Source organism: Pongo abelii, chromosome 20 (genome assembly GCF_028885655.2).
Source record: "Pongo abelii isolate AG06213 chromosome 20, NHGRI_mPonAbe1-v2.0_pri, whole genome shotgun sequence".
NCBI classification, from domain to species: domain Eukaryota; kingdom Metazoa; phylum Chordata; class Mammalia; order Primates; family Hominidae; genus Pongo; species Pongo abelii.
Window position 1 is genome coordinate 56,306,020 of NC_072005.2, and position 228,065 is coordinate 56,534,084.

At 50.5% G+C, this 228,065-nt stretch overlaps 5 protein-coding genes and 1 long non-coding RNA gene across 18 annotated transcripts in view; 1 reads left to right on the plus strand and 5 right to left on the minus strand.

The window, feature by feature from the left end:
* IZUMO2 (IZUMO family member 2) overlaps positions 1-4,790 on the minus strand; it is a 10,723-nt gene extending 5,933 nt beyond the window's left edge. For 2 of the 8 annotated variants that reach the window (XM_002829602.5, XM_054541048.2), the window contains exons 1-4: positions 4,468-4,790; positions 4,244-4,318; positions 1,008-1,094; positions 748-768 (exon numbers count right to left, since the gene is read on the minus strand). In XM_002829602.5, the coding sequence (XP_002829648.4) occupies positions 748-768; positions 1,008-1,094; positions 4,244-4,318; positions 4,468-4,699 (415 nt within the window). In that variant the 5' untranslated portion in view covers positions 4,700-4,790. Of the gene's footprint in view, positions 443-554; positions 769-1,007; positions 1,095-4,243; positions 4,319-4,467 lie in introns of all 8 variants that reach the window. The other 6 variants (XM_054541053.2, XM_054541051.2, XM_054541050.2 and 3 more) reach the window with 6 other exon arrangements.
* A 47,482-nt stretch (positions 4,791-52,272) lies between these two features.
* MYH14 (myosin heavy chain 14) lies at positions 52,273-161,643 on the plus strand. 6 transcript variants are annotated; one of them, XM_054538931.2, is made up of 43 exons: positions 52,273-52,380; positions 59,003-59,410; positions 66,263-66,419; positions 71,762-71,789; positions 71,926-72,028; positions 72,833-72,856; positions 74,260-74,352; positions 75,246-75,309; positions 78,852-78,950; positions 80,259-80,399; positions 92,664-92,759; positions 95,510-95,628; positions 97,485-97,637; positions 98,368-98,541; positions 99,220-99,393; positions 101,285-101,399; positions 103,841-103,939; positions 105,974-106,161; positions 107,819-107,940; positions 109,319-109,388; positions 110,034-110,194; positions 111,836-111,944; positions 117,171-117,302; positions 118,456-118,662; positions 121,745-121,882; positions 122,185-122,308; positions 122,893-123,064; positions 126,338-126,550; positions 127,102-127,246; positions 128,421-128,627; positions 130,405-130,509; positions 130,599-130,751; positions 131,956-132,204; positions 136,806-137,018; positions 139,693-139,905; positions 141,143-141,304; positions 142,563-142,691; positions 143,951-144,039; positions 144,282-144,405; positions 152,787-152,995; positions 158,174-158,282; positions 160,126-160,298; positions 160,746-161,643. In XM_054538931.2, the coding sequence occupies exons 2-43, from the start codon at positions 59,006-59,008 to the stop codon at positions 160,894-160,896; spliced, it is 6,111 nt and encodes a 2,036-aa protein (XP_054394906.1). In that variant the 5' UTR covers positions 52,273-52,380; positions 59,003-59,005; the 3' UTR covers positions 160,897-161,643. The 6 variants fall into 6 exon arrangements, with proteins under 6 accessions (XP_054394906.1, XP_024093738.2, XP_024093740.2 ...); XM_024237970.3 differs by lacking the exon at positions 103,841-103,939 and having other exon boundaries at positions 52,274-52,380; XM_024237971.3 differs by lacking the exons at positions 52,273-52,380; positions 103,841-103,939 and adding an exon at positions 54,156-54,275.
* Positions 161,644-165,938: 4,295 nt separating this feature from the next.
* On the minus strand, positions 165,939-180,130 carry KCNC3 (potassium voltage-gated channel subfamily C member 3). Its single transcript, XM_024236578.3, is given in 7 exon segments — positions 165,939-166,068; positions 167,113-167,171; positions 171,336-171,432; positions 171,434-171,462; positions 171,704-171,895; positions 174,056-175,163; positions 179,261-180,130. Coding segments are annotated over 6 exon segments (2,313 nt in total). The 3' UTR covers positions 165,939-166,068; positions 167,113-167,154.
* Positions 180,131-184,730: 4,600 nt separating this feature from the next.
* On the minus strand, positions 184,731-196,429 carry LOC100455134 (napsin-A). Its single transcript, XM_024236580.3, has 9 exons — positions 196,311-196,429; positions 188,468-188,609; positions 188,265-188,388; positions 187,957-188,075; positions 187,446-187,645; positions 186,005-186,127; positions 185,768-185,912; positions 185,238-185,336; positions 184,731-185,032 (listed from the first exon to the last, which is right to left on the minus strand). Exons 1-9 carry the CDS (start codon positions 196,391-196,393, stop codon positions 184,805-184,807), a joined length of 1,263 nt encoding a protein of 420 aa, XP_024092348.3. The 5' UTR covers positions 196,394-196,429; the 3' UTR covers positions 184,731-184,804.
* Positions 196,430-198,655: 2,226 nt separating this feature from the next.
* LOC129051777 (uncharacterized) lies at positions 198,656-204,488 on the minus strand. The gene is made up of 4 exons (XR_008516249.2): positions 204,256-204,488; positions 203,360-203,555; positions 203,136-203,261; positions 198,656-201,480 (listed from the first exon to the last, which is right to left on the minus strand). It is a non-coding gene; the product is annotated as an uncharacterized LOC129051777 (long non-coding RNA).
* A 5,658-nt stretch (positions 204,489-210,146) lies between these two features.
* LOC100455861 (napsin-A) lies at positions 210,147-218,284 on the minus strand. The gene is made up of 9 exons (XM_009232931.4): positions 217,668-218,284; positions 213,876-214,017; positions 213,673-213,796; positions 213,365-213,483; positions 212,685-212,884; positions 211,468-211,590; positions 211,231-211,375; positions 210,738-210,836; positions 210,147-210,507 (listed from the first exon to the last, which is right to left on the minus strand). Exons 1-9 carry the CDS (start codon positions 217,745-217,747, stop codon positions 210,280-210,282), a joined length of 1,260 nt encoding a protein of 419 aa, XP_009231206.4. The 5' UTR covers positions 217,748-218,284; the 3' UTR covers positions 210,147-210,279.
* Between the last annotated feature and the right edge of the window lie 9,781 nt (positions 218,285-228,065).

Genomic DNA, 228,065 nt, shown 5'->3' on the forward strand with positions numbered 1-228,065 from the left:
GGAACTGAGCAAAATTCACATAAAAAATAATTGTTATATAATCATTGAAGAACTAAATTCAGTTGCAGTCATCCAGTAGATTCAACATTCTGCTTGTGGACATTTAATTAAACATTTGTTAATTCTGAGTTTGCACTTTTCTTTTTCTAATTTGGAGCCTCCTTTGCAGACACTGGTGAGATGTCTTCTCTTTGGGTGCACTGCCTCCTCCTCTACTGGTGCATACAGGAGGACTACATTTCCCCGGGTGCCTTTCAGTAAATTGTGACCATGTGACCTAGTCCTGGCCAATGGAAAGTGAGCAGGATCATGTGTGTCCCTTCCAGACTTGACTATAAAACTCTCAGTGTGATTGCTATTGCTTTTCCGTTTGAAGCATGCTTAGAAGCTGCCATGTGTGTATAGCCTGGATCCCTGAGTCACCACCTGGACTGCCACTCAACTGTCAATGAAATTTGGGTGAAAGAAAAATAAACCTTTGTTGTGTTAAACCACCAAGATGTGAGGGTTTATTTGTTAATACAACATAGCCTATCTTATCGTGACTTACGTACCTTCAAAATGTTGTTTTGCAGATAGTCATTATTTTCATAAACCTTTAAAAAGCAAATCTCCCTAGGTACCACGGCTTTGGGGTAAGGGAACTGCCAAATGGAGTAAGGAGTGGTAGCCGGGCTTGATTTGGGGAGACAGGGTGAAGGGAGTTAGGAGGGTAGAGAAGGGAGAGATAGATGATCCAGAACTCACGGCAAAGTTTGGGGTTGCAGGCTGCAAGAGAAAATTGCTGAGGTGAGTTAAATTGGGATTGCAACTTGATAATTTAATTGGAAAGGGATCGGAAGAGCAGGTAAGGGGTGAGGCTGGGAAAGAAGGGAAGATTGGGGAAGAGATGAAGAAAGCTGAGTTATAGGGGAGGTGAAGAAGGAGTTTGGGAGAAAAAGTAGTAAAAGGGGATCAAGAGATCAAGGGAGAAGGGGAGAGGGGATTGGTGGAGAGATACGCTGCACCTTTTAATTCATATGAAATTAAAACTTTCTTGAGTTCCTTGATCACATTTGCCCTGAGGGTCACCAGCTCTTCCAGCAGAGGCTCATCTGAGGAGAGAAAGAGATCTCTGTGGGGTGGGAGGCACACAGAAAGCCCACCCCACTACCTGCAGCTTCCAGGAGAAGAGATGAGGAAGCTCCTCTTCATTTATAAGGGGTAACCAAGACCAGGATTATTAAGGATCCCCTGGGCAAATCTATGGCCGGGGAGATCCTGCATCTAGATTCTGATTCACTGTGGGGCCTAGGCAAAGCCACCCTTCCTTGGCCTCACTTTCCTCATCTGGCAGGTGGATTTGATCTCTCTTCTCCTCTTCTTTTTTTTTCTTTTTGAGACGGAGTCTCACTCTGTTGCCCAGGCTGGAGTGCAGTGGTGTGATCTCGACTCACTGCAACCTCGGCCTCCCAAGTTCAAGTGATTCTGCCTCAGCCTCCCAAATAGCTGGGATTACAGGCACGCGCCGCCACGCCTGGCTAATTTTTTGTATTTTTAGTAGAGATGAGGTTTCGCCATGTTGGCCAGGCTGGTTTCAAACTCCTGACCTCAGGTGATCCTCCCATCTCGGCCTCCCAAAGTGCTGGGATTATAGGCGTGAGCCACTGCACCCGACCTCTTCTTTTTTGTGTCTACGCTCACTCCTTCATGATTTCAATCCATATGGCTTTATATATTACTAGACTTACACTGTCCAGTGTGGTAGCCACTAGCCACACAAGGCTACTGAACACCTGAAATGGGCTAGTCTGAATTGAGACGTGCTGTAGGTATAAAATGTACACTGGATTTTAAAGACATCATGCAAAAAACCTGTAAAATATATTGATAATTCCTATGTGGATTGCATGTTGAAATAGTGGTATTTTATATATTGGTTAACTAAAATATATTATCAAAATTAATTTCACCTGTTTCTATTTACCTTTTTTAAAATGTGGCTACTAGAATTTTTTTTTTTTTTTTTGAGACGGAGTTTTGCTCTTGTCGCCCAGGCTGGAGTGCAAAGGCGTGATCTCTGCTCACTGCAACCTCTGCCTCTGGGTTCAAGTGATTCTCCTGCCTCAGCCTGAGTAGCTGGGATTACAGGTGCCCGCCACCACACCTGGCTAATTTTTGTATTTTTAGTAGAGACAGGGTTTTACCATGTTGGCCAGGCTAGTCTTGAATTCCTCACCTCAGGCGATCCACCTGTCTCAGCATCCCAAAGTGCTGGGATTACAGCCATGAGCCACTGTGCCCAGCTGCTACTAGAAAATTTAAAATTGCATACGTGACTCCTATTTGTGGCTGACATTCTATTTCTATTGGATGGTGCTGTTCCATACACAGATGCCCCCCACATTTCTATTACTAGCCCAGAGGGCTCACTGAAGGTGGGATTTATATACCCAACTATCTGGTCAAGATCTCCAGTTGGATATCTAAGAGGCATCTCAAACCCACTAAGTCCAAAAATGAACCCTGGTTATTCTCCTCCAGACCTACTCCGAACCCCCCAGTCTACTCCATCTTAGTAAACAGATGTGTCACGACTCTAATTGCCCAATTCAAAATCCTTGGTGCTATCTTTGATGCCTTTTTCTTTTTCTTTTTTTTTTTTTTTGAGACGGAGTTTTGCTCTTGTTGCCCAGGCTGGAGTGCAATGGCGCGATCTCAGCTCACCACAACCTCCGCCTCCTGGGTTCAAGCAATTCTCCTGCCGCAGCCTCCTGAGTAGCTGGGATTACAGGAATGTGCCACCACAGCCGGCTAATTTTGTATTTTTAGTAGAGACAGGGTTTCTCCATGTTGGTCAGGCTGGTCTCGAACTCCCGACCTCAGGTGATCCGCCCTCCTCAGCCTCCCAAAGTGCTGGGATTACAGGCGTGAGCCACCGCGCCTGGTTGACGCCTTTCTTTTTTTTATATCCCAGTGCAATTCGTCAGCATGACTGGCAACAAATCCTGTTTGTTCAATATTCAAAACACCCATTCCCTCCCCTTAACTCTAAGATCTCATCTTCCACAGAGACAATGTCGCTCTCTCACTCCACTCTGGCCTTCTTGGATGTTCTGGGAATATGCCAAACATAGTCCCATCTCAGGGATTCCACCAGCTGTTCTTTCTGCCTGTACCCTTCTACCCCTAGACCCTCTCATGGCTGCTTCCCTCTCCCCTTCAGGTCTTTTCTCACATGCTCCTTTTTAAGGGACATCTTTTTTGGATGCCCGGCTTTAAGCTGCAATCCCCACCCCTACTCACAGCACTTGCTACTCCATGGTCCCTGCTTTATTTTTTTCCTCCTTAGCATCTCCCTCCATTTGACGTATTTTATTGGGCAATAAAGGATTAACTGAGCAGGTCTGGGTTGTCCCAACCCTGCACATCCCCCGCTGCCCCACAAAAAAAATCTGGCTCTTGCCTGGCTCACGGAAGGTAACCTCTATGTCCTTGGAATATCCTGCCTGTTAAGAATATCTTGGTTTGGCCGGGCATGTTGGCTTACACCTATAATCCCAGCACTTTGGGAGGCCAAGGCGGGCAGATCACTTGAGGTCAGAAGTTTGAGACCACCTGGCCAACATGGTGAAACCCTGTCTCTACTAAAAATACAAATTAGTCTGGCATGGTGGTGGGCGCCTGTAATCCCAGCTACTCGGGAGGCTGAGACAGGAAAATTGCTTGAACCCAGCAGGCGGAAGCTCCAGTGAGCAGAGATCACGGCACTGCACTCGAGCCTGGGTGACAGGGCGAGACCATCTCAAAAAATAAAAATAAATAAATAAATAAGAGAGTATCTTGGTTTATGACCAGGTGCAGTGGCTCACACGTGTAATCCCAGCACTTTGGGAGACTGAGGCAGGAGGATTTATTGAGGCCAGGAGTTTGAGACCAGCCTGGGCAATATAATGAGACCCCGTCTCTACAGAAAATTAAAAAATAGAAAATTAGCCAGGTGTGGTGGCACACGCCTGTGGTCCCAGCTACTTGGGAGGCTGAGGTGGCAGGATCGCTGGAGCCCTGGAGGTCAAGGCTGCAGTGAGCTGTGATGGTGCCACTGCACTCTGGCTGGAGCGACAGTGGGGCTCTGCCTCTTAAAAAAAAAAAAAAAAGGCTACATTACATGCGTGTTTGCTCTTATTTTTATATTCAAGGGAGGTGGGGCAGACCGGCGGAAAGGAGAGGGGTGCTGGAGAAGGCGTTCCCTCGTCTCTCCTACCTTTCAGAGAGTTACCCATTAAGTGCTGCGTTTGGTTCTTGACAAAGGACGCCACAAGGTCCAGTTGATTTGTCTCTGGAGGGGGAAGGGAGAGGACACTCCAGTGGGCCCCCCAGAGAGCCAAGTGACCTCACCCCCTCCAAGCCTGGCCCCGACCCCTCTTGGGGGCGTGGACTCCGGCATCCCTCGCCCAGCCCCGCTGCCCAATTTCTCCCAACACGCACCCACTTTCCCCACAAACACGTTCAGCGCGTAGTCCCGGAAGAAAGGCCCCTCCATGCCCATCAGTACGGCCCCGGCGCGCGCCTGCAGCTGCTCCAACTGGAAGCGACCCGGGATGAGGGCGGAGCGCAAGTGACTCAGGGCCTCCAGCACCAAGGGGTCGCACTGCAGGCAGCCCCAGCCTCCGGGGGCGCCCAGGCCGGAAAGCAGCAGCAGGGCCAAGGCCAGAGGCATGGCGGGGCCTTTGTGACGTCACAGAGAGAGCCCGGCCCGGCCCGCCCCGCCTCCCCGGCGAGGGCGCGGTCAGGAGGCCCACGGAGCATCAGGGTGTTACAGGCAGGTGTTCGCTGAGCACCTACTATGTGCCAGGCATGGTTCTAGAACCTAGGGAGAGAGTCAAGAAAAAACAGAAAGCCTCTGCTCTACCCCTCTTGGAACTTACTAATTCCTCTTAAATTTATTCATTCAACACATATTGTTTTATTTTATTTATTTATTTATTTTTTCCTGAGACGGAGTCTCACTCTGTCACTCAGGCTGGCATGAAGTGGTGTGATCTCGGTTAACTGCAACCTCTGCCTCCCAGGTTCAAGCGATTATCCTGCCTCAGCCTCCTAAGTAGCTGGGACTACCGGCGTGCACCACCACGTCCGGCTAATTTTTTATTTTTAGTAGAGATGGGGTTTCATCATGTTGGCCAGGCTGGTCTCAAACTCCTGACCTCAGGTGATCCGCCTGCCTCGGCCTCCCAAAGTGCTGGGATTATAGGTGTGAGCCACCACGCCCGGCCCACATATTGTTTTTTTGTTTTGAGACAGAGTCTTGCTCTGTCACCCAGGCTGGAGTGCAGTGGTGCAATCCCGGGTCACAGCAAGCTCTACCTCCCAGGTTCAACCTATTTTTGTGCCTCAGCCTACTGAGTAGCTGGGGTTACCGTGCCAGCACACCCGGATAATTTTTGTATATATATATATAGAGAGAGAGAGAGAGAGAGGAGAGAGAGTGAGAGAGAGAGAGAGTGAGAGAGAGAGATGGAGTCTCACTCTGTGTCACAGGCTGGAGCTCAGTGGTGAGATCTCAGCTCACTGCAACCTCTGCCTCCCAGGTTCAAGAGATTCTCCTACCCCAGCCTCCTGTGTAGCTGGGATTACAGGCATGCGCCACCACACCCAGTTGATTTTTGTATTTTTAGTAGAAACGGGGTTTCACCCTGTTGGTCAGGCTGGTCTGGAACTCCTGACCTCAAGTGATTCACCCGCCTCAGCCTCCCAAAGTGCTGGGATTACAGGCCACCGCGTTCAACCCTACATGCAACACATATTTATTTATTGAACACCTACTATGTGCCAGGTGCTGTTCAAGACCCCCAGAGCTAAAGCTGAGAAAAACAAGAGGTTCTTGTGCTTGCGGTACTTAAATTAATTAACTCAACAAATATTTATTGAGTTAATTACTATGTGCCAGGCGCCAGAGATAGACTAACATAAGACGAACACAATCTCTGCTCATAGAGTTCAGGCTATCAGGGGTGGGAGGGAGTGGCAGGAAGAGAAACATAAAACCTGGTACACAGATGAGTAACTGAAATAGTGACAAACTGCATTACCTGCTGGGAAGCAAATACACAGTGTGATACAGTTAAGAGAGTTCCTTGAGGCCAGGAGGTGGGGTCTGGTTCCCTGCTGTTGTCCAGCGCCTAGTATGTACTAGGTGTTCAACAGATATTTAGCAAATCAATGAATCCACAAGGGAGGGTATGCTGAGGGAAGGGCACTTTGTTTTTCCCTGCAATTTTCATCTTGAAAGTTTTAAAATCTGGAGAACAGTTGCAAGAATGACCCAATAAACACTCAGATATGACTTCACATTTTGCATTCGCTGTATCTCTCTATATATGTAGATGAATTTAGTAACAATTAAATCATAGAAATTCAACTAAAAGACATTATAATAGTATACACAGAGATATAGCAAATGTCAAAATAATACGATATATTAATATATAGTTAAATATTAATTCAGAGAGATTAAATTAATTAAGACTAAATATTACTACGTGGAGGGAGGGAGGAGGAGAGAGAGACAGAGTAGGAGAGGGGAGTTGTCTTATTAATAGTTTAGGTGCTATAACAAAACACCATAGACTGGGTGGCTTATAAACAACAGAATTGATTTCTTGCAGTTCTGGTGGCTGGAAATCCAAGATCAGAGCGCCAGCAAGGTCGGGTTCTGGGGGAGCTCTCTTCTGGTATCCTCACATGGCAGAAAGAGGGTGAGAGGACTCTCTGGGTTCCCTTTTTTATTTTTTAATTTTTGAGATGGAGTCTTGCTCTTGTCATCCAGGCTGGAGTGCAGTGGCACGATCTCAGCTCACTGCAACCTCCACTTCCCAGGTTCAAGCGATTCTCCTGCTTCAGCCTCCTGAGTAGCTGGGACTACAGGCGTGTGCCACCACGCCCGGCTAATTTCTGAATTTTTAGTAGAGATGGGGTTTCGCCATGTTGGCCAGGCTGGTCTTGAACTCCCGACCTCAAGAGATCCACCCCCACCCCAGCCTCAGAAAGTGCTGGGATTACAAAGTGTGAGATCAGGCCACAAGGAGGTGCTCACACCCAAGTGAAATTCTCTCTGCTCCCGGACTGAGTCAGGGCCTTGCTGCCTACGCCTACCTTTCTTAGGATCATCCAGTTGTCTACCTAATGCTGTGGGGGCCATAATTTGAAAAATGAACCTGAGATATTAACGTGTGCGTCCTATTCCTCATCCCCTATTACCATCTGCCTTTCAGGCGGGGAGTCAAGGGGCTGTTGTTTGACCTAAGAAGGGGTGGCCAGAATGGGATGGGAAGGCCGCTCATTCCTCAGCTTCAAGCCCCAAACCCTCAGGCCCGGGTGTGAGGCAGGAAGGCTTGGGATGCAGAACCAGTTTTGTTTATTGGGTTCAGCCATGCTAATTTGGTAAAACATAAGTTAAATGAACTATCATCAGATTTCACACCCCAGTAAAAGTGGCTGAGGAAGTTCCCACACTCGCCCTCCAGGCGCACAGACGTCCATCACTGTGTTGTTGACGGCACTGGGAGGCAAAGGAAAGCTGGGTGTCCTCACTGGGGAGGTGGGTCGCCGGTGGTACAGGACCCTACAAGCAGCTAGAAGAACAGACGAGCCTGTCCACACCATGACATGAATGGATCCAAATGAAAACAGCAAAAAGCAAAACAAAGCAAGCAAACAAACAAAAAACCCACAGTGAAACCTACAACTCAATACCATTGACATATTTTTTTTTTTTTTTTTTTTTTCTGGAGACAAGGTCTCCCTCTGTCGCTCAGGCTGGAGTGCAGTGGCATGATCTCGGCTCACTGCAGCCTCAACCTCCTGGGCTCAAGTGATCGTCCTGCCTCAGGCTCCCACACAGAATAGAAAAAAAATAGCCGGGTGTGGTGGCATGCGCCTGTAGTCCTAGCTACTTGGGAGACTTAAATGGGAGGATCGCCTAAACCTGGGAAATCGAGGCTGAAGTGAGCCATGTTCTCGCGACTGCACTCCAGCCTGGGGCAGAGAGCAAGACCCTGTTTCAAAAAATAAAAAGGAAAAGAAAAGGATGATATGTTTGTTCGTTTGTTTATTTTGAGACAGAGTTTTGCTCTGTCGCCCAGGCTGGAGTGCAGTGGCACAATCTCGACTCACTGTAATCTCTGCCTCCTGGGTTCAAGTGATTCTCCTGCCTCAGCCTCCCAAGTAGCTGGCACTACAGGTTTGCACCACCACACCTGGCTAATTTTTGTTTTTTGTTTGTTTGTTTGTTTGTTTTTTTTGAGATGGAGTCTCACCGTGTCACCCAGGCTGGAGTGCAATGGCATGGTCTCGGCTCACTGCAACCTCTGCCTCCCGGGTTCTAGCGATGCTCTTGCCTCAGCCTCCTGAGTAGCTGGGACTACAGGTGTGCACCACCACACACAGCTAACTTTTGTATTTTTAGTGGAGATGGGGTTTAACTATGTTGGCCAGGCTGGTCTTGAACTCCTGACCTCATGATCCACCTGCCTCGGCCTCCGAAAGTGCTGGGATTACAGGCGTGAGCCACTGTGCCTGGCCAATTTTTGTATTTTTAGTAGAGACAGGGTTTCACCATGTTGGCCAGGCTGTTCTCAAACTCCTGGCTTCAAGTGATCTGCCACCTTGCCTCCCAAAGTGCTGGGATTACAGTTGTGAGCCACCACACCCAGCTGAAAAGGACTATATGTTTTATGCTCATCTGAGTTTGTGACTGTACAAAGTTGTGCCTGCTGCTCTAATATTTCCAGAGGGTTTGGGGGGCTTTGTGAACCTCATGAAGTAATGTACATACACATGTGTGTATTGCCAGAATGAAGATATGCCTTATCTCATTCCGTCCACACCCCATTTGGCTGATGTGGATTCGGAGGCAGGGCAGGGACAGTCTACTCGTGTGAGGTCACGCAGGTAGAGACAGAGACAGATGTGGGGCCAGGCAGGCAGCCAGAGGTCCCCAGGCTGCAAAGCCCTGCTGAGTGACACTAATGGCCTGATTTGGCGATGGTGTGCAGCAGGCGGAAAAGAATGTCTGGGAAATGGTTAGAGGGATTTGGCTTCAAGCCTAGCGGGGGAATTAGAGGAGGCGGTTCCAGCGTAGGAGGGTGGGGTGAGGGGTGTTTTCTCACCATCCACTTCCCATGTCCAGCCCCCTCCCTAGTACACATTGTGTGGCTACAAAAACGGTGACCTGTTCTCATGCACAGCTGTGGGAGGGCAGACAGGGACAGCCACGTCGGAAAACTGTCGGCTGGCCACGTGCGCATCCCTTCCTCCACGTGCACACACGGGAAATGGGTGCACACATCCGCCGGGGCACGCATACACGAATCACCTTGGCAGCGTCCTTTGTAAGGAGCTCACGGTGGAGACAGGCCAAATATCCGTCAACGGGAGACTCGCTAGATAAACCCACTGGGGCGTGTTCCTCAGCTGGAATCCCGCACGGCAGTGGGATGATGATCTAGCTGCCCACAAACGTCTCTGGGGCATCCTTCAAACATGATGTTGAGCAAAAGCAGAAACAAAGGACGACGTGATCTGCAATTCCTTTTTTTTTTTTTTTTGACAGAGTTTTGCTCTGTCGCCCAGGCTGGAGTGCAGTGGCGAGATCTCGGCTCACTGCAAGTGATCCGCCTCCCGGGTTCAAGCGATTCTTCCGCCTCAGCCTCCCCAGTAGCTGGGCCTATAGGCGCCCGCCACCACGCCCGGCAAATTTTTTGTATTTTTAGTACAGACGGGGTTTCACTGTGTTAGCCAGGATGGTCTCGATCTCCTGACCTCGTGATCTGCTCGCCTCGGCCTCCCAAAGTGCTGGGATTACAGGCGTGAGCCACCGCTCCCGGCCAATCTGCAGTTCCATCGATGGAAAGTTCAGAACAGGCAAAGGCACGGGATGGAGGCACAGCTGCACGCTCACCTGACTTGCGGTCTCTGCAAGGACAGTGATGATGGGAAAGTGAGGAGAGAGGTTTTCTCTGCAGGGACAAGGCGGCTCCAACTGGGCTGCCTTCTGAGGGGCCTTGAGTTTCTGTTTCATTTTGTAGGACAGGGCTTCATTTTATGTTCATCGATGAAACTGCTTGTTATGGTTTTTGTGTTTTTGGTTTGTTTTTTTGAGACGGGGTCTCACTCTGTTGCCCAGGCTGGAGTGCAGTGGCATGATCTCAGCTCACTGCAACCTCTGCCTCCTGGGTTCAAGTGATTCTCCTGCCTCAGCCTCCTGACTAGCTGGGACTACAGGCATGCGCCACCACACCTGGCTAATTTTTGTATTTTTAGTAGAGACAAGGTTTTACCATGTTGGCCAGCATGGTCTCGATCTCTTGATCTCGTGATACGCCCACCTCGGCCTCCCAAAGTGCTGGGATTACAGGCATGAGCCACCACGCCTGGCCTACAGCCTCCTTTTTTAAGGCTGAATAATATTCCATTGTATGGATGGGCCACATTGTGTGCATTCATTCATCGGTCAATAGATACGTGGGTTGCTCGCACATTGTGTTCTGCATTCTTTTCTGGATGTGTGTTATATTTCACACACACAAAACTTTAAAATAACATGCTTTGTTATTTGCATGGCCAGGGATTGAATGGCACCCCAAGGCAGAGGCGGGGCCCATGACCTGCCGGGTGCGGCACTTCTCACCTAGTTCAGTGACTCTCACACCCACAGGTGGGGCACGGTCACACCCACACTTCCTCTCACTCCATCACCAGCACTGAGGGGTGACATGGGCTCTGCTCACACCCTGGACCTGGAGGCTGCCCCTCAGGCCAGAGTCCCCACACCCTCCCAAGGCCCAGGGGTTCTCTGTACACTGCCTGTCTCCACCGCCTGCTCTCTGGACGGAAAACTGGGGTGTGAGGTGACCACAGGCTGTCTGCCCCCAGCCAATCCTAACTGTCCCTCTTGTTCCTCAAACTCTATCACTCGCTCCTTTTTCTCTTATGCCTCCCTCTCTGCCTCTTTATCTCTCTCTCTCTCTGGGTCTCTGTCTCCTCCCCAGGTCTTTGTCTCTCTCTCTCTCTCTCTGGGTCTCTGTCCCCTCCCCGCTATGGGTCTCTGTTCCTCTCTCTCTCTTTGGGTCTCTGTTCCTCCTTTTCTCTCTGGGTCTCTGACCCTGTCTCTCTCTGGGTCTCTGTCCTCCTCTCTTTGAGTCTCTGTACCACTTCTCTCTGGGTCTCTGCCCTCCCAGTCTCTCTGGGTCTCTTTTTTTCCCTCTCTTTCTCTCTGTCCCTCTGTCTCTGGGTCTCTGTCCCCATCTCTCTGGGTGTTTGTCCCCTTCCTCTCTGGGTCTCTGTCCCCCTTTCTCTGGGTCTCTGTCCTCCCAACCCTCTGGGTCTCTGTCCCTCTCTCTATCCCTCTCTCTCTGGGTCTCTGTCCCTGTTTCTCTGAGTCTCTGTCCCCCCTCTCTGGTTCTCTGTCCCCCTCTCTCTGGGTCTCTATCCCCTGTCTCCTATCTCTGCCCCTCTCCCTGTGTCTCAGTGCTTTGTCTCCTTTTTCCTGTCTTGCTCCTCCCTCCGTCCCTCCCTCCCTCCCTTCATTCCTTCCTTCCTTCCTTCCCTCCCTCCCTCTCTCCCTCCGTTCTTTCCCTCCCTCCCTCCCTTCCTTCTCTCCTCCCTTCCTTCCTTTCCTCTTGCCTGCCTGCCTTTCAGACTGTGTTTGAGAGCCCCATATTCTGTGTGACATGGGGCAGGAGGCTTCCTCTCTTTGTCCCTCAGTTTCCTCACTGCACCATGGCACTCACTGGGCTGACATGAAGCTAAAGGAAATCACTGTGTGTCCCAGACACCTGGTATTTAGCAGATGCTGAACCAAACCCACGGCCCACATGGGTTGAGAGTGTGGACTCTGTGCCAGGCCACATGCCAAGGCCTAGCACCTTCTTTCATCCTCACGGCGTGCTGTAAGGGGAGTAATGGCACTGTCCCCGTCTACAGATGAGGATGATGAGGTTGTATAACTTGCCCCAAATCGGACAGTGAGTAGGAGGCAGGGCGAGAACTTGAACTCGGGCTGCCCGGCCTCAGAGCCTGTGCTCTAACCCTACTCTGTGAGGGTTTCATATTGGCTGTTACGTGTATCGGTAAATCGGGATTTCCCAACCTCAGCGCTACTGACGTTTGGGGCTGGATGATCCATCCTTGTAGGCCCCAACCTGTGCACGGTATAGGATGTGGGCAGCATCTCTGGCCTTTACTCACTAAATGCCAGCAGCACCCTCACTCCCAGCTGTGACAACCATAGATGTCCGTAGATAATGCCAAAAGTCCCCCATCTGTGAATCACTGTATTCAACACAGTGTGCAGGATCAAGAATACACGGTCCTGGCTGGGAGCGGTGGCTCACGCCTGTAATCCCAGCACTTTGGGAGGCTGAGGCGGGCGGATCATGAGGTCAGCAGATTGAGACCATCCTGGCTAACAAGGTGAAACCCTGTCTCTACTAAAAATACAAAAATAAAAAAAAATTAAAAAAAATAGCCAGGTGTGGTGGTGGGTGCCTGTAGTCCCAGCTACGCGGGAGGCTGAGGCAGGAGAATGGCGTGAACCCGGGATCACGCCACTGTACTCCAGCCTGGGGGACAGAGCGAGACTCCATCTCAAAAAAAAAAAAAAAAAAATACATAGGCCAGTGAGGACTTAACCAAAATGAAAGAATCTGAAGTCCTTTGGGCTTCAGAAAATACCATCGAGAAAGTAAATGGACAACTATATAATATAAAAATATATTTGCAACCGGGCGCTCACACCTGTAATCCCAGCACTTTAGGAGGCCGAGGCAGGTGGATCATTTGAGGTCAGGAGTTCAGGAACAGCCTGGCCAACATGGCGAAACCCTGTCTTTACTAAAAATACAAAAATTAGCTGGGTGTGGTGGTGCATGCCTGTCATCTCGGCTACTTGGGAGGCTGAGGCAGGAGAATTGCTTGAACCCAGGAGGCGGAGGTAGCAGTGAGCCGAGATTGCACCATTGCACTCCAGCCTGGGCGACAAAGCAAGACTCTGTCTCAAAAAAAAGAAAAATTTAAAAAAAAAAAAGAGAAAATGCTCTGGAATTAGATAGTGGTGACAGTTGTGCAAACATATGAATATACTAAAACCCACCGAATTACACGTTAAAATGGTGAATTTTATGGCATGTGAATTATATTTTTTAAAAAGTTTAAAAGGTAGCTTTTTTTTTTAAAGAGTGTGGGGTGTAGCATCTGGATCCCAGCTTTGTCCCTTACGAACTGTGTGACCTGCACATATCCCCCCGTACCTCAGTGTTCTTGTCTGTAAAATGAAGACAACATTAGCATCTCTACAATAGTTCCGCTGTGAGGGGCAAATGGGATGATGAACTTAAAATCCTTGTACACAGACATCGTTCTGTGAGCTGGGAGCACAGAGGTATGGCCTGTGAGATACCTGAAAATTCTGTTTGGTGAGAACTCAGCTCACATCCTCTCTCCCACTAGCCCCGGCCCCAACCTGCCCCCAGTCCCCCTCCCAGCCAGGAAAGTTTTACACTGTATGCATGCACTACTTTGGACCAAAATCTAGGGTCTTTTTTTTTTTCTTTTCTTTTCTTTTTCTTTTTTTTTTTTTGAGACAGAGTCTGGCTCTGTCGCCCAGGCTGGAGTGCAGTGGCATGATGTCGGCTCACTGGAATCTCTGTCTCCCAGGTTCAAGCGATTCTCCCGCCTCAGCCTCCCAAGTAGCTGGGACTATAGGCATGTGGCACCATGCCTGGCTAATTTTCTGTATTTTTAGTAGAAATGGGGTTTTACCACACTGGCCAGGCTGGTCTCGAACTCCGACCTCAGGTGATCCACCCGCCTTGGCCTTCTAAACTGCTGGGATTACAGGTGTGAGCCACTGCGGCCGGCCTCTAGAGCTTTAATTTTTTTTTTTTTTTTTTTTTTTTAGAGATGGGGTCTCACTATGTTGCCCAGGCTGGTCTTGAACTCATGGCCTCAAGCTATCCTCCCACCTCGGCCTCCCAAAGTGCTAGGATTACAGGCTCGAGCCACCATGCCTGGCCAGGGCTTATTTTATGGCACAACACTGCATAGGAAAGAAAAATCTTAAAGATTGTAAGTCATCATGCAATTATGAAAAGCCAATTATTTTCTGTACCTCCAAGACCAAAGGTTTTCATCTCAACCTAAAAAAACCCCAGTCATGCAACATGCATTAAATATTTGACATAATGAGTGCCTAGATGTGCTTTTGAGTTGTAGAGCTGTTTGGTGGTTAAAAGTACATTCAGCCTGGTGGCTCATGCCTGTAATCCCAGCCCTTTGGGAGGCTGAGGTGGGCAGATCTTGAATCTAGGAGTTTGAGACAAGCCTGGGCAACACAGGGAGACCCTGTTTCTACCAAAAAAAAAAAAAAAAAAAAGAAAAAGAAAAAAAAAAAAAAGCTGGACGTGGTGGCTCACATCTGTGTTCCCAGCTACTTGGGATGCTGAGGTGGGAGAATCCCTTGGGCCTGGGAGGTCAAGGCTTCAGTGAGCCATGATCACACCACTGCACTCCAGCCTGGGTGACTGGGTGAGATCCTATCTCAAAAAGGAAGAAAAGAGAAAAGGAAAAAAGGGAGGAAGGAAGGAAGGAAAGAAGGAAGGAAGGGAGGGAGGGAAAAAAATCCAGCCTCAGGGGCATTTCCAAGGAAAATGCTGTCCTGGTCACAGGACACTGCTCCACCCATGGCTGAGGCAATTGTCCCTCCCTCACAGATCTTATCAGACTGCAGGATGGTATCGGTTTCTCTTTCCCTTGAGGACTCAGCCCTCCCCACCTCAGACAGCGACTGCTCTAGGTCAGAACCTTATCTGAGCTCCCTAGGCCTCCAGAACCCACCCCTGTTTCTAGCCACAAGGTAGACATGCTTGTTTCATGCTCACATTCATTCATAGACATAGCACATGCACCACCTCTATGCCAGGCGCAGTTCTAGACACGGGGGCTACACCAGTGACCGGCTCAGACTCAAACCCCTGGAGCTATGTTCTAATAAAATAAGCACATGAAATATATAGTATATTTCATGGTCTTCGGTACTAAAGGGAAATAAATAAAGCAGGTAGGGAGGGTGGGAGGAGGTGGCAGGAGGTGCTGCTAATTTCCAGGGTTCTGCAGAGGAGAGGAGACCTCACCGAGAAGGTGATATTCAGGTAAAGTCCAGAAGGAAATGAGGAGCAAATCACGAGGTCATCCCAGGGAAGAGCCTTCTGGACAGAGGAAACAGCAAATGCAAAGGCCCTGGGTTGAGAACGTGCCTGGCCTTTTTTTTTTTTTTTTTTCAGACAGAGTCTCACTCTGTCACCCAGGCTAGAGGGCAGTGGCGCAATCTTGGCTTACTGCAACCTGCACCTCCTGGATTCAGGCGATTCTCCTGCCTCAGCCTCCCGAGTAGCTGCAATTACAGGCATGGCCACCATACCCAACTAATTTTTGTATTTTTAGTAGAGACGGGGTTTTGCCATGTTGGCTAGGCTGGTCTCGAACTGCTGACCTCAGGTGATCCACCCACCTTGGCCTCCCAAAGTGCTGGGATTACAGCTGGGAGGATCGCTTGAGCCCAGGAGTTCAAGACCAGCCTGGGCCACATAGAGAGATCCCATCTTCACAAAAAATACAAAAATTAGCCAGGGGTGGTGCATGCCTATAGTCCCAGTTACTTGGGAGGCTGAAGTGGGAGGATTGCTTGAGGCTGAAAGTTCAAGTGTAGCACTTGTTCTGTGCATGCACTTTGTGTCCTTCTGCCACAGGACCTTTGCACATGCTGTCTCTTCTGCCTGGACCACCTTACTCTCCCATTCTACCTAATAACCCCTACTCATCTTTCAACTTAAAGCTCAATGAGGACATCTTCTAAGGGAAGACCTTGGGATGGTCCTGACAAGGTCAAATCCCTCTGTTAGATGTTCTCAGAACACTATGCATTTTTCCACAGTAGCCCTCAGCCGGGAGGGGAGTTTATATTTGTGGGTGTGGCTGCCTGATTAATGATGGTCTTCCCCACCTGAATGTAAGCTCCACGTGGACATGAACTTGCTCCCTGCTGTGTCCCCAGCCCCTCGAACAATACCTGGTACACAGTGGGGGCTCAATAAATATTTGTCGGATGAATGAGTGAATGTATGAATGAGAAAAATAACAAGAATGCAGGCTAATAACTAATGAGCTCAGACAGGAAGGGATAAATACGAGCTACGTTGCAAAGGAAGAATGGGTAGGTGACGGATTTGGAGAGAGAATAATAATAACCTGGCTGAGGCCGGGTGCGGTGGCTCACGCCTGTAATCTCAGCACTTTGGGAGGCCAAGGCGGGTGGATCACGAGGTCAGGAGATCGAGACCATCCTGACTAACATGGTGAAACCCTGTCTCTACTAAAAACACAAAAAATTAGCTGGGCATTGTGGCGGGCGCCTGTAGTCCCAGCTACTCAGGAGGCTGAGGCAGGAGAATGGCGTGAACCCGGGAGGCGGAGCTTGCAGTGAGCCGAAATCGCGCTACTACACTCCAGCCTGGGTGACAGAGCGAGACTCCATCTCAAAATAAATAAATAAATAAATAAATAAATAAAAATAATAATAACCTGGCTGGGCGCAGTGGCTCACACCTGTAATCCCAGCACTTTGGGAGGCCGAGGCGGGTGGATCACCTGAGGTCAGGAGTTCGAGACCAGCCTGGTCAACATGGCAAAACCCTGTCTCTCCTAAAAACACAAAAATTAGCCAGGCGTGGGTGGCACATGCCTATAATCCCAGCTACTCAGGAGGCTGAGCCAGGAGAATCACTTGAACCCATGAGGCGGAGGTTGCAGTGAGCCAAGATCATGCCACTGCACTCCAACCTGGGTGACAGAGTGAGACCTTGTCTGAAATAATGATAATAATAATAATAATAATAACAACAACAACAACAACAACAACCACCTTGGCAGAGAGAGGGAAATCCAGCCGAGATGGTGGAGGCTTACCCCAAACCTAAAAAGTCACCAGTCTTAGGAATGTTTGAGTTTGAAGGTTGAGTTTGCAGCTGGTCGCCACATGTGGCTCTGAAGCACCTGAAATGTGGTTGGTCTGAGTTGAGATGGGATTAGAGATTTCAAAGGACTTAGTATGAAAAAAAAAGAATGTCAAATATCTCGTTATAATTTATTACAGTGACCACATGTTAAAATGATAATGATTTACGTATATTGTATTAAGTTAAAATATATTATTAAAATAAATGTCACCTGGTTTTTTAAATTTTTTTATTTTTGAGACAGGGTCTCACTCTGTCACTCATGCTAGAGTGCAGTGGTGCGATCATAGCTCATTGCATCCTCTAACTCCTGGGTTCAAATGATCCTCTCACATCAGCCTCCAGAACAGCTTGGAGTATAGGTGCGTGATTCCAGTGCCCAGCTAATTAGAAACTAATATTTTTTTTATAGATGGGGTCTTGCTATGCTGCTCAGGCTGGTCTCAAACTCCTGGCTTCAAGTGATCCTCCCACCTTGGCCTCCTAACATCACGTTGGGTTTGTAACTGTTCAGGGTGATGATATTACCTGTGCAAGCCCTGGCTATTTCATTGTGTCATCCGGGTCAACATTTCTCAAACTTTAATGCACACATGGATCTCCTGGAGGTGTTGATCAAATGCGGATTCTGATGTATGAGGTTTAGAGTGGGGCGTAAGGTTCTAAATGTTTTCCAAGCTTCCAGGAGTCAATGATGCTTCTGCTACCAGAAAAAGGGGTCTTGATCCAGGCCCCAAGAGAGGGTCTTTAAATCTCTTGCAGGAAGGGATTCAAAGACAGTCACAGAGTGCAGTGAAAAGAAAGATTTTATTGAAAGCTTCTTTATTGCAGAGGAGGGCATCCTCGGAAAGCAAGCAGAAGAACGCAACGTCCTTGTTTTAAGTTTTTCTTATATAGGGGTCTTGTCTATGTAAAGACTAAACTAGGCATGGTGGCCCATGCCTGTAATTCCAGCACTTTGGGAAGCAGAGGGGGGTCGATCACCTGAGGTCAGGAGTTCGAGACCAGCCTGGCCAACATGGCGAAACCCAGTCTCTACTAAAAATAAAAAATAAAAATAAAAAAATTAGCTGGGTGTGGTGGCACGTGCCTGTAATCCCAGCTACTCGGGAGGCTGAGGCAGGAGAATTGCTTGAACCCGGGAGGCGGAGGTTGCAGTGAGCCGAGATGGCGCCATTGCACTCCAGCCTGGGCAACAGAGCAATACTCCATCTCAAAGAAAAAAAAAAAGACTAAACTAAGCTGTGCCTGCGTGCAAGGAATGTGTGTGACTGGCAAGAAATGTGCCTTGTTAGTCCCAAGATGGAGCAGAACTGAAAATGGGGTTATTCTGGCTCTCCTGAGCTCCTGTTTCCCTAATGCTTCTGGTCCATGGATCACATCTCAGGAGTAAGGCTCTAGGGCTGGGTTTCTCAGCCTTGGCGCTGTTGACATTTGGGGCCATATAATTCTTTGTTGTTGGGGGCTGTCCTATGTATTGAAGGATGCTGAGCAGTATCTTTGGCCTCCACTTTTAATTGTTTGTTGTTGTTGTTGTTGTTTTTGAGACAAGAGTCTTGCTCTGTCGCCCAGGCTGGAGTGCAGTGGCGTGATCTCAGCTTACTGTAACCTCCATCTCCTGGGTTCAAGAGATTCTCATGCTTCAGCCTCCCCAGTAGCTAGGATTACAGGCATGCACCACCAAACCCGGCTAATTTTTTTTGTATTTTTAGTAGAGACCGGGTTTCACCATGTTACCCAGGCTGATCTCCATCTCCTGATCTCAGATAATCCGCCCACCTCGGCCTCCCAAAGTGCTGGGATTACAGGTGTGAACCAATGCATCTGGTCTTGGCACTTTTAGATGTCAGGGGACCTCCCCACCAGCCACGAAAATCAATCAAAACTGTCTCTGGACATTGCATCATCCCCTGAGGGACACTATTTCTCCCGTTTGAGAATCACTGATCCGATATGATCATACCTATAGCAGTCAGTATGAAATGTGTTGCGCTGCAGGAACAAACCAACCCCAAATCTCAGAGACATGAAACAGCAGAGATATGCTTCTTACTCATGCTAATGCCCATCACAACCAGCTGAGGACTCTCCCTCCACATCCTCAGAGTTCTGACTATTGAACCCAGGCTAACGAAACAGCCACTCTTGGGACATTGCTGCCAGTTACTAAGACTGAGCAGCCAACGTGCTTAAATACTCCAGTGCCAATGAAATGACACGTATTCCTAGTCTCATTTCATTGGCTCAAGCAAGTCACATGACAGGAAGTACACTCGTGCTGAGAGGAGGAAACAACTAAATATCTGTGAACAATCTACTGCAATGCACCAACATTTGCATATAAGAATTCATACTATCGGCCGGGCACGGTGGCTCACGCCTGTAATCCGAGCACTTTGGGAGGCCCAGGCGGGCGGACCATTTGAGGTCAGGAGTTCGAAACCAGCTTGGCCAACAAGGTGAAACTCCATCTCTTCTAAAAATAGAAAAAAAAAATTAGCGGGCTGCGGTGGCAGACGCCTGTAATCCCAGCTACTCGGGAGTCTGAGGCAGGAGAATCGCTTGAACCTGGGAGACGGAGGTTGCAGTGAGCGGAGATCGTGCCATTGCATTCCAGCCTGGGCGACAAGAGCGAAACTCTGTCTCAAAGGAAAAAAAAAAAAAGAATTCATATTATCTTATTAAAATTATTTTACTTTATTTCTCCTTTATCTTACAGTTATTTGATTTTTTTTTTTTTTTTTTTTTTTGAGACTGAGACTCGCTCTGTCACTCAGGCTGGAGTGCACTGGCGTGATCTCGGCTCACTGCAACCTCCGCCTCCCAGGTTCAAGCGATTCTCCTGCCTCAGACTCTGGAGTAGATGGGACTACAGGTGCCCACCACCACACCCAGCTAATTTTTTTCTATTTTTAGTAGAGACGGGGTTTCACCCTATTGGCCAGGCTGGTCTCGAACTCCTGACCTTGTGATCCACCTGCCTCAGCCTCCCAAAGTGCTGGGATTACAGGCATGAGCCACCATGCCCGGCCAGTTATTTGATTTTTTAAAGTTATCTGTGTAAATAGTTTAGAATACCCATGGATTTTATTCCAGCAGAGTACAGAGGAAAAACAGAACATTTGTAATAAAAGGGGGACCTTGGCATACCCAACCACGATGCACATGTTTGTTCACCAAAATCCACGCACTAAAACAGGGATTGGCTAACTACAGGGGCTAAATTCGGTCTACAGCCTGTTCTTTTATGGCCCAGAGCTAAGAATGGTTTTTGTTTTTAAAGGGTTGTAAAAAAGAAAAACAAAAGAGAAGAATATGTTGTAAAGATCTTATATGATTCCCTAAGTTTAAAATATTTCCTCTCTGGGCCAGGCACAGTGGCTCACACTTATAATCCCAGTACTTTGGGAGGCCAAGGTGGGTGGATCCCCAGAGGTCAGGAGTTCGAGACCAGCTTGGACAACATGGTGATACCCCATCTGTACTGAAAATGCAAAAATTAGCTGGGCGCCGTGGCGCACGCCTGTAATCTCAGCTACTCCGGAGGCTGAGGTGGGAGAATTGCTTGAACCTGGGAGGTGGAGGCTGCAGTGAGCCGAGATCGCGCCACTGCACTCCAGCCTGGGTGACAGAGAGAGACCCTGTCTCAAAGTAAGTAAAATAAAATAAATAAAAGTATTTCCTCTCTAGCTCTTTGTAGAAAAAGTTTCACAACTCCATACAAGAATATCCTTAGAAACCCTATTGTAATAACGCCCAACTGGAAACTACACAAACATCCATCCATCCACCATTGAATGGATAGATAGATTGTGTTATATTTGTACAATGGAATGCCATCTAGTAGGGGTTGACAAACTTTTTCTGTTAAGGACCAGATAGTAGATATTTTCAGTTTTCTGGGCCATGGGGTCTCTGCTGCAGCCATTGCGGGCTTACACAGCTATAGACCACAGTGAATGAATGGGCGTGGCTTTCTTCTAATAAAACTTTATTTACACAAACAGGCAACAGTCTAGAGCTGACCCCAGGTTGTAGGTTTCCAGCCTGTGCCATTCAGCAATGAGAGTCAACAATCAACATAGAACCTATGTTAAATGGAGGAAGACAGACTCAAAGGAGTACAGACTGTACTGTTTCATTTCTATAAAGTTCAAGAACAGGAAGAAGTAATCTATGGTGTTAGAAGTCAGAATAGTGGTGACCCTTGGGAGAAGAGGAGGGACTAGAGGGCATGGGGATGTTCTGATTTTAAAATCTGGGTGCTGGCTTCATGGGCTTGTTCACTTTGCGATAATTTGTTGAGCTGTACATTCACAATGGTTGCACCATTTTTGTGTGCATGTTATTCTAAATAAAGCCGGGCAAGGGTGTTGCCTGTGACAATCTGATACCTGGCACAGCAGCTGCGCAGCGGAAACCCCCAGCTTCTCACTGGAATTGGGATCTGACAGCTTCTTAGCCTCACAGCTGTTGGAGCTTCTCAGATCCACTGATTTAGTGAATTTGACACGGCGGAAAAATTCTCAGGTTCTTACAAGAACCACGCCTCAATGACTCTCCTCTTTCTTAATCTCACCACTTTCAAACCAGGAAATGAGCAGAAAAAAAAAAAAAAACAAAAACAACAATAAACCAGTTTAAATACCTCTGAGACACCAAGGGAAATGTCCTAAATGCCAGGCAATGAAGTCCATGTTCTTTACTCCTGGGAAAACGCTGCTAATTCATCTTCTTCGTGCTGTGACTCATGCATCTCTGGTGAAGAGAGGCCTCCCCAGACCGCCTGATCTAAGGGAGCAGCCCCTCACCCCAGCGTTTCCCGGCAGTCTTCTCTGCTTTCTGAGTGTAAGAAATTGAATTGTGTCTCCCCCTAAAAAAGAATTGTTGACATCCTAACCCCCAATACCTCAGAATGTGACCATATTTAGAAACAGGGTCATTGCAGATGTAATTAGTCAAGATGAGGTCATCCTGGAGCACAGTGAACCTCTAAACCAATTTGACTGGTGTCCTTATAAAAATAATGCCATGTGGTCTGGGTGCGGTGCCTCATGCCTGTAATCCCACACTTTGGGAGGCCAAGGTGGGCAGATCACTTGAGGTCAGGAGTTCGACACCAGCCTGGCCAACACGGTGAAATCCCGTCTCTACTAAAAATACAAAAATCAGCCAGATGTGGTGGCACACACCTGTAGTCCCATCTACTCGGGAGGCTGAGGCTAGGACAGAGGACTGGGACAGATTCTCCCTTTTGGACTTCAGCAGGAACCAGCTCAGGCAACACTGCAAATTTCTGGCCTCTGGAATTGTGAGGCAATAAATTTCTACCGTTTAAGCCACACGGTTTGTGGTGCTTGGTTATGGCTAATACAGATGGATAAAATTCAGATATGTGGGAAGGGGAGGGTGGGCATTCAAGGCGAAGGGAACAGCCTGGGCAAAGTTTAGGAATCAGGACACCACTAGGCTTCCACAGAGAAGGATGCAAAGTTTAGTGTCACGGGGTTGTGGTGTGCATTACTATAGGATGCTGCATCTCAAGGACACATGACCCGTGCTCACTGTCCCCTTCTCAGTTCCAGACATGTGTCTCTGACAGGGTCTGGCCAGGCAAACAAAAATCACCTTAGGTCTTTCAACAGGAGGTAATTTAATATAGGGGATTGATCACACAGAGGGTGGAAGGACTAAAGAGTTACATGCCGCACAGGGAGGCTTTCTAGAGAGTCTGTACATAGAGCACAGCTATCTGTCTATCTATCTATCTTTTTAAATTTTTATTTTTGAGACAGAGTTTCACTCTTGTCGCCCAGGCTGGAGTGCGGTGGCACTTTCTTAGCTCACTGCAACCTCCGCCTCCCGGGTTCAAGTGATTCTCCTGCTTCATCCTCCCAAGTAGCTGGGATTACAGGTGCCTGCCACCATGCCTGGCTGATTTTTGTATTTTTAGTAAAGACAGGGTTTTGACATGTTGGCCAGGCTGGTCTTGAACTCCTGACCTTAGGTGATCTCCCCGCCTTGGCCTCCCAAAGTGCTGGGATTACAGGCATGAGCCACTGTGCCAGCCTATCTATCTATCTATCTATCTATCTATCTATCTATCTATCTATCATCTATCTATCTACCTTTTCAGAGACAAGGTCTCACTCTGTCACCCAGGCTGGAATGCAGTGGCTCGATCACAGTTCACTGCAGCCTCAAACTCCTGGGCCCAAGTGATTCTCCCACTTCAGCCTCCTGAGTAGCTGGACTACAGGTGCATGTCACTACACCTGGTTAATTTTAATTTTTTTTTAAATAGAGATGGGGGGGGGGGTCTTGCTATGTTGCCCAGGCTGGTCTTGAACTCCTGGCCTCAAGCAATTCTCCTGTGTTGGCCTCCTTAAGTGCTGGGATTACAGGCACGAGCCACCGTGCAATCCATATAATCTGGATTTTACCATGTCCTAGAGGTGATTTTCAGGTTTGCTCAAGTTTAAGCAGCTCCAGCTTTGCTGCTTAAAATGTGGTCCATGAAGTAGCAGCATCAGCATCACTTGGAGTTTATTAAAAATACAGAACCTCCACCCCACCCTGGACCTGCTGAATCAGAATCTTAAGATCCCTCACAACATTAACTGCGGGAGGGATGCTGCGTCCTTGATGCATGACATCAAGAGGTCTCTGATGTCAGCAGGTCCCACAATGGGTGATACTAACTTTGATCCCATACTTAAGATGCTGTCTACCCAGTTTCTCCTCTGTAAAGTTACTCTTTCTCACACAGAGCTCATTTGATGGCTTTTACCAACGCACATTTTTAGAGCATATGAAACTGTGAGAATCCCTGATCTAGAGAGTATTGCTCAATAACCATAGGTGTAATGACCCATGTTTGTAATAACAGCCCTGAGTCAAGGAAAGAGCTGATTAATTACAGCACCTGTGGGAGGTAATTTAGCTTAATGGGTAAGAGTACAGACTTGGAGGCACCAAATTAGGGAAGCAGGTAGCCAAAGCGCAGAGGTTTAAAACTTCTATCTTCACTGTACTTTTGTTTCCTATTCTCAGCGTTCAGCTCCTTGCTATGTTCTCTCTATCCCCTTGTTGCCTTGTTTTGTTGTATTTTTTTTGAGACAGGGTCTCTCTCTGTCACCCAGGCTGCAGTGCAGCGGTGCGATCTTGGCTTACTGCAACCTCCGCCTCCTGGGTTCAAGTGATTCTCCTGTCTCAGCCTCCCAAATAGCTTGGATTATGGGCATGTGCCACCACACCTGGCTAATTTTTGTAGTTTTAGTAGAGATGGGGTTTCACCATGTTGGCCAGGCTGGTCTCAAACTCCTAACCTCAGGTGATCCACCCTCCAGGGTCTTTCTCTGTTACCCACGCTGCAGTGCAGTGGTGCAATCATAGCTCACTGCAGCCTTGAACTCCTGGACTCCCGCGATCCTCCTGCCTCAGCCTCCAGAGTAGTTGGGACTACAGGCATGTGCTCCATGCCCGGCTAACTTTTTGATTCTCAGTAGAGACAGGAGTAGAGGCTGGCCTCGAACTCCTGATGTCAAATGATCCACCTGCCTTAGCCACCCAAAGTGCTGGGTTTACAGGCGTGAGCCACTACGCTCAGTCTTGTTCAGCATTTTTAAAAGCTTCACTGCCTGCCCGGCGTGGTGGCTCACACCTGTAATCCCAGCACTTTGGGAGGCCGAGTGGGGCAGATCATGAGGTCACAGATTTGAGACCAGCCTGACCAACATGGTGAAACCCCGTCTCTACTAAAAATACAAAAATCAGCCAAGTGTGGTGGCAGGCGCCTGTAGTCCCAGCTACTTGGGAAGCTGAGGCAGGAGCAGCGCTTGAACCCGGCGGGGGGTGGAGGTTGCAGTGAGCTGAGATCGCGCCACTGCACTCTAGCCTGGTGACAGAGTGAGACGCCATCTAAAAAATAAAAATAAATAAAAATAAAATAAATAAATAAATAAATAAAATCTTCACTGCCGGACATTATGTCAAACATTTTATTGTTTACTTGTTCATTGTCTCTTCCATGAGAAGTTGAGAACCAGGAGGACAGACACTCTGGCTTGTCCATGGGGGTATTCTCAGTTCACAGCACAGTGCCTAGCATACGATAGGTGCTTAAAAAATTGTGTTGAATTTTTAAAAATGTGAGCACTGGAATCAGACTCATATGAGTTCAAATCCCAGCTCTGCCACTTACTTATCTGTCTCTAAGTCTGTTTCTGTGTTGGTGAAATTGAGATAATGGTGCTGAAAGGGTTAAAGAAATATGATGCATGTGAAGTTTTTACCATACATGGTTTTTTAAAAACTTTTTATTTTGAAATAATTTCAGACTTAACAAAAAAGTTGCAAAAATAATGCAAAGAATTCTCATACAAAATAATGCAACGAATTCTCACCCTTCACCCAAGCTTCTCCAAAAGTTGAAACTTTTCATAACCACAGTAAAATATTATGAAATAAACATGGTAACATTTCTATGGACTAATCTACAAACCTTTCCCTCCCTCCCTTCCTTCCTTCCTCCTCCTCCTTCCCCTCCTTCCCTCCCTCCTTCCCTTCTTTCTCTCTGTCTCTTTCTCTTTCTCTCTTTCTTTCCCTCCCCTCCCCTCCCCTTCTCTCCCCTCCCCTCCCCTTCCCTCCCTCCCTTTCCTTCCTTCCTTCCCTCCCTCCTTCCCTCCTTCCCTCCTTCCCTCCTTCCCTCCTTCCTTCCTTCCTTCCGACAGAGTCTCACTCTGTTGCCCAGGCTGGAGTGTAGTGGCACAGTCATAGCTCACTGCAGGCTTGACCTCCCAGGCTCAAGCAATCCTTGAACCAAGACCTGGGTCACCTACTGATTTCTTTTTGTTACAGGCGTGCACCACCATGTCTGGCTAATTTTTTTTTTTTTAATTTTGTAGAGATAGGGGTCTCTCGGCTGGGCACCATGGCTCGCGCCTGTAATCCCAGCACTTTGGGAAGCCAAGGCAGGCAGATTGCCTGAGGTCTGGAGTTCGAGACCAGCCTGGCCAACATGGTGAAACCCCGTCTCTACTAAAAATACAAAAATTAGCCGGGCATGGTGGCGGATACCTGTAATCCCAGCTACTCGGGAGGCTGAGGCAGGAGAATCGCTTGAACCTGGGAGGTGGAGGTTGCAGTGAGCCGAGATTGTGCCACTGCACTCCAGCCCCTGTCTCAAAAAAAAACAACAAAAAAAGAGATGAGGGTCTCCCTATATTGCCCAAGTTCGTCTCGAACCCCTAGGCCCAAGCAATCCTCCTGCCTCAGCTTCCTAAAATACTGGGATTATAAGCGTGAGACAATGTGCCCAGCCAAACCTTTTTTCACATTTCACTGTATTCCTACTCCTGCCCTTTTTCGGTCCAGGATCCCATCCAGGGTCACACACAACATTTAGTTGTCCTGTCTCCTCAGTCCCCTCCAATCTGTGACAGCTCCCCCATCTTTCATTGACTTTCATGACCTTGAGACTTCTACGAAAGTCTTCAAGAGAAAGGTCCTGGTCGTTTAGTTTGTAGAATATCTCTTGGTTTGGATTTGTCTGATTTTGTTTTTCATCATTAGATTCAGATTGAGCACTTTGGGCAGAGACACTGTGGCAGTGATGCTGGGTCCTCCTTGGTGCATGACATCACCAAATGGATGTTAGAAACCAATGTTGGAAGGTCCCATCACTGGTGGTCTTACCTTTGATCACCTGCTTAAGGTGTTGCCTTCCTTGATTCTCCTCTGTAAACTTATGATTTCTCACACAGAGTTCATTTGATATTACCTATTATTAACTGTTTTTTATCCCAATATACATTTACTGAGCACTTATTATGTGCTAGGCCCTGTCCAAGATGTGGCAACCATTTTCCCCTCCTGGAGCTTACACTCTTACAGGGAAGACTGATAGGTAGTCAGAAACTCACAAAAGAGAGAAACCAGTGGGTGACCCAGGTCTCATACAGTACTGCAGGAGACTGGAGGAGAGTGTGAAGGGATATTTGAGTTGGGTGTTGAAGGATGAGTAGGAGTTCACCAGGGAGGGAGAGTAAAGGAGTTGTGCTTGTGCAGAGATGAAAGACAGCATTTCCAATGTCAGACTGAAGGGCTGGAGTACGGTCCTAGAAGCCTGAGGAGTCATGGGAGGGCTGTGAGCAGAGGATGAGTAGGATCAGTTCTAGGTATAGAAAGATCCTCTGGGGCTATGTGGGGGGCAGGCTGCACAGAACAACCTACAGGCCTGGGAGGAGGCTGGGAAAGAATGAGGCTTGAATGGAAGTGGTCACCCTGAGGATGGAGAAGATGACTTGGGGCAGAGACAGGGGTACCAGGCCCATGTGTGGGGGGTGGGCAATGAGGGTGATGGGATGATGCCCCCTGTATCTAACCTGGACACCTGCAGATATAGAGAAACTATTATTGACCAAGAGGGGAAATGCAAGTATTAGAACAGGTTTGGCAGGGAAGATAATGAGCCCTGTTTTAGCATAAGTGGATGACACATCTCAGAGAGATTTCCTTCCGAGATGGCTGGCCCCCGAGAGGTGTGTGGAACTTAAAGAGTTAATCCCTCTGCTGTCTGGGAAAACAAGGGGCTTAGCATGAATGTCTTTCTCTCCTGCTCCTCCTATTTCTCTGGAAATAAATGTAAGTCAAATAACGTATTCAAGAAAGTACTTGGAACTTGGTAAATGCTTATTAGATGGCAGTCGTATTTTAAAAAAATGTAATGAGTGCTTATAAAGTGCCAGACAATTATTATTTTTATGGTTGGATGTCTTTTTCTCATTGTCTCTTATTTCTTCCTTTTCTCGGCCCCTGTGGGAAGGCAGTTCTCTGTGCAATCCTGTAAAAGGTCATCACTGCAGGAGACAGGTTGATTTCCCTGTAGACTTGCAGAACTTTCCATGATGCTCGACATGTGGAATGTGTGTGCTGCCAACAGGGTAGACACCAACCTATACCAGCCTATGTGGCTGTTGATCACTGAAGATGTGGCTAGTAGGACTGAGGAACTGAATTTTTTTTTTGTTTGTTTCAGAGACAGGATCTTGCTCTGTCACCTAGGCTGGAGTGCAGCAGCTTGATCATAGCTCACTGCAGCCGTGACCTCCTGGGCTCAAGCAATCCTCTCTCCTCGGCCTCCTGGGTAGCTGGGGCTACAGGTCCACACCACCATGCCTGGCCCATTTTTAAATTTTCGGTAGACACGAGATCTCACTATGTTGCCCAGATAGTCTCAAACTCCTGGAATCAAGTGATCCGCCCAGATGGTCTCAAACTCCTGGAATCAAGTGATCCTCCCGTCTTGGCCTCCTAAAGTGTTGGGATTACAGGCATGAACCACAGCACCCGGCTTTGAAGATTTTAATCTTATTTAATTTTAATTCATTTACATTTAAACCACCTCATGCGACTAGCAGTTACCACATGGGACAATGCAATTCTACAGCTGAGCCTGCTCCCTAGGAAGCATAAAAATTTACCCCATTGCCAGGCGCGGTGGCTTACGCTTGTAATCCCAGCTACTCGGGAGGCTGAGGCAGGAGAATCGCTTGAACCCGGGGGGCAGAGGTTGCAGTGAGCTCAGATCGGGGTCATTGCACTCCAGCCTGGGTGACAGAGCAAGACTCCATCTCAAAAGAAAAATAATAATAATTAATTTTTAATAATTTATATATAAAAAAAACCTAGTGGTAATATGTTGCTGCAGCCATAGGTAACTAATACAGCCACCTTGGAGTGAAGGCTGGCACTTTTTAAAAAGTAAACCTGGGCTGGGCATGGCGGCTCACACCTGTAATCCCAGAACTTTGGGAGGACAAGGTCGGTGGATCATTTGAGGTCAGGAGTTCGAGACCAGCCTGACCAACATAATGAAACCCCATCTCTACTAAAAATACAAAAAAATTAGCCAGGCGTGTTGGTGCACGCCTGTAATCTCAGCTACTCAGGAGGCTGAGGCAGGAGAATCGCTTGAAACTGGGAGGCGGAGGTTGCAGTGAGCCAAGGTTGCACTACTGCACTCCAGCCTGGGTGACAGAGTGAGAATCTGTCTCGGAAAAAAAAAAAAAAAAAAAAAAAAGTAAACCTGATGCAGGGCAGGCTCTTGGCTTCTACAGGAAGGAATTCAAGAGGGAGCAGGTGGTGGAAGAAAATAGCTTTACTGAGGCGGTGGCAGACTTACAGCTCTGGGACCACAGGCAGTTCAACAAGCAGCATGCTGGGTGGGAACAGCAGCTCAGGGCAGGGCTGCAGTCATACTTATACCTATGTTTAATGATATGCTAATTAAGGGGGCGGGTTATTCAGAATTAGCTAGAGAATGAGCTGGTAACTTCTGGGCGTTGCCATGGCAATGGTAAACTGTCATGGCGCTGGTGGGCACGTCTCCTGGAGAGGCGCTTTCAGTGCCTCTTCCTGGCTTTGGCCAGTCTTCAATCTGGTCTGGAGTCGAGTCCTGTCTTCTTCCTACCTCAATCCTGTACCTCCTATACGACCAAGAAATTCCACTCTTAGGTATTTACCCCAAGAGAAATGAAAACATATATCCACAAAAAGACTCATGCAAGATCTAGCTTTACTCACAATAACCCAAACTCAAAATATCCCAGCTATCCATCAACCTGAGAATGGATGAGCAAGCTAGCACATCCATATGATGGAATACTAGACAGCAATTAAAAAAGACAAATCACTTGCCGGGCATGGTGGCTCACGCCTGTAATCCCAGCACTTTGGGAGGCCGAGGCGGTCGGATCACCTGAGCTCAGGAGTTCGAGACCAGCCTGGCCAACATGGTGAAACCCATTTCTACTAAAAATACAAAAATTAGCTGCGCATGGTGGCACGTGCCTGTAATCCCAGCTACTCCGGAGGCTGAGGCAGGAGAATCGCTTGAACCCGGGAAGCAGAGGTTGCTGTGAGCCAAGAACATGCCACTGCACTCCAGCCTGGGCAACAGAAAAAGACTCCGTCTCAAAAATACAAAAATTAGCCGGGCATGGTGGCGGGCGCCTGTAATCCCAGCTACTTGGGAGGCTGAGGCAGGAGAATCGCTTGAACCCAGGAGGTGGAGGTTGCAGTGAGCTGAGACTGTGCCACTGCACTCCAGCCTGGGCAACAGGAGCGAAACCTCGTCTCAAAAAAAAAAAAAAAGTAATAAATAAAAATAAAGAGACAAATGACTGATTCATATAACAACATGGATGAATATCAAAAGCTTTCTGTGGAGTGAAAGAAACACAAAAGATCATCTACTATAGGATTCTATTTATAAAAAGCTCTAGAACAGACAAAACTAAACTGTGGTGATAAAAATCAGAACATTAGTTGCCTGGGAGTGGGTGGAGGTGCGAGTTGGCTGGGGAGAGTGTCAGGTAACTTTCTAGGACATGGAAATGTTCTATTTTTTTCTAGTTGGGTGTATACATTTGTCAAAACTCATTGAATGGTATACTTAGGAATTGTACATTTAACTGTCGGTAAATTTTACCTAAAAAAAAGGAACCCTAAACAAATATTGAAATTGAGTTAATGAAGTGTTTATGGCTGAAGCCTACTGACGTCTGCAGATTATTCTAATGAATGGATAAACTGCAGTTTCTCAACTCCAGCACTATTGACATTTGAGGCCAGAGAATTACTTGTTGTGGGAGGCTGTCCTGTGCTTTGTAGGATGTGGTTGACATCCTGGCCTCTACCCACTAAATGCCAGCAGCACTCCCACACACACAGGTTGACAGTAATAAATGTTTCCAGACATTGCCAGTGTCCCTGGGGGAACAAATTTGTCCTTGGTTTAGAATTGCTGAAATAGAGAGAAGGATGAATGGATACATATTTATCCAATGCAGCTAATACAGAATATATATATATACTTATATATATATACTACTCATATATATATACTCATATATATACTCATATATATTCATATATATACTCATATATACTCATATATATTCATATATATACTCATATATACTCATATATATACTCATATATACTCATATATATATACTCATATATATACTCATATATATATACTCATATATATACTCATATATATATACTCATATATATATACTCATATATATATACTCATATATATACTCATATATATACTCATATATATACTCATATATATACTCATATATACTCATATATATACTCATATATATACTTATATATATACTCATATATATACTCATATATACTCATATATGTACTCATATATATATACTCATATATACTCATATATATACACTCATATATATACACTCATATATATACTCATATATATACTCATATATACTCATATATATGCTCATATATACTCATATATATACTCATATATATATAACCATATATATACTCATATATATTTACTCATGTATATATACTCATATATATACTCATATATATATGCTCATATATATACTCATATATATATGCTCATATATATACTCATATATATGCTCATATATATACTCATATATATGCTCATATATATGCTCATATATATATGCTCATATATATGCTCATATATATGCTCATATATATACTCATATATATATGCTCATATATATACTCATATATATGCTCATATATATATGCTCATATATATACTCATATATATGCTCATATATATACTCATATATATATGCTCATATATATACTCATATATATATGCTCATATATATACTCATATATATATGCTCATATATATACTCATATATATGCTCATATATATACTCATATATATATGCTCTATATATATGCTCATATATATATGCTCATATATATATGCTCATATATATATACTCATATATATGAGCATATATATATACTCATATATATGCTGGTATATATACTCATATATATGCTCGTATATATACTCATATATATATGCTCGTAGATATACTCATATATATATGCTCGTATATATACTCATATATATATGCTCGTATATATATACTCATATATATATGCTCGTATATATATGCTCATATATATGCTCATATATATGCTCATATATATGCTCATATATATATGCTCATATATATGCTCATATATATATGCTCATATATATGCTCATATATATATGCTCATATATATGCTCATATATATACTCATATATATACTCATATATATACTCATATATATACTCATATATATATACTCATATATATACTCATATATATATACTCATATATATATACTCATATATATACTCATATATATATACTCATATATACTCATATATATATACTCATATATATACTCATATATATACTCATATATATATACTCATATATATATACCCATATATATACTCATATATATACTCATATATATATACTCATATGTATATATACTCATATATATATACTCATATGTATATATACTCATATATATATACTCATATGTATATATACTCATATATATATACTCATATGTATATATACTCATATATATATACTCATATATATATACTCATATATATATATACTCATATATATATATTTTTTTGAGACAGAGTCTCACTCTGTTGCCCAGGCAGGAGTGCAGTGACATGATCACAGCTCATTGCATCCTCAACCTACTGGACTCAAGCGATCCTCCTGCCTCATTTTTTGATTTTTTATACAGAGGAGATCTCACTCTGTTGGCCAGGCTTGTCTTGAACTCCTGGCCTCAAGCAATTCTCCCGCCTCGGCCTCCCAAAGTGCGGGGATTACAGGCGTGAGCCATTGTGCCTGGCCTAATGCAGCAGAATATTAACAGCTGTAGAATCTAGCCAGTGGCTACTTGGAGGTTCATTGTATGCTTTTTTCCCCCAAATTTTCTGTATCCTTGAAATGTTCCATAAGTATTAGGGGAAAAATGCATACACCCTAAGATCCAGCAGTACCACTTACTAGTGACTACCCTAGGGAAAAATAATTGGCCTGCATTCACAAAGAGGCATGTATAAAAAGATCCTTTAAAAAAAAACTTCGCTTGTCTAAAATAGCAAAACACTGAAACAATGTAAATGCGCATCAACCCATCAACTGTGGAATTTTTTTGTTGTTGTTTTTTTGGAGATGGAGTCTCGCTCTGTCGCCCAGGCTGGAGTGCAGTGACGTGATCTCGGCTCACTGCAAGCTCCACCTCCCAAGTTCACGCCATTCTCCTGCCTCAGCCTCCCGAGTAGCTGGGACTACAGGCGCCTGCCACCACACCCAGTTAATTTTTTATATTTTTAGTAGAGACGGGGTTTCACCGTGTTAGGCAGATGGTCTTGATCTCCTGACCTCGTGATCTGCCCGCCTAGGCCTCCCAAAGTGCTGGGATTACAGGTGTGAGCCACTGCACCCGGCCCAACTGTGGAATGTTTAAAATGAACTATGGGCCGGGCATGGTGGCCAATGCCTATAATCCCAGCAGTTTGGGAGGTGGAGGCAAGAGGATTGCTTGAGGTCAGGAGCTTGAGACCAGCCTGGGCAAACAGAGAGACCCCATCTCTACAAAAAAATTTTTTAAATTAGCTGGTGTGGTGGTGCATGCCTGTAGTCCCAGCTACTCAGGCGGCTGAGGCAGGAGGATCGCTTGAGCCCAGAAGTTCAAGGTTGCAGTGAGCCCTGATTACACCATTGCCCTCCAGCTTGAGTGACAGAGTGAGATTCTGTCACACACATACACACACACACACAAAAAAAAAAAAAGAAAAGAAAAGAAAAAAGATCCTTAATTACATCTGCAAACTTCCTTTTGCCATGTAAAGTAGCATATTCACAGGCTTCAAGGATTAGGATGCAGACATTTTTGGGGGGCCATTATTCATCCTACAACAGTGATTGTACCATTTTACATTCCCACTATCAGTATAAAAGAATTCCACTTGCTCCACATCCTCACCAACAGTTGCTGTTGTCAATCTTGTTTATTTTAGCCATTCTGGTACATTTCATTATGATAAATAATATACATTAATTTTACACATTTAAAAGCATTGGGCTGGGTGCAGTGGCTCACGCCTGTAATCCCAGCAGTTTGGGAGGTCAAGGTCGGGGGATCACTTGAGCCCAGGAGTTTGAGACCAGCCTGGGCAACATAGCAAGACACCATCTCTCTCTCTCTCTCTCTCTCTCTCTCTCTATATATATATATATATATATATTTTTTTTTTTTTTTTTTTTTTTTTCTTGAGACAGAGTCTTGCTCTGTCACCCAGGCTGGAGTGCAGTGGCGCGATCTCGCTCACTGCAAGCTCCGCCTCCCGGGTTCACGCCATTCTCCAGGCACAGCCTCCCGAGTAGCTGGGACTACAGGCGCCCGCCACCACGCCCGGCTAATTTTTTATATTTTTAGTAGAGACGGGGTTTCACCGTGTTAGCCGGGATGGTCTCGATCTCCTGACCTCGTGATCCACCCGCCTCAGCCTCCCAAAGTGCTGGGATTACAGGCGTGAGCCACCGCGCCCGGCTGACCATCTCTATGTTTAAATAACAACAATAAAATAAAAACGTTATTCTATATTCATTATTGCCACACCGAAGAATTATACAGGCTAAATATCCTTTGACTAGCGAATGTACAGACAAACTGTGGTATATTTGTACAATAGAGTACTACTCAGCAATGAAAAAGCATACAGTACTGATACATGCCACAACATGGATGAATCTCACATGCATCATGCTAAATGGAAGACGCCAGACTCAGAGTCTATACACTCTGTGATTCTATTTATATAACATCCTGCAAAAGGCACACTACAGGGACCAAAAACACAGCAGTCATTGTCAGGAGCAAGAAAGGAGTTGACTGGGCCGGGCGCGGTGGCTCACGCCTGTAATCCCAGCACTTTGGGAGGCCGAGGTGGGCGGATCACGAGGTCAGGAGTTCGAGACCATCCTGGCCAACATGGTGAAACCCTGTCTCTACTAAAAATACAAAAAAATTAGCCGGGCATGGTGGTGGGTGCCTGTAGTCCCAGCTACTCAGGAGGCTGAGGCAGGAGAATGGTGTGAACCTGGGAGGTGGAGCTTGCAGTGAGCCGAGATGGCGCCACTGTGCTCCAGCCTGGGGGACAGAGCCAGACTCCGTCTCAAAAAAAAAAAGAAAGGAGTTGACTGCAAAGAGCCACGAGGGAATTTTCAAGGGTGACAGATCTGTTCTGTGTCTTAATTTTGGTGGTGGTTACACAGGTGTAAGCATTTGTCAAAAAGCATAGAACTGAGGCCAGGCACAGTGACTCAAGCCTGTAATCCCACCACTTTGGGAGGCCAAGGTGGGAGGATCTTTTTGAGTCCAGGAGTTTGAGACCAGCCTGAGCAATATAGTGGGATCCACCCCCATCTCTATAAAAATTTTTAAAAAATTATCTGGGTGTGGTGGTGCAAGGCTGTGGTCGTAGTTACTTGGGAGACTGAGGCAGGAGGATTCTTTGAGCTCAGGAGATTGAGGCTGCAGTGAACTGTGATTGCACCACTGTACTCCAGCCTAGGTGACAGACTCCATCTCAAAAAAAAAAATTGTACACTAAAAAGGGTGAATTTTGCCTCATAGCTATACACAAATATTATAAATTATATATGCATCTGCATTATGTAAAACTGCAAATATGGCTGGGTATGGTGGCTCATGCCTATAATCCCAGCACTTTGGGAGGCCAAGGCAGGCAGATCACAAGGTCAGGAGTTCGAGACCAGCCTAGCCAATATGGTGAAACACCGTCTCTACTAAAAATACAAAAATTAGCCAGGCGTGGTGGTGCGCACCTGTAGTCCCAGCTACTCAGGAGGCTGAGGCAGAAGAATCACTTGAACCCGGGAAGTGGAGGTTACAGTGAGCCGAGATTGTACCACTGCACTCCAGCCTGGGCAACAGAGCGAGACTCTGTCTCAAAAAAAAAAAAAATTGTGCAAATATACACAAAAATTATAAATTTGTACATATATTTAATAAACCTGACTTTGAAAAGACAATTCTGGGGGAAGGGTCTGTAAGTTTTATCGGATGCCAAGGGACCCATGGCACGTGCACAAAGACTAAGACTCCTGCAGGGGTTGACTGTGCACACCTGTGTCACCTGCCATGATGGGAATGAAGGAAGAGGAAGGAAGGACATTCCAAGGAAAGGACCCTTCCCAGGCTCAGGTTCAGGACGGGGTGGCTCCTGGGCCAGGAGCCCGGAGTGCAGGGAGCTTGCGGAAGAGTGGTAGGGAGGAGGAAGGGGGTGGGTTGAAACCAGATGGGGACTCGGTTTCTACCTTTGTCACCGGGCTATTATCCTCTACACCCCTCCATATATTCGTTAATCATACACCTGCTTTATCTGCCCTCCCAGCCTGCATTCCATTCGGGCGGACAGATGTCCCTGAAGGCCCGAGGGACACCAGCCGCTATGCCAGGCTCCAAGGAACCCGAGGCAAACCAACGCTGGTCCCGGTCTTTGAGGACTCCCCGGCCCAGTGACGGAGACCGACAGGTAAGCAGGCAGTCTCCACGCCTGGGGAAGAGGCTGTAAGGGAGACGCTGCAAGCACTGGCAGGGCTCCCTATGGAACAATCAGGGAAGACATCCTGAAGAAGAGGGCATTGGAGTGAGGCCTTTCCCCATGTAATCAGGCCAAGCCCAATAATAATAATGATATTAATAATAATGGCCACTGGCCGGGTGCAGCGGCTCACGCCTGTAATCCCAGCTCTTTGGTTTTGTTGTTTGTTTGTTTGTTTGTTTTGAGACTGAGTCTTGCTCTATCGCCCAGGCTGGAGGGCAGTGGCACGATCTAGGCTCACTGCAACCCCGGATTCATGTGATTCTTCTGCCTCAGCCTCCCGAGTAGCTGGGATTTCAGGCACCTGCCAGCTCTTTGGGAGGCCGAGGTGGGAGGATTGCCTGAGGAAGGGAGTTCAAGACCAGACTGGCCAACATGGCGGAACCACGTCTCTGCCAACAATACAAAAATTAGCTGGGCATGGCAGCGCGTGCCTGTAGTCACAGCTACTCGGGAGACTGAGGCAGGAGAATCATTTGAACCGGGGAGGCAGAGGATGCAGTGAGGAGAGAGCACACGACTGCACTTCAACCTGATTGACAGAGCGAGACTCTGTCTCAAAAATGAAAAGTAAATAATAATAATAACAATAATAATAATAATAATAATAATAGCAGCCACCAATATTTATCGAGGGCTTGCAATGGGCCAAAATCACTATGCTAAGCACAGGACATAAACTAACTAATTTAACCCTTCAACAGCTGTAAATGGTAGATACTTTTCCCATCCTGCCTTCCTGCCTTCCCCTTCCTTCCTTCCTTCCTTCCTTCCTTCCTTCCTTCCTTCCTTCCTTCCTTCGAGACAGGATCTTGCTCCGTTGCCCAGGCTGGAGTGTGCAGTTGTGCAATCACGGCTTACTGCAGCCTCAATCTCCTGGGCTCAAGCGATCTGCCCACCTCAACCTCCCAAAGTGCTGGGGTTACAGGCGTGAGCCACTGCACCTGGCCAGCAGATACTTTGATCACTATCCCCCTTCTTACAGATCCAGGAACATTGAGGCACACACTTGCTTCCTTCCCTCAAAATGTTCCTGCTGTGGCTGGGGAGATGGTCATGGACACGGTGTCAGTCTGGTGAAGCTGTGCTTTGATGGTAGCAGCAGAAGGCAATGAAAGGAAGTGAGAGGAGAGAGGGACTGATTCTGGCTGGGGAAGGAATGGAGGGTTGGGGATGCCGCTTGCAGAAGGCTTCTGAGAAGCGATTGCCCTCCAGGACAGATCCTTTTATAGGGCGTGGACTTTGGTGCATAGAATTCCGTCATATTTTCTGTTCCCTGTTTATCATTTGTCCATATCCTGGTTTTGCTTGCTTTCTTATTTTTCCCTTTAATACTCTAGCCTCACTCCTGTTTCTCCTCTGGTGCCCCATAAACAAACCCTAACACCTTTAACATTCACGCAATCTTGGGTATGTAGAAATGCTTACAGACCAGACAGCATTGCTTCGTGTAATTATATCTTCTAAATTGACACAAAGGATAAATGCTATCTTTTAAATTGTGCTATAGACTGTTTTATTTCCTACTGTTTCAATTCAACATTAATTTTTTTTGTTTTGTTGTTTTTTGTTTTTTAAAACAGAGCTGGTGCCTTAGCCTCCCAAGTAGCTGGGATCACAGGTGCGCACCACCACGCCCAGCTAATTCTTATATTTTTAGTGGAGACGGGGTTTCGCCATGTTGCCCAGGGTGCTCTCAAACTCTCTGCCTCAAGTGATCTGCCCACCTCAGCTTCCCAAAGTGCTGGGATTACAGGCCTGAGCCAAACGCCTGGCCCAGTATTATGTTTTTATGATCTCTCCATGTTACCAAGTGAAACTGATTTATTGCTTCCAGGACACCATGGAGGCATCCACTCCCTTTTGCTTACCAGCTCCCCATGAAACAGACCCCATGGTGTTCTCCACCTCCCTATTCCCACCCATAATGCTGCCCTGGGCATCCTGGGGTATGTCCTTGTATGTTACCTGTGCATGCTTCTCTATGGTACCTACTTGGAAGTGGGATTGCTGGATCCCGGGAGAAATGCACAGTGAATGTCACAAAATTCTGCCCCATTATCTAAGGTGGGTCTTGAAGCTCTAGCAGCATGTCACCAGGCAGAGAAAGGTGGAGAAGAGACCAGCCAGTTCAAAGGACTGAGAGTCCACAGCATGTCCAGGGTTCAGTGAATTATAGGTGACCCACCCGAGGGGTGGAACCTTTCAGGGAACAGCCATGTAATAAACACTTGACTGCACTGGTTTCTTTTTCATTTTTTTTTTCCTAAAAAGGAAAATAGTCTTCTTGTGGATGGCAGCTTGGCAACGTCTATGAAAATCTTAACTGCATATACTCTTTGACCCAGCAATATCACTACTCAAGCATGAGGAAGTAGGAAGAAGGAGGCTCAGTGTGTTGCCGTCTGTAAAGGTGGAACAAGGAAAACCACCAGCAGCCCCACCAATGGGTGAAGGAAAGGAACCATAGATAGGCTGCGGCTGTTGGATACTGTGTGGTGTAGACAAGATAAAGGTGCATTAAAACATAGGAGCACGGGCCAGGTGCGCTGGCTCACGTCTGTAATCCCAACACTTTGGGAGGCCAAGGCGGGTGGATCATGAGGTCAGGAGATTGAGACCATCCTGGCCAACATGGTGAAACCCTGTCTCTACTAAAAATACAAAAATTAGCCGGGTGTGGTGGTGGGCGCCTATAATCCTAGCTACTGGGGAGGCTGAGGCATGAGAATTGCGTGAACCCAGGAGGTGGAGGTTGCAGTGAGCTGAGATCGCGCCACTGCACTCCAGCCTGGGCAACAGAGTAAGACTCCTTCTCAAAAAGGAAAAAAAAAAAGGCGAATCAAATTTCCCTATATCAAGTATCATCCTATATCCCTAAACTCAAGAGATCATAATATTTCTCAGTTCTGCATCTATATATGTAAACCAGGAGTTGGCAAGCTTTTTCTGTAAAGGCTCAGATTGTAAATATTTTCAGCTTTGAACATATGGTTTCTGTCACAATTGCTTAACTGTGCCCTTATAGCATGAAAGCAGCCACAGCCGCAGACAATACTAAACCAACAAGCATGGCTGTGTTCCAATAAAAGTTTATTTATAAACCCAGGCAGTAGGCCAGTGTGGCCTGTGGGCTGTCATTTGCTGACCCCAATGTAAATAAATAGTAAATGTTAGATCTGGCTCAGTGGCTCATGCCTGTAATCCCAGCACTTTGGGGAGCCAAGGCAGGAGGATCACTTGAACCCAGGAATTCGAGACCAGCCTGGGCAACATAGTGACACCTCATCTCTACAAAACAATAAAAAAATTAGCCAGACATGGTGGTGAGTGCCTGTGGTCTCAGCTACTCTAGAGGCTGAGATGGGTAGACAGCTTAAGCCTGGGGTGGCAAGTTTAGGCTGCAGTGAGCTGTGATTACGCCACTGCACTCCAGGCTGGGTGACACAGTGAGACCCTGTCTCAAAAAAAAAAATATTTGTGGAAGAAATTACAACAAAATATCAGGGGTACATCTGGAAGGCGGAGTGAAAAGGAAGGGCCTGGTCAAGGGAAATATTACCCTCGTGTTTACATTTTTTCTACTTTGTGTAATTAAAATTGCTTTAAATTAAAAAGAAAAAAATGTTTTAAAAATAGCTTTGGTGACCTTCTTCTGTCTGATCAGCATCTTAGAAATGCCAGCAGCAGTGGGGCCTAGTGGCTCACACCTATAATCTCAGCACTTTGGGAGGCTGAGAAGGGAGGATCGGTGGAGGCCAGGAGTTTGAGACCAGCCTGGGCAACGTAATGAGACCCTGTCTCTATTTATTTTACTATTACTATTTTTTATTTTTTGAGACAGAGTCTTGCTCTGTCACCCAGGCTGGAGTGCAGTGGCACGATCTTGATTCATTGCAACCTCCACCTCCCAGGTTCAGGCTATTCTCCTGCCTCAGCCTCCCAAGTAGCTGGGATTACAGGCACCTGCCAACACACCCAGATAATTTTTGTATTTTTATTAGAGACAGGGGTTTCACCATGTTGACCAGGCTGGTCTTGAACTCCTGACTTCAGGTGATCTGCCTGTCTTGGCCTCCCAAAGTGCTGGGATTAGAGGCGTGAGCCACAGCACTTGGGCCCCATCTCTATTTAAAAGAAAGAAAGAAAAAAAGAAAGAAAGAAAGAAAGAAAGAAAAGAAAATGCCAGCAGTATGTGAAAGCAATGAGGAAACAAAGTTATCCAGCACCCTACCAGCTAGAGCAGAATTTCTCAGAGAGTTTCTTTTATTCATTAGCAGGTATTTACCCAGCACTTACCATGTGCAAGGAACTGTCCTAGGTGCTAGGGATAGAACAGTAAATGAAACCGAGTCCCTCCCTTCTATAGGGTGGATATTCTGCAGTCAAAGAGAGACAGGCAACAAATAACAAACACAACAAATAAATAAATGGTATAACAGGTGAGAAGGTCAAAAGTGCTATGGAAAGGCAGAAACAAGGGGCAAGTAAAGGGGATGGGGGTGCCTGGGCGCCAGGTGAGGCATTAAACAGAGTGACCAGAGAAGGCTTCATTGCGAAGTTGACATTTAAACAATGGCCTGAATGAATGAAGTGAGAGCTAGGGGGACGTCTGGGAGGAAGAGCGCTCCAGGCAGAGGGAGCAGCGGTGCAAAGGCCCTGAGGTGGGAACGTGTCGGCTGCATTTGAGGAACAGCAAGGGAGCAAGTGTGGCTGTAGTGACATGAGCCGGGGGAGAGGGTGAGAGGTGAAGAGAAATGAGGGACAAAGCGGGTCACAGCCTGCACGGCCCCGTGGTCCATGGTGAGGACTTTGGTTTTACTCTGGGCCACGGTGAGGTGGGGGCGGTGTCTGAGCAGAGGAGGGACAGGAGCTGACGAGGTCTAAGAGGGTCCCTCTGACCGCCCTGTGGGAGCAGACGCAGTGGGAAGTGGGGAGACCAGAGAGGAGGTGGCTGCAGTGGTCCAGAAAGGAGATGATGGTGGATTTGACCAGAGTGAGGCAGTGGGGGTGGCAAGAAGGGGTCAGATTCTGGAGCTAGAGCTAGAGCTAGAGCTAGAGCTAGAGATTAGAGCTAGAGCTAGAGCTAGAGCTAGAGCTAGAGCTAGAGATTAGAGGTAGAGCTAGAGCTAGAGCTAGAGATTAGAGCTAGAGCTAGAGCTAGAGCTAGAGCTAGAGATTAGAGCTAGAGCTAGAGCTGGAGCTAGAGCTAGAGATTAGAGCTAGAGCTAGAGCTAGAGATTAGAGCTAGAGCTAGAGCTAGAGCTAGAGATTAGAGCTAGAGCTAGAGCTAGAGCTAGAGATTAGAGCTAGAGCTAGAGCTAGAGCTAGAGCTAGAGATTAGAGCTAGAGTTAGAGATTAGAGCTAGAGCTAGAGCTAGAGCTAGAGCTAGAGATTATATAGATATAGATTTTTTTTTGAGATAAGGTCTCATTCTGTCACCCAGGCTGGAGTGCAGTGGTGCAATCTCAGCTCACTGCAACCTCTGCCTCCTGGATTCAAGTGATCCTCTCGCCTCAGCCTCTCAAGTAGCTGAAACTACAGGCATGCGCTACCACACCCAGCTAGCTTTTTTTTTTTTTTTTTTTTTTTGAGATGGAGTTTTGCTCTTGTCACGCAGGCTGGAGTGCAATGGCACAATCCCAGCTCACTGCAACCTCTGCCTCCCAGGTTCAGGTGATTCTCCTGTCTCAGCCTCCCGACTAGCTGGGATTACAGACATCCACTACCACGCCCAGCTACTTTTTGTGTTTTTAGTAGAGACAGGGTTTCACCGTGTTGGCCAGGATGGTCTCAATCTCCTGAGCTTGTGATCCACCCGCCTCAGCCTCCCAAACTGCTGGAATTACAGGCGTAAGCCACCGTGCCCGACCTTTTTTTTTTTTTTTTTTTTTTTTTGAGTTGAAGTTTTCACTCTTGTCGCCCAGGCTGGAGTGCAATGGCATGATCTCAGCTCACTGCAACTTCCACCCCCTGGGTTCAAACGATTCTCCTGCCTCAGTCTCTGAGTAGCTGGGATTACAGGCATCTGACACCACGCCCAGCTAATTTTTGTATTTTTAGTAGAGATGGGGTTTCACCAAGTTGGCCAGGCTGGTCTTGAACTCCTGGGTTCAAGGGATCCACCTGCCTCAGCATCCCAAAATGCTGGGATTACATGGCATGAGCCGCCACATCCGATCAGATTCTGGATATATTTTGAAGGTCATGTTGACAACATTTGCTGATAAACTAGATGTAGAGGTAAGAAGGAAAGAGGAATCAAGGATGGCGCTAAGTGTTTTGGCTCAAGTACGATCAAGAGCCATCTGCCACAGATCACCTGGGGACTCATAAAAATGCAGGTCCCTGTCCCCGCCTGGATCTACTCAGCTGGCACCTCTGGGTGGGACCCAGGAAACTGCCTTCTAAGTGAGCTGCCCAGAAAAAGACTAGAAACCCAGAGGCAACCATGATCCTCTTCGAGGGAGGGGGGTGGTCGTCTCAGGGTAGAACATTAGAGTGGTTGCAAGACTCCCCAGGTTCAAATCCCGGCCCTGTCATTCCACCTATGTGAGCTGGAATGACACCTTAAATTCTCCCAGCCACAGTTTCTTCATCTGTAACAAGACTATCGATGGTTCCTGCCTCACAGGGCTGACGTAGGGTCTGAATGAGTTCATGTGTATAAAATATATAAAATGGTGCCACCACATACAACTTCCCAATAAGGCAGCTAGAATTAGCATCCAGTTCCAAAGATGATGAATTCTTCTTCTTCTTCTTTTTTTTTTTTGGACAGTCTTGCTCTGTTGAGGTTGGAGTGCAGTGGTGCAATCTCAACTCACTGCAACTTCTGCCTCCCGGGTTCAAGCAATTCTCCTGCCTCAGCCTCTCAAGCAGCTGGGATTACAGGAGCCTGCTACCATGCCTGGCTAAAAGATGATGAATTCTTAATAATAAAATCCACACCAAAATATTTTCAGGTGTCAGAGGTACATTTTGTTGGTTAAGTGAAACAGAGGATATTGGTCAAGGGAAACATTTCTCTGTTGCTTGATTTTTTCCATCTTGTGTAATTAATTAAAATTGTTTAATTCAAAAATAAAATAATGTTTTAAAAATAGCTGTAGTGGGCCAGTCTTGGTGGTTCACACCTGTAATGAGCACTTTGGTTGGCAAAGGCAGGAAGATCACTTGAGCTCAGGAGTTCAAGACCAGCCTGAGCAACATAGGGAGACCCCCATCTCTACAAAAAATCTCAAAAAAAATTAGCTGAGCATGGTAGCACATGCCTGTGGTCCCAGATACTCGGGAAGGTAGATGATTCAATATGTATGTATAAGTAAGCTCAAGCATCATAAAAGTATTAGCTATTATTATTTGGCCAAACATGAGGAGTCAGAGACGTTTTCTCAAGGGGGAACTTTTAGTTGGTTTTTGAAGTATGAGTAGGAGCTCACTGGGTGACAAAAAGTCATACTTCCTGTCATTTTCTTAGTCAAGACCCTCCATTGAGGCATGCTGTGTTCCAGATCTTGTGCTGGGAGATCCCAGGGGCCTAACATGAGTCTGACTCTGAACTATGTGGAGCTACTGGTCCCAGGGATGGATCAGATCCGAGCCCTTTCCTCTAGTGCCTCCAAGCTGGTAGGAGAGGCAGACAGGGATCTAATTCAGGGTGACCAGGGTAAGCAGAGAGAGGAACAGAGTGAGTAATGGACTCCTAGCAGGTCAGCACTGAACAAAAGCTTTGAAATGGCTAGTCTGACCCCCCTCTCCCATTTACTAAAGCCTGGAGAGGGACAGGTCTTGCTCAAGATTACATAGAATGAATAAATATCCTGATCTTGGAGTCTGGGGATTTCAAGGACCAAATGAGATGCCAGAGATGCAGACCTGCCCCCTCGCAGACCCTTCACCCAGATGCCCAACACACCCCAAATCCCCACTCAAATCTGCAGACCGCCCCCTGGCCCCGCAGACAATGATGCTGTCAGAGATATCTGCTGCCCTAGCCCTCAGGCTCAGAGACCCACTTATCCCTCACCCACATGCACAGCACACATCCCTGCAAGCCCTCATTATCCTATGTGCCCTATGCTGGGTCAGGCTGGATACAGACATGACTCAGCTGCAGGTTGAGCCCTGGAAGGGCTGCTAGTGTGGAAAGGTACCAGGAGACAGAGCATCCCAACCCAGTGTGAAGAGTATGTGGAAGCCGTGGCAGGGCATGGGATGGGAGGAGGGTGAGATGAGGGAACCCTTAACACACTTTGTACCTTGGGAAGTTCACCTGGAGTTTCCTGGCATGGGGAGATGGAGAGAGGGAGTAACAGGCAGAAAGCACAGCATACATGAAGCCACAAAAGCATGAAACACTATTTATTCCTTCATCCATCCATCCATTTATCCATTATCCATCATCCATCCATCCATCCATCCATCCATCCATCCATTTATCATCCATCTATCCATTTATCCATCCATCTGCCCATTTATCCATTCAATTATCCATTTATCCATCCATCCACCCATCCATTTGTCCATCCATCTATCCATCCATCCATCCATCCATCCATCCATCCATTCATCCATCTATCCATTTATCCATCCATCCATCCATCATCAATTTATCCATCCATCCATCCATCCATCCAACCATCCATTTATCCATCTAGCTATCCATCTATCCATCTATCCATCCATCCATCCATCTGCCTATCTGTCTGTCCCTCTGTCCATCTGTATGTTTATCTGTTCATGCACTTATGCATTAATCAATTCTTCCATCCATCTTATTTATTTATTCATTGTGTATATCATTCATTCATTCATTCATTCATGTATCCATCTATTCAAATGATCATCTGCCCCCTCATTCATCCATTTATTTATCCACTTATCAGTCACACATGCATCTATTCATATATTTATCAGCATCAGCTGTCATATGATCCTTCCTCACCAACACCTCCTCAGAGAGCCTTTCCAAACTCTTTCTAAAATAATACCCGGCTGCCTTGCCTCTATTACCCTTCTTTTTATTTTCATCACAGCCTTGACCCAGACTTGCCACTTTGCCCTGTAATTGTGTGTTTACTTGTTCAGTATCTGTGGCTATCGTGAGAACATGATCATTTATTCAATGAGTGTTCCTCTCTTTTTAAAATTTAACTTTTAGGGGTACCTGTGCAGGTTTGTTATTAGGTAAATTGTGTGTCACAGGGGTTTGGTGTAAGGATTATTTCATCACCCCAGTAATAAGCATGGTAGCCCAGACAAATATTTCTTGAGCATCACTGTGTGCCAGGCTCTGTTGTAGACACTGGGGATAACAGAGACAAAATCCCCTTCTGCATGAAGCTGACATTCTAGTGGTGATGTCAGACAATAAACATAAACATAAAGGTAGTAAATAAATTATAAGGCAGGTTGGAAGAAGGGTGCTGTGGTAAAAGAAAGCATAGAGCCAAATGAGGGTGTCAGGGGTCCAGGGGGATGGGTACTCAAGGAAGACCTCACCAAGGAGGTGATAGCTGAGCAAAGACTGGGGGGAGAGAAGGGGCCCAAGCGGTTATCCAGGGGAAAAGCATTGCAGTGAGAGAATGGCACATGAAAAGGCCCTGAGGCAAGACTGAGCCTGGTGTGTTTTGGGGACATTAAGAAAGCCAGTGTGGCTGGAATGGAATGAGGAAGGAAGAGAGAGCAAGAGGTGGGGGCAGAGAGGGCAGAGAGGGGACAGAGGGGACCAGATGGAGCAGGGCCATGTGGGTGAAGACTGTGTTTTCACTCTGAGTGTGACCAGAGCCAGAGGAGGATTCTGAGCCAGGGAGAAACGGGATCCAACTTAGGCAGGATGTGGTTCCCTCTGCCTGCCATATAGGGAGTAGATTAATACCTGAGTTTTGTGAGAGCCAGGATCATGTCTTTCCACCTGTCGCCTCCTCTGTGTCTGGGTGCAGTCTGGGTGGGGCACAGTGGCTCACACCTGTAATCCCAACGGTTTTGGAGGCCAAAGTGGGAGGATCACTTAGGCCCAGGAGTTCCAGACCAGCCTGGACAACACAGCGAGACCCTGTCTCTACAAAATCTTTAAAAAAAAAAATTAGCCAGGGCCAGGCGCAGTGGCTCACGCCTGTAATCCCAGCACTTTGGGAGGCTGGGGTGGGCGGATCATGGGGTCATGAGTTCAAGACCAGCCTAGCCAACATGGTGAAACCCCGTCTCTACTAAAAATACAAAAAAAAAAAAAAAAATAGCTGGGCGTGGTGGTGCGCGTTTGTAATGTAATCCCAGCTACTCGGGAGGCTGAGGCAGGAGGATCGCTTGTACCCGGGAGGCAGAGGTTGCAGTGAGCCGAGATCGCGCCACTGCACTCCAGCCTGGGGGACAGAGCAAGACTCTGTCTCAAAAAAAAAAAAAAAAAAAAAAAAAAAAAATTAGCTGGGCATGGTGGCAAGTGCCTGTAGTCTCAGCTACTCAGGAGGCTTAGTTGGAAGGATGGCTCAAGCCCAGGAGGTTGAGGCTGCAGTGAGCCATGATTGTGCCACTGCACTCTGGCCTGGGTGACAGAGTGAGACCCCATCTCAAAAACAAACAAACAAACAAAACAACAACAACAACAAAAACAAACGAAATAACAAAAAACGGGGGTCTGCAAACTACAGACTATAGCCCACTGGCCAAATTCCTCCTGTCTGTATGAATAAAGTTTTATTGGAACACTACCTCACCTATTCATTTGCATATTGTCTGGCTGCTTTTATACTACAAGGACAGCGTGGAACAATTAGAGCCAAGGCTTCTGTCCTGCAAAGCTGAAACTATCTACTGTCTGGACTTTTACATGAAGAAGTTTGCTGACCCCTGGTCTAGAACAATGCCTGGCACACGGTAGGCAGTCAAAAAAAAATTATTGCAGAACGGAACCTGTCACTCATCTGTGACCCACACGGGGTTGTTAGCTTGCTCTTGTCTCAGAGCCAGTTCCAGCTCTGAGTCACATGCAGGAAAACAACAGCCCAACAACCAAAAATAAAATACTGGAACCATTCAAGTCTTTGCTGCAGAGAAAATGCCCAGGCAGGATTGCAGGCAGGACTCAAGGCAAAACTTAGCACCCTCTTCCTCCTTTTGCTCTAGTAAGACTCAGGCCCCTTTCCCTCCACCAGGCATGGAAACTGCTCCCTAATTTTTTTTTGCTCAAAAATTCCCCCCAAACTCTCTTCCACAAAGCTGCCCTGTCCTTGGTTTTCCTGTCTCTTCCCCTTTCAACTCCAACTTTTTATCTTCTTTTTCTTTTTTTCTCACCCTGTCTTTTGGTGCTGACAGCTTTTTATTTTCATCAGCTTAGCTCCTTGCTGGCTTTCCCCACACCTGTGCTGCTCCTTACTCAGGTTCTGCATAACAAGGTCACGTCTGGGGGCTGCGCCAGCTGGTGGGAATCCAGCTTCCCTGGAGGCTCAGAATGCCCCCATATTCCCCTTTCCTTTTCCCCAGCACACACCCGTCGTGGTATTCCATCCCCCTTCACGGTCTGGGTTCCCTCTCTGCTGCAGCTGATACCCACAGGACCCACAGAGGGATCAGCCCTGGACAGACAAGGACTCACAATTTAATGTGAATGATCCCAGTGCCTGGAGTTCAGAGAGGGATGGCTGATGGGGTGGCCTTGATCCCTGAGATAATGAGTTTGGGGCTTTATCCTGAGGACCTTCTCTGGCAGGCCTGGATGGAGGACAGATGGAGAACTTAGAGGCAGTGGAGTGCCTCCTTTGGACTTGATTTTCTGGGCCTCAGCCTCCCTCTGCTAGCTTTGTGCAGCCCAAGCTCTACAGGCGGACTACATTGATTCGAATTCAGGCTCTGCCATCTTTAAACTGTGCAGACTACATTGATTTGAATGCAGGCTCTGCCACCTTTAAACTGTGCAACCTTGGCCAGCTGTGCCTCAGCGTCCTCATCTGTAAAATGGGTTTGACGTTAGTACTTACCACTTAGTGTTATCAGGAGGATTATAGGATTTAACACACAGAAGGGGCTTAGAACTGTGCCTGGAACACAGTAAGCACTCAATAAATACCAGCAACTTTCAACGTGCTGATACAGGCATCCAGCTCATAGAATGCCCTCCGCAAAAGAAAACTCATTACTATCACTCAGTGATGTCATCAATTACTTCATAGACTGAGCAGAATTGATGACATCTCCAATTATGAGGTCAACTTAGAACCTGGTGGGCATCATATCACAAGTTGCCAGATAAATCTACCTGGGTAATCCCAGGTTAAATCTAGCCCTGGGTAGTGTTGATGACATCACCAGTTACCAGGCAGATTATAGTTAAAATGTGGGTGCCCAGTGCCTTCTTTCCTGTTTGAAATTCTGTTGTGTCCCAGTCCACGCTCTTTCCTAGGACCGTTGGGAACAGGACTTTCATGTCTCTGGATCTCAGTTTTTCTTTCTTTCTCTCTTTTTCTTTCTTTCTCTCTTTCTTTCTTTTCTTTGTTTCTTTCTTTTTTTTTTTTTTTTTTTTTGAGATAGAATCTCACTCTGTTGCCCAGGCTGGAGTGCAATGGCACAATCTTGGCTCACTGCAAACTCCACCTCCCGAGTTCAAGCAATTCTCCTGCCTCAGCCTCCCAAGTAGCTGGGACTACAGGCGCCTGCTATCACACCTGGCCAATTTTTGTATTTTTAGTAGAGATAGGGTTTCACCATGTTGGGTAGGCTGGTCTCAAACTCCTGGCCTCCGGTGATCCTCCCACCTCAGCCCCGCAAAGTGCTGGGATTACAGGGGTGAGCCACCATGCCTGGCATGGACCTCAGTTTTCTATCCATCAAATGGGAATAATAAAAGCACCAGCCTCGTAGGGTTGTGGAGAGAATCCAATGAGTTAATACATAAAAGGGCACAATGTCCAGCACACAGTCAGCACTCCATACACAGCAGCATTCATTATCTTTACTGTAGGATGTTTTCATGGAGAACATTCCAGCCAGAGTGACAGGAGCCCTCAGCTCTGTCTTGGTTAAGACAGATTCAGGGGTCTGATCCACAGGAGTTGGAGCCCAGATCCGCCACTGGCAGTAGTCAGAAGACCCTGGACATGTTGCTGGCCTATAAAGTGGGGTAATGACCGTGCCAGCCTCACGGGGCTGGCATGAGGATGCACTGACATAATGACAGTCATGTTTCCAATGCACAATCAGACCTCACAACCATGAACTGTGTTATTACTGTGGGTACTCTCAGAAAGGTCCTTTTCTCCCCAGGATGTTGTTTCCCCACCTGCAAAGAAGTGGAGAAGTGGAAGGTGGCTGTGGCAATCTCAAAGCCATGGCAATCTTGACACTATGACCACAGGGACATAGGTCCTGTGATTCACCTTTGCTGTTGCTGAGCAAGTGCATTGGGAGTTGGATGCTCAAATCTGTGTCTGCCCTCAGCACCCAACTCCAGCTTCTCTTGTCTCTTTTCTGCCCATCTCTTATCTCCCAACTTTTCCTTTCATATTTCTTTGGCTTCTTTCTCCTATGCTAGATTTTGTATGTATATAGTTTCTCTCCTGCATGCCGTTTGTAGGACAATAAATGACAATAGTCATGATAATCAGTATTTTCTTTTTCTTTTCTTTCTTTCTTTTCTTTTCTTTTTTTTTTGAGACGGAATCGCTCTGCCACCCAGACTGGACTGCAGTGGTGCTATCTCCGCTCACTGCAACCTCCGCCTCCCAGGTTCCAGCGATTCTCCTGCCTCAGCCTCCCGAGTAGCTGGGACTACAGGCGTGGGCCACTATTCCTGGATAATTTTTGTATTTTTAGTAGAGACAGGGTTTCACCATGTTGGCCAGGCTGCTCTCGAACTCCTGACTTCAAGTGATCTGCCCGCTTCAGCTTCCCAAAGTGCTGGAATTAGAGGCGTGAGCCACTGCTCCTGGCCAGTATTTTCTTATTCAGCCTTTTCCCTAGTGCCAGGACTGTACTAAGAGCTTTGTAGGCACTAATTCACTTAATCCACTCAATACAAGCACTCATTACTATCTACTCAACAAACGCTTATTAAACACCTACTGTGTGCCAGGCACTGAGGATTCGGCACTGAACAAAATAAAGATTTTTGTCCTCGTGGGACTTAAATTCTAGTGAGGAGACAGATGATAAACAGATAAATTAGCAAACACTCCCAGTGCTATGAGAAAAAGCAAAGAGGGGTCAAACGAGAGAGAGTGATGAGAGGAACTGTCTTATATAGGATGGCCAGGAAAGGCCTCTTGGAAGAGGTGATATTGGAGCAGAACGGATGATGTGGGAGGGAGGCTGTCATGCAAAACCTGGGGAAGAGCATTCCTGGTGGACCCAACAGAGAATGCAAAGGCCTTGGGGCAGCACCAGGCCTCAGGAGTGTTTGAGAAATTGAGCCAGTGTGGCTGGAGCAGTATGAAGGGGAGGGCCTGGGGGTGAGATCAGAGACAGCAAAAGGGCCAGCCACATCCTGCAGGACCTCATTGGCTGTGGTGAGTTCTTAGACTTTTATTGAGTGAAATGGGAGCCATAGAAGGCTCTGAACAGAGGAAAGACCCCATCTGAATAGAGTAGACTGTGGGGAGAGCAAGGGTGAAGGCAGACAGTCCATCACTCCCATTTTACGGGTGCAGAAAGAAATGGAATCTCAAAAAAGTCCAGCAACTGGCCTGAGCCCACACAGCTGCTGAGCAGCCGAGCCAGGCTGGCAGGCCACCTCGGGTTCAGTGGAGCCATTCCTTTGTGCCCTTGGCTCTTTTTATTTTCCTTTTAAATAGAGATGGGGCCTATGTTGCCCAGGCTGGTCTTGACCTCCTGGGCTCAAGTGATCCTCCCGCCCTGGCCTCCCAAAGTGTTGGGATTACAGGTGTGAGCCACGGCACCCTTCCAACCTTGGGAAGTCTTTTGGCTCTCCTGAGCCTCAGTTTTCCCATCTGCAAATTGTAAATGGGGAATCATTACCACGTTTGGGCATAGCATGGTGGTTAAAAGCACAACTTCTGGTTGGATCTGAGTCCTTGCTCTGCCATCGGCCAGCTCTGTGACTTTCTGCAATTAACACCCTCTTTCTAAGCTTGGGGTTACCTCATCTAGAAGATGAAGATCTTAATAGCACCAATTTCAAGGGCTTCGTTGTAAGGATTAAATGAGATCATGCAGGTAACGCGCTTAGCACAGCTCCCGGTCTACATCGGGGTGCTCGATAAACGATCATTGTTATTCTGATGGTATCACGGCCCACACCTCCCCGGTGGGTGAGAGCCTGGGAGGGTGCCTGGTACATGGTCTACGTTCGACAAAAGTGAATTCTCTCTCCTGTCCCTCCTGCCCGCCGGCTCCCGGGGGACCCAGGCATTCCGGCCTTCGGCCGGCCCCCCCACGCCGGCCCTTACAAAGGCCCCCATTCATGACTTGCGCACAAAGCGGCCCATTCACCCTGGCCCCTTGGGCCTCCCGCCCCCGGCCGCCCCCCGCGCCTCGCTATTGGTGGCGCCCCGTGCCCATCAGGCCTCGGCTTCCACCCCCGACCGCGCCGCCTAGCTCCGCGCCCGGGCCGTGTTCTTTTCCCACGGCTGGCACCCTTCGACAACTTCTGATTGGTCCCGCCCGCCAGGCGCTCTTTTTGATTGGCGGCTCCCGTCCCCCCAGGGGCGGGGCCATAGCTTGCCGCAGCGGGCGCCGATTGGCCCCTGCTGCGCTCGTGGGGGCGGGGCTGTCCTGGCGGACACGCCCCTCTTTCTCCCCAGGCCGAAGCCTCGGGACGGCCCTGGAAGCCGGTGAGTGCCCGGGGCCGGCAGCCCTCCGGGGGCGGCAGAACGGGACTGGGCCAGGGGAAGCTGGAGCCTGGGGGCTGCGATCGGGGCCCGGGAGCCCGGGCAGGCGGCCGGGGACGGAGGGGAGGTGACGCGGACACTCACCTTGGGCGCGCAGAGGGACGGCGGCGAGGGAGGTGGTGGTGGGGGGGGCGGGACGTCTACACTCCCCCAACTCCAGTTGCCAACGTGTGCGAGGCCCGGTCGGGGTCCTCGCTGGCAGCCCCGGGCCTGTTCCGCAGAAGGGGAAACTGAGGCTGTCTTTGGAACTTCGGCCGCTTTAATACCTGAGTCATCGCCTCCAGTCCCCCGCCCCCAGCATGACATGTCTCTGTTCTCACGTGTCAGAATCGGAGGCCAGAGAGAGGGGTCGTGACTGGAAGAGGCGGAGAGGTAGGGAAGGACATATTTGAGAACCTACGATGTACTTGGACACTTTTATTTTTTATAACTAAATAATTTCCTTTCCTTATCGTGTTGACTCGAGGTGAGTTATACTGTACCCATTATACAGAGAGGGGAAGGCTGAGACTGGACCGAATTGGTGACTGCAGGGGGACCTGGTGGAGAAGAACCCACTCCGGAGACCAACTGTCTGCTGGGTCCTTTAACCTTTTCAATCCCACAGGAGTCCCCTAAGGAAAGCGGTGGTCCCTGTGGCACAGATGGGGAAGTAGGTTGGTACTAATCACCAACTGGGATGCAGAAATTGATGTCTTTAGGGACCTGCTACAAGTTCTTTCCAGACCCCCTCCTTTAGAATGGCAGAAAACGGTCTAGGCTTGAATTCCAGACCTCCCTCTTATACTATGTGATCTTGAGTGCCTTACTTTGACCCTTCCTGCCTCAGTTTCCACATCAGAGAAATGGACATGCTGATCACCCCTATGTCATTGGTTGTTGAGATTATTCTAGGCCGGGCACAGTGGCTCAGGCCTGTAATCCCAGCACTTTGGGAGGTGGAAGCGAAAGAATCGCTTGATCCCAGGAGTTCGAGACCAGCTTGGGCAACACAGCGAGACTTCGTCTCTACAAAAAGTAAAAGAGTTAGCCGGGCGTGGTGGCGTGACCCTGTTGTCCCAGCTACTCGGGAGGCTGAGCAGGGAGGATCGCTTGAGCCCAGGAGGTCAAGGCTGCAGTGAGCCATGATCGTGGCACTGAACTCCAAGCTGGGCAATAGAGACCCTGTCTCTCCCTCTTTTTTTTTTTTTTTTTAAATCATTTTATGATCTCAAAGAGCTGTTCTAAGAGGAGAAAATACCCGACACATAGTAGGTACTCTTATCACCATGTAGTCTTTATTGCACTCCCGAGACTGAAGCTCAGGACAGAGTACCATTGTCCTCTTCTTTGGTACTCTTACTGTCTATAGATTTTGTTGTTCCGTTCCCGCAGTTGGGAAACTGAGGCTCAGGGAGATTAATGATGAAGCACTGGGCTGGGGAACTTTGTGAACGTCGTTTTATTAATTTCACTGGCCGCAATTGACAGCAGGGAAAGCTGAGGCCCAGGAAGCTCCAGCGGGGTTTGAATCCCGGGAATCCTCAGCCTTCTCCGCGGCGGGCCCTCGACCTTTGCCCTCCATAAGGGGGAGGAGCCCCTGGCGCCGCCGCCGCCGCCGCCGCCCACCTGGCAACAGGCTCAACCCCCGCCTTCCCCCGGCCCCAGTCAGAGGCCCTGAAGCTCCAGGCCCGCCCCGTTCCCAGCCGGGCAGGTGCTGGGTGACATCAGAGCCGGGCTCCCGCCCCGTGACGCGACGGGGCCCCGCCCTGCGCTGGACCGCGGAGGTCGCCGCACCTGAAGAGAACGGGGATTCCCGCGCCCTCTCCCCATCTCCCCGCTCCGGTCGGCGCCCCCAGGTAGCCCCGAGGATCTGCGAGTTGAGGGGGCGGCGACACAGGCGCTTGGGTCCAGGGGAATGGGTATTGGGTCCTTGGACTCCTGGATCTGAGAAGGGGCCTTGGGGGCCGGCTGTCCCAGGTCTGAGGAAGGACTGCGCCGCGAGCCCGAACTTCTGGGTCTTGGGGGAGGAAAGGACTGGGGCCAGGACTGCGGAGCTGGGGTCTTAGGGGAGGAGGGGTCTGCAAGCCCGGATTCCTGGGTCTGTAGGAGCAGGGGCTGGGGGCCTGAACTTCTGGGTCTGAGACAGGAGGGCATTGAGTACTGGGACTCCGGAATCCCAGCGCTAGAAGCCAGCCAGGGTCAGAGGGCTGGATGCCAAGGGCCCCAACCTCTGCCCCAGGGCGGATCCCTGGCTGCTTTTCTTTTTCAAGCCCAGCAGTCTCGGCTCCTCCCAGGGCAGGTGCTTTCACCTGCCCAGGTGACAGTAATTAGCCCTGGCAGAGTGTTCCTGCTGGTTGAGGAAGGGTAGGGCAGCCAGAGAGGCTCCGCCACTTGGAGCCAAGGCCTGCAGGCCCTGCCCGCCCCGTCAGGGCTGTGATCCATCTTCAGAACTCAGCATCCTCACCTCTAGCCCGGCTGCAGTGAGGTGAGGGGGTCTGCACTTCTCGGTCCATACGAGGAGGGGGCTGGGGGCTCAGACTCCTGGGTCCTAGGAGAGGAGGAGGCTGGGAGCTCGGACTCCTCAGCCTGGGGAAGGAAAGGGCTGGGGGCTTGGACTCTTGGCTCCAGGGAGGAGAGGCATAGGGCATAGGGTGATTGCAAAAACTCCTAAACCCTTCCTGGTCAAAGGCCACAGGGCTGGAGAGGAAGTGGATGGGGTGGGGTAAGGTGGGTGGGGGTGAGGGTAAAGTCCCAGGGATGGAGTTTGGGTCCGGTGTATCCGGGTCACACTGGAGGCCTGGGGTGAGCCTTGACGATTTGGGGGCCACGGGGTGGAGAAACTCCCTGTTGCATTCAGAGTGCAAGGGTCCAGCGTTTGAGGCCTGAGAGCCTCAGGGCCAAGAGTCACTGGAAGCTGGAGCTGCTGGGCTCCGGGATAGGTGGAGAGGGTCTGAGAGGAAGTGGGTCCTCTGAGCAGAGCTGAGATTCCCGTGGGAGAGGCTTGACGGAAAGGCAGGAGTCTGCTGGGACCAGATCCAGGGATGCCTCCAGGGCAGCTGGGCGTTTAGAAGGACTTCTCCAGGGGTATGTGGGAGCGAGGTGGGGACAGCAGGGGCATATAGGTCTATCGGGCAGAGGTGAAGTCCTGCTGCTGGGGAGACAGAAATCTCCCATTGTTTCTGTGACTGATGTGGTGGGGCAGTGATGGGGACATTTGAGGCAGTGGATGAGAGTAGGGGCCGGGTGTGGTGGCTCATATCTGTAATCCCAGCACTGTGGAGGCCAAAGCAGGAGGATCACTTGAGCCCAGGAGTTTGAGATCAGCCTGGGTAACATAGTGAGACCCTGTCTCTACCAGAAAAAAAAAAAAAAAAAAAGGCTGGGCCTGATGGTGCGCACCTGTGGTCCCAGCTACGCAGGAGGCTGAAGTGGGAGGATCACTTGAACACAGGAGTTGAGGCTGCAGTGAGCTGTGATTGTGCCACTGCGTTCCAACTCCAGCCTGAGCAATAGAGCGAGACCTATCTCTAAGAAAAAAAAGAGATAGCGAGAGAAAGAGAGAGAGAGAGAGTAGGGGCAGACTTCTTTAGCAGGAGGGGGCCACGCAGGATAGGGAGAATATTTTTCCTGCCTGGTGCTTGGACGGCGTTGGAATTGCCACTACTGCCCATGGCCCCCTGGATGGTGGGAGGGGCCTAACACATTCTAGTTCCCCCAGCACCTGGTTGCCTCAGAGATAGCTGGAGCTGGATCCACCCCTAGGCCAGGAGCTCCTTGAGGCAGGGCTCCCACCCTACTCTTCTCTGGATCCTCAGGCCCACTCAGGGCGGAGTCTCGTACTTGAAAGTCCTCAGAGAGTTGAATGAATGGAGCCAGTCTCCCCATTTTATGGAGAAAGAGCCAGGTTCCAGAGAAGGAAGGAATTGTTCACTGAAGCAGTGAGATTCGAATCTATTCTGCAGGCATGAGATAGGCGTGACCAGAGGTGGTCAGGGAACCTGAATGACAAAAATCAGGTCAATTCCCGCCCTGGGCTCATATCTTAGAGTAAAAGCAACGTTGTACCTTTTGTCACCTGTCTTACATCCCCTCCCACCCTCTGCCCCTCGATCATTTGGCTCTAGCCACGCTGCCCACCTCACAGTGACACAGCCACACAGATGCATTGTGGCCCAAGGACCTTTGCACTGCTGTCTGGAATGATTTTTCTCCCAACAACCCCCTTGCTCGCTCCTGTCATCTCCCTTGGGTCTTCATTTAAATGCCATGCCAGAGAGGCCCTCCCTGGCCACCCTAATGAAAACTTCAACATCCTCAACCCTAACATTCCCTGTCCCCTGGTTTATTCCTCCCCTTGGCATTTAGCACCATTTAACGTACTATCTGGCCGGGCATGGTGGCTCGTGCCTGTAATCCCAGCACTTTGGGAGGCCCAGGCGGGCGGATCACCTGAGGTTAGGAGTTCAAGACCAGCCTGGCCAACATGGTGAAACCCCATCTCTACTAAAAATACAAAAATTAGCCAGGCGTAGAGGCATGCGCCTGTAATCCCAGCTACTTGGGAGGCTGAGGCAGGAGAATCTCTTGAAACCGGGAGGCAGAGGTTGCAGTGAGCCAAGATCAAGCCACTGCACTCCAGCCTGGGTGACAGAGCAAGACTCTGTCTCAAAAAACAAAAACAAACAAACAAAAAACCCCCAAAAACCCACCAAACATACTATATTTGGTTTCTGTAAAAAAACAAAAAAGAGAGAGAGAATTTTTAAAAAACAAAAACCATACTATCTAATTTACATTTTTAATCCTTTTATCTGTCTCCTGGGGTTAGAGCAGCTCTGTCCAATAGCAATATAATACGGGCCAGATGTGTAATGTAACATTTTCTAGTAGCCACATTTAATGATAAAAATAAAAAAGGAACGGATAACATTAATTTAATAATATATTTTATTTAACCCAGTAGATGAAAATATTATCATTTCAACATGTCATCAAATATTTAAAATCTCAGCAAACTATCTTTTTGCTGTACTAAGTCTTGGAAATCTGGCGTGTATCTTACACTTAGAACTCCAAATGGGGATATCTATATTTAAATTTTAAGATGGGGCTCGGTGGTTCACACCTGTAATCCCAGTAGTTTGGGGAGCCAAGGCAGGAGGACCGCTTGAGCCCAGGAGTTTGAGACCAGTTTGAGCAACATAGAAGACCCTGTCTCTACAAAATAAATTTAAAAATTAGTAGGCATGGTGGCATGCCTGTTAATACATTTATTTTTTAATTAATAAATTTCAGACATGGATCACCTGAGGCCAGGAAGTCGAGGATGTGGTGAGCCATGATTGCACCGCTGCACTCCAGCCTGAGCAACAGAGTGAAACCCCATCTCAAAATAAAATAAAATAGATTGAATTTAAATGAATGAAATTGAAAATGTGTTTCCTCAGTGACACATGCCACATTGCAAGTGCCCGGTAGTGCACAGGTGGTGGTGGCTCCTGCACTGGACAGCCCGGGGCTAGAAAGTAAATTTTTAGAGGCAGGTGTCTTCTTCCAGCTTGTCCGTTGCTCCATTGTCAATGCCCAGAACTGAGCATGGCCAGGTGTGGTGGCTCACGCCTGCAATCCCAGCACTTTGGGAGGGTGAAGAGGGTGGATCACTTGAGGTTAGGAGTTCAAGACCTGCCTGGACAACATAGTGAGACCCTCATTTCTACAAAAATTGAAAATAATTGGCTGGGCGCGGTGGCTCACACCTGTAATCCCAGCACTTTGGGAGGCCGAGGCGGGCGAATCACGAGGTCAGGAGATCGAGACCATCCTGGATAACACGGTGAAACGCCGTCTCTACTAAAAATACAAAAAAATAGCCGGGTGCGGTGGCAGGCGCCTGTAGTCCCAGCTACTCAGGAGGCTGAGGCAGGAGAATGGCGTGAACCCAGGAGGTGGAGCTTGCAGTGAGCCAAGATCACGCCAGTGCACTCCAGCCTGGGCGACAGAGTGAGACTCCATCTCAAAAAAAAAAAAAAAACAAAAGAAAATAATTAGCTGGGGCCGGGTGTGGTGGCTCATGCCTATAATCCCAGCACTTTGGGAGGCTGAGATGGGCAGATCACCTGAGGTCAAGAGTTCGAGACCAGCCTGGCCAACATGGTGAAACCCTGTCTCCACTAAAAATACAAAAATTAGCTGGGTCGTGGTGGCAGACGCCTGTAATCCCAGCTACTCGGGAGGCTGAGACGGGAGAATCACTTGAACCCCGGATGCCGAGTTTGCAGTGAGCTGAGATCATGCCATTGCACTCCAGCCTGGGCAACAAGGGAGACTCCGTCTCAAAAAAAAAAAAAAGAACTGACCCTCTGAGCCTGGTTCACAGCCTAGCTTATTAAAGAATGAATGAGTGCCGAGAGAGGTGAATGAATGAAATGAGTAAGCTAGGTCTGTTAACCCACTTTGCAGAAGTATGGCAAGAGGTCTGGTAAAGGAAGGCAGAGGTGGCTGCCTGGGGAATTTGGGGTAGGGAAGGGAGGCCCGGGGGACGGAGCCCCATCTGACCCCCACCCTCTTTCTCTGCCCCCTGCAGACCATGGCAGCCGTGACCATGTCGGTGCCCGGGCGGAAGGCGCCCCCCAGGCCGGGCCCAGTGCCCGAGGCGGCCCAGCCGTTCCTGTTCACACCCCGCGGGCCCAGCGCGGGTGGCGGGCCCGGCTCGGGCACCTCCCCGCAGGTGGAGTGGACGGCCCGGCGTCTCGTGTGGGTGCCTTCGGAGCTTCACGGGTTCGAGGCGGCGGCTCTGCGGGACGAAGGCGAGGAGGAGGCGGAGGTGGAGCTGGCGGAGAGCGGCAGGCGGCTGCGGCTGCCGCGGGACCAGATCCAGCGCATGAACCCGCCCAAGTTCAGCAAGGCCGAGGACATGGCCGAGCTGACCTGCCTCAACGAGGCCTCGGTCCTGCACAACCTCCGGGAGCGGTACTACTCGGGCCTCATCTACGTGAGTGGGCTCCTGCTGGGGGGCGCGTGCGGCGGGGTTGCTGCCGGGTGGGGAGCCAGGTCCACACCCCGGCTCCCCTGCATTAACTCGAGGCTGTTTATCATCTGTATCCCATGTCCCGTGACTGTTCCTACACTTACTTGGTTGCCAAATTGTGAATTGTTGGATTACTAGGACAGCCTCAGAACCTACTGGGGACATCGCATGATACATATGGTAGATAAACTGTATTATTTTCCTAAAGTATAAAACGTTCCAGTTTCTCAGATATAACTCATCCCGAGTTTTAAGGAAGGGAAACAGATGTGTGACAATCATTAATGTGAATCACTGAGTATAGAAATATGTTGCTTGAGGTTCAAGACCAGCCTGGGCAACAAAACGAGACCCTATCTCTTAAAAAAAAGATAAATTAGCCAGGTGTGGCAGTGACCCGTGCCTTTAGTCCCAGCTTCCAGGAAGGCTGAGGCAGGAGGATCACTTGAGCCCAGGAGGTCAAGGCTGCAGTGAGCTATGATGATACCACTGCACTCCAGCCTGGGTGACAGCACAAGACCCCGTCTCAAAAAAAGACAAAAAGCAAAAAACCATATGCTAGGCTCTGTGCTAAATGCCTATCTATTAATTCATTCAATCTCACCATAGGAAAGATAGAGTCTATTATTATTACCATTTTACCTAAGAGGCAAATGAGGCCCAGAGAGAGTTAATAATAAAAATGAGCATTTATTAAACATTTACCAAGCATTCTTCCAAGCTTTCTCAAATACATTGCCTCTGTACATTTTCGGAATTACAAAGCATCTGATCCTCATTTTACAGGTAAGAAAACTGAGGCACAGAGAGTTCAGGGTCACACAATTAGACCTGGCAGATCCAGGTAGTCTGGTCCCAAGCATTGTCACTTTGCTGTGGTGCCTCTTAAGATTGAGATGGGGCTGGGAATGGTGGTTCATGCCTGTAATCTCAGTACTTTGAGAGGCTGAGGTGGGTGGATTGCTCGGGCCCAGGAGTTCGAGACCATCCTGGGCATGGCAAAACCCCATCCCTGCAAAAAAAAAAAAAAAAATCCAAAAAATTAGCTGGGCATGGTGGCACACTCTTGTAGTCCCAGTTACTTGGGAGGCTGAGGTGGGAGAATCACCTGAGTCCTGAAGGTGGAGGCTGCAGTGAGCTGTGATGGTGCCACTGTACTCCAGCCTGGGTAACAAATCAAGACCCTGTCTCAAACAAAACAAAACAATACAAAAACCCATTGAGAAGGGATTGATGATACTTAGGTTGACTATGGTAGTGTTCCCATGTCTGTGCTAAACATTGGATGTTCATTGCGTTTTTAAAACTCTTTACAGCAAACAGATGGGTTAGAGCGGTGGTTCTTAACCCCACCTCCATCGTGGAATCATTTGGGGAATTCTTAGAAAATACCGGTGCCTGAGCCCCACCCCAGAACTTTCAATCAAGCTCTCTGGGGCTGTGACATGAACATTGGTATTTTTAATAAGCTTCCAAGGAGGTTCTAATGGGCAGCCAAGGGGTTATTAATTTCATTTAACAAAAGAGCAAACAGGATTAGAGAGATTGACAAGGAATGTGGACAATCATAATGAAAAATAATAATAAGAGGAGGCTAGCAAATATTTAATCGAGCACTTGTGATGTGCCAAGCGCTGTTCTAAGTGTGGCGTGTGAGTTATCAGCTTCCCTCTGGGCCAGGGAGTGCTGATATCACCTGATGTTCAGGAATGTTAAGTGACCCACAGCCATGAAGGAATCATGCCAGGATTTGAACCCAGGCAGCTGGTTCCAGAGTCATGCTCCAAAGTCCAGCTTAGACTGGTGGGGTCTCACAGCTTTGCTCCAACATCCACCCCTCTGAGGTTCACAAAGCGGAAGATTAGGATATTTTTATGAAGTCTCACTCCTACTTGGAGATCGAGGCTCTGAGATAAGCAGTGGCTGGCTCAGGGTCCCTCAGCTTGTGGTGGCAGGGGTGGAATTTGAATCGAGGGCTGTTGGACCCTGCCTGGGGTTGGTGTCTTCTCCAGTCTGCACTGGCCCTTTCCAAATCCTCAAACACATTTACTAGCCCTGGAAAAGAGGCCTCTACATGATCCACTCCCCCACATCTCACCCAAGGCCGCAGACATCAGGATGACATCCAAAACATGAACCCACTAGTTGCCTTTTATTTGTTTATATATTTTTTTGAGACAGGGTCTCACTCTGCTGCCCAGGCTGCAGTGCAGCAGCATGATCTTGGCTTACTGCAGCCTTTACCTCCTGGGTTCAAGCAACTCTCTTGCCTCAGCCTCCTGAGTAGCTGGGACTACAGGCGCCTGCCACCAGGCCCAGCTAATTTTTGTATTTTTAGTAGAGATGGGATTTCACCATGTTTGCCAGGCTGGTCTCGAACCTCTGAGCTCAAGTGATCCGCCCAACTCAGCCTCTCAAAGTGCTGGGATTACAGGGGTGAGCCACCACATCCGGCCACTCTTTGCCTTTTAATAAATACTCTGAGCGCTCCCAGCAACCTTGTAAGGTATCTGCTGTCATCCCCACTCTGCAGGTGGGGAAACTGAGCCTCAGACTGGGGGGCAGGATATGAACATAAGCCCCACAACTAGGAACCAGCTAAGCTAGAACTTGAAACCAGGTCACTGTGACTGCAGACCCCAGGTCCTAGCCATTGCACAGGAAGATTATTCAGAAAGTTCAGGAGAAAAAGTGGTAGGGCCTGAGCTAAGGTGGTGGCCAGGGAGCCAGACTTTTGGGGCCTAAGAAATGAATGTGAGAGAGAAGATTCTAGAATTCCAGACAGGAAGCAAATTGGGCCTTAATGAAGATCATTAGCACTTAGTGAGTACCTGCTTTCTCTGCTGGGTGCTGTTCTAAATTTCTTTCCAATATGATCTTGTTGACCCCCTCCCCATCCACATCAGGTTGTGAGGTAGGGATTATCACCCTCTTTTTCCCACAGCTTGGAGAGGGGAAGCCATTTGCCCAACAGAAGCTGATAGTGGCTGAAATATTGAGCATGCAGTGTTTCAAGGTCCATGTTCTGTTTTTTGTTTGTTTGTTTGTTTGTTTGTTTTAGACATAGCCTTGCTCTGTCACACAGGCTGGAGTGCAGTGGCATGCTTATAGCTCACTGCAGCTCAACCTCATGGGCTCAAGTGATCCTCCTGCCTCAGCCTCCTAAGTAGCTGGGACTAAAGGTACATACCACCACGCCTGGCTGATTTTTTAATTTGTTGTAGAGACAGCGTTTCACAATGTTACCCAGGCTAGTCTCAAACTCCTGGACTCAAGTGATCCTCTTGCCTGGGCCTCTCAAAGTGCTGGATTTACAGGCTTGAGCCACTGCTGCGCCCAGCTGGGGTTCACATTAAACCCTCTGCATGCCACATGAACTTGTGGATGACTCCCAGGCACCTTATGTAGGAAGCCCTATTTCTGTCCCCATTAGCTAAAGACACTGAGACCCTGAAAGGTTGCTTGCTTGAGCCACCTGGCCTGAAAATGTTACAGGTGTGATTCAAACTCGGCCCTGTTTAAGACCTGTGCTTAATACATGTTTGTTGACCGATCAGCTGATGATGGGGATGGTGGTGTTGTCCAGTGAAAAGTGGGATATCCAGGGCTCCAGAAACCGAGTTTCTGCCACTAATAGGCTGTTTGGCTTTGAGTTGCTAAGAGTCTCAGTCCCTTTCCTGGGACCTTTGGGGCAGGGAGGGAACCCCTTTGTAGAACACCCCTCTCTGAGAAACACGGAAGATGCATTATGTGATTTCACACTCAGAACACTTCTAGGTGATGGGTTAAAAGCCGCATTTTCCAGGGCTGGAAACTGAGGTTTAGAGAGGACACATCCTTCATTCAAATTCACACACAGCTCAAAAATGCTGCATCTGAATTTGAACACTGGATGGCTTCAAAGTCTGAGCGATGAGCCTGAGAGTTTGAGGCTGCAGTGAGCCAGGATCGCGCCACTACACTCCAGCCTGGGCAACAGAGCCAGACTGTCCCACCTGCCCCCACCAAAAAAGTTTGAGTTAGCCTAGGGCTCCCAGGTAGGATGAGTGATGTAAGAGTCTCCAGACCCATATCTGATGTGCGTTGCATGGGCCCCGCCTCGGCCTGGCTGGTTTTTATCCATGATCTCCCCTAATCCCCACAGCCTTTGTAATGAGGTGGAGAGTGTCGCCCTCGGTTTCCCAAGGAGGAAACTGAGACTATGGGGAAAGTCACCAGGCTGAGGGGAGTGGGGGCAGGTCTGTCTTCAGAGCACTGAGGGCTGGAGCAGCCATTCCTGACCCTTCCGGGAGGGCTTCCCCAGCTGCCTCCCACCCTGTGGGGGTGCACCAGCCTCTGTTCTTTCCCCCCAGCCTTGTTGACCAGCTCAGGTTTCCGTTCCCAGGGTGTTGCCCTGGAAACAAGGTGTGGCTGGCAGGAGGGGCCGGGGTGGGAGGGTGGCGTGGGGAGTGGGTTCCTCCGCCAGCCAGGAGTGGGGGCCGGGGCGCCGGCAGCCATGAGATACCCTCCCAGGGAATGTGGTCCGGCCGCCCCACCCTCTGAGAGCTGGGGGGAGCTCCCGGAGCAGCCCTTTCAGGCAGGGAGGGCAGACACCCAGCAAACCGGTTGTTCCGCTCCTGGCTGGCCACCCAGGCCACCCACCCTCCCACCGTTAGAAGGTTGGCACCTGGGACCAGGCAGCCTGTGGTGGCCACACCCTACTGTGCTGGAGAAGCTCAAGCTCCTTGGGAGCTTAAAACAGTCCTGCTGGCTGGGCACAGTGGCTCATGCCTATAATCCCAGGCATGCCGGGGTGGGAGGATCGCTTGAGCCAGGAGTTCAAGACCAGCCTGGGCAACATAGTGAGACCTGATCTCTACAAAAAGTAAAAATTTAAAAAATTGGCCAAGCGTGGTGGTGCATACCTGTGGTCCCATCTGCTTGGGAGGCTGAGGTGGGAGGATTGTTTGAGCCCAGGAGGTAGAGGCTGCAGTGAGCTGCGTTCATGCCACTGCACTCCAGCCTAGGTGACAGAGTGAGATCCTGTTTCTAAAAAAGAAAAGAAAAAGATAGTCCTGCTGCTAACCAGCTTAGAAACCAGCTAGCTGGGTAACTAGTAGAGTAGGTTACCCTACTTTATCACACGCAGCTAGACAACACATCTGAATTTGAATCCCGGATGGCTTCAAAGTCGAGCGACAAGCCCAGAGTAGCTAACTAGCTAAGCCACTAAGCAGGTAATTCTCTGGCTAGTTTAGCTAGCTAGCTTTAGATAGCTTGGCTAGTTAGCTCTCTGACTGGTTTAGCTAAGTGGCTAACTAGCTCTCTAGCTATATTTAACTGCTTCTGTGAGTGTTGAGCCCCTCTTGCCTACATGATACCCTTGTGAGCTGGATTTGTTCTTAAACTGTTACAGAGTCCTGAGGCCAGGTGTGATGGTTCACGCCTCTAATCCCAGCACTTTGGGAGGCTGAGGTGGGCAGATCACTTGAGGTCAGGAGGTCAAGACCAGCCTGGGCAACACAGAGAGACCCCGTGTCTACAAAAAAATACACCGGGTGCGGTGGCTCAAGCCTGTAATCCCAGTACTTTGGGAGGCTGTGGTGGGAGAATTAGTTGAGTTCAGGAGCTCAAGAGCAGCTTGGGCAACGTAGTGAGACCCCGTCTCTACTAAAAATAAGAAAAATTAGCCTAGTGGATTGACACACACTTGTGATCCCAGCTAGTCTCAAGGCTGAGGTGGGAGGATAGCTTTAGTCTAGGAGGTGGAGGCTGCAGTGAGCCATGATTGTACCACTGCGCTCCAGCCTGGGTGACAGAGTAAGACCCTGTCTCAAAGAGAAAAACAAAAAAAAGACTAGGCATGGTCATGTCAGCAGGACTGTTATGTGTCTATTATCACTAGAAACCACAGGTACGTTCCTGTTGCATTTCGGTTATTGCAGATGCCACAGGCACCCTTCCAGAGATATTCCATGCATATTCAAATGAATATATAAAAATATATAAAAAGATTCCTCTTCCATCCTTTCTTTTTTTCTTTTTTTTTTGAGATGGAGTCTCGCTCTGTCGCCCAGGCTGGAGTGCAGTGGCGCAATCTCGGCTCACTGCAACCTCCGCCTGCCAGGTTCCAACAATTCTTCTGCTTCAGCCTCCCAAGTAGCTGGGACTACAGGCATGTGCCACCACACCTGGCTAATTTTTTTTTGTATTTTTAGTAGAGACGGGGTTTCACCATGCTGGCCAGGCTGGTCTCAAACTCCTGACCTCTTGATCCGCCCGCCTCAGCCTCCCAAAGTGCTGGGATTACAGGCATGAGCCACCCTGCCCAGCCCTCCTCTTCCATCCTTTCTAATGCAAATGGTAGCTCCTCACTCAGTCCTCAACTTACCTCCTTTTACTTGATATTGATTTGAAGATAGTCCCATGTCTATACACAAGAGCTTTGTAGGAATCCGTTGTATGAAGGTGCATTCAGGTCGTTTCTAGTCTTTTGCTGCTACAAAGAGTGCCTCAACCAGTCACCTCGCACATCTTCATTTCCTGTGTGTGAGTCCAGGCAGCCACAGGCTGTGACCCAAGTCTGGCTGGCTGCAAAGGCCTTGTTCTCTCTCAGGGAAAATCCTCACCCAGACAGTGCCTTTGTGCAATTTGGAAAGATTCTTTGCTACCATCAGCCTGAAAATGCTCTAACAAACATTCAAATCTACATTGTTATGGTGTAGACATACCATGTGCAGATGCCCTTGTGCAGTGCACAACCTGCTCAGAGGCCCCATGATGCCTTTCAGGCTGTGGGCAGCCATCTGAGACCCTCTCCCCTCTCACCCACTGCAGACGTACTCCGGCCTTTTCTGTGTGGTCATCAACCCGTACAAGCAGCTTCCCATCTACACAGAAGCCATTGTGGAGATGTACCGGGGCAAGAAGCGCCACGAGGTGCCACCCCACGTGTACGCAGTGACCGAGGGGGCCTATCGGAGCATGCTGCAGGGTGAGTGCTTGGTGGGGCTGTAGGCCAGCGAGGCAGCTCTTCAACCGGGGCCTGACCTGGGGCTGCCAGAAGCCAGAGTCGACGTCAAATGACAGCTTGCAGACTTGACTCTGTGGGGCTTCTTAGGGGGCTGGAGGGAACACAAGTAGAGGCCTGAGTGGGTGAGGTGCTAGGTCCTAGAGTCTTTTTACCTGTCTCCATGTTCATCGTCTCTTTTATTATTATTATTATTATCATTATTTTGAGACGGAGTCTTGCTCCATCACCCAGGCTGGAGTGCAGTGGCACGATGTTGGCTCACTGCAACCTCTGCCTCCTGGGCTCAAGAGATTCTTGTGCCTCAGCCTCCCAAGTGGCTGGGACTACAGGCGTGCACCACCGCGCCTGGCTAAGAGATGGGGTTTCACCATGTTGGCCAGGCTGGTCTCAAACTCCTGACCTCAAGTGATCTGCCCACGTCGGCCTCCCAAAGTGCTGGGATTACAGGCATGAGCCACAGTACCTGGCCTCTTTTTAAATTTTTAAATAAATTAATTTGTTTTTGGCCAGGCACGGTGGCTCACGCCTGTAATCCCAGCACTTTGGGAGGCCGAGGTGGGCGGATCACAAGGTCAGGAGATCGAGACCATCCTGGCTAACAAGGTGAAACCCTGTCTCTACTAAAAATACAAAAAGAATTAGCCAGGCGTGGTGGCGGGCGCCTGTAGTTCCAGCTACTCGGGAGGCTGAGGCAGGAGAATGGCGTGAACCCAGGAGGCGGAGCTTGCAGTGAGCCGACATCGGGCCACTGCACTCCAGCCTGGGCAACACAGTGAGACTGCCTCAAAACAAAAATTAATTTATTTTTTATTTCAATAGTTTTTGGGAAACAGGTGGTGTTTGGTTGCATGGAAAAGTTCTTTGGTGGCGATTTCTGAGACGTCGGTGCACTCGCCATCGGAGCAGTGTACACTGCACCCAATGTGTAATCTATCTCTCACCACCCCCCCACCACCCTTCACCCTGAGTCCCCAAAGTCCATTGTGTCATTCTTATGTTTTTGCATCCTCAGAACTTAGCTCCCACTTATAAGTGAGAACATACGATGTTTGATTTTCCATTCCCGAGTTACCTCACTTACAATAATGGTCTCCAATTTCATTCAGGTTGCTGTGAATGCCATTATTTCATTCCTTTTGATGGCTGAGTAGTATTCCATGGTGTATGTGTGTCTATATATCCCATGGTGTGTATATATAACAAATATATATATACACACCATGGGATATATACTCTCTGTCTCTCTCTCTCTCTCTCTATATATATATATATTCCATGGTGTGTATACACACACACACACACCATGGGATATATATGTGTGTGTGTGTGTATACACACCATGGAATACTTATTCATATATATATATATATCACAGTTTATCTACTCGTTGGTTGATGGGCATTTAGGCTGGTTCCATATTTTTGCAATTGTGAATTGTGCTGCTATAAACATGTGTGTGCAAGTGTCTTTTTCATATAATAGCTTCTTTTCCTCTGGGTGGATACCCCAGAGTAGGGTTGCTGGATCAAATGATATATCTACTTTTGGTTCTTTAAGTAATCTCCATACTGTTTTCCATAATTAAAAAATAAAAAAAAAAACATGTTGGTGTGGATACGGTGAAACGGGAACACTTTTACACTGCTGGTGGAATGTAAACTAGTACAACCACTATTGAAAACAGTATGGAGATTCTTTAAAGATCTTTGTTCACTCTTTCTCCAAACAATATTGGTTGGGTGTGGGGCTTCTACGAACATTTCCCTTGAGACAGTAATTCCCAGAGTGTTCATTCATTCATTCAACATTTATCGTTGAATTGTAGATCTGATCTCCATTGTCATGGGAGTAAATGTAGCCCCTTAGATAGATGGCAAGTCAAGGCAGTTGTGTACAGCTGGGCAGGTTGTAAACTGAACAAGGGTATCCATCCAAGGGGCTGCCATTCGTACCATAACAACATAGATCAGTCCTGGCAAAATTACATGATTAACATCTATTATATATAGAATGCCCTTATTATATATTTGCTCTATATCATCTATTTTAATAGATATTTAGTATTTTTTTGTTTATATCTATTAAACATTTAAAAATTATATCTATTTACATCATATAACATATAATAGGCCAGGGGCGGTGGCTCACACCTGTAATCCCAGCACTTTGGGAGGCCGAAGCGGGAGAATTGCTTGAGTTCAGGAGCTCAAGACCAGCCTGGGCAACATAACAAGACCCTGTCTCTACAAAAAAATTTAAAAAGTTTTTGTTAAAAAAGGAAAACCCCATGTAATAGTACACAACATTCAGACCCTTTGATCATGGCTTCAAAACCCATCCGTGCTGCTCGCCATTTCAGTCCTGCACCCCAGCCTCACCCACCTTCCTGTCTGTCAAACATCCCTAACTCAGTCCTACCTCAGGGCCTAAATATGAATATATTATACTTATTGACTATGCATATTAAATATGAGCAAATTATTAAATTGATATATTTGATTAAATAGTATAATATTGTGAATATATTATGCTTATTTAATATGCATATTCGATAAGTATATTATTTTATTATACTTTATTTTTAATTATACTTCATTTTTATTTTATTATACTTTATATTTATTTTATTATTATATAAGTAATGTTGATTTAATAAATTATACCTATTTAATATGCATATTCAATATGTGTAATAATGTGCTAAATTAAATAGTATAACATATTAAATTAAATGGTATATTAAATAGCATAATATTGTAAACATATTGTGCTTATTTTTTTTTTTTGAGACAGAGTCTCACTCTGTCACCCAAGCTGGAGTGCAGTGGCATGACCTTGGCTCACTGCACCCTCCACCTCCCGGATTCAAGCCATTCTCCTGCCTCAGCCTCCTGAGTGGCTGGGACTACAGGTACATGCCACCATGCCCAGCTAATTTTTGTATTTTTAGTAGAGACCAGGTTTCACCATGTTGGCCGGGCTGGTCTCGAACTCCTGACCTCAGGTGATCCACCTACCTCAGCCTCCCAAAGTGCTGAGATTACAGGCATGAGCCACCATGCCCAGCCTAATATGCTTATTTAATATGCATATTAAATAGGAGTATTAAATGGGAGTACTGAAGTCTCCAGGTAGAATAGTGGATTCATCTATTTCTCCTGGCAGATCTATCAGTTTCTGCTGGATTAATTCATTTAACCCCATAGCAAATCTATAAAATAGGTTATCTCCTTGTCCCTGATTTATGGGTGGGGAAACTGAGGCACAGAGCAAAACAGTCATTGCCCATGGTCACACTGGTGGGTGTATGCTGAGGTAGGATTCGAACCCAGGGCCCCTGGCCACCGCCTCCGTGTATGTCACACTGTGTGTTATATTTCCTCCTGTGCCGTGCACTGTGCTGAGTGTGTTTTGAGCATTCTGAGTTCTGACTACAGCCCTGTGAGATGGCAGCTGTTTTGAGCCCCATTTTTCAGATGGGAAAACAAGAGGCACAAAGCAACTCAGAGACTGGCCCAAGGTCGTGCAGCAAGTCAGAGAGGCAGCTGGGCGGTGAACCTGTGTGCATATGGTCCCCCATACCAGGCGGCCAAGTCTGAGGTCCTATTGGACGCAGCTTACTCCCTGGCTTGAAGACACCCAGAGGATGCCTGTCCTGCTTAAAAAAAATTCAGACCCTTTGGTCGTGGCTTTATTTATTTATTTATTTAGAGACGGAGTTTCACTCTTCTCGCCCAGGCTGGAGTGCAATGGCACGATCTTGGCTCACTGCAACCTCCGCCTCCCGGGTTCAAGCGATTCTCCTGCCTCAGCCCCCCGAGTAGCTGGGGATTATAGGCGGCCCCACTATGCCTAGCTAATGTTTGTATTTTTAGTAGAGACGAGGTTTCACCATGTTGGTCAGGCTGGCCTCGAACTCCTCACCTCAGGTGATCCGCCAGCCTCGGCTTCCTAAAGTGCTGGGATTACAGGCATGAGCCACTGCGTCCAGCCTGATCATGGCTTTAAAACCCATCGCACCGCTTGCCATCTCTGCCCCATCCCCCAACCTCACTGGCCTTTCTGTCTCTCAAACATCCCTAACTCAGAGCCTTTTCCCTGGCTGTGCCCTCTGCCTGAAATGCCACCTCCTCTGAGAAGCCTTCCCTGCTCCTTCCCCCAAGTTGATTCTTATTACCTAACACCAGGGTGTTGGAATCCTGGCTCTACTGACATTTGGGGCTGGACGATTCTTTGTCGTGGGAGGCTGTCCTGGTCATTGTAGGATGTTTAGCAGCACCATGGCCTCTACCCACTCAGTGCCCATGGAACTCTCCTCTCTCAGGGTAATAACCAAAAATGTCTCCCAGACATTGCCAGGTGTCTCCTGGCGGGAATGGAGGACATAATTACCCCCGTTTAAGAACCACTGCTTCGGCCAGGCACGGTGGCTCACGGTGGCCTGTAATCCCAGCACTTTGGGAGGCCAAGGTGGGTGGATCACGAGGTCAGGAGATCGAGACCATCCTGGCTAACACGGTGAAACCCCGTCTCTACTAAAAATACAAAAAACTAGCCGGGCGTGGTGGCAGGTGCCTGTAGTCCCAGCTACTCGGGAGGCTGAGCCTGGAGAATGGCATGAACCCGGGAGGCGGAGCTTGCAGTGAGCCGAGATTGTGCCACTGCACTCCAGCCTGGGCGACAGAGCGAGACTCCGTCTCAAAAAAAAAAAAAACAACAAAAAAAACCCTGCTTTATTCTATTACTGATTTAGTTTCTTCCCAGTGCTAATCGGTATTTGATTGTAGGTTTTTGTCCCCTGCATCTTAAGTGGAAGCTCTGTAGGGGCACACACCCTGCCAGTTCCCCACTCCCCTCCATGCCTGGTGCTCAGTAGGTGGTCAGCATGCGATTGTGGAATGGCTGTGTTAGGCCCAGGGTGGGCACTGGGCTATACATCTTATATCACAGGACCTCGCTCCTGTCTTTGAATCTCACATGCCCAGCATGAGGCAGCACACAGTAGGGTCTCACGTTGAGGTTGTTGAATGAATCATATTCTGTTCAGTTGAGGGAGGCTGTCTCCATTTTACGGGTGAGGAAACCAAGGCTCAGAGAGGGACAGCTGCTTTCCCAGCATCACACAGCGAGCAAGGGGCTGAGCTGGGTGGGGAATTAGAATCCAGGATTGTTACACATCAAGACCCAAGCTTTTCCTTACTCCCTGGGAATAATTTTTAAAATGCAGCAGCCAGTGTAAGGGACCAGAGGGCCCTGCTAGAGACTCTCTCAGATGACATATTCCCCCACTCTGTTCCCTACAGATCGTGAGGACCAGTCCATTCTCTGCACGTGAGTAATCTGGAAGGACTTCCTGGAGGAGGAGAGGTCCGGGTGGGGCATGGCTGTGTTTGGAATGGGCAGGGCAGGTGGGGAGCTTGCCCGAGGTCATTGCCAACGCCTTTGCTTCCCCTTGTCATCCCCACAGTGGAGAGTCTGGAGCTGGGAAGACGGAAAACACCAAGAAGGTCATCCAGTACCTCGCCCACGTGGCATCGTCGCCGAAGGGCAGGAAGGAGCCGGGTGTCCCCGTAAGCAACCCCTCCTTGGGTCACCCCCGGGCCCTGCCACAGCACTGCCCCTTCCATCTTGGGCTTTCCCCACAATTGTCTCTTCCCCTCATGGAGGTCCTTCTCCTGGGCGCCTATACCACCTGAGCACCTACTGTGTGCTTGGGGTGGGGCTGGAAGCAGAGTCAGGGGGACACAGAGGTGTGAGGGTCAGTCTTGGTCTCACTGGCTCTCGGAATGGCTCCTAGTACTTAGTAGGTGCTTTATTTTCTGAGCACCTACTGTGTGAAGCCTGATTTTAGGTGATCATGATGCCCAGGTTTGTCGTCTAAGTGAACGTTATATGGTGCCCTCCACTGTTCCAAGCCCTGTTCTCACACTGCCTTACTTACCCCTTGGGTGGGGTGGGTGCTGTTTTCCTGTGCTGAAGATGGAGAGCCCAGGCATGGGAGGGGTGAGTCAGTTGTTGGTCATGCACCCAGGAAGAGGTAGAGTGAGGCCAGGCACAGTGGCTCATGCCTGTAATACCAGCACTTTGGGAGGCCGAGGCGGGAGGATCGCTTGAGCCCAGGAATGCAAGACCAGCCTGGGTAATATAGTGAGACCCCATCTCTACAAAAAAAAATTTTAAATAAAGGAGGTAGAGTGGGATTCAAACCCAGGAGTGTGGTCCCCCAGGCCACCCTACTCCACATGCCCGGTTTCCCCAGTCCCCCTTCTGCCACCCCCCACGCCACCACCCGAGATCACCAGTTCACCTGTGTGTCTGTCCACGTTCCATGTGCTGTGTCCTGGTCCGTGTCTCGTGTCCCGTGACTTCCTCAGGCCTCCGTCACCACCGTGTCTTATGTGAGTAGCAGGGGATCACCTCGAGTCTTGCTGCCCCTAATGCCTTCCCGGCCACCCAATGCATGATCTTGGTAGACAGGGCCCAAGGCAGCAGTGGTCCCACCTGCCAGGGACCCCTCTGCCCCACCACTGCTATTCACGGTGGCCCTGCTGTGTGTGTGTGCAGACGGGCCACAGACACCAACATGAAACAATCCAGAGAACAAAACTGCCACTTACTGCTGATCTACTAAATGTGTCCAGCCAGGGCCCACAGACGCTGCGTGCACACAACCAGAGTGAACAGTGTAGCAAGGGAAATACACGCATGTCCCACGTTCTTCTGTGTGCCAAGTCGTGTGCTCTTCACTTTGTGTATCTTTTCATTTGACAAAGCATCCACCTAGCTAGATCATTTCATCTTAACACAAGCAAGACATGGACTGAGAGAAGACACACACAGGCTGCCATTTATGAAGCACCTACTGTGTGCCAGGCTCTGACACCGAGGGGGCTGGAGGGAATTTTGGAGTAGAGTTCCTGCCAAGGAGTAGCCTGGTGGGGCTAGGAACCCACTATTTTTTGAAGGCCTATTATATGCCAGACTGCTTGAAGCACTTTACATAAGTGGTACAGATTTTTGCCTTAAGTTAAAAATTCTAGGCTGGGTTTGGTGGCTCAGGCCTATAATCCCAGCACTTTGGAAGGCTGAAGTGGGAGGATTGCTTGAGGCCAGGAGTTCAAGACCAGGCTAGGCAAAAGAGTGAGACCCCATCTCTACTAAAAATTTTAAAAAGTAGCTGGGCATGGTGGCGCTTGCCTGTAGTCCCAGCTACTCAGGAGGCTTAGGTGAGAGGATTCCTTGAGCCCAGGAATTTGAGGCTGCCTTGAGTTATGACCATGCCACTGCACTCCAGAATTTCTACAAGCAACACATGAGTACATATTCATTGTAACAACAACAAATCAGATGAAATGAAATTCCTGTTTCCTCCCCTCAGTCCCCTTCCCTGGAGTGCCTTACACTGTTGACAGTTTGGTGTGCATCCTTGCAGACCTTTCTCCATATGTTTACAAACATGTATCTATCTGTAGATTTAAGAGTCCTGTTTTGTGGCGTTTCTTCCTTAATTCATTTTTTATTAATAGGATAACATTGTAGACATTGTTCTGCAAATTGTTTTTTTGTTTGGCTTGGTTTGGTTTGGTTTCAACTTAACAATATGTCTTGGAGATGCTTCCCTCTTCCCCTCACAATAGACAGATGGGCAAGACCTGGATATGGGAAGTGGGCACACGCCCAGACACACAAAGGCCCCTCATCCACAGATACTCAGCCAGCTGGAGACACAGCCTGAGCTGGGCTGGCCTGGCCTCCTGCCCCATTCTCACTGACCTCATGCATCATCTCCTGTGCCCGACAGGGTGAGCTGGAGCGGCAGCTGCTTCAGGCCAACCCCATCCTAGAGGCCTTTGGCAATGCCAAGACAGTGAAGAATGACAACTCCTCCCGATTCGTGAGTGCCAGGGCTGGGCAGTGCTGGCTGTGTCAGGGATATAGGAGCTGGGAACCTCAGGATGGGCTTCAGGGGGAAAGACACATGGATCTGTTGCAGGAGGAGGGGCTGGAGGCCTGGACTCTTGAGTCTGAGGGAGGAGGAGCTGGGGGCCTGGACCCCTGGGTCTGAGGGAGGAGGGGCTGGGGCCCTGGATTCTTGAGTCTGAGGGAGGAGGGGCTGGGGGCCTGGACTCTTGAGTCTGGGGGAGGAGGGGCTGGGGACCTGGACCCCTGGGTCTGAGGGAGGAGGGGCTGGGGGCCTGGACCTTTGAGTCTGAGGGAGGAGGGGCTGGGGACCTGGACCCCTGGGTCTGAGGGAGGAGGGGCTGGGGACCTGGACCCCTGGGTCTGAGGGAGGAGGGACTGGGGGCCTGGACTTTGGGGTCTGAGGGAGGAGGGGCTGGGGGCCTGGACCCCTGGGTCTGAAGGAGGAGGAGGGGCTGGGGGCCCAAATCCCTGGGTCTGAGGGAGGAGGGGCTGGGGACCCAGATCCCTGGGTCTGAGGGAGGAGGGGCTGGGGCCCTGGACTCTTGAGTCTGAGGGAGGAGGGACTGGGGGCCTGGATCCCTGGGTCTGAGGGAGGAGGGGCTGGAGGCTGCGTGCCTGGTTCCAAGGGAGGAGCAGCTGGGGACCAGGGGGCTGGGGAAAGAAGTCCAAGGGGCCCAGACCTTGAATACCCAAGGAGTCCCCCGCTGGGGACTCACCACAGGATGGGGTTCAGGTAGAGGGAGCAAGGAAGTGGGGGGGCAGCTGCAGCTCTGGGAGCAGTGGGTGTGGGGTTTGGGCTGTTGTTCAGGTCTGAGCGGGGAAGGGGACCCTCTGCTGAAGCCCACCCACGTTGGTCTCTCCCAGGGCAAATTCATCCGCATCAACTTCGACGTTGCCGGGTACATCGTGGGCGCCAACATTGAGACCTGTATCCTTTCACAGCCCACGGGGGTGGCAGCCGAGGGGGGGCAGCCTTTCAGACAGCACTGAGTATGGGAAGCACCTCCCACCGCAGGGACCCCTTACCTGCTACTCAGATGGGACCTGATGCTCAGGCGGCATCTGCATGGGGAGGGGAGTGTGGGACTTCTGGTGTGTATGAGGCCAGCACAGCCTTGCTATGGGATGGTGGGTTGGGGTCCACCCAGTTCAGCCATAAGGGGAGTCCCAGCACTCAGCCTGCAGTGGCACTCATGGTGACCCATGACAGTGAAATGACACAGAGCAGTATAAGCAAAGGGAAAAGGCACGTGGGGCCAAGTCCCCGGGGACCAGGCATCGGCTCCTAGAACTCTCTCCAGCAGAGGCACACAGGACACCAGGTGGGACATTTATGAAATGCTGCCCCAGGGAAGCGCAGAGAGACTCAATGCCAGGGTTTTCATTGGTGGCTGGTCACATCCCCGCCTGCACCCCCCCCGCCCCCCGCCCTTAGTATGAACCAAAATTCCACACTCCCGGGAGGAAAGCAGGTGATCAGTGGAAGCCACAGTGTTTGCACAAACCCTTCAGGCCCAGCGAACCCCTTTCATCCCGTTAAGAGGATGCTGGAACCCTCCCAAAATCCAGGTGCCCAGACGCTAGCCAGGGGCCCACGTGGCCAGCAGGCCTTTCCAGGGGAGCATCTCAGGCTGGCTGTGTTCACCCTTTTCTGCTCAGATGGCATATGGGCGTTTAAAGGAAATTAAACGATAAAACACAGGCACTCTGGGAGTGCAGAAATTAAGAGAATGGGCCAAGAAATTGTACCAACCTGGGTTCAAATCCCAGTTCTGCCACTTTGAGACTCTGGGGACTTGGGTATGTGACTTGGCCTTTCCCTGCCTCAGTTTCTCTCTCTGTAGAAGGAGAAGGAACATAGAACCTACCCAAGAGGGGTTTGGAGGATTTTGGAGTTAAATGCTTGGCCACGGCACCTGCTACATAGCAGGCACTCAAGAACAAGCTATTATTAGCAATTAATGATTAAATTAGTGGCCAGGCATGGTGGCTCATGCTTGTAATCCCAGCACTTTGGGAGGCCAAGGCCGGTGGATCATTTGAAGCCAGGAGTTTGAGACCAGCCAGGCCAACATGGTGAAACCCTGTCTCTAATAAAAATACAAAAAAATTAGCCGGGCGTGGTGGCACATGCTTGTAGTCCCAGCTAAATCTGGAGGCTGAGGCAGGAGAGTTGCTTGAACCTGGGAGGCAGAGGTCGCAGTGAGCCAAGATCGTGCCACTGCACTCCAACCTGGGTGACAGAGCGAGACTCTGTGTCAAAACAGAAAAAAAAAAAAAAAGATTAAATTAGCAATATCTGTATCAATGCTAATATTATTGACTAATATTGATTGATAATTACTAATCAATAACATTAACAATTGCTAATATGCCACATCCCCATCCCAGAGGCATCTGATAAGCTCACGCTCTTCCATAATCAGTGGGGAGGGGTTTCTCCTAAGTCTGCTCAGGGCATGAAGCAGCCAGCCGGCCCGTTGGTTCTGCTGCCTCGTGGGAGATGCTTCCTGGGCTGTCACCACACCAAGTCCCCGGCAGCACCGCAGCCCCTGCTCCTGCTGTTTTCTGCTCACAGCTGCTTCTTCCTCCAGGTCCTCTTGCCCTTGGCTCCCACCTCTCCATGGCACCTGCATATCCAGGTTCTTGGAGCTCATGGCTCTTCCTGCCAAGCTGTCCTGGCACCACGTGCCTCTGCTTATATTCACATTTGCCTTCTCTGTCCGCTTCCACCTGCTCACTTTCTCCTGTCCACGCTCCCCATGCAGTGTGGCTGCCCCTCCTGGGCACAGCTATGGTCTCGGCTGTCTCAGGCACCAGTGGATTGATGCTCATAAATCAGGTCCCGCCCCCAGGCCAAATGTATGAGTCGTGGGATGGCCTGCCGGGTAAGGAGCACCACCCTGTGTGGCTGACCCCTCGGCACTAGCATCAGTACCATTGTGACCGGCATTTCTGGAGTGCTGACTGTGTGCCCACTGCCACCTCGAGAGCCCCCACGACATCTCGGTTCCTCCTCTCTGCAACCCTGCGAGGTGGCTGCTGCTATCACCCCCGCTTCACAGAGGAAACCGAAGCTCAGGGCTGTTGTCCCCCAGGGTTGGACAGCCTGCACGTGCTCCCTGCACTCCACCTTTCCTTGTGGGAGCCCCTCCACCTGTTTCTCCCCATCTAACCAAGCAGTTTACACCCCAGGGCTTCTGGGAAATGGACCTCAGGTTTGCAGCTGATCTTGGTCCGAATATGTATTTGGTGGTGCATGAGTGTGGGACACAGAGGGGTTAAGCAAAGTGTATGGTGTTTTGTTTTACTCTAAGATGTTTTGGCTGGGCGCAGTGGCTCATGTCTGTAATCCTAGCATTTTGGGAGGCCAAGGCTGGAGGATCGCTTGAGCTCAGGAATTCGAGGCCAGTCAGACCTCATCTCTACTAAAATAAAGAAAATTTGAAAATTAGCCAGGTGTGGTTGTGCACACCTGTAGTCCCAGCTACTTGAGGCTGAGGTGGGAGGATTGCTTGAGCTGGGGAGGCGGAGGTTACAGTGAGCTGTGATTGTGCTGCTGTGCTCCAGCTGAGGCAACAGAGCCAGACCCTGTCTAAAAAACAAAACGAAACAAAAGTCTTGCCACCTTTTAATATGTAAGTTTGACACGTGACTTTCTTGGGAGGGAGAGCATGCAGAGTGACAGTCTAGTTGAAGGTGGGAGCTGATGTATCTGCATGGGGAAGCTGAGGCTGGGAGAGTACTAATGGCAGGAGACATTCTTACCTGCGGGTAACTTTGAATCAGGCATTGTTCAGGGTGCTTCATGCACAATAAGTCATTTATCTTCACAGCAACTCATCCAGGGTCGATGAGGTTTCTTTGTTTTGTTTTGTTTTTGTGACGGAGTCTCACTCTGTTGCCCAGGCTGGAGTGCAGTGGCGCAATCTCGGCTCACTGCAACCTCCTCCTCCCGGGTTCAAGCGATTCTCCTGCCTCAGCCTCCCGAGTAGCTGAGATTACAGGCACCTGCCATCACACCGCTAATTTTTGTATCTTTAGTAGAGATGGGATTTTGCCATGTTGGCCAGGCTGGTCTTGAACTCCTGACCTCAGGTGATCCGCCTGCCTTGGCTTTCCAAAGTGCTGGGATTACAGGCAAGCCACTGTGCCCACAGGGTTGATGAGTTTTTTAGAGACAGAGAAAGACCCTGTCTCTAAAAAGAGAGAGAGAGAGAGGAAGGTCTCATAAAGGTGTTATTTTCGAGCCCCTTGAACAAGTAGATGAGGAAACTGAGGCACAAGTGCTTAAGTGACATGAGCATGGCTGCTCATCCAGTTAGTGGCAAAGTCACCAGCCTGGGCTGTGAACGACTCCACTACTCCACAGGAGAGAAGGGGGCAGCGTGGGCAGGGCAGGCTCCTGTAGTGGCCCGGCAGCGTCAGGGCCGTCCCTTCCCCTCTAGCACCTTGACTAGCTGTGTCCAGACCTGCTGGAGAAGTCGCGGGCCATCCGCCAGGCCAAGGACGAGTGCAGCTTCCACATCTTCTACCAGCTGCTGGGGGGCGCTGGAGAGCAGCTCAAAGGTCAGTGCGGCCCCGTCCTACCCTGCTCACCCGGGAGAGGGTGGGCACCATGTCTCTCGGGGGCCCCTTCTGGGGAGGAAGCAAGAGGGGGGGCTCTAATATCCGTCAAACACCGACTTCACATGAGGCTCCCGCAGCCCCGGCTCTCGCTGCGTAGTGGCGTCTGTCGCACGGTGGGTTCTGCTGCGCTCTGGTTCCAGCTCTGTCCCGGGTCTGACTCGCGCCCGCTGTCACGGCCACGCAGCCCCCACCGCCTGGTGGCTCCTGCTCACGCTCGCTTCCGAAGCTCCGTGGCTTCTCTCTCGCGCGGCTTCTCCTCACTCCGGCGGGTGACTCCGGCTTTGCTGAGGCTCCTCCTGGTTCCTGACGACGCTGGTTTGTGTTGCTTCTCGGCTCCTGCTGCCTCGTGCTCCCCTCTGCTCTGGCTCCTAGGCCACGGCTCTTGCCGGAGTCCTCCTGTCCCTGCTCCCTGCTCCTCCTGCCCTCTGGCTGCCCAAGCGCCCTTGGCTCCTGTTTGCAGTGGCTGGCACTGCCCTTGGCTCCCTCTGCTCCTGGCCCCTTCCTCCTGGTGGCTCAGGCCGCTTCCTGGCTCCTGCGGCCACGTAGCCCCTCCTCATCCAGGTTCCCGCTCACTGGGGCCTTTGAGACCGCATGTCCTTGGGCGCCGGCCGCTGCCATCCCATAGCCTGTGCTGACTTGGGCCTGCAGCCCCACTGCTTCTGCCAACCAGTGGCCCCTGCCTGCTCTGGGCACTTCTAGAGACTCAAAAGTCCCTGCGGAGGGAGCAAAGAGGAGTGGTATAGACTGGGCGGGGGCTCATGCCTGCAATCCCAGTACTTTGGGAGGGCAAGGCAGGAGGATTGCTTGAGCCCAGGAATTTGAGTACAGCCTGGGCAGCATAGTGTGACCCCCATCTCTATAAATAATAACAATAATAACAATAATAATAAGTTGGGCATGGTGGCACACAGTTTTAGTCCCAGCTATGAGGGAGGATTGCTTGAGCCCAGGAGTTTGAAGCTGTGGTGAGCCATGATTGCATCACTGCACTCCAGCCTGGGCAACAGAGCAAGACCCTGTCTCTAAAAAATTAAAAAAAAAAAAAAAAAAAGAGAGAGAGACAGAGTGGTGGTCTCATAGGTGCTAAACGCCCACTCCACCCCCGACCCTTCCCACACTTGTGAGTAAAGGCCCCCACCCACTTGACAGAGAGGATGTGGTATGTCCTGGGATTGCCACCGATGAATCCAGGATGAGTCTGACTCCACAGCCCACCCTTGACCTTGACCCCACTCATTCTCCCTGCAGCCGACCTCCTCCTCGAGCCCTGCTCCCACTACCGGTTCCTGACCAACGGGCCGTCATCGTCTCCCGGCCAGGAGCGGGAACTCTTCCAGGAAACGCTGGAGTCGCTGCGGGTCCTGGGATTCACCCACGAGGAAATCATCTGTGAGTGAGCCCCGTGGAGGCCAGGGGTGGGGGGGCACCTCACGGGACTCACAGACATCTCTGTCTTGGGGAAGCTGACAAAATGAGAGCCCCCAACCAAGTCAATAAGGAATCACATGGCCTGTTAGTAGACTATGAGTGCAGCTGGGCTCAGTGGCTCATGCCTGTAATCCCAGCACTTTGGGAGTCCGAGGCAGGTGGATCATTTGAGGTCAGGAGTTCAAGACCAGCCTGGCCAACATGTTGAAACACCGTTTCTACTGAAAACACAAAAAAGTTAGCCAGGCGTGGTGGCAGGCACCTGTAATCGAAGCTACTCAGGAGGCTTAGGCAGGAGAATCGCTTGAACCCAGGAGGTGGAGGTTGCAGTGAGCTGAAATCATACCACTGCACTCCAGCCTAGGTGATAGAGCGAGACTCTGTCTCAAAAAATAAAAATAAAAAAAAGACCATGAGGCAGGGAGGGGCGCAGCTTTAAGCAGGGGCTCAGGGGAGGGTGGACTGAGATGGGTGTTTGAACGAAGTCCTGAGAAGTGAGGGAATTAGCACTGGAGATGTGGGGGAAGAGCATTCCTGGCAGAGGGAACAGCCTGTGCAAAGGCCCTGAGGCAGGAAAGGGGTGGCATATTTGAGGGATTGACACTTCTGGTGGTGGAGTTGCAGAGGGGCGGGGAGTCTCAAACGCCAGCCTAGGAGGTTGGGACTTTGTCCTGGGGTGCTGGGGAGCTGTGGGAGGGCTGGGAGCAGGGGCTGGACAAATTCAGCTCTGGGAGCAAGAAGAACCCTTGGGGGCCGTGTGAGAGACACACTGGAGTGGGTGGTGCTGAGACCAGAAGGAGGCTGCTGAGGGTCTAGGGAAGGCCCAGGACGCTGGCCCAGGGCTGCTCAGGTTGGCCCAGGCTGCGCGGCACTGATTGTTTGGTGTTAAATGCTCAGCTCATCACCCCCGTGTCAGGGTGCTGTGCCCGACCCCTTTTTCCTTCTTTTGAGACGGAGTCTCACTCTGTCGCCCAGGCTGGAGTGCAGTGGTGTGATCTCAGCCCACTGCAACCTCCACCTCCTGTGTTCAAGTAATTCTCCTGCCTCAGCCTCCCGAGTAGCTGGATTACAGGCACCTGCCACCTCGCCTGGATAATTTTTGTATTTTTAGTAGACATGGGGTTTCACCATGTTGGCCAGGCTGGTCTCGAACCCCTGACCTCAGGTGATCCACCCTCCTCGGCCTCTCAAAGTGCTGGGATTCCAGGCGTGAGCCGCTGTGCCCAGGCTGTGCCCCCACTTTTTTCACCAAACAGCATGTTTTGACAGCAGCTCTGTTTCAGTGCTGCATTAGTTTGCTTAGGCTAACAAAGTACCACAAACCTAGTGCCTAAAACAACAGAAATTGATCATCTTGTGGTTCTGGAGGCCAGATGCCCAGGATTGAGGTGTTAGCAAGGGTGTTTCATCCCTGGAGAATCGGCTGCAGGCCTCTCCCTAGGCTCCTGGTGGTTTTCTGGCAATCTTCGGCGTTCCCTGGCTCATAGTCGCATCACCCGATCTCTGATTTGTGTTCACATGGCGGATCCCTGTGTGTGCATCTGTGTCCAAAATCCCCACTCCCCCCTCCGCCCTCCCCCCCAACCTTTTTGTTTTTTTGAGACGGAGTCTCGCTCTGTTGCCCAGGCTGGAGTGCAGTGGTGCAATCTTGGCTCACTGCAACCTCCACCTCCCAGGTTCAAACGATTCTCCTGCCTCAGCCTCCCAAGTAGCTGGGATCACAGGCGTGTGTGCCACCACACCCGGCTAATTTTTTTGTACTTTTAGTAGAGACAGGGTTTCACTAAGTTGGCCAGGCTGGTCTGGAACTGCTGACCTCAATTGATCCTCCCGCCTCCGCCTCCCAAAGTGCTGGGATTATAGGCATGAGCCACCGCACCTGGTCTCCTACCCTACACTGGTATGATTTTATCATAACTCATTACATCTGTAATGACCCTGTTTCCAATAACGTCACATTCTGAGGTCCTGGGGTTTAGATCCCCAACATACTTTTTAGGAGGGGGTGGTGTAGACGTGATTCAACCCGTAACAAGTACGTAGGTGGACCTCCGCCTTTTCAGAGGCTGCGTAATGTTTCATTGTTTGCGTGAACCATGATTCTTTTAACCAAGCCCTCCAAAGAAAGACCTTTAGGTGTTTCCGGGCTGAGCCGGGGCCGCCTCTGGGTCTGATTGTCCTCTGGTCTCTGGCGCTGTGGGAGGCCCCAGGAGCTATTGTTGGCTCCAGGGCCGGATTGGAAGGGCTGGAAATGGAGCGGAGCTTGGCTGTCTACCCAGGCTGCAAACAGCCAGGCCTCTTGTGGCCTATTGACACAGGGTCTCGGGCCTCTCCAACCCCCACCCCACCGCATTTCCCAACCCGGGTTGCATAATTCCCCGGCCTGCATGACTCCGCAGCTGGGCAGCTGGCACACAAATTCTGACTGTGGCTGCAGGGGGGACCTGGGCCTCCCAGCCTGTCTTCTTAGGTCCTGCCTGGCCTCTTGTCACCATGAGCTCATGTGACCCTCCTGGCAGCTGCCCTGCTGTGTGGCGGCCGCAGGCAGCAGCTCTGATTTTTGGAATTCAGAAATGAAAACTTTGCAGCAACCTATGCATGTAGTGACATAACCTGAATGTGGCTAAAAGTCGTACCGACAAAGCCAAGCCTTCCCGCTCTTCCCTGGCCCTAGTTTCTCCTTCCAGAAATATTTTAAGAGTATAAGAAAAGACACACATTATTTTTCTGTAAGAGGAGGCATTCTCTAGCCCCACAGCTGATATTCAGCTGTCAACATCACTGTGGTGATAAAAAAAAAATGAGAAGCGATTTCTCTATTGGTTCAAAAGTTCCGGCCAGGTGCAGTGGCTCACGCCTGTAATCCCAGGAGTTTGGGAGGCTGATGCGGGCGGATCACCTGAGATCAGGAGTTCGAGACCAGCCTGGCCAACATGGTGAAACCCCGTCTCTACTAAAAATACAAAAGTTAGCCAGACATGGTGCTGGGGGCCTGTAGTCCCAGCTACTCAGGAGGCTAAGGCTAGAGAATCGCTTGAACCTGGGAGGCAGAGGTTGCAATGAGCCAAGATCTCACCATTGCACTCCAGCTTGGAGCAGAGCGAGACTCCATCCAAAAAAAAAAGTTCCTGGATGTTGGTTGCTCCAGCTGGCCCCCCAGCTCCCTACCCTTCCACTAGAGACCCCCCTGGACCCTGGCCTAGCACTCTGGCCTAGGTTAGTCTGGGCCAGGCAGTGCTAGAGTTAAATACTCAGCTCATCATTGGCTCACTCCTGTAATCCTAACACTTTGGGAGGCCGAGGTGGGAGAATCACTTGAGGCCAGGAGTTTGAGACCAGCCTGGGCAATATGGTGAGACCCTATCTCTACTAAAAATTAAAAAAAAAAAAAAAATTAACCAGGTGTGGTGGTGCACACCTGTAGTCCCAGCTACTTGGGAGGCTGAGATGGGAGGATTAAGTCCAGGAGTAGGAGACTACAGTGAGCTATGATTGTACCACTGTACTCCAGGCTGGTGATAGAATGAGACCCCATCTCAAAACACCCCAAAACAAAGAAACAAATTACTCAGCTCATCATGCCCATGGAAGGATGCTCTGGACCCCCTCTCCACTGCCCTTTCCTACTGACTGGCATATTTTGGCCATAGTTCTGGTTCAAAATGTATAGATGGACCTCACTGCTTTTTGCAGCTGTGTAAGGTTTTATTGTTTACATAAACTATGATTCTTTCAACCAATCCCTTGCAGATAGAGCCTTAGGTTGTTTCCATTCCATTACTGTTGGAACAATTAAAAAAAAAAATGCTAAGCCAGCGCAGTGGCTTACGCCTGTAATCCCAGCACTTTCAGAGGCCAAAGCAGGCAGCTTGCTTGAGCTCAGGAGTTTGAGACCAGCCTGGGCAACATGATGAAACCCCGTCTTTACAAAAAACACAAAAAATTACCTGGGCATGGTGGTGTGCGCCTTTACTCTCAGCTACTTGGGGGGCTGAGGTGGGAGGATCGCTTGAGCCCCGGGAGGTGGAGGCTGCAGTGAGCCGAGATCACGCCACTGCACTCCAGCCTGGGTGACAAAGTGAGACTCTGGGTCAAAAAGAAACAAGCTACTGTGAATATCCTTGTAAGCAGGTTCTTGTGCTCATGTGGAAACAGACCTGTAGGTTCAATTCTTAGAAATGAAATGCCGGCTGGGCGCGGTGGCTCACACCTGTAATCCCAGCACTTTGGGAGGCCAAGGCAGGCGAATCACGAGGTCAGAAGTTCGAGATCAGTCTGACCAACATGGTGAAACCCCATCTCTCTAAAAATACAAAAATTAGCTGGGCATGGTGGCACACGCCTGTAATCCCAGCTACTCAGGAGGCTGAGGCAGGAGAATCGCTTGAACCCGGGAGGCAGAGGTTGCAGTGAGCCAAGATTACGCCACTGCACTCCAGCCTGGGTGACAGAGCAAGACTCCATCTCAAAAAAAAAAAAAAAAAGAAATGAAATGCCATGTCCAGGGAGATTTGTGATTCTTATTTGTGTTCAGCATTAAAAAAACTCAACAGCTTTAAGATATAATTCACATGTCACACCATTCACCTATTTAAACTGTGCAATTCCATAGCATTTTGTATATTCACAGAATTGTGTGTCTATCATACATCACTTTTAGAACATTTTCAGTAGCCCAAGAAGATAATGCACACCCTTTAGCTGTCCCCCCAGGCCCTGTCCGCAGCCCCTGGCAACCACTCTTCTGCTTTCAGTCTCTATGGACTTGCCTATTCTGGACATTTCATAGCAGTGAAATCATGCTGTATATGATCCTTTGCGACTGGCTGCTTTCTCTCGGCATCATTTCCAAGTTTCATCCACATTGTAGCATGCAGTAGGTTTCCTTCCTTTTTATTGCTGAATAATTTTTATTGTTATCTTCTTATCACGGAAAATGTCAAACATGTATGCAAACAGAGTGCAGAATGTAATGAACACCCCAACACCACCAGCTGGCAGCTGTCACCAGCTCCATCAATAATGAACCGGTGACCTCTTGTGTTTCATCTCTCCCCAACCTCCCTACCCCAACTCAAGTGTGAACATTTTTTTTTTTTTGAGACAGAGTCTCGCTCTGTCACCTGGGGTTGGAGTGCGGTGGCACAATCTCGACTCACTGCAACCTCCACCTCCCAGGTTTAAACGATTCTCCTACCTCAGCCTCCTGAGTAGCTGGGATTACAGGCATGCACCACCACACCGGCTAACTTTTTTTGTATTTTTAGTAGAGACGGGGTTTCACCATGCTGGCCAGGCTGGTCTCGAACTCCTGACCTCAAGTGATCCACCCGCCTCCGCCTCCCAAAATGCTGGGATTACAGGCATGAGCCACCACACCCGGCCATGAGCATTTTTTAAATTGCAGAGAATCTACCTCGTTGCCGTCCACAGGGTGGCGCTAGTTTCCAGTTCCTCCAGCATATACCTGGAGCACCTGTGTCCCCACCTGCACCCAGCAACCATGGCTGGAGCTTTTTTGTGTTTGTTGATGTGGCAGATGAATGAGCTCTCATTACAGTTTTATTCTGTGTTTTGCTTACAAGGAGTGAAGTTAGTCACCTTTTCACAGACTCTTTTTTTGACAAGAGACAGAGGGTCAGGGAGGTGGGGTGTCCTGTCCTAGGACTCACCCCAATTCAAGAGGAGGAGGCAGAGCCATGGTGGAATCCACGTCTGACCCCAAAGCCAGCCCATGATCCAGAGGGAGAGGCGGACACCTCAGTGTCACCCACAGGGAGCCCAAGGCAGAAAGCATTTGGGGCCAATCAAGGCAGGGTGTCTGTCCATCTCCTTCCCCACTTTACATCTCTACCTGCCACCCCTTGGCACCATAAACGCCATGCTGAGAGGTTGAGCAGGTAGCCTGGGACACAGGGAGGCGTGCCAGCCTCTCACATGAGGCGTCCGCAGGCCGGGTTTGCTAGTGATGGGCGAGTCTGATGTCAGCAACAAAAGCTGACTGCCAGGTCCTCAGGGCATCAGATGCGCCCCGGGGCCTGGCACAAACACAGCTTCCTAAGCCAACCACAAGAGGCCATTTTAAAGTCCATTGAGGGAAGCCAGGTCTGGGCGGGGTCTAAGCTGATGTTAAGGAATGATCATTAAGTTTGCAGGGCCAGATGCGCTATGGGTCTGTAAGGATGTGTCCTTCTTTATTCATTTTTTTTTTTTTTTTTTTTTTTGAGACAGAGTCTAGCGCTCTGTTGCCCAGGCTGGAGCGGAATGCGGTGGTGTGATCTCAGCTTACTCCAGCCTCCGCCTCCCAGGTTCAAGCAGTTCTCCCATTTCAGCCTCCCGAGTAGCTGGGATTACAGGCGCTCACCACCACACCCAGCTTATATTTTGTATTTTTGGTAGACACGAGGTTTCACCATGTTAGCCAGGCTGGTCTCGAACTCCTGACCTCAAGTGATCCCCTCACCTTGGCCTCCCAAAGTGCTGGGATTACAGGTGTAAGCCACCGCGACTGGCCTAGGATCCTTCATTTAATCACATCTGCAAAGTCCCTTTTGCCATGGAAGGTCACATTCACAGGCCCCAGGGATTAGGTTATGGGTATTTTTGGGGGCTGTTATTCATCCTGCCACCTCCCCTGAAAACATCTGTGTGTATTTCCTATGAACATTCCTTTATACAACCACAGACCAGCAGTGTCACCAGGAAATGGACTTCAGCACAGTACTATTATCCAGTCCACAGACCTTAGGCCAGTTGTCCCCCAACCTCCAAAAAAAAGACAAAAAAATTGTCTCTTGTGCATGATGGAGTCTTGCTCTGTCCCCCAGGCTGGAGTGCAGTGGCGCGATCTCGGCTCACTGCAACCTCCGCCCCCCCGGGTTCAACCAATTCTCCTGCCTCAGCCTCCCGAGTAGCTGGAATTACAGGCATGCGCCACCACATCCAGCTGATTTTGTATTTTTAGTAGAGACGGGGTTTCTCCATGTTGGTCATGGCTGGTCTCGAACTCCCGACCTCAGGTGATCCGCCTGCCTCGGCCTCCCAAAGTGCTGGGATTACAGGCGTGAGCCACCACGCTCAGCCCTCTTGCTCTCTTTTTTTTCCTAGTCATCACATCTCTTTACTCTCCTTCAGTCTGGAACTCTTCCTGAGTCTTTCTTTATCATTCGTGGTTTTGACACTTTGGAAGATTACAGACTGGTTGTTTCGTCTCTATTTGGGTTTATTTCCCTGCGATTACATTCTAGTTACACGTTTTTGGTGGGAGTATTCCAGAAGAAATGCCGACCTCCCACCCCCACTCACACACACCTTTTTCTTTTCTTTTTTTTTTTTTTATTATACTTTAAGTTTTAGGGTACATGTGCACAACGTGAAGGTTAGTTACATATGTATACATGTGCCGTGTTGGTGTGCTGCACCTATTAACTCATCATTTAACATTAGGTATATCTCCTAATGCTATCCCTCCCCCCTCCCCCCGCCCCACAACAGGCCCCGGTGACACACACCTTTTTCTAAGCCACCTTTGTGTTGAAGTACAGTATACACACCAATAAAAGGAGCACAGACCCTTGGCATCCAGCTTGGGGGAGTTTTGGGAGGGAACGCCCTGTATATCCAGCACCCGGGAGCCCCCCATGTCGCTTCCCACCACTAGCACCCCCTCAGGGTAACCATTATTCCGGCTTCTAAGAGCATAGAATTATGTTGCCTCTTCTTGGATTTGGTACAAATAGAATCACACAGTGTGCACTTTCTCCCCTGGCTTCTGTCACTCAGCCGTGTGTTTGTGACATCCATGTCCAGTGAGGGAAGGGGGCTTTGGAGAGGCTGGTTCCACAGACACATTCACTTTGTAAACGTTCCTGGAGCTGGACGTCTACAGTACGTGTCCTTTTCTGTATGTGTGCTGCGCATATGTATTTACATTCATAAACCTATGCTAGGCCAGCATGGTGGCTCATGCACTTTGGGAGGCTGAGTTAGGAGAATCGCTTGAGCCGGGGAGTTTGAGACCAGCTTGGGCAACATGGCAAGATCCCATCTGGACAAAAAAATTTTTTAAATTAGCCGGGCATGTTGGTGAGCATCTGTAGTTCAGTTACTCAGAAGGCTGAGGTGAGAGGATCGCTTGAGCCCAGGAAGTTGAGGCTGCAGTAAGCTATGATCACACCACACCACTGCACTCCAGCCTGGGCAACAGACCAAGACTCTGTCTCTTAAAAAAAAAAAAAAAATTCTATGCTAAAATGAAAAAGGAAAAGGGAAGCACAGAAGTTAAAAGCACTGACTCCCAGGCCAGGCACAGTGGCTCATGCCTGTAATCCCAACACTTTGGGAGGCCAAGTGAGGAGGACTTTTTGAGGCCAGGAGTTGGAGACCAGCCTGGGCAACAGAATGAGATCTCATCTCTATTAAAAAAAAAAAAAAAAAAAAAAAAAAAACAGAAAAACAAACAAACAAAAAAAACAAAAAAAAAGAACCACAGACTGCCCTGGTTTGAATCCCAGCTCTGCCAGCCTGTGTGAGCTGGGTGATCTTGGGCGAGTTGATTGAGTGCCTCAGTTACCCTATCTGTAACATGGGAAGCATAGCAGGACCTGCCTTGTTCAGTAGTTATGAAGGGTACCTGAGGTCATTTGTAAGTGTTTGGAACAGGTTGCGGCATGGAGGAAGTGAAAAATAAATCAAGGTCCATTTCAGTGCACAAATGGTACAAACTGTTCTAGAATGAATGGTTGACCAGGCGGCCGAGGGGTTGCACTGACCCATGGCCCCACCATGAAAGCATCAGATGCAGCCAGGCTTGGTGACTCACGCCTGTAATCCCAGCACTTTAGGAGGCCCAGGTGGGTGGATCACGAGGTCAAGAGATTGAGACCATCCTGGCCAACACGATGAAACCTCGTCTCTACTAAAAATACAAAAATTAGCTGGGCGTGTTGGCATGTGCCTGTAATCCCAGCTACTCAGGAGGCTGAGGCGGGAGAATCACTTGAACCCAGGAGGCAGAGGTTGAAGTGAGCCAAGATTGCGCCACTGCACTCCAGCCTGGTGACAGCAAGACTCCATCTCAAAAGAAAAAAAAAAAAAAGAAAAAGAAAAGGCATCAGATGCAAACACAAACACAGCCTCACCTGCCATCTCCTTGACTCAAATACCATGCACAGCTCTGCTGTCAGGGGAGAGTGTTCTGAAAAGGTGATCAATTTTGACTGAGTCCTGAGCAAAGCAAAGAACAGCCTTCTCTGGGATTTACACGGTGGCTGTCCTCCTGGAAAATTCACTGTATATTAATATATTTTTTTTTTGAGGCAGGGTCTCTCTCTCATCGCCCAGGCTTGAGTGCAATGGTGCAATCATGGCTCACTGCATCCTCGACTTCCCAGGCTCAGGTGATCCTCCTACCTCAGCCTCCCAAGTAGCTGGGACCACAGGCATCCACCACCATGGCCACCTAATTTTTCGTATTTTTAGTAGAGACAGGGTTTCACTATGTTGCCCAAGGTGGTCTCAAACTCCTGGACTCAAATGATCTTCCCGCCTTTGCCCTCCCAGAGTGCTGGGATTATGGGCGTGAACCCGTACCACCACCACCACACCGCACCAAGCCTCACTGTGTAAGCACAAAACGCTGCTGTATTTATACGTAAAACTGTTGGGAATTTGTTGCAGATAATTATAAACCATGACTTCATGGACGCAAACGTCCAGGGGGTCATTTTTCAGAAGCCATGTGGGCTGCAGAAACCGCCCACATCCAAGTGGCCTGCCCAGTCCTGGTGACGTCCGGGAACACCCAACCCCTCCACAAGTTCCTGAGACATACTCTAGGGGGCAGCACTACCCACTTCCAGTGCACTTTTGAGAACTCTGCACAGCCTACTCGCCAAATCTATTTGTAACCCCCAATTCAAGGTCCATTTCTGTATCAGTCCGTTTTCATGCTGCTGATAAAGACATACCCAAGACTGGGTAATTTATAAAGTAAAAGAGGTTTAACAGACTCACAGTTCCACGTGGCTGGGGCGGCCTCCACAATCATGGCTGAAGGCAAAAGGCACATCTTACATGGCAGCAGGCAAGAAAGAATGCAAACCAAGCAAAAGGGGTTTCCCCTTATAAAACCATCAGATCTCGTGAGACTTATTCACTACCACAAGAACAGTATGGAGGAAACCTCCCCCAAGATTCAATTATCTCCCACTGGGTCCCTCCCACAACACATGGGAATTATGGGAGCTACAATTCAAGATGAGATTTGGGTGGGGACACAGCCAAACCATATCAATTTCCATCCAAAATCGTGAAAACTGTTCTAGAATGAACAGCTGATGATGTGGCTGAGGGATTGCATTGGTGCATAGCATCACCGTGAAATCAGTACTCCTGGTATGTTCGTGGTCATTTACGGTCCTGTGTAAATGGAGGAAAAATTGAGTCACCAAGTGCGCACACAGCTCACATTAGACGGGTGGCATTCTGCCTTCTGGTTTCAGTTCTCATACTGTACAGTGTCCTTTCCTAAACAGTGCCATGTTAGTCACAAATTTGCGCTTTTTGCTGGTGATTGCACTGTCTCAAATGTCCCCTGAGCACAGTGCTGATGTGCTGTCTGGCATCACCAAACACAAGAAGGCTGCCATGTGGCTTTGGAGAAATGATAAAATATGTGTGTGAGGATCAGCTTCCTCCAGGTGTGAGTTATGGTGCTGTTGGCCTCGAGTTCTGTGCGAATGAGTCAGTAGTATATTAAATAAGGTGTCTCTAAAACAAAATGCACATAAAACAAGGTGACGAGGCCGGGTGCAGTGGCTCACACCTGTAATCCCAGCACTTTGGGAGGCCGAGGCGAGTGGATCATCTGAGGTCAGGAGTTCAAGACCAGCCTGGCCAACATGGTGAAACCCCGTCTCTACTGAAAATACAAAAATTAGCTGGGTGTGGTGGTGGGCACCAGTAATCCCAGCTACTTGGGAGGGTGAGGCAGGAGAATCGCTTGAAGTCAGGAGGTGGAGGTTGCAGTGAGCCGAGATGGCACCACTGCACTCCAGCCTGGGTGACAAGAGTGAGACTCTGTCTCAAAAAACAAACAAACAAACAAAGCCACAAAAAAACAAGGTGACTTATTGATCGATTGGTGAAAATGTGACCAGAGGTGGTGGTATACACCTGTGGTCTCAGCCACTTTGGGGGCTGAGGCAGGAGGATCACTTGAGCCCAAGAGGTCAAGGCTTCAGTGAGCTATGATGGTGCCACCGCATACCTGTCTGGCCGACAGAGCAAGACCCCATTCAAAATAATGTTTTAAAAAAGAACATAACCAGTGCGAGTCACAAGAATCGACTATACTTTATATTTCCTCCCTTTTGCACATAGATAGCCACACACAGCATTCTTTTTTTTTTTTGAGACGGAGTCTTGCTCTGTCGCCCAGGCTGGAGTGCAGTGGCATGATCTTGGCTCCCTGCAAGCTCCGCCTCCTGGGTTCACGCCATTCTCCTGCCTCAGCCTCCCTAGTAGCTGGGACTACAGGCGCCCGCCACCACGCCCGGCTAATTTTTTTTGTATTTTTAGTAGACACAGGGTTTCTTCATGTTAGCCAGGATGGTCTCGATCTCCTGACCTGGTGATCCGCCCGCCTCAGCCTCCCAAAGTGCTGGGATTACAGGCGTGAGCCACCACGCCTGGCCCCAGCATTCTTCACCTCCTGTTTTTCACTCATTGTGGTAGAAGTCTTTCCGTATCACTGTAGACCTTCTTCATTCATTTCCCTAAGTCCTTTTAAATTCAATTTGCATCATTTTACAAAATACACAACATAAGCAGACACTGGTTAAGTATCATAGCGATAGGGCAAGCCTCAGATATAATAAACTCAACCAGAATTCACTGATCTGTTCACACATTTCAAGGCCTGCCCAGTGTCAAAGATAGATTCTTTTTTTTTTTTTTTTTTTTTTTTTTTTTTTTGAGATGGAGTCTTGCTGTGTTGCTCAGGCTGGTCTCAAACTCCTGGGCTTAAGTGATCCTCCCGCCTCGGCCTCCCAGAATGCTGAGATTACAGGTGTGAGCTATCACGCCCATCCCACAAGTGGATTTTAAGCTGAGGGGTGGTGATATAATTTGCCTTAAGCTTTTTAAGTTACATGTTTAAGGGGCCAGTTAAGACCACACATCGGGGTCCAGAGCCACACGTGACCTCTGTCCTTGTGTTCCCAGCCATGCTGCGGATGGTCTCGGCAGTTCTCCAGTTTGGCAACATCGCTTTGAAGAGAGAACGGAACACTGATCAAGCCACCATGCCTGACAACACAGGTACTGCCCCCGACCTGCCTGCCCACGACCCCCAGCCCCCACCCAGGCGGTGCCCAGCCCTCCTGCACCCCTGTCCCACGTAGACAGCATCCCCCTTCCAGCCACACCTGCCTCCAACCCAGGATCACTCTGATTTCCGTCTCACTATCACCCAGGCTGGAGTGCAGTGGCGCGATCTCGGCTCACTGCAAGCTCTGCCTCCCGGGTTCACGCCATTCTCCTGCCTCAACCTCCCGAGTAGCTGGGACTACAGGCACCCGCCACCACGCCCGGCTAATTTTTTGTATTTTTAGTAGAGATGGGGTTTCACCGTGTTAGCCAGGATGGTCTCGATCTCCTGACCTCGTGATCCTCCCACCTCGGCCTCCCAAAGTGCTGGGATTACAGGTGTGAGCCACCATGCCTGGCTGATTTCCTGCTTTTTGCTGAGTCTTTGCCAAAATAACATCGACCACTCTTTTCCTGATTCTAAAAGTGTGAGCTCTGCTGAAAGTGAACTGCACCAGCAGGACAGAGGGGAACAGCAGGAGCCCATCCTCCCAGACCCCCTCTCCCCACAGGGAGCCACCATTAGCATTTGGCATAGCTTCTCCAGACTCTGCGCTCTGCAGAGACACACTTCTTTTTGCCTTTCAAGAACAGAATTATAGTCAATATCCCTTACTTTAAACCAAAATAGAAATAGCTATGTCTCTTTATTATTATAAAATAATACAAGCTGGAAGGGGGAAAAATCTGGCATGACAGAAAAGTAGAAAGGAAGAGAGAAAATTACCCGTAATCACCTGTAATCTCAACACTTTGGGAGGCCAAGGCAGGTGGATCACTTGAGGCCATGAGTTCGAGACCAGCCTGGCCAACATGGCAAAACTCCTTCTCTACTAAAAATACAAAAATTAACTGGGAATGGTGGTGGGTGCCTGTAGTCCCAGCTACTCAGGAGGCTGAGGCAGAGAATTGCTTGAACCCAGGAGGCGGAGGTTGCAGTTGAGCCGAGATTGTGCTGCTGCACTCCAGCCTGAACAAGGGAACAGGAATCTGTCTCCAAAAAAAAAAAGAAAGAAAGAAAAAGAAAAAGAAAGACAATTACCCATAATCATACTCCCAGAGATAATTGCTGCTCACATTTTGGGATGTGTCTCTCTGGGCTTTGTTCTGTGTCTGTATCACTGTGGATATAGATTGTCACAGAAATGGAATCGTGCTTCACCTCCTCTTCCCCTGGAGACAGCAAGAGCTTTCTGTCCTGATTATGAAATCCGATGGGCTCATTTTTAAAAGCTGCACAGCACAGAAAATAGGAGGACAGGATGCATTACCCCACTATGCTGCTGGTAACAGCATTACCTGAGGCACCTGGGGGCTCTGTACATAGGCACCCAGCAGGTGTGCCGTGCACACACATTTACTCATTTGTTTTACAAAACTGGAGTCAGACCCTGCAAACTGTTTTGAAACCTGCTTTTTTTCCCCTGAATGCTTTGGGGATAACTTTTCAGGTTATTCACAAGAAACTCTACTGGGATCCTTCCCTCCCTCCCTCCCTCCCTCCCTCACTCCCTCACTCTCTTCTCTCCCTTCCCTCCTTCCCTCCCTCCCTTCCCTTCCTCCCTCCTTCCCCCCCTCCTTCCTTCCTTCTTTTAGATAGAACTCTACTGGGATTCCCCTCTCCCTTCCTCCCTCCCTCCCTCCCTTCCTTCCTTCCTTCCATCTTTCCTCTTTTAGATGAAGTCTCACCCAGACTGGAGTGCAGTGGCACCATCTCAGGATGGGATCCCTTCCCTCCCTCCCTCCCTTCCCTCCCTCCTTCCTTCCTTCTTTTAGATAGAACTCTACTGGGATTCCCCTCTCCCTCCCTCCCTCCCTCCCTCCCTTCCTTCCTTCCTTCCATCTTTCCTCTTTTAGATGAAGTCTCCCCCAGACTGGAGCGCAGTGGCACCATCTCAGCTCACTGCAACCTCCACCTCCCAGGTTCAAGCGATTCTCCCTGCCTCAGCCTCCCGAGTATCTGGGATTACAGGCGCGCACCACTATTCGGGCTAATTTTTGTATTTTTAGTACAGACGGGGTTTCACCATGTTGGCCAGGTTGGTCTCAAACCCCTGACCTCAGGTGATCCGCCCGCCTTGGCCTCCCAAAGCGCCTCCCTGGGATTACAGGCGTGAGCCACCGTGCCCCACCTCCAGTGTAGCTTTTAGTGACTGCAGAACATTCTTTCAAATGGGCCAGGCACCTGTAATCCCAGCTACTCAGGAGCTGAGGCAGGAGAATCACTTGAACCAGGAAGGCGGAGGTTGTAGTGAGCTGAGATTGCATCACTGCACTCCAGCCTGGGTGATAAGAGCCAAACTCTGTCTCAAAACAAAACAAAAAAAAAGAAAAAGAAAAACAAAAAAAACCATTCAGAACATTCTTTCAAATGAATGAAGCCTGACCCATCTAACCAATTCCCGCTTCTTGGGCACTCAGGTTGTTTCCTGGCTTTCTCCGATTACAAACAACACTGCACTGAACATCCTCGTGGTGCAGTCTTTGCTCACATGCAGGGTTATTTTGCCAGTGCTGGTTCCTGGAAAAAGAATAGTTGGGCAGAGAATGTACACGCTTTTGGGACTCGTAATGCCTCTTCTGGGAAAGGCGGGGCCCATCTTCTGCTCCCCCAACAGTGTGGGAAACGGTACCCTCTCCCTTGCTGGGCAGCAAGCGCCTCTTCCCAGTGCTGATTGGATCTTGGTGCCTCTCACCCTCAGCTGCACAGAAGCTCTGCCGCCTCTTGGGACTGGGGGTGACGGATTTCTCCCGAGCCTTGCTCACTCCTCGCATCAAAGTTGGCCGAGACTACGTGCAGAAAGCCCAGACTAAGGAACAGGTAGGCGGGGCTGGCGGTGGGCAGGCATAGAAAGAGCCAGGCACCCCGGCCCTGGGTCTTTACACAGCGTATGCCGTTTTTCCCACCACTCAACAGACTTTTGCTGAGTGCCCGCTTCGTTACTGATCCTGGTCTAGGTGCCAGGCATAAAAGCAGTCGTCGGAACAAATACCAGGCCCTCGGGGACCTCGAGTTATAGTAAGGAAATGGATAATAAAAGTTCAGCAGGATGTAGCTGGGAGTTGTGGCTCATACCTGTGATCCCAGCGCTTTGGGAGGCCAAGGTGGGAGGATCGCTTGAGCCCAGGAGTTTGAGGCTGCAGTGAGCCGTGATTGTGCCACTGCACTCCAGCCTGGGTGACAGAGTGAGACTCTGTCTCTAAAAAAACTAAAAAATTTAATAACAATTTAAAAAAACAGGATGTAAATGCAACATGGTATCCTAGAAAAACAAAAAACAAAAACCCAGGATGCTTTTAGATGGTGAGAGCACCTATGAAGGGGAGGTTTGGTTGGTCAGGAAAGTCCTCTCTCTAAGGACGCTCTAAGGACAAAACATTCGAGGTGAGACCCACATGGTTCGAGGCAGACGGAACCGCAAGTGTAAAGGCTCTGGGGGTGGAGCAGGCTTGGGGACTTGGGAACATTAAGCAGGTCAGTGAGGCCAGGCGTCATGGCTCATGCCTGTAATCCCAGCACTTTGGGAGGCCGAGGCAGGTAGATTGAGCTCAGGAGTTCAAGATCAGCCTGGGCAACATGGTGAAACTCCGTCTCTACTAAAATACAAAAATTAGCTGGGTGTATGGCACACGCCTGTAGTCCCAGCTACTTGGGAGGCTGAGACACGAGAATCACTTGAATCTAGGAGGCAGAGTTTGCAGTGAGCTGAGAGCACGCCACTGCACTCCAGCCTGGGTGACAGAGCGAGACTCTCTCAAAAAAAAAAAAAAAGAAAATTAAAGGAGGTCACGTCAGTGAGGCTGAAGAGCAAGGGAGAGAGGGTGGGTGAATCCACAGTCAGAAATGTCAGCAAGGGGCAGATCATGCAAGGTCTTAGGGGGCCACAGTAAGGAGGTGAGTTTTATTCAAAGTACATAGGAGGCCAGTGAGGTTTTAAGCCAGGGAGTGACTTGATTCAGTTTGTCTTTCATAGAAAGATCCCCTTGGCTGCCGCATGGAGATTGGGTTGAGGGATGCAGGTGGAGGCGGGGAGACCTAAGGAGGCTGCAGCCAGAGTCTTGGCAATCATGGGAGCTCACACCAGGGTGGTGGCAGGGAGGGTGGAGTAGAGTGACCACAGGCCAGGGAGGGTTTCAGAATCCAGCTTTTGGGCAGAGGCCTCTGCTGGCCCCAGGCTGGGCAGTGAGGCACCTGGATGAAGTAGATGCCGTGGGGCAGATGAGGAGTTTGGGAGCCACACTGACCCGGGTTCAATCTCAGCTGGGGTACTGTTGTTAGTTCCCGTTTTACAGAGGAGAAAACTGAGGCACAGAGAGGTTTATTCACATGCCTGAGGTCACACAGCCCCCTAAGTGACAGAGCTGGAATTCAAATCCAAGTTGTCCAGCTCCAGAATCCACGCTCTTAACCGCTGTGCGGTAGAAACTGCTTTGAGGAGTGAGGGGAGGATTCAAGGGCTAACACACCCGAGCCCGTCACATAGTACCTGGCGCGCAGTAGGACTTCAGGAATGTCTGCCTGTTGTTCATTGCATTGTTCTTGATGGTATTTATAGTCAAGGAGCTGGGAGGCGACGTTAAAGGGGATGAGCTGGGGGCCCTTCCCCGGTCCACCCCCGATGTCTTTCAGTCTGCTGATGTACAGGCTGCACCCTTACCATGAGCCCTGCCCCACAGGCTGACTTCGCGCTGGAGGCCCTGGCCAAGGCCACCTACGAGCGCCTCTTCCGCTGGCTGGTTCTGCGCCTCAACCGGGCCTTGGACCGCAGCCCCCGCCAAGGCGCCTCCTTCCTGGGCATCCTGGACATCGCGGGCTTTGAGATCTTCCAGGTGTGCCCTTGCGCTGGGAGGGGGATGCCAACTTCCTCACTCTGGTCCTGGTCCTTTCTGAAGCCCTGGGTCTCTCCCCTTCTCCCTGGTCTCTGTCCCCCTCTCTGAGTCTCTGATGCCCCTTCTCTCTGGTCTCTGTCCCCCTCTCTCTGGGTCTCTGTCCCCTATCTCTGGGTCTCTGTCCCCTTCTCTCTCTGGGTCTCTGTCCCCTCTCTCTGGGTCTCTGTCCCCCTCTCTCTGGGTCTCTGTACCCCTCTCTCTCTGGGTCTCTGTCTTCTCTCTCTGCACCTCTGTCCCCTGTCTCTGAGTCTCTGTCCCTCTGTCTCTGGGTCTCTGTCCCCCTCTCTCTGGGTCTCTATCCCCTGTCTCTCTGGGTCTCTGTCCCCTATCTCTGGGTCTCTGTCCCCTTCTCTCTCTGGGTCTCTGTCCCCTCTCTCTGGGTCTCCGTCCCCCTCTCTCTGGGTCTCTGTACCCCTCTCTCTCTGGGTCTCTGTCCTGTCTCTCTGCATCTCTGTCCCCTGTCTCTGAGTCTCTGTCCCTCTGTCTCTGGGTCTCTGTCCCCTGTCTCTGGGTCTCTGTCCCCCTCTCTCTGGGTCTCTGTCCCCCTCTCTCTCTGGGTCTCTGTCCCCTCTCTCTGCATCTCTGTCCCCTGTCTCTGGGTCTCTGTCCCCTGTCTCTGGGTCTCCGTCCCTCTTCATCCTCCCGGCTCACGTGTCCTGCGTCCCTGCAGCTGAACTCCTTCGAGCAGCTGTGCATCAACTACACCAACGAGAAGCTGCAGCAGCTCTTCAACCATACCATGTTCGTGCTGGAGCAGGAGGAGTACCAGCGTGAGGGCATCCCCTGGACCTTCCTCGACTTTGGCCTCGACCTGCAGCCCTGCATCGACCTCATTGAGCGGCCGGTGAGCCCCAGGCCCCTCCCAGCCCACACTCAGGGTTCAGATCTGTCTCTCCCAGCATCTGTGTGACCAGGGTCTAGCTCCTCCTCTGCTGGGCCTCAGGATGCCGCATGGGTTCTGAGGGGAAGGTGACAGCACCTACTTCCTCGAGCTTTTGTGACCATAGGTGATTATGGCCCAGAATGTGCCTGCCACAGGGCCTGGCTCAGATCAATCGGTTAATCAGAGCTCTCACTGTAACTGTTGTTCTCACGTTTGTTTTTTGTTTGTTTGTTTGTTTTTCTTGAGATGGAGTCTCGCTCTGTCGCCCAGGCTGGAGTGCAGTGGCACGATCTCTGCTTACTGCAAGCTCCGCCCACTGGGTTCACGCCATTCTCCTGCCTCAGCCTCCCGAGTAGCTGGGACAACAGACGCCCACCACCACGCCCGGCTAATTTTTTGTATTTTTAGTAGAGTTGGGGGTTTCACCGTGTTAGCCAGGATGGTCTCGATCTCCTGACCTCGTGATCCACCCGCCGCGGCCTCCCAAAGTGCTGGGATTACAGGCATGAGTCACTGCGCCCGGCCTCTCACGTTTGTTTTTATGTCCAAGTGTGACTTATAAGAGCTAAAAATCAGCAGCCACCTGAGTGTCCAATATTTGGGGATCTGACTTACTCTCCCCCTGCTGTCGATGGCCAGGCCAACCCCCCTGGACTCCTGGCCCTGCTGGATGAGGAGTGCTGGTTCCCGAAGGCCACAGACAAGTCGTTTGTGGAGAAGGTAGCCCAGGAGCAAGGCGGCCACCCCAAGTTCCAGCGGCCGAGGCATCTGCGGGATCAGGCCGACTTCAGTGTTCTGCACTATGCGGGCAAGGTAGGGGCTGGGGCCAGCCTTGGGGCATGTGGGAGTGGGGATCAAGGGATCTCCACTGGCTACAGATGCGGGGAGGGTGCAGAGGGAAAACAGGGTCCTCCTGAGGTCCAGACAAACAGAGCAGGGGCTGGGAGAGCCCAGGGAGGAGCCAGGATTCTGTCCGATGGGATCACCAAAAACTTCCTCAAAGAGGTGATATTTGCAGTGGGTTTTGAGGGATGGGTAGGAGTTCATCAGGAGGCGATCTACGTGCATTTTATCCACTTATTCAGCAGATATGTGCGGGGTGCCATTTGTGTGCCCAGCTCGGTGCTGAGCAAAGCTGGATACACAGATCAAACATGGTTTCTGCCCTCACAAAGATCCCTATCTGGGAGGGAGGCAAATACAGACCATCAAGATACAAGGTTAATAGGTGTTTCAGTGGAGACAGCTGAGGGTAGTGTCAGAGCCCAGAAGAGAAGTACCTGGGAAAGCTTCACAGAAGAGAATATGCTCAATTTCAAATCTCAGTCAAGGGCCGGCAAACATTTTCTGTAAAGGGTCCGATAGTAAATAGTTTCAGCTTTGTGGGCCAGACGGTCTCTGTCACAGCTACACAATTCTGCTGTGGTCACACAAAAAGAGCCACAGATAATACATAAGTATCTTCAAGCCCCCAGGGAAAAAGAAAGGAAAAACAGACTGAGATACAGTTTCGAGGGCTCTCCTGCCCCCAGAAGGGCCCCCATGAGTTTGACTATGAAGACATAAATGAAGGTTCTATTCATATATAATATATATATTTTATATATATTATATATTATATATATTATATATATTATATATTATATATATATATATTTTTTTTTTGAGACAGAGCCTCCCTCCGTTGCCCAGGCTGGAGTGCAGTGGCACGATCTCGGCTCACTGCAACCTCCGCCTCCTAGGTTCAAGCAATTCTTCTGCCTCAGCCTCCCCAGTAGCTGGGATTACAGGCACCTGCCACCACGCCTGGCTAATTTTTGTATTTTTAGTAGAGACAGGGTTTCACCATGTTGGCCAGGCTGGTCTCAAACTCCTGACCTCAGTTGATCCACCTGCATAGGCCTCCCAAAGTGCTGGGATTACAGGCGTGAGCCACTGCGCCCGGCCCTACTCCAATAAAAGTATTTGCAAAAAGAGGTGGCAGGCTGGATTTTGCCCGTGAGCCATAGTTTGCTGATCCCTGGTTTTGATGATATGGACCAGGCAGCCCCAGAGGATGGGTGAAGGGTGGGAAGGGCTCTCCAGGCAGAGGGAACAGCACAGACAATGGCTGGGAGGCAGGAGATTCCACGTGTTCTGTGTCTAGCCCTCAGTTTCTTCCCCAGACATACTCCAGAACTCCCCCTGTACCCAGCCCTCTGCTAGGCCGTGAGTCAGACCTGGGCCCTGCCCTCGGGGGGCCGCTGTCTGGTGGGGGGCACATATGCAGAGAATTGTAGTGGCCAAGATCGTGATTCTATGGAGCCCCACAGCAAAGCCCTGAGTACCCAGAAGGAGCCAGTGGTGTGAAACCCACAGAGACAGAACCCCAGGTGGCAGGAACCGCAGGGGTAAAACCCCGAGGTGGCGTACGCTCGCATGTTTGAGGAACAGTGCGGAGGCCAGGGTGGCTGGAGCGGAATGAATAGGAAGAAGGTGGTGGTGGAGGTCACGGAGGTGGCGGGGCGCATAGACGGGAAGGAGAGAGAGGGGGCCGTGCTGGTGGGGTGCAGCTCAGTATATGGACACAAGGTGGCACCAGTGCTCTCTTGTCCATGGTGAGCTCCAGAGCTGGGAGTCTCAGAGCTTCTGGAAGCCTCCTTAGGAAATCCAGAGAATGTCTGAGCCTGCAAGTCATCGCCCTCCTCTACCTGACTTCATTCAGGTCGACTACAAGGCCAACGAGTGGCTGATGAAAAACATGGACCCTCTGAATGACAGTGTCGCAGCCTTGCTCCACCAGAGCACTGACCGGCTGACGGCAGAGATCTGGAAAGACGGTGAGGACCCGCCTCCCCCACCCCGGCTCTAGGGGTCTGTGCGGACATTCTCCAAATCCACAGTGTGAGCACCTTTGTTTCAGAGGTGGAGATCTGAACCTGAGTTTTCTGCTCAGACCCAGAATAGCCAGTGTCACAAATAGTATTTCAAATCAGTGATGTATGGATCCATAGATTAAGTGATTGACTGATTGATTTGATTGATAAGCCAGCATCCTTCTCAAGGATAAAACACTCCCCCTTAATCAGAAACGAGACAAAGATACCCACTAACACTACTGTTAAACATCGTTTTTTAGCAATACTAGCCTATGCAATCAGATCAGAAAAAGTATGAATATCAAAAAGGAAGAGGTAAACTTATTATTTATAGATGGCCTGTGTTCCCTAAACAATTAAGAGATTTGGCCGGGCGTGGTGGCTCATGCCTGTAATCCCAGCACTTTGGAAGGCCAAGGTGGGAAGATCACTTGAGGTCAGGAGTTCAAGACCAGCCTGGCCAACATGGTGAAACCCTGTCTCTACTAAAAGTACAACAATTAGCCAGGTGTCCTGGTGCATGCCTGTAGCCTCAGCTACTAGGGAGGCTGAGGCAGGAGAATTGCTTGAATCTGGGAGGTGGAGTTTGCAGTGAGCCAAGAGCGTGACATTGTGTCTTAAAAAAAAAAAATTCTACTGAGAAATAATTTATAACAACAAGAAAACACAGAATGATGATATTTTGCAGGTCAGTCAGCTTTTAGGCTTTGCTTTCTTTGTTTTCTTACAAAGTTCCCTTCAAGCCCCCAGGGAAGAAGAAAGAAAAAACAGGCTGAGATACAGTTTTGGAGGGCTTTCCTGCCCCTAAAAAGGCCCCCATGAGTTTGACTGTCTTTTTGGATTGACACTTCTAGGGGTCATAGGCAGAGATGCCAAATGCCCTGTGGTAGGACTCTGACCTTTTCCAAGCCTTTTCTGCCACTGCCCCTGCCCCCCCCATCCTTAGAGGAGGTTTGAGAAATGGTTTTAGAAAGCTGGCAGAACTGGCATCCTGTTTTTTCCAGGTTCCAAGTTTCTGGCATTTGTCAGTTTGCCTTAATCTTTTATTGACATGAAAAGGTAGCTGTAGAAATACCAGTCCATGCAATTTGGCAAGAAAACAAAATGAGCGGCCGGGCGTGGTGGCTCACGCCTGTAATCCCAGCACTTTGGGAGGCCAAGGTGGGCAGATCACCTGAGGTCGGGAGTTCGAGACCAGCCTGACTAACATGGAGAAACCTCATCTCTACTAAAAATACAAAATTAGCTGGGCATGGTGGCGCATGCCTGTAATCCCAGCTACTCCAGGGGCTGAGGCAGGAGAATCGCTTGAACCTGGGAGGCGGAGGTTGTGGTGAGCCGAGATTGTGCCATTGCACTCCAGCCTGGGCAACAAGAGCGAAACTCCATCTCAAAAAAAAAAAAAAAAGAAAAGAAAAGAAAATGAGCAAGGTGAGTGGTGAGTGGTTCCCAAAACACACTCACAGAGCAAAACAGCATGGAGGGTCTTGATCTTGTGAGCTCATCCTAGAAAGATAGATTTTATTTTTATGTCTCATATAGTATTTACACAAGGAGATTGGAAAGCAGGGTTTGATGTTCAGGAGCAGAACCAGATTATGCTATGAGAATCATCTCCCGGCTGAAAATCTGCTGCCCTTTTAAAATATTTGTGCTGTCTTCATAAACACATGATTCTCCACAGTGAGCCCTCATTTGTCACACTCTGTGTGTGCCTGACTCTCAGAGGGTTCCAAGAGAAAAAGTGGAAGCTGCAAAACCTCTTGGCTCAGCCTCCTGAGTAGCTTGGGAAGCTGCCATAATGTCACTTCCTCCATAATCCTCCTAAACAAAGCTAGTCACAAGGTCTTCCCAGATTCAAGGAGCTGCAAGACACAGGCAAAGGGTGTCAATACAGGGGAAAGTGGGGAATCAGGGCCATTTTTGCCCAATCTCTACTAGAGCTGCTTTGAGCCCAGAATTGGATGCCCAGCATCCTGACAGCCCAGGGAAAAAGGGAAATGAGATTAGCTCTCCTCTGAAAGGAAAGGCAGAAACAACAAGTGGCCTGGGAGCATCAAGTTCATTCTTGAGCTTCCTGGCAGCCAGAGCAAAAAGGGCAACCTATTAAAACAGATACAACCTCTAGAGGGAGAGATTTTTTATTCTTTGCACTGAATTCTTACAGAGGACATTTGTCCTTTTGGCCAACAGTGTGTGGATACAAAGATGAACATGAGTTCAAAAGTTTATTGCCAACATTCTGGTTTTCCCTCTTGCTTTGCTCTGTACTGTGGACTAATAACCCTCTCCTCTTTTTCTTCCTGCCACCTCCTCTCCTTCCCCTCTTTTCATGCATGTCTCCCCGCCATCTCTCTGCCATCTCCCCTCCATCCACCCACACATCTGTCCTCACTCCCCAGAACATGGGGGCTTCCAGCAGTTCTCTTTCCTTGGCTCCTTCCCACCGTCGCCCCCAGGATCTGCAGAGAGGTGCAGCTCTGCTATTTCTCCGCCAGGGGGTGGGTGTCTCTGTGCATCGATGGGTGAGGCTTGCTGGAGGAGGAGGGTGGACCTGTTGGGCTGGGGACCTGGTTTTGAACATCTGTCCCCTCTCCTCTCACTGTGGAGGTCTCTCACTCTTCCTCTCCCTCCTTGTTGGCTCCCTTGGAAGTTTCCAGACTCTGTAGCAGCAGAACCCCTTCTTCTAACTAAACTGCATATAAAAGTACAAACAAGTGTGATAGTACCAGCTGGCGTTTCTTGAGCACTTACTATGTGCCGTTCACCATGTGAAACCCCTTTAGAATTATCAACACCTCATTTGTATAATGGGGTAACAGTACTAACACCTCATGAGGCTGGTGTTAGTACTATTACCCCATTACACAAATGAGGAAACTAAAGCACAGAGAGGTTAAGTAACTTGCTGAGGTCACACAGCCGGTAAGTGGCAGAGCTGGGATTTGAACCCAGGACATCAGATTCCAGAACTTTAGTTCTTATCTGTGCTATGAGGACTTCATAAATGATAATTATCATTTCAAAAATGACAGGGAGTATGGGGTAGGGGAGACAGTTGAACCTGGGGAAGAAAACATATTTGAGCCCCTGCCATGACCTGGCCCTGCCCTAAGCACAGATTATCTAGTTGACGGCTGATGGCCCTTGAATGGGATGAGTTTTGCAGGACATCAGATTCTGCCCTAGCTGTGGGTTCCTGAGGAACCTGGCATGATTCAACACATAGAATTTGGGGCCAGGTGCATTGGGTCACCCCTATGATCCCAGTGCTTTGGGAGGCCGAGGTGAGAGGATCACTTGAGGCCAAGAGTTTGAGATTAGCCTGAGCAACACAGGAAGACCCCACCTCTACAAAATAAATTTAAAAATTAGTGGGCATAGTGGTGTGCGCCTGTAGTCCCAACTACTTGGGAGGCTGAGGTAGGAAGATCACTTGAGCCTAGGAGGTTGAGGCTGCAGTGAGCTGTGATCACTCCACTGTACTCCAGCCTGGGTGACAGTGAGACTGTGTCTCAGAAAACAAAACAGAATTTGAGACAGTACGGATGGAAGGAATGGATATTTTTCACTATCCAAAGCAGCACCAGCAAGTGGCGATAGAGAAAATAGAATCTTTTTTTTGAGATGGAGTCTCGCTCTGTTGCCCAGGCTGGAGTGTAGTGGTGCGATCTTGGCTCATGGCAACCTCTGCCTCCCAGGTTCAAGTGATTCTCCTGCCTCAGCCTCCCAAGTAGCTCGGCTTACAGGCATGCACCACCACACCTGGCTAATTTTTTTGTATTTTTAGTAGAGATGGGGTTTCACCATGTTGGCCAGGCTGGCCTTGACCTCCTGACCTCAGGTAATCCACCCGCCTTGGCCTCCCAAAGTGCTGGGATTCCAGGCATAAGCCACCACACCCTGCCAAGAAAATAGAACCTCTATGAAATCAGGCCCTTCTGGAAAAACGGTTAACATAGAGACAGTTTGCCCTATTTCAAATATTGCATATAATGCAAGAATGTATTACATCTTTTAATATGTTTCAGATTCCTAAAATGCAACTGCAGTGGTTATGTTATCACTGTTTTCTCTCTCTGTGCCTCAGTTTCCAAATCTATAAAATAGGAATGATTCTTACAGGCTTATAAAGCCATTGATGTAAATTGCTTTAAGCAATGCCTGCCAGAGTATCTATGCTAGGTAAGCATTTGCTGTTATTGTCATCATTTATTGATAAGGAAAACAGAGATCATGTCCTTGAAGAGAAGAAGGGCCAAAGACCAGAGTTTGAGAGGACTCCTACTGTCTGAGTTCTAATCTTGGATCTTCAGTTTCTAAGCTGTGTGACCTTAAGCACATTCTCCCACCCTTCAGAGCGTCAGTATGTCCATCTGTCCAGTGGAGCTGATAATATCTACCTTACAGGCTGTGTGAGGTCCTTCATATGTAAAGTGCCAGTTGTGATAAATGACAAGACCCTTGACCTTTGGCCCAGGTCCCTAAAACTGACCCCTGACCTCCTTCTCTCTCTCTGCATCTCCACCTGACAGTGGAGGGCATCGTGGGGCTGGAACAGGTGAGCAGCCTGGGCGATGGCCCACCAGGTGGCCGCCCCCGTCGGGGTATGTTCCGGACAGTGGGACAGCTCTACAAGGAGTCCCTGAGCCGCCTCATGGCCACACTCAGCAACACCAACCCCAGTTTTGTCCGCTGCATTGTCCCCAACCACGAGAAGAGGGTGAGTGACTCAGCCTGGGGAGGAAGGGATGGCTGTGGCTGTGGGTTAAGGTTTGGCCTCTGGACTTGGCTGGAGCCACATCTGATTCGAGGACCCTCAAATTGGCTGTGTGGCTTTGAGCAAATTGCTTCTATTCCTAGGCTCAGGGTCCGGTTGGGAAAATTCATGCATTCATATGACTTCAATGTATTGAGCATCTACTGTGCTGGGAACAGGTACTGGGGAGGCATTGGAGAGAAAAGCACAGCCAACTCCTGTTCTCAGGGAGCTCACAGTCTGATGGGGAGCATAGATGTTCATCTAACCATCCAAAATGAATGTCCAGTTAGATCTCTAGGGGTGGGGAGTATCACACAGGGCTTGATCTGGTCAGCGAAGTTAGGGAAGGTTCCCCGGGGGAGGTGATGACTGAGCCCTGAAGGATACGTGGTATTCCAGGCAGAGAACAGTTTGTACAAAGGCCCAATGGTAGGTTGGAGCACGCGAGGTACAAGGGATAGAAGAAGGCCATCAGGGCTGGGCTTGTTGCATGGGTGTGACAAGACCATGGCCAGCCTCACTGGCCACTGATTTTCATGTTGAGAAAATCAGAGAATTGGCCCTACAGAGAAGGGTCAATGGGAATGGAAAACAACATGTTTGCCATGTTGCCCAGGCTGCTCTCGAACTCCTGAGCTCAAGCGATTCACCCGCCTTGGCCTCCCAAAGTGCTGGGATTACAGGCGTGAGCCACCACGCCCGGCCTGAGATCCCGTATTTTATCAAATCTAAGACATGTATTCCTCCCCACTAGTGTCTCTGAAGTCGAGATGTAGCTTACAGTCAACGGCCTGTCGGGGTGTAATTGCCAGGAGTTTTCCTTTCTTGGTGGCATATTTAATGACAGCGTGTGCCATTTGAATTTTTGTACTGTTTAAATTTTTGCCATTTGTGTATTACTGTCGAAAAGAGAAAAGGCGGCCTGGCACAGTGGCTCATGCCTGTAATCCCAGCACTTTGGGAGGCTGAGGTGGGAGGACTGCTTGAGCCCAGGAGTTCAAGACCAGTCTGGGCAATGGCGAAACCCCGTCTCTACTCAAAATACAAAAATTAGCTGGGCATAGTGGTGTGCGCCTATAATCCCAGCTACTCAGGAGGCTGAGGCAGGAGTAGCTCTTGAACCTGGGAGGCGGAGGTTGCAGTGAGCTGAGATCACGCCATTGCACTCCAGCCTGGGCAATAGAGCAAGACTGTGTCTCAAAAAAAAAAAAAAAAAACAACAACAACAAAAAACAAACAAACAAAAAAACATGATTTACCAGCTTCGGACAGACATCAGCTTCCCAGGAGGCCTTTTGGCGACTCTTCCGCGTGCAAATTCAGCCCTGCCTACCTCCCTCCATGCAGATCTTTTCTCCTTAGCACTTAGTATTTCTTCTTTATTAGTGACTGCTTCACCTAGGGTATTTCTAGTTTCTCCTACTGAATTGTCAGTTCTCCAGGGCAGGCATTTCCCCCTGGCTTGAGCATTGCTGTCTTCCCAGGGCCTGGAACTGTTCCTAGGCACCTAGTAGGTGCTCAGTAAATTACATGTGGAAACAGGAAATTGCCAAGCTTGACCGTTTGGCGCCCCCGTGTGGCCGCCGCTGACCCCCGCGTGTCCGTCCGCTCTCCCCAGGCCGGGAAGCTGGAGCCGCGGCTGGTGCTGGACCAGCTTCGCTGCAACGGCGTCCTGGAGGGCATCCGCATCTGTCGCCAGGGCTTCCCCAACCGCATCCTGTTCCAGGAGTTCCGGCAGCGGTGAGCTAGAGTGAGGGCCCAGGCACGGCGGAGGGGCTGGGTGGGACCCGGGTCTGGAAGCCGACGCACCTGCATTCAGGTCTCCACCCACTCTTGTTCCTTCTGAGCTGGGGAAGTTGAGGCAGATTACTCACTTTGCTGAGCCTCAGTTTACTCGTCTGTGTATGGGAGAACAATAGCCCACTTGATGCACTCCTGAAAGAAAGCACAGAGTCTGTGGGGATCTGGGGTACATTGCTGCTGCTGTTTAGGGCAGTGGTCCCCAAACTATGAACTTGAAATCACTGCATGGTGTTACAAATCTGCACGTCTTTAAAAATGAAGTAGAAGGCCGGGCGCGATGGCTCATTCCTGTAGTCCCAGCACTTTGGGAGGCCGAGGTGGGCGGATCACTTGAGGTCGGAAGTTCGAGACCAGCCTGACCAACATGGAGAAACCCCGTCTCTACTAAAAATACAAAATTAGCCGGGTGTGGTGGCGCATGCCTATAATCCCAGCTACTCAGGAGGCTGAGGCAGGGGAATTGCTTGAACCCGGGAGGTGGAGGTTGCAGTGAGCCGAGATGGCGCCATTGCACTCCAGCCTGGGCAACAAGAGCAAAACTCTGTCTCAAAAAAATAAATAAGTAAATAAACAAGTAGAGTAGGACAGAACAGAAAATACCGAGGCCTAATGAGCAAGTAATACAGCAAATATAACAAAAATGATGCTTCACACAAGCTGTGTAGAGCAGCACTGTCCCTTAGAAGTAGGATGGGAAGCCTTGTACACAGTTGAAAATTTTCTAATAGCTACACTTCTACAAGTGAAAAAAATGAAATTAATTTTAACAAGATATTTTACTAAAGCCAATACATCCAAAATACTGGCCAATACTGGCTGGGCACGGTGGCTCATGCCTGTAACTCCAGCACTTTGGGAGGCCAAGGCGGGTGGATCACTTCAGGTCAGGAGTTCGAGACAGCCTGGCCATCATGGTGAAACCCCATCTCTACTAAAAATACAAAAATTAGTTGGGCATGGTGGCATATGCCTGAATCCCAGCTACCTGGTAGGCTGAGGCAAGAGAATCGCTTGAACCTGGGAGGTGGAGGTCGCAGTGAGGCAAGATCTCACCACTGCACTCCAGCCTGGGCGACAGAGCGAGACTCCGTCTCAAAAAACAAACAAAACAAAAAACTGAAGCAGTCAATCATTGTCGATGTTGCTGTCCTTGGTGGTGGCGTGAATGCTCAGATGTGAGTTTTGTGACTGTCCTTGTTATTGTCACTGTTGTTCCTGCTGTGTGTCACTCTGAGCCCAGTGCCTGGCCCGCAGCAGGCACTAGGTGAGCGCTTGCTGTAACTCTCTCCTCCCCACCCCTCCCTGCTCATTGCAGGTACGAGATCCTGACACCCAATGCCATCCCCAAGGGCTTCATGGATGGGAAGCAGGCCTGTGAAAAGATGGTGAGTGGGGCAGAGCCTGGCGTGCGTGTGTGTGTGTGCGTGCATGTGTGTGTGCATGTGTGCGTGCATGTGTGTGTGCATGTGCTTGTGTGCAGGGGCCCAGGTGGTGGGAGAGTGGGGCTGGGATCTCCCCTTCATTGACCTTCCTCATTACCTCTCCCTATCACCCCCCAACCCCCACTTCCTCATCATCCCCATCACCCCCCTCCCCGTCACCCCATCACCCCCTCCCCCATCACCCCTCCCCCATCACCCCCTCCCTATAACTCTTCTCCCCGTCACTCTCCTCATCACCTCTCCCCCATCACCCCCTCTCCCCAATCATCACCCCTTCCCTATCACTGCCCCTCCTCACCACCCCCCTCATCATCCCCCTGCCCCATCACCCCCTTCCTATAACTCCCCTCCCCTATCACTCTTCACATCACCCCCTCCCCTATCACTCTCCTCATCACCCCCTCCCCATCACTTCTCCCCCATCACCTGCCTCCCCCATCACCCCCTCCCCCATTACCCCCTCTTCCCAATCACCACCCCTTTCCTATCCCCCTCCTCGCCACCCCCTCCCCCATTACTCCCCCTCCTCACCACCCCCACTCCCCCATCACCCCCTCTCTGTCATCACCCCTCTCCCACCCCTCACAGATCCAGGCACTGGAACTGGACCCCAACCTCTACCGCGTGGGACAGAGCAAGATCTTCTTCCGGGCTGGGGTCCTGGCCCAGCTGGAAGAGGAGCGAGACCTGAAGGTCACCGACATCATCGTCTCCTTCCAGGCAGCTGCCCGGGGATACCTGGCTCGCAGGTGGGCAGCCACGCTGTCTCCCGGGGTCCTGTTGGCCGAGGCTGGGTCAGGGAGGGGTTGACCAGATGGCTGCAGGTGTCAGGGCCTCCAGAATGGGTGCAAGGCTGAGGAGCAGGTGGATGGAGCCACTGGGTGTCCAGGCTTCTTGGTTCTGCAGTCCCTGAGGGGCCCTGTGGGCAGGCCCTGTTCAGAGTAAGACTGGCAACACAGAGGCTGGACTTAGCCACAGGGTGACCAGCTGTCCTAGTGGGCCGGGGCCTGGGTTTCCCAGGGTGCAGGACTTCCAGTGCTAAAACAGAGAAAGCCTGGGGCAACCCAGGTCAAGCTGTCCGCTCTCCCTGGCCAGTCCCTCGAGGGGCTCCAGTCTGGAGGTGAGAGACCTGCTTTGATGGGGGCCATAGAGGTGCAGCGAGGAGGCCCTGCTGCAGGCCATGACTCCCCCAGGCCACACCGGACAAGCAGGTGGATGAAGGAAAATGGGAGAGGTGCTCAGGGCAGGAGGGAGCTTGTGCAAAGGCCCAACGATGCAAGATCCTGGCACACTTCAGGAATACAGGGAGTTTGCGGAAGAGTCTCCTTCCTCCTTAGAAGTGGCTTAGAGAGGCCGGGCGCGGTGGCTCACACCTGTAATCCCAGCACTTTGGGAGGCCAAGGCGGGTGGATCACCTGAGGTCAGGAGTTCAAGACAAGCCTGGCCAACATGGTGAAACCCCATCTCTACTAAAAATACAAAAATTAGCCGTAATCCTGGCTACTCAGGAGGCCGAGGCAGGAGAATGGCTTGAACTCGGGAAGCAGAGATTGCAGTGAGCCAAGATCGTGTCACTGCACTCCAGCCTGGGTGGCAGAGTGAGACTCTGTATCAAAAAAAAAAAAAAAAAAAAAAGCTCAAAGAATAAAGTGGCAGGAAAGGACGGCCCAAACACCAGGCTGAGTGGGGCCTTGTCCAGAGGAGCTAGGGAGCCATGGAGGGCTGTGAGCAGGGGAGAGGTGGGTCAGCTCTGGGTGTAGAAAGACTCTCTGGAGGTGTGTCAGGATGGGATGATAGGAGAGGCTGGAGAAGGAGGCCAGGCAGAGGGTCCAGGCAAGGGAGGGTGGGGCCTGAACTGCGGCTGGGGCTTTGGGACTGGGCAGAGAGAGTCGGGGGCAGGGGGCGAATGGCCAGAACACAGTGAGATCTCAAAGTAATAAGAGTGCCTGCACACAGTAGGCATTTTATGATGGCTGACTAAGTGAAAGGAGCTTGGCTTGGTCAGGCATGGTGGCCCACGCCTGTAATCCCAGCACTTTGGGAGGCCGAGGTGAGTAGATGACTTGAGGTGGGGAGTTGGAGAGCAGCCTGGCCGACATGGCGAAACCCCATCTCTACTAAAAATACAAACATTAGCCGAGTGTTGTGGCACGCACCTGTAATCCTAGCTATTTGGGAGGCTGAGGCAGGAGAATTGCTTGAACCTGGGAGGTGGAGGTTGCAGTGAGCCCGATCATGCCATTGCACTCCAGCCTAGGCAACAGAGCAAGACTCTGTCTCAAAACAAACAAACAAACAAAGAAAATAAAAAAGAAAGGAGCTTGGCTCTCTTGCTAAGGGGATGGCGCCTGGAGGCTCCCACTCTGCCCCTCACCTGTTTCCCCACCCAGGGCCTTCCAGAAGCGCCAGCAGCAGCAGAGTGCCCTAAGGGTGATGCAGCGGAACTGTGCGGCCTACCTCAAGCTGAGACACTGGCAGTGGTGGCGGCTGTTTACCAAGGTGAGGGCAGCCTGGGGAGGTGGCCCCAGCAGGGAGAGGCCTTGGGGCTTGGTCTGCTTGACAAGTGACTTCCTCCATGTGGGCCTCAGTTTTCTGCATCAGTAAAATGGGGCCAGTCGGCCCAGCCTTTGCTAGCTAGGATTCTTTAGTTAGCAAGCAACAAGAAAAATCTGACTCGAACCAACATGGATCAAAGATTCAAGACAATGTGGGCTGCACCTGGATCCAGGGGTCCCCAAGACTTCCGTTCAAGGATTTGCTGGAAGGACTCACAGAACTTAGAAAAGCTGCTGTACTAACAGCTACAGTTTATCACAATACAAAGATACAGATTGAAAACAGCAAAGGTGCCGGGTGCGGTGGCTCACACCTGTAATCCCAGCAGTTTGAGAGGCCGAGGTGGGTGGATCACTTGAGGTCAGGAGTTCGAGACCAGCCTGGCCAATATGGTGAAATCCTGTCTCTACTAAAGATACAAAAATTAGCTGGGTATGGTGGCAGGTGCCTGTAGTCCCAGCTACTTGGGAGGCTGAGGCAGGAGAATCACTCAAACCTAGGAGGTGGAGGTTGCAGTGAGCCAAGATTGTGCCACTACGTGTAGCCTGGGCAATAGAGCAAGACTCTGTCTCAAAAAAAAAAAAAGAAAGAAAGAAAGAAACAAACAAAGAAAGAGAAGAAAAGAGCAAAGGTTTAAAAAAAAAAAGTGCATAAGTGTCTCAGAGAGACCAAGCATGAGCCTACAGTTGCTCTCTCCCAGTGAAGTTGTGTGGGGACAACACTTAGCTTTTCCCAGCAATGAAGTATGATAATATGCACGGAATACTGCCAACCAGGGAAGCTCACCTGAGCCTTGATGTCCAGCGTTTTTCCTGGGGCTGGTCACACAGGCATGGACAAGGTCACACACATGGTGACCTCAGTTACTCAGTCTCCAGCCCCTCCAGAGTCAAACTGATGCCATGTGGCCCAAGGCCCCCACCACAGATCCCATCGTTAGCATAGACTATCCAGGGTGGCCCAAGGCCCCAGGTAAACCAAGACACTCTTATCAGATGGGACATTCCAAGGACTTAGAGGTAACCTCCCAGGAGCCCATCAAGGGCCAGACCTTTCTTAGGAATGTGCGGGGTTTGGACAACCCAGGCCTGCTGAGTTAACCCTTTACTGCACAAGGGTCCAAACAGTGACGTCAGTATGCAGTGTTCTGCGTCTCCCGCTTGGCTTTCCTCCGTGATGATCACCAACAGAGGCTTTCCACACAGGGGCCACCAGCAGATGGAGTCTTGCCGCTAACCACCTTGGCCAGCCTGGTCTCTCTTATCATAGAGCTCCAGCCAGATTCCCAGGTTTCATGCTCATTGGCCCAGCTGGAGTCATGTGACCATCCCAGAGCCAGTTAGTAGGGATCAGATGAGCCAGGCTGGCATCACATGCCTACCCAAAGCAGAGGGTGCAAAGCCAGGTTGCCATGCACCATGGAGCTCAGGGACTAGGTGTTCCCCCGGGGGGAAATTGGAAAGGAATGAGAAGGATGGAGGTTTTGGGGGCAGTAATGTAATTCTGAATACGATGTCTGAGAGATCAGCCTGCATTCCCTTGGCCAGTGTTAACTGAGCACCTACTATGTGCCCAGAACTTTTATAGAGGCTGGGGTGAATGGTGATTAAAAAGAGACAAGGTCCTGCCACCATGGAGCTCACAGTCTGCGACAAGAGTTGCTGCACTGCGGCCTGTGGGCCAGATGGCTGTTTTTGCAAAAGCCCTCTCGTTAGCATGGTGTCTGCAGCTGCATCCGAGCTACAACAGCTGAGTGGAGTAGGTAAACAGCCAGAAGCTGAGGTTAGTGGCCCACACCTGTAATCCCAGCACTTCGGGAGGCCAAGGCAGGAGCATCACTTGAGCCCAAGAGTTCGAGACCAGCCTGGGCAACAAGTGAGACCCTCATCTCTACAAAAATAAAAATAAAAAATTAACTGGGTGTAGTGGTGCACACCTGTAGTCCCAGCTACTTGGGAGGAAGGATTGCTTAAGCCCAGGAGTATGAGGCCACAGTAAGCCATGATCACATCACTGCACTACAGCTTGGGTGACAAGAGTGAGACCCTGTCTCAAAAAAATAAATAAAAATTAAAAACTGGCCAGGCATGGAGGCGTACGCCTGTAATCCCAGCAGTTTGGGAGGCTGAGGCGGGTGGATCACTTCAGGTCAGGGGTTCGAGCCCAGCCTGGCCAATATGATGAAACCCTGTCACTACTAAAAATACAAAAATTAGCTGAATGTGGTGGTGGGCACCTGTAATCCCAGCTACTCAGGAGGCTGAGGCAGGTGAATCGCTTGAACCCGGAAGGTGAAAGTTGCAGTGAGCCAAGATCGCACCACTGCACTCTAGCCTGGGTGACAGAGCGAGACTCTGTCTCAAAAAAATAAATAAATAAAAATAAAAATTAATAATAAATAAAAAACAGCCAGGGTGGCCTGTAAAATCTCAAATATTTCCTGGCTGGCCCTTGAAGAAAAAGTTTGCCTACCTTAGGTGTTGGGGGTTGGGGTCAAGTAGGATTTGATTGGCGTCAATTGAGAAATATGAATGATACCTGTGAAAGATGCTAGGATTCGGGGCAGAAAACAAGAGAATAGAAGGGATACAGAATTGGGTGGAGAGGAAAAGAATCAAGTAGACTTGTGTAGAACGGAGTAGAATATGATTGAACAGAAATTATCAGAGCAGATCTCACTTAGCAAGGGCGACGAGGTTTTGTGAAATTTTTGTTTCAGTTCTGTGCGTACCTCTGTCACTGTAGCCTGAATCATGCCATGTAAAGCTCATCTCTCACTAAGGACTTTGGACTAACAGGCTTAAGAAACACTGGCCCTTGGCCAGGCACGGTGGCTCATGCCTATATCCCAACACTTTGGGAGGCTGAGGCGGGTGGATTACTTGAGGCCGGGAGTTCGAGACCAGCCTGGCCAACATAGTGAAACCCTCTCTACTGAAAACACAAAAATTATCTGGATGTGGTGGCATACGCCTGTAATCCCAGCTACTCGGGAGGCTGAGGCAGGAGAATCGCTTGAACCTGGGAGGCAGAGGTTGCAGTGAGCCGAGATCCCATCACTGCACTCCAGCCTGGGTGACAGAGCAAGACTCTGTCGAAAGGAAGGAAGGGAGGGAGGGTGGAAGAAGGAAGGGAAGGGAAGGAAGGAAGGAAGGGAGGGAAGGAAGGAAGGAAGGAAGGGAAGGGAAGGAAGGGAAGGAAGGAAGGGAGGGAAGGAAGGAAGGAAGGGAAGGAAGGAAGGAAGGGAAGGAAGGGAGGGAAGGAAGGAAGGGAAGGAAGGAAGGGAAGGAAGGAAGGGAAGGAAGGGAAGGAAGGGAGGAAGGGAGGAAGGGAAGGAAGGAAGGGAAGGAAGGAAGGGAGGAAGGAAGGGAAGGAAGGAAGGAAGGAAGGGAGGAAGGGAAGGAAGGAAGGGAAGGAAGGAAGGGAAGGAAGGGAGAAAGGGAGGGAAGGAAGGAAGGAAGGGAAGGGAAGGAAGGGAAGGAAGGAAGGGAAGGAAGGGAGAAAGGGAGGGAAGGAAGGAAGGAAGGGAAGGAAGGGAAGGAAGGGAAGGAAGGGAAGGAAGGAAGGAAGGGAAGGAAGGAAGGGAAGGGAAGGAAGGGAAGGAAGGGAAGGAAGGAAGGGAAGGAAGGGAAGGAAGGAAGGGAAGGAAGGGAGGAAGGGAAGGAAGGAAGGGAGGGAAGGAAGGGAAGGAAGGAAGGGAGGGAAGGAAGGAAGGGAAGGAAGGAAGGAAGGAAGGGAAGGAAGGAAGGAAGGGAAGGGAAGGAAGGAAAGAAGGGAGGGGAAGGAAGGGAGGGAAGGAAGGGAGGGAAGGAAGGAAGGAAGGGAAGGAAGGGAGGGAAGGGAGGAAGGGAAGGAAGGGAGGGAAGGGAGGGAAGGGAGGAAGGGAAGGAAGGGAGGAAGGGAAGGAAGGGAGGAAGGGAGGGAAGGGAGGAAGGGAAGGAAGGGAGGGAAGGAAGGAAGGAAGGGAGGGAAGGGAGGGAAGGAAGGAAGGGAAGGAAGGGAAGGAAGGAAGGGAGGAAGGGAAGGAAGGGAAGGGAAGGAAGGAAAGAAGGGAGGGGAAGGAAGGGAGGGAAGGGAGGGAAGGAAGGAAGGGAAGGAAGGGAAGGAAGGGAGGAAGGGAAGGAAGGAAGGAAGGCAAGGAAGGGAGGAAGGGAAGGAAGGGAAGGAAGGAAGGAAGGGAGGTAAGGGAGGGAAGGAAGGAAGGAAGGGAGGAAGGGAAGGGAGGGGAAGGGAAGGAAGGGAGGGAAGGGAGGGAAGGAAGGGAAGGAAAGGAGGAAGGGAAAGAAGGGAGGAAGGGAAGGAAGGGAGGAAGGGAAGGAAGGAAGGGAGGGAAGGAAGGAAGGGAAGGGAAGGAAGGAAGGAAGGAAGGGAGGGAAGGAAGGGAAGGAAGGAAGGGAAGGGAAGGAAGGAAGGAAGGGAAGGAAGGAAGGAAGGGAAGGAAGGAAAGAAGGGAGGGGAAGGAAGGGAGGGAAGGGAGGGAAGGAAGGAAGGGAAGGAAGGAAGGGAAGGAAGGAAGGAAGGGAAGGAAGGAAGGGAAGGAAGGAAGGGAGGAAGGGAAGGAAGGAAGGGAAGGAAGGAAGGAAGGGAGGAAGGGAAGGAAGGAAGGGAAGGAAGGAAGGGAGGAAGGGAAGGAAGGAAGGAAGGGAGGAAGGAAGGAAGGGAAGGAAGGAAGGAAGGGAGGAAGGGAAGGAAGGGAGGGAAGGAAGGGAAGGAAGGAAGGGAAGGGAAGGAAGGAAGGAAGGGAAGGAAGGAAAGGAGGCAAGGAAGGGAAGGAAGGAAGGGAAGGAAGGAAGGGAAGGAAGGAAGGAAGGAAGGGAGGGAAGGGAAGGAAGGAAGGAAGGGAAAGAAGGAAGGGAAGGAAGGAAGGGAAGGAAGGAAGGAAGGAAAGAAAGACTTCCATAGAATAGCAGCAGCCACAGTACACAGTGTCTCTTGGATGTGGAAGGATCCTTTAGCCAGAGAGATTAGATAGATCAATAGTGTATTTAGTGGTGCTTGCCTGTACCTGTCAGTGTTCTAGGCCTGTGACCAGGGACTGTTGCCAAGGCAGGGACACACAGCTAATAGGTGGAGGAGAAGGGATTTGAACCCAGAAACTCAGACCCCACTAAGAGTGTGAGGTCTTGGCCCCTGAAGTCAGCCATTCCACCCCCTTTCACCTCCACCTAGGTGAAGCCACTGCTGCAGGTGACGCGGCAGGATGAGGTGCTGCAGGCACGGGCCCAGGAGCTGCAGAAAGTGCAGGAGCTACAGCAGCAGAGCGCCCGCGAAGTTGGGGAGCTCCAGGGCCGAGTGGCACAGGTGAGGGGGCGGGGGCAGGGCGTGGGGGCGTGTCTTCGGGGTGGGGCTGTGTCGCATGGGTGGAGCCAGGTGTGAGGGGCGGGGCTTCCGGCTGAGCCAGCCTGTGCCCAGGCAGGGCTGTCGGGAGGATGGCAGCAAAGCTAAGGTGTACTGAGGCCGGGCGGGGATTGGGGCTGTTTAGTTTGGTTGAGTCGTGACGTACACGGAGCAGGGCCCTGGGGGTGTAGCCAGGGTATGGGCCGGGTAGGGGTGGGGTGGGAGAGTCCTGCACAGCCAGAATGGAGCTGGGCTGTAGGATCTGGGGGCAGGGGCCTCAGCTGTGGCCGGGCTGTGGTAGGCAGGTGGCGAACTTATAACTGTTTCCAGTATTTTAGCTATCTTAAAATAATGCTAGAACATTTGGGAGGCTGACGCGGGCAGATCACCTGAGGTCAGGAGTTCAAGACCACTCAGGCCAACATGGTGAAACCCCGTCTCTATTAAAATGCAAAAATTAGCCGGGCGTTATGGCGCACGCCTGTAATCCCAGCTACTCTGGGAGGTGGAGGTTGCAGTGGGCCGAGATGGCGCCACCGCACTCTAGCCTGGGCGACAGAGTGAGACTCTGTCTCAAAAAAAAATAATAAAATAAAATAATAATAATAATAATAATGTTAGAACAAACCCCTTCTTGAGCATTTTTCTGTTTGCCTTTTCTGCATTATTTCCTGTGGTTACATTTCTAGGTATGAAATGTATTAAATGAAATATGAGGTAGTAGAAAGACCCCTCGGGGTTATTTGAAGGATGGACTGGAAGGGGAAAGGCTGGAGGCTGGGAGGCTGGAGAGAGACAGGTGAGAGAAGGCAAGACCTGAGCCTGTTGGGGCTGTAGGGACAGAGAGGAGGGGCCAGAGAGAGCAGGGGTGCAGACTGATGGCTGTGAGAGGTGAGGGAGGACATCCCAGGGATTCTGACTTAGTGATTAGGGGGATGTGGGCTCGTCCTGAGATGGGGACCTGAGCGGGAGGAGGTGGGGACACTGTGTCCTCCTGCCCCTCAGTCCTGCCCTGGAGGACTTAAAGGCCAAAACAAGTTACAAGGCAGCAGGCACCCAGTGCAGGTTGCCCTGGGAGCACTGCCTGCTGACCACTCACCTCCCACACACTCCCCAGCTGGAAGAGGAGCGCGCCCGCCTGGCAGAGCAATTGCGAGCAGAGGCAGAACTGTGTGCGGAGGCTGAGGAGACGCGGGGGAGGCTGGCAGCCCGCAAGCAGGAGCTGGAGCTGGTGGTGTCAGAGCTGGAAGCTCGCGTGGGCGAGGAGGAGGAGTGCAGCCGTCAAATGCAAACCGAGAAGAAGAGGCTGCAGCAGCACATACAGGTCTGGCCCCCTGCGTGCCCGCCAGGCCACCCTCCAGACCCCTCTGTCTACACCATCCACCTTTGCTTCTACAAACCGTGTGTCTTTGGGCCATGAATTTGTAGAAAACTCAGTTCTAAGTGAATTTGCAAAAAGAATACATTTTTGATTCAGATCAGGGGAGACCTTAAAATGTGTGAGCTTCACGTATGGGTGGATCCAGGCCTCCAAGTGATATGTTCAGCTTCAGGCCTGGCTGGATCCAGGTGTCTTGAGTGATTTCCTCAGCTTCAGGCACGGCTGGATGCAGGAATCCAAGTGATATCCTCAGCTTCAGGCATGGCTGGGTCCAGGCGCCCAAGTGATGTTCTCAGCTTCAGGCATGGCTGGATCCAGGCGCCCAAGTGATATCCTCAGCTTCAGGCATGGCTGGATCCAGGTGCCCAAGTGATGTCCTCGGCTTCAGGCATGGCTGGATCCAGGCATTCAGGCAATGTCCTCAGTACTTCCTCTCTCTCCATCTCCTGGCTTCATTCATGGGCAGGCTGCCCTCATGGTTCCCCTTCAAAATCTAGTGTGTATTTTACACTACAGCACATCTCAACTCAGATGCTAAATTTTCATTGGAAATACTTGATCTGTATTTCTATTTCATAATTTCTGCAGTTTATAAAAACTACATTCACTTGGCCAAGTTGTTCCAAACATGCTTAAAAGCTTTTCAGTAACTGGGTGTCTCGTTTTAAGTTTAAAATAAGTAAAATTAAATAAGACAGAAAATTCAGTTCATCAGTCCACATCAGCCACATTTCAAAAGCTCAGTAATGTTTTTTTGTTTTTTGTTTTTTTGACACAGAGTCTTGCTCTGTCGCCCAGGCTGGAGTGCAGTGGCACCATCTCAGCTCACTGCAACCTCCGTCTCCCGGGCTCAAGCAATTCTCCTGCCTCAGCCTCTACAGCAGTATCTGGGATTACAGGCGTGTGCCACCACGCCCAGCTAATTTTTTTTTATTTTTAGTAGAGACAGGGTTTCAGTATGTTGGCTAGGCTGGTCTCAAACTTCTGACCTCAGGTGATCCGCCCGCCTCAGCCTTCCAAAGTGCTGGGATTACAGGCGTGAGCCACCATGCCCAGCCCAGTAGTGTCTTAATCAACTTCTCTTGACCCCTTTGGTGAGGGAGGGACCCTACCCTAGGTTTATGGGGATGGCTGAGCACACAGCACTGGACACCAGACAGGTGAGATTGATTGACAGCAGTTTCTTGAATATTAAATATTCACAGCCTGAGGGGGGCCAACATCACACCACAGACGGCCACATGGGTGTTGCCCTCAAGAGCAGAGTGAACAAGCAGGGGCTGTGGGAAACAGGCTTTGTCACAACAACAGGTGGAGGTGACCCCTGGGTGCCGTGGGAAAATGTGTTTGGTTTGTTTCAGTAATTCCATGGGCTGGCAGGGAGCTGGAATGTGCTTCTCAGGGATAAGCAGGCACTGTGCCTGGTCCCCAGGATAAGGAGGGTCCCCAGATAAGGCTGGGGGACCTTATCTGTGGGAGCAGAGGGAGTGGTAGGAGGACTTTTGTTTAGGCCATTTGAGGCCCCTCCTACTTTCGGCAAATGTCAAGGCAGCACATAAAATTGAGTCTTGGCTAGGTGCAGTGGATCAATCTGCAATCCCAGCACTTTGGGAGGATCTCTTAAGCACGGGGGTTCAAGACCAGCCTAGGCAATGAGGTGAAACCCTTTCTCTACAAAAACAAAAACACAAAAATTAGCCAGGCAGAGTGTCACACACCTGTAGTGTCGTCACACTACCCACGAGGCCTGAGATGGGAGGATCACCTGAGCCCAGGAGGTCAAGGCTGCAGTGAGCTGTGATGGCACCACTGCACTCCAGCCTGGGTGACAGAGTGAGACCTTTCTCAAACAGAATAAAAGAGGCTGGGTGTGATGGCTCACTCCTGTAATCCCAACACTTTGGGAGGCCGAGGTTGGTGGATCACCTGAAGTCAGGAGTTCAAGGCCAGTCTGGCCAACATGGTGAAACCCCATCTCTACTAAAAATACAAAAAGTTACCCAGGTGTGGTAGCGGGTGCCTGTAATCCCAGCTACTCGAGAGGCTGAGGCAGGAGAGTCACTTGAACCCCGGGAGGTAGAGATTGCAGTGAGCCAAGATCGCAGCATTGCACTCCAGCCTGGGCAACAAGAACAAAACTCCGTCTCAAAAAAAAAAAAAAAAAATTAAACAGAATAAAATAAAATAAATTCAAAAAATAAAATTGAGTCTTGATTTCCAATGTGCCTGATGACTGTCATATTGGCAGTACCCATTTCTATAATTTGTGTATTTACTATGTTTATTTTATTTTTAAAATTATTTATTATTTATTTATTTTTTTTTGAGACAGAGTCTCGCTCTGTTGCCCGGGCTGGAGTGCCAGTGGCGCGATCTCAGCTCACTGCAAGCTCCGCCTCCTGGGTTCACGCCATTCTCCTGCCTCAGCCTCCAGAGTAGCTGGGACTACAGGCGCCCACCACCATGCCCACCTAATTTTTTGTATTTTTAGTAGAGACGGGGTTTCACCATGTTAGCCAGGATGGTCTCGATCTGCTGACCTCATGATCCGCCCACCTCGGCCTCCCAAAGTCCTGGGATTACAGGCGTGAGCCACCGCGCCTGACCTATTTACTATGTTTATAGTTTATAATCTGTATCCCTAACCCCCACACAAGAATGTGATTTCCACAAGGATAGGTGTTCCTTTTTTTTTTTTTCAGAGGCAAGATCTCGCTCTGTTACCCAGACTTCAGTGCAGTGGTGCAGTCATCTCTCACTGCAGAAGGACAGGCACTTTTACCCATCCTCAGTGCCTAGAACCGTGCCTGGCGTACACTAGGCACTCAATAAATGCTTGTTGAGCTAATGAATGAAATGGGAAAGCCAATAAGGGTTTGATCCTTCCCGGCCTCACCCAGGGCATGGACGTCTCTGAACCACAAGCCCCGGGGATCCGTGGGCCGGCCATCCCCACTCCCATCCTTCGCCATCACACTCCATCTATTGGCCCAGTATCCTCACTCCTCCTGCCTCCCTACCCCAGGAGCTAGAGGCCCACCTTGAGGCTGAGGAGGGGGCGCGGCAGAAGCTGCAGCTGGAGAAGGTGACGACAGAGGCAAAAATGAAGAAATTTGAAGAGGACCTGCTGCTCCTGGAAGACCAGAATTCCAAGCTGAGCAAGGTTGGGGGCCTGAGGGCAGCTGGGAAAGTGGGGATGGGGTACATTGGTGGGTTAATGAATGGTGAACTTCAAGCCATGGGGGTTACCACACTGCAGTTCTCAGGTGTGCACCGGTGGGGGTGGGATGGGTCTATAGACCCCAGGGAATGGGAAGAAGAGGGAGGTGTAGGGGGAGGAAGGTCAGAGAAGGGTGAAGAGGAGCAGAAACACAGATGAGAACAACACCAGAAGCCGCAGATCAGGTACAGGCTGCTCCTGGCCCAGCTCCTCCTGACTGCCCCCCATCCCACTCCACCCCTCAGGAGCGGAAGCTGCTGGAAGATCGCCTGGCCGAGTTCTCATCCCAGGCAGCTGAAGAGGAGGAGAAGGTCAAGAGCCTCAATAAGCTACGGCTCAAATATGAGGCCACAATCGCAGACATGGAGGGTGAGCTCCCGCCCAGCCAGTAGGGGTCTGTGTGTGTTCTGATGAGGGATATCAGGCAAGCCCCATGTGCTACAGGGCCTCAGTGGCTGTGTCTGCTAAATGGGATAGGAAGGAAGGCTCAGGGCGGATTGAGTGTCCTCCCAGCTCTTGAGTTCTTAATGCATCTCTAAATCCAACTCTCTTTCTCTCCTTGGTGTCTTGGGTTGTGCTCCTTTCTTCCCATCTGACTGTCCCACTGTCTGTCTGTTTCAGACGTGTTTTTGTCTCCCTGTCCCTTCCTGTTGACTTAGAATCAGAAACAGAAGGGAAGGGGCACAGGGAGGAGGCAGGGCTATAGACACAGGGCAGAGAGAGTCAGAGGGTGGAGGCATGGGCTGTCGGTGGGGATGAGGAGGAGAGGACAGCGCGTCTAGGACAACATTGTGGGAAGAGTCCCTGAGATAGATGGAGAAGGTGGGAGGAGGAGGTGTTAAGGGAGGTGCTGAGCTTAGCCTTATATGTGGCTGGGGGCCTGTGGTCTCTGTGAGAGCGGCTGAGTGTGCAGGCCTGGAGTCCTCATGCACGGCCCCCACCCCTGCCTCCAGACCGCCTGCGGAAGGAGGAGAAGGGTCGCCAGGAGCTGGAGAAGCTGAAGCGGAGGCTGGATGGGGAGAGCTCGGAGCTGCAGGAGCAGATGGTGGAGCAGCAACAGCGGGCAGAGGAGCTGCGGGCCCAGCTGGGCCGCAAGGAGGAGGAGCTGCAGGCTGCCCTGGCCAGGTGCAGGGTGGGGTGGGCTTGGTGGGGTAAGCAGCACGGGTGCACGGCCGGCCAGCGTGGGGTGCCCAAGTCAGAAGCTCCTGGGTACAAACCCCAGTGGAGCCACTCACCAGCCACACACAGGCCACATCCCCTCTGAGCCTCAGTGTCCCCTTCTGTCAAATGAAGACAGCAAGGGTTCCAGGCCCAATAGGTTAAGGGAAAAGTGAAACAAGACTCTATGTGTCTGGTAACTTGCATAACAGTGCACAATGGGAACAAGAAAGTGCTATTTCTAGGCCGAGTACGATGGCTCACACCTGTAATCCCAGTACTTTGGGAGGCCAAGGCAGGTGGATCACTTGAGGTCAGGAGTTTGAGACCAGCCTGGCTAACATGGCAAAACCCTGTCTCTACTAAAAATACAAAAGTTCTCTGGGTGTGGTGGCGGGCGCCTGTAATCCCAGCTACTCAGGAGGCTTAAGCACAAGAATTGCTTGAACCCAGGAGGCAGAGGTTGCAGTGAGCTGAGATCACACCCCTGCACTCTAGCCTGGACAACAGAGCAAGACTACATCTCAAAAAAAAAAAAAAAGAGCTATTTCTTCCTCTTCCCTGCTTGGCCTCCCCACACCAAACAGCCCAGAATCAGCTGAGATTTGACAAGTGGCCTATGTTAGGAATCATAATAATTATATTTACACTTGTTCACAATAATTGAGCTCTTACTCTATGCCAAATGTGGTGCTTAGTATTTCAAATGCTTTTTATGCACTGTGCTTCATGCAATCTAAGACCCCCTTGATTACAAGTACAGCTCCATTTTGGAGATGTTAAAATGTGAAAAACTGTGCATCTTAGAGTTGATGGAACATGGTGTGTGTGTGTGTGTGTGTTGTGTGTGTGTGTGTGTGTGTGGTTAAGAACACATCTTTGTTTTGTTTTGAAACGGAGTCTTGCCCTGTTTCCCAGGCTGGAGTGCAATGGTGTGATTTTGGCTCACTGCAACTTCTGCCTCCCAGGTTCAAGCGATTCTTGTACTTCAGCCTCCCATGTAGCTGGGATTACAGGCGCCCGCCAACAAGCTAATTTTCGTATTTTTAGTAGAGACGGGGTTTCACCATGTTGCCCAGGCTGGTCTCGAACTCCCAACCTCAGGTGATCCATTCGCTGAGGTTAGGATTATAGGCGTGAGGCACTGCACCAGGCCGTGAACACACATCTTTGAGTCCAACTTCTGGGTTGGAATCCTGGCTTCTTCCCTTTCTAGTCATGTGACCTCACGCAAGTCACATCACCTCTCTAGCCTCAGTTTTTTCATCTATAAGATGGGGTAATTGTAGATGCTACTCCTAAGGTTAGTGTGAGGGTTAAAGAAGAAAGTGCTCTTCAGACGCTTGGCATACCCTGAGCCCTCAATAAATGCCAGATGTTTCTGTTACTACTTTTATTACTCTTGTTAATTTTTTTCTTTTTTACTGAGGTGAAATTCACATAAAAGTAACCATTTTTTAAATGTACAATTCAGCAGATTTTGCCCATTCACGATGCTGTGTAACCATCACCTCTATCTAGTTCTAGAACATTTTCTCTTTTGTTGAGCTGGAGTCTTGCCCTGTCGCCCAGGCTGGAGTGCAGTGGCGTGATCTTGCCTCACTACATCCTCCGCCTCCCGGGTTCAAGCAATTCTCCTGCCTCAGCCTCCCGAGTGGCTGGGACTACAGGTGCCCACCACCACACCCAGCTAATTTTTGTATTTTTAGCAGAGACGGGGTTTCACTATGTTGGCCAGGCTGGTCTCGAACTCCTGACCTCAGGTGATCCACCTGCCTCGGCCTCCCAAAGTGCTGGGATTACAGGCATGAGCCACTGTGCCGGCCTCCAGAACTTTTTTTATCACCCCCAAAAGGAAACCCTGTATGTATTAAGCAATCACAGTCAGGCACAGTGACTCACGCCATAATCCAGCACTCTGAGAGTAGGAGGCAGGAGGGTCGCCTGAGCCCAGGAATTCAAGACCAGCCTGGGCAATATAATGAGACCCTGTCTCTACAAAAAACTTAAAAAAATTAGCCAAGCATGGTGGCATGTGCCTGTAGTCCTAGCTACTTAGAGGGCTGAGGTGGGAGGATCATTTGAACCTGGGAAGTCGAGGCTGCAGTGAGCTATGATTGTGCCACTGCACTCTGGTCTAGGTGACAGAAGGAGACCCTCTCTCTCAAAAAAAAAAAAAAAGAAAAGAAAGCAGCCACTCCCCATCCCTCCTTCTCCCCAGCCTGGCAGCCTCTGATCCACTTTCTGTCTAAATAGAATTTGCCTATTCTAGATATTTCATACAACATGTGGCTTTTTGTGCTTTAGTTATTTTTATTGCCATCTCCCCAGCAACCCTGGTAAAGGGGAGTGTTCATCGTCATGTCCTCCCACAAATCAGGACCCTGCCCTTCTTAAGTCACTTGCTGGAGCAGGGGGCCAGGAGTGGATACTAAGCCAGGCCTGCGTGGCTCCCTGAGCCATTAACCCCCACGTCCCAGTTGGTGCTGCCCCCAGATCCAGCTTCTCTTTGCAATGACACTGCTTGAAGGGACAGGAAGCCACATCCCTGTGAGAGCTACAAGGAGGGACTCCGGGCCAACCCAGCCACTCACGGACCGGGTAACCTCGGCAAGTGCTTTCTCCGCGCTGGACCTCAGTTTCCTTATTTGGCAGGAACGTTAAATGAGGTGACACAAGTAAAGCACTGACATGAGGCAGGAACTTACTAAGTGTCTCCTACGATTACCGTTGCTGTCATTCCCACTTTACAGCTAAGAAAACTGAGGTTCAAAATGAGTCAGGCTGGGCGAAGTGGGGGCGAAGTGGCTCACTCCTGCAATCCCAGCACTTTGTAAGGCCGAGGTGGGAGGATGGCTTGAGGCCAGGAGTTCGAGACCAGCCCTAGGCAACATAGGCAGACCCTGTCTCTTTAGGGAAAAAAAAATTAGCCAGGCGTGGTGGACCGCACCTGTGGTCTCAGCTACACAGGATGCTGTGGTAGGAGGATCACTTGAGCCCAGGAATTTGAGACTGCAGTGAGCCGTGACTGCACCACTGCACTCCAGCATGGGCAACAGAGTGAGACCCTGTCTCAAAAAAATTAAATTAGTACTGGAGCCAAGTGCCCAGTGGCAGAGATAGGATTCGAACCTGGGACTGGCCACCCCCAAAGCCCACATCCAGCCTCGCAGTCCCCAGAAATCATTGCCTCGCCCTTGCCTGCCCCTGTACCAGCTCCATGGTTCTTGTTACCCCCAGGGCAGAAGACGAGGGTGGGGCCCGGGCCCAGCTGCTGAAATCCCTGCGGGAGGCTCAAGCAGCCCTGGCCGAGGCCCAGGAGGACCTGGAGTCTGAGCGTTTGGCCAGGACCAAGGCGGAGAAGCAGCGCCGGGACCTGGGCGAGGAGCTGGAGGCGCTGCGGGGCGAGCTGGAGGACACGCTGGACTCCACCAACGCACAGCAGGAGCTCCGGTGAGGCCCAGTGGCAGGCCGCTGTCACAGCCTGTGCACATACAGGGCTGGGGGAAGGACTTAGGTGCAAAGTCTCTGTCTATACAGAGGCTTACTTATTGTACAGTTGTTCATGAACCACCAGCTCTAGGTCCGGCCTGGGTCAAGCTGGGGACAGAGATGGGTCGGACCCAGGTGTTACCCTTGGGAACTTCCAGTCTCGAGAGGCAGATTCAGGCAAAGACAATCTCAACCCAGAACAAGGGGTGCTTTAGTGGAGTAACATGGAGCATTGTGAGTGATAAGTGAAGACCCCTAAACCAAGTCTATGGGAGATCCAGGGAGACTTTCCTGAGGAAGGGCCTTTTGGAAAAGGGTTTTGAAAGGTGAATAGGAGTTCACCCTTAAAGCCACACTCCTTCCACAGCATCACCACCCAGATCTCCTGGGGAGCACAACATGAGGCCCTCATTTTTTAAGGAAACATGAAAAGGAGAAACAACCAGCTCCCCCAAAGCACCTGCCTTCCTCTGCTCTGAAACTCCCTTCCTCTCTCCCTTCCCCCAATAAAGGTCCAAGAGGGAACAGGAGGTGACGGAGCTGAAGAAGACTCTGGAAGAGGAGACTCGCATCCACGAGGCGGCAGTGCAGGAGCTGAGGCAGCGCCATGGCCAGGCCCTGGGGGAGCTGGCGGAGCAGCTGGAGCAGGCCCGGAGGGTGGGTTGGAGCAGGGGGACAGGCAGAGGGGCCACGGGGAGAGTAGGGCGGGATATGGGGTTGGAGGAGGTACTGCTGGCTGGTTCTAGGCCAGCTCATCTCCCTGGGCCCCTTTCCTCACACATTCATGTGCGTCTTTCATTCAGCAAGCATTGATGGGGTGTGGACTATATTCCAGGAGCATTGCTGGGGAACCAGCCATGAGCCCAGCAGCCAGCACTGCCTTCCCTTGTGGAGCTTTCCTTTTAGTGAGAGAGGCAGAGAGTAAACAATATAAACACTTTCAGTTTATATTGGGGCGATAAGTGCTATGGGGCCATAATGAACAGGAAAAGGAGATCAGAATTCTAAGGCAGATGAGTTTTTAAGTAGAGAGGCTGTGGAGGTATTCTGTGAGAAGGTGACATCAGGGTAAAAAACTGAGGGAGTGGCCGGGCATGGTGGCTCATGCCTGTAACTTTGGAAGGCTGAGGCAAGCAGATCACTTGAGGCCAGGAGTTCGAGACCAGCCTGGGCAACATGGTGAAACCCCATCTCTACTAAAAATACAAAAATTAGCTTGGCATGGTGGCACATACGCCTGTAGTCCCAGCTACTTGAGAGGCTGAGGCGTGAGAATCACTTGAACCCAAGAAACAGAGGTTACAGTGAGCCAAGATTGTACCATTACACTCCAGCGTGGGTGACAGAGCAAGACTCCGTCTCAAAAAACAAACAAACAAAAATGGGCCAGACGTGGTGGCTCACAGCTGTAATCCCAGCACTTTGGGAGGCCGAGGTGGGTGGATCACCTGAGGTCAGGAGTTCAAGACCAGCCTGGCCAACATGGCAAAACCCCGTCTCTACTAAAAACACAAAAATTAGCTGGGCGTGGTGGTGGGCGCCTGTAATCCTAGCTACTTGGGAGGCTGAGACAGGAGAATCACTTGAACCTGGGAGGCAGAGGTTGCAGTGAGCAGAGATCGCACCATTGCACTCCAGCTTGGGCAACAATAGTGAAGCGCTGTCTCAAAAAAAAAAAAAAAGAGGGAGTGAGGGGTGAGCTATTTGTTCACTGCGAGAAGTGTGTTCCAGGCAGAGGGAACAGCCAGTGCGAAGGCCCTGAGACAGGAGTGTGCCTGGCCTGGTCCAGGAAAGGCCTCATAGATCTTTGCTCATCTTCTTCCCACACCAGGGCAAAGGTGCATGGGAGAAGACCCGGCTGGCCCTGGAGGCCGAGGTGTCCGAGCTGCGGGCAGAACTGAGCAGCCTGCAGACTGCACGTCAGGAGAGTGAGCAGCGGAGGCGCCGCCTGGAGTCACAGCTGCAGGAGGTGCAGGGCCGGGCTGGTGATGGGGAGAGGGCACGAGCAGAGGCTGCTGAGAAGCTGCAGCGAGCCCAGGTAAGTGGGGTGGCCAGGGCAGGGGTTTCTGCTGTGTGACCTTGGTGACATGCCTGCCCTCTCTGTGCTTCTATTTGGTCCATATCAAACCAATTGTCTCGTTTGGCTCTTCCAACATAATCATGTACAAGTCTGGGCACAGTGGCTCATGTCTGTAATTCTAGCACTTGGGAGGCCAAGGCAGGAGGATTCCTTGAGCCCAGGAGTTCGAGACCAGCCTGGGCAACATAGTGAGACCCCATCTTCGGAAAAAAAAAATTTAATTAGCCAGGTATGCTGGCATGTGCCTGTAGTCCCAGCTACTCAGGGGACTGAGGAAGGAGGATCCCTTGAGCCTGGGAGGTCGAGGCTGCAATGAGCTATGATTGTGCCACTGCACTCTAGCCTGGGCAACAAAGTGAGATCCTGTCTCAAAATAATAATAATAATACCCAGTACTTTGGGAGGCCGAGGCGGGCAGATCACCTGAAGTCGGAAGTTCAAGACCAGCCTGACCAACATGGAGAAACCCCATCTCTACTAAAAAAAAAAAAAATACAAAATTAGCCGGGCATGGTGGTGCATGCCTGTAATCCCAGCCTGTAATCGAGAGGCTGAGGCAGGAGAATCACTTGAACCCGGGAGGCAGAGGTTGCGATGAGCTGAGATCGTGCCATTGCATTCCAGCCTGGAAAATGAGAGTGAAACTCCATCTCAAATAATAATAATTCACTCATTTAAGGTGTGCAATTCAATGGATTTTGGTATATTCACAGAGTGGTATGGCCATCACCATAATCTAATTTTGGACCATTTTCATTATCCCAAAAGGAAATCCTGTACCCTTTAGCTATCATCCCCCACTTCTCCCCAACCCCACCCAGGGAACCACTAATCTCCTTTCTGTCTCTACTGATCTCCCATTCTGGAGATCTTACATAAATGGAATCCTACTACATATGGGTGGCCTTTGTGGCTGCCTTCTTTTACTTAACGTAACAGTTTCAAGATTCATCTGTGTTGCAGCTTGTAGCATCATTCCTTTTTTATTTTTTAATTTTTAAACACCAGCCGGGTGCGGTGGCTCACTCCTGTAATCCAGTGCTTTGGGAGGCTGAGGCGGGTGGGTCACCTGAGGTCAGGAGTTCGAGACCGGCCGCCTGACCAACATGATGAAACCTCGTCTTTACTAAAAATACAAAATTAGCCGGATGTGGTGGCGCATGACTGTAATCCTAGCTACTTGGGAGGCTAAGGCAGGAGAATCACTTGAACCTGGGAGGCGGAGGTTGCAGTGAGCTGAGATTGCACCATTGCACTCCAGCCTGGGCCACAAGAGTGAAACTGTGTCTCAAAACAAAAACAAAAACAAAAACAAAAAAACCCCAAAAAACGACACCACGCGATAGATCCACATACCTTTCTATTGCCGAATAATGCCCGTTGTATGGATATTCCACGTTTGTTTATCCATTCATTTATTGATAGACATTGGGGCTGTTCCCGCCTCTTGGCGATGGTGGTAATGCCACTGAGAACATTCCTGTAATGCCACTGAACATTCCTATAGTTTCTGCATAGACCTATGTCTTTATTTCTTTTGGGTATACACCTAGGAGCAGAATTGTTGGGTCATGTGGGAACCTTATGTTTAGGCATCTGAGGACCTGCCAGACTGTTTTCCACGGCAGCTGCACCATTTCACATTCCCGCCAGTATGGTAGGGATTTGAGGCAGATGGGGTCGCTGGGTGGAAGCCACGATTGGAGGGCTTCATTCCCCTGTCCCTTCCCTGCAGGCTGAACTGGATAATGTGTCTGGGGCGCTGAACGAGGCTGAGTCCAAAACCATCCGTCTTAGCAAGGAACTGAGCAGCATAGAAGCCCAGCTGCATGATGCCCAGGTGACCCCACCTGCCCTTCGGCTCCACCATCACCCTCCCCTCCTTGTTCTCCCAACCACACCTGACATCACCGTCTCCTCCATTTACAGGAGCTGCTGCAGGAGGAGACCAGGGCGAAATTGGCCTTGGGGTCCCGGGTGCGAGCCATGGAGGCTGAGGCAGCCGGGCTGCGTGAGCAGCTGGAGGAGGAGGCAGCTGCCAGGGAACGGGCGGGCCGTGAACTGCAGACTGCCCAGGCCCAGGTGAGCCCTATGTAAGACCTTCAGGGAGGCACAGCCCCCTCGCTGTTCCTCCTGGGTTCCCCAGCTCAGGGATGGCCACTCTGCCCACCTTCTCATAGGCCAGACCCATGGGTTCCTTTCCTTCTCTGACTCCCCCTTACCCCCACAGCCCGTGCCCAGCCCTGGCTCTCCTGTCCCGTGATTCTCAGCCTCATCCCTTGTCCCATCTCCAGCTCAGCCCCAGCTCCAGCGCCATCCTCTCCCATCTAGATCCTCCTCTTGGCCTCTGGGCCTCCAGCCTCTCCCCTAACAGCTCATTCCCTACACAGCCCCAGAAGCTTCTTTCTTCACCTGGAGCTGCCCCTGTCCCTCCCCTGCTCACAGCTCTCCCACGCCTCCCCAGTACCCCTAGACAAAGTCCATGCCTCTCAGTTGGGCATTTGAGACCCTGCAATTTCTGGTCCTTCCTCTGTCTTTAGCTGTATTCATCTCTATCTCTACTTTCCTATTTTATTTGAAAAAAACCTTTTATTTTTCCAGACTTAGCATTAGGCTTCCCTGTGGGAAGTTTCCTGACCCGTCTTCTCTTTCTCCTCTGTCCCAACTCCAGTCACCTTGGGCTGGGACTGTCTCTGCCCATGAGTCTCCCCACCAGACTGAGAGCCCCTTCAAACTACAGTCCCATCAGAGTTAGATCCAGGTCTGTAGCACAGCCCAATATAGAGCCTGATGTCTGGTAGGTTTTGAGAAATGCCTATTGAATGAATGAGTGATGGTACATGCCTGCAGATATCCTTCAACTGGCAAACTCCTATGCATGCTTCAAGACCCATTTCAAATGCTCCTTCTTCAGGAAGTTTCTCCTGAATGTTCTAAACAGATTCTGAGCCCTTCCTGTGGACTTCCATAGCTCCCATACTGCTACCTTAACCCCTATCACCCTGGCTGTGACTCTGTGTCTCCCCCAGCAGCCGAGGGGCTCCCCAGGAGAGACTCCAGGTTTGATTCACCTCTGCATCTTGGAGGGAGTAATTTTAATTCCTGGAAGAACTAGGGCTCATAGTACTCACAACCTCACACCACTCAGAGGCAGAAGAGCCCAGCAGAGTGACCCCTTTCCCTCTTCAGGCCTCAGTCTCTTCATCCTGGAAATGGAGCACCACCAGCTCACACCTTGGTCACTCGTGGCCGTGACCACCAACCACCCTCTCTCTCCTCCCCTCAGCTCTCCGAGTGGCGGCGGCGCCAGGAGGAGGAGGCAGGGGCACTGGAGGCAGGGGAGGAGGCACGGCGCCGGGCAGCCCGGGAGGCCGAGGCCCTGACCCAGCGCCTGGCAGAAAAGACAGAGACCGTGGATCGGCTGGAGCGGGGCCGCCGCCGGCTGCAGCAGGAGCTGGACGACGCCACCATGGACCTGGAGCAGCAGCGGCAGCTTGTGAGCACCCTGGAGAAGAAGCAGCGCAAGTTCGACCAGGTGGGGCACCTCAGTTCACCCAGCTGGGGAATCAGCAAGTCTGTCTACGCTTCCCATGGTCATTGTGAGGAACCAGTAATGCATGCTGTCACGGCTCAACTAGGCAGTTGTAGTGGACCAGGAAGCAAGACCCTTCTTTGCTCCGGGCCTCTGTAAAATAGGACATCCCTCTGTCCTGATTCATGCCTCTTGCCACAGCATAATTCCTCGTAGCACCCACTTTTACTTTCAGAGCTGCCCTGGTTTTTGGATGACAAAATATACGAATACCTTCAGTACCCCAGAGGTTGCTTGTGAGAATTAAATCAAATAACTCATCTCACTTCTGCTGATTCACGGGGTACCTCAGGCAAGTTGCTTTTTCCATCTCAGCTTCAGTTCACCCTTCTAGAAAATGGCAATAATACCAAGCATCTGGCAGCCTGAGGATGAAATAAAAATCACAGAACCTTAGAGAGTTCAGATCAGGCGATCCTGAGGTTCAGATCCCAGCTCGGCCTCTTGATGGCTGTGTGGCTTGGGCAAATTGCTCAACCTCTCTGTGCTTTATTTTATTCATTTAGAAAATGCAGTGTGAGGCCGGGCACGGTGGCTCATGCCTATAATCCCAGCACTTTGGGAGGCCAAGGCGGGCGGATTGCCTAAGCTCAGGAGTTCACAACCAGCATGGGCAACACAGTGAAACCCCGTCTCTACTAAAATACAAAAAAATTAGCTGGGCGTGGCAGTGTGCGCCTGTAATCCCAGCTACTCTACTGAGGCAGGAGAATCGCTTGAACCGGAAAGGCGGAGGTTGCAGTGAGCCGAGATCGTGCCACTGCACTCCAGCCTGGGCGACAGAGCAAGACTCCATCTCAAAAAATAAAAATAAAAAATTAAAAAATTAAAAAAAAATTGTCATTTTCCTGTAGGTGGTGCAATATGTTTTTCTAGCTGACTTACGATTTCTCTCTTTATGTCTGGTTTTTAGCAGTTTGACTGTGATATGCCCAGCTGTGGGTTTTTTGTATTTATCCTGCTTTAGATTCACTGTGCTTCCTGTAGCTGTGGGTTGATGTTTTTGATCAAATGTGGAAAATTTCAGCCATTATTTCTTCAAATATTTTTATCTCCCACTCTCTCTCCTTTCCCTTCTTCTTGGACTCCAAATACATATGATTTGATTATAATACTCTTCCACAGGTCATTGAGGCTTTATTATTTTTTGCATCTCCTAGAATTTTATATAAATTATTTTCACATAAATCTCTTTTGGGATGGGCTTATTTTACTCAAAATAATTTTTTTTTTTGAGACAGAGTCTCACTGTGTCACCAAGGCTAGAGTGCAGTGGCACGGTCTCAGCTCACTGCAACCTCAACCTCCCGGGTTCAAGCAATTCTTGTGCCTCAGCCTCCCAAGTAGCTGGGATTACAGGTGTGCACCACCATGCCTGGCTAATTTTTGTGTTTTTAATAGAGACGAGGTTTCACCATGTTGGCAAGGCTGGTCTCGAACTCCTGGCTTCAAGTGATCCACCCACCTTGGCCTCCCAAAGTGCTGGGATTACAGGAGTGAGCTACCGCACCCAGCCTCAAAATAATTATTCTGAGATCCATCCATATTTTTGCATATCAATAATGTACTCTGTTTTTTGCTGCTGAGTATTATTCCTGTGGTATAGATCAGCCACATTTTGATATTCATTAACCTTTTGATGAACATTTGGGTTTTTTCCAGTTTGGAACTATTATGGATAAAACCTTAGTCTTTCTCAAAGGTGGTTTTAATTAACATTTCCCTAATGACCAGTGATGTTGAGCATCTTTTCATATGCTTATTTGCCATCCATATATCTTATTTGCTGAAGCATCTGTTCAGATCTTTTGCCTATTTCTTAATTAGGTTGTTTGTTTTACTATTATTGAATTTTGAAAATTCTTTATGGGCCGGGCACGGTGGCTCATGCCTGGTAATCCCAGCACTTTGGGAGGCCGAGGCAGGCGGATCACCTGAGGTCGGGAGTTCGAGACCAGCCTGACCAACATGGAGAAACCCCGTCTCTACTAAAAATACAAAATTAGGTAGGCATGGTGGTGCATGCCTGTAATCCCAGCTACTTGGGAGGCTGAGGCAGGAGAATCGCTTGAACCTGGGAGGCGGAGGTTGCGGTGAGCCGAGATCGTGCCATTGCACTCCAGCCTGGGCAACAAGAGTGAAACTCTGTCTCAAAAAAAAAAAAAAAAAAAAAAAGAAAAGAAAGTTATTTATATATTCTAAATGCAAGTTCTTTATCAGATATATGCTTTGCAGATATTTTTGTCCAGTCTGTGGCTTTTCTTTCCATTCTGTTAGTCTTTCAAAGAATAGAAGTTTTTAATTTTGTCTAATTTATCAATTTGTTCTTTTATGGATTGTGCTTTTAGTATTGTATATAAGAAATTTTTGCCTAACTCAAGGTCACAAAGGTTTTATCCTAGTTTTTTTCTTGTTTTCTTTTTGTTTGTTTGTTTGTTTTGTTTTTTGAGACAGAGTCTTGCACTGTCGCCCGGGCTGGAGTGCAGTGGTGTGATCTCGGCTTACTGCAACCTCTGCCTCCTGGGGTCAAGTGATTCCTCCTGTCTCAGCCTCCCAAGTAGTTGGGATTACAGGCACATGCCACCACACCCAGCTTTTTTTTTTGTATTTTTAGTAGAGACAGGGTTTCACTATGTTGGCCAGGCTAGTCTCAAACTCCTGACCTCGTGATCCACCTGCGTTGGCCTCCCAAAGTGCTGGGATTATGGGCATGAGCCACTGCACCTGGCCTATCCTGTTTTTTTTTTTTTCTGGCAGTCTTCCAGTTTCAAGTTTACATTTAGGTCTGTGATTTATTCTGAGTTAATTTTTATATATGATGCTATCATGGCTCCATGTTAATTTTTGTGAATATAAATATCCAACTATTCCAACACTGTTTGTTCTCCACTGATTTGTTTTTGCATATCTATTGAAAATCATTTTTTTTCTTCTTCTTCTTTTTTTTTTTTTTTTTTTTTTGACAGAGTTTCACTCTTTTTGCCCAGGCTGCAGTGCAGTAGCGCGATCTTGGCTCACTGCAACTTCTTCTTCCCGGTTTCAAGCAATTCTCCCACCTCAGCCTCCCGAGTAGCTGGGATTACAGGTGTGCGCCACCACACCTGGCTAATTTTTATATTTTTAGTAGAGACGGGGTTTCACCATGTTGGCCAGGTGGTCTCAAACTCCTGACCTCAGGCGATCTGCCCACCTCAGCCTCCCAAAATGCTGGAATTATAAGCATAAGCCACTGCACCAGCCTTTTCTCCAGCCTTTCCTTTTTATTTGAAGTTATTTTGCCTCTTCTAGTTCCTTTACATTTCCATATGTATTTTAGAATCGGTTTGTCAATTTCTACCCCAAAACAAAAAGCCTTCCGATTTGGAACTGTGTTGAATCTATACATCAGTTTGGGAAGAAGTGACATCATAACAATATTGAGTTTTCTCACCAAGGAGGATGGTATATATGTCCATTGAAATACCTTAGAAATGTTTTTTAGTTTTCAATGTACATCTTTCACATCTCTTGCCAGATGTATTTCCAAGTGTTTCATGGTTTTATGGCTATTTTAAGTGATGTTGCTTTCATTTCCATTTTTGATTGCTAGTATGTAGAAATACAATAGATTTTTGTATATTGATCTTTTATCCTACAATCTTGGCTAAACTCACTTATTAGTGCTAATATAGTTTTTATATATTTTGTTGGATTTTCTCATAGATGATCATGTTTTCTGTGAACGAAGGCAGTTTTACTTCTTTCTGTACTTTTTCTTTACCCTTCTAGGACTCCAAATGCATGTATGTATGACTGCTTGGTACTTTTTTCAGGTTGTTAAAGTTCCATTAATTTCTGTTACAATCTTCTTTCTTTCTTCCTTTCTTTGCTCTGTTTGGATAATTTCTATTGACCTGCTTTCAAGTTTACTGATTCTCCTGTTGTGTCCAGTCTGCTACTAATTTCATCCAATGACTTTTTTATTTCAGATATTTCATTTTTCAGTTCTGGCATTTCTATGTGGTTCTATTTTACAGTTTCAAATCCCTCCTCAAATAACTGCCTCTTCACCCATTATATCTGTCTCGTTCTGAAACTTATCATGATGTCCTTGTGTGCACATTCTAATATGTAGGTCATCTGTGGGTCTATTTGTATGGACTGATTTTTCTCTTAACTATGAGTTCTGTTCTCTTTTCTTTTTTGCATGTTTTATAAGTTTATTTGCCAATTACTGTGTCTTTAAAAAAAACAGTAAAGGTTGAAGTCCATTTAAAAATATATATATATATATATTTTTTCTACTGCCACTCTTAAGAGGAAGGAATACCCTTTCTTCTGTTGAACATATAGAGTTAGGGACTGATCAGTTTGATCCATTCAAGAGTTAAGCTGGTTTGGGACACGGTTGCAACTTTAATCCCTCTACCTCCCTCTTGTGTCTCTGCCTTTGTCTGTCTCTTTCTCTCTCTTTCTCTGTTCCTGGCTGCTCCCTCTTCCCATTCCCTTGTACACTCCTTTCAGCTAATCTATTTCCCCCTACCCCATCTCCCTCAAACTGGAAGCTTCTGGCAGAGGAGAAGGCAGCTGTACTTCGGGCAGTGGAGGAACGTGAGCGGGCCGAGGCAGAGGGCCGGGAGCGTGAGGCTCGGGCCCTGTCACTGACACGGGCACTGGAGGAGGAGCAGGAAGCACGTGAGGAGCTGGAGCGGCAGAACCGGGCCCTGCGGGCTGAGCTGGAGGCACTGCTGAGCAGCAAGGATGACGTCGGCAAGAGCGTGAGCAGGGCCCCCACTCCCTGGGACACACTGGGTGAGGGGAGACACGTACATGCATGTATGCTTTCACACATAGAACATGAAAAACAACCAGCCATCAAAGTCGTATATTCATGCACAAAGAGAACAAGAGGGCTGGGCATGGTGGCTCACTCCTATAATCCCAGCACTCCAGCACTTTGGGAGGCCAAGGTGGGTGGATCACCTGAGGTCAGGAGTTTGAGACCAGCCTGGCCAACATGGTGAAACCCTGTCTCTACTAAAAATACAAAAATTAGTCAGGCATGGTGGCACATACCTGTAACCCCAGCTACTTGGGAGGCTGAAGCAGGAGAATCCCTTGAATTCAGGAGGCAGAGGTTTCAGTGAGCCGAGATCATTCCACTGCACTCCAGCCTGGGTGACAGAGTGAGACTGTCTCAAAAAAAAAGAGAACAAGAGGAGGACTGTTCAGCAAACATTTGCATCCATATACACACACACAGTGTGAAGAGAATCTCCCACCAAATACGTGTGCTAATGCACACTCATAGAAAGTAAGGAGAGCCATTCACCAGAGGTAGGTCTTCATGTAGACATTCACAGAACGTGAGGAGAATCTTCCATCCAGCACATGTTCACACACAGAACACAAGAGCTGCTCACAAAGCACACATGCTCACATTTGTGTACATGGGATGTGAGGAGAATCTTCTATTACTTGTTTTTGTTTGTTTGTTGTTTTGTTTTGTTTTATTTTTGAGATAGGGTCTTCCTCTGTTGCCCAGGCTGGAGGGCAGTGGTGCAATCATGGCACATTGCAACCTTAGTCTCCTAGGCTCAAGCAGTCCTCCTGCCTCAGTCTCCTGAGTAGCAGGGACTACAGGTGCATTCCACCATACCTGGCTGTTTTTTAAATTTTTTGTGGAGATGGGGTCTTGTTGTGTTGCCCAGGCTGGTCCTGAACTCCTAGGCTCAAATAATCCTCCCACTTCAGACTCCCAAAGCATTGGGATTACAGGCATGAGCCATTGCACCTCGCTGAGAATTTTCCATTAAATACACATATCCATGTGCATATGTACACATACAGCATGAGAAAACTACTCACCATACATACGTATGAATACTCAGAGAGAGAACATGAAGAGAATTTACTACAACACACAGCCTGAGAACCACTCCCCAGACATGACTATGTGCATACATACATACATAACACACACACAAACACACACACACACACACACACACACAGTATGAGGACTCCCACTTTGCCTGCCACCAATTCCACTGAGCACACACAGACTCTCCCACCAAGCCTCTGTCTTCCCTTAACTCATATATCTCTCCAGGGCCTGTAGGGTGGTGCCCCAAGGCTTCTCCCAGGCTCCCCTCACCCAGCCAGTGTACCAGCCTTCCGAATGGTCAAAATGACCCGCCACATCCTCCACTCCATCCTTCCTTCATTCATCCTCTAAATACATTTATGGATCACGCCCAGGGACACAGGCCACCCTCACTAATGATGGGAGGCACTGGCAGAATTTGTTGAGCTCCTGAACAGATGCCGTCTCGACATCCTTATTTCTTTATTTTCCCAACGACGTGCTTCTAGGAGTCCAATGGGTGAGGGCTTTATCTTCTCCACACACTTAGACGTTGATCTGATTTTGCTTTTAGCCAGGCCTGGAGAGAACCCCTCTCTCCCTGACACAGTTATTTGTAGTGACTCCAAAGGCCCTTGTGGGAAACAGGATGTTGATGGGAGAAAGTTTGATCCCTTCAAGTAAACAAAATAAATTGGCAAGTACCAAATAGGAAGGGAGGCTAGAGGGCCCATTCCAAGGACCGAAAGTAGATACTGTCAGTGACCAGAATTGTAATGAGCATCATGTGGGCAGTGGCGATCCACAGACATAGGCCTTGCTCTGTGGAACTCACAGTCCAGTGTGGGAGGCGGGTGTTGCACAAAAAGCCACCTAAGCAAATGTCAAATGACCACTGTGACTAGGACTAGGTAGGAGAGGGGCCCCAGTGCCAGGAGCATGGGTAGCAGAGAGGCCCTGATGGGTCAAGAGAGGCTTCCTTGAGGAGGTGACAGTTAAGTAAGGAGAGGCATGAAGGGGGACTCTCTGAAAATTCATAAGCCCAGCTCTATTTTCACAGCATTTGGGGTTTTAATTCATACCTCCCTGAAAGATCAGGGACCCTCCCAAACAGAAAACCTGATAGAAGTAGATAGTGGGTTGGTGACACCCTGGGGAGTCTGGCAGACACCAGCACTGATGACCCTGGAGCTACGTGCCTTCAACCCTTTCACACAGGATTCCTGAAGATGAATTCCCAGTGAGTGAGCTCACAATGCAAAATTACAAAACTCAGAGGGAATAATCCACCATGAGTGAGAGTCAGCTGACCTAACAGACGCTTGTATTGGACTCTGAAGCGCTTCAGATAATAGAATTATGAAGCATCAGTTATTCATGAAATACATTTTGGGATGATGCTGAATGAGACACCTAGGAAGGAGCCGCTCAGTAGATTTTGAATGGATGAATAAACAAACTACAGTGGGCACACTGACTTGCCACCTCCCCATCCTCCATCAAATCTTCCCCTACTCTACCTAGGCTCCTAACCTCCTCTGCCTCAGTGACCCAGGTGCCCAGCAGCTACTCTCCCTCCCCACCAGGTGCATGAGCTGGAACGAGCCTGCCGGGTAGCAGAACAGGCAGCCAATGATCTGCGAGCACAGGTGACGGAACTGGAGGATGAGCTGACGGCGGCTGAGGATGCCAAGCTGCGTCTGGAGGTGACTGTGCAGGCTCTCAAGACTCAGCATGAGCGTGACCTGCAGGGCCATGATGAGGCTGGTGAAGAGAGGCGGAGGCAGCTGGCCAAGCAGGTATTGTCACACAGAAGGCCACAGGGTGCCAGTCCAGCTGGGGTATGCCATGGTGTGTACAGGCAGCAAGAAGGGCAGCAAGGGGTCTCCCCGACCCACCCACCACTCTGTCTCCTCCACCCGCTGACCACTCAGTATCTCCCCAACCCTTCCACCACTCGGTGTCTCCCCACCCACCCACCTGCCACTCATTGTCTCCCCACCTGCCTGCCACTCAGTATTTCTGCGAGTCTCTCGTGCCAGCCAAACCATCTTCCTCCCACAAAACCATCTTCGTATTCCCCAACCCATTAACCTGCCATGACCCATTAACCCACACCAATATCCTGTTGACCTGTTGCTGTACCCAATCATACATCCTCCATCCACCACACAAACCATTCATCCATCCGCCACCCCATCTATTCAACCACCCCAACCACCCACATACAGCCTCTCCCCCAACCAGCGCTATGTCCAACTACTGTTGCATCCACCCAGTTACCCCCTTCCAACCCATCGCCTCTCCCCAACCCAACCCCTCCCCTATTTACCCAACCCCAGCCCCTCAGCACCCCCTGCTGACTCCACTTAGTCACTGACTCACTGACCTGCTCATCCGCTCTCCCCTCCATCCACATCCTTCCCCAATCCAGTCAGTCATCGCTCCCTCGCTTCCTTGTTTGTTCCATTGCTCTCTCCCTCCCTGCACCGTTCATTCATTACTCGTTCTGTCCAGGAACTTCCCATGTCTTCCCTCTGCTAGGTGATGAGGGGCAGGGGCAGCTCTGGGTGTCAGAAAGAGCCCTCTGGAGCCGTGTAGGCAACAGACTTGGGGTGGAGGGTGCTAGAAGCTGGGGAGGCAGGGAAGAGAGGTGAACAGGTGACCTAAGGCCAGGGGTCTCCATGGGGTTTTGTCTCTACTAGCCCCTTTGACTTAGACATGGCTGAGTGTCCAAGACTTGGCCCTGGGGGCACTGGGGAACCATGGGAGGGCTATGAGCAGGATCAGCTTTGGAGACGTGTTGGAATGGGCTGGAGGGGAGAGATGAGAGGCTAGAAAGGAGGCTTAGGTGAGATGGGGGACTGAGCTGGGGCAGTGGGGATAGAGAGGGACCAAGTAAGGAGAGTCAGGGAGTGAGAGGAATGGGGCTTGCAGCCTGGGCAGGAGCTCCAGGGCAGACATCCATGTCCCTAGCACACAGAGGGAGGCTGGGCTTCCTGTGCCTGACCCCGTCCCTCCTGACCTCGTCTCCAGCTGAGAGATGCAGAGGTGGAGCGGGATGAGGAGCGGAAGCAGCGCACTCTGGCCGTGGCTGCCCGCAAGAAGCTGGAGGGAGAGCTGGAGGAGTTGAAGGCTCAGATGGCCTCCGCCGGCCAGGGCAAGGAGGAGGCGGTGAAGCAGCTTCGCAAGATGCAGGTAAGAGCGGGCGTGAGCTGTGCCAGGGAGGGGAGACTTTGGTGTCTTCAAGCCCTAACCATCATTCCAGGGTCTGAGGCTAGCTCGGACCCCTCCCTCTCAACCCACAGGCAGCATCTGCACGGGTCAGCACCTTTATAAACATCCATGCCCCAGAGGCTGGCTTCCTTCTTCTTCTATTTTACATTTCTTTCATTTAAAATGCTGCACTTTTAAGTCAAATTTCCTCATTTTTTGTTTGTTTCTTTGTTTGTTCAGTTGGTTTTTTTTTTTCTTTTTTGAGACAGTCTCATTCTGTCGCCCAGGGTGGAGTGCAGTGACGTGATCTCAGCTCACAGCAACCTCCGCCTCCCAGGTTCAAGCAGTTCTCCTGCCTCAGCCTCCTGAGTAGCTGGGATTACAGGCGTGCGCCATAATTTTTGTATTTTTAGTAGAGACGAGGTTTCGCCATGTTGGCCAGGCTGGTCTTGATCTCTTGGCCTCAAGTGATTCACCCACCTCCGTGGTTTTGTTTTTCATGTGAAAATACCATATGGTTTTTTGGCCAGACACGGTGGCTCACACCTGTAATCCCAGCACTTTGAGAGGCCAAGATGGGCAGATCACCTGAGGTCAGGAGATCAATACCAGCCTGGCCAATATGGTGAAACCCCGTTTCTACTAAAAATACAAAAATTAGCCAGGCATGGTGGCACGCACCTGTAGTCTCGGCTACTCAGGAGGCTGAGGCAGGAGAGTTGCTTGAACCCGGGAGGCAGAGGTTGCAGTGAGCTGAGATCCCACCACTGCAATCCAGCCTGGGTGACAGAGCGAGACTGTCTCAAAAAAGTAAAAATAGAAATAAAATAAATAAATCAACAGTAGGCAAACTGAGGCTCAGAGAGGGGCAGTGGCTGGCTCACAGTCACCCAGCAAGGATATGGCCAAGTTGTAATTCAAACCCATGTCTACCTAACTTGAAGCCAGGCTCCATCAGGCTTCCAGCTGCCTTCTAGGCTCAGCCAGATCAACCTCCTCCCTTGAGGACCAGAGTGAGAGAGGCTGGCCCAAGGCCACACAGCAAGTGGCTTTATACACAGGAGCCTGCAATACACAGGCTTTATACACAGGAGACCTGCAGCCCAGGTCTGCAGGGTTCGGAGAACTCCCTGCTTGTTCATGGGAGCTGAGGAGTCCCCGTCGGTCTGGCAAGGGGCTGGAGGAGTTCCCTGTGCTGTGTGGCCAGGCTGAGCCCATCTACCTTTTCTGTTCCACCCAGGCCCAGATGAAGGAGCTATGGCGGGAGGTGGAGGAGACACGCAGCTCCCGGGAGGAGATCTTCTCCCAGAATCGGGAAAGTGAAAAGCGCCTCAAGGGCCTGGAGGCTGAGGTGCTGCGGCTGCAGGAGGTAAGGCTGGGGTAGGCGGGGCCCTGGGACAGGAAGCTGGGAGGTGGGCAAGGCTAACTTCGGGGCCCCTGGGGTGTGATGCTGGGGAGGTGGGCGGGGCTAACCACAGGGTCCCTAGGTGTGAGCCTGGGGAGGTGGGCGGGGCTAACCTCGAGGCCCCTGGGGTGTGATGCTGGGGAGGTGGGCGGGGCTAACCACAGGGTCCCTGGGTGTGAGCCTGGGGAGGTGGGCGGGGCTAACCGCAGGGCCCCTGGGGTGTGATGCTGGGGAGGTGGGCGGGGCTAACCTCGAGGCCCCTGGGGTCTGATGCTGGGGAGGTGGGCAGGGCTAACCACAGGGTCCCTAGGTGTGAGCCTGGGGAGGTGGGTGGGGCTAACCGCAGGGTCCCTGGGTGTGAAGCTGGGGAGGTGGGCGGGGCTAACCACAGGGTCCCTGGGGTGTGATGCTGGGGAGGTGGGCGGGGCTAACCACAGGGCCCCTGGGGTGTGAAGCTGGGGAGGTGGGCGGGGCTAACCACAGGGCCCCTGGGGTGTGAAGCTGGGGAGGTGGGCGGGGCTAACCGCAGGGTCCCTAGGTGTGAAGCTGGGGAGGTGGGTGGGGCTAACCACAGGGTCCCTGGGTGTGAAGCTCGGGGAGGTGGGTGGGGCTTACCATGTGGCCTCCGATGCCAGCCTAAGAGCAGGGATTTTGTCCTAGGGCACTAGGGAGCCATGGAAAGATCCAGAAGAGAGGAAGGGCAGGGTCAGCTCTGTAGCAGTTGAACTGGAGTGGGGAGATTGGAGTCACAAAGGCTGTGGGAGGGGGAGTGGGAGGGGGAGAGAGAGAGAGATTGAGAAAGAGAGAGAGAACCCTGAGCCAGGGCCAAGGGGATGCAGAGGACGGAGAAGGCAGTCAGAAGGCAGGAGGGAGAAGGCTGTGGTGAGGGGGGCCGGAGGAGGGGAGGAGAGCACTGGGGGTCTGGCCCAGTGATTGGGGGGACCCTGGAGGAGAGGCAAGTTTGAGAGAAGAACCTATGTGCAGTAAAAGGTGGAGAGGGTGAGGGGCCTGGGGTTTGGGCTGCAAGAGGTGAGCCCAGGTCAGGGGCTCAGGAGACAGATTTAGGAGACATCTGTAGATTGAAGCTCATTCCACGGTTACCCAGGGACAGCATGAGAAAAAAGCCAAGAGACTTGAGGTGTGAGGGACAGAGAAGGGGTGAGACCCGTGCCCAGATTGCTTCTCCTCACACCCACCGGCCGCCTGTCTCTCTCTCATCACAGGAACTGGCCGCCTCGGACCGTGCTCGGCGGCAGGCCCAGCAGGACCGGGATGAGATGGCAGATGAGGTGGCCAATGGCAACCTTAGCAAGTAAGTGCCCCAAGGATCTGGAGGCTGAGGTACTGCGTCTGCAGAAGGTGAAGCTGGGGTAGGCTGGAGGTGGCTGAGCTCTGGGACAGGAAGCTGGGAGGTGGGCGGGGTTAACCTCGGGGCCCCTGGGGTGTGAGGCTGGGGAGGTGGGTGGGGCTAACCACAGGGTCCTGTAGTGTGAGGCAAGGCACCCTCCTCTGACCGTCCTGTCCTCTCATCCCCATCCCTTCCTGTCTCCCTAGGGCAGCCATTCTGGAGGAGAAGCGTCAGCTGGAGGGGCGCCTGGGGCAGTTGGAGGAAGAGCTGGAGGAGGAGCAGAGCAACTCGGAGCTGCTCAATGACCGCTACCGCAAGCTGCTCCTGCAGGTGAGCACGATTGACCGCCCTCACCAGCCTCAGTCCCCATTGACCTGGGACCGTAACCTTCAGTCCTCTTATTCAACAAATCTAGAAAGGGGATATTTGAGTTGGGTTTTGAAGGTTGAATAGGAGTTCTTAAAAGGGTTGAAAGGCATGATTCACTTGTATTTCTGAGGGGTTTTTTCAGGGCTGGATCCAAAGATGAATTATGTGGGGTTTCTGTCCTATGAAGTTCCCTGGAGGAAACAGACGTGGGACTATGCTGTCACATTATAGGCCAGCAAGTGTGATCATGGAAGTCTCCTGGGCCCAGTAGAGAGAGATAAAAGACTTTCTGCAGGAGTCATAAGAAAACATTTGGAAAAAGAGACATTTGGCTGGGGGTTTTAAAGCATAAGTTGGAGTTCAGCAGAGGGAGAAAAGCATGTTTTCCTTTGCATATTTATTTATAAATATTTTCTGAGGATTCCAGTGGCCCAGACCCTATTCCGGGTTATGCTGGGGACCTGGAGTTGGATAATACTAAGCCTCCGCCCTCAAACACATCTTAGTCTAAAGGAGGAAACAGACCATCCCAATACAGAGATACAAGTGAAAATGGAGGAAACACGGGCACTGTGGGAACCTAGAAGGGACTACCAACCTAGCTGGAGGATAGAGGCCATCAGAGAAGGCTTCCTGGTGGAGGTGATGCCTTGAGAGATATTAAAGGAAGTGTAAGAGTTTGCCAAGAAGACAACAGAGCGATGGGATTTCTAAGGACAAACCAATGTCTGCATTCTTCATTAATTTTTTTCCTTTCTTTTTTTTTTTTTTTGAGATGGAGTCTCCCTCTGTTGCCCAAGCTGGAGTGCAGTGGTGTGATCTCGGCTCACTGCAACCTCTGCCTCCCAGGTTCAAGCGATTCTCCTGATTCTCCAATTTTCTTTACAAACTATTTAAAAATTAGCCAGGCACAGTGGTGCATGCCTGTAGTCCAACTACCTGGGAGGCTGAGGAGGGAGGATCGCTTAACCCTGGGAGATTGAGGCTGCAGTGAGCTATGATTTTGTCACTGCACTCCAGCCTGGGTGACTGGATGACAGAGTGAGACCGCGTCTCAAAAAAAAAAAAAAAGGTAATAATTATATGCTCAACAGTTATGTGTAGTAAGACTACTTTTTAAATGGAAAGAATGGGGAAGATATGCAAACAAATTTTAACCTACTTTAATTAATTGATGGTGATAGTATTAGCATTGTTTTTCTGAGACATTGAGTTTATAATGTGGGATGAAGTAAATGATCAAAGATGGGATACTATGTCATCTACTGTGTCCTTGACATCAGGGTACTCAGCGCCAAAGAACCTTGATACAGTTGTCCTAGAGAAGAGATTAAGTTTTTTTTTTAAAAAAAAAACAGGCCAGGTGTGGCCAGGCGCGGTGGCTCACGCCTGTAATCCCAGCACTTTGGGAGGCAGAGGCGGGCAGATCACGAGGTCAGGAGATCAAGACCATCCTGGCTAACACAGTGAAACCCCATCTCTACTAAAAATACAAAAAATTAGCCAGGCGTGGTGGCAGGTACCTGTAGTCCCAGCTACTCGGGAGGCTGAGGCAGGAGAATGGCGTGAACTCGAGAGGCGGCACTTGCAGTGAGCTGGATCGCGCCACTGCGAGATCCAGCCTGGGCGACAGAGCGAGACTCCATCTCAAAACAAAAAACAAAAAAAACAGGTCAGGTATGGTGGCTCATGCCTGTAATCTCAGCACTTTTGGAGGCCAAGGCAGAAGGATCGCTTGAGCCCAGGTGTTTGAGACCAGCCTAGCCAACACAGTGAGACCCCATCTCTACAAAAAATATATATGAAATAAAAAGAGAAAGAAAAGAAATTACATTTAGTTGGGTCCAGTAGGTCACGCCTGGAATCCCAGCACTTTTGGTGGATTGCTTTTAGCCTAGGAGTTCAAGACTAGCTTGGATGACATGGCAAAACTCCATCCCTACACAAAATTTAAAAATTAGCAGGGTGTGGTGGCACACACCTATAATCCCAGCTACCCAGGAGGCTGAGTTGGGAGGATCACCTGAGCCCAGGGAGGTTGAAGCTGCAGTTGAGCCATGATTGCACCACTGCACTCCAGCCTGGGCAACATAGTGAGACCCTGTCTCAAAAAGAAAAGTGATAAATTATGTTTAAAAAATAGTTTAAGCCAGATGCAGTGGCTCATGCCTGTAATCCCAGCACTTTGGGAGGCCGAGGCGGGTGGATCATGAGGTCAGGAGTTCAAGACCAGCCTGGCCAACATGGTGAAACTCTGTCTCTATTAAAAATACAAAAACTAGCCAGGCATGGTGGCGGGCACCTGTAATCCAGCTACTCGGGAGGCTGAGGCAGAGAATTGCTTGAACCCAGGAGGCGGAGTTTGCGGTGATCTGAGATCGTGCCACTGCACTCTAGCCTGGGTGACAGAGAGAGACTTTGTCTCAAAAAAAAAAAAAAAAAAGTTTAAAAACAAAACTAAGCAAACCTGTAGTTCTCAATTTGACTTCATCATATTCACTTGAACTGGTGATGTATTTTATACAGATCCAGCCTCTCTGACCACCCAAAAGGCCTAGAAACAGGGAACCCAGTAGCAATGAGTATCCCTATGTCCACGTTGTGATCTGGAAATGCTGTTTCCCTCTAAAAGAAACTGGGGCTGGCTGGGCACAGTGGCTCACACCTGTAATCCCAGCTCTTTGGAAGGCTGAGACAGGAGGATTGCTTGAGCCCAGGGGTTTGAGACCAGCCTGAGCAACACAGTAAGACCCCATCTCTACAAAAAATAAAATTAGCCGGGTGCAATCGTGCACGCCTGCGGCCCCAGCTACTCTGAGGGCTGAGGTAAGAGGATTGCCTGGACCCAGGAAGCAGAGGTTGTAGTGAGCCAGAATTGTGCCACTCCACTCTAGCCTGGGCAACAGAGGGAGACCCTGTCTCAAAAAAAAAAAAAAAAAAAAGAAGAAGAAACGAAACTGGAGCTTCTTCCGAAGTGGCTGATTCCAGATCTGGAGCAGGCAATGAACAAGAGTAACCCAGAACATTTTGTGATACCCATTAGCGGGAAAGGTGGTACAGTTACGTCAAGAGCACGTAGAAGTCAACGTGAAGAGCCTCCCACTGGCCCAAAGTGGGGCAACTTGAGCTTCAATGAGGAAAATAATTGCAACTGATTTAATCCCTTGAAATCTGTTTAAATTCAACAGCAACATTTTAAAAAAATATTAATTAGTTGCTGTGTTAGTTCCCTACGGCCACCATAACAAATTACCATCACAAACACAGTGGCTTAAAACAACACGAATGTATTTTCTCTGTGTTTTTGTTGTTGTTGTTTGTTTGTTTGTTTTTTTGAGACAGAATCTCACTGTCGCCCAGGCTGGAGTGCAGTGGCACGATTTCGGCTTCGCCCCCCAGGGTTCACGCCATTCTCCTGCCTCAGCCTCCCGAGTAGCTGGGACTACAGGCGCCCGCTACCTCGCCCGGCTAATTTTTTGTATTTTTAGTAGAGACGGGGTTTCACTGTGTTAGCCAGGATGGTCTCGATCTCCTGACCTCGTGATCCGCCCTCCTCGGCCTCCCAAAGTGCTGGGATTACAGGCGTGAGCCACTGCGCCCGGCTTTTTTTTTTTTTTCTTTGAGATGGAGTCTCGCTCTGTCACCCAGACTGGAGTGCAGTGGTGCGATCTCGACTCACTGCAACCTCTGCCTCCCGGATTCAAGTAATTCTCCTGCCTCAGCCTCCCAAGTAGCTGGGACTACAAGCATGCACCACCGTGGCTGGCTAATCTTTGTATTTTTAGTAGAGAGGGGGTTTCACCATGTTGTCCAGGCTGCTCTCAAACTCCTGACCTCAAGTGATCCACCCGCCTCGGCCTCCCAAAGTGCTGGGATTACAGACGTGAGCTACGGCGCCCAGCCAGGAATGTATTCTCTCGTGGTCCTGGAGGCCAGGGGTCTGAAATCAAGGTGTGGGCAGGGTTGGTTCCTCTTGTTCGTGCGTCTCCCCTGGCTTCCGGTGGGTGCTGGCAGTCTCTGCTGTTTCTTCATCTGTAGATGTGTCACTGCAATCTCTGGCTCTAACTTTACAAGGCATTTCCCCATCTTTGTGGCTCTGTGTCTCATCTCCTCTTTTTTTTTTTTTTTTTTTTTTGAGACAGAGTCTCGCTCTTGTCGCCGAGGCTGGAGTGCAATGGGTGGATCTTAGCTCACTGCGACCTTCACCTCCCAGGTTCAAGAGATTCTCCTGCCTCAACCTCCCAAGTAGCTGGATTACAGGCGCCCACCACCACATCTGGCTAAATTTTTTTGTATTTTTAGTAGTGATGGGGTTTCACCATGTTGGCCAGGCTGGTCTCGAACTCCTGATGTCAGGTGATCCGCCGCCTCAGCCTCCCAAATTGCTGGGATTATAGGTGTGAGCCACCATTACCTGGTCCTCATCTCCTCTTAAAAGGACACCAGCCATATCAGATTTGAGGCCCACCCTAATCCAGTGTGACCTCATGTTAATCAATTACAACTGCAAAGATCCTATTTCCAACTAAGGTCACATTTCGAGGTTCTGAGTGGACGTGAATTTTGCATGGGAGTCTGTTCACCCCATGGGTGCATGGGGCAGGGCATGGGGGAGGGGCATGGAGCTTCCGTGCCCTCCTGGGAGCGCCACCCTCCTGGTACTGCACATGTTCAGCTTCCAGAAGCTGCCCAAACCCTGTCCTCTTGGGCCTTTTATGGAGACGTCACTGGATAGGCGTGATTAACAACCATGATGATTAACAACCATGATGGTTAACAAATATGATGATTAACAAACATGGTGATTAACAAACATGGTGATTAACAACCACGTAGAAATGTGATTGGACGAAAGGGGTCCGATCTAAACCCAGCAAGGCCTGTCTGTTCAGATCTTTCCTGGCTTCTCTATGCAGCATTCCTTCCGCCTCTGAAATGAGGGTCCTGTGACCCACAGTCACGTTAGAGTTTCTGCCTTCTGCAGGTGAAAGAGGGGGCAGGAGGAGGTTAGAGAGAGAGGTTCTGTTTACTCTAAAAGGGCTATGCAAATTATGATCAAGGAACCATGGACAACCCCCCCCACACACACACACACACGAAGTATATACACAAAGCAATATGACAGGTACAAATTCCCTTGAAAATTCACAAATAAGGCCGCGCGCGGTGGCTCACACCTGTAGTCCCAGCACTTTGGGAGGCCAAGGCTGGCAGATCACGAGGTCAGGAGTTCAAGATCAGCCCGATCAATATGGTGAACCCCTGTCTCTACTAAAAATACAAAAATTAGCCAGGCATGGTGGCGGGCACCTGTAGTCCCAGCTACTCGGCAGGGTGAGGCAGAAGAATCACTTGAACCCAGGAGGCAGAGGTTACAGTGAGCCGAGATCGAGCCACTGCTCTCCAGCCTAGGCGACAGAGCAAAACTTCATCTAAAAAAAAAAAAAAAGAAAAAAGAAAATTCACAAATAAGAAAGATCGGGTGCAGTGGCTCATGCCTGTAATCCCAGCACTATGGGAAGCTGAAGCAGGTAGACTGTTTGAGGCCAAGAGTTCAAGATCAGCCAGGACGACAAAGTGAAACCCCGTCCCTACCAAAAACAACAACAACAACAAAATTATCGGGCATGATGGCGTGCACCTATAGTTCCAGCTAGTCAGGAGGCTGAGGCTGGAGAATCGCTTGAGCCCAGGAGTTTGACGCTGCGGTGAGCTACGATTGTGCCACTGCACTCCAGCAGTTTGGACAAGAGTGAGACCCTGTCTCAAAAAAAAAAAAAAAAAAAAAGAAAGAAAGAAAGAATAAAGTCCCTGGACACAGCTGCCAATTTCCAGGAAACACAGAGAAGAGATAAATAAATGCTGAATTAGACCGTAAGTGTGTGATCAGAAAAATCCAGACCAAGAGGAACTCTACGAGTCTAACAACCTAGATTCTTCAACAGATAAATTGTAAGAAATAGGCTGGGCGCAGTGGCTCACATCTGTGATTCCAGCACTTTGGGAGGCCAAGGCAGGCGGATCACTTGAGGTCAGGAGTTTGAGAGCAGCCTGGCCAACATGGCGAAACCCCGTCTCTACAAAAAAATACAAAAATTAGCCAGGCATGGTGGTGTGTGCCTGTAGTCCCAGCTACTTGGGAGGCTGAGGCCGGAGAATCACTAGATCCTGGGGGGCAGCGGTTGCAGTGAGCCGAGATTGCACCACTGTACTCCAGCCTGGGTGACAGAGCAAGACTCCATCTCAGAAAAAAAAAAAAAAATTGTAAAGGAATAAAAGGGATGGAGGAGGGAACTATAGGTTAAAAGAGACTTAAAAGACATATATCTGGCCGGGCGTGATGGCTCACACCTGTAATCCTAGCAATTTGGGAGACCGAGGCGGATGGATCACTTGAGATCAGGAGTTTGAGACCAGCCTGGCCAACAGGGTGAAACCCCATCTCTACTAAAAATACAAAAATTAGCCAGGTGTGGTGGTGCGTGCCTGTAATTCCAGCTACTCGGGAGGCTGAGGCAGGAAAATCGCTTGAACCCAGGAGGCAGAGATTGCAGTGAGCCGAGATTGTGCCACTACACTCCAGCCTTGGCAACAGAGTGAGACTGTGTCTCAAAACAAACAAACAAACAACAACAACAAAAACCCACATACATCTACTTTTTTAAATGGGTAGGATTCAACTATAGGACCTAGGGATGCTTCTGTATGTAATAAAACTCTAAAGACATACAAGGAGGTAAGGACCTGAGAAGTCAGGATAACATGCTATTTTGGGGAGAAGGAAGAGGTTGTCATTAGGATGAGTGCGTGAAAGGGCTTCTGGAAGGGCAAAGTTCTATTTCTTGACCAAGGTGCTACTGACAGTGATGTTTGCCTTTTGTTAACTCATGACGCCTGTGCGGGATGACACCCGCACACATCCATGTTCAGAGACAGGAAGCAGCAGGGGCCTGGGGCCGAAAGGGTTCTCATCTCCAGCTGCTGGAATAATCAGGAACACTCCCATAATGTTCTTGGTTGAGAATTACTGTGCTAATAAAACTAGCAGAATATTTATTACTGATTTTTTTATTTGATTAATGTTTGGCTCTCTGTATCACCATTTTATTTCATAATAAAAAGTTTGAGGCCAGGCGTGGTGGCTCACACCTATAATCCCAGCACTTTGGGAGGCTGAGGTGGGTGGATCACTTGAGGTCAGGAGTTCGAGACCAGCCTGGCCAACATGGAGAAACCCCGTCTCTACAAAAAATACAAAAATTAACCAGGTGAGGTGGCAGGCAACTGTAATTCCAGCTACTCAAGAGGCTGAGGCAGGAGAATCGCTTGAACCTGGGAGGCAGAGGTTGCAGTGAGCTGAGATCATGCCACTGCCCTCTAGCCTGGGCAACAGAGCGAGAAATGGTCTCAAATGAAATGAAATGAAATGAAATGAAATAAAAAAATAAAATAAAATAAAATAAAATAAAATAAAATGCAGGGGTGATGGTGTATGCCTGTGATCTCAGCTACTCAGGAGGCTGAAGTGGGAGGATCACTTAAGCTTGCGAGGTTGAGGCTGCAGTGAGCTGGGATTTCACCAGCTGGGCAACAGCGCAAAACTCTGTCTCAAAAAAAGTTTTTTAAGTTAAAAAAAAAAAAAAAAAACCCACAAAGGAGAATATGCTAATTACCCAGTCATTGTGTCCCTGTGAGGGTGAAATAAAGTATGAATCAGACTGGGTCTGACTCACTTCCATGTCCCCAGCAGAAGGCCTCGCTCGGAGTACGAGCTGAGTAAATAAACGGGAACTATTATTAGGGGTGTGTTTACACATTTTCCACGTAGCAGCTACTGTTCATTGAGGCCATGTTTCTCAAAATGCTCCCGCATATAACTCCCATCTGAACCACCTGAGATGCCTGCTATAAATGCAGATTCCCAGACTCCACTTTGGTCTTGCTGAGTCAGAATCTCTGAAGGGTGAGAACCAGAGGTCTGCATTTTTTTCCACAAGCTCCCCCAGATGATCCTGGTGCAACCCTTGGAATAGACCCATTCACAGTCAGAAGTAGAATTTATGACATTTAAACAAGTTTGTGATGGTCTCGTGGACTTATTAAAATAAGCAGAAAACTATCCAAAATGTTAAGAGCCAGGGCTGGCAGTGCTGTGGGTGATAAGTCAATAAACTATTGATAAAAATACAAGCTAACATCTGTTGAGTATTTAGTATGTTTCAGGCTCTGTGCTTTGCGTGTGACAATCATCAGCACACTTAATTCTTGGAGGTGCCTGGATTTACCTACCACCTTCCCTCTGAGACTCCACCATGACATCCTTCCTTCCCCTCCTGCTACAGGTAGAGTCACTGACTACAGAGCTGTCAGCTGAGCGCAGTTTCTCAGCCAAGGCAGAGAGCGGGCGGCAGCAGCTGGAACGGCAGATCCAGGAGCTACGGGGACGCCTGGGTGAGGAGGATGCTGGGGCCCGTGCCCGCCACAAGATGACCATTGCTGCCCTTGAGTCTAAGTTGGCCCAGGCTGAGGAGCAGCTAGAGCAAGAGACCAGGTAGGTGAGAGCCGAGGCCACGCGAGAAAGGTGACCTCCACATTCTGGTCAGTGAGAGGAAGGAGGCTGTGTTACAAACACCTGGTTTAGAAACATCCAAAAGACATCATCATAGTAATGACTGCTGGCCTGGCATGGTGGCTCACGCCTGTAATCCCAGCACTTTGGGGGGCAGAAGCAGGAGGATCCCTTGAGGCCAGGAGTTTTCAGAGCAGTCTGGGCAACATAGCAAGACCTCGTCTCTCTTAAAAAAAAAAAAAAAAGCCAGGTGTGTTAGCACATGCCTGTAGTCCCAGCTGCTCAAGAGCCTGAGATAAGAAGATGGCTTAAGCCCAGGAGTTCAAGGCTGCAGTGAGCTGTGATCACAACACTGCACTCCAGCCTGAGTAACAGTGTAAGACCTTGTCTCTAAAAAAAAAAAAAAAAAAAAAGCAGCCAGGCACAGTGGCTCACACCTGTAATCCCAGCACTTTGGGAGGCCTCGGCTTCCAGATCATTTGAAGGCAGGAGTTTGAGACCAGCCTAGCCAACATGGTGAAACCCCATCTCTACCAAAAGATACCAAAATTAGCCGGGTGTGGTGGCCCATGCCTGTAGTCCCAGCTACTGGGGAGGCTGAGGCAGGAGTATTGCTTGAACTCAGGAGATAGAGGTTGCAGTGACCCGAGATTGTGCCACTGCCCTCCAGCCTGGGTGACAGAGCCAGACTCCATTTAAAAAAAAAAAAAAAACAAAAGAAAAGAAAAAGATGCCAGGCACGGTGGCTCACGCCTGTAATCCCAGCACTCTGGGAGGCTGAGGTGGGCGGATCACCTGAGGTCGGGAGTTCGAGACTAGCCTGACCAACATGGAGAAACTGCGTCTCTACTAAAAATACAAAAAATTAGCCGGGCGTGGTGGCGCATGCCTGTAATCCCAGCTACTCGGAAGGCTGAGGCAGGAGAATCACTTGAACCCAGGAGGCGGAGGTTGTGGTGAGCCAAGATCACGCCATTGCACTCCGGCTTAGCAACAAGAGTGAAACTCCGCCTCAAAAAAAAAAAAAAAGAAAAAGAAAAAACAAAGTGTGTAAATGTATGTAAATATTTAAATGATTGCTGATTTTCTGTATCACTTAGGATGCTTTGGGCTACAAGTAACTCGCAGTCTCACTACGAGTATTATTTACATATTAATGTGTCAGTTAGCTATAGCTGAATTACAAACCACTCTGAAACTTAGTGGCTTAAAACAACAATCATTTATTATTGCTCATGAGGGTTTGGCTGGTAAGTTCTGCTGATTTGGGCTTGGTGGGCTTCACTCATCATCTGCTCAGTTGAGGGTCAGCTAGATGGATTTGCTAATCTTGGCTGGGCTTTCTTTTTTTTTTTTTTTTTTTTTTTAACTTTTTTATCTTCAAGAACAGCATGAGTGGTATTGGCTGGGCTTGCATAACTCTAAGGCCTTGCCTAGGACAACTAAGCTAACTTATCTCTGCTCTGTGTGGCCTCTCATCCTCCAGGAGGCTAGCCCAGGATTGTTCATATGACAGAGTCAAGATTCTAAGAGCAAGGGAAAGTGCTAAAGACTCCTTGGGGCATTTGGAACTGGTACTGTGTCACTTCTGCCATTTCCTATTAACCAAAGCAAGTCACTCAGCCTGCTCAGATTCAAAGCAATGGGGAAATAGATATGACTGTTTGATAGGAGCAGCTGCAAAGTCATATTGCCAAGGGTATGGATACAGGAAGGGGTGAGAACTGGGACCATCTGTTGTATCAGTCTAGCACAAAGAGGAATGTCTTTTTTTCAAGTGATAAGAAGTCTAGAGCTAGGCAGCCAAAAGACGGTAGGGCTCTGGATCAACATCTGTGTTGTTTTTTAGTCTTTTCCTCATGGCCACAAAATGGCTGCAATTGCACCAAGCTCCACACCCACAGACATCCATGTTCAGAGACAGGAAGCAGCAGTAGTATGGGGCTGAAAGAGTTTCCATCTCCAGTTGCTGGAACGACCAAGAATACCCCCATAACATTCCTAGTTGAGAATTGATGTGCTAATAAAACTAACAGAATATTTATTACTAAGCCTAATACCTTTCACTCTTCCAATACAATAGATTTTCCTATTGCTCAATACTATTCAGCAACAATAATTACAACAATACTAATAGTTCCCATTTATTGAGGATTTACTATATATCAGGTGCTGGACTACCTGTAAATACCTGTATGTTATCACATAATCCTTGCGAGAGAAAGACCATTGTTATCCTATTTCACATGTAGAAAAACTGAGGCTCAGATGGGCTATAAATGTAGGATGCTGGACTTGCTATTCATCATCTGTACATTATCTCATGGGGAGTAATGTTATTATATTATACATCAAATTTATATAAGGTTCATTCATTCAACAAACAAATATTAAGAGTGTACTGTTGGGGCCAGGCATGGTGGCTAACGCCTGTAATCCCAGCACTTTGGGAGGCCAAGGCGGGCAGATCACTTGAGATCAGGAATTCAAGACCAACCTAGCCAGCATGATGAAACCCCGTCTCTACCAAAAATACAAAAATTAGCCGGGAGTAGTAATGGACGCCTGTAATCCCAGCTACTCAGGAGGCTGAGGTAGGAGAATCACTTGAACCTGGGAAGTAGAGGTTGCAGCGAGCCAAGATCACACCACTGCACTCTAGCCTGGGCAACAGAGCAAGACTCTGACTCCAAAAAAAAGAGGAGTGTACTGTTTACCTTCCCGTGTGCTGGTCACTGAAAAAATTAGACGTACCATGGAAGTGTGTCTAATTACCTCCATAGTATGTCTAATACCACGTCTGGTGGGATTCCCCAAGGTGAAAGACTCATGACCTGGACATGGCAATGAAGGCCTGTGCACTAGAAGGGTTGAAGGGACACAGATGAGGAAGAAGCTGGAATGCCCTGAGATGTAGTGGTTTGGGAAGGGTTTCTAGAGGAGGAAGCACTTGAGCTGGAGCTGACAAGAATGGGATTTCCAGGGCTTAGAGTCCCAAGTCAGTTGGCAGCTTTGTGGGAAAGTCTGGGAGACATCAGGGCATTTGGAGGAGGAGTGTGGTTGGTTCTGAGAGTCTGGGACCCAGGAGACGGATCAGGGAGACAGGGAGGTAAATGAGGCTTGAAGCACACAGAGCCTTGAATACTGGGCCAAGGAACTGTGTTCTGTGGGCAGTGGGGAGCCCTGGGGCAATGGGGAGCCATGGGAGGGCTGTGGCTGGGGAGGGACACGGCCAGCTCTAGGTATAGAAAGATCTCTCTGGGGCTAAGGTGGGAATGGATCAGAGGAGAGAGACTGCAAGCTGGGAGGTTTGGAAGGAGTCTAGAATGATGGTCCAAGCAGAACAAGATGAGGCCTGAGCTGGGGCTGGGGCTGTGAAGATGAACAAGAGAGGATGAAAAAGAGAAAGCAGGGGGCAGAAGGAATGAAGCTGAGGCTATGGGTGGTGGCAGGGGAAGAAGACACTGTTTGGAGCCAAGGCCTGGTGACTGAGGGAATATTGGGTTTTTGGGGGAAGATGCTAAATTCGTTATGGAACATGATGAGAGTGAGAGGCCTCAGGGACAGGCAGAAGGAAATGGCCCCAGAGGTTCATGAGAGAAGTGGTTCTCAGTCCACAGGGTTACCCAGGGGCCCCAGGGCTCATGGGAACTGTAGCTTGAGGTCTATGGGGACCCCTGCTCCATTATACAAATGAGGAAACTGAAGTTCTGAGGGAGTAGATGAGTTGCTTAAAGTCACCCTGCACCAGGTGCAATGGCTCATGCCTGTAATCCCCACACTTTGGGAGGCTGAGGCAGGAGGATCACTTGAACCCAGGATTTCAAGACCAGCCTGGGCAACATGGCGAGACCCCATCTCTACAAAAATAAAAATTAAAAATCAGCCCAGCATGACGGCACACACCTGTAGTCCTAGCTACTCGGGACACTGAGGTGGAAGGATCGCTTGAGCCCAGGACATTGAGGCTGCAGTGAGCCATGATCACACCACTGCACTCCTGTCTGGGCAACAGAGCAAGGCCCTTTCTCAGAAGAATAATAAAGGCACCCTGGGAGCAAAGAATGACCAGATGATTCTTAGCTGAAGAAGTCTCAGCTGGGCGCGGTGGCTCACGCCTGTAATCCCAGCACTTTGGGAGGCCGAGGCGGGCGGATCATCTGAGGTTGGGAGTTCGAGACCAGCCTGACCAACATGGAGAAACCCCGTCTCTACTAAAAATACAAAATTAGCCAGGTGTGGTGGCGCATGCCTGTCATCCCGGCTGCTCGGGAGGCTGAGGCAGGAGGATTACTTGAACCCAGGAGGCAGAGGTTGCGGTGAGCTGGAGATCGCACCTTTGCACTCCAGCCTGGGCAACAAGAGTGAAACTCTGTCTCAAAAAAAAAAAAAAAAAAAAAGAAGTCTCTCTCCTTCATCCTTTTCCACTGCTTAGTGCCTTCCCACTCGCCCCCAGCCCTGTGCCTTCCTCTCAGCACATCTGGGGCTGTTGTATCCGGGGTGGCTGTCAAGCAATCCCGATTGCTAGAGGTCCCATCATATGGACTTCACCCCAGATGTGATGGTCCCTGCAGGAGAGGACAGGTGTAAGCGCAAAAAGAGTGTCCCTTCCCGCTCTGAAGATTCAAGTCTGCTGAAATAAACTGACAATAAATAGATTAACAAAATAAAAGGCATACAAATATATTAATGTGCATGAACACAGGAGCCATACAAAATATAAGACTTTTTATACAGGGCCAGATGGTTGAGGCTTAAGTATCCTCTTTATAGGGGAGAGGGACAAAAAGGATGTATTCAATTGTGGGAGATAGTAAATGATTTTCAGGGGAAAATGAGTGGGCCCAAAGAGTAAACTGTAGTTTGTAAATGATCCTCTTTGGAAACTGAATGGGACCAAACATATACTTATTATAAATCACAACATCATAGGAAACAGGTATGTGAAGTATCCTAGTAGAAGCCAAGGACATGGATGCTGAGGAGAAGGGAGCCTGCATGTCAGTGTTTGGCCTCAGTAAACTGTGGGAACCAGTTAGGGGTTAGGAAAGAGGGAAGAAGCCAATCCAAGAACAAGACGACAGCCACTGCATGAGTCTATGGGGACAAAATCCTAGGTTGAGCCCCTCTATTGAGACTCCTCCTTATCCCTCTCTTCAGAGAGCGCATCCTCTCTGGAAAGCTGGTGCGCAGAGCTGAGAAGCGGCTTAAAGAGGTGGTGCTCCAGGTGGAGGAGGAGCGGAGGGTGGCTGACCAGCTCCGGGACCAGGTAAGCAGCTGACATCATTAGGGAGCAGTGGAGAGTGTGACCACTGGCTGAGAAATTGCACAGGCCATCTCCAGAGGCAATGAGCTCCCATCACAAGAAGCAACTTGCAGGTGCTGTACTGGAACTGAGTGGAGATACCATCTTGGCACTTGGCACATCAGCAGAGGGTTGGAATCAGTGAGTTTGCAATTCATAAATGCTGGCATCTAGAAAGGGCCCTGTAGGGAGCTGAGGAAGCCAGGGCAAGGGAAGAAGTTAAATCCTACCCAGAAGCTAGACCAGGACTAGCTTCTATGTACCAGGCACTGTGCTAAAGACATAACATTTACTGTGTTTAATTCTTATCAGAATGGTAGAAGGAAGGTGCTATTATTTACCCTCCTATTTATGTGAGGAAACTGAGGTACAGAAAGGTGAAGTAACTTGCTCAAAATTATTTAGCTGGTAAGAGGTGGGGTCAGTATTCAAACCTCAGCTCTCTAGCCCCAGAGTGTGTGTTCCTGATTACTTACTGAGCAGTTACTGTGTCATAAGCAACTGCTTTTTAAAAAATACATATTTGCATTTCCTCACTAGTCCCATTTCACAGATGAAGAAACTGAAACTTTAAGAGGATATATTTTGCATCAGAGTCACAGAGATAGAGCCTGGATCAGATCCCAGGTCTGTCTGGACAGAGTCCCTCTGCCCTTAAAAGCTCAGCTGTGCTTTATTCGCCATTCATTCCACAAACAATTATTGAGCACCTGCTCTGTGCCAGACACTGTGGTAGGCATTAGGGATATGGATGTGAACGAAACAGAGGAAGTCCCTGCCCTCATGGAGCTCACATTTTCTGCATAGGATGAGACATAATAAACCTGTAAACAAGCAGATAATTACAGATTGTGACAAGGGCTATGAAGAAAAAAAGTGAAGAGAGAGGAAGACACAGAGGATTGGGGAATCCTCTTCAGGTTGGGAGATCAGGAAGATCTCTTTGAGAAGGTGACATTTAAATTGACACCTGAAGGGTGAAAAAGAGCCAGTCAGAGGGAACAGCAAGTATAAAGGCCTTGAAGAATAGAAATACGTTTGGTGAGTTCAGAACAAAAAGCAGATCAGTATGGTCTAGATAAACATCTGTTGTTATTTTAGTCCTGGTCTAGCTTCTTGGTAGAGCTTAACTTCTTCCCTCACTTTGGCTGCCTCAGCTCCCTACAAGGGCCCTTCCTAGATGCCAGAATTTATAAATTGCAAAGTCATTGATTCCAACCCTCTGCTGATGTGCCAAGTGCCAGGATGGTATCTGCACTCACTTCCAGTCCAGCATCTGCAAGTTGCTTCTTGTGATGGGAGCTCATTGACTCCAGAAAATGTGGGATAGGAAGGTTGAATGATAAGAAATGAGGTCAGATCATGTATGTTCCCTCCCTGAAGAGAGAGGTGGTAGGGTCTGGGGAGGATCTCAGTGAAGTTGGTCTGGACGGTGGGTTTATGGGAAGAGAGAACTGGACAAGAAAAAGACCCTGTGGGACCCGGAATGCCAGGCTGAGGGGCTGGAACCTTGTCCCAGGGGTACTGGGGAGCCATGAAAGGATTGTGAGCAGGAGGGTCTGGGTCAGCTCTGGGTATAGGAAGACCGTTCTGAGGCTGTGTAGGAGACAACCTGGAGGGGAGAGACTGCAGGTCAGGCTAGAGGCTGGCATGAGGGATTTAGGGGAAAAGAACAAGGCCTAAACAGAGAGCAGAGGATGGGGCAGAGAGAGTCAGGGGGCAGTAGGGACGGGGCAGTAGTGGGCTGTTGGGGAGGGAGTGATGACAGTACCTGGAGATGTAACCCGGTCCCCCTGCTTCCATCAAGCTGGAGAAGGGAAACCTTCGAGTCAAGCAGCTGAAGCGGCAGCTGGAGGAGGCCGAGGAGGAGGCATCCCGGGCTCAGGCTGGCCGCCGGAGGCTGCAGCGTGAGCTGGAAGATGTCACAGAGTCGGCCGAGTCCATGAACCGTGAAGTGACCACACTGAGGAACCGGCTTCGGTATGGTCATCCCACGTACAGGCCTGACGGGTGGGCAGCACCCTCACTCCATAAACCCCAGGGACGCGAGGCCGTGCCAGGGGCAACAGCAGGGGGACATGGGATCCACGGGGGTGTGGGGCTGTGGGAACAGCAGCTGTGTTGCGGGAGAGCCAGATCCAGGTAACTTCTTTCTTCCCACACCCATTTCTCCCTGTCTCATCTCTGTGCCCTCATTTCCCACTGTGCACCACCACCTTTCTCTCCTTTCCTCCTCTCTGTGTGTCCTTCGTCCCTCTCTGCTCCCCATTGCTTCTGCCCGTCTCCCTCCATTTCTCTTGATCTCATCTCTCTCTTCCCCCTTATTTTGTTCTCTCTCTCCCTATCTCTCTCTCTCTCTCTCCCCCTCCCTCTTTCTCCTCCCCTCCCCTCATTTCATCTCTGTATCCTGGTCTGTCCTCCCCACAGACGCGGCCCCCTCACCTTCACCACCCGCACGGTGCGGCAGGTCTTCCGACTAGAGGAGGGCGTGGCATCCGACGAGGAGGCAGAGGAAGCACAGCCTGGGTCTGGGCCATCCCCGGAGCCTGAGGGGTCCCCACCAGCCCACCCCCAGTGACCCTACCGTGTCCCCAGATGCACTAACAGATGCGGCCCAGCCCCCTTCCTCCCTGGACCCCACAGGCCCCTGTCCCAGGAACCCCGCCCTCTGACTTCCTGCCCTTTGGAAATGGTGCAGCACTCTGGCATTTATCACCCCCACCTGGGCCCCCTGCAACCTCCCATCAAAGGATGACCCCTAAACACAGAGGGGCGGGGCAGGCAGGGAGGCACGGACTGGAGCTACCTTGCTTGTGGGGGGACTGGGTACGGTTGGCAAGCTGTGTTCCCATCAGCTCCCTGTCCTCCTTTCTTCCTTTGTTATTGATCTCTAGACATTAGGAAGGGAGTGAGACGGCTCCTCCACCGTCCTCAGCCAGTGCAGCCCATTCCGTCTGCTTCTCTCTCTCCCTCCCTCCCTCTCCTTCCCTACCCTCTCACCGTCTTGGCGTCTCTGAGGGTCCCTCTGTGCATCTTTTTAGGGATCTCGCTCTCACTCTCTCTCTACGTAGCCACTCTCCTTCCCCCATTTCTGTGTCCACCCCCGAACTCCTGAGCGACAGAAGCCCCAGGCCTCCACCAGCCTTGAACCCTTGCAAAGGGGCAGGACAAGGGGACCCCTCTCACTCCTGCTGCTGCCCATGCTCTGCCCTCCCTTCTGGTTGCTGAGGGTTCGGAGCTTCCCTCTGGGACTAAAGGAGTGTCCTTTACCCTCCCAGCCTCCAGGCTCTGGCAGAAATAAACTCCAACCCGACTGGACCATCTGTGTGGCTGTGTGTGTTCCTGCAGGGGGTCTCTGATGGGGCAGGATGGGCACAGGCTGCTAGGGCAGCAGGTCAGACAGCCTGCTGGTGAGAATCACAGCTGCATGGGTATACAGGGGCATCCTGTGGATCAGGTGCTTCATAACTCCTTTCCTCCTCACTCCAGTGTATAATGGAAATATTCCCTCCACTATGCAGATGAGGGAACAGTCTCAGAGCAGCAGCATCCCTCACTCCACGCCCCCAGTGAGTGCGAGAAGGGGTGTTGCACTTGGGCCAACTCTTATGTGTTTGCAAAATAAATGACAGGCCTGCTGCAGTGGCTCATACCTGTGATCCCAGTGCTTCGGGAGGCTGAGGTGGGAGGATCACTTGAGCCCAGGGGGTGGAGGCTGCAGTGAGCTATGATTGCATCACTGCACTGTAGCATGGGTGAAGAGTGAGATCCTGTCCCCAAAGCAAAACAAAACAAAAAGACAGCTGTGGTCGTTTGTGCTGGGTGCTGTGTTAAGCGCACAGTTTATCTTAACCCTTAGCACAGCACTACAGGTAGAGATTTCATTGCACTCCAGTGCCTAGAACAGTGTCTGGCACACAGCAGGCATTCACTCAATATTTGCTGAATAACTAAGTGAGGTCCCTCCCACCCTTTTAGAGTGGTGGAAACAGGCTCAGAGAGGCTGAGTGACTTGCCCAAGGACACACAGCTACTAAGGAGTTGAAATAGTTTGAACCCAGACAGTCTGGCCTCAGAGTCAGCACATATAGAGTCTGAGCCTTCAGCCCCTGACCCCACCCTGGGGACCCAGGTCTATCCCTCTCGTGGGAACTAGGCACCCTCGTGTGGGGGCTCACGTTCCTCAGACTGAGTCCTCAGTGACTTTTCAGTTAGAGGTGTGGATCCCCATTTTTGCCATCAGGGAGCAGGTGCTTGCCCTAAATAAGGTGCAAGCCATGGAGTGGATGTCAGGATCACCAAAGCCCATCCTCCCCTTTTTTAAAAAATTGAGAAAGGGTCTCACTCTGTCACCCAGGCTGGAGTGCAGTGGCACAATCATAGCTCACTGCAGCCTCGACCTCCCAGGCTCAAGCGATCCTCTCACCTTAGCCTCCGGAGTAGCTGGGACTACAGATGCCACCACACCTGGCTAATTTTATTTTATTTTTTGTAAAGACAGGGTCTCTCTTGTGTTGCCCAGCCTGGTCTTGAACTCCTGGCCTCAAGCGATCTTCCTGCGTCCTTGGCCTCCCAAAGTGCTTGGATTACTGGCCTGAGCCACTGTGCCCAGCAATAGGGCCCCACTTTAGAAGTCCCAATCCCTCTGTGCGCCCCGGCCGCGATCGGGAGACTTTCCTAGCAGGCACACAGGAGGCCATTTTTAAATGAAAAGGAAACGTTTATTTTGGTGGGGAGTGAGGGTGGGTGGGAAGGAGGCATGACACTTTTTCTTTGGGGAGAGGGGGGTGACATGCGGCAGCTTCTGCATTGGGCGGTTCATGCACCCAGGGTGGGCGTGGGGGAGGCTTGGGGAAGGGGTCACGCCGACCCCTCCCTCCCTGCCCTGCGGGTGGGCTGAGAAGACCCGCCATTAGCACCAGAGTTGGACGATTTGCAGACCTCCCCTCCCCACACTGTCTCCGAACCCCGCCCCCATCCCTGAGAGCGCCCCCTCGCCACTCCCCCCACCAGCGACAGGCTAGGCCCGCCCCGCCCACATTTGAGTGAGAGAAACTTATTGCTGTGTGTGTGTGTTGCGGAGGGAGAGCCGCGGAGCTCAGGAAACCCCCCCCCCCGCCATTCATTCCTCCCCAATCGCCCCGCCCCCTGGCCCGTGTCCGTGCGTTCCCGGAGCGCAGGAGGGGTGCGACATGCGTGTGGGGGGGCGCGTCATGCAGCGCATGCGTGTAGGTGCAGGCACCCTGGCGGCCGGGGGGAAAAGGGGGAGCCGGACTTGGAAAGAGTCCCTTTAGCTCGCTCTCTCTCTCCCCGAATCCCACACTGTTGACTTGGGGGATGGGGTGGGAGGGGAGGAGAATCACGTTTTGTAGAAGTTATCATGATTGTGGTTATTTTGAAAAGCTGAACTAAAAAGCTGGGTACGTGTGGCGGATTGGCGAGCAGGGGGAGACGTTGGGAAGAGGTCAGTACCCTTTGGAAAAGACCCTCACCCCCTTTCCCCGCCCCCTTCGGCTTTCGTGAAGGTCAGGGGAAACGGGGGGGCTTGTTAAAGAAGTTGAACCCTTTGGCAATATAATCAGTCCCCACCCCGTACCCTGGTGTCTGGAGCCCCTAGCCCTTTGCCCCGCCCCCACCAAAACCCGCCCCACCCCTCATCCCTGATTTCACCAGGGTTTAGGGTCCGAGGGAAGGATGGGGGGGGACTCAAAATGCCCCTTGCATAGGAATCGTTGCATCGAGAATCGTGCTCAGTGACGCCCCCCATCCACTCTCGGGTGGGGGGTTCCTGAGGCCGTGGGAGCAGAGGGAGGGAGGTGGCTAATTCCGTGGGACCCCGGCTCCAAAAGGGGGGTCCGCTAAAGAGTCTGGGACCGGTGTGGTCTCTGGGCTTGCGGGAGGTAGCGCATCCTTGAGCCAGGATAGGAGGTGGGAAATGATTTTCCACCCGCGAGCGTGACGCGGTGAGGACCGCTGGGGAAGGGGGGCTGGGATCCCAGCCGAGTTGGGTGTTGTCGGTTCCCAATCTTCTGATATTCCAGTGTCCCTCCCTTCGGGAACAGCCTCTGTGATCATTTGTGGACTACTTTAAATCGAAACACTCTTAACCTAAATAAACCGTGTCTTAGCCAAGCAGCGATGCCTGCACTTACCGGCTTCTGTACAAAATGCGTATTAGAGACAAAACTTTTAAAACAAGTGTTTGTCCTCATACTGCCTCAAACCTTAGCACACCACCAAAGGTACAAATACAACCCTCTGGGAAACACTGGTGTCTGTGAAGAGGGTACCTTTGGGGCACCATCTCAGGGAAGGGACTCAGGGTTAGGCGTAAGACAAAGAGGGTGCTTGGGGAGGGTCTGGTTCCCTGGAATTGCAGACAGGTTGCGCCTATCTTGGAAGTTCTAGCATCAAGGGAACCTGGGCTGGACAAGTCTGTTAGGGCTTTGGGGATGTGGGTGGGGAACAGGCCTGAGGATTTGGGGGTGTCCAAGAAATGTCAGTTGTGGGAAGGATTTGGAGCATCCCAAAGGCTGAATTTGAGCTGAAAAGAGCTGGGTCAGGTCTTGGAGGTTTGAGAAGTGCTGGGATGCAGTTCAGGGAATTTGGTGGGGGTGTTTGGGGTGGCGGGAGTGGGGAGGGAGGGTGGTGCGGGGAGCCTCTGTGTGCAGAGGTTAAGTCGCAGGAGTGTGTGGGGACTGGGAGATGTGGGGTGCCAGGGTCAGTCTCAGAATTCCGGGTGCAGGTCTCATGTCCTGGGAATGGAGGGGGATAGTTGGGGAATTTCGTGTGCTAGGGCCAGATCATCCCAGGAATTCTGGGATAGGAGGTCTGAGTCCATGCAGCAAGAATAGAGGCGAGCAGGTCCCTGGGGGAAGGGGCGGATGAGAGGGTGAAATTCACCAGAGGAATTCTCCTAAAGGCTGAAGGAGCAGGTCCGAAGCCCGCCCCGCCCTCCCAGCATCTGAGCTCAACTCGGCCCCGCTCTACCACCATCTGAGCTCAACTCCGATTTGGGGGTTGGGTAACTGTTCCTCCTTCCCCTACACTGTTTCTAGTTTCTGGTTTGTTTTCTCCTAATCAACACACAGGGTTGGTTGTCCTCCTGGGGTGAAGGATGGGAAGGCTGGAGACCTTAAAGGCCAGCCCGACCCCCGGGAGGTGCCAGCCCCCTTCCCAGAGTGCCTGCCCCTCAAACCCGCGCATGCGGCCCCTGGCGGCTTATTGCTGAGGTGGACTTGGAGTGGGGGCTCCAGGTTAGGGAAGGCATGCAGTGTGTGGGGGGAGGTGCCCCAAGATGTAACTGGCATAATTTGGACTTATTTACACAAGTTGATGGCAGGGGGATGTCCTATGGCTCGTAGAGACCTGAGAAGGCTTTTTTGGGGGAGGGAAGAGTTGGGGGGACGGGCTGTGGCCCCTCTCTCCATCCTGGGGGCCCAGGTTGGGGGTGAGGGGCTCGGGGGTGTCTGCTGGCATCGTCATCTCGGTTGCATATTATTAATGACTTTTTGATTTTTTTTAAAAAAACCCTTTTCCCCACCCCCCACCCCCAGCTCCTTTGACCTTCTTCCCGGTCACCCCCGAGTCCCCCCACAGGGGGGAGGGGAGCGCTAAAGGATGGAGGGCAGGGTCGGGGGAGCGCGGCGGGCGGCCCGGGGAGAGCCAGGGGGGGTGGCAAGGGGCGCGAGGCGCAGGGACACCCCGCTCAGGCCCGCGATGCTGCTGAGGCTGCGGGATTTCTCGTAACCTGGGGGGTGGGGAGGTGTGCAGACACAGGGGGGAAGCACGAAGATGGGGTGCAGGGAAGGGTACGACAGAGAGACCCAAGGCAGGGAGAAAGAGACAGAGAGAGAAAGAAACGGAAGGGGAGGACAACAGATACCCAGAGAGACAGAGAAGGCAAGAGAGACAGAGTCAGGCAGACAGAGACACAAAAGGACGGATGACAAGAGACAGAGATGGACAGAGATGGACCAAGGAGATGGAGAGAGAAAGTGAACACATCGGGGAGTCAGTCAACATCGATGAGAAAGGGGGAGACATCGGGGAGGGGGGAGAGACTCCAGATTAGGAGGCAGGTTGGCACCCACCGAGCCTCCCCCGCCCCATTCCCACCACAGTCCACCCCCCTTCCCCCCCTCCATTGGTCCCCTCATCTGAGGCAAAAGGTGGGGGGCAGCAAGGCGGGATGGTGGGCGGCAGGGGCGTGGGGAGGGGCTGGGAGGAATGCATATGGGAGCAGCCAGCGGAGAGGGCAGGGAACGGTGCAGCCGCCGTGGCGGGGCTGGGGGCTGACCTGGTTGTAGGGAAAGAGGGCAGGCAGGGGGTGGGGTCTGCAAGGGGGCTGAGTGGAGCGAAGCTGGCAGTGCCCTTGGGGCATCAGATGAGAACTCCGGGAGCAGTGGGGGTGGGGTGGGGGGGGAGGGAGGCTCCTGCAGAAGATTCTCAGGATGGGGTCGGGGGCGGGGGCGGTGAGGCGGAGGGCTGGGGAGAGGGACATCTTTGAAGGGTCCGGGAAGGCTCCGAGCTTCTGACGGGTGCGGGAAGACTCTCACGGGCATTCACAGCTAATGGGACTCAAGATCCAGCAGCCGTGTGTGTGGTTTCTGCAAAGCCTGGGGCTGCCTGCAGGGTTCTGCACCCCCGCAGAGAGTTCTGTGGCTTTTCCAGGCAACGCTAAGGGAGCTGTCTGGACAAAAGGTGTCTTGGATCGTAGGAGAGAGGGCTTGGGGGGAGATTTGAAGCCCAGTGTCTTGGGGACACCCCTTCCCAGCCATTCCCAATTGCTAACCTGGGGGGAAGGGGCAGGGGGAACCGAGAGTCTCGCGAGGTCTCAGGCGGTGACAAGAGCTGGGGACAGAAATACACAGAGTCACGGGGGTGAGGAGAGGATGGTCAGCGGAAACCCCCCAACACAGCCTCACTGTTGGGGGGACGGAGAAACGCCGCCGGGATCTCTTCCTCCTCTCTGGTGTTTTCCGCGGGAGGGGAGCAGTGAAATGGGGGGCGGCTGAGACATCAAATATGGAAGGAGCTTCCGGGGTGGCTGGGGAGGGGGAAGGGAGGGGAAAGGATGGGAGGAGGGAGAGTGTGGGGAGGAGTGGGAGCCAGTGATCAGGTGAGGGCAGATGTAGGAGGGAGAAGCAGGGGTGGAGGACAAGCCCGGAGGGAAGGAGGGTCTTGGGAGGACCATAGGGGACAATTAGGGAGGGAAGAAGCCTGGCGCAGTGGCTCAGACCTGTAATCCCAGCACTTTGGGAGGCCAAGGCAAGCAGATCACTTGAGTCCAGGAGTTCGAGACCAGCCTGGCCAACAAAACCCCATCTCTACTAAAAATCCAAAAATTAGCTGGGCGTGGTGGCAGGCACCTGTAATTCCAGCTACTCTGGAGGTTGACGCAGGAGAGTCACTTGAACCTGGGAGGTGGAGGCTTCAGTGAGCCAAGATTGCGCCACTGCACTCCAGCCTGGGCGACAGAGTGAGACCCCATTTCAAAAACAAAAACGAAAGGGTTGGAAAGGGAAGGTTGTGGTAGGAGAGACTCTTGGGGGAAGGAGCATGGGGGGCAATAGGCCAAAGGGGTCTTGTGGGAGGGGGGGTTGTGGGGCTGAAGGACAGCAAGGAAAAGGCTTGGGGAGGGCTGGAAGGGGAAGGATCCAGGGCACCAGGGGTAGAGGCTTCAGCCAACGCCATCAGCTCCAGCCATGATTTGAGTTCAATGAATGGATTTTGGCATCATAGGCAAGAGAAGCAGGGACCTCCCCCACCCAGCCACCCCCACCCCAATCCTCCCTCACCCATAGGCCCACACCCTCCCCACACCCTCTCCCCCTCAATCCCATAGGGGTCCCTCTAGACCTGGGGGTGGGGAACAAAGGGAGGTAAAGGACTGGGAGTGGGTGCAAGCAGGGGGAGGAGTTAGATAGGAGCAGGGAGGGGAGTGGGGGGGTGATGAGATGGAAATGGACAATGACGGGGGTGGGGTTGCAAAAAGGAGAGGTGGGGGGGATGGAACAAGAGGAGCCAGACAGTCCCCCCTCTGGACTAGGAGCCCGGAAGCCTGGGGTCTCGGCCCTTGTGCTCTGTGGCCTGGGGTGGTGGGTTGGTCATGGCCTTCCCTGAGCGTCTGTGAAACACAGGGGTTTAGGTGAGGCCATTCCTGGAGGCCCCCCAGGTTCCCCTATGGCATCTCCTTAGGCTGTGGACAGGGATCCTTTAGGATGTGTCTCTGCATTTCTAAAGAAGATTCTATAGACGGTTGTTGAATGAATGCGTGATGCATCACATACCTTCAGGTGGCTTCCCTTCACGTTTAAGATAAAGTCCCGCCTCCTCACCATGGCCGAAAACCCGTCCTGATCTTTCTCCCTGGACTCCAGCAGCCCTCTCCCCTTGGCCACTGGGATCAGCCTCACTGTGCTCCTTGCTGTCCCTTGAACAAGCCAAGCTCATCCTCCACCCCCTCCCTCGGGGAAGCTCAGGGCCCGTGCACTTGCTGTTTCTTCTGCCTGCCTGGCCCTTTTCACCCTCCAGGTTCTGTGTTACCTCCTCAAAAAGTCCTTTGCAGAGCTCTTTTTCTTCCCCAGAGACAGGGTCTTACTCTGTCCCCCCAGGCTGGAGCACCATGGCACAATCATGGCTCACTGCAGCCTCCCAGACTCCTGGGCTCAGACAGTCCTCCCACCTCAGCCTCCCAAGTAGCTGGGTCTACAGGCATGCACCACCACACCTAAGTTTTTTGTTTTTGAGAAAATGGTCTTGCTCTGTTGCCCAGACTGGTCTCAAATTCCTAGGCTCAAATGATACTCCCATCTTGGCCTCCTAAAGTGCTGGGGTTATAGGCGGCAGCCACTGTGCCCAGCCAGACCTCTTTTAACTGAAGTGGCCAGAGTAATAGTCTTGTTCTTTTATCTTTATCTTAATTGCTTCTTTTCTTCTCTTCTCTTTTTTTCTTTTCTTTTTTTTTTTTTTGAGAGGGAGTCTCACTCTGTTTGTAGCCCAGGCTGGAGTGCAGTGGCGTGATCTTGGTTCACCGCAACCTCCACCTCCCTTGTTCAAGTGATTCTCCTACCTCAGCCTCCCAAGTAGCTGGGACTGCAGGTGCCCACCACCATGCCCAGCTAATTTTTGTATTTTTAAGTAGAGATGGGGTTTCACCATGTTGGCCAGGCTGGTCTCGAACTCCTGACCTCAAGTGATCCACTGTCCTCAGCCTCCCAAAGTGTTGGGATTACAGATGTGAGCCACCCCGCCCGGCCTTAATTGCTTATTTTCTGCTTCTTCCTATGAGGGGCTGGAAACTTTTCCTGTAAAAGGCCAGATAGTAAATCTCTTTGGCTATAGGGCTGTATAGTCTCTGTCCCAGTTATTCCACTCTGCTGTTGTAGCTTAACATGGTTGTGTTCCAATAAAGCTTTGTTTACAAAAACAGATGCTGAAAGATCAGGCCCTCAGGCTGGAGTTAGTTTGCTGACCCCTTACAATCTAGAGATTGTAAACCATGATGGCAGATTCACTCTTTGTTTTATCCCAAATCTGTAGTGCCTGCAACTGTGTTCTCAAGAATCAGTTGTAGCCATGGGTGGTGGCTCATGCCTGTAATCTTAGCACTCTGGGAGGCCAAGGCAGGAGGATTGCTTGAGCCCAGGAGTTCAAGACCAACCTGGCCAACATAGCGAGACCCCATCGCTTGAATCCAGGAGGCAGAGGTTGCAGTGAGCCAAGATTGCACCATTACACTCCAGCCCAGAGGTGACATAGCAAGACGGTCTCAAAAAAAAAAAAAAAAAAAAAGAATCAGTTGCTGAAACAGTGAATGAATGGATTGAATACATGAATGAAAGGAGCTAGGAGTTGGCTCGGATTGTTACAAGGATTAAAGAATATATGTTAAATTCCTAGCATGTGGTAAGTACTTGGTGATATTTGCTGAATGATTCATCTACTAAATAGCACCACACTCTTATCTCCCTCACTTCTGCATGGCCGGCAGGCCCCAGCCTGTCCCTTCTGATCCCTGACCCCTGACTCTCTCGGCCTCGTCCCTTCCTCTCCATCCTCACAGCCCTGGCCCCAGCTCAGGCTTCCACCTGTCACCTCAGCCTCCTCTCCAGCCTCCTAACTTCCAGCCTCCCACCTCTAGTCCATCCTCACAAGACCCCAGAGCTGCCCCTCCCAGCTCACCTGCCTCCTCCCCAGGCCCCTAGACAAGGCTGCAGCCTCTCAGCCTGGTGCCTGCCTCATATCTACCTGAGAATCCTCCCTCCACAGTCTAGTCTCCTAAGCTCTGTCCCGCGGTTCCCTCCAACCATTCCTGTCGATGGGATTTCTTCCTCTGCATGTGGTCAGAACTCCTGCTCAACCTTAAGGCCCCACTGCAGATATCAAGTCTTCCCTGATGCCCGGCCCCGCCCCCTGGGAGTTTCTAGTGTTCCTCTTACTGTCTGTGCTCCCTCCATTTTAGCATACATCGCCTCAAACCGTGACTTTCTAGGTCCGTGTTGGCCTCCTGCTCCAAAGTGGAAGCTCCTGGGGGCATGGTTTTTGTTCATGGTTGAACTCCCCATGCCCAGTACCTGGGACGCGTGGGTGCTGTCTAAGTGCTGGCTGAATTCACAGGGGCATGGACGGATGGCTGAGCCTTTCTCTCCCCATTCTGCACCCAGAAGTGTTCTGGATATGCCCTCCGTTTTTCTGATTGAATTTTTTAAAAAAAACCCTAGGACCCAGGAGGGAGGCAGAGATGTTGATGGGGGTGAGGATGGGGTCGGTCGTTAGGGCAGGTGCAGTGTGGGAGGCAGGGTTGGGTTAGTTCGGGGGTTAGTGAGGAGCAGGTGAGTCCTGGGTAGGTGGGTGTGGGGTCAGTGTCAGGAGCTGGGGGTTAACTGGGTGCAGCTGCCTGCAGTGAGGGGGCCGGAGTCTCGGTCAGTGGGGGCTGCATGTTCTCAGAAGGGTTAGTCAGGCAGGAGTGGGGAGTCTGGGGGTCCGGGGGGTCAGAGGGTGGGGGCTACTTACCCCGGGGGGAGGGGGTTCGTCCACTAGGGGGATATCCAGGCCGCGGCGTTGGCGTTGAGGTCAGGCAAGAAGCTTGGGGGGCCTGGCTTATGCCAGTCTTGGGGGGGCAGTGGGGGAGCACCAGTGGCTGGGGGTGGGGGAAGAGGCCAGAGGGTTGGGGGGAATGGACATGGAGTAAAGACAGGTGAAGGGTCAGTGGTGAGGAAACTTGGGGCGGGGGTACAGGGAAGATCTGGGAGGGAGGCAGTTTGGGGCCAAGGGAAGGGGGAAGGGAAGTCCAGCGCCTCCTCCCCCATCCCCCTCTCCTCCCTCCCCTGGGCAGGGGAGAGAGAGGGAGGGTCCCAGGGGGTCAGTGGGGGGCACCTCACCTTTTCGGATGGAGCCGTCAGGGGAAGGAGCATAGTCGGTGAGGAGGAAGCAGGCTCGGTCCCGGCTGTAGCGGCCACGGCTTCCAGGCGTGATGGGGCTCTTGTCTTCCGGGGACATGGCGGGCTGGTCAATGGCTGGGCAGTCCTCGTGGGCAAGCGCAGCTGCTGCCGGATCCCCATTGGGGCGAGGATCTGCATCCCAAGGGGGTCAGACAGAGATAAAGGGGAGGGTGAGGTGCGGTGAACACATGGTATGGTGAGATGTCTGTGAGGAGCAGATGCTGGGAGGGTCAGCGGATGTTTGGCACTGGAAGTGGAGATTCAAGGGCAGGGTGATGGGAAGGAGTGGCCAGGAGAGTGGCAGGGGGCACAGCTGGGAGAGTGTATCAAGGGGGCATGGCTGGGGGGTGATCATGGGGGGGGTGTTGAGTGCTGGGAAGGGCGACTGCAGTTGGGAAGGGTGGTCTGGACAGGGAGTTGGACAGATTGTGGTGGTGCAGGGAGGTGTTGAGAGCTGGGATGGTGCCAGGTGTGGGGTGCCAGGAAGGGCAGGACTGGGGTGGGATGCTGTTTAAAGATATGGTCTGGAGCTGGCCACAGTGGCTCATGCCTATAATCCCAGCACTTTGTGAGGCTGAGGTGGGAGAATTGCTTGAGGCCATGAGTTTGAGGCCAGCCCTGGCAACATAGCAAAACTCCATCTCTACAAAAAATAGAAAAATTAGCTGGGTATAGTAGTACACGCCTATAGTCCCAGCTACTCTGGAGGCTGAGGCAGGAGGATCACTTGAACCTGGGAGGTCAGCCTGCAGTGAGCCATAATAGTTTCACTGCTTCAGCCTGGGTGACAGAATGAGACCCTGTCTCCAAAACAGATGAAAGATAAAAGATGCCAGGTGTGGTGGCTTACGCCTGTAATCCTAGCACTTTGGGAGGCCGAGGTGGGTAGATCACTTAAGGTCAGGAGTTCGAGACCAGCCTGGCCAACATGGTGAAACCCCATCTCTACTAAAAATACAAAAATTAGCCGGGCATGGTGGCGGGCGCCTGTATTCCCAGCTACTCCGGAGGCTGAGGTTGCCGTGAGCCAAGATATTGCCACTGCACTCCAGCCTGGGAGACAGGGTGAGACTCCATCTTGGAATAAGAAAAAAAAAAGAGAGAGAGAGAGATGGTTGTGGATGAAGCAAGCCGGGTGTTGGGGAGAAGGTGAGGCAGTGTTGCGGGGTGGTTGGCTGGAGCGAACTTCGGGGGGCTTCGCTGAGGTAGGGGTAGGGGGTGGAGGGATGGCTGGAGAGGATGTGGCAGGCTAGGAAGTGGCTGTTCAGGGAGGAGTGCTGGACTCTGGGAAGGGCACCAAGGGGAAGGGCTGGGTTAGGTGAGAGATGGGAGGTGGCACATGGGGGTCCCCTAGGCTCTGACTCCAGCTATTTTTAATTGGTGTGAAACTGGGTCAGCGGCTGAGGGAGCAAGATAGGGGCCAGGTGGCCCAGCTCCCTTTCTTGACCTACTTAAGGCGGGGCAGTGCCGGGGGGCGGGGGCACCAGCCTCTCCTTCCTCCCAGACTCCCAAGCCACTGCCTCTGAGGCATAGACACCCCCTGGGGGAGGAACACACACAGAAGCACAGGTAACTTTCTTCTCCCTCCTCTCTCTTGCTCATCTCTTCCTCTGAGCAGCACCTCTCTGGATCTCTCTCCGAGACCCTCCCAGGCTGCCCGCAGCAAAGCCGACTGACCAGGCCCTGGTTTCCATCCTGCCCTGGGGGCTCTGCCCTGGCCTAACTCTCCGTTTTGAAGTCTGTCTGCCTCTTGGGCTCGCTGTCATTAGAACCCAAACTCTCTGCCGCTGACCGCCCCCACCTCCGCCCAAAATCTACATCCCATCTCTCTCTGGTCTCCATGACAATCTCTCGGTTTCTGACTCCCCGCCTCAGACCCTGTCGGCTTCAGTCTCTCTTCCCTCAGGGCTGTCTCCCGGATGCTCAGATGCTGCTACGTTCCCTGGGGTTCTGCCTCGGGTCTGCCTGTGATTTGTGTGAGACCCTCTCTCTGTGTCTCTGAGCCCCACTCTCCTCCGGGTCCCTCTCTCTGCACAGCTGATGACACTGCCTCTGCCTCGCCAGCCCCTCTGAATACCCTGCAAATCTGTTTCTCCCCAAAACTCTTTCCCATGAAACCTATGTCTCTGTGTGATTATCTGTGCCTCCTTCTTCGCCTGAGCTCCTGCTGTTGGTTTTTTTCTCTCACCTCTTCGACGCCGACCACCCCAGGCTCTCTGAACCCCGGCAGCTACCTCCCCAGTCCTCCCCAGGTCTCCACCTGTGCCCCTGGCCCCTGATGCCCAGGCTCACCTGCCCGGTTGATCTCAATCACCTCCTCCTGAGCCAACGGGCAAGGCTCACCGGGGGCCGGCAGAGGAGGCAGCCCCATGATCCCCAGCCCACCCGCTCCCCCCCTGAGCAGCCCGGGGTGCGTGTGGGGCCCCGCTGGGTAGGCCCCGGCCACAGTCACCCCCAAGGAGGGTGGGGTGATGGGTGGTGGTGGGCTGATGCCCCCGCTGCCGTGGTGCGGGTGGGGCGGGGGTGGCGGGGGTGGGTCAGGCTTGCAGTAGTTGGGCGAGCCCGGTTGCGGGGGCCGGGGGATGTGTTTGTTCTTCTTCTTGGGCAGCTTCTGCTTGGCCATGGCCAGCGAATAGTACATGCCAAAGTTGTTGACAATGACGGGCACGGGCATGGCGATGGTCAGCACCCCCGCCAGGGCACAAAGCGCCCCGACCAGCATCCCCGACCACGTCTTGGGGTACATGTCTCCATAGCCCAGGGTCGTCATGGTGACCACGGCCCACCAGAAGCCAATGGGGATGTTCTTGAAGTAGGTGTGGTTGGAGCCCAGGATGTCATCGGGGTCGGCGCCAATGCGCTCAGCGTAGTAAATCATGGTGGCGAAGATGAGCACCCCCAGGGCCAGGAAGATGATGAGCAGCAGGAATTCGTTGGTGCTGGCGCGGAGTGTGTGTCCCAGCACGCGCAGCCCCACGAAGTGCCGGGTCAGCTTGAAGATGCGCAGGATGCGGACGAAGCGGACCACCCGCAGGAAGCCCAGCACGTCTTTGGCGGCCTTGGAGCTGAGGCCCGAGAGGCCCACCTCGAGATAGAAGGGCAGGATGGCCACACAGTCAATGATGTTGAGGCTGCTTTTAAGAAACTCCACCTTGTCTGGGCAGAAGGTGATGCGCATGAGGAACTCGAAGGTGAACCAGACCACGCACACCCCCTCCACGTAGGTCAGGAAGGGCTCCGTCTCCACCTCCACGTTGGTGATGTTCTCCGGAGGCGCCCCGGGGATCGGGGAGGCCTGGGTCACCGTCTTGTTGCTGATATGGATGAAGCCCTCGTGGGTTTCCAGGCAGAAGGTGGTGATGGAGATGAGGATGAAGAAGAGGGAGGCGAAGGCCACATACTGCAGGGCAGGGAGGGAGAGAGAGGGGGAGAGGTGACCTAGGCATCGGGTTGGCCATAAAATCCAGAAGACCCTTCCAGTGCCCCCTTCCCCAGCCTCTTGGGCCCAAACTCTGGGCAAAATCCAGGTGTCTCAGCCCCATGGCTCCATCACTTCCAGAATCCCATTCTCCCCTCTAAAGCTAGCAAAAGGGGAGAGAAAGGAACAGAGGCAGTTGGAGAAGAGCTGGCCCCAGCAGACGCAGCAGATGGGCAGCTTCTTTCCTTGGAAACATTTCTGGCCCCTTGCTGTTTCCTAGACCACCTCCCCCCACCCTCCTGTTCCCTGTGTCCTATTTCAGGGCTCCTCAGCAGGGTCCACAGGTTCTGCTGTGGGACGGGAGCCACCGGACCTAAGATCACACATCCTGTGTGTCTTGGAGGCTTTAGGGCTCAGCTTGGAGCTGAGCAGAGGGGAAGGGGAAAAGGTGGGCAGGGAGGCAGAATCATGAGGTGGTTAAGAGTCAGACAGCCTGGGTATGAATCTGGCTTTTAACCTGTCAAAATTGGGCAAGGAGATTGAGCTTTCTGAACCAGAAGTTTGTAGTGGAATTGTTGTGAGGATTAAATTAGATGAGCATACAAAGGACTTGGCTCCAAACACAGTGCTTGGAGCAGTGCCTGGAACACAGTAAGAAGACCTGAGCTGTTGTTAGGGTATGCAGGCAGCAGTTAGTTGGGGGGCAAGGTCAAGGCCTCACCCAGAGAGGACAGGGCAGTGGTGGTGCCACAGAGGGGAGCTGGGGGTCAGGGCCCTTAAGGGAGGAGGGGTTGAAGGGTTAAGCCTGCAAAAATGGAAGAGGAGATAAAAGAGGAGAGTCAGGCAGGGTTTAGGGCCCTGCAGAGGAAGGAAGAGTCACTGGCCTGGACGCTGTGGGAGAAGGCAGAGCCAGGGCCAAAGAGAAGTTAGGGCATTTGCCAAAGGGGCAGAGGATGAAGGGTGAAGGGTCCTGAGCCATTTCAAGATGGGGATAACCAGAGTCCTGCCACACAGTGATGTGAGTTTTGATGAAGGCCTAGAAGAGGAGGGAGTGGGGTCAGGGTCTTGGAAAAGGAAAGCAATGGGCCAGGCCCCTAGAGATGTCATGGGCTTTATCAGATATGCAGAAGGGTGGGAGGGGAGAGGAGTGCATTGGCGAGGGAAGAAGACAGGTGTTATAGTAAAGAGAGGGTTTTAATCCTGTGGGTAGTGGAGGAGGGAGGCCATGGGGAGTTTTGCTACTAATCAGGGGCGCAGAGCACGGGGAGGCCACTGTCGGACCACAGAGAAGACCTTGGACTTTGGGGTGGGCCAAGGGCCAGCGCTGTCCCTCTGTGCACCCCCCTTCCTCCACAGGGGTTGGGCTCTGGGCTTGACTTCACTGAGGTGCAGAGCTGGAAGTAGGGGGTGGAGAGTTTCAGGGCCACAGAGAGGACCCTGGAAGTTGGGGTGGGCTGGGGGCTGGCGCAGGTCCTCTCTGAACTCCCCCCACCCCCACCTTCGCTTCTCTGCAGTGGTTTGAGGCCAGAGGCCTTCGCAGAGCGCATGCCTGGTTCCCCGCCCCCTCCGAGCCGGGCTCGCGGCTCTAGCTGCGGCACTGCAGTGGGGGCGGGCCAGCCGGGCCGGGGGGCGGGGCGCACGGCGGCCAGTACCGCGGACAGCTCCCCCGCCGCAGTGCGCAGCCGCAGCGGCTCGGGGCCGTCTTAACCCCTTCCGGGCCGGAGCCTAGTATTCAACGCGCAGCCGCAGTGTTGCTGCTTTCCGGCGGGAGGCCAAGGGCCAAGAGTCTAATTAACTCCTTCCCTCCCAGGGCACAGGGAAAGGTGGGCACCCGCCGCAGTGCGCAGCTGCAGAGGCTGGACGGCGTCGGGCTGGTTTAACCCCTTACTCCAGGGTGTGTCAAAAGCAGAAGGGGTAGGAGGACATGGAGTCTCTGTAAGACGGAAAGGAGTGATTACGAGGAAGGGGGCGGGGGCAGGGGGCTGTAGGGTCGGACCCTCCACTTTGCTTTGGCCTCAGCTCCCAACTCTCTCAAGCCATCTCACTGGGAGGCTGGAAAGGGCTCGGCACACCTTGGACACCCAAAACACACTGGCGGAGTAAATGAGTATCTCCCGTAGCTGTCCCGAACACCTAGCCTGACCATCACAGAAGAACTCTAACTTCATCCCGCCCCTCACCTCAGCACCCTTCAATGGGGTCACAGGAGAGAAGGGCGCCCCAGGCCATGGGGAAAGGAGCCGCTCAGTGTCTTGAGGGGGCATCTAGGGCCATGTCCCCTCCGCACCTCCTCTTCCCCACCTCCCCCCATCCAACCCCAAATCTCGCCAACTCAGCGCTTTCTGGGGACCAAACTTTATGCGGTGGTTCCAGGCGCCCCCCCGCTCCCTCCCCCGGCGCGAATGCGGCACTGCGGCTCCGCGTCCTCACCGGCTCAGGACGCGGCACGGTGGGGGGAGGGGGCCGAGACCTGCTCCTCTGGGTGTTTGGGTCCCCAGGAGCCCAGGAGGGGGTCCTGGGATCGCTCTTATTTCCCCCATTTCCAATTGCCCCCATTTTGCACTGCCCCCCTTTTCCACCACATTCTCCCTCCGGGGTCCCCGGGACAGGGAGGAAGTTAGTAGGAGGAAAAGGTTCAGGAGAGAACCCAGGGGGAGGGTAGTCATTTAGCCTAGGAAGTTATGGATGCTTGAGGAAAGTTTTCTGGGAGCGATGGAGAGAGCTTTGGGGGAAAATCTGGAATTTGGAGAGAGAGAAGGCTCTTTGGTTCACTTTGATGGAGGAGGACAGACTGAGGGGCTAGTTCTGGGTTTTGCACAGGGGGGGTTCGAGAAAGGAAGAGGGCAGATGGAAGGAATCCCAGGGCAAGGTAGAAAGAATTGTAAGTTATTTTGAGATGAAAGTTTTAGGGCTGATGACTTCAGGGGCATCCCAGGGTTTGAGGTTAGAAAAAGTTCTAGAGCCCGAGGGAAAGTCACTTAAACTAGGAAAGGGGCTGTGGGGGCTTTGGATGCGGGGAGTCCCAGGGATAGAGAGTGCACTGTGCAGTTAAAATGATGGAGGAGGAAGAACAATTCTGGAGGACATGTGAGGGTTCTGGAGAGGAAAGGCATATGATGGGGGCATGGGATGCTTCTGGAGACACTGAGGAGGAGTGTGAAAGGCTTGGGGGAAGTCTGGAGCTTTATGGGGAAAGTCCTTGGGATGGGAGTTGGCGTGGAGGTTGAAGAGTGTTGAACACAGAGTGAACACAGAGGGGGCCTGGAGGTTCCAGCGGAGAAGATGCCCCAAGACTCAGTATTGCAGTGAGGGGGAGGTGAAAATGTCCAGGCAAGAAGAAGTGGAGGTTCAGAGGGGTCCAGAAGGCTGTGAGGTTGGGGTGGGGGAGTTTTCTGAGACTTTGAGAGCAGAAGATACTGCAGGAAGGGGGTGGAAAAAATAATCAGGAGATTCAAACTTGGAGAGAGAGGTCTTCTGGGAGAGGGGCCACGGGGTGAATCACGGAGGTGCTGGGAGAAACTGAGAGTTGAATAGGGGGCCCCAGAGAGTCTGGAGAAGGCAGGGAAAGTGGGGGACAGGGCTCACAGGGCCTAGGAGAATTTGAGGGCTGAAAAGGGATGTCTTGTGAGGGGCTGGGGAAGGTCCAAGAAACCAAGGGCTGGACGGTGACCAAGGGTAGTGAGAAGAGATTTGGAGGGGCCCAGGAGACCTGAGGGTTAGGGAGGGTCTCAGAGGAGCCCAGGAAAGGCGGGGACCGGGTTCTTCAGAGAAGTACGGGAGATTCACGGTCTGGAGGAAGTGTCTAAGGGTCTAGGGTGGCCTTGACGGGGGAGGGGGAACTTTGGAGGGGTCTGGAAGAGCCTGAAGGTTGGAGATCCGTCTTTGGAGGATCTGGGGGATGGCTGCGAGAGGGGGGTGTGTTCGGAGGAGCCCAGGAGACTCAGGATTGGGGAAGAGGCTTCTAGGAGACTGAGAAGCCTAGAGGGACCCGGAGGGGTGGAGCTGGGGCTCTCCTGGGAGACTGGGGGCGCCTGGAGAGGCGGGGGTGGGGTGGATGGGGGCCCCAAGAGCGCGCTCACCCTGGCAGCCCGCGACGAGTAGGGGTCCTCGAAGAGCGCCCACACGCGGGGCTGCCAGCGGCGCCACCACGTGCCGCCCGCGCCGCCCGCGCCCCCTGGCGGCCCCCCGGCGCCGCCGCCCGCGTCCTGGAAGCAGAGGCGCTTGAGCTCGCCGCCCGCTCCGTCCAGGCCGCCGCCGCCCGCGCCCGCCTCGTCGTCCAGGCCTCCGTCGTGGGCGCCTGCGGCGTTGGCGGCGTTGGCGGCGCCCGCGGGGTCGGGCGCCTCGAAGGAGTCGAGCGCCTCCTCAGCGTCGCGATGCTGCCGGTAGGTCATCCAGCAGCAGGCCTCCACGTCGGTCTCGTCGATGCCCCAGAAGCCGAGCTCCTCCTCAAACAGGGGCCCGCACACGTCGGCCGGGCAGTGCAGCTTGCCGGTGCGGTAGTAGTTGAGCACGTACGCGAAGACTCCCGGGTGCCGGTCAAAGAAGAACTCGTCGGCGCCCGGGTCGTAGTCGAAGCGTGCCGCCGCCTCGGGCTCCGTCAGGCCGGCCAGCCGCGTCCCCGGCAGGGTGCGCAGCGTCGAGCGGTACGTCTCATGGCGCACGCCGCCCACGTTGATCACGATCTTGCCGCTGTCGCCACCGCCGCCGCCGTGCCGCCCCATGGCCGCCGCCGGCAGCCCGGGGCATGGCTCGGCGTGCCGGCCCCCGGGCCCGCGGGGTGCCGGGGGGCCCGCCGGGGACGCGGCGGGGCCGGGCTGCGCAGGCTGCTGCTGCTGCGGCGGCAGCGGTGGCGGCGGCGGGGACTCGGGCGGCTGCGGCGGTGGCGCCGGCTGCTGCTTGCTGGCCCCCTGGCGCCCGCGGAAGGACGAGACGCAGACTGAGCTCAGCATTGGACGGGGGGCGGGGCGGGAGGGGCGGGGACGCAGGGGGGCGGGGACGCAGGGGCAGAGACCGACGGGATTGGGTGGGAGGAGGAGCGAGGTAGCGGGGGCGAGGCTTAGGGGAGAGGAACCAAACTGATTGGCCTGGGGGAGGTGGGGCGGGGCTGTGGCCGGGAGGAGTGGGGCGGGCACTCTAACGCGACCCAGCTGGACGAGGCGGGGCCGCCAATGAGACGCAGCGATTGGCTCTTTCTAAGAGAGCAGGGCGGAGGGGCGGGGCGTCAAAGGAGGCGGGACCAGTTACTACTAATTGTGTTCGGCAGCACTGGTAGCCAGGGGAAGACGGGGCTAGATACGAGAGAGAGACTTTACTGAACTGAAAAAAGTGCGGGCGGGGTAGAGGGAGGAGGGGACACGTCCAAGCTATTTAAAGAAGCCCGACTGGCCTGGAGGGGCGGGGCCACCATGAGAGAGGCCGTCCTGATTGGGCTGAGAAAGGGGCGGAGAGAAACAAAAGAGATCGCACGCCCTCACCTAAAACACCGCTAGGCAGGACCTGGCGGGGAGGAGCATTGCTTGGAAGAGACAGGGCCGCAGAAAGTAGAAACAGTTCAGATGAGACTGCACTGGGGCGGGAACTAGAGATGGAGGACTTTCCCGCGCAAGGGTAACAGGCTGGACTGAAAGGGGACACGGGAAGAACAAAGACTTAGACTCGGTGAGAAGGCGTGGAGACTTGAGAGAGGCCTGGAAACCCGAGAGAGTCTGGATAGGCCTAAGGGAGGGGGGACTAAAAAGGGGGCGGGGCTGAGGCTCCAAGGTGGGCCTGGTTAGTCGGGGCTGGGCCCGGAGAATGAGTGTCCGGCTGGATGAGTGGTACTGAGGAGGGTGAGTGGGGTCGACAAATAGAAAACGTCTTGAGGCAGGGCGCAGTGGCTCACGACTGTAATGCCAGCACTTTGCGAGGCTGAGGTGGGTGGATCATTTGAGGTCAGGAGTTCGAGACCAGCCTGGCCAAAATGGTGAAACCCCGCCTCTACTAAAAATACAAAAATTAGTTGGGCGTGGTGGTGGGTGCCTGTAGTCCCAGCTACTCGGGAGGTTGAGGCAGGAGAATCGCTTGAATCTGGGAAGCAGAGGTTGCAATGAGTCGAGATCGCACCACTCCACTCCAGCCTGGGCGACAGAGCGAGACTCTGTGTCAAAAAAATAAATAAATAAATAAATAAAAGAAAAAACGTCTTGAATGGGCGGTAGGAAAGAGAGACTAAGGGAGGAGCGGGGCTGTGAGGGGCTTGAAAGCAACCAGGGTAGGCGAGGGCAGGGCAGGGCTAAGGGAGGGTAGAGGAACGCGAGAGGTGGGTCCCAAGGGAACAATGAGAATACAAAGAGTACAAAGCTACTGGGCTGGATGGAGGGGAGGGACCTGGAACGGGGAGTCTTGGGGATCAGAAGACCTGGGAGAGGGCACTGCCTAAAGGTCACAGGGTCCTCAAAGGGCGAGGCGAGAACTTCTAACGAAGGCTACACCGCGGCGGACTGCAGATTGGAGGACCGAGGGTAGATGAGGACTGGTGAGGAGGGGGCACGCAAGGAGGCAGAGAGGACGGGAGAGGGGAGAGGCCAAAGCGCCAGGAAGCACCGTCAAGACCGAGGCAACAGGCAGGACTGATAAAAAAACGGGGTGGGCTAGGAGTCTGAGAGGTCGGGTTCTGGGGAAGAATGGAGAGTGAGGGGCGGGGCCAGAAAAAAGGGACCTCCTCGGAGCGGGCCGTCCCCGCCCCCTGGGCGGTCCTAGGCTCCGAGAGGCAGAGCGCAGGCTCAGGGGGCTGGGGCGGGGCCAGCGGCTGTGGCTGGGGCTGCGGAGGGAGGAGGCGGTGCCTGCGGGAGCGAAGGGGGCGGGTCAGGGGGCTGCCGGCACAGTTTCTGGCCCGCTGCTTCCTGCTGCAGGTGCGGCGGCTGGTTCATATCGCCTCCCTACCCCATCCCATCCCCCGCTCCCGTTTCTGGGTTTCTTGGCGTCTCTTTTTCTCCCTTGAGTATTTGTGCCGCCGTCTCTGTTCCCACCCCTCTGAGTCTCCGACCCCTCGTTTGTAAATGTGCCCTCCTGGGTCTCTGATTCTGTCCCCCTCCTTCTGAGTCTTTGCTCCTCTTCTCTCTAGGCCTCAGTCTCTCCTCCCCGGTGTCTCAGTCCCCGCCCCCACCCCAGCTCCCCCGAGTCTCTTTCTCTTGGTTTCTGTACCATTTTATCAGGGGTGTGCCTCTCTGTCTGGGGCTCTGTACCCCACTCCCTGGGTCTTGTGTCCCTGTCGTCTACTCCCTCCCCGCAACCCGCTCTGTCCTGCCTCCTCTCTGGGTCTCTGCCCTTTCATCTGAGTCTGTCTCCTCCTTGCTCTCTGACAACCTCTTTCCCCTCCCTCTTCTTCTCCCCCTTCTTCTCCCCATCTCTGGTGTATTTCCCCCTCTTCCGTCTCTTTCCCTCCTCTGTCTCTGCTCTTTCTCTTGCTGGCTCTCTGTTCTTCTCTCTCTCCCTCTAAGTTTCTGCCTCTTCACTTTCTCTGTGTCCCCTCCCTGGGTCTCTGTTCCTCCTATGTTTCACCTTCTTCTGGGTCTCTCTCTTTCTAGGTCTCTGTCTCCACTTCCTGGGGACCCTGTCCCCCTCTCTCTGGGTCTCCGTTCCTTTCTCTCAGACCCCCCATCACCCTTTCTAAACCCCATCCTGGCTGGGACTGCGTCACTGCAGAGAGAGTTGCAGAAGTGGGGCCTGTCCTGCAGCCCAGGAAAATCGTTGCCCTCACTCCCCAGACCCAGGGCTCTCCATTGCACCCAATCCATCATGGCCTTCAGCTTCTGATGGAATCCAAGAGGGCACAGAAAAGACATAGATACTTCCTACCCCTTCCCCGAATTCTGGTGCACCCCCAGGCAAAAGCAGCGAATCCTGAGGTGAGGGACTGGGCTGGGGCTGGATGAGGCTCCTGGGCAATTGGGGGTGGGGTGGTGGAGGCAGGAGCAAGGGCTGGGTAGGCACTATGAGCTAGGTAAGGACCTCGGTCAGCCATCCTCCTCCACACTCCCCCCGCAACCCTGCTTTTCCCTTCTGCTTTTGACAGCAGCCAGGCACAGTATCAAGTGGCTAAATCAGCGTTTTTTTGCAGAGGTCAGAAGTGTGGGAGAAGGTGGGGGCTGTGGGGAAAGGGGCTGGAAGAAGGAGGAATGTGCGATGCGACTCAGGATGAGACGCCATGGGAGGGGAAGAGGCAGCGGGCCGGGAGTAGCAGGCTGGTCCACACTCCATCAGGCCCTGGGAAACTTGGATGCCAGCACTCCCTCATGGCCCTCCACGGACCCCACCAGGGTCTATGGGAGGATTTGTGAGCCTGGAGTCTCCACCCACCCATTAGAGAGGAGGGGGCTTCTGGAAGCCTCAGGAGGGCTCCAAATACTGGACACTCAGCTATGTTCACAGACCAGGAGGAAGTAGACTCGACTCTTGACTAGGGACACCAGGAGGGGAGAGGCCAACGTCTGTTTACGTTTTCAGTTCCTTTCCCCACCCCTACTCCTCCCAATCCATCCGTTCCCAGGCCCTCAAGACACAAAATTCCTGAAAGCTCCAACTCCCATCTACGTCATCCTCGGCGTCCCCTGACAACCCTCCCTCCCCCATTACCCCAGGCCCTGGAATTGGGGAAGGGTCTTCCCCTTCCTGACTTCTAGGACCCCTTCCTTGTTCCTCTGCCCCCATTCCCACTCGGTTCCATTCGGAGCCTTGGTCTCTGGACACCAAAGCTGAAAATGTGAGAACTCTCTGCCTACGATCCTTCGTCCCCTAAAACGCTCCAAGTACCTTGGCCCCCAAAAGCTCAGAGTCGAGGGGAATCTCTCCGCTATAATCTTTGGGTCCCTGGATCCCAAGTCCCCCGTCTCCAAAACTAGGATTCGGGCTGTCTTACCGCCCCCGGACCCTGAGCCTTCGCCCCCTCCCCCGTACTCACCCCAAGTCGAGGCGAGGCGGGGATGGGGGAATCCGGGGCTCGAGATGGGGGGAGGGGTGACCCAGCCCCGGCAGCTCTGGGCAGCAAGAGGCTGCGGAGGGGGGAGTGACATCACCGTCGGAGGAGGGGCAGCACCGCTCCCCCAACCCAGGGGCTTCAAGCTCCGCCTTTATGGCGGACCCCGGGGTCCTGGAATCCCAAAGGAGAGAGGAGAAACAGGAGACGTGGTCGGAGAGAACGGTATCCCCGCCCCTTAGAACAGGAACTGGTAAACCCTTACCAATTACAGCCACCCCCTACTGCCACCTGTCGCTGCCGTCGCGACCTGTCGCCTCCCACGCATGTTGTGGCTGCGCCCGCCCCCGTCAGGGCGTGACCACGGCGTGGACTACAACGGCCGTGATGCTCCACGGAGCCGGGAGCCTTTGACGAAAGGCAGCGTAGGCGAGGGGCTTCATGGGACTCGTAGTACAAGACCCCTCACAAGGGTGCGCCCTGGAGAAAAGCGGTGATACCCTTTGCCTCCCTCTCTTACCCAACTCCGTGGGTGCATGCACAAAGCTTTCTCTTCAAAAAGTACGCTCTGAAAAGAAGCAACCTAGGCAGGTTCGTTCAATGGAAATATTGGATTTTTACTGAGTAGCGCTAGCTCTGCTACCCGTTGCGCATGCGCATCACCTGGGCGTCACCCGCGGTACTGCGCCTGCGCGGTCTCGCGCCTTCCCAGGTCCGCTCCGCGAGGGCGAGCGCGTGCCAAGCCCACTCGTGCGCCGCTCTTCATGTCCCCGCGGTCGAAGACGGCCACATACGCCCCCAAGAAAACGTCGCCGAGGATCCACACAGGTACTGGAGGCGAAGCGATGTCCAAGGCCCGGAAGCCGGACAAGCAGAGGCGGACGTCACCCTGAGCAAACTGCAAGGCGACAAGGCGGCAACTGGGTGTCCAGGCCGCAGGAACCACCATTTCCCTGGGAGTCCGTGCTCTCTCCGCCCCCAACCCCGGGGACAAGAAATGTTTCTGTGGCCCCTTCCAGTCCTAGTGTTGTCTAACTCCCAGCTCCACCCTCTCAACTCCAGTCATATTACATCACTGTGGCGTCATTATGACGGACACCTACCTGGATGACGTAATCCTGGGCCGTGAGATTAAACCAGACCCCCGCAATGAGGAGTGAGACTGCGGGGAGCTTTGGGATTTCTGAGCACTGGATGATGTACTTGGGGAGGAGAGGAACACGTGAAGATGGGAGATTCCTGCTCTGCTAAAATCCCATCCATGGCTCCCCAGTGCCATGGAGTAATGTTCATATTGAGCACCTGGGTATTTAGCACCGTGTGTGGACAGCCCTGTTGCTTAGGCTCCTCTCATCTAGTCCCAAACAAAACTGCATTATCATCTCCCCCAACACCCCCCCCCCCACCCCCGCACTCCCACCCCTACTTCACCATCCACTGAACCACTTAGCATAGACACTTGGGAAGTATCTTTGCTTCCTCCCACCACTCTCCAGCATGTCACTTAAGAACCCCAGTCCCCTCTGTCCTGGATACGCTCTAGCTACCTGCTTCCCATCCTCAGGCCCCAGTGTTCGCCATCGAATTGCCATCACCTTTCCCAGGACACACCCACCAGAGACTGGGACCTCACCTCCCCAGCCAGCAAGGGAATTCCCCCAATGGCTGCATGCAGGGCCCGGATCTCCTCAGTAGGTCCTACGATGACAGGTGTGCCTGTATCCAGGATGGCAGCACAGCCCCGGGCACAGAGAGTCAGCCCTGAGCCCACCTTCACGCTGAGGGGGAAGGAGGCAGTCATTAGAGGCAGGGTCCTAGGAGTCCAGGCCCCCAGCCTCCAGCTCCAGACCCAGGAGACCAAGTCCCTCACCGCTCCATGTGGATCTGCCAGTAGGCGGGGACTGTGACTGGCACGAAGGTGAGGGGTGGGATGTAGTGTGCCGGGTCTGAGCCCCCCAGGACCAGCTCTCCTCCATCAGCCACTTTAGGGTCCCTGCAGGGGCAGAGTGTAGAGGTCAGTGTCACCGGCCCTCCCCCACCAGCCCTAGGAATGGCCAGGGATGGGACTTCCTGCCAATTGGGTCATTTTTGGGGTTCTAGCTGGGGCAGTGGAATGCAGGCAGGGCCTAGATGTTGCGACTGGAAACAAGAAAAGAAGGGAAAAAACTTCTTGATGGAAGTTAGGACTTTAGGATGATGGATACTTCCTGAAGTGGAGAGGAGACTTCTTCATTTGGCTGCGGAAGGTAGAGCTTTTGGGGGAAATTCCTGAGCTGAATATCATAGTAACCAAGCAGACCAGTGGAGTCTCAGAATTGGCTCGAAGGTGTGACTTGTACAGGAGTGGGGTGGCTTCCTGGGAAGGTGCAGAGACTCTGAATTGCCTGTTGTGGTATCTAGAAAGGTGTTAGACTTCCTGAGCTGGCTGAGAGTGATGGGAACGGGGATGGAAACTTCCTGGAAGATGTAAATGAGTGGGATCTACCGAGAGCTAGGTGGAACTTCTTGAGTGGGTTGGATGTCAGGGTAACTGAGTGGGCATTGGACTGTGTGTGATGGGCCCTGGGAGGGAAAGGGAAGACTTCTCGGGTGGTGGGTGGGACTTCTGAGCATAAGGTTGACTTTCCTACCAGGTGGGTGGGGCTTCGTGAATTCAATCAGGCATTTCCTGACTTCTGGTCAGTGTTCTCAAATGGGATTTGAGCTTTATGGTGAAGAGAAGGTTCCGGAGTATTTGGTTGGGTGAGGCATAGAATTTCCTAGTTTGATTTTGAAACTGAGCATATTGAACTGATGGTGAGTTTCTTTAGTATGTCTTAAGTTGTCACTTAAGCTCTGGGGCTTATGAATAGGGTCGAGGTGTTTCTTCTGTTAGGTAGGTGGCTATTTCCTGAATGAAGGGTGGGATTGAATTTTTTTTTTTTTTTTTTTTTGGAGACAGAGTCTCTCTCTGTCACCCAGACTGGAGAGCAGTGGTGCGATCTCGGCTCACTGCAACCTCCACCTCCCGGATTCAAGCAATTCTCCTGCCTCAGCCTCTCAAGTAGCTGGGATTACAGGCATGTGCCACCACACCCAGCTAATTTTTATACTTTTAGTAGAGACGGGGTTTCACCATGTTAGCCAGGCTGGTCTGGAACTCTTGACTTCAGGTGATCAATCTGCCTCAGCCTCCCAAATTGCTGGGATTACGGGCATGAGCCACCGTGCCTGAACTGGGACTTTCTTTATGGAGTAAGAGACTTCCTGAAGGAGGGCCTCACTTCCTTCTGGGGAACAGGACTCATAGATAGGTGCACCCTCCCCAGTACCTGTTGAGGTAAAAGGAGAAGATAGGCTTATCCAGTAGCCCCTGCTCCACCAGTACATCCAGCGGGGGCCGAACTCCTTCCACAGCCAGAATGGGAAAACCGAGGCCCAATATCCCATCGGGGCGGGAAACAGTGAAGACCAGGCTGGATTCCCACAGAGCTTCCCCAAAAATCACTGATGCACCCTTGATTCCACCGATCTAGGGGTAGATTGAGATGTGACCAGTTACTTTTGGGAGGACAATAACCACATGTCCTGAGGTCTCCCAAACCAAAGCATTAATCCCAGGTCTGGGGACATCTGGACCTAAGCCCCCAACTGCTTAGCAAACTTTGCCTCTGGACTTGAGAGAATTCCTATCCCTTCACCCAGGAACCCCTCCCCCTCCTTGAGAAGCCCCATCCATCGGCTCGGGAAGCCCCTGCACCTCAAGCCCCTCCCTAAGCCAGATGATCTTAGACAACAGGGTTCTCCCAGGCTCGAGGCTTCCTGAAGTCAAAGGCCACTCACAGTCAGCTTGTCCTCACTCAGGATTCCATCTACTCGCCCAGTTCCATATTGAATGGCAAACTTGGTCCCATTGGGCTTGAAGGAGCTGGAGGCACTGGGATTGAAGCGGTGGTGGAACCCTAGGTCAGAAGTCAGAGAGGTGTCACTGTGGGAGGGGAGCTTTCTGAATGCCTTCTGCCCCTTTAACCTTCTGACCTTTGAGGGTGTCAGAAAAGAACAGTTCCTCAAAAACCTTTGGGAAGCTGAGGCCCAACCCCGCCTTCCCCCTTCACCCCCATTCAGCCTTATTCTCCCGCATAGAAGCTCACAGCAGGGCACACTGAAGAAGTGGCATCTCCTGGACGGGACCCAGAGATTGGAGGAGCCAGTGTCAAAGGCGACAGTGAAGTTTTGTGGAGGCGTTCCCAGCCCAATTTCCCCAAAATACTGCACCTGATAGCAAAAGAGGAGAGTAAACAAAGAGTTTGGCTCAAGGGCGCAGGGGTGAGGGCTGTGTGGGGCTGTGACTCACATCCCAGTAGTTCGAGAGAGGTACGAAGGTGGGCTTGTCCCCAGGGGATGGGGCCCCCAACTTGGGGAGTTTTGCTGGTTTTCCCCATCCCTTCAGTAGGTTCAGGGTCCTGCGTTCAGGGTGGACTCGACGAAGAGGGATCCTGTAGGGTAAGAAGATGAGAATTAGGAAGCCGCCCTTCCTGGACACCCTCTAAAATAGACTTACCCAAATGGAATATGATGACAAATTCAACATTTCCAAGGCGCTACAATAGGAGTAATTACCAGAAACCCTACAATAACAACCTCCGGGAAACCCTAGCACAGAAACCATGATGACAAATATCCCCAAAGACTTTACAGGAACAAACCACCCCAAACAGACCTTCCCAATGGTATCCAAGTCCTTAAAATAAGCCATTCCCAGGGAATTGACATTCTCAAAGGTTTCCCAAGACCCTAACATGAAATCTGACCTTCGCAGAAGCTCTCGGATGGTGGCCCTTGCATGCTTCAGTTCATGATGTTGGAGACTATTTCCCCACCCTTGCGGAAAAATGTAAGCATCAAATCTTAATTTCACTCTTTTTTTTTTTTTCCTGCAACCTCTGCCTCCTGGGTTCCAGCGATTCTCCTGCCTCAGCCTCCCGAGTAGCTGGGACTACAGGCGCGCACCACCACGCCCAGCTAATTTTTGTATTTTTAGTTGAGACGGGGTTTCGCCATGTTGGCCAGGTTGCTCTCGAACTCCTGACCTCAGGTGATCCACCCGCCTCGGCCTCCCAAAGTGCTAGGATTACAGGTGTGAGTCACCACGCCTGGCCTTAATTTCACTCTTTACACTAAAATACATCTGAGATATCAAACACTTAATGGGAAAAGTAAAATTATAAGAGCAGTTTGGGAGACCAAGGCAAGCAGATTGCTTGATCCCAGGAGTTTGAGAGCCGCCTGGACAACGTGGTAAAACCCCAGCTCTACAAAAAATACAAAAATTAGCTGGGTGTAGTGGCACGAGCCTTTAGTCACAGATACTTGGGAGGCTGAGGTGGGAGGATCATTTGAGCCTGGAATGTGGAGGTTGCAGTGAGCTGAGATCATGCCACTGCACTCCAGCCTGAGCAAAACTCTGTCTAAAAGACAAAACAAAAAGCACAGAAGCAAGTAAAATGTTTAACTCTGGAAAGAGGACAGCTTTTCTTTTTCTTTTTTTTTTTTTTTTTGAGATGGAGTCTCACTCTGTCACCCAGGCTGGAGTTCAGTGGCTCAATCTCGGCTCATTGCAACCTCCGCCTCCCGGGTTCAAGTGATTCTCCTGCCTCAGCCTCCCGAGCAGCTGGGATTACAGACATCACCATCATGCCCGGCTAATTTTTGTATTTTTAGTAGAGACGGTGTTTCACCATGTTGGCCAAGCTGGTCTTGAACTCCTGACCTCAGGTGATCCGCCCACCTCGGTCTCCCAAAGTGCTGGGATTACAGGTGTGAGCCACCGCGCCCAGCTGAGACAGAGTCTTGCTCTGTCGCCAGGATGGAGTGCAGTGGCGTGATCTCCGCTCACTGCCACTTTTGCCTCCCAGGTTCAAGTGATTCTGCTGCCTCAGCCTCTTGAGTAGCTGGGATTACAGGCACCCGCCACCAGCTAATTTTTGTAGACAGAGTTTCACCATGTTGGCCAGGATGGTCTCGATCTCTTTACCTCGTGAACTGCCTGCCTCGGCCTGAGCCACAACAGCATGAGCCACCGCGCCTGGCCTGAGGACAACTTTTCTAAGCATGAAGATAGGATCAAAAATCATGGGGGAAAATATTAATAACTGTGACTCAAAATTGACACCTGTTGGCCAGGCACCATGGCTCACGCTTATAATCCCAGCACTGTGGGAGGCAAAAGCAGGCAGATTACTTGAGCTCAGGAGTTCAAGACCAGCCTGGCCAACATGATGAAACCCTGTCTCTACTAAAAATACAAAAATTAGCCAGGTGTGGTGGCACACACCTATAATCCTAGCTTCTTAGGAGGCTGAAGCGAGAGGATTGGTTGAGCCCAGGAGTTCAAGGCTACAGCTACAGTGAGCTATGACCTTGCAACTGCACTCTCCAGCCTGGGCAACAAAGCAAGACCCTGTATCTAAAATAAATAAATAAATAAATAAAATAAATTTTAAACCCTTGTACTTCCCCTCTACATACACACACAAAGCTGTAAATAAAGGCAAGGACAAAAAATCTGGGGGAAATAATTATAAGTTGTATATTAAGAGTTAATATTCCTAATATGCAAAGAGCTTCTACAAATAAATAACAAGATAACCCAGTCTTGGGAGACAGTTTTTCTTGAGTCTCTCACATGTCTGCAGAGCACTGACTTGTCTTTTGCAAGATTTTGTTTAGTGAACAGCCTTGGAAAAGAGATAGCATCTCCTTCTGGAGCAAAGGGAAGGCAGGCTTATGATACCTTATAAAAGATTTAAGCTCCCTATGCTTAAGGTTCTATTAATATCATGCACCACAGTGCATGTGCAGGTATTATCTGCTAACATTTCTTCATTTCATCGTGTGGAAACGGGCTCAGAAAAATAGGCCAGCTGTGGTGGCTCATGCCTGTAATCCCAGCACCATGAGAGGCCGAGGTGGGAGGATTGCTTAAGGCCAGGAGTTTGAGACCAGCCCGGACAACATAGTGAGATCCTGTCTCTACAAAAATAAGAAAGCCAGGTCTGGTGGCACATGCCTGTAGTCCTAGCTACTTGGGAGGCCCAGGAATTCAAGGTTACAGTGAGCTATAGTCATGCCACTGCACTCCAGCCTGAGCAACAGAACAAGACCCTGTCTCAAAAAAGAAACAAAAAAAAAAAAAAAAAAGAAAGAAAGAAAGAAAAAACTGGCACACGTACTAATACTCTTGCTACTACTATTGCTGGGAGAAATAAACTGCCCTTTGTCTCTGACTTGGGAGTCTTGGGTCTTCTATGAGCAGCCATGAAACTATGGCATACTAACTTCATAGTTCTTGACACTCATTAGGAAAATGGACAAAGGACATAATTTGCAAAAGAAGTACAAATAAATTCTAAGTACATGGAAAGATGTCATCAACAGTCATCAAAAAAATACAAATGACAACAGTGAGAAACCTTGTTTCACCATACAGATTGGCAAAGAACTGAGAATACTTACTGTTGATTAGGTTTGGCAAATGTGTATCAGATGCTCGAAAATTGTACCCACCACTTAACCCAACCCGGAATTTCATCTATAGGAGATCACTGGATGAGTGCACAGAGGTGTGTTTATGAGGCTGTGCCTAATTTTGGAAACTGGAGACAGTCCAGTGATGAACTGCCTTTGCAAAAACTATAAGTGAGAAAATTAGGACAGTGAAAGAGATCTGATCTAAACAACCGCCACCTTGCCTTTAACTTCCAAACTGCCCTTGGTCATTCCTGGGCTTAGGCCAAGCTAACTTTGGGAGACAGTTTATAGTTTAAATGGTGAGAGTCCATCCCTAAAACGAAACCACCTTTGTAAAAGCTAATGAAGTACCACCAGGATAGGAGGATGAGAGGAGCATGAATTCTGCTAAGGTGCAGACATAAATGATTGCCAGTCATTATTCCAGAGGTCAAAATATTTGCAGCTTCCCCAATTACTCCTGCAGATTACATCACTACTGTAGAACCTAAGATTGACCTTTTGAGACTAAGGGTTTTTGCATTTCTGGTGATGCCACCCAGACCTGCCAACCAGTCCTGTGGCTCCACCCAGAAGCAGACTATTTTCCAGTCCCCTATGAATGATTACATCCTTGACCAATCAGCAGCACCCATTCCCAGGCCTGACAAACTTATCCTTGAAAAACCCTGGCCTCCGAATGTTGGGGGAGGCTAATTTGTTGTTTTCGTTTTGTTTTTTATGAGATGGAGTCTCACTCTGTCACCCAGGCTGGAGTACACTGGCGTGATCTCAGCTCACTGCAACCTCCACCCCCTGGGTTCAAGTGATTCTCCTCCTTCAGCCTCCTAAGTAGCTGGGATTACAGGCACCCACAACCATACCCGGCTAGTTTTTGTATTTGTAGTAGAGACGGGGTTTCATCATGTTGGCCGGACTGGTCTTGAACTCCTAACCTGAGGTGATCCACCCGCCTCGGCCTCCCAAAGTGCTGGGATTACAGGCGTGAGCTGCCATGCCCACCTCTGATTTGAGTAATAATAAGACTCTGGTCTCCTGCTCAGCCAATGGCTCGGCATAAATTAAACTCTTTCTCTATTGCCGCTTTCCTATCTTGATAAATTGGCTGTATCTGGGCAGCAGGCAAAAAGAACCAGCTGGGCGGTTACAGTGGCCAACAATGGGTACAGCTTAGTTCTGCTTTGGAACATACATAGAATGGAACCCCATTCGACCTCTAAGAAGGAGGAAGTAGCTGTCTATACTAGTCATTCTCAAACTTTAGCATGACCCAAAATCACCTACAGCAGTGGTGTTGGGCAAATCTTTGTGTAGAGGCTTTGCAGGCCAGACAGTCTCTGTGGTAACTATTCAAATCTATCCAGATAGCATGAAAGCAACTGCAGACAACAGATGCTACAGAAATGAATGTGCATGCTGACTCCAGTTTTGTTAGAGACAGGGTCTCACTCTGTTGCCCAGGCTGGAGAGCAATGACACGATTGTGGCTCACTGCAGTCTCAAACTCCTAGGCTCAAAGGTCATCTTGCCTCAGCCTGCTAAGTAGCTGGGATCACAGGCATATGCCACCACATCCCACCTAATTTTTTTTCTTTTTTTGTAGAGATAAGTTCTTGCTAAGTTACCCAGGCTGGTCTCAAATTCTTGGCCCCAAGCAATTCTACATCGGTCCCCCAAAGTGTTGGGGTTACAGGCATGAGCCACTACATGTGGCCTAGATTCCCTTTAGCTTATTTGTAAAAGGGAAATAGCACGCAGGATTTGACCCTCAGGCTCAGTGTTTGCCAAGCCCAGACTCAGAGGGCTAGTTCAAATTCAGATCTCTTAATTTTTAAGTAGATCTGGGATGGGGCTTGAGAATTTGCATTTCTAACAAGGTCCTGGGCCATGCTAATGCTATTGGTCTTGAGACAACATTCTGAGACTCACTGTTCTTTGCATTGACTTGGAAAATGTCCGTAATATATTAGGTTTGCAAAGCAGATTAATGGGGAATGATGAATTCATTGAACCTTACACCAGCAACATCTATACTCTCAGGGTCCTGGGAGAATTTCAGATTGTAAATCCTTACTTATTCAAAGATCGTACTGAGGTGGGAGGATTACTTGAGGCCAGGAGTTCGTGACCAGTCTAGGAAACATAGTGAGACCCCCCATCTCTACAAAAAAAGAAAATCTTTTAAAAAAGCTGGTTAACAAACATAATGTACAGTAATTTTTAAAATAAATTTTATATTTAATGATTTTTTTTGTAGAATGAGATGGGGTCTCACTATGTTGGCCAGGTTGGTCTTGAACTCTTGGCCTCAAGCAATCCTCCAGGCCTCTGCCTTCCATAGTGCTAGGATTACAGGTATGAGCCACCATGCCTGGCCTCATGCAGTAATTTTTTTTTTTTTTTTTTTTGAGATGGAGTCTCGCTCTGTCACCCAGGCTGGAGTGCAGTGGCATGATCTCGGCTCACGGCAAGCTCCGCCTCCCAGGTTCACGCCATTCTCCTGCCTCAGCCTCCTGAGTACCTGGGACTACAGGCGCCCACCACCACGCCCAGCTAATTTTTTTGTATTTTTAATAGAGTTGGGGTTTCACCACGTTAGCCAGGATGGTCTCGATCTCTTGACCTTGTGATCTACCTGCCTTGGCCTCCCAAAGTGTTGGGATTACAGGCATGAGCCACCACGCCCAGCCTGCAGTAATATTTTTGTATCCAATTTTAGTCACTCCTTGGAGCATGACACCCTCACTCACACCTTTGCACTCACCCCTCATGACTCAGTCTTTGAAAGGCACAAGAATGAGAAGTGGGGAAAACACTTTCTGGAAAATACACCCCTTCCCCTACAAAGAGCTCCAAGGGTTAAGGAGAAGAGAAGAAAAGAGAAGAGGGGAAGGGAGAAATTGGGGAAGCATTAGAGGTAAGGTAGGGGGAGAACTTGGGTGGGGTCCTCAAAACTGGACTTCTTTTTTTTTTTTTTTTTTTTTTTTTGGGACAGGACCTCCCTGTGTTGCCCAGGCTAGAGTACAGTAGCTCAATCATAGCTCACTGCAGCCTCAAAACCCTGGGTTCAAATGGTCCTCCCACCTCAGCCTCCCAAGTAGCTAAGACTACAGGCACCTGTCACCATGCCTGGCTGATTTTTTTTTTTTCTGTAGAGACTGGTGTCTCACTATGTTGCCCAGGCTGGTCTTGAACTCCTAGCCTCAAGCAGTTCTCCTACCTTGGCCTCCCAAAGTGCTAAGATGAGAGTGGTGAGCCATTGTGCTCAGATAAAAAAATAGACTTCTTGAGGCCTAAACAATTTGGAGGGTGTGAATGTGGGGGAGTCTTAGTTTAAATGTCACAAGCCTTGGTCTCCAAGATGGCAGGAATGTGTCACATGTCTGGAGACCCCCATAACTGGTCATCAGAGCTCGGAGTGGGAGCTGCAGAGGCCTCCAAAAAAACATATCCAGAGAAGAAGGGGAGGGTTCCTCACTCAAGAGTCTCAGTGAAGGCCAGGTGCGGTGGCTCATGCCTGTAATCCCAGCACTTTGGGAGGCCGAGGCGGACAGATCACGAGTTCAGGAGTTCAAGACCAGCCTGGTCAACATGGTGAAACCCCATCTCTACTAAAAATACAAAAATTAGCTGGGCATGGTGGTGTGTGCCTGTAATCCCAGCTACTTGGGAGGCTGAGGCAGGAGAATCGCTTGAACCCAGGAGGCGGAGGTTGCAGTGAGCCGAGACCACGCCACTGCACTCCAGCCTGGCAAGAGTGAGACCCTGTCTCAAAAAAAAAAAAAAAAGAGTCTCAGTGTTGGAGGATCTGGGACTTAAAAGGGCTCTGGGCTGGACATGGTAGTTCACATCTGTAATTCCAGCACTTTGGGAAGCTGAGGTGAGAGGATTGCTCGGATTGCTCTAGCCCAGGACGTGGAGACCAGCCTGCGAAACATAGGGATACCCTCTTCTTTACAAAAAATTTCAAAAATTAGCTGGGCATGGTGCCACATGCCTGTAGTCCCAGCTACTTGGGAGGCTGAGGTGGAAGAATGGCTTAGGACCACGAGTTTGAGGCTGCAGTGAGCCATGATCGCACTACTGCACTCCAGCCTGGGTGACAGAGCAAGACCCAATCTCAACAAATAAATAAATAAAAAGAAAAAAAATTATTTTAAAAAGGGAGCTCTGAGCCAGACGTGGTGGCTCACACCTGTAATTCCAGCACTTTGAGAGGCCGAGGTGGGCAGATCACCTAAGGTCGGGAGTTCAAGACCAGCCTGATCAACATGGAGAAACCCCATCTCTACTAAAAATACAAAATTAGCCGGGGTGGTGGTACATGCCTGTAATCCCAGCTACTCGGGAGGCTGAGGCAGGAGAATTGCTTGAACCCAGGAGGTGGAGGATGTGGTGAGCCAAGATCGTGCCATTGCACTCCAGCCTGGGCAACAAGAGTGAAACTCTGTCTCAAAAAAAATAAATAAAAGGGAGCTCTGATCTTAGGAGATGTCAGAGTAGAGCCCTCGGGGTGAGAGCCCACTTTAGAGATCTGGAAAGCCAAGAAAGAGTCAAGGATCCTGGGTGCCAGGTTTGGGAATCACTGAACCAGGAGCCCCAGACTTAAAGGGCAAAAAGCAGAGAATCCCTCCCAGGTTTGGGGGTGGCAAATGGGGTCACCATACCGGATCAGTGTGGCCCCAGCAGGCTCCACATTCAGCAGAGGCAGCAGCAGCAGCAGTGGTAGCAGCAGCGGTGGCGGAGACATCGCTGGGGAGCAGGGTGTGAACCCAGGCTTCCTAGTTTTCTTTCCCCTGTGACTCCACCCTGTTTATGCCCCACCTCCCAGTTTAGGAGGTGACCAGAACACGAGGTCTCTCAGCAGGTGACACAGGGGGACAAGGATGTTTTTGAAGATTTGTGCAGAGTATTTGTGTAGTGTCAACAAAAGTTGTATCCTGTGTCCTTAGTGCTCCTCATTCCCTACTTGGGGGGTGGTGGTGGTGGGGTCTTCTCTGCTGGGACTGCCTCCCACCCCCCATCCTTTAGCCTCTGTCACTTTTACTTCTCACTTTCACATCACTTTTCTGAGACTCATTAACCACAAGTGTTTCGTTGGCCAAGTGGGAGGGACCAGCAGGTGTCTGTGAAGGGTCTGGAGAAGGGAAAGAGGAACTGATTATAAGCCTGCCCTCCCATATGAAGTGGGACTGCCTGCGTCTGAGGACCCAGACTCTTATTTTATTTGTAGGTGAAGTATGTTTCTTGTAAGCAACAAAACATTGGATCTTCTTTTTCATCCATTCATCCATTCTATATCTTTTTATTCGAGAGTTTAGTCCATTTACATTCAATGTTGTTCTTGATAAGGACGTCCTCCTGCCATTTTGTTACTTGTTTTCTGGTTGTTTTGTGGTATTCTCTTCTTTCTGTCCTTCTTTCATGTTATTTATTTATTTATTCATTTATTTTTGAGACAGAATCTCATTCTGTCGCCCAGGCTGGAGTGCCCTGGTGCAATCTCGGCTCACTGCAACCTCTGCCTCCTGGATTCAAGTGATTCTCGTGCCTCAGCCTCCCGAGTAGCTGGGACTACAGGCGTGTGCCACTGCACCTGGCTAATTTATGTATTTTTAATAGAGATTTGGTTTCATCATGTTGGCCATACTGATCTCAAACTTCTGACTTAGGTGATCCACCCGCCTCAGCCTCCCAGAGTGCTGGGATTACACACGTGAGCCACCACACCTGGCCTCTGTTTTCCTTTTAGAGAAGATAATTTTCCTTGGTCATATGATTTAATTTTTTGCTTTTTTTTTTGTATCTGTTGTATGTTTTTTGATTTGAGGTTACCATGAGGCTTGCAAATACTATCTTTTTTTTTTTTTTTTTTTTTTTGAGGTGGAGTCTCGCTCTGTTACCCAGGCTGGAGTGCAGTGGATCGATCTTGGCTCACTGCAAGCTCCACCTCCTGGGTTGACGCCATTCTCCTGCCTCAGCCTCCAGGGTAGCTGGGACTACAGGCGCCCACCACCACACCTGGCTATTTTTTTTTTTTTTTTTTTTTTGTATTTTTAGTAGAGACGAGGTTTCACCGTGTTAGCCAGGATGGCCTCAGTCTCCTGACCTCGTGATCCGCCTGCCTTGGCCTCCCAAAGTGCTGGGGTTACAGGTGTGAGCCACTGTGCCCTGCCATAAATACTATCTTATAACCCATTATTTTAAGCTGACAACATAAACTTAACACTGTTTGCATAAACAAACAAACCAACAAACAATAAGAAAATTAGTAAAAACTCTACACCTTCACTTTGTCCCCAACTTTTTAACTTTTTGTTGTTTGTATTTATATCTTATTGTACTGTCTATGTCTTGAAGAACTGTTGTGTTATTATTTTTGATTGGTTCATCCTTTAGTTTTTCTACTTAAGAGCAGTTCACACACAGTAGTTATACTGTTACAATACACCATGTTTTTCTGTGTGCTTACTATTAGCAGTGAGTTTTGTACCTTCAGATGATTTTTTTTTTCTTTTTGAGACAGAGTCTTGCTTTGTCACCCAGGCTGGAGTGCAGTGGTGTGATCTCAGCTCACTGCAAGCTCCGCCTCCCGGGTTCATGCCATTTTCCTGCCTCAGCCTCCCGAGTAGCTGGGACTACAGGCACTCACCACCATGCCCGGCTAATTTTTTTGTATTTTTAGTAGAGACGGGGTTTCACCGTGTTAGCCAGGATGGTCTCGATCTCCTGACCTCATGATCCGCACATCTCCACCTCCCAAAGTGCTGGGATTACAGGCGTGAGCCACTGTGGCCAGCCCAGATGATTTTTTTATCACTCATTAACATGCTTTTCTTTCTGACTGAAGTACTCTCTTTAGCATTTCTTGTAGGACAGATCCAGTGTTGATGAAATTCCTCACCTTTGTTTGTTCTGGGAGAGTCTTTATTTCTCCTTCATGCTTGAAGGATATTTTCACTGGATATGCTATTCTAGTGTAGCAGGATGAGCCGTGGACAAAACCCCACAGACACCGAGATAGTGAAGGAAGTAGCTTTTAATCAGCTGGAAGCATCAGCAGACTAGTGTCTTAAAATCCGAGCTTGTTGAGTGCACAATTTCTGTCCCTTTTAAGGGTTCACAACACTAAAGATTTTACATGAAAGGACCGTGATTGATTGAGCAATCTAGCGGGTATGTGACAGGGGCTGCATGCACCAGTAATCAGAGTGAAGCAGAACAGAACGAGAAGTTTCACAATGTCTTTCCATACAATGTCTGGAATCTACGGATAATTGGTTGCTAAGTCATGGGTTGAATTTTAACTATCAGGCTAAGGTCAGGCAGGCCCAGGCCTGGTTTTGGGTCTGATTTTGGGTCTGGTGCCTGGCGCCGGGTTGCCTGCCTTTGGTTTCGCTTCCTTGTTTCTTCTTAAAACAGGTACTGAATATGAAACAATATAGAACAATATGGGGGGGTCTCTTTCTCTCTTCTCTCATTTCCCCCCTTTGCGACTCTCACTCATTTTATTAGTGGAAGTTCTCACTTTCATTTTCACTCCTTATGTCTTCCTGTGCAATAGATCAATAGTGATTCAAATAATATACTTGTGCTGAAGCATTCTGGTGAACTAAGGTAGCAAGGAAGCTTTTTATCATTTGAAGAAGTACAAGTAGCAAACAAGGGAGTAGTAAGCAGGTTCCTATTACTATTATAACTCCTATTATAAGAGTTTTAAACCCTCCTATTGCTGGGAACCAATTTCCAAACATGGCCTCAGGATCAAATCCGTGCCACACTTGCATGGGTACATGTGCCAGTTTTGTTATATCTTTAACTATGTCTTCAACTACTTGCCCTTGATCATCTATGTGGAGACAGCAATTAGTAAGGTTAAATTTTCCACAAACTCCTCCTTCAGCTGCTAGCAAGTAGTCGAGAGCTAGTCTATTTTGGTAGATAGCATTCCTCATCTGAGTCTCTTGCTGGGCAAGAACAGTCAAGGCTTGACCAGTTTTATTAGTAATAATTTCTGAAACAGCTTGCAACCGTATGTTTCAGTTGAGCATGTAGATGGGGGTCCGAGATCCCTATGAGCCATCTTGTGCCCAAGTGGTGGGCCCATAGTATTGTATAATTCTTTCAGGGGGCCATCATCATCTTTCCAGTTACCTATGGCTATGCTTTGTTTTTCACGGGAAGCATAGACAGGGAATCCTAAGAGTTTGCCTGTTTTTATGGGCAGTAGGAAGAAAGATGGTTTAATAGTGCCAATTACACAGCTACCTGTCCACTGATCAGATAGCTTAGCATAAGCTCTATGTCCACATATCCAGTATAACCCAGTGGGGGCAGTCCAGTCCCAGTGGAATTTTGGGCGGGCCTAAACAGTCTGCAATTTTGGAAATTTACGGAATGGATTTTTTTCTGTGTAATTGGAACTCCACCATGTAACTGTTTTTGTGGTACGATTATACAGTTTTTGTCCAAGACAACTAACGTGTCCTATAGGATGAGTGAATTCTTTTCCTTCTCTAGCTATGCAATATTGTCCAATAATTGAGGCTTTTAGACCCCAGAAATTGTCAGGGTGGTTCTTCTGGGCCGGGAATTCATCAGGAACTGGGTCTGTAGGAACTAATTCTCGGGCTTCCCATGGCCATTGATCTCCTGCTACAGTTCCTCCACAAACATAACACGAAGTGACTTTTAGAGACTGGGCTACATGCTCAGCTAATTGCAAAAACAAATGTCTAGTTTTTCCTGGAATTTCAGGTACTGGCACATTTAGTTCATCATAGAAAGTCTGAAATACTGGCTCTAGAGAGCATTTTCGAATCTCTCCTTTTATTAAAATGTTTACCCTAGGATCTAGTCTTTTTCCATTAATGCCTAGAGATAAGTATTTTCCTTTTTTCTATTTTGGGTCTGAGGGGCTTGTGATTACTAATTTTAAAGGGTTGCAGCTTCCACTCATGTAGGACGGGCTTCCTTTCCCTTTTTGGAGCCAAACAGGATCTTTTTCATTGTTTTTTCCCAAGTAGCCTAAATGACACAAGACCAGTACCCACATTCTTTTCCACACAGTCCTGATTCATGACAGATGTACTTATTTTCAGTCATGTAGTTTTTTTCCTAATTAAAAGAGCCACATCCTGCTCCTAACTTATTGCTATTAATGACAGCACAAGCGTCAAATTTTAAGATGATGCGTTTGGGCACCCCTTTTTCTTCTGTTCTGGCTAATACTTTACTTGTATCATTTATGAGTCCCCGCCAGTCTTCAGTCCTTAATCTTATTTCAAAAACTGTGGAAATGGGAGGTTCAGAGGGGTCATAGCACACATCGGGCTGGTCACTTCCTGGATCATAGACTTTGTACTGAGTGTTATTATACAAACATGTTCCTTTTGGAACTCCTAGGCATTCATAATAACTATAGAACAAAAAGATTGTCTTAACTTATTGTCCTACCTCAGTGACCCGATGTATGCACTGAAAGCAGTCCTCTGAGTGGGAAGAAGCAGTGGACACTTTTACCACACAAGTCCATGTTATAAGGAAAGTAAGTCCCACGACGATTTTCCTCATGCTTCGGCCGCGCATAGGCCAGTCAGCTTCCGGGTGTGACTGGAGCAGGGCTTGTCCACCTCAGGGTTACTTTGCAGGGATTGTCTAGGCTTGGTTTGGCCTCCCGGGTTCCAGTGGCTGCGGGCTGTACGCCGCCGTGGTGAATCCAGGCCGGAATTCCTTCTACCTTCACAGCCGTGGGAGTGGTTAGGATAACGGTCTGGGGTCCCTTTCACCGTGGCCCTAAGGGAGCTACGTTCCAGTCCTTAATCCACACACGGTCACCTGGAGAAAAAGGGTGAACTGGGGGGAATAAGCTGACCGGGCACCTCTCATTTACCCAAGTTGAGATTGTCTCGGTAATTTTCCCCAAGGCCTGTAGCTGTCACTGCAATTCAATTTCACTCAACTCTTGGGGAGTACCCGGAAGTCCTCGCAGCACAGGAGGAGGCCTATGATATAATATTTCATAAGGGGAGTGTCCTGTTTTCTTAGAGGGAGTGCACCTAATTTTAAACAATACCATAGGAAGGGCCTGTATCCATTTTAATCCTGTCTCTTGACATACTTTCCTTAAACTGTTTTTGATAACTCTGAGGTCTGTAGGAGGTATGTAGACTTGTTTGTACCTGTCCTTCTTGGGAAGGCTTTCCAGGTATTCAAAAGGACTTGAGGATTGTGATTTAAGCCATATCTGTATTAGGGGGCCTCCCAAGCCTATTAATGCTGTGGTTTTTGTTTTGTTTTTTTTTTTGAGACAGAGTCTCACTCTGTCACCCAGGCTGGAGTGCAGTGTCATGATCTCAGCTCACTGCAACCTCTGCCTCTCAGGTTCAAGCGATTCTCGCGCCTCAGCCTCCCAAGCAGCTGGGATTACAGGTGTGTGCCACCACGCCTGGCTAATCTTTGTGACTTTAGCAGAGACTAGGTTTCATCATGTTGGCCAGGCTGGTCTCAAACTCTGGGCCGCAAGTGATCCATTCACCTCAGCCTCCCAAAGTGTTGAGATTACAGGCGTGAGCCACCACACCTGGTCTGCTACGGTTCTTAGAGACTCATAGAGGTACTGCCTTAGTGGTCTTGGATAAAATCCAGAAGAATTATCTGGATTACCAGGCAGAGGCTCTTGTTCTCTTCTCTTACTTTCTCCCAAACAAAGGGAGCTGAGCTACCTGGAGGTGGGGATAGGGTGACACAAGCACCACTGTGGCCAGTAGCACTGGGACTGCACTGGGTCTCGACCAAAGCCCACTATAACCGCTACCTGGCTGCTGGCTATATTTGCTTAAGGCCCTAGGGCTCTAAAACCAGCAGGTTCCAAATGCAGCCAGACTTGCATCCTTTTCTTCAGGGCAGCAAGTTTCCCAAGGCTCTGGGTGGGTCCAGAAATGCAGTCAGTAAGCCTGGACTCAGAAACCTTAGAAATCTACCTGGTGTCTTATTCTGCTGTGGCTGAACTGGTTCTCAAATCACAAGATGCTCAGCCGGGCGCGGTGGCTCACACCTGTAATCCCAGCACTTTGGGAGACTGAGGCGAGTGGATCACCTGAGGTCAAGGGTTTGAGACCAGCCCGTCCAACATGGTGAAACTCCATCTCTACTAAAAATACAATATTAGCTGGGCATGGTGGTGCATGCCTGTAATCCTAGCTACTCAGGAGGCTGAGGAAGGAGAGGCAGAGGTTGTGGTGAGCCGAGATCGCACCATTGCACTCCAGCCTGGGCAAGAAGAGCAAAACTCTGTCTCAAAAGAAAAAAAAATCACAAGACACTGTCTTTCCCACTCTTCCCTCCCCTTGCCACAGGCAGAGGTGCCTCACCCCACAGTTACCACCACCATAGGCTCAAGGGGAGTACTGCCAGGCTTCTGCCAAAGTTCACTCAAGGCCCGAGGACTCTTCAGTCAGCTTCTAGTGAATGCTGCCAGGTCTAGGACTCACCCTTCAGGGCAGTGGGCTCCCTTCTGGCCCAGGGAAGATCCAGAAATGCCATCCTAGAGCCAAGATCTGGCATCAGGGATTCCAAAATCCCACTTCTTCTCCACTGTGTCTGAGCTGGTACCTGAGCTGAAAGACAAAGTTTCTTTTACTCTCCCCTCTGCTTTACTCAAGCAGAAAGAGTCTCTCACTGTAGCCACCATAGCTGGGAATGTGCTGGGTCTCACCTGAAGACAGCATGTCTCAGAGTCTCACCGAAGGCCAATAGCATGTAGTACCTGGCATCGCTGCTGGTTATTGAGGGCCCAACGGCTCTCGAGTCAGCAGGTGATAGAGCCTGCCAGGACTGGATCCTTCCCTTCAAGGTAGCTGGTTCCCTTCTCATCCAAGGTGTGTCGAGAAATGTCATCTGGAAGCTAAGTCCTGGAATGGGAAGCTCATGACTCTGACTCATGTCCTATCCTACTGTGTCTGAACTGGTATCCAAGATGCAAGACAAAGGCCCTTTTACTCTTTCCTCTCCTCTCCTTAAACAGAAGAAAAGGGGTCTTTTTTGGAGCCACAAGGTATGCTACCTGGGTTTGGGAAAGGAGTGGCACAAGTGGCCCCTTAGCTGCCTAGGTTGGTGTCTTAGTAGGTCATGTGCCCCCCAAATCCAATGGCTTTGAGTCCAGCTCAGCACCAGGACTTGCCTAGGAGTTGCAGTCCTCATGACCTAGACTGCCTTTCAAGTTTATTTAGGACCCCAGAGCACTTTAGCCAACAGTGGTGTGGCTTGCCAAACCTCACATTCCGACTGTTGGGATGGGCAATTCTCCTCTGGCTTGGGCTGGTCTAAAATGCTCTGGCTTGGGCTGGTCTAAAATGCTCCCTCCAGGAGCAGACAATCTGCTGAGTTCAGGGCAGTTTTGCTTTCCACTGACAGGGCAGCACTGAGTTCAATGCAAAGTCTCAAAATCACTACACTCTCTCTCTCTCCTAAACACACAGGTTCTCTCTGTGCCATGCAGCTACTGCCAGGGATGAAGGATGGCTGGAACTGGCAATTAAAGACTGTCCTCCTACCCTCTTCAGTGTGTCCTTCGGCAATATGAAGTTAAAACCAGGTATTGTAAATGCTCACCTGATTTTTAGTTCGTATGAAGATGCTTTTTTCCTGTAGATTGTTGTTAACTGTGGTATTCCTGAAGAGGAAATTATTGGTGGAAACATATTTGGCCATCTTGCTCCAGCCCCTCTCTAGACATTCTCTTATTGTTTTATTTGGAAAATACTGAAACAGACATACACACACACAAATAAAAATCACCCATAGCCCCGCCATCATCTAAAACGTATACAAATAATTTGCACTGTCTCTCTGTTCACCAGTCCCTCTTCTCCCAGTTAAGCTTCTCAATTTTTAACAAGCATAAGAAATCTAGTTAAAACACAGATTCCTGGGCGCCACCCTCAGATATTATAGTTTGGGAGGCCTAGGATGAGACCCAAGAATCTGCATTTTTAAACAAATTCACTGATCGGCTGGGCGCGGTGGCTCACGCCTATAATCCCAGCACTTTGGGAGGCCAAGGCGGGCAGATCATGAGATCAGGAGTTTAAGACCAGCCTGGCCAACTTAGTGAAACCCCCATCTCTACTAAAAATACAAAAATTACCCGGGTGTGGTGGTGGGCACCTGTAATCCCAGCTACTCGGGAGGCTGAGGCAGGAGATTCGCTTGAACCCGGGAGGAGGAGGTTGCAGTGAGCCGAGATCGCACCATTGCACTCCAGTCCAGGCGACAGTGTGAGACTCTGTCTCAAAATAAATAAATAAATACAATACAATACAATAAAAAAAATTCACTGATCATGGAGCAACAAACATGTCTGAGAAACCCTGTTCAAGGTCTTTGGCTTTCTAGGATAGATTTGCATGTCAATATCAGCATGCACATTTTTTTGTTTTTTTTGTTTTTGGTATTTGTTTGTTTTAGTAAATAAAAGTTGCTGTGATTACTGATCTGCAAGTGATTGTTTTTAACTTAACCATATTCCCTGGACTTCAGAAAAAAATTGACATAACTTATCTACAGTAAAACACATGAGTCTGAGGCCGGGCATGGTGGCTCACGCCTGTAATCCCAGCAGTTTGGGAGGCTGAGGCGGGCAGATCACTTGAGGTCAGGAGTTCAAGACCAGCCTGGCCAACATGGTGAAACCCCATCTCTACAAAAATTAGCTGGGTGTGATGGTGTACACCTGTAATCCCAGCTGCTTGGGAAGCTGAGGCAGGAGAAACACTTGCAGAGGCAGAGGTTGCAGTGAGCAGAGATCATGCCACTGCACTTCAGCTTGAGCAACAGAGCGAGACTCTGTCTCAAAAAAACAATATGAAGGCCAGGCGCAGTGGCTCATGTGTGTAATCCCAGCACTTTGAGAGGCTGAGGCGGGCAGATCACCTGAGGTCGAGAGTTCGAGACCACCCTGACCAACATGGAGAAACCCCATCTATACTAAAAATACAAAATTAGCCAGGTGTAGTGACACATGCCTGTAGTCCCAGCTACTCGGGAGGCTGAGGCAGGAGAATCACTTGAACCCAGGAGGCAGAGGTTGCAGTGAGCCGAGATGGCGCCATTGCACTCCAGCCTGGGCAACAAGAGTGAAACTCCATCTCAAAAAAAAAAAAAAAAAAAGTAAAACTTAGCCAGGCATGGTGCCATGCACCTGCGGTCCCAGCTGCTCTGTAGGCTGAGGTGGGAGGATTGCTTGAGCCCAGCAGGTTGCAGATGCAGTTAGCAGTGACTGTGCTACTGCACTCCAGCCTGGGTGATGGAGCAGAAAATAAACTAATAATCTGGTTCCCAAATGTCAGTAGTGTCAAGGTTGAGAAACCTTGCTGTATTCATTCCTCAGCCCATCTCATTTTCTTGATTTCAAAATAAATTGCAGACAACAGTATCCTTCAGTGCATATACTTCACATACCCATTCTTTTAAACAGCTACTTAGTGTTTCAGAATACAAACGTAACACTACTTCCAGAACTGATTCTCTACATAGATTGCTCCACCACCCCCACCTTTTTTTTTTTTTTTTTTTTTGAGACGGAGTTTCGCTCTTGTTGCCCAGGCTGGAGTGCAGTGGCGCCATCTCGGCTCACTGCAACCTCTGCCTCCCGGGTTCAAGCTATTCTCCTGCCTCAGCCTCCCGAGTAGCTGGGATTACAGGCGTCTGCCACAACACCCAGCTAATTTTTGTATTTTTAGTAGAGATGGGGTTTCACCATGTTGGCCAGGCTGGTCTTGAACTCCTGACCTCGTGACCTGTCCACCTCGGCCTCCCAAAGTGCTGGGATTGCAGGCGTGAGCCACCGTGCCCGGCCTCCCCTTATCAATATAATAAACAGCAATGTAGTAATGTCCTTGTATTGGGGTTCTTGAGAGGAACAGAACTAATGGAATATATATATATATATATATATATGTATATGGGAGTTTATTAAGTATTAACTCAAACAATCTCAAGGGTCCCACAATAGGCGGTCTGCACATTGCGGAGCAAGGAGAGCCAGTCTGAGTTCCAAAACTGAAGAATTTGGAGTCTGATGTTCGAGGGCAGGAAGCATCCAGCACGGGAGAAAGGTCGAGACTGGGAGGCTAGGCCAGCCTCTCTTTTCACATTTTTCTGCCTGCTTCTATTCTAGCCTCGCTGGCAGCTGATTAGATTGTGCCCGTCCAGATTAAGGGTGGGTCTGCCTTTTCCAGCCCACTGACTCAAATGTTTGTTTGTTTGTTTGATTTTATTTTATTTTACTTTAAGTTCTGGGATACATGTGCAGAACATGCAGGTTTGTTACATGGGTAAACGTGTACCATGGTGGTTTGCTGCACCTATCAACCCGTCATCTAGGTTTTAACCCCTGCGTGCATTAGGTATTTGTCCTAATGCTCTCCTCCCCCTTTGTCCCCCAGCCCCCAACAGGCCCCAGTGCACGATGTTCCCCTCCTCAAATGTTAATCTCTTTTGGCAACACCCTCACGACACCCAGGATCAATACTTTGTATCCTTCAATCCAATCAAGTTGACTGTATGAACCATCATAGTCCTTATAGATATTTTCTGTGCATCTGTTCCATATCATCTGTATTAGTCCATTTTGCATTGCAATAAAGGAATACCTGAGGCTGGGTAATTTATAAAGAAAAGGCCAGGTGGGTGCCTCATGCCTGTAACCCCAGCATTTCAGGAGGCTGAGGCAGGAGGACTGCTTGAGCCCAGGAGTTGGAGACCAGCCTGGGCAACAAAGGGAGACTCTGTCTCTAGGAAAAAAAAACAATTAAATTATCTGGGCATAGTGGTGCATGCCTGTGGTCCCAGTTACCTGGGAGGCTGAGGCAGGAGGATCGCTTGAGCCTGGGAGGTGGAGGCTGTAGTGAGCCATGATTGTGCCACTGCACTCCAGCCTGGGCAACAAAGTCAATCACTCAATCACACATTCACTGTCCTACAATTATGGAAATCAGAAGCCTGAAATGATTTCAGTGCTGAAACTGCCATGTTTGCAATGCTGTGTCCCCTCTGGAGGCTCTAGAGGAGAATCCACGTCCTTGCCTTCCCCAACTTCTAGAGGAGCTCTGCAGGAGCCGCTTCTTCCTTCTTCAAAGCCAGCATCCTGGCATCTTGCTTCCGTCGTCACATGAACTTCTAAATCAATCTCCCTCTGCCTCCCTCTTATAAGGACCCTTGTGATGACATTTAGGGTCCACCTGGATGACCCAGGATAATCTCTGTTCTCAAACTCCTTCACTTGATTACATCTGCTAAATCCTTTTCCTCATATAAGGTAGTATTCACAACCCCAGGGATTGAGGTGTGAATATATTTTGGGGGCCACTCTTCAGCCCACAGTGTTGGTAATTTACTTCCTATCTTAATGCCTATTTCCCATTCGAATGCCTATCTTAATTCCTATGAGGGCAAAGACCTTCATCTGTTTAATTCTCCACTGTGTCCTCAGCACCTAGGACAAAGCCTGGCACATAGTGAATAATAAATAATGACCAAGGCAACATGGCAAAACCCTGTCTCGGCTGGGCGCGGTGGCTCACGCCTGTAATCCCAGCACTTTGGGAGGCCAAGGTGGGTGGACCACCTGAGGTCTAGAGTTCAAGACTGGCCTGACCAACATAGAGAAACCCCGTCCCTACTAAAAATACAAAAATTAGCCCGGCGTGGTGGCACATGCCTGTAATCCCAGCTACTCGGGAGGCTGAGGCAGGAGAATCGCTGGAACCCAGGAGGCGGAGGTTGCAGTGAGCCGAGATGGTGTCACTGCACTACAGCCTGGGCAACAAGAGCAAAACTTCGTCTCAAAAAAAAAAAAAAAAACTCTACAAAACATTTAAACATTAGTCAAGCATGGTGGCCCACGCCTGTGGTCCCGGCTACACGTGAGGCTGAGGCAGGAGGATCGCTTTCTCCGGGGAGTTCGAGGCTGCAGTGAGCCATTACCGCGCCACTGCGCTCCAGCTTGGGCGACAGAGTGAGTCCCTGTCTCAATAATAATAACAATAATAATAATAATAATAATAGTAAAGATCCACTATGTGCACTCCTTGCTCTGGGGAATTTTTCTGAAACAGTGGACAGTGTCTCTATGATAACTCTCACCACCACCACTACCACCCACCACTTTGTTTTCTCAGTCAGAGCACTCGATCTGGGGCCCTTTCAACTCGCCCCTCATGCTTTCCGTCTGCAGCACCCCATCCAACTTCACCCAAAGCGCCCTTAAGTAGTTTCTGAGAGGCCGTGCCTGCAAATTCCCAATTGGCCACAAGGTGGAGGTGTGGGCCTGTTTTCCCAGCCAAGATTCCCCAGCTGCCACCCGTTTCTAGAGCTGGACCCCTGGAACACCAGGCTCCTTCCGGCTTCCCTGCTTCCGCCCTAGCGCTTCCCACCCCCTGGAATGCCGACTTGCTCGCTCTCTGCACCCCACGGGAAAAGGAGCAGAACAGAGGCTTCCTCCCTGACTCGCCTGCCCGAGCTACTGGGACCTGAATCTCCCCGTGTTTAGTCGTTTAGCGGTTTGTGATCAGGTCGGCCTCCACCATCACAGCAGCATACTCTCGAGATGGGGCTCAGGCCTGACTCTTTTCGGGGTCCGCAGAATCGCTCAACACAATTCTTCCAGAAGCCTCGGGATGCGATTAAAGGATTGCCAGATTTTTCGACCGGTCGTTTTTTCGAATCATTTAGTTCTGGGTACAAGAGGCTGAGGAGAGGGGAGTGAGGTCACCTCTGCGGGTGGGGCAGCACCGCTCCCCGAACCCGGGGGCTTCGAGCTCCCCAGGGGTCTCGGAATCCGGAGGGAGAGAGGAGAAACAGGAGATGAGATCCGGGGGAATGGTATCCTTGCCCCCTTGAACAGGAACTGGTAAACCCTTACCAATTACAGCCAAACCCCACTGCCACCTGTCGCTGCCGTCGCGACCTGTCGCCTCCCACGCATGTTGTGGCTGCGCCCGCCCCCGTCAGGGCGTGACCACGGCGTGGACTACAACGACCGTGATGCTCCACGGAGCCGGGAGCCTTTGACGAAAGGCAGCGCAGGCGAGGGGCTTCATAGGATTCATATTACAAAACGAGTGCGTCCTGGAGAAAAGGGGCGATACCCTTCGACTCCCTCTTCCTCAACTCCGTGGGTACAGGCACAACGTTTTCTATTTATTTATTTTTGAGACGGAGTTTCGTTGTTGCCTTGGCTGAAGTGCAATGGTGCGGTCTCGGCTCACTGCAACCTCGGCCTCCCAAGTTCAACCCATTCTCCTGCCTCAGCCTCCCGAGTAGCTAGGATTACAGGCATGCGCCACCACCCCTGGATAATTTTTTTTTTTTTTGTATCTTTAGTAGAGACGGGGGTTTCACCATGTTGGCCAGGTTGGTCTCGAACTCCTGACCTCTGGTGATCCACCCGCCTCGACCTCCCAAAGTTCTGGGATTACGGGCGTGAGACACCGCGCCCGGTCACAAAGCTTTCTCTTTAAAAAGTACGCTCTGAAAAGAAGCAACCCAGGCAGTTTCGCTCAATGGAAAGAGTGGATTTTTACTGGGTAGCAGGACCTCCGCGACCACCCGCTGCGCATGCGTTTCACTTGGGCGTCACCCGGGGAACTGCGCCTGCGCGATCTCGCCCCCTCCCAGGTCCGCTCCGCGAGTGCGAGCGCGGGCCAGGCCCACCCTGGCGCTGCTTTTCATGTCCCCGCGGTCGAAGACGGCCACATACGTCCCCAAGAAGACGTCACCGAGGATCCAGAAGGGCCCTGCAGGCGGAGGGACATCCAAGTCCTGGAAACCGGACAGGCAGAGGCGGACGCCATTTCGAGTAGTCTGCAAGGCAACAAGACGACAACTGGGTGTCGCGGCCACAAGGACGGCCATTTGCCTGGGAGCCCGTCTTTCCCCCACACCCTCGGGTTCTTTGATGTTCGCCAACAAACTGCCATCACAGGGACAAGAAATGTTTCTGCGGCCCCTTCCCTTCCTAGTGACGTCTCTCAGCTCTACCCTCTCAAACCGTCATATGATGTCACTATGGCGTCATGGTGATGGCCACCTACCTGGATGACGTAATCCTGGGCCGTGAGGTTAAACCAGACCCCCCCAAAAAGGAAGGAGACTGCGGGGAGCTTTGGGATTTCCGAGCACAGGATGATGTACTGGGGAAGAAGAGGAACTAGTGAAGATGAGAGATTCCTGCTCTGCTCAATCCCTTCCGTGGCTCCCCAGTGCCATAGGGTAATTTCCGTATTGAGCACCTGGGTACTCAGCGTCCTGTGTGCAGAGGCCCTGCCGCCTAGACTTCTGCAGTCCCAAGCAAACCTGCATTATCATCTCCCTCCACCCGGCCACCATCCACAGAGTCACAGCGTAGACACTTGGAAAGTGTCCTCAATTCCTCCCGCCACCCTCCAGACGATCTGTCACGAAGTCCAGTGCCTGCTGCCCTGGAATGCCCCTTAAATACTTGCTTTCCACCCTCAGGCCCTTTGATGTTCACTGTCAAACTGCCATCAGCCTCCCCAGCCCGTACCCACCAGACTGGGACCTCACCTCCCCAGCCAGCAGGGGATATCCCCCAATGGCTGCATGCAGGGCCCGGATCTCCTCAGTGGGTCCGGTGATGAGGGACGTGCCCGTATCCAGGATGGCAGCACAGCCCCGGGCACAGAGAGTCAGCCCTGGGCCCACCTTCACACTGAGGGGGAAGTAGGCAGTCATCAGAGGCAGGGTCCTAGGAGTTCGGGCCCCTAGCCTCCAGCTCCAGACCCAGGAGACCAAGTCCCTCACCGCTCCATGTGGATCTGCCAGTAGGCGGGGACTGTGACTGGCACGAAGGTGAGGGGTGGGATGTAGTGTGCCGGGTCTGAGCCCCCCAGGACCAGCTCTCCTCCATCAGGCTCTTCAGGGTCCCTGCAGGGACAGAGTATAGAGAGTGTAGATGTCAGTGTCACTGGCCCTCCCTCAGCCCTAGGTATTGCCAGGAATGGCACCTCCCACCAACTGGGTTGTTCCTGGGGTTCTTACAGGGTAATGGGATGCAGGAAGGGCCTAGATGTTGGGACTGGAAGCCAGGCAAGAAAAGCATGATGCTTTTCTTGATGGAAGCTAGAACTTCCTGAAGTGAAGAGGAGACTTCATTTGGCTGTGGAAGGTAGAGTTTTGGGGGAATTTCCTGAGCTGAATATCATAGTAACCAAGTAGAGCAGTGGTATCTTGGAATTGGCTCTTGAAGGTGTGACTTGTGCAGGGGTGGGGTGGCTTCCTGGGTAGGAGGAGAGAATTTCTGAATTGCCTGTTGTGATATCTAGAGAGGTGTTAGGCTTCCTGAATTGGCTGAGAGCCACGAGAACAGGGATGGAGACTTCCTGGAAGGTGGAGGAGAGCAGGATCTACTAAGTGGTTGGTAGAACTGCTAGAGTGGGTTGGATGTCAGGCTAACTGAGTGGGCATAGGATTTTCTGACTGTGTGGGACGGGTCTCTGGGAGGGAAAGTAGAGACTTCTTGGAAGCTTCTTGGATGTTGGGTGGGACTTCTGAGCATAATATTGAACCTCCTAGCAGGTGAGTGGGACTTACTGGATTAAATCGGGCAATTCCTGACTTCTGGTCAGTGTTCTCAAATGGGATTTGAGCTTTCTTTGTATTTTGTTGGGTGGGGCATGGAATTTCCTTGTTTGATTTTGAAACATGGAGCATTTTGAACTGATGGTGAGTTTCCTTAATATGTCTTAAGTTGTCACTTAAGCTCTGGGACTTCGAATAGGGTTGAGGCGTTTATAGGGCAGGTGACTTCCTGCATGGAGGATGCAACTTCTTGTATTGAATGGATGACTTCCTGAATGGAGAGTATAAGTGGGTGACTCTGAGAGTGTGACTTCCTGCATTGGGTCAGTGACTTCCTGAGTAGAGGTGGGACTTTCTTTATGGAGTAAGAGACTTCCTGAAGGAAGACTCTCTTCCTTCTTGGGGATAGGACTCATAGATAGGTGCACCCTTCCCAGTACCTGTTGAGGTAAAAGGAGAAGACAGGCTTATCCAATAGCCCCTGCTCCACCAGTACATCCATTGGGGGCCGAACTCCTTCCACAGCCAGAATGGGAAAACCGAGGCCCAATATCCCATCAAAATGGGCAAAAGTGAAGACCAGGCTGGGCTCCCAGAGAGCCTCCCCAAAAATCACTGATGCACCCTTGATTCCACCAATCTAGGGGTAGACGGAGATGTGACCAGTTACTTTTGGGAGGACAATAACCACATGTCCTGAGGTCTCCCAAACCAAGGCATGAATCCTAGGTCTGGGGACTTCTGGATGCAAGCCCCAACTTCCTAGGAAACTTTGCCTCATGAGAAGCCCCACCCCTTCACCCAGAAACCCCTTTCTTCTCCTTGAGAAGCCTCACCTCTTCACCCAGGAAGCTCCTCCTCCCTGCTTGAGAAGCCCCACCTCTTAACCTTGGAAGTTCCTCCCCACTGCTTGAGAAGCCCTACCTCTTCACCCAGGAAGCCCCTCCCCCTCCTTGTGACGCACCATCCCTTCACTCTGAAAGGCAGGCCCTCCTCCCCACTTGAAAAGCCCCATCCATTGGCTTGGGAAGCTCCTCCTCAAGCCCCTTCCTAAGCCAGATGATCTTAGACAATGGGGCTCTCCCAGGCTCAAGACTTCTGAGAGTCAAAGACCACTCACAGTCAGCTTGTCCTCACTCAGGATTCCATCTACCCGCCCAGTTCCATATTGAATGGCAAACTTGGTCCCATTGACCTGGAAGGAGCTGGAGGCTTTGGGATCAAATCGGCGGTGTAACCCTAGGTTAGAGGTCAGAAAGGTGTCACTGGGGGAGGGAATCTCCCCAGTGCCTACTGCCCCTTTGACTTTCTGACCTGTGAGGGCATGATAAAAGAACAGTTCCTCAGAAACCTCTGAGAAGCTGAGGTCCAGCCCCGCCTTCTCCCTTCACCCCCCATTCAGCCTTATTCTCCCGCATAGAAGCTCACAGCAGGGCACACTGAAGAAGTGGCATCTCCTGGACGGGACCCAGAGATTGGAGGAGCCAGTGTCAAAGACGACAGTGAAGTTTTGTGGAGGCGTTCCCAGCCCAATTTCCCCAAAATACTGCACCTGATAGCAAAAGAGGAGAGTAAACGAAGAGTTTGGCTCAAGGGCGCAGGGGTGAGGGCTGTGTGGGGCTGTGACTCACATCCCTGTAGTTCGAGAGAGGTACGAAGGTGGGCTTGTCCCCAAGGGATGGGGCCCCCCACTTGGGGAGCTCTGCTGGTTCTCTCCATCCCCTCAGTAGGTTCAGGGTCCTGCGTTCAGGTTGGACTCGATGAAGAGGGATGCTGTAGGGAAAGAGGATATGGACAGGAAGCTGCTCTTCTTGGAGACCCTCTAAATAGACTTACCCAAATAGGATATGATGACAAATTCAACATCTCCAAGGCACTCCAGTAGTAGTCAGTACCAGAAACCCTACAATAACAACCTCCAGAAAAGCCCACCAAAGACGCCATGATGACAAATATCCCCAAAGACTTTACAAGAGCAAACCATCCCAAACAGACCTTTCCATGTCCAAATCCCTTAAAATAAGCTATTCCCAAGGAATTGACATTCTCAAAGATTTCCCAAGACTCTAACAGAAAATCTAACCTTTGCAAAAGCTCTTGGGTGGTGGCCCCTGCATGCTTCAGTTCATGAGGTTAGGGACTATTTTCCCCACCCTTGAGGAGAAAAATGTAAGCGTCAAATCTTAATTGTCTTGCTGTGTTGCCCGTGCTGATCTCAAACTCCAGGCCTTGGCCTCCCAAAGTGCTGGGATTACAGAGGAGAGCCACTATGCCCTGTCCGGGTTCCCTTAAACTGTATTTGCAAAAGCAGGAGGCAAACAGGATTTGGCCCTTAAGCTGAGTGTTTGCAACCCTTGACTTAGAGGGCCAATTACAATTCAGATATCTTAGTTGCTAATTAAGTAAGTCGAGGATGGGGCCGAGAATTTGGATTTCTAACAAGTTCCCAGGTCATCATGATGCTGTTGATGCAGCATTTGGAGACTCACTTTTCTTTGCATTGACTTAGAAAATGGCCATGAGACATTAGGTTCAAAAAGCAGGTTAACAAGCACCATGTGCGGTAATATCTTCGTTCCTGCTTTTAGTCACTCCTTGAAGCACTTGTCACATCACTCACACCTTTACCCTCACCCCCCATGAGTCAGTCTTTGAGAGGCACAAGAATGTGAAGTGGGGAAAACTCTTCCTGGAAGTGTACACCCCTCCCCCTACCAAGAGTTCCAGGGGATGAAGACAAGAGAGGAGAAAAAGAGAGAGATGGGGGCGGGGAGGGGGCATCAGAGGTAAGGTAGTGGGAAGACTTCTTGCATAGGGTCCCCAAGATTGGATTCTTTTTCTTTTCTTTTTTTTTTTTTTTGAGACGGAGTCTCGCTCTGTTGCCCAGGCTGGAGTGCGGTGGCGCTATCTTGGCTCACTGCAAGCTCCGCCTCCTGGGTTCACACCATTCTCCTGCCTCAGCCTCCTGAGTACCTAGGACTACAGGCACCTGCCACCACGCCCGGCTAATTTTTTGTATTTTTAGTAGAGACGGGGTTTCACCTTGTTAGCCAGGATGGTCTCGATCTCCTGACCTCATGATCCGCCCGCCTCAGCCTCCCAAAGTGCTGGGATTATAGGCGTGAGCCACCGTACCCGGCCTCTTTTTCTTTTTTTAAACTTTTTATTTGAAACAGGGTCTCCCTCTGTCACCCAGGCTGGAGTGCAGTAGTGCAGTCAGGGCTCACTGCAGCCTTGATCTCCAGGGCTCAAGTGATTCTCCCACCTCAGCCTCTGGAGTAGCTGAGACTATGGGCACACCACCACACCTGGCTTTTTATTTTATTTTATTTTATTTTATTTTTTTTTAGACAAGGTGTCACCCTGTTGCCCAGCCTGGAGTGCAGTAGCAGGATCCTAGCTCACTGCCCCCTCGAACTCCTGGGCTCAAGCAATCTTCCTTCCTCAGCCTCCTGAATAGCTGGGACCATGGGTGTGCACCACCACACTGAGCTAATTTTTGTATTTTTTGTAGAGATAGAGTCTGGCCATGTTGCCCAGGCTGGTCTCAAAACTCTTGGCCTCAAACGAGCTTCCAACTTGGCCTTCCAAAGTGCTGGGTTGCAGGTGTGAGCCACGTCTCTGGCCAAAAACATGACTTCTTCAGGCCAAACAGTTCGATGGGCGTGATATGGGGGAGTCTCAGTTTAAGTGTCACATATCTGGGGCTCAAAGATGGGAGGAGTGTGTCACAGGTCTGGAAACCACAGTACCTAATCATCAGAGCTCATAGTAGGGTCTGCAGAGACCTCTCAAAAACATGTCCTTGCCAGGCGCAGTGGCTCACGCCTGTAATCCCAGCACTTTGGGAGGCTGAGGCAGGCAGATCACAAGGTCAGGAGTTCGAGACCAGCTTGGCCAACATGGTGAAACCTCATCTCTACTAAAGATACAAAAAAAATTAGCCGGGCATGGTGACTCATGCCTGTAATCCCAGCACTTTGGGAGGCTGAGGCAGGCAGATCACGAGGTCAGGAGTTCGAGACCAGCTTGGCCAACATGGTGAAACCTCATCTCTACTAAAGATACAAAAAAAATTAGCCGGGCATGGTGACTCATGCCTGTAATCCCAGCACTTTCAGAGGCAGGAGAATGGTGTGAACCTGGGAGGTGGAGGTTGCAGTGAGCTGAGATCGCGCCATTGCACTCCAGCCTGGGCGACAGGGCAAGACTCTGTCTCAAAAAAAAAAAAAGGCCAGGCGTTGTGGCTCATGCCTGTAATCCCAGCACTTTGGGAGCCCGAGGCAGGTGGATCACGAGGTCAGGAGATCGAGACCATCCTGGCTAACACCATGAAACCCCATCTCTACTAAAAATACAAAAAATTAGCCGGGCGTGGTGGCAGGTGCCTGTAGTCCCAGCTGCTTGGGAGGCTGAGGCAGGAGAATGGTGTGAACCCAGGGGACAGAGCTTGCAGTGAGCCGAGATCGCACCACTGCACTCCAGCCTGGGCAACAGAGTGAGACTCAGTCTCAAAAAAAAAAAAAAAAAGTCCTGTGAGGATGGGGAGGGGTCCTCAATCTAGAGTCTCAGTGTTGTAAGATCTGGGATTTAAAAGGGCTCTGGGACCGGACGCGGGGGCTCACATCTGTAATCACAGCACTTTTGGAGGCTGAGGCAGAAGGATCACTTGAGGTCAGGAGTTCAAGACCAGCCTGGCAAACACGGTGAAACCCCATCTCTTACTAAAAATACAAAAATTAGCCGGGCACGGTGGCATGTGCCTGTAGTCCCAGCTACTTGGGAGGCTGAAGCAGGAGAGTCATTTGAACCCAGGAGGTGGAGGTTGCAGTGAGCCGATAATCGCCCCACTGCACTCCAGCCTGGGTGACAGAGTAAGACTCTGTCTCAAAAAATAATAATAATTAATAATAATAATAAAAGGGCTCTGGTCAGCCAGGCACGGTGGCTCATGCCTGTAATCCCAGCACTTTGGGAGGCCTAAGTGAGCAGATCATGAGGTCAGGAGTTCCAGACGGGCCTGGCCAACATGGTGAAACCCCGTCTCTACTAAAAATACAAAAATTAGCTGAGCATGGTGGCGCGAGCCTGTAATCCCAGCTACTTGGGAGGCTGAGGCAGGAGAATCGCTTGATCCCAGGAGGCAGAGGTTTCAGTGAGCTGAAATCATGCCATTGCACTCCAGCCTGGGCAACAGAGTGAGACTCCATCTCAAAAGAAAAAAAAAAGTCTGGTTTTAAGAGATGTCAGAGTGGAGCCCTTAGGGGTGACAGCCTGGTTTAGAGATCTAGGAAGCTAAGAAAGAAGCACTAGGGATCCTGGGTGCCAAGTTTGGGGATCACTGAACTGGGAGTCCTAGACTTAAAGGGCAAGAGGCAGAGAATCCCTCCCAAGGTTGGGGGTGGTAGGTGGGGTCACCATACCGGATCAGTGTGGCACGCTCCACATTCAGCAGAGGCAGCAGCAGCAGCAGCAGGGGTAGCAGCAGCGGTGGTGGAGACATCGCTGGGGACCTGGGTGTGAACCCAGGTGTCTTGGGGCCTCATTTTCTTTCCCCTGTGACTCCACCTTGTTCATGCCCCACCTCCAGGTTTAGAAGGAGACCAGGACATGAAATCTGTCCACAGGTGACACAGTGGGACAAGGATATTTTTTGAAGATTTGTGCAGAGTATTTTTGGAGGGTCAGGAGAAGTAGTATCCTGTGCTCCTGATGCTCTTCACTCCCTACTTGGGTGGCAGTGGTGGTGGGGTCTCCTCCACCGTCACCACCTCCCACCTCCCATCCTTCAGCTGCTGTCAGTTTTACTTTTAACTTTCACATAACTTTTCTGAGACTTATTAACCACAAGTGTTTCCTTGGCCAAGTGGGAGAGACCAGCAGGTATCTGTGAAGGGCCTGGGGGAAGGGAGAAAGGATGTGATTAGACACCTGCCCTCACATATGAAGTGGGACTGCCCGCATTTCAGGACCCAGTCTCTTACTGTTTTATTTGTAGGTGAAGTATGTTTCTTGTAGACAACAGATCATTGGGTATTGTTTTTTGTTTGTTTGTTTTTGTTTTTTTTGAGACCGAGTTTCACTCCTGTTGCCCAGGCTGGGATTACAGGTATGCGCCACCACACCCAGCTAATTTTGTAGTTTTAGTAGAGACAGGGTTTCTCCATGTCGGTCAGGCTGGTCTAGAACTCCCGACCTCAGGTGATCCGCCCGCCTCGGCCTCCTAAAGTGCTGGGATTACAGGCGTGAGCCACCGCACCCAGCTGATTCTCAGTTATTTCAATCTCTTTGTTAAATGTATCTGATGGAATCTGAATTCCTTCTCTGTGTTATCTTGAATTTCTTTGAGTTTCCTCAAAACAGCTATTTTAAATTCTCTGTCTGAAAGGTCACATATCTCTGTTTCTTCAAAGATTGGTCCTTGGAGGCTTATTTGATTTGTTTGGTAAGGTCATTTTTCTGGATGGCCTTGATGCTTATAGATGTTCATTGGTGGCTGGGCATTGACGAGTTAGGTATTTATTTATTTATTTATTTATTTAGATGGAGTTTTGCTCTTGTTGCCCAAGCTGGAGTGCAATGGTGTGATCTCAGCTTACTGCAACCTCTGCCCCCCAGGTGCAAGTAATTCTGCCTCAGCCTCCCGAGTAGCTGGGACTACAGGCACCCGACACCACCCTGGCTAATTTTTTTTTTTTTTTTTTTGAGATAGAGTTTCACTCTTATTGCCCAGGCTGGAGTGTAATGGTGCCATCTTGGCTCACTGCAACCTCCACCTCCTGAATTCAAGCGATTCTCCTGTCTCAGCCTCCCAAATAGCTGGGATTATAGGCGCATGCCAGCTAGTTTTTGTATTTTTAGTAGAGACAGGGTTTCATCATATTGGTCAGGCTGGTCTCGAACTCCTGACCTCAGGTGATCCACCTGCCTCAGCTTCCCAAAGTGGTGGGATTACAGGCATGAGCCACCACGCCTGGCTATGTTAAGTATTTATTGTAGTCTTTGCAGACAAGGTTTGTTTGTACCTGCCCTTTTTGGGGAGGCTTTCCAGGTATTCAAAAGTACTTGGGTGTTGTGATCTAAGCCATGTCTGCATTAGGGGGCTCCCCAAGCCCATTAATGCTGTGGTTCTTGCAAACTCATAGAGGCACTATCTTAGTGGTCTTGGATAAGATCCAGAAGATTTATCTGGATTAACAGGCAGAGACTCTTGTTCTCTTCCCTTGCTTTCTCTCAAACAGAGTCAGTCTCAGTCTCTCTCTCTCTCTCTTTCTCTCTCTCTCTCTCTCTCTACTGAGCTACCTGGAGCTAGGAGTGGGGTGACACAAACACCCCTATGCCTACTATCACTGGGATTGTGCTGGGTCCTGCCCATGGCCTCCTGTAACCACGACCTACCTGGCTACTGCTTATGTTTGCTCAAGGCCCTTGGGCTCTAAAACTAGCAGGTTCCAAAGGCAGCCATGCTTGCATCCTTCCCTTCAGGGCATCGAGTTACCCCAGGTCCCAGGTGGGTCCAGAGATGCAGTCAGTGAGCCAGGGACTGGTCAAAACCCTTAGAAATCGGCTGGGTGCGGTGGCTTACGCCTGTAATCCCAGCACTTTAGGAGGCTGAGGCAGGCGGATCACTTGAGGTCAGGAGTTCAAGGCCAGTCTGGCCAACATGGTGAAACCCTGTCTCTACTAAAAATACAAAAATTAGCCAGGCGTGGTGGTCAGCGCCTGTAATCCCAGCTGCTCGGGAGGCTGAGGCAGGAGAATCGCTTGAACCTGGGAGGCGGAATTTGCAGTGAGCCAAGATCGCACTGCTACACTCAAGTCTGGGCGACAGAGCAAGACTCCATCTCAAAAAAAAAAAAAAAGAAAAGAAAAAGGCTAGGTGCGGTGGGGGTGCGTTTGGGAGGCTGGGGGTGTCATCCCAGCCCTTTGGAAGGCTGAGGCAGGAGAATCGCTTGAGCCTGGGAGTTGGAGACCAGCCTGGGCAACAAAGGGAGACCCTGTCTGTACAAAAAAATGTAAAAATTATCTGGGCGTAATGGCACACTCCTGTAGTCCCAGCTAGTGGGGAAGGTGAGGCAGGAGGATCACTTGAGCCCAGGAGGCTGAAGCTGCAGTGAGCCGTCATCACGCCACTGCACTCCATCCCGGGCGACAGAGTGAGACACTGTCTCAATAGAAATAAATAAATACATAAATAATGGTAAAGATCCACTTTGTGCACTCCTTGCTCTGGGGGATTTTCCTGAAGCAGCCGACCGTGTCCCTGATAACTGTCACCACCCCCCTTTGTTTTCTCAGTCAGAGCACTCGATCTGGGCCCCTTCAACTCTCCCCCCACGCTTTCCGTCTGCAGCACCCCATCCAACTTCACCCAAGCTCCCTTAAGTAGTTTGAGAGGCCGTGTCTGCAAATTCCCAATTGGCCACAAGGTGGAGGTGTGGGCCTATTTTCCCAGCCAAGATTCCCCGGCCGCCACCCCTGTTTCTAGAGCTGGACCCCTGGAACACCAGGCTCTTTCCAGCTTCTCTGCTTCCGCCCCAGCGGTTCCCACCGCCTGGAATGCCGACTTGCTGTCTCTCTGCACCCCACGGGAAAAGGAGCAGAACAGAGGCTTCCTCCCTGACTCGCCTGCCCGAGCTTACTGGGAGATCGCCTGCCGAACACGGCCCGACCAATGGGACCTGGATCTCCCCATGTCTTGTCTCTCAGGGGGGTTGTGACCGGGTCGGCCTCCACCATCAGAAGAGCACAGTTTCCAGAATCGCCCAACACAATCTTTCCCGAATCCCCTCAGGAGGTGATTAGGTAAAGGACTGCCAGATTTTTAAACCCATCATTTTATTTACTAACTAACCTTGTAAGAAAGGAATTATCGCCCACATTTTACGAGGTTGGGGGGTGGGTGCTGCGGCGCAGCAAGGTTAAGAGGAGGCAGCCCAGGTGCACTTGGAAGTGAATTGAACCTGGTTTTTGAAGCTGCAGACACCAAGTAATCAGCCCAGATGCCTTGCATTGTCTTTGCCAGGATTACTTTTGCCCCTGTTCCATTGGTGGAAATCTGTCACGTGGTTGCTCCTGGCTGCAAGGACGACCCGGAAATGTCCAGTTGTGTGTCCAAGAGTGAGGGACCCTTTGGGTGATTCTCAGTCACTGTGGGCCACATCTGACCCCACAAGGCCTCAAATTCGGACCCGCGTTCCGTCTATGACCTTATATCGCACCTTCCCGAGGTCTCGCATTAGTTGTTTTTTTTTTTTTCTTGAGGCAGAATCTCACTCTGTTGTCCAGGCTGGAGTGCAGTGGCTGTGATCTCGGCTCACTGCAACCTCCGAACCCCCAGGTTCAAGCGATTCTCCTGCCAATTTTTGTAATTTTAGTAGAGACGGGGTTTTGCTATTTTGGCCATGCTGGTCTCGAACTCCTGACCTCAGGTGAACTGCCCGCCTCGGCCTCCCAAAGTGTTGGGATTACAGGCGTGAGCCACTGCACCTGGCCTACTCAAAATATTAAACATAGGCATGGTGGCTTATGCATGTCATCCCAGCACGCTGGCAGGCTGAGGTGGGAGGATTGCTTGAGCCCAGGAGTTCCAGACCATCCTGGGGAACATAGTGAGTCTGTCTCTACAAAAGAATTACCCGGGCTTGCTAGCACATGCTTGTAGTCCCAGCTACCCCGGAGACTGAGGTGGCAGGATCACTTAGCCCAGGAGGTCGTGGCTGCAGTGAGCTGTGACCACGCCACCCCACTCCAGCCTGGGTAGCAGAGTGAGACACTGTCTCAAAACACAACAAAACAAAAAGTTAAACATAGAGTTACTGCATGACCCAGCAATCCCACTCCAAGGTGAAATGAGAACATATGTCTGCACAAAAACTTGTACATGAATGTTCATAGCAGCATTGCAGCCAGGAATAGAAACATCCCACCTGTCCATTAACTGGCGAATGGGTAAGTAAAAGGTGGTATATCCATAGCGTGGACTGTTACTGTGCCATAAACAGAAATGAAATATTGACACATTCTACAATGTAGATGAACCTAGAAAACGTTATGCCAAGTGACAGATGCCAGTCACAAAGAGCCACATATTCCAAGGATCCATTTATAGGAAATGTCTAGAATAGGAAAATTCCATAAAGCCATACAATTTTTTTTTTTTTTTTGAAACAGAGTCTTGCTTTGTCACCCAGGCTGGAGTGCAGTGGCACCATTATGGCTCACCACAACCTCAACCTCCTGGGCGCAAGTGATCCTCCCATCTCAGCCTCCTGAGTAGCTGGGACTAGAGGCATTTGCTATCCTGCATGGCTTAGTTTTTAATTTTTTGTAGAGATGGGGGTGGGGGTGTCTCCCTATGTTGCCCAGATTGGTCTCAAACTCCTGGGCTCAAACAATCTTCCAGCATCGGCCTTCCAAAGTGCTGGGGTTACAGGCATGAGCCACCTCACTCAGCCAGATATAGATTAATGGCTGCCTCAAGCTGAAAGAAAAGGGTGGGAGAATTGGGTATAACTGTTTTTTGATTGTTTGAGATGGAGTCTAGGTCTGTTGCCAGGCTGGAGGGCAGTGGTGTGATCTCGGCTCACTGCAACCTCTGCCTCCCGGGTTCAAGCGATTCTCCTGCCTCAGCCTCCTGAGTAGCTGGGATTTCAGGTGCCTGCCACCACACTCGGCTAATTTTTGTATTTTTAGTAGAGACGGGGTTTCGCCATGTTGGCTAGGATGGTCTCAATCTCTTGACCTCGTGATCTGCCCTCCTCGGCCTTCCAAAGTGCTGGGATTACAGGTGTGAGCCACCGTGGCCAGCGGGTATATCTGCTTATGGGAATGGGGTTTCTTTGTGGAGTGACCAAAATGTTCTAAAATTGGTTATGGTGGTGGCTGCACAACCCTGTGAATATGCTAAAAACCATTAAATTGTACTTAAAAGTGGTGAATTGTTTGGTATGTGAAGCAAATCTCAATAAAGCTATTACCAAAAAAATTAGAGAATATTGGGTTACTTACAAATGAGAACCTTGGTCCACAGCTACCTTCAGACAACAAAACTGCCAGTGACCGCATGCTTCTGGATGCCAGGCACTGTGCTTCCGGGATCCTCATACCCTTCATAAGAAATAAGAACAAGAGGCTGGGCATGGCAGCTCACGCCTGTAATTCCTGCACTTTGAGAGGCCAAGGTGGGTGGATCCCTGAGGTCAGGAGTTCGAGACCAGCCTGGCCAACATGATGAAACCCCGTCTCTATTAAAAATACAAAAAATTAGCCGGGCGTGGTGGCGGGTGCCTGTAGTCCTAGCTCCTCAGGAGGCTGAGGCAGGAGAATTGCTTGAACCCGGCAGTCAGAGGTTGCAGTGAGCCGAGATCACGCCACTGTACTAGAGTAAACTCTTTCTCAAATAAATAAATAAATAAGAACAAAGCCGGGCGCGGTGGCTCATGCCTGTAATCCCAGCACTTTGGGAGGCCGAGGCGGGTGCATCACTTGATGTCAGGAGTTTCAGACCACCCTGCCCAACATGGTGAAACCCTGTCTCTACTAAAAACACAAAAATTAGCCGGGCATGGTGGTGTGCACCTGTGATCCCAGCTACTCAGGAGGCTGAGGCAGGAGAATAACTTGAACCCGGGAGGCAGAAGTTGCAGTGAACCAATATACGGCCACTGCACTCTAGCCTGGGTGACAAGAGCGAAACTCAAAGAAAAAAGGAAGAACGATTTATCCTATTTTACCAGTAGGTCAACCGAGACTGAGTGCAATGTGACTCGCCCCAAAAGTGTCGTAATTCCTCTTCAGCCTATTTCAGGACTCTTGCACTTTTCTAATAGTGGAAACTTAGAAACAACTTTAAGAGCCACAAGAATCAATACAGGCTGGATGCGAGGCTCATGCCAGTAATCCCGGCACTTTGGGAGGCCAAGGTGGGCAGATCGCCTGAGTCCATGAGTTCAAGAACAGCCTAGGCAACATGGCGAAACCCCATCTCTACCAAAAATGTAAAAACTTAGCCAGGTGTGGTGGCTCATGCCTGCGGTCCCAGATACTCTGGAGGCTGAGGTGGGAGGATCACCTGAGCCCAGGAGGTCAGGGCTGCAGTAAGCCAAGATGGCACCACTGCACTCCAGCCTGGGTGACAGAGTGAGATCTTATCTCAAAAAATAAATAAATAAAGTATAAATATAGTTCCACCATATCAGGCACCTCATTTGAAACCCACCCTGTTTATGCTTTTACCTCATTTAGTCATAAGAGTAAGGCAACAAGGTCAGTACTCTTGATCCCAGTGGGCTAGGGGAAGTCCCCACACGCTGGTATGGGACCTCCAGCCCAGGCAATGTCCAGGCTCTTGACATCATCTTGGGAAGGAACTCAAGGACAAGTGGGAAAATACTGAAAGTACAAAGATGTATTGCAAAGTGAAAAGTACACACTCAACAAAGACGAGTGTAGGTGGACTCCAGAGAGAGTCCCCTGCAGGGGGTTTGGGGCTGCTACCTTTATGGGTTTCTTTCTTTCTTTCTTTCTTTTTTGAGACAGTCTTGCTCTGTCGCCAGGCTGGAGTGCAGTGGCACGATCTCAGCTCACTGCAACCTCCACCTCACGGGTTCCAGCGATTCTCCTGCCTCAGCCTCCTGAGTAGCTGGGACTACAGGCATGTACTATGGATTTCTTTAATCAAGGAGTTGAATATTCATGAAGATTCCTAGAAAAAGGAGATTTTTGAGAACTGTGGTGCCACCCACTTTTACACCAAATATGGGTGTTCCTTTAACTGTCCTGGTGCTGGTGCCGGTGGGTGCGTGTTTATGTTAATGAGCATATAAGGAGGTCCTAGGTGAGACCTAGGTCATATGTAGGGCCTTGATGAGTCCAATGTGTCTTAGCCAGGTTGGTCCACACCTAGGGTTTTCAAGAGTCTTATCAGCCCCACCTGCTGCAACTATTTCAACAGTTTCCTTTTGCTAGTCATGTGAAACTGCTGCCTGGAATTTTCTATTCTCTTGTGACCACCCTGTGTTATTCCTGTCTCTTTTTTTTTTTTGAGATAGAGTTTCAGTCTGTCGGTAGGCTGGAGTGCAGTGGCGCGATCTCGGCTCACTGCAACCTCTGACTCCTTGGTTCAAGCGATTCTCCTGCCTCAGCCTCCTGAGTAGTTGGGATTACAGGCACGTGCCACCACGCCCAGCTAATTTTTGTATTTTTAGTTGAGATGGGGTTTCACCATGTTGGCCAGGATGGTCTCGATCTCCTGACATCGTGATCTGCCTGCCTCGGCCTTCCAAAATGCTGGGGTTACAGGCATGAGCCACCGCGCCTGGCCTCCTGTCTCACTCTTTTTTATTTTTTTATTTTTATTGATTTGTTTATTTATTTATTTATTTTTGAGATGGAGTCTCACTCTGTTGCCAGGCTGGAGTGCAGTGGCGCGTTCTCAGCTCACTGCAACCTCCCCCTCCTGGGTTCAAGTGATTCTTCTGCCTCAGCCTCCCAAGTAGCTGGGATTACAGGCACGTACCACCACGCCTGGCTAATTTTTTTGTATTTTTTTTAGTAGAGATGGGGTTTCATGGTGTTGGTCAGGCTGGTCTTGAACTCCTGACCTCGTGATCCACCTGCCTTGGCCTCCCAAAGTGCTGGGATTACAGGCGTGAGCCACCACGCCCTGCCTTTTTTTTTTTTTTTTTTTTTGAGATGCAGTTTTGCTCCTGCTGCCCAGGGTGGAGTGCGATGGCACAATCTTGGCTCACCACAACTTCTGTCTCCCAGGTTCAATTCTCCTGCCTCAGCCTCCCGAGTAGCTGGGATTACAGGTGCCCGCCACCGTGCCCGGCTAATTTTACATTTTTTGTAGAGACCAGGTTTCAGCAAGTTGGCCAGGCTAGTCTCGAACTCCTGATCTCAGGTGATCCACCTGCCTTGGCCTCCCAAAGTGCTGGGATTACAGGCGTGGGCCACCACGCCCGGCTTTCTCACTCCTGTTTGCAACTTACAGGCAAGGAAACTGAGGCGCGGGGAGGTTAAGGAACTGGGCTCAGCGTTACACAGGAAGGAAGTGACAGAGACGCCAGGTTCTGCCATCTCCAGCGCTCATGTTAATCACTTGTTTCACTTCTAACATCCCTGGGTGGAAAATTCCACAATCTCAAACGATGGGCCTGAGTAGACATAATAAGTTACAAAAGAGCATGGATCACATAGTCCCATTTCTTTTTTTTAAAGGCATACACATATGTCAGAGGCATTCCAACCACAGCGATTCTGTCTTGAATAGGAGCTTGGTAAAATAAGGCTGAGGCCTACTGGGCTGCATTCCCAGGAGGTTAAGGCATTCTTAGTCACAGGATGAGATAGGATAGGAGGTTGGCACAAGATACGGGTCACAAAGAGCTTGCTGATAAAACAGCATATGCAGTAAAGAAGTCAGCCAAATCCCAGCAAAACCAAGATGGCGATGAGAGTGACCTCTAGCCGTCCTCATGGCTCATTATACACTAATTATAATGCATTAGCATGCTAAAGTCACACCCACCAGCACGATGACAGCTCACAAATGCCATAGCAACATCAGGAATTTCCCCTATATGGTCTAAATGGGGGAGGAACCCTCAGTTCTGAGAATTGCCTACCCTTTTCCTGGAAAATTCATGAATAATCCACCCGTTGTTTAGCATATAATCAAGAAATAACTATAAGTATAATCACAGTGAACAGCCCAAGCCGCTGCTCTACCTGGAGTAGCCGTTCTTTTATTCCTTTATTTTTATTGCATTTTATTTTTGAGAAGGAGTTTCGCTCTTGCCCAGATTGGAGTGCAATGGTGCAATCTCGGCTCACCGCAACCTCCACCTCCCGGGTTCAAGCGATTCTCCTGCCTCAGCCTCTCCTGAGTAGCTGGGATTACAGGCGCCTGCCACCATGCCTGGCTAATTTTATATTTTTAGTAGAGACGGGGTTTCTCCATGTTGGTCAGGCTGATCTCAAACTCCCAACCTCAGGTGATCTGCCCATCTCGGCCTCCCAAAGTGCTGGGATTACAGGCGTGGGCCACCGCGCCCGGTCTAAGACTGAGCTTTTTTAATTCTTCCAATCACCAAGTTATTGAAACCATTTTTGCAAAATTTTAACAATGAGAAAATTCTGACATCTCTAATCTGGCCAGGCACAGCGGCTCACGCCTGTAATCCCAACACTCTGGAAGGCCGAGGCAGGTGGATCGCCTGAGGTCAAGAGTTCGATACCAGCCTGGCAAACATGGTGAAACCCCATCTCTACTAAAAATAGAAAAATCAGCCAGCCGTGGTGGCGGGCACCTGTAATCCCAGCTTCAAGGGAGGCTGAGGCAGGAGAATCGCTGAACCCAGGAGGCGGAGGTTGCAGTTAGCTGAGATCGCGGCACTGCACTCCAGCCTGGGCAACAGAGCGAGATCTCAAAAAAAAATAGCTAAAAATAAGCCCGGCGCCGCGGCTCACGCCTGTAATTCCAGCACTTTGGGAGGCCGAGGCAGGCGGATCATTTGAGGTCAGGAGTTCGAGACCAGCCTCGCCAACATGGTGAAACCCTGTCTCTACTAAAAATACAAAAAAATGAGCCGGGCGTGGTGGCACATGCCTGTAATCCCAGTTACTTGGGAGGCTGAGGCACGAGAATCTCTTGAACCCAGGAGGCAGAGGCTGCAATGAGCTGAGATCACACCACTGCACTCCAGCCTGGGGTGACAGAGTGAGACCTGTCCAAATAAATAAAAAAAAATGAATAAAACCAACAAGTAGCACGAAATCCAAAATCAGAAAACTTGTAACGACCAAAAAAGTGCAAA

Excerpts from the sequence above, each read along its gene's own strand:
- MYH14 (XM_054538931.2), top strand. The coding sequence starts at position 59,006 with ATGGCAGCCGTGACCATGTCGGTGCCCGGGCGGAAGGCGCCCCCCAGG. Across the intron at positions 127,247-128,420 it reads AGCTGGAGCAGGCCCGGAGG|GGCAAAGGTGCATGGGAGAA; the intron begins GTGGGTTGGAGC and ends TTCCCACACCAG. Across the intron at positions 142,692-143,950 it reads AGGTGCTGCGGCTGCAGGAG|GAACTGGCCGCCTCGGACCG; the intron begins GTAAGGCTGGGG and ends CTCTCATCACAG.
- LOC100455134 (XM_024236580.3), bottom strand. The coding sequence starts at position 196,393 with ATGTCTCCGCCACCGCTGCTGCTACCACTGCTGCTGCTGCTGCCTCTG. Across the intron at positions 186,128-187,445 it reads TTCTCCTTTTACCTCAACAG|GGACCCTAAAGTGGCTGATG; the intron begins GTACTGGGGAGG and ends CTGCCCCTGCAG. Across the intron at positions 185,337-185,767 it reads TTCCCTTGCTGGCTGGGGAG|TACATCATCCAGTGCTCAGA; the intron begins GTGAGGTCCCAG and ends CTCCTCCCCAAG.
- LOC100455861 (XM_009232931.4), bottom strand. The coding sequence starts at position 217,747 with ATGTCTCCACCACCGCTGCTGCTACCCCTGCTGCTGCTGCTGCTGCCT. Across the intron at positions 211,591-212,684 it reads TTCTCCTTTTACCTCAACAG|GGACCCTGAAGAGCCTGATG; the intron begins GTACTGGGAAGG and ends CTGTCCCTGCAG. Across the intron at positions 210,837-211,230 it reads ATCCCCTGCTGGCTGGGGAG|TACATCATCCTGTGCTCGGA; the intron begins GTGAGGTCCCAG and ends CTTCTTCCCCAG.